We start from the raw sequence: 264,004 nt of genomic DNA, 5'->3' as shown, positions 1-264,004 counted from the left end.
ATATTTTGATGGCATCCATCATCTTACAGGATAGTGAGACTGCATCCTATTTGTAATACTGCTTTGTGACCTTTTCACTGTTGGCATCAATGGGCTCTGGTTTCTTTTCTTCTCGGGAGAACAGAATCTTACTCATATCTACGGATGGAGTTACCTTACTATGAATAGTAAAGCCTGACCTATACTTGAGGTTAATTGATGTTTTGTTTATTGAAAACTGAAGAGAAGTAGGTGAAAAAAAGCATAAAAAGGAGAAGATACTTTCAACAGCTTATAGTAACTAATTTGCCACAGATTAAATTGCCACTCTGTGCTATATACTTCTCTCTAGAAATGTGAGCTCAATTATACTAATATTAAGGTATGTTAATTTGTTACATGTTTCTGTATACATAAATGGTATGGAATTAATAGGGCCTGGAATTCCCTAAACAAGGGACTGGACACTGTGGTCCTGGTAAGTGGACAACTGTTGTTTTTCTTCTAGCAGCTTGGCTTGTTATGCAAGGAGCTAGCTTGATGTCCAAGATGCAGACCTAAATACTATTTGTTTCTTATGTGTCTGGCCCCACTGGGACCAGCTGTCGGGTGAACAAAATGTTGTCCTAACATAGTCATAATTTTCCGTTGTCTTTCCAGTCTTCTTTTATGTTACCCTAGTAGCCAGTAATGCTGGAAAGAGTAAGTTCAGAACAGGAAACAGACGACCAAACCGAGCTGAGCTCCTCCGTGTGTTAGTCATCTGTGTGTACATGTATCTTTATTTTTGTTCTTTCATCTTGGTCTTTATCATGATAATTATCTGCTTCCACAGTCCTATTTCAAGAGGTGCTAGTATTGCAATATTTAGGAAGGGGTAGTAATAAACAAGGGACATTCTTAGTAGGTACATTGTGCCCCCTAATTTTGCTGTGGCTTGACCTTAACAAAAAAAAAATAAAATTGAGATGTTAGCATTAACTCTGCCAAACCAATCTATTGATTTTATTTTTTAAAATGAAAATTACGTGTGTTGTCAAAATTACCCGTTGATTGTTCTTACAAAAAGACATATGAAATGATTCATTAGTAGGGCTGCCATAAATTTTAGGCTCATTTTTTCTGTTTCTGATGCTTGACTTTCAGCTACCTGGTGGATCTGTCATTTGAAAAGGCAATAATAATAAGCAGAAATCTCTTTTTAAATAGCTGTCTTCCTAGCTGACATGCTATGCCAGGTACTCTCATTGAAAAGAACAATTAAAAAAACCTGTATGGTCAAGTATGTATACATATAATTTTGAGCTTTAAGTAATCTGCGGTGAAATGGCACACAACTGATTTTACAATGGGTTTATACGGGTATTAGTTTGGCTAGGCATCATCAATTGCAGCTATTTTCCATCAAGATTTTGGTTTAGAATTAGTAATTTACCCTTTCAATTAATATGTATATTAAAGAGTATTGAGCTAGAAAAGCATTGCTTAACAAAAGGTAACTGAACAACTGAAGTGTTGGTTTCAGTCTTAGTGCTTAGTTGCTTAGCTGTCAGCAGAAAGAAAAGTACAGTTTTTTCCTTTAAGCCTATTCAAGTACTACTTTCAGTGGTTTTGCCTGGGAGAATTTGCCTGTTACAACTCCTGATGTAAAATCTCAGTCTAAGTTCCTGTGATTTTATTACTACTTTTTAAAAAAAAAAAAAAAAAAAAAGGAAAACCTACATATCATACACATACCTGTCTATATGTCTAGTGTCAAAAATGTTACTTACATGCCTCTAATAAAGTGGAGAAAACCTCAGAATGTTCTGCACTCAGACTTGCACTTAAACTACCTGATTATCATGCTTTCAGTTCAGTAGCTTTTCCTTAGCAAGCTAAAAGAAATTCAATTTCCTAAGTTAATAATCTATTAAGATTATATGCAAACAGTAAAACTAAAACCAAATTAATTTTCTGTTTGCTTATAGCTTTCATTTACTCAGAGATTAAATGAGTAATGAATTGTCCTGCTCTGCACTCTTCTCCTCAAAGTAAATTTAAGAAAATAGCTGTACTTTCAAAATTCCCCTGATAAGCCTCATATGTAAAGAAGAGGGTTGAGGATAGTTTTATAATAAATCACTCAGGTAATTTCTGAGTGAAAACAGAACAGTTTTTAAACTTTTGTATGTGTCAAGTGGTATATTTCCTAACTTGTAACTCAAAATTATTTCACTTAAATGTTTGAATTTTTTGCACTTTGTTGGTTTTGGGGTTTTTTTAAAGGTCCTAGTGGAAATATTCATTTTATGGAAAGTTATATTATTTGAGTATTCTTGCTAATTAAGTAATCACTGATTCTAGAAATTAAGTTATTGACTAATTCTGTGCTTTTTCTCCGTCAGACTATATTTTACCTCATTGTTGTTGATCTTCCATAAGTTTACACAGCATGAGCTTTGACGGAGCCCTTGAAACAGGTTTGCTAAATGATACAGTTTTACTAATATTGAGTATGGCTACTAATTTAGTGCTAATCTTTTTTTTTTTTTAAAAAAAAGTTTTCCAGTATAATTGAGAAATAAGAACCTGTTGTGTACATTGAAATGTACCTCTGTTGCTTCAGCAGTTTTACTGTCACATTCCTTGTGACGAATTTGTCATTCTTCCTTAAGTGAAAGATTTCTCTTGAGCTTCAAGAATTAGAAGAGCACTTACACAGGATACATGAGGGTTGAAGTCACGGAGGCACTGAAGAAGGCAAACTCTCCATGACACTGATGACAAAAGATTTTCATCCACTGACTTTCAAAACATCGCTTTTTAATTGTTTTTGTCTACTGAGCGCCTTCTATATTTAGACTCCATTGTTGTGGGTATTTGAAAAGTTTTAAGGGGCTTCTATTTTAAAAACATCTGACTTAGCTTCAAATGTAAATACTGATCTTTTTGGGGGTGTTAAATTGATCTTTTGAGAGGTTGAGTGAGACTTGTCTAATAGAATCTGTAGTACCATATTGGAGTTGTGACATCCTGATGAAAAGCTCTTGAACTGTTTTATATATATTGTATTTGAACAATGGCAGAAATCTTCTGCAGTCCTCTAGGTTGCTACAGTAGGCATGCATGCAGCAGAATAGAAAATAAGTATGGAATGCAGAGCTAGAACAAAAATATCCAGGGTGAGCTCTTTGTACTTTCCCGGAGAGACAGAGCTGGTAGTTGCTGTGGAGTGGAGCAGACATGCAAGTGAGACGGGTTATGGCGTATGTAAGTACCAAAGCGTAACGGTGCATTGATAGTCCAGAGAGGTGTACTGCGTGTGCCTAATCCAATAGGAAACATGCCCACAATGGACACTTGATTCTTTCAGCACCAAGGAAACATTTCATCAGCGGGTTGTAAAATTCTGCACCTGTGTATGAGACAACCACATGTAAGACGTATTCAACACAATTTTATTGTATTCACTGTGAAAATCTTGTAAAATGTTTACACTGCCCACTTATCAAAATGCATAAACTACCTGCAGAGAAGAACCATTACTGTTTCTTGCTTAAGAAATCTGAAGGTTGAAAGAGGCTGCTGATGCGGTTTCATCACGCTGATGTGATATCGTTTGTTGTCCTTTTTAGATCTGCTGTACCTACACACTTCTCTGTCACCTACGGTTTGGCTAGTTTGCAGTGAGTACATTGGAGTGTAGAAATAATTTATTGCTGATCGTATTACTGTTGATACAGCTTATTTTTTTTTAATTATCCCTTCTTTTCAATGGGTGTCTGTTTGAGTTTGGAATGCAATCATCAACATTAGTGCCCAATATGGTATTTGTATATTGGTGAGGATTTAATTACATTTCTTGAAGCTTAGGGAAAAAAAAAAAATCTGTTCTGTCTGCCTTCAGTATCAGAGAGCAGTTAAATGAGTGGTGGAGTCAGGAGAATCTTACATATATAAGAACTAAAATAAGGTCAGTAATTATGTTGTTATATATGTGATCATGAAATTTGAACAAACTACCACTTGCTAGTTGCAAAAGGATTAGAAATACACATAGCATACAGAAAAAAAAAGGCATTTGTGTTTCCTAACTGTGTTCATATGGCAAAGCCTAATTTCAGAAACTGTTTTTAATATTTTTGTGCACTTTAATCCATCAAAAACATTAGTTCACATTAAAATCCTTATACTTTTGTCAGTCCTAAGTAATTGTCATTTTATCTTTCTATTAGTGTGCTGTTATAGCTCCCATTTTTCTTGCTTTCCCCTCTCCCAGTGCTGGTTTTCCAACCCAGATTGTTACTTTGGGTGTGTTGGAACAGCATTCCATGCATATTTTTAATTGTTAACAGCTTTTTCTGAGCGTTAAAGTGTCAATTTAAAATAACATGCTGGTGTACTTAATATGCTCTTTATTCTAATATGATATTCTTGTAATTTTAAATATTTTTATTAGTATTTGGTTGCTTTTGCTGCACTTAGTGTTGTAACATTTCATTTAACATTATAATAGAGTTTTTGCAAGGAATGTATTTTCAAATATATGAAGACAGATTAAGTTACTGTACTTTAAACTGCTACCAGTACCACTGTGTTGTAGCTCAAACACCATCAATTATAGCAATATAATTCTAAGTTATAGTCAAGAGAAATGCAGTTGTCCAGTCGTGGGCGCAAGAGACGAAGGAAAATCACCTCCATTGTATGAAAGTAATAAAAAGGCATATCTAAGGTAAACAATGCAACGGTAAATTCATCTGTGCCATGGAACAGAAAACTCAAAAGTTAGCTTTCCATTATCTCCAGCATTGTCTCGATGCACAACTTTTCATATGTTTCTCAGTTTTGCTGTTTTTTCTTTGAATTTCTGTAATTTTGTTCACCCTCAAACAGGAGCATGTCAGATGCCTTGGCATGATTCCAGTTAAATTTGGGAATGATTAGGGTTTGACATGCCAGAACAAATTTTCCTAAAATGACATTGCAGGTAAGAAAAGGAGAGAATATTTGCAGCTTTAGAGCTTGCGTGGGGAGGTGACACCTGCTTCTTAAGGAGGCTACAAAGTTAGGTGGGAATCGTAGACGTATCAGGTTAGAGGGCTTCCAAGAGGCCTTGCTCTATGATTTCTCTCAGATGTGTCCTGTCTAATCCTATGGACTTCTTTGAGTCAGAGAACAGTGTCTAAGTGGGGGAAATGGGTTGTGACTATGGTATAATGGGAAATGTTAAACATGGAAGAAATGGGTAAGTTTTCTCGCCTATGAAATAAACATGAACAAGTCTAAAATTAACTTTTAATTTGCTCGTTTAAAAAAAAAGCCACACAGTAACTACTACACTGAGGAACATCTGACTTTTATCAGATGTTTTAGCTTAATATTTTCAAGACAGCCAGTGTACTTTTGGTGCAGGCATGTGGAGAGGAGCAGTGGGGTATAAATGTAGAGAGGGAAGGGTGAGCTGAATGGAGGACGGTTATTTGAGATGCTCCAGCTGTGGAGCTCACTCCCTCTAGCAATTTTGTTTCCCGACCCCCCCCACATGTTTGTAGAGGGGTTTTTCATTTGGTATTTCCTGGACCATGGACCATTTCTGGGTTATCTATGACTGTTTGAATTGATAGATGTAATAGCTGCTTCTCTGTTTTTTTTTTTTTTTTTTTTGTGACAAGCTGACCTACTATTTGGTTGCATTCAGTCTATATAAAAACACATACTAAAACACAAGCATAAGGTGAAGAAAATCATGTAGGTGATTTTAGTAGCATGTGTATAAAGAATCCTATTATTTTGCAAAGAAAATACAAAAGCAGTGGTCTGGGAAAGCATAGCCAACTTAGTGTAGAACTCTGGTGGTGTCAGTAAGTTTGCAAACCTAAAGGTAAGTGGTCGTTTTTATAAATGTGCGTGTTTCTTTGTGGCATCTCTATTTAGCCAGTGGAATTCCCTATGACAAACTATCACTGAGCCAGGTTTTAAATAGAGGTTTTTTAAATAAGGGTAATGGCGTTATCCGTGGTTAAAATAGATGATAGGGAAGGATCTTGGGGGATGGAAGCCTTATGCCTTAGAACTTGGGCCAAGAACTCTGAGCCAACTGCTGTTTGTTAAAAACATTGTTGCTCCTTTCTTGCAGGCATCTGGTCTGGACCACTATTGGCAACCAGAAGAATCAAAGTTCTGATTCACTGTTGCAAATCCCAGGCGCCTTCCTTTGAGGTCTGCAGTGCCTGACTTCTTAAAATTAACTTTGATTCAATTTTATTCTTAACTACTAAAAGGCTGTTGAACTGCACAGCTTCTGGTTATTATGGGTTTTGTCCAGCTAACGTTGTTTTTCATGTACTTCAGCATAAGCTGTAGATTTCTTTCATGAATAGACACCCATTTTCATACCCCTGCTGTGTTACAGTTCCTGAGCTATAATACATATTTAAGGTTGTGGTTGATGATGACATAATGGGCTGGTAATAACTCCTGGTTTATTTTATTGACATTGCTTTCTTAGACAAAACTACATCAGCTATAGACTATGTGTGTTGCTGAAGAGGCCAGTAGTTATAGTAGGTGTGTGCAATCTTGCACATTGCTTTTGCATGCTTTTAGCTGATTTTGTAGAAATAGCTAATGTTTGGCACCCATGAAGGTTGCTTTTATTCATCTGGCATGTTCCCAATCAAATACCTACTTAATGTGGTCACCGACTATAGAAATAGTTAAACAATACTGTAAATGGACATGTTTTCTTTGTTGGGATGATCACTGGCACACCGAATTCTTTTCATTAAGTAATTTGACCACAAGCATCTCTTTACTTTGGAAAAAGAAGAGGAAAAAAGCTCTAGCAAGTAGATTTTCTCTCAGTTTTTGTATTTGCAGTGCTTATATAGGGGGATATAATTAGAATTTCAGGATAAATTGCACAAAGTATTGGATTAAAGTCAAGACTAAAATAAACATTCAGTTCCTCTTTTTTGCGTTTGACCATTACACACAAACATTTGGCTATAAATAGATACCTCGTCCATGTTGGAGTAACATTTCATGTTCAAACTAGGATTCTGGAAAAGAAAATCCTTTTAAAAGTGATTTAAAGCAATTATGCAATTTGAAACCTTCGGTTAGTTTATGAATCTTTATTACAATTGGATTACTTTTGTATGCTCTGTAATAAATACCGAAAGGCCCTCTAAAGTAAAACATGTTCCAGATGAATAATCCTTACTGAGAGAATTTGCAACTGCAGTTGGTTTTAGCTCTTGATAATCTTACGTTAGCAGAATATCTATATACTATTAGTATATACAATAGCTACTGTTACAAGAATAAATACTATTGACATGTTTACTGTCAACCCGATGGACATAAATCATCTAATTAATTTGATGTCAGCACTTACCTTGCTTGAAAGAAGTGGGAGCATTCAAGTTCTGAGGATAACACAGTTACCATTCTGTGTCTACCATCCTTATTCAGAATTTGCTGCTGTATGAACAGATCACTAGAAAGTAGTTTTAAATTCTTTCAGGATAGTCAGTCTTGTGCATCTGATCTTGAAGAATGTTAGTATCTTTCTGAAGGTCATCTGTTAACTATGAAAATGTAGACATACACAGGCACAAAATTGCGATGACTTAATACCTACCTTCATCCAGAGAAGGTTCATTAAATCTGACATTAATTCTGTTACCTGTGGATTATGCTACTTCAAGCTCTACAGGGCCCTTTGAATTTTGGACTGTTTTTCATTTGTCCTAGAACATTTTGATAAAACTGCAAACCAGTTTTTAAAATTGTCAACAGCTTTGCTCCAGTTTCTTTCTTAGGTTCCCCTTTCCTTTCATGCTAGCCATTAGAATTTGTTTTCTATTCCTGAAGTTTTCTCACTTTTCCTTCTGTAGAGTATCCTCATTACTTATGGAAAAGGCTTCTAGTCTGATGCTCCAAATCCATCTCAGCCAGAGCTATTATATTGCTCTACCTTATGAAAATGGTAGTTCAGAAGAACTCTGGTTTATTTCAACAGTTCAGGCATGTGTCAAATTGCATTTTAAAACAGAATCCCAAATTTATTATCTTCTCTCAAAAGATATCCATGAAAACCCACAGAAGTCTTTAGAATTGTTATTTGGACTTACTGTTTTTGAATGTACAACTTCAAGAAGAACATGGTGGAGAGTAAAATTGAATGTTACTGCATTGTTTTAGCAGAATATAGAAGGATCGGTAACTGTCTACCAAAACCTGTAGATAACCCTGAAACTTCATTTCCTTTCATGCTGAGCACTTAAACCCATCTTAAATCTTTGCTGTCCTCTTGTCTCTCACAATGTATTCTGAAGATGTGAACTTCATGCACATTTTAGTCTCTCAAATCCTACCTAATGAAAACCACAAAATCTGTAATGCTGAAAGGCACGATAAGGCTGTGCCATAATCGTCATACCAGTCATGGTTTATTTATTACTACACTATACTTCTATGACATCTTTTTTTGGTTTTGACTTAAAACATACGAAAACTTTGTTGGTATAAATTGTTAGTTTCATGGAGGTCAGTACTGGGTCCAGTTCTGTTGAACATCTTCATTAATGATGTGAATGATGGGACGCAGTGTACTCTCAGCAAGTTTGCGGATGACACAAAACTGGGAGGAGTGGCTGACGTGCCAGAGGGTCATGCTGCCATCCAGAGGGACCTCAACAGGCTGGAGCAGTGGGCTGACAGGAACCTCATGCAGTTCAACAAAGGCAAGTGCAAAGTCCTGCACCTGGGGAGGAACAACCCCATGCACTATATTTTTTTGGCTGGAAAGCAGCTTTGGAGAAATGAGCCTGGGGGTCCTGGTGCACACCAAGTTGAACATGAGCTGTCAACGTGCCCTTGCTGCAAAGGCAGCTAATGGTATCCTGGGCTACAGCAGGAGGTTTATTGCCAGCAGCTCAAAGGAGGTGATTCTTCCCCTCTACTCAATACTGGTAAGGCCGTACCTGGAGTGCTGTGTCCACTTCTGGGCTCCCCAGTACAAGAGAGCTACAAAGCTGCTGGAGACAGTCCTGCAAAGAGCCACTAAGGTGATTAAGTGACTGGAACATCTCTTCCATGAGGAAAGGCTGAGAGAGGTGGGACCATTTAACCTGGAGAAGAGAAGGCTCTGGGGGGAATTTCATCGAGGTGGACAAATATCTGAAAGGAAGGTGTAAAGAAGATGGAGCCAGGCCCTTTTCAGTAGTGTCTAGTGACAAGAGGCAATGGACACAAAAAGGAGATTCCATCTGAACATCAGGAAACACTTTTTCACTGGGAGAGTGACTGAGCACTGGCACGGGTTGCTCAGAGAGGTTGTGGAGTCTTCGTCCTTGAAGCTTGGACGTGATCCTGGACAAACAGCTGTAGGTGACCCTGCTTGAGGAGGGGGGTTGACCAGATGACCCTTCCAAGCTCAACTGTTCTGTGCTTGTGTGAAACATCAATAGAAATAACCAGCTGTCCACACTGTTTTAACTTCTGAAAGTTCTTTCAGAGATTGCAATTATATAGAGTTGAACAGAGGACCTGGGTCAACAATATTGTAACTGTATGAAAACTCTCCCTCAGAGCATCTGTAGTAGGTTTTCCTGCCCACCAGTCCCCCTTGACGTCTCAAAATGGAGTAGGAATTTTCTGTATATCAAAAAGACAGAAATCAAATAAGGAATTAAATCAATTAGACAAGTCCATTTTCCCCTTAAAAATAGCAATTTAAACTCATTTATAGAAGTAGTTCTAGGTCAATTTATCAGCAACCAGTACCGGAGAATCCATCTCATTACACAGCTGTAGCTCAGCTCAGGCAAGCAAGGCTACAGCGCCTGAAACCAAATAAAACAGAGGGAAAATCAGCACCCACAGTGATTTATATGTTTTGAGCTAATTTATTCCATCTTGGCCAAAACTTAGGTAGCAATTCAGGCTCAGTACGAAAAAAGAAAATCTAAAGGATCAGGTTAAAGTAGTAGTTGATCATTTCTCTCTGGAAAGTCATTGTCATAATTTATATAGGTAGTCTGGGCAGCATACCTGTATTAATATATGGGCCTCCAACTTTTTTTGTCTGATATTGTCAATGAGCCCAAGGTATGGGGAAAAACAAAGTTACAAAAACTGTGTGATAGTCAAGGCTGATATCTTAGGCTACTGTAACTCATTTCCTTCTGGTTCTGCATCTCCCGGAGTATTTCTTGCTGTAAGGTTTCTGCTCATGAAATGCACTCAATTGGATCCGTGCTGCACCAGATTATTTGCTTCTTTTGTCCTAAAGACAATTCTGGTAACTTTTCAGGCTGATTTATGGCTGTTTCTTATATGTTAAAATTCTTATGTAGCCCAAGAAGTCCTAGCTTGCAGTCTGGGCTCGTGAAGGAGAAAACTCGGGTGAAGTTCATAATTATTTCAGGTAATATACAAGACAGTTGGCCTGCTTGATTCAAACTGGTTTACATTAGAACTGTGGTCAAGAACATGTCTTCATGGTGATCTCTTCTGCTTATGTTGCCTTTTCCTTTTGTTAAAGTTATAGCAGAAAGTGTGAGGTTAAGTTTGGTTTCAGCTCACGTACTTGTGGTTTTTTGATTCTTAACAGCTTTTTTTTTTGGTTATCCTCTGTATGACATATGTGACTGTTCCTGTTTAGTTTTCTTTAAATTTTCTTTTAGTTATAGATAGTAATGTGGTGATTTGATTTTTGATTTTTGATTTTTTTTTAAGAATCTGTCATCAGCCTTGAATATTGTTGAACACGAGGGTTTTTTTGCACTTCTTGCCCATGAAAAAGACAATACACTGATTCTTAGTGTTGTCAAGTATGTGTATTCTCTTGCCATATAAGTAATACTTCTTCAGTAATTTTCACTCAGGCTAAATGTCTTGCTTGTGCCTCAGTTATGGTCTCTTTGCTTTGACTGCTAAGTGCACGTGCATGTAGCCCATGGAGATGATAGTGATTTAGGTGACCGTGTGCTAGTGATATATAGAACAGTTTTCTTGTGTTGAAGCATTTGGTTTCCTGAGGAAAGGAGACATCAGACATTGGCTGCATGGTGTGAAACTGGGCATGAAGAGCTGTAGTACGATCTGCAAAACACTTGCTGTAAAGCTATAGGAGTTGTATTGGACTCGGTGTATTATTGGAACAGTAGGACATTACAAAGATTATGTGGAAAAGGCTCTTACAGAGGCATGACTAAGCCAGGCTCTTTAGGAAACTTAGCCCTGCCTCCTTTTCACCAAACCCAGCTGGTTTGTTGTGAGGCTTTCCCGAAGGCTGGCTGAACTAGAGCGGTGAATAATGAGAGCTAACTGGCTGAAACAACCTGGAGTAGATAACAATGATGGTAATGTGCTGTTGGAGGCATTCTGTTCAGTGCGGACGATCTGATTGCATAAAATAGTTTGTCAGTCGTTTGTTCACCAGGTTCCTAAAACTTTCTTCTCTTTCTCCCTTTTTTCAGACAGCCTCAGAGGCCATATGCATGTTTTCCTGCTCAGTCTGTGAAGGCATTCACAACTGTTTCACTCGCGTGTGGAACTCATCCCGGTTCCACGCTGTCGCACGCCTGCAAGTGGGGATCAATGCAATGTGGTTTCTGGTCCTGTCGACAAAAAATTGTCTTAAGCCCATGTTGTCCAACAGTTACATCTCTTTCATTGCTGGCATCACTGAGAGGTGCAGGATGCACAAGGCTGGGGTTAGTGCAGGCAGTTTAGCGCCAGTTTTTGAACTTGGCTGGGCTGCCACTCGCCATCCTGCTGAAGATGACTTTTACACCAGTTGCAGGTTTTTCTGCATTTAATGATTATGTTGCAACTGAGTCCACGTAGACTGACTCCCTAATGAACATGGTAATGTTAACTTTGGAGGATTATCATTCTGATCCCCCATGCAAAATACCTTTGGTAAAAAAATTGATAAAGTGGACAATTAGAAATCAGTTTAAAAGACATGTGCAGAAGGGAATATGAAATTTTACTAGGCTTTGAAATCAGTTTAAAAGACATGTGCAGAAGGGAATATGAAATTTTACTAGGCTTTGAAAGGTAAATTATGTTCATTTATGAGGGAAAATAAATTATCTACACTGTAATGAAATGCAGGAAACTTCAACACAAACACTACTCAGTTTTTAAAGAAAGATCAAGTACGTGTGGAAGAAGCTAATTGGAGAAAGCAAATTAATTTGGAAAACCTGATGCAGAAAAAGCATCATTGAATTAGTATTTCCAAAGCACAGTGTTTATCTGTACAGAAGGTCATTTGATACTACAGTGTCTGATAGTTTTGATGACTTTCTTACCCTTTCAAGTAGATTTACTAAGAGGGAGATGGAGTACCGAGATTGATTTAGCTGATTGCCTTGCTGGATTTTCTTGATGCCTCACAGTTTCCTTATTAGCCTGGGACTGGCAGAGGTTGTTACCTAGCATATGACGGAGATAATATTTACTCAATTAAATACTATTTTTAATTATACCATATATAAAGTTGGTTGAAAAGCAGAAATGCATGGCCCCAGAGGAAAAGCAATGACATTGAAAGTTTCATAGATAATTTGGACTTGGATTCTTTCCTTCTGTTCCATTTTGCAAGAAGTATACATGTTACATTAGCATCACAGATGTAGAATATGATCATACATGCCAGTAACTACAAATTAATTTTTTTTTTTTTTTTACACACGTCATAGTGTGATTTAGTGACTTAGGGTAGTGTGGTATTTGTGGTTAATTTGCCTAGCCTCAGTGAGATTGAAATACTTAGAAGGGAGGAAGAATGGATTTGTGGTTTAAGTATGAAACTGGAAAACAGGAGATCTGTTTCTGGTTTGATGACAGATTATTTGATTTGTGGGAGAATCTTTCTCTGTTCCTTAATTTCTGCTTATTTAAATGGAGGAGTTACAAAAAGTCTTGTCTGTTTCTGCTGAATTGAGGAATGAATTCATTAATATTTGTAATGTGTTTTCAGACAACAAGGAGGAAGTTAATATTAAAAAAGGTGGACTTGAAAGAAGTTAGTTACCAGCAGTAGATTGCCCTGAGGCAGTATCTTTTACAGCTGTGATTATGTGCAATTTGCAGCTACCTGTACCAATGAAGATTAAATTTAAAATTTTAAATTTTAAAACTTAAAATGTTTTGTGTGATTTCTGTCATATCTATGATATTCTGTCATCTACCATATCTACTGGTCTGTCAGTCTAACATAGCTACTACTTCTATCTCTTCAGCTCTTTTTTTTCTTAATATTGCCTGTCCAGTCAATGCCAGAGAGTATTCCAGAAACTGTTTTTTTTTTTCATGGAATCATAGAATGGTTTGTGTTGGAAGGGACCTTAAGGATCACCTAGTTCCAACTCCCCTGCCATGGGCAGGGACACATCCCACTAGACCAGGTTGCTCAAACCCTCGTCCAACCTGGCCTTGAACACCTCCAGGGATGGGGCATCCACAACTTCTCTGGGCAACCTGTTCCAGTGTCTCACCACCTTCACGGTAAAGCATTTCTTCCTAATATCTAATCTGAATCTACCCTCTTTCAGTTTAAAAACGCTAGCCCTCGTCCTATTTCTATGCTCCCTGATAAAGTCTCTCTCCCATCTTTCCTGTAGGTGCCCTTTAAGTACTGGAAGGCTGCTATAAGATCTCCCCGGAGCCTTCTCTTCTCCAGGCTGAACAACCCCAACTCTCTCAGCCTGTCTTCATAGGAGAGGTGCTCCAGCCCTCGGATCATCTTCGTGGCCCTCCTCTGGACTCGTTCCAACAGTTCCATGTCTTTCCTGTGCTGAAGCCTCCAGAGCTGGACGCAGTGCTCCAGGTGGGGTCTCATGAGAGTGGAGTAGGGGGGAAGAATCACCTCCCTCGCTGTGCTGGCCACACTTCTTTTGATGCAACCCAGGATGCGGTTGGCTTTCTGGGCTATGAGTGCACATTGCTGGCTCATGTCCAGCTTTTCATCCACCAGTACCCCAAGTCCTTCTCCTCCTCTTTTTTCTGTTGTTTTTTCCCCTCAGGAATGGTTATAGCCACAGAGTGTATTAGAAAACTGTATTTAGCCCTGCAGCTGAAGTTTTAAACACTGAGACCGCTAGGCATAGTTTACCCCAAGTGAAGTAAAAGTAAGTATTATTGTTCAAGAGGAACACGTCCCATGCATACAAGAAAGGTTCATTTTACTTGAGAAAACTGAAGGTAAGGTTCATTTCACTAGAATTTGGTTTCCTGTTGTTTACATGTGTTTTTAGTTGATGTCACTTGTAGTATCAGTGACTGCTCATGACTTTGGTTCTTTAATGGAGTTTAACGCTGCACTGCATTTTTTTTTTTTAAATATGAGTACTGTACTGATTGAGTATATTGAACACATTCCTCGTGTGTTGGTTAACTGTACTGTGCCAGGCATCATTCTGTCACGCTCACCATCCAAGAAGTGGCAGTTGTCATCACCACCTTTACCCTCCCTGCAGCAGAATTAGCAGGCCCCACTCGTTAGAGCATTTCTTCACTCTCTGCCACCTTATCACCAAAATTCAGTTTTGTGTGTAGGCAAGTGTGCCTTTATCACGTATAGTGTAGAATACAGCAATAGAATATATACGTAGGGCTTCATCCCCTGGGAAATTCTAGATAATTCAGAACCTAATGGACTTCCTAGTGGCATGGGCAACTGCAAGTATTTTAGACTCTTCTGTGCTCTCAGCACAGATTATCTTAACAAGTTTGGGATCTTGATATTCATAAAAGCTCAATATATCCACGAGACTGAAAATCTGAGATGCTGATCGTGGCTGATAGTGTGGCTTCTTTGCCACAAGGTACATAAAGATATTTATGGGGGAATGGAGAAGAGTAAAATAAGCGTGGTGCGAAGGGTCACTATGCTTCTGCAAAATAAACACCTTTTCAGGCAAAATTTACCTTTCTATTGGCAATTGCTGCATGCGTGTTGACTTTTTCATACACAAAGGTACAGCATTGCTGTTCAAGTACTATGTCTTGCTCTGTGTTTCTGTGTCACTGTTGCTCATTTGCAGCTAAAATCCTGACTAGCATGTTGCACTCGACCAAATGTCTTAGAAGCATCTTTGAAAACGCTTTCTTGGATGCTTGTTCTTTTGCCCATGCTCCACTTCATCCTCTGCGTGGTAGCTGGGTATGTCCTAGTCATCCATCTGAGCTCCTGATGCACAGCTGCTGGACTTTTATTGCTAATGTCTTGCTGAACATCAGCTCAGCCCACCCTCTGGCTTCAGCATTCGCCAGGTTTTCATCCGCTTCACTAAACGTAAGGCACGAAAGTGCTTCTGGTAATACTTGCAACTACTTCTCCGTCTCCATCTTCTATATATTGACTTGATGCACGCCCACACAGCAGTGGGATATGGAAGACAGCTTTATGCACCTTTAACTTGTTGAGAGATTTGCTTCTTTGCCTTGGTAACCCTTCAAGTGTCCTGGATGTGAGGAACTACCTCATTAAGAAAACTCCATTGGCATTGATAAAGCATTGCCAAAATAAATGAATTTGTAAATGACTGGATGTTCAGTCCCATTGATGGGTATGGAAGTGCAATACATGGTCTTTCAGTGACTGGTTAACGCTTTTTTCAGGCTGATGTTCCAAAACAAATCATAAAGGCAGCAGAAGTTAACCAAAAGCAGACAGTCTTAATTGGAGTAGGCACCATGGCTGATCAGCACACTAGTATTAACATACAAGAGTGCCGAACAGGCTGCTGAGGAAATCTTAAATAGAGTGCAGTCTGGAGAGATTAAATGATCTGATTAAATGATCATTTGTGGGTGTACATGCTTTAAAGGAGTAGCGTGTGCTTTAAAGTTTCTGTGTACATAAGTGCCACTGTGCAGCATTGCATGAAAGGAATTGATTTTATGACGTGTCCCTTTGGACATTGGAGGAAAAGTGTCAGGTTGCCCTAGACCTTAATTCACAGTGAAGTTCAAATCTTGCTTTTGGCACCTGTCCTGAACTTGGCTGCAGTGTAATTTGTGGGCACTTTTTTTCTACAAGTTGGAGAGATACAGGCAGATGCTGTTATCAGAAAGAAATCCCTGTGGTTATCACAAATAGGATTTCTCCCGTTTTGTGCATAAAATCCTGACAGTGAATTCATTCTGCATGGTCTGTTATCCCACATCACGCATCCAAGTGAAAAAAAAGTTATCCATCAGTCAAGAGATAGAAATGAGCTTTATGTTTCATCAAGTATATAATCTGACCTAGATGCTCTCCTGTCTTTCCCAAATGCCACTGTGTCGTCGTCTTCACTGTCAGCTTCTCGTGTGAATGAAGGGAACCAGGTTTGGTCCTCGGAGCAGTTTTTATCTCCGAGTCCTCTAGGGGCTTGCTTGTTATCTAAGCATAGGTAACGAGTGCCTTATAGCTTTTGCAGTTGTTAAACTCTGTGTCTGAAAAGTGCTGGGTTGAGCCTATGGACAAAAAGCTTAGCATGGCGCACGTATGGTTCTGAAAAGATGACAAAAATAGGGGGAAGGAGCATTGGAGAGGACTTTCTGCTGCAAACTTGAGCAGAAAGTGGTAAAACCACTCTGGGGAAGGGTGTAATTTTCAAAAGCTCACTGGCACAATTTGTATCTTGTGCAAAAAGTAGTTAACTTCTGTGTAGTGGTGTTTGAATTACCTGTGAAGTGTTTTGAAGGCAGAAAATGCTCTTTACAGATCTACCAGCTCAAATCTAAAGGCTGAAATTGTATTTGGCATCTAAATACTCCGTAAAGGGTTTGGCTTTGTGTTACAGCACAACTCAGAAGATCTTTGTTTTCTGCTTCTAAGCTGCCAGCCAGACCCTTGTAAGAACAGCTGATGAGATTTACCCTTGATTGAGGTACAAATCAAAACCAATGCTGCAACCTAGTCCAAGTTGTTGGCCCCATCTGTCTGTAATCAGAGGGATCTCAGAGCAGCTCTGACCCTAAATCGGTGACAGGCTATTATTAAAAGTGTCCCTCAGTAAGTCCCGAAAGCTGTAGTTCATAGAAACAAACCAAAAATAACTGCTGTATTTTAACATGTTGATGTGGAGTAGAGATGCAGTCATCGCTGTTGGTAGTGGTGCAAAGGAGGTCGTTACGTGCTGCATGGGTGATGTTTAAACTTGTCACTTTTTTTTTCTGGACAAGGGCTGAGACACCTTATGTCACACACGCCAACATGTGCGAGCTATTACTAGGAGTGTTTGAGCCAGAAAAAAACCCCACATATACCTTGCAATTATTTCAAAAAGCTTTATTCGGGGAGAAGTGCGGTTGGCAGAAGGTGGCCGAATCTTATGGTTTTGGCTGTAGATGTGGACTTTGCTCGCAGAGAGGAGCGGGCGGCCCTCCTACTGCACCAAGTTGGAGCTAGAAAACCTTATAAAAACAAAGCCCGCCCGCCCTTGGTGTCTTCAACCTGCGGCTTTTGCCTCGCTCGGCCCCTGTCAGAAGTAGTTGGGGGCTCCTTTCCCCCTACCTCCTACACCAGGTGTACTGGAGGGCCGGGCCCGACCGCGGGCCGCCCGGTGCCCCTCAGCTGGGGGGGGGGGGGCCGACCGCGGGCGCCTCTGCCGGGGACGGGCGGCGCTGCCGCTCCCCGCGCAGCGCCTCCTCCGCCCGGCAGCGAGGCGGGTGGGCAGAGAGAGAGGGGTTCGCCGCCGGAGCTGTGGCAGTGCAGCCGGCGTCGGCGGCAGTGGGACCCCCGTCCCCGCGCCGGCCCCGCGGTCCGCCGTGCAGCGCGGCGGTGGGGAGCGCCTCTGCCCCCGCTGCTCACACCGCGCCGCCCCGCCGGCCATGGATCTCTCCCTGCGGCTGCTCTTGGCGTCCTGCCTCTCCCTGGGGGCGGCCGGGGAGTTTGACAGAAGGTAGGCGCCGGCTCCCGCCGGGCGACGAGCGGGCGGTGGTCGGGGGCCGGCCGGGCCAGGGAAGCCGGTGTTTCCTCAGGCGGGTGGGAGCCCCCCGCGGGGCGAGCGGAGGGAGCCCGGGCTCTCCCCCCCGGGGCGGGCGGGGGGGCTTGGGCGCCCGCGGCTGTGGCGGCTCGCGGGGCTCCTAACTGCCACCACACCGCCGGGGCGCGAAATGGCGGCGGGGGGCTCGTTACCGGCCCCCGGGGCCGCCTCACGCTGAGGCGGGGGCGGCCGGGAGCCCTCGGTGGGACACCACCCCCCCCACCACCTCCCCCCAAGCCGAGAAGAGGGGCCGGCGAGCTGAGGGGGGCCCGGTGCCACCGTCGGGGTTCCCCGGGACGGAGCCGGCCGGGGTTGCGCATCGCCCGGCTGCCCGAAGAGGGGCCGCGGCGTGCAAAAGTTTATGGCTCTGGCAGGGTTGCGTCCTGCGAGAATTTAAAAACAAAGCGCTTCGCGTGCTGGAAGAATCAAATTAGTTTTATTGACGCCTCGAGGCGCTTGAAACGAAAGAGGGTGAAGGCTGCAGCTCGAGTTTTAACACGACGCGCGGTGAACGCGAAGGGCCGGGGAGCGCCGGGCGGTGCCGGGGCGCGTCAGGTGCAGCGCGGGGAGAGGGCTCCCCGGGCGCCGCCCGCCCCCCGCAACAGCTGCGGGTGCCTCTCGGTCAGCCGGCCCCGTCCCCGCCCCGAGGACTTCTGCTTAGGATTTGTTCGAATGCAGTGTTCGCTTTCTCTCAGCTTCTCGTTAAAAACCATCGATGGTCCGTGCCGATACCCTGTAATTGCTTGCGACTTGTGGTATCTTTTTCCTTGGAACAAGGAAAAGCTACAGCTCTCCTTTTGTATTTAATTTCTGTTTTAACAGTTCAGGAAGCTTTGGGGTTTTCTGTTTCTGGGTTGTTGGTTTTTTGTTTGTTTGGTTGGTTGGTTGTGTTTTTTTTCTCTTCTTTTTCCCCTTTAAATGTTTCAGTGAGAAAATTTGGCTATATGTTGTGAAATAAACCAGTGCTGAAACTTTATGATGGTGGTTTATTCCATGTTATGAATTTTGTTTCAGACTTTGGAAATCATTCAATACCAGCCTGGGAGTGGCAGCAGTGAGCATATTGCAAAGCATGACAGTTTTTTCAGGCTTTACAAAGTTACCCTAATTATCTTTTCCCCTCTTTGCTTATAGCCATTTACACTTTCTGAACTAAACGCAGTATTAATGATAGAAATCCATATCTCGATGCAGGAGAAGTTTTTGCTGGTCTTTGTCATTTCTTAATCATAGAATAATTTTAGCTACTTCCAAAATATTTCACCACGCTTTTTTGAACTCTTGTTCAGGTGGCCCAGACAAATAGTCTCCTCCACAGGACTGTGTCGGTTTGGAAGTAGAATTGACTGCTGCTGGGGCTGGGCCCGAGTGTCCTGGGGACAATGCCAACGTGAGTATCGTTGCTGCTGGGGCTTCTAGTCACTTGTAGAAAAGGCTTGCACACACCTAGTCACGTCTTTCACATGTTCACACACATTCTTACCACGCAGGGCTTAGGCTTTTGCACGTGTGAGTCTGACTTACTTGTAAGGATGTTGTCAGGTTAAAATTCTGTCTATTATTAACAGTACTAAAAATGATTGCAAGGTAAACTTTAGTTAGGGCAATGAGAATTTGGGAATCTCTGTTTGGTTTCCGCTTCATTTTATGCTCTCATCTAATAGCCTGATGTAACACTACACTGTGTCATGTTACAGGCACTGCAGGGCGAGAATATTTGCGTCCAAGAAGGAAATCCAAATTATTGACGTTTCACTTTGAAAGTCAATGGAAATGTTCCAGTTGGCATTAAGTTCAAACATTCTTTTAGTAACCCCAAACTAAGGATATAAATATACCTGACAGCATCCTTTTACTGGGTCACACGTGAAGAGAAACATCTCTGAGATTCTCACATCTGTCTAGAATCTTGGATATAATTGCAGGATAACCAAGTAGATAAGTCTTCATCATTAACTACGTCTTCAAAAGTTATTCTGTTGTGGCAGCTAGCACTGTTTAGAAGGTAAAATTGTTAGGAGTGTCAGAGAGACCTCAGCTTGTTAAAATTACAGCCTTTGATACTGGGAACGCTCGCTCATGTGTTTAACAGTGCATACATGAGTGATATCCCCTAAGTTTTTGCAGAAGTGAACCTATAAAACTGGTTCTCATTTTTTGTTTTAATTTTGATACAAATGTCTGCAAACTGTATCGTTTTCTGCCAAGCCATTTTAAAAGTAAAACAGGTATTAAATACTGTAAGTTGCTTAGTCTGCAGGGCAGTGACTGTAGGTGGCAAATATTAGCCAAAAGAGAGAAATAGCATTGGCAATGCAACTGTAGACTCTCAGCAAAGGTTTTGTTCAAATCTGTAAGCAGCAAGATTGGCTTCTTCCTTCCCAAGTGTGTTAAAAGCCCACAATGTTTAACAGGTGTATAAGATGACTGATAAAAAAGCTATGTAAAGTACTTCTGTAACATAATATCCCTGATACTGTTTTTTGATGCAAAGTTCTCAGGTTGATACCTCTTAGTCCATACCATGAATTATTTTGATTTTTAGGGCTGCAGTTGGTAATAAGTAGTCCTTTCCCAGGGATGAATGTTTGTAGAAAAGGAAGGAGAATGTGAAGTAGGTTGATTGAGGCTACTCCAGAGATGATAAAATCTATGTCCATCTTTCATAACACAGTTTTATTTGAAAATTATTGAGCATTTCAATGTTTGAGGCTACAAAGGCTTAACTGGCAAGTATCAATAGTTCACATCGTTGAAAAAAAAAAAAGAAAAAGGACAAACCCCCAAATATCCAAAACCCTAAAAGGGGCTCACTGTGGCCCTTTTCTTAGACAAGTTGTCTCCTGTGTAATCACTGTAAATTGCAGCTCGTGTTAGGGTATACATCAACTTCAGTTATATTTGTCCTTTAATTTCTCACTATTACCCAAGTATGATTTGGGGTTGCATTTTTATCATCTTGGGAGACAGGAATAGCATAAAGTGATGCTAGCAAAAGATTCATAACTAAAAGTTGAAAACAAGACAAAAGTAATAATAGACAGAAAGTATTTTTTATGTTTTACTGCTTGAATTTTGTCCATAAGGTCATTTGTAGTGCCAATTTTTTCAGATAGCATAAATGCTCTTTTTTTTTTTTTTAAGGCTAAAGCTAGGTGAATTCTCACCTCCTTCCACTGCATTTTAGTCCATTATTCAAAGGTTTGTTCTTCACGTGTATTTCCAAGAAGTGCATAGATGCATTTTATATGGTCATCTCCAGTAGCTGGGACCAGACTTACAAAAGAATACAATTATCCTTTAGGTGTCTAAATGCATTTTTTTCCCCATTTTTTTTTTTTTTTACACACTCTGGGTACTGATAACTTTTGAATTGCTGGTTCAGAAGAGTCTCAGACACTTGAGTGAAGATCTTATTAAAAATGTAACATCTTCTTCTAGTTTTTAAATGGAAGAAAAACTCTTAGCAAAATAAAGCAAGAAAATCTGCCCCAGTTGTGGGGGTGAAAATTCCAGTTATATCACAGAGTGGGAGATTACACTAAATGAATCTTTCTAGTGCTCGCAGCCAAATAGAAAATCTGTACTCAACTCTCCACCTTGGGAATGTGGCATTTGGTATGAAGGATTAACCTGGCACAGAAGGCAGCATTCCTGGCCTCGAAGGAAAACTTGAGTGTTTTACTGTACAAGGGGATATCACTGAAAAATTTCCAAAAAGGCAAGTACGCAATTATTTCTCCTACTTTCTCTATGGAGAAAGGCAAACTTCTTAGTCCTGTCCCCAAAATGAGCGGCATAAATACATGTCAGACTTTCTCTACTAGATTTATGTTTTCTTTGCAGTTTCTAGAATAAATTGGTTTTGCACAATGAAAACAAGTATAGACTCAGGCTTAAAAATTAATAGTGAGACCCAATCTATAAACGAATCCAAAAAAGAAGCTGTAATATTCAGGCAGTAATTCTGAGCTCTTTATTAGTGAGCTTGAACTGCTTTTCTCAAAACTAGTTTGAGCCATCCTTGCTATGCCTGCAAGTGCTACAGCACCTTTGGACTCTCGCCTGCTTACTCATGCATAGTTTACTGTGTAGGCACCGATCATCTCTGAATTTATCTTTCAGACAACAACTGTAAGGTGGGAGCCATGCCGGAGCCAGAATGTAGCAAGAATATAGGCTCTGATACATGACAGGGTATCTTATGGAGAGCTCTGAATCATGATGAGCCATGGGCAAGTGATCGCTAGCACACCTGAATACATTTTCTGCTGCCCAGCTGAGCTGCTCCACCAAACATGTGTGGGCATGCCTTCTGCCCGTGGCTATTGAGAAAAAAAATGCGTTAGTTTAAACCAACTGTGTGATTTAAGGTAATGGTTTAATTGTGACAGAGGTTTAAGCCTGTGTATGTCAGCTCTAACAGAGTAGGATTGTGGCATAGCTGACAAGCAGTAACTAATTAAGCCTTGGTAACTCAGTGCTCCTGATCTTCCATCCATAACCCATCCATACAGTTGCAAATGGAAACTGAACTGCATTAGCTAAACTTGCTTTTGTGAAGTGTGGAGTAATTCCTTTTATGTCCCTTTGACTGACAAAGGAGTGCACATGGAGCATAACCATGCTTACTGCTGCTTAGTAACGCAAGCCAGCATAACTCAGCTGTCTTTTTCACTCTTATAAACACATAAGAAGAAGTTGAAATCAGGCCCCTCCTTTAATTTACACTCTGCTTTGAAACATCCTCTGTCTCCTGTTAATAAATTACACCCATCAAGACTTGCACATGTAAGGAAGTGCACGTAGGTCTGATCTCTGTAAATTTGCTTCCAAAGCCTGTCAGTGTCGGCTGTAACTTCTCAGCTAGTAGAAATATTCTGTCATCAGTGACATGAAATTGCCTTCTCAAATGCCCTTTCCAATTCCAACAAATGCAATTAGAAGGTGTTCCTCCAACTGAAATAATCAAGAACTTTGAAACAGGTTGGTTTTTTTTTTTTTCCTTCCTTGCAGATTGTGAATACCAAAGTGAGATCCACGTTTAGGCAACTAGATCCATGTTGAGACTGATACAAATATAGCCATATTTTCAAAGGGGCTGAATGAATGTAACTCAAATTTGTTGGCATTTCTAAGTCCTTGTAAATTAAAAATCCATCCACGCTTATTTAGTGGCCTAATCTAGATTTAGACCCGTGGATATATTCCATCAGTAACATAACTAAGTAGCCTTTCTGCGTTTTTGATCTGGTATATAAACCAGGTTTATTGGTTAAACCTGATGTGCAGAAAAGCTAATTTGGAAGTAGCAGAAATGTTTAAACAACTCTTAGTTCATGTGAAGTAACTTCATCATCAGTAGAGCTGATCCTTTACACTGGTGGACTCACAGCATCGGTGCTTTAAAGTTAGATGTTAAATATCCCAGTTGAAATTAGTCCAAAATTCCCATGTTGTTGGTCAGCCTGTGGGATTTACTTGCACATTAATAAGTAGTAGTGGGAGTAATCACATAAAAGCCTACTTCTGTGAAAAATGGTATGTTGATAAAGTACCTGATGAGATGTGTGTAAAAACAGTGCTGTTGTCTTGCATTTTTATGTGTTATTGTGGTGCACACAGCAAAACTATAACCCAGAGCAAAAGTGAGGCTAGAAAGAGTTTCTTCAGGATTTCTTCTTTCAGAGTAGGGGGTTTTGACTTCCTGTGACAGAGCGTTTTTACTAAGAGCAGCTATCAACAGTGCATTTTTAATTCATAACTCCGTTTGCTTTGTAAGGCAACTGCATCTGTGGTACTGAGTGTGTTGTCCTAACCCAGAACCAATTAAACAGGTTTTAAAGCATACAGGGAAGCCCAAGTTGGGACATGCATCATTGCACACATCTTGCACAAACGCACCTTTCTGTGTGCCAAAAGAAAAAAATTTGCCTTGGGAAGTTGATTCAACTTTTTTTTTTTTTTTTTTTAATGTGTTATTTAGCATTAATTTTCATGGTTTAAAATACTTGGGGGAAGAGAATTTCCAGCAGTGGTAGGGCTGGAGCTCAGTTGTTTGAGCTGGATGAGAAATGTCAACTGCAGAATAGAAAACAGTTGTGTCCATTCCTGTATTCTAGCTGCTGTAGTCTAGGAGACCTGCTGAAGCCTGTCCTAAGCCACCCCCCTCATAAGATATCTGTGGCAGCGTTCTGCAGGGATGGCTGTCTTCCTGAGTGTTTGTCAAGGAAAGTATAATCTGGGCCTTGCTGTCCAAGTGTCTCTGCTAGGTCAGAGGTAGGCCAAGCAGCAGGAGGGTCCCTTGGAACCACTGCTGACTGACCCTTGCTGATAATCGAGTGTACAGAAATCAACTGTGAATATATACTCTCATACTGAGCTCTGGAACCTCATTAGCCTGTCAGAAAACTGAAATATGGGATAAGAGATGCACTCGCTTCATGCAGAGACTTATGTGAGAAGTAGTGTTATGCTTTTTATTCCCCGGTATGAAAGAGGAAGTTCTTTCCTTCAGTTTCTAACAGGCCGAGCTAGGGGTAGTTCCTTGTGGACATTTCTGCCACTAATTTGTCTTGGTTCCCTGAAAGTTACTCTTAGAACTAATGGTCTACCTGCCTTGCTTTTAGCTGTCTTACAAATATCTCTAGTTCTTTCAAAAGCTCTAAAAATGATTTCCACATGCGTGTGTCTTTCATGGACAAAATACATCTGCTTTGTACTTGGCTGCATGTCTGTTTGTAATTGATTTGTATGCTAGTTATATGTAGTCAAGGCACACTAAAGATATACGCTGCGTTTTGCTTCAAAATTCCAGCTTCAGTTTAACACCCAAGAAGTGTAGAAAGAGATACTACTTTAACATAGATTTAAAATGTTAAGCAAAGATTTTTTTTTTTTTTTTTTAAGAAAAGCAATATAAACAGGCTTGAATTCTCATTCTGGATTACAGTTTGGACAACTCCTTTGCTAGAGGCGATGGTAAAAATGGTTCCTTTTGCTGTGCTCACGTATGTACAAAATAGAAGGTTGGATCTGCAGCTTCTAAAAACACATGCAGATCTACTGTCACATGCTCTGTTGGCATGAGTCTGCATGACTGTTGGAGTCAACAGAGGGTGTTCTGAGGTTTTGTCTGCTGGACAGAAAGTTTGACCAACAGAAGATGCTTAACAGGAATAAAATCCCACTGAACGTGGATTGTACAAGTAGAGATGTTAATTCATTACTTCACTCATTTCAGTGTTGAATTCTTCATAAACAATAGCAAAGTCTACGAAGTCCATCTTGAGAAGGGGTTGTGAAGATGAGTGTGCTCTTTCGGAGCGTCCGTCTGTTGTAACTCCATCTGGTTGTCTCCCTGTGCTGAGGTTTCAGTGTTTTACCAAGAGAGCAAAACCAGAATAGGTCAGCAACATAGTTTCCCACCACCTTATGCTAAACCCATGACAATTGGCTGAAAAGCCTAGGGACAGAGCAATCAAGAAGGTATACAGTAAAATAGCCCATTAGTAAAAATATAAGTCAAGCCATCAGTTTACACCTCCCTTTAGCATTGCATCATTAAAAAATGTTAAATGAAAGATGTCAGGCTGGCATTTAGATTTAGTCAAGCCTAGTAGAAAGCATACAATTTAGGAGGTTCTTAGGAGGACCTGCAAGAGAGAGGGGAGCTTGTACAAGCCAATGTAGCAGATGCAGGCATAACCAAATGCTTTGCTGGGAACTGTGCATGCTGCTGCCTTCTTAAAACAGTTGTGAAGAAACTTACGGTGTCTATGCTGCTGCTCCTGTCCTGATGAGCTTAAAGACTGTGTCTGTACTGTGCAATCTATTTACAGAGATGCAAAGTGGTGGTGGTGGGGTGGGGGAAGAGGTGGCTGTGCTCTCATTGATGTCTAGAAGGAGATTTTGTACAACCAACGATAATGTTAATGGGAGTTTGCCCATATAAATCATCTCATACATCAATGGGAGAAGAGGCCATGAGCTGCTTAGGACTTCTGTTTCTTGCACATAACAATGCTTTCAGTGGAAATGGCAATTCTGTATAGTCCAAGATGCACAAAAATAAAACCATGGTTTTGTTAATAATGATCCATGAAAATACTAGCTTCCAGGAGACTGACCCACTAGCAGAAACCTCCTTAAATTCAATAAGAGTTTTGTTACTGAAATTTTGGTTGCAAGAATACAGTCCGTATTAATGCATTGTTTTGGCAGTGTTTAATCAGTATTGATATGCAGCATGTCTGTTGCTTATAAAATGATGAATATTTTTGTGCATCCCTGGTTCTTTTCAAAGAAAAGACATTTTATACAGAATTGCAGTACTGCTTTAATACTGCTATGCAAGAAAAATGAGGTTTTGCTATTTTTATTCAGTTTGGGGTTTTTTTTTTTTAGTTTAGAAGCTATATGCTTTTAAAGCAGTTATACCTTTACTATGTTAAAGATACAGTATCCTTTTCCACTTCCCCACTGCATCCCTCATGCACTTCATACATAAATAATAGTTTTTCCCAAGGAAATCTCAATAGTAATGTGATTTGACCATTTACAGCTGCAGCGTATTTGTATTTGGAGCTTCTCTCAAAGCCCAGCAACAACTTGGGGAGCCTCTCTCCACTATAACAAATCCTAAGGGACTTTCTGGTTAAAACTAATTTAAACCAATATAAGTTGCAATCATAGCAAACACTTAAGTGTTGGTCACATACTACTAAAAATACAAAGAGCTGCTGTTGCTTAAGTCCCAGTCTTTTATAATAAGGCTATGTAGCCTAACAAGCTATGCTGCTAACATTAATTTTATTGGCAAATAAATTGATTTAAAGTAAGCCCAAAACATAAATCTGTGTTTCCATCTTATTTAACTTTTGTAGCGTATCTAGTTTCATATGGCAGTAAGAAATTAAAAGGTCCCTAAGCATTAGTTTTAATTTGGATGACATTAGAAATTTAAACATTATAAAAATGACCAGTAAATTTATATGCCAGCACATTTATTGGTTGCAGATGTTCAAATACTTATAAATGTGTGTAATTTTAATTACTCTCAAATTAGCATCCAGATGCTAACCCTTTATGTTTGCTCTGTGGAAACGCAGCATTAAAAATACATGCCTATATTTAATAAAAGGATACTGTCTCTTTAAGAAAAGCATTTATGTTCTGTTGATGGAAACATTGAACCTAAACCCTGAAACATGAGAATTTTTACAACTATGTACCATGTGAAACATGACAAAGTGTAGCTCCTTAGTTGATTGAATAAGAATAGCATCACGTCATTATATTTAATTATTCGTATGTATCAGAATGTGTTTGTTAAATCTTATAATGAAATACTGATGTACGGTATTTCCATTTTTAAATGTGTACCAGAATTTTTTTTGTTTCAGAAAAGCTCTGAATGTTGAATGTGTGTAAGTCTCCAGGAATGTAACAAGTTGATAAAAACCCCAGCCAAGTCCATCCTTCTTACAGAAAAAAAAGCTGGAATTTCTTTTTTTGGACATTTGTTTTGCAGCTTTCTACGTCTTAAGGCAGAGAATAGCCAGCCTAAGGTGCCAGCCCAAAGGTTAGCTGAACATATTTCTTGAAATAATTTTGGCAAGGTTATGACTTGGAGTTATGGCCTCTAAGTCATAAGTTTACATGAAATCTATAATATGTGACAAGAAGATGTAGATGTTCTTTTATTTTTTACATTTTTTTAAACATTTGATTTGGGGAAGGTGAGGGGGGAAGGAAATTAACAGGGCTGTTTTGTCCCAGTTACCTATCCGATGAGATAGTTATTTTCTAAACTATTGCACTTTTCCCTTTTCACTCTTTTTCTTTATTTTACCCTGAAGCCCCAGGCAATATTTTTTTTCTTCCTGCAAATTGTTTATACTCGCAGCATCATATTTGCAAGCTGTCAGACTTAGGAGGCCTAATTTGCTTTCGCAGTATTGTATCATGTGCAGTGGGAGGTTAGTCTGGGATGGCTGAAGCACTTATTGCCCCCCGTTGCCTGCTTTGCACCTCCACTGCAAGTTGTCATTCCCACAACAGGGAAACTTCACAGCCCCTGCTCTACAGCAGCGTACGGCCTGGCATGTTAGAGCAAAATGAAATCAATGCTAGTTTACATTGGTACCCAGGGCTGTGGTCTGCTGCTGCTTAGGAATTGATATGTCTTGTTTACTTATCCCTGTGGTGGGAGTACCAGCTTTTAGAAAGGGGAGCAAAGCAATCAGCTGTTTTTGTCTGTGAAAGTCAGCTTTGCTTGATACTGTGATACAGAAGTAACTCAGCTGAAGCCAGTGGGTGTTGCATTCTAATAAACAAAATAGCAATAAGGCCCAGTTTGTTTTCTGCCACCATTCACAGAGACACTCATGCAAGCCTGTTTCTACCTGCTGGAATTCAGTAAGCACACAGAAAGGTTCGGGTAACAAACAGGCATTTGAGGTGATAGAGCACGATTCTTTAAGCAGTCGTCATGAGCCACTTGACATGCAAACATGAAAAGGTGGACAAAGCGTGAAATATTTCTTGCTTTTCTAATTTTGCATTGTGTTAGATCAATTTTTCACTGATTTTTAAAAAGAGTATTTAAGTGCATAAGCATTAGTTTAACTTTCACTGACTTCATTAAATCCTATCCATTTCAGTGTTACCCATGCTTAAGTTATGCACGCTTTTAAGTGCTGTTCTGAATAGCAAGGCATTAATGAACCAGTGTCTGGATTTGTGTATGCAGTTTGAAACACTTTTGGCAGCAGTCATAGGCAAGCGAAGAATTCACTGCAATGAATAGCCCTCACTGGTTGCAGTTTGTCATGTTAATGTGCTGCTGCCAGAATCATATGTGCAAACGGAGTAACTGATTTACTGAGGCAAATGAAAAATTAGGAGCCACTTACTCAATGGAACTGTATATTTTAGATAGAAGCTTAAGCATGCATTCTGACAACATTTATTATCATGAATGTTACAAATAAGTGCAAGTAATTTGTGAAAAAATATTCAGGGATTAGATACTACCATTTTATCTGATGATATTATCAGTCTCTAGTTACAGAAGTTGGTCAAGGACATTTATTATCTTTCAAAAAATAGAGTAAGGAATGTTTTGTGTATGAAATGATCTGAAAATTAATACCCAGTTGCCCTAGTCAGGCTTATTAAGCTCTACAGAGGTATATATTGTAACTGCTAGTACGTGTTTTTGGGAGGCAAAGTTACTTTTTCAGAAGTAATTGTGTGAGTTTATGGGTATGACATGTTTTTACCATCTACTGGTAACTGTGTGGTAGGTTAAGCTTTGTGCATTCTCCTGCATTTGTATGTAGTCAAAGAAAAAAGAAATATGTAACTCTGAAAGAGCTGCAGTGATTTATTTTACAAATTAGCTCATACCTTTGGGATCCAAGATCAAAATTGCTGTGAATAAGGCAGATTTATTTTCCTGAGTGTGTGTTTATGCAATTGCATAATTTGCAAAGAATTGCAAAAAGTAAGTAGAAATAGACAGATGTGAGCTGAACCTGGCTCTGAGGAAGTATAGAACTTGAGTTTGTGGTCTGTAAGTATCACAGGAAAAAGGGACCCAGTGTCAGGTGAAGGAGGAGGCATGGAGGAAGGCTTGTTTCACCAACATACACGTCTTGTTATAAAGTTGGCGCTGGGGGAACATAAGTAGTGATCTTAAGATGGGAAATCTGTTCTGCATTCAGCAGTGTAAGAGGGTCCAGTAAAGGTTTGTGAAGCTGAATAGTGTGTAATCATCTCTGGGCTGATGCAGAAATTACTTTCTGTGTTTGGGTAAGCTGAATTTTAAGGAGCTGGGATTTAGAGTCAGAATAAATATGTTATTGAGAAGAGAGGGCAGAAGCAAGGCCATTCAGGCAGATGGTCAGCATAGTTTGTTTCAGATGCAGGTATTCTTATGCGTATTTTTAGGCTTCAGAGAGGTGAAAATAGAAGTTCAAGGACAGTTTGGACATCCGCAGTCTGGCATTTTGAGGCAGATTTGAGTGGAGGGATGCAGAAAGAGCAATTAAAGACTTTGAGGGCAACTTCTGTCAATGAAACCCTCTTGTGGGCATCACACAAGAAAGAAAAAAGCAAGGAATAATTATTAAGGAACAGAAATTAAGAGGCAAAACAGAGAAAAGGACTGTAAGAATTATACACAGAATTATACTCGAGGCTGTTTTGATGAAAAGTGTTGGAAAACCAAAGAAGAGTTGAATTGGAAAAGATACTCCACTAAGAAAGCTCAGGGATTTCCGTTGGTGGCCACAAATGAAGAGCAGGAGTTAGGCAGGTAGGAACCAGGCAGTGCAACCGTCTGGTTATGACTCCACCAAACAGTGTTTTGTAATCAAGAAAGAAATCATTAACATTAAAATTCTAGATGAGAAGGAATAGAGGAAACAGCATGTAGTAGTCAACTGTGCCCTCAAAAGGTGGCCAGCTTAGTGCAGAGAACTGACAAAACCTGAGGGGAACTTCCCAAGCAGTTTTGAGGGAACTGTGTGCAGGGAGCAAAAACAGATGAAATTTTAAAAACCCAACATTATAGACCCGTAATGAATTGATTGACTGTGTTTTTCATTTATTGTATTTACACAACACTTAAGAAGTAACAATTCAGAATGACTGAGTCATGCTCAGACACCACCAGCAGCTAGCAGTGGCTGGGAAGATTGGTGGCTTCTGGCTTTTACACAAGCATAACATGTGCTAACAGCACATGCGTTTCACCAGAAATTTTTTTCTCCCACACTTGGAAAAAAAATATCCCAACCCTAAACCCAAACCACTCATTCATGTTTCAATTCCTTGTGTTATTTTTACAGGAAGTTTAATTTGGCCTGAAGTTTAACTGAGGCTTAAAATGTGGTATTTATCATCTTATTTTGGAGGAAAAGGTAGTTCTTACCAACCTTTAAAATGGGTAGTCTGGTAGATTTACGGCTAAATAAAAGGCCACTGTCCACATTTCCTTCTTGCTTAGTAGGGAAGTGAATGTTATGTAGCAGACTGAAGTCCACGGACATCGCTTTCTTCAGTCACTGTAAATGTGAGTTGTTTGGAGGGAAAAGATGTTCTGTTGGTGGTTGTTGTTGCTTGTGGGGAAGTTTTTTTAATTGTCGAGATGCAAAGAATATTAGTTGGGAGAGTGTTTTCCCCGCTACTTACGAGTCTAATTGTGTTAAAAAAATGGATAAATACCATGTGTTTGTGTGTGAGCAGAGCAACTGAAATATGCTGTTCCTATGCTATCTGGAATTTTGCAAGAAAGTAAGTAGAGTGGAAAATCCAAAGAAAATAACCAGTTGCATCAGCATACGTAGTATATGCCTAGACTCTTACCAAACAGCTGAAGTAATTGTCTATTAGAAGAAATGGTGACAGTCAGTCTCAAGCTTATTTTTATACCTGGATGTCATTGTTGACCATGTTGAAACGGAACCCTTTGGGAATCAGGGAGTGTACCTCTGCTGCCGTGCAGGGGCAGCTCCTCCTTTGGAGAAGGGAGTATTTGCAGGCTGCAGATGGTAGAGCCTCAGCCAGCCCACCTCTCTGGGCCTGGTGGGTATACAAATAGCTCGGTGAGAGTGGCATGATTTCTGATGGGAAATTCTGTGGGGTGTATCTGTGGTGTTGGCTGAGCTACAGATGTTGCTAAGCTTACTGAAAAAAGCTTTTCTCTTGTGTATAGAAATTCTTCAGTTGTAACATTGTATTGAATTTCAGCAGCTGTATATAAATAAGAAGCACAATACTTAAGTAGCCAAAGTGCACAGAATGTACTCTAATTTATTAAACAGGATTTCTTCAAGTGCAGTGTTCGGCAGCAAACGCAGGCTTCCAAATACCTGTTTAATGTGCAAAAAAAAAAAAAAAAAAAAAAACCAAACATTTTATGATGACTTTGACTTTATGGATAGTGGTTTGCTAATCATTAGGAAACTTTCCTTGTGGTAGTAGAGGTTCTTGAGCTGTAGACTGCTGAGGCGCTGAAATTGCTTTTAACCAATAATTTTAAAAACAGGAGAGAGAGATATCTGTCATGTAATTTAAATGCATTTCCTAATTATATCTGGAGACTAGGAGGTAGACTAGATCAGGAGTTACCCACCTGTATGTCGTACAAGACTTTAAATACTGCATAGTATGGAACAGTAGTTTGTTGACATGTATTGGACTAGGTGATCTCTTGAAGATCCCACAGATCCATTTGCTTGATTTAATAACATGGCCTATGTTATGTTTCATATCTGTAGACAGTTGTATATTATCTGTTTTAAAGAAATGCTAATACATAACTTTTGTTCTAGTACAATAGCTGACCTACTTGGTTAACTGAGAGAGTTAAGCAAAACATCTGATTCCTAATACAAATGTATTTGACCTTCTGAATTAGAGGAACATTTTTATTACTAAATGAAATGAAAATCTCATTCATTTCATTACTGAATTTTGTAAGGCTTTTTGTCTTCAAGTATGAGATCTTTTTTTCCTTTATCTGAGCTGCTGCTAATTTATAATCTATGCAATTGAGGGAGAGACCAAGACTTTAAAAAAGTCAGCAAAACTAAAGCTGCTGCAGGTTCAGCTAATGAACTGTAACTGAGGCTGATCCCATGGCACTTTGTGTTTTTTAAAGAGTAATTATTACCTAACTGTATCCTAACCCACAATACAGATTTTTTCTAAAGTACAGTTGAAATTTCATGAAAGCTTTCAAAAACATTTATAGTAATTTCTGTTTCTCTACTGTAGTTTAGATCACATCTTTTTCTTTTTCCCCAGTGACTTCAAAGTCATAAAGTTGATCTTCATAGTCTTCATTTTGCCACCATCACCTCTAATTAGACACTGGTCTACGATGTCAGGAAGATAAGAGTCTCAATGCCTAAATGGGCTCTTACACAAAGAGGATCTTTCTGTCTGCTTATGACTATAGTGATTAAAAAGACAGTAATTGTTTCCAAGTACAATATTCTACAAGTTTTTCATGATGTATTAGTTACTCTTCAGTCAAACCGGTCCATTACCCAAGGGCATGGTTTTTAAAACATACCTTTTAGTAGGCTAAGCAGCCCCTTTCCCTAATGTTTTAATTGAGAGATGTTTCTGAATCTGAATCCCATTTCTTTGTTTCTGAACAGTGTTTATTGGAAAAAAAATTCTTGCATTATCAGTGAGGGATGTTTCTAGTTGACTTTTAAGATATTCCTTAAGACAGTTTTCAGAAAGAGACTGCACCATTGTGTTAGGAAGATCCATCAAGAACAGTGCTGTAGATTTTTACCTTGCTGTAGCAAGGTTTTGTGTTGTCAGGGAATATCACTGGCCATATATATAATGTTTAAACAAAAAAATGCCTCGATAATAAACGGCAAATGCAGTCCTAAAACTGGAGCAAACTCCTTCTACACTAGCAGATGCATGCATTTGTGGGAATTGCTGATTCTGGATGCTTTGAATCTTATGGAAAAGATTTTAGAACATCAGAGGTCTATTTACCTCATTCTTCCACAAACAAAACTAATCTCTTGTTCCTGTCTTAATTTTGTTTAATTCAACCCTGTTGAGCAGCTTGGCTAGAATGCAAGCTACATTTTTGAGTGCCTTCTGACAAATTTCTGTGAAATTACATCCTTAAAACATCGAGTTTTGTGATACAGCCTGTTGTCAGATTAATACTACAACTGGATCTAGTTAGTTACTATGCAAATTCCAAACGATACTGTTAGTTTAGAAAATGAACTTAAAGCCAGGGTAAATAGTGAATCCTGATTACAGGCTATTCAAGTTGTGCTGCCCTCTGATTTCTATCTAATTTGTTTCCGTCTGCTTAAACAGTAAGCTTATCAGAATTTTGCATCTGCATTTTGTTGTATACTGATAAACAGTATTTTAGAGCATAGTAAATACTTTAGTTTTGCAGTAGGCTGAAACAATGTGTTTAGTAATAGAAAGACATTTTTAATAAAAAAGGCTTGGAAATGTTGTTTAAAATTTTGAGCTGTAAAATTGTTTCCAGAGTTACACAGGATTCGTTGCACTCTGAAAATATTCCTGTTAGCTAATCCTACGTCAGTAGAAATATATTTGTGCATGAATTCTTATATTTCTTCAAAAGCAATGCTTATTATTGAAGCTTTAAAAGTTTGTTTTATGAATTTTGTTTGTGTTATATTGAGAGAGGTACCAAAAAATGGCTTCCTAACTATTATTTCCTGGAGTTCTGTATTTATGCCCCATTTGGGAATTAGAAATCACCTGGCAAATTTGACCCTGGAAGCAGAATAGACCATAACTTCACATTTTGAGACTGTATCAGTATAGCAGGTTGGGTAATAAATGCCTGAAATGTTCAGAGTCTAAGTGACTTGAATGTGTGCAGTGATAAAGCCGCATATTACAGTCAACATCGCTTTTGCTTTTACCCAGTCCTTTTTTCCTCCAAAAGAAAAAAAAATAACCATGTCAGTATCCAAACACCAGAAAGGGAGAGATTCGGGCAAAACATTGCTTAATTAAGGGGGTAAAGAGTATTGCTTTATGGTTATAGAGGAAATCAGTGAATGCTGGGATCTGTGCTACTGCCCATCAGTGACTGAACTATGGCTTTGTTTGTATATCACCTGTGACACTGATGTACACATTTTCTGTATAGCTGGGGCGTATTCCAGTTTTACCAAATTTAATGGCATGACTCATATATGTATATACATAGAGAGAGCAAGTGAAGGCATGGTGCCTACTTGCTGATTAGGTATGAAGAGTTTAATATCCCAGAAATGTAGCATTGTACAGAAATAGATTACTAACAAGTATCTCGCCGTTCCCATTGGGATGGTGGTTATTTTTGAAATTGCACCTGATGTTTAAACAGTGGTACTTGAAGCATATAATGATGTTGAAGGGAGGAACATAAGCAGTACTATTTGTTAGGTCATTACTATTTTTTCAACATAAAGCACTGTCAGACGTGACTGGAGTGGAAGAATAATGAATATTCTTCTATTTGCAGCTATCTGCCAGCCAGGATGCAAACATGGTGAGTGCGTTGGGCCAAACAAGTGTAAGTGCCACCCAGGATATGCTGGAAAAACCTGCAACCAAGGTAAGAAAGTGAAGTCCAAGGAACAGAATTTCTTCTTGAAATGACACGAGTATTGTCGATCCATCTCCCCCCAAACGTTGTGTGTGTCACCTGCAGTTATAGGGTAATGAACTCGTATACCAGGTCTGTTGCTGCTGTAGCTATTGTGGTACTGGGACTGACGTTTTTAGAGAGCCTAGGATCTGCAGTGGGATAACACAGGGGAAAATATTGCTTTCATTCAGATAAAATCAATGAGATTAATGTAAAGTATGTATTTACATGCTCTCCTGCATCTGAATCAAATTATCTAAATCTTGTGGTAACGAATGTTATTTCATAAAGTTAAAATTTTCAGGCTTGGATAGTGAAACAATATTTGTTTAATTAAAAACAATTTCTTTTATGCATTCTTGTTTTTGTGTTTCTAATCCTGAACTAGCTAGGTAGCGATAAACTGTAGCGTGTACTTAAGAGTTGGAAAGATGAAGTGTTCTCCTACTCAATTATCAATATAGTTTCACTGTGTTTCGTTGTTTGTTTTTTTGGTTTTTTTTTTTTTTCCAAAAGCTGATCTCCAAAACATGTAATGGTATAAAGGTCATAGTGTATAAATAGAACTGTAATACGTGACTTATTAGATTGTGATGCCTAAGACATGTTCACATACAAAGATATCTCAATAAAATTGTTCTCTTTTCCAGTTATCTCAGCCTATAGAAAAAGTTCATATGTTTTCTGAGAGTGCTGAGAAAGTACGGTAGAAAAGTGTGACACTTAGAACTATGCTGTTGTTCAAAAATGTACTCTGATGTTTGCTAAACTTCTTTTAACATGCTGATTTTAGAGTGAATTATATTCCTTAAAATAGATAAATATTTATTTCCAGATTTACTAATCCTTCCAGGACTGATGTGGAAAATGAATGTTGTATTTTTCAGTTTTGTTTTAAGTCTCATTTATTCTGTCATCTCTCAAATTGTCCTGTCTCCTTTTCCCTTTACTCTGGGCTGACATTTTAAAGGATGGGTTGTTATGATTTTATTATTCTACACCTGGTTTGGTCAGTCTGGAACTTTTTTTGAGAGCAGTGCAGTGACCTAACCATTTTTAAATGTATATGTAACAGTTTTTAGATGTACTAATTACTTTAAAAATATCAAAAGAATGCTGTACAAATTGCTGGAGGCTGCGGTCTTGAACTAAACTATTCACTTTCCCCTAAGTGCTAAGGAAGGAAGAAAATGTGGTGATAAATGACTAAAGGAAACCTTTTAGGCAGTATTGATCAAATATTCTTGAACAGTATTGGTAACAAATTTGCCATGGCAGATGTGCATGAGGTTTCTGAGATGCCTGCTGACAGTGGTGTCCCAAATGTGCATTGGTTCAGATGACTACAGCCTATACCTATTCTATGGTGAGACCCTTGAGCTGTTCCTGGGGTTGGGGTATGTGTTCTTGCAATATGCAAATTCCACATTAGGATGAGACAAGAAAGTGCATAGTGGATGCCGAGTCTGCTTTTGCTGGGAGGAAATTCAAATGGCATAGGATAATTGTGACCCACGTTATTATACCTTAGTGTAGCACCTGTTGTCTTGTCATGGTTTGGAGGTAAAACAGAACTAATTTTGTTCAGTAACTTTACTTTTTAGTAAAGCCTCTTCCAACTACTGAAATTAACAGCATATTGTGCAGAAACTGTTTGCTCTCACAGTGGCAAGCCCTATGTTTATAGCTGATGCCCAGGCATGGTATGCAGAGAGGCTCTTGCTTATACTTACTGCTATAACACCCAAGACCAACCAACTTTGTTATTTGCCACTTTGGGGGGTCGAAAGCAGAAAAGCATAGAGGGGTTCCACCCGCAGGGATGAGCAGACAGGACAGGTGACCCAAAACTGGCCAACAGGGTATTCCATCCCATCTGCCTCATGCTCAGTATAAAAGCTGAGGGATCAAAGGGTCAGTCTCTTTCTTCAGTGGCCGATGTCTGAGGAGGACTCTGTTCATCTGCCTTTGATCCCCATCCTGAATCCAGATCCAGAATCCGGTTCCCATCCGTCACTTAGTCCAGTCTGGGACTTCCCCAGTGCCAGCCAGTGACATGATTGTCATCCTAGGAGCTTGATGCAGGTTTTTATATATTTCATTATCTCCATTTTATTTTATTATTAATATTTCTTTGAAGTATTTTAATTCCTTCTAAACTCGTGAGTCTCTCTCTCTCCTGCCTCTCTTTGAAGAGAGAGGTAGGGGAGAGCACTTGTTGTTCTGCCCAGTGGCCAGTTCAGCCCAAACCATGACACCTGTTTAGCCCATGGGCCATCTTTCTTGTTTCTGCTCTCGAATAATAATTAGTGATAACAGAAAGTAATGGTGTTGGCAGAAGGGATGTTGGAGTTTGTGCAGAGATGGAAGTCTTTTTAGTACGTGTGAATGGGCTGTAATGTATGCTCAGGTTCTTGGTGAAAGGTGTTCTTTGAGTACAAGCACTGATAAACAGGCTTTATATCTCATTCGTTTGTGTCACCTTGCGGATCAAGCCATATTTCAGGGACCAATCCAAGAGAAGAACCCAGCCTCACAGCAGAACTGTTGAACCTCGGCTGCGTGATGATACCTGGATGCTTGTTCTTTTCCCAGTGGCACTGCAGTGGCTGTGGCAATCTCGACCTTGCTTTAAGTCACTCAGAAGTTAGGATTATCTGATACCATCTCTTTTATTATGTTGTGACATTCAGCAACTAAATTGCAGTGGCTTTGCAAGAGCTAACCGTGTGCTCTCCCCACAGCATTCAAATTTCCTGAGCAGCTTTAGTGTTTCCCTTCTAGCTTTTTGATTGCAGGTTTACAGCTGTAACCAGTTAAGAAGAAAGCTGAGCAACTTGAAAGAAAATACCCTGTGCCAGCTCTCTAATTTATAGTGATAATAATGGAACTAATACTTCTTTCAAAATGTATTCATCAGAAAGTTGATACCTGCTCTTTTGTAAGATCTATAAGATCTATGTTCACAGACAAATGCGAATAGTTGAAATGCAGGGTAACTTTGCGTGGCTGGGAAACGTTGTTTTTAAGCAAAGAATGTAAAGCAGTTTTTCTGTAACTTACTATCCTCTTATCCTGTTTGTTCCAGGAACATGATGCAAAAGTTTGCCACTTTCTCTTTTTTTAATGCAGTTCTTGTCAGCGCTTTATTTTTGTTTATTTATTTATTTATTTTTGATGATTAAGTAATGCATGTTACAAAGATCTGGTCATTTTTATTATGCCTTCATCCCATCCTGTGAAGATGAGCAGCTCTATATAAGTCCACCTCATCAGAGCAGTGAAGCACTTCTATTCCGCCCCCTGGATCACCATGCAAGAAATATAGCATCAAGGGGTGAGATGGTCCTGTATTTCAGGTGGCGTGCTCCTTCTACCTGCACGGCTTGAAACAGTAATACAGTTTTTTGCCAAGGGGTTTGGAGGCTAATAGACCAATGGCTGTGATGCGAAAGCTGAACCTGCAGTGTCATTAGCATGCAGAGCAAATAACTGATAGTATTTCCTTGATGCTGTGTGCCTGTATTCTGAAAAGGCTTGACTCTTCACCATACTCACGGTTGTAACTTGCTTTTTTTTCTTTCCTCTGCTTTTCTTTCAGGGCCTGCACTTCTTATTTGTTTCTGAGTTCCTTTGTAAAGTGAGAGTGATGGAAATTGTTTAACAGGTTACATAAAGAGAGAACCATGATTTACATAAAGTTGGAAGCTGAAGAAAATAAGGGTTGCTAACTTCTGCATTTGGCAGCTGTTGATTAATCAGACTAAGTGATGTGAACAAAACTCTCTTAGGGTGATACATATCTCTCAAGTTTGACATGGTAGTGTGATGATAGTTGCTGGAAATGAAAGCTGATCTACTGTTTATAGTATGGCAGTAACAGTTTGATTTTTCACTTGGTTTCTGGTCCCTGTTTTTCTATTTTCAAAGTCTGAGTAAATTTGGTATTAAATATTTGACCTCTGTGTTGCCTGATCCAAGTTAGCTAATAGGCAGAAAAGGTCTGAGTGCAGGAGTCTTCTGCAGAAGCTAATTAAAGAAAATAGCAGAGTGTATTGCATCTTCCTAGGAATAAGTGCCCCATTGTTAGGTGTGCACTGAAGTCGGTCATTATCCAAGTTCTTGTGTGGTGCCACACAGTAGTCAAAGAAGTTACATCCGGATTTGCCAGCATAGCACTCCTGTCATTTCCTCGCATTCACATTTTCATTAAAAATAAAATACTTGTGCTCAGCAGCCTGTGCTTGTGTTATAGACCTGCTTTCCATAGTTCCCCAAACTGTCGGTCTGCTTTTACGTATAGTACTGTTTTATGTTATTTTGAAATGAAGAATGCTGGTTTTGCACTGACTGTACAATTGTAGGCAACATGAGAATTTAATTGTTCAGCCACTTAAATTCCCAAGTGCAGAACAGTGAGTGGACATTCCCACAAAGAATTTAAAGGGGTTTGTTAAACTTTTTAACAGTGTTGGGCTCTATATTTTAAATTCCAGTGTGAGATTATGACTGACTAAAAGAAATGATATTTTATTAAAAAGAAAATTGATGTAAAAGTGTTATTTTTATTACCCTTTGAGTTTATACATTTTAGCTTTCAATTTTTTTAGAGGAAACTTCTGATGTTTTCTTATTTCCTCTTTTGATGCGTAGACATTTATACTGAGATGTCTTTATAGATGTTGCTTGAAATACACAACTGATAAGTAACCAGCATTTGTTCAAGAGGTACGTTGCTACAGCTGATTTTTTCACTGCTAACGTTAGCCTGAACCTGTTCTTGAAAAAAATAGACCTTACTTAAGGAACAAGAAACACACAAACAGAGCGTATAAATAGCAGGAATGTTTCAGCGCTCCCCCAGTCCCTATGCAGTACATCCGGACTCTTCTTAGGGAGTTAAGAGTTACAGATTATGGGTGCATGGAGGTGGGTCAAGAGAGCTGCCAGCATATTCATACAGGCCTTTATGCAGAACCAGTAGGACCTGCCAGTAGTCGTACAATGTGCCTCCTAGGAAACTGAGTGGTGCTTGTCGTGCAGTTTCCGACTATGTGCCTGTCTGCGCTGGTGAAAAGAAGAAAAGTTGCATTTTGGGGAAAGTAAGATGGGCTGAGCAGTATGCTCTAACACACCTAACCTATTTGCAGGCTGGCCTTTCTCTTAAGCAGCCATAGCACTGCCAGTACTTGTTTTCCTAAACAGTAGCTTTCATTCTGACTCCATAAGGTTAAAACCATCTTTCTCTCAATAGCTAATTTCAAAGGCAAAAGTGAAAACCCGTGATGCATGAGGTTTAGGTTTAAGTGCTGTTGTACTAACAGCCTATTTCTGCTGCCTTGTGACCTTAGCTTTCTGTTGCATCAGCCAAGGTTAAAAAAATTGAACTTTTTCAAGACACAGGCATTTTACTTTCAGCGTATTTTCTAAGATGTGAATCAAAAGCTGATGTTGACAGCATTTGTTCACAGGCAGAAATAGAATGAAGCAAAGACAATAGAAATAATTTAGTCAAAATTCCACAAATGAAAAGCATGTGATGTGATATCCTAATCCAGTTGACTGCACCTACTTTTTTAAGATCATGTTATTCTCAGAGTATGTTAATAATAGCTGTCTGTTTATCAATACCAGAGCTTTCATTTCTGTACTAAGAATATTTTGTTTCAAATGGTGGTGTAGTACTCTGAGTCCTATAGAAAGATCCAATTATTTAAGGCTCATAATGTAACCTGTACTTTATGCAAGGTGGTAAACTGAGAACAGTCATAAATTCTTACCATTTGCAACTGTGCTTGTAGCTCTGGAAATAAATGTGAGACAGTTCTTTAGGGTAAAGTCTTCAGGAGTATCTGAACTGAGGAGCTGAAGTGCAGTGGGACGTAAGCACTAGAAGTTAAAACAAGCACTGTTAAAATCCTGCCCTGTCAGCTTAATTTCAGTGTTACCTTTCCTCATTCTGTCCCTACTTCTAGTTAAGTATTTTATACTTAGCTCTGTTGTGCAAAAAAGGAAGAATACAGTATTTTAGACTTACAGAACTTTTCTTTCTCTTAATTCAAAATGACTGTTGTCCACGAATCTCAGAATACTCAATAGCATGGTCTCTGTGGGGATGCTTTTATGAATTGAAGTCAAACTCTAACAAAGTTTTTGAATTTAACAATTACTTTTTTAACAGACATGTTGCATGTCTAATAAATATGTTAATGCAGCTCCAATGCCTGTCAGGAGCTGCCTAATTGTAGTAAGTTTTACAGAAGAAAGAAAAAAGCAGCGTTTTGTGCTGCCCAGAGAAGTTTGCCTCCCAAAATGCAAGCTTTTGCCTGTTTGTTATTGACCATTTTTATGTAAAGGTTTGTTTGTTGGTTTTTTTTTTTACACAAAGTTTTTTACAATGAAAACTTGTCCTTCCCCTCGCATAATCATCTGCTGCTTTTCTGTTTGACCTGTGCACATACTCTATCAATAGTCACAACTCTTAGCTGAAGATCCCATTTTCACAGTAGAAAATGTACATCTCTTCTACAGCTGTTTCTCTTAAACCCTGTAGGTACACTCTTGTGATCGGGGCATTGGTGCCTGCTGGGAGAAGTATGTTCTCCTAGCAACTCCAGAAATGTTTTCACATTCCCCAAAAGTGAGAGTTGCAAAGGGATGCTCTTTCTGCAACTCATGATCTGCAGGAAGACTGCGAAGATGGTCATCATTCTTTCTTTGTCACGCACAGGTCCAGCCCTTATTTTGGCAACTCGCTCAAGTCTGCTTACGCTCACCTCATCTTCATCACCACTCTAGGAGCAAACGTTTCCCTCAGGCTTCCTAGAAACATCTTGTTCAGCCCAGCCTTCTGCAGGAAGAAAGGGAAAATTATGTTCCTTACCACTACCCTCTTGCAGTAGGGGGGAGCGGGAAGTATTCTTATCCCTAAATCCGCTGGTCTTCTTGAGGCCTTGGAAAAGGAAGTAAAAAAGGTCATATCCATCAGTTAGGGGAAGGGTTGGGGGGGGGGGGGGGGGACATACCTGTCTGCATGATGCTTGCTCTTCCTTGACCCTATGAACATGAAAACAAAGTAGGTCAGGAGAGAACAGATTTAATGATACACATAAGCACTGTTAAGAATTACTGACTTAATTCTAACCAGAGGTATATTTGTCTTTCTGTTTTAATGTCTTAGCTCTAAGCCTTCACATCTAGTCCATAGAATGCATGCGTCTCCTTCTCAGCTGGCATTTTATAAAGTGGCTACTGCGTTCATGTGCCTACCACATGGTAGGAGCCACAAAGCTTACCTTTCTGCTACATAAATTATGGAGTGACTTTTGATGAGAATCTGCTTAATAGCGGAGATGGCTCTTTGAAAAGTTCCTGGGAATAACAGTGACTCTTACTGTAACAAACCTCCAGGTAGCATTGTGCAATATTAGAGATGAGGGTCAGTAATTCAGTTGTTTAAGTACTTCCTGGCTGGATTTGTGAATAGATTTATTACTTTCACCTTTATCATCATCTTTACTCATCAGTATGCAAATAACTAAGTAACAAATTATTCTGGTTTACCCAAATAAAACCAACACATATTCTTGGAAGAGAATTCTGAAGGAAATGCTCACTCAATCTTTACTTCTTGTTAGAAACCTTGTCTACTAATATGAAAATTGTAGGCTGAATATTTTCAGTTTAAGTCATGGATTCTGTATTAAATAGTAAATCTGAAATAGGAGCCCTCATGGATAGTCCTTGACAAATATCACTGTCAGATACTTTTTTTTCAGTATTTTCTAGATGGTAAGGAATACGTTTTCTCTGAGAGATTGTTTAACGTAGGTTTGAGATTGTTCAAAGTAGGTTAGCATCAGCTTTCCTACCTTCCTCTGCGACTAATTTTAAAGCATGATAGTGAATCACTGAATCGCTATCAGAATCACTGATAGTGATTGCAGCAGTGACATTTGCTTTCTTCCTCCTCCTTTTCCAGTGTTCTGGCTGGTCCTGGACATGGCATCAACATGAATAGAGGCAGGATGTAGGCAGCCTGAGCTTGTGCATTTCCTAATGAAACTTCTGTTGGCACTTAATCTAATGCTAATACTGTCATTTCTGAAAGGATATCTGTGAAACCGAAGAAAATACGCCACTTGGCAGGAGGGGCGAACAGTGCTTCATGCCAGGAGATTGTGGACACTTGCTATCAGCTAGACTGCATATAAAAAGCGAATTGCCGTATTTTTCCCTTCTTTCTGCAGGAACTTGAACTAGTAGTTTTTTCACACATACTTTGTTTACTTTTCCCACCCCCTTCCCTTCTGCCCTTCATTTCAGATCTAAATGAGTGTGGACTAAAGCCACGGCCGTGCAAACACCGGTGTATGAATACCTACGGCAGCTACAAGTGCTACTGTCTGAATGGCTACATGCTTATGCCAGATGGAACGTGCTCGAGTACGGCAAGGCTTGTTGCTCGTTTTTTTCATGCTCCTCAAGATCCCTGCTTGGGTTTCCCTGGGAAACTTTTATGAAGTGAAGATAAATCCCAAAGTAAAAGATTAACCTTGCTGGAAATTAGGCAGTTGCACAAGATGAGCTTCTTTTTCTTTTTTTTTTTTTTTTTTTTTTAAATTAGGCTGAGCAAAACAGGAGCAAATATTTTCATTTTATTAGTTTTGTTACAAGTTTCTCCAGAAGCATTCTTCAGTGCTGTAAATCACTTTTAATTGGCCTTCAAGGACAAGTGCTTGCAGTTTTCATGCAGCAAGACACCTGCAGTTCTGATGTATGTCCTTATGAATGTAAAATCATTAAAGCTGCAGATGTTGATTGTTTGACTGGTATAAAACTGTATCGTCATCTCTCTGGAGATCAGGTTCCTACTTGCTCCTGTAAAAGTGGATACTTTGAGCATCTGGACAAAGAGTAGGGGAGAGAAATTACCTTTAATTGAAGATGCTCCTATTTTAAAACGGCAGTACTGTCTAGCAGGGTTTATCGTACACACTGGGCTTTATATTCCTCATGGGGGGCTGCATTCCGTGACAAAACTTGCTACAGTTGTGGTGGGTTTCTTTTTTTATTTTCTTAGAGATGCAATTTGTGGAAAGAAAAAATTTACTGCATATGCATTTGCTCTTTAAAGCTTGAATGGATACCTGTCAAATTCAACAAGCATTTTTCCATTTATATAATAATTATACGATGTCTTAATTCTCCAAAGTTTTTAGTAATTTTCTGGTACTGATCAGAGTCCTTATCTAAATTTGTTCAATTGTGTTTTCCTAGATGCCCTTTCTTGCTCGATGGCAAACTGCCAGTATGGCTGTGATGTACTGAAAGGGGAAGTACGCTGCCGCTGTCCTTCTCCAGGACTGCAGCTAGGGCCTGATGGCAGGACTTGCATAGGTAGGTGATCAAATGTAGATTTAATTTTTTTCTCCAAAATGTTTTTATCCTTACACGGAATGCAGTTCAAGAGAGTTTATCAGATGTATTTAGAATGCATCAAACATGCAGTTTAAAGATGTTACTAATGAGAATTAGGATAGGCATGTAGCTCAGGCGCTCTCAAGCGGTCTGTGTCAGAGGTCGCCAGTGTTTTCCTCCAGTCTTGCAAGTTTCATTGACTGCTTAAAACTTGCATGGGCTGCTTGGCATCCAAGCCCTTACCACTTCTGTTACTGGGTCATTTTAAACTATTGCTAACAAACTCCAAAATACCTGTGTGCATAAAAAAAGGAATGGGAAGGTCAGCTCTCCCTCATACCCAACAAGGTGGTGCCTAGGCTCAGGGAGTTGAGAGATAATTTGTGCAAATCATTAAGGTTATACTGGGACAAGGTGAAGGTCTGTGCACACTCCAAATAATAATGGGATTGAGGCTACTGTCCTTCTTCCATATTGTGAAAAATACAGGTTAAAATAAACTTGGGAATTCAGATTGTATAAAAGTGAAATGTTTTGTTCCCACCTTTGTGAACATGGAAAAGGTACCTATGGTTAATCAGACTGTATTGTGCCACAGTCTACTATGGTCTGAAGAACAGTGTGTCATGTGATTTCATTAGTCATTAACTATACATCCTGAAAGGATATGATGCTCCAATGATTTTATTATTTATATTCTATGCAGTGCTACGTTTCCATAATCAGTAACAACGCTTGCACTGAAAGAATGTGAGAGAATGTGCATGCCTTAATTATCCATTTGGTTATCATGGCTGTCCGCAGGGGAGGTTGTCCTTCAGGTGGCTAGCCCATGCTGGCCAAGAATTTTTTGGCAGAGCAAGTGGCAGATTCTAGATCTTCTGATGTGAAAAACAGGCTCATATCTCAGGCAGAGGCTTTCTGGAGTCTCAATGACTTTTTTGCCTCAAGCTTCAGCAGCAAGTGTTCTAGCCACACCACCCGAGCTGCAGAAGGCAAAGGCAGGGACTGAGGATGAAGAACCACTCACTGTAGGGTGTAGATCAGGTTTGAGACCATCTAAGGAACATGAAGGTGCACAAGTCCATGGGACCTGATAAAATACATCCGTGGGTCCTGAGGGAAATGGCGGATGAATTTTCTAAGCCACTCTCCATCATATTTGGGAAGTAGCAGTAGTCTGGTGAAGTTCCCACTGACTGGAAAAAGGGAAGCATAGCCCCTACTTTTAAAAAGGGGAAAAAAGGAAGACCTGGGGAACCACAGGCTGGTCAGTCTCACCTCTGTGCCTGGCAAGATCATGGAGCAGATCCTCCTAGAAAATCTGCTAAGGCACATGGAAAATAAGGAGGTGATCGGTGACAGCCAACATGGCTTCGTGAAGGGCAAATCATGCCTGACAAATTTGGTGACCTTCTACAACAGGGTTACAGTGTTGGTGGAAAAGGGAAGAGCAACTGACGTCATCTACCTGGACTCGTGCAAAGCATTTGACGCTGTCCTGCACGACATCCTTGTCTCCAGGTTGGAGAGACATGGATTTGACAGATGGGCCACTCAGTGGATAAGGAATGGGCTGGATGGTCACACTCAAAGAGTTGCACTCAAAGGCTCCACATCAAAGCGGAGACCAGTGATGAGTGGCATTCCTCAGGGAGTGGTACTGGGACTGGCGCTGTTTAACATCTTTGTTGGCGACATGGACAGTGGAATTGAGTGCACCCTCAGCAAGTTTGCTGACGACACCAAACTGTGTGGAGCGATCGACACACTGAAGGGAAGGGGTACCATCCAGAGGGACCTGGACAGGCTTGAGAGGTGGGCCCGAGCGAATCTCATGAAGTTCAACAAGGCCAAGTGCAGGGTCCTGCCCGTGGGTCAGGGCAATCCCAAGCACAAATACAGGCTGAGCAGAGAATGGACTGAGAGCAGCAGCCCTGAGGAGAAGGACTTGGGGATGTTGGTTGAGGTTGGGCTTGAAGTTCAACGTGAGCTGTCAATGTGTGCTCGCAGCCCAGAAAGCCAACTGCATCCTGGGTTGCATCAAAAGAAGTGTGGCCAGCAGGTCGAGGGAGGTGATTCTGCCCCTCTAGTCTGCTTTCGTGAGACCCCACCTGGAGTACTGCGTCCAGCTCTGGGCCCTCAACATAAGGAGGACATGGACCTGTTGGAGTGAGTCAACAGGACGGCCATGAAGACAATCAGAGAGCTGGAGAACCTCTCCTATGAAGACAGGCTGAGATAGTTGGGGTTGTTCAGCCTGGAGAAGGCTTTGGGGAGACCTTATAGCAACTTCCCAGGACCTAAAAGGGTCCTACAGGAAAGATGGGGACTCTACCAGGGAGTGTAGCAATAGGACAAGGGGTAATGGTTTTAAACTGAAAGAGGGTAGATTTAGATTAGACATTAGGAAGGAATTCTTTACTGTGAGGGTGGTGAGACACTGGAACAGGTCTCCCAGAGAAGCTGTGGGTGCCCCATCCCTGGAGGTGTTCGAGGCCAGGCTGGATGGGGCTTTGAGCAACCTGGTCCAGTGGGAGGTGTCCCTGCCCATGGCAGGGGGGTTGGAACTAGGTGATCTTTAAGGTCCCTTCCAGCACAAACCATTCTGTGATTCTATGAAGTGCATTACTGGCACATCTGTGTATGCAAAAGAATGGATAGAACAGGAGGAAAAAAACATGTCACATGCTGAAGGGATTCAATTGTGATTAATCACACTGTGGACATTACGGCAGATAGAGATCTTTGGAAGAGACTGTGCCATGCCATAGGAGCTGAGTGATTTTAAGTATAAATTCAAGGAGGTTATACCAAGTACAGAAATTTGCTAGAAAAATACTTGCAAGAATCTCCTACTGTGCACTTTTATATTCAGGCAAACTTCATAGTTTGAAATAAACAAAGTGGACTTTTAATGCCAAAGGCTAGCATTCAAACCAGTTATATGAAGGTCTTTCAGTTCTTCAGTAAAGTTTTCAAAAAACACCTTTTTTTTTTTTTTTTCCCAGACAGGTGAAGAACTGTGTACCCACATTTCAGTTGAGTGTGCATCATTCAGATTGATCTCATAACTTATTTTTAAAACTTTGCACAAAAATTTCAGAGCAGTCTTGCACAATACAGAGAAAGCAGTCACAGCAAGAGATGTATGTCCTTCATGCGTCATAACGTGATCTAATCCCCTCTTTAGGGGATGGTGACATGAACCCTTTTTGTGTTGTTTCTCTATCAAGTTTGAGTTGTACTAAAACCAGTAAATACCTCCAAGAATTGAAGCTATTTGGGAGTAAGACTGTGCCTTTTCCTCACATGTCTATAAGCACATCATTGTTGGGGAGGTTGTTGGCTCCAGCGAGGGTCTGGGTGTTGCTGCAGTACAAATGGAAGTGTAGGTGATGGTAAAAAAATTGAAGTGTGCATTGGCTGCAGCTCATGAAATCCTTGTTTGAGGAGAGTTTGAAAACCAGCTGGGAATGTAATGCTTATTTTTAGCACAGGTGGAAATTCCTCTAGGCACTATTCTATTCTTAGTTTTACCCCTGCTGATCATTCTTTTGTTAAAATGTTCCTTCCAGACAATCAGTAAAGAGCTACCAAGCAATTTGGTTATGAAGGTAAATCATATAAACTAAGTAACAATGAAGTGAAAAAGACTTCAGCAAAGTAGTCAGTGAAAATACAGACTAATTGACTAATGAATTGATTTAAGGACTCTTGAATCAATAAATCAATCAGTGTTGCCAGTTTTTTGGATTGGGATTTTCATTTAATGAAATCAGCAGTATACACATTTTCAGGTTCAGAAGGTCTGCAAATATGTGAGAACTGAAAATAATTATTTTCACTGTAAAATAAATTCTTTCTAGTTGTTTTGGTTGTGTATAGAAACTTGAAAATGTGGCCTTGTAAACTTAAAAATCATGCTATTTTTAAATCAGTCTCATAGTTGTTTAGTGCTTGAGTTCGTAACATGGCCATACTCACAGCCGGAGAGAAGCAAGGCTTTGTAAGTCTGCTTCCCTGTTGAACACTGACCATCACACGCGCTAGGTGTGTGACACTGCATTACGTGCCTTGGGAGCAGCTCCCTGGCGCTAAGTCTGGACATGCACCTCCATGGAAGACCAGGCTGAGACTGGAATACAAATCGCCCCTTCATGCCCTGGTTTTCATAGGAAGCAGGCATGAGCCACAGCCTGTTGCAGCAGGTTAAGGGAAACAGCCTTGCGCCATTTGGGCCCAGGTGTGAATTGGCATAGTCCACAGACTTGAAAGAAGCCACAGTCACTGTTTGAAAACTGCAGGAAACTAATTGTAAGCACTTGCATACCATCTTCTAGCTAAAGATCGAAAAGTGGTTTTCCCACCAGTAACAAGCATCCACCCACCTCTCATACTAAATGCAAGCAGTAGACTATTACTTTTTTTCTGTTATTTTTGTGTCAGTTTTCAACAGTGTATTGATTAGCAGTTCAGTACTGTATTTTTAGGCTGTATAACTGCCTAGAAACTTAAACAATACTGCTACAGTACTCTCATCATCTAACATACTTCTTGCCTTCTGGGAATTTACAAAAACAGAGGGAAAGGCAGGACAAGCTACATTAGGTTTTAAAGAATATAATCCATGCCATGATGATGTATATTCAGTGGCTAATCTTTTTCTTACTGAATTCCTTTTTAAAGTTGTGGTTTAAAGACAAAAAAAAAGCCCCAAACCTAATAGTAATCGAGTCTGAAATTTGCAGCCTTGAAATAATATTTTAATAAAGAGTAGAAAATTGTGGTTCGTAAATTAAATGACTGTAAGGAGCACGGTAGAATTTGTAAAGCTGTTGATAATGTACTCAAAACCTCAAACATTAATAATAGATTAAAAACAAGAGGCAGATTTATAGGGGGAGTTAGGCATGTGGAGTGGTGCCTAGTATTGGCCTCATTTTCTTTCTCATTCAGACCTTTACTACGGCATTGTAGAAGTGCTCCCATCTGAGGGTAAAGGAGAGCCATTATTTTGGAGCGGTCTGATGGGCCCGGAGTGTGGGAGCTGAGGGCTTGAATCCTTGCTGTCCTCAGTAATTCTTCACGCAGAGTGGGACCGTGCCAGCAGGAGCTACTGGGAGAGTCCATCCAGCCCAGTAATTCATGGCTTTAGGTCCCTTCTTTTGGCTGTGGGAAAAGCAGCTTGGAGAATTTGAAGCTACATCTCCCCTGCATCAGGTTGCTGCCCTAACTAACTGGCAGTTTCGTGGTAATGTTTTTTCTGTGCTGCACAAGACACTCGGGCTTCTCTCTGCCTCATTCAGGCCTCTTTCACAAGCAGCAGGGCATCACTCAGCTTTGTTTTGCACTCTTGACACCTGCAGCTCCTTTTGGGAAAAGAATTGTGTGGAGAGCAAAATCTTGCTTTCCCATAGATCGAGAGCCTGATAGAGCTGTACAGCAAAGGCTTGAACTGTGCCCTGTAGATAACCAACAAATGTCAGGAGCGGCGTGCGTCAGAGGCAGCCGTGCACGGCAGGTCTCTACCTCAGTGAAGAATTAGGGTTGAAGCACTCAGCAGGCTTCAGCTCGGTGTCCAAGGGCTACAAAGTGAGTGGGAGCACAAGCAGCTTTTGTGTGTCAGCCTGACCTCTTCCGAGAGTTTCTCAGACTGTGAAAGCAGCACCGGGATCGGCATCGGCTGCTCCCTGGGCCTCTGCCTGGCTTGTTAGTCAGCATTAAGAACAGCAGCTACTGGGAGATGGGGGGCGTCAGACATTTAATGAGCATCACCCATGTCTTCACACTCCTCTGTCCTTGCCTGGATGTTGCTTGCTGAAGCACTGCTTCAGGTCCTGCTGGGAACCCCTGGCAGGGCAAATGGGAGCCATGTATCTCAGCACCTCAGAGATATTTTAAGGTCGCTTAGGTAACCAGTTTCTCTGAAAGAAGGGTCAGCTACAGTGCAGGCACTTTGCAGAGTAAGAGACTGCAAAGAGAAGGTACTCAAAAAGCCTTTGGCCTGCGGTAACTAACTGGTAGGAGGCCCAGAAATACTGCACCCCTGGCATTAACTTGATGAAGATTTCCTGATAGGCTCAATGGGCAGGTCATGGATTAGGGACACCTGAGATTTAAAAAAACAAACCACTTCCTGCTGCAGGGCGATGTACTTTGAACATGCATGTATGACCTGTGCTATAGGAACAATATTTTAGGCATGTTTCAGGAACAGAATTACTGGGGTAGGTTTTATTATTATTCCTTGCCTCTAAATCCAGGTGCTGTCTTTATAACCAGACAGGGCTTAGTGGGACAAAAGTAAGTTATACATATAACACAAAAGAACTTTTCTTCAGGCAAGTACCATTACAGTTTTGAGGATGAGTGTTTTGTGGCCTTGAAGAAGCTGTCATCCGATCTGTGGGGAATTAGAGAACAGCTCCTCTCTAAGGGGAAGGGTACCAGGATGGCAAGAGCATAAAGCAAATATTCCAAATTCAGTAGCAATGCTTTTTATGACGGTGCATCTCTCGTCACTTATAATATTTGTAAAGGCTTCTGGCACAGGAGGCATAAAAATTTGGGGGTGTGACCAAGAGCTGAACTGAGATGGCACAGCCAGAAGAAGTGCTCAGGTATTACTGCTGGCTGACCAGCTTGTAGCGAAAAGGACCTCATTAAAAATACTTTGGCTATTCTTCTTTAGTTTTTCATTATGTGAAAGCAGTTTAATTTAGATAGTATAGATTTTATTTTAACTGCTATTAAGAATAATACAGTTCCTTTCTTTCCACAGATATTGATGAATGTGCTACAGGGAGAGTTATCTGTCCACGATTTAGGCACTGTGTCAATACTTTTGGAAGCTACATTTGCAGGTGCCATAAAGGCTTTGATCTTATGTACATTGGAGGCAAATACCAATGCCATGGTAATAACAACTTATTTCTTATGTGCATGTAACAGAGCTGCATATTCTAAACTGAAATTAATGGTTTAAAGAGGAATGGTTACTTCTTATGGCTGAAATGTTGAAGCAGGTGGTTTTAGGTTGCACTGTATTTTGGGTAAGGGTAGATTATAGAAACAGACTGTGGAAAAGAAAGCATATATCTGGCCTTCATTCTTGTAACTGGTTCTCCTGTGGAAGCTAGTGGGAGGGCAGAGCTGGTGACCCCAGGAGTTCCTTTCCAAAGCCTTTGTCCCCACAGGTTTCACTGTTTACAGGCAGTTGTAGGTTTGGAGCGGTGTATGAGCTTAGGCTATGTCTGAGCTGTAACGCAGGTGTGATCTGTAGCAAGCCCCGAGATCCAAGATAAGAAAATGTGGCTAGAGCACACCCCAGCTCCTTCCAACCCAGACTGCCCAACTTTCCTTCCCCTGAAGACAGGTGGGGGAAAGGCAGGGGTTGGGAAATAACCTGTCTTTGTCTGGACATGAGACTGGAATGCAGCTGGTGTATGCCCTTCAACAAAGATGTTCCCAGGTCCCACTGTTTTAGTTTCCTGGGGCTCAACTGGTTATGATCTTTTCACTGAAAAAAGGATCACGTGGAGACAACGAGGCATTGATTTATCTTTGTTTAAGTATATTTTTTGGAGAAAAATCTCTATGCAGAGCATGGGAATTTGGAGATTTTTACTTGCATCACTAGCAACAAACATGGAAATACCATATAAGATGTTTCAAGCAGACTCTACTTAATGTAGAAATAGTTACATGGATTTATAATAGAGGAAGCATTTTATGAAAAAATAGTTTAATACCTGTGTGATTAAGAACGTGCATATTCCTACGCTCAGTTTTTCTTTTCTTACCATGTCACTTTTAAGAAAAGGTTATCAAAATTGTGATCTTCATGATCTCAACTGCTGTCTACCCACAGCGCACCACTGAAGCTGATGCTAAGGTCTAAGCTCAGCAATACCAGAGTTGCACAATAGTCCCTTTTACCCTAACATTTCTATTACCACATTGATTTGTGACTGTCTATCTTATTTTTCCCACTGGCAATTCAGTTTTATTAAATTTTTCAAAAGTAATAGTATTTTCCTTATGACCATACTACTGTTTGTGTTTTTGCAGGGATAAGTGCAAAGTCAAGTTTCTTTGATAGAAATGATTTTTTTAATGTAACTTTCTGTTGCAGATATAGATGAATGTTCCCTTGGCCACCATCAGTGTGGTAGTTTTTCACGATGTTACAATACACCAGGATCCTACAAATGCAAGTGTAAAGAAGGGTACAGAGACAATGGAACAAACTGCATACGTATGTAATGCTCCTTTTCAAAAAGGAATTTTGAAAGTAAATGTGTCCCATGTTCTAAATTTTGAGATACAGCACTATCAGGCTCAGTTTCTCTTAACTATTTTTAATACTTAATAAGAGGCCAGGGAATGTAGTCAGAGTTTTCTGAGTCTTAGCATGCCTTGGTAAAAATACCTTTCTCTGAGACATTTTCTCAATTAGAAAGAAATTCACCTCTCCCTATTTACAGCTTCATTCTGGAGATTGCTTCAGGATGAGAACAACTGAGTAAGCAGGGTAGGTCTGGTCAAACAGTACGTATTACTCATACCCTGTTATTATGTACACTCTGCAACTGGCCCATTTCAGCAGCTAACCCCATCCACTCCCCACTGCTCCCCAGATGTGAGCAGAGCCGAGAGGGAGGATTTCTCTGGAAGAATTCCCTGGTGGAGAATTCCCTTCCTCACCTTCCTCTTGGGAGAAGCAGTCATGCCCCTTGGTACAGAATAGACCATTGGACCTCCCCCACATTTGACATCCCTCAGAACTGTGTAGCTCTATGACATCTGCTGAATCTTTTCAAGGACCCCGTGTTCATACGTGGGTTCTGGTCCTTTGGTGACTTCCTGATGTCTTTAAAGAGCAGTACCATTATTGTAGCTGTCATGGTAGTGTGATCCGGCTAAGCTGATCTTTCACAACCTGAGTGCTTGCAATGATGTGTGAACACACTTCCTATGTGTTACTGGGACACAGTCCTAAGGTGCATTTTTTATTTCAATATACCATAATGTAAAAAGCACAGGGTATTTAAAAGAATAGTAATAAACAGGTGGCCTGAGAGAAAAACTTTTTACCTGCTATCATCAATTTATTGTTTAACAAACAGTAGTTCTTAATTTTAACTGTGTTATACTCGAAACACTTGTACACAAAACATGTGACTGGAGTTCTTATTGGGGCTTTTAAGATCTCCAGTGAGATATAGTAAGCTTATTAACAAATAGAAAATTATAAATAGCAAACCAGATGTTCTTGCGTTTCATGTCTACAGAAACTCCCCTTGTGAAACCAAGTTAAAATTTGTTGTCCTTTCTTTGGGGGAGATGGTACTATAGGCACTGTCACTGTGTAGGTGGGGCTCAGTTCACCTTTTTTTTTTTGTGGAGGCTGAAAAAATGCCACTGACTTAGTTTCCTGGTGTTTAGCAAAGGTAAAGATCTAAATGAAGGCTATGGACTTAGGTTCAGTCTCTGAAGAATGATTAATACTTATTGACACAGGGAAAAGTTTAGATGGAGTGGAGAGGTCTGAAAAATAATTTTCTTAAGCCTAAGGTATCTGCCTATTCATGACCAAAATGGTTGTAACATTGGAGTCTTACTAAACTTGCTTCCGCTCCTGAGTACAAACTTGTCCAGTTTAGAGGGCTGCTTAACACACATCTTCCTGCCCACGCTTTTTTACTAGCAGTGCTTTTGTGTGAGTTTTACCACCTCTGAAAGAGAGTTGATGCTTGGGAGGAGGTGGGGATAGAAGTCTCTTGGCTTTCAGTCATTCTAAATCATCTTTAAACTGCTGTAATGAGAAGTACTATGTAAAGGGATGTGATAATTCAGCAATACTGATGCTAAAGTATGTTTCTAATTAGTGGAAACATTCAGAAGAGAGATGATTTCAGCAAAGACTCTCCATGTCATAATGAAATACATTGCTAAGTTTCTGGAGCAAGAGAGTCAGATGTTCATTTTGGTCCCATTTTGATTCTCTACACAGTTATTCCTAATGTTATGATTGAACCACCTGGTCCATATCATATAATCAAGGGCAACAGCACACTTCCTAAGGGAGGCAGTGGTATAATCAATAGGATTCCTGATGGAGGCACAAAGCAACCCCTCAGACCACCATATGTACCTGTTATTGTTACAGAAAGGCCGGTGACCAGGCCAACGACTCGACCTACCCCCGGGCCAACGACTCGACCTACCCCCGGGCCAACGACTCGACCTACCCCCGGGCCAACGACTCGACTGATGCCAAAGCCAACCACTAGGTATGTGCTGGTGACAACAAGGCCAGTGACGAGGCCTCCAACACCACCTCATTTTACAACATTAAGACCTACACTACCACCACAAAGAACTCCTCTGATAACAACTGAAGAGCCTTCACACGTTCCTATTGAAACTACATCTTCCCAAGGAATTACAGATGACAACAGGATCCAGAGAGAGCCTCAGAAACCCCGAGGAGATGTGTTCAGTAAGTAATTTACATATCCTTTCACTTATCAGAATTGCAGGTGCAATGAGGTGAAAGTACGCACTGTACTGTTTGGGTTTTTTGAAACACTTTACCAATGAGAACAAAGACACGACACTCAAAATGATCATATGGTAAAGCTGCACAGATAATTGATTTTATTGCCTAGCAAAAATGTGGGGAGGAAGTTCTGAATCAATTCAACCAAAAATTTCATTTTTTTACTTCCTGAAATTATTTGTGAGTCCTGTCCATTATTGGTCGTGTACAAGTGCTTAACCTAATTATGCTTTCAGACAGAAGTTTTGGAAAAATGAAAGACATTTTATTGAAAAGTACTGAAATGCAACATAACTCATAAATGGTCAATGGATTCAAATTCAGGGAGTTGAGAGTCGCTCTTAGAAAGCATATTTCCTTAGCTTTAAGAATGGTAAGAAGTCGGACCATGTCTGATTACCTAAAGACTATTATGTCACTATGTTGTATGAATTCAAATAGTCTTGGATGTTCATGACTAAGCAATGGGAAAATTGCATAAAAATAACAATTTTATGGACTGCATCTATGAAAACAGATACATGAAAAGCTAAAGATAGTAAAGATACTCATAGCGTGAACACGTGTTGTTTTAAGAGCTTCTCTGAAATCTACAGCACCATTTCTACATCAGCTTTAGTGCATACCACAGAAGACATTACTGGCACATACAAAGTTGCACATATCTGCCAAGAAATACTCAACACCCGATTTCATCTTTAGTTCTGCTGCTAATTTTAGAGACAGGGAGGGTGTGCTGGGTCAGCCCTTCTCCTTCAGCTCGATGTACAATAAAGCTGCTGAAGCACTGTAGTAGGAGAAGTTTGCTGTCTCAGAGCAGGTGTACAGGCAATGTGGGAGGTTTTTTCTGGTTGCTTTGGCATCTGTGTGGTAACTTCTTGGGCTGTGTTCTCTTAGGTCACTACACAGTGAAATATTTTCTTCCTTGTAAAAAACGGTTTGTCTTCCCTGTTGACATTTTATCTGTTGTAGACCATTTGATAAATTTAAAATGGAGACAAAAGCTGACTTAGTATTTGGGAAGATAAATCCTAGTATTAATCAGAGAAGTGTGCTTTTGGCTTTTTCAAGGTTATTTTTGAACAAGCTATAGTCAGTTAAAAAGCTAAAAACACTTTAATGTAAAATTCTAAAAAGAAATATAGTAAAGACTCCCAAAACTTAATATAGTGGGAACCGATAGTTAAAAATATAGATTTCTGCAGAAAGTATTCTAGACTCTCGCATTGCGCTTCCCAGGTGTCTCGTGTTGCATGTGTTCTCTGGAATTCTAAAGCAGAGAGATAGTTTTCAGCTATTTTCATGAAGTCATAACAATCATCTGTATAAAGCTTATTATTTACAATGAGTCTTTCTTTTTTCTCCTGAGAGGCCAGATTTTGAAGCTAATGCTTTCAATACGTATGCTTCAGATACAGGGGTTTGGAAGGTAGGAAAGTAAAAGTGTTTTAAGTTTGTTTTCTGATTGTAAGCTTACATTATGGTACATATAACAAACACAGGAAAAAATGATCTTTGCAAAGTGTTTATCAACTCTTTATTTAGGTCAGCTGCTGCCCTTTGAGGTTTGTAATATACATACATAGCTTCCAAGGCTTCAGTGCAAAATACAGGAGGATTAAGAGTCAAGCACAAGCGACTGTTACTGGCCTCAGTAGGTAATACAGGGACAGATAGCTCCTCAGATCAAGCAATCAATGTGTTTTTAATTGCATATTATTTCTTCTATCCCTGCCACAAATATACTTGATATACATGTGTGTGACATAACTGTGTGACTGAAGGCATATTCACCTGTGCTTTGAATGGTAGGAATTTGCATGGTGCTAGTAGCATGATCCATCATGATGCTGGTGTCTTTTATCCTCTCTCTTTTAACTCTTTTGCTCTCATTTCCGCTCTTTTTTCCCCTCTCTTTCTGGCCGCTTTGAAAGTATCATTTAGGTAGTGGTCACTGGTGTCCCCTCCCAGCTTCTCTCTGTCCAGAGGCATTTATGTAGTGAGTGCGCAAAAGCATTTGTGTAGGATTTGAAACCTAGAGTTGGGTGCAAAAGAGTTCTGTTCCAGAAGAACGGGCTACCTTGTCAAGGAAAGCACTGCTTGTAGAGTGAGGTGCCTGACTCTGTTAGGCTGCAGCTGTTCTGCAGGATGGCAGCGCTTCCACCGAGTGTAAACCAGGGCCTCTTGAAAAGCATTCCTCACAGCCAAACACGATGTTAACAACCACAATGTTAAGCCAATACAGAATTTTAAACTGAAATAACTAGTAACATTTAGCTAACCTCTGACGTGCTTCTTATCTGCCATGTGGATGTGCCAAGCCCTCCCCACTTCCAAAAATGTTTGCAGATTTTTCATTTGCCTCTGTATTTCCACAGGGAAGGGGCTTTCTCAGCTACTTCCTTCAGCTTCCTTAAAACTGTTGCTGTTTTAATCTCACCAGCATCAGGTGTCTTTGCGGTGTTCCTGGGCTGTGGATATGAGCTAATTTCATTTGGCTTATACTGTGCCTCTTTAGGTTCATTTCCCCACATCATCTGCTTCTCCAGTTGAGGCAGAAAAGAAACTAGTTCTCAAAAATGAATTTGCACTGTGGTCCCCATATGCCTCCCTGAAAAGAGAAGAGAAAACCTTGCTCTTGCTGCCTGCCTTTGTTTCCCACGGGAGAATGCAGGCAGCAATCAGTCATCTTATAACACTCGTTGTCTCGGGAAACAGAGGAGGAAATTGAAGTTAGATCCACTCAGATCATGAAGTAGGACTTAACTTCAGTTTCATAAAGTCTTCAGAAGTTACATTGTCGTCTTAGATGGCTGCCATGGACTGTCGTATCTCAAAGAGTCACAAAAGGTAGTGTTTTATCACACAAGGATGGGCAAAACCCAGCACAGAGAGCAATGTAGCCAGCAATCACTGGCAATCTGATCTTCCAGCCCTTAGCATCTGCTGAAGACCTCAATATTTAAAGTTGTATTTTTAAACTAGTTTATCTTGTGATGCATGGATTTCTTCCTTCCACACCCCACCTCAAGGCTCTGAAGCCTTAGCCAGACTTTAACAAAGCAGTATGACAGTAGATGCTGCTTTACTTAGCCATATGAACAGGGGGCACTTCTTTTAGGCAATCCATGGCAAAGGCATAAAAATTTGTGCTCTGTACACTGATGGATGTCCTACTGCATTAGCCCAAATCCTGCAAACATACTGGTCTAGGATTGGTCCACATCATGAGAGGAAGTGTACCTGGGCAAGTGTACTCGTTTTCTGCAAGCCTCTCTCAAATTTTAGTTTTTCATTATTTAACCTTTTTCTGAGCTTACCTTTGGTGACTTGTTGCTCCCTGTTTTCTCCCTTCATTGTTACTTGATCTGCTCTCACACGCTGAGTAAGCTTGTCCTAAGCTTTCACTTCAGAGCACTCTTGAATGTGCTGCTCAGCTTGAAATCAGCTGAGGACCAGTGAAATTGGTCTGTTCCGTGGTGACAAAGAGCACAAATGATAATAATGCTGATAATGTTCTTTAAATGCCTTCACAGTTTTTGAAAGATATTGGATTGTTGTGTTTCTTTAGCTGCTTTACACCTTTTCTAAAAGTGCCTGCAGTGACTTTGGGGAGCTGCTTTTTCAGAGAACAAAAAAATGAGTATTTTTTAAAATGGAATTCCTACACTTGGCCTTTGAACCACTTAGTCAGATGCAGACAGTGGAATCTGGCACCAAGGATAATCTTCTCCTGATATGGATATGGGGGGAATGGCAATGAGGGAGGAATGCAGCGATGGCTTAATATTTAACTACTTCAGGACTGATACAAACTACAGTGAAGTACAGAGGAATCTTTTCTGGTTACTCAAAAGGATAAAGTCTCTAACAAACAGAAAGTACTTCTCAATAAGACTATGAATTTCTGCTGCCATCAGGATCTGGGTGATAAGCATTAAAAGCATAAGCTTAAAGACAAAGCATAATACTAGATATCAGCAGAACAAGAACAAAAACCCTTATCTGTATTAAAAGATAATTCAGCAATTTTCCTTATTAGCCCTTAGTGGATTAGGAGACTTTTCTCATAACAGCTATTAAAAAACATAAAGATTGAAATAAAACTTGATTTTTTTCTGCTGCCCCTTCAATGACTGAAAAGTTCTTAGTGCAGTAAATGCAGTTATGTGATCCTTGAAGCTGTTGAAAAAAAGAGAAATGCTGAAAGCAAAGAACGTGGGTTTTGTTTATTCCCTGCTATCATTAGAGTAGCATTATTTTACAGTGGCGTTTCTTTTGTCTTCAGTATTCTGGCACCTGTTAAAATGTGTTTGTCTTAATATTTAAGCATTTAAGATAGGCACTTTGTTCCTGTTTGTACTCTAGAGCTAAATCATAAGATCTGGGAGTCTTATAAATCACACCTTCCATCAATCTTACAGCTAGTTTTATTTCCAGGTCTGATATGCAAGCTTCTGCAGACTACTTATTTCAGCTATGTTTCCCTGAAACTCAGCTGGCGCTCTGCACCTCCTGAATAGCTGCTCAGAGAAAAGCAGGCAGGTTACTTTTCAGAAAATCTTCTGGAAAGATATATAATTAAGATGTTTGATTTAGGTCAAAGTTAATGAGCAACTGTCTGAGAATTGTGAGATTGGACTTCAGAATGGTCGCACGCTAGCACCATCTCTCTCCCCTCTTATGCAAATAGTACTGTAGAGACAGGTGGGAGAGTCCATGAAAGGCCTTCCTGAAATAATTCTTACTGTGAAATTTGAGTCTGCAGAGTTTTAGGCAACATATCCTGGACACTGCAGGTGTCCAGATAAAAGGGTGATGTGTACCTCTCTGTTGCCCCTTCTTTTTAGCCCACCATATGTCGAAGTCTTCGCTGGAGGAAAACAGGATGTATTCTTGTTTACTAAGTCTGACTACCTACTTACTAGTCTGGACTTCCTTTCCTTTTAGCTATTTTCTACTAGTTCTGCGTGAGATCTCATCGCTTGTGGGGGTTTTTTGGAAGTGGAATTTAACAACTTTCAATCATAACTATTCAGTCAAAAAATCTTTGTCCTTTGTTGTTGTTATTGTTGTTCTTCACAAATGGGAAGCTTGGTCATGATTATTGTGTGGAACGGAATTGCGTAAGAATGCAGTGTTTGCTGTAAGGCAGAACACTGTATTCTTAACAGTAATAACAATTACTAATAACATGAAGCTGCACTCCATGTTTTGTTTTGGTTTTGTAACATTAAAACAGTGATTATTCCATAATTACAAATAACCTGACATGTGTACACACCATCTCTTGTACTCCTAAACTCAACAATTAGCAAGTAAATGGAAAAAAAAGTCCTAATGTTTTCCCAAAGGATTAAAAAGCTGAAAAGAAATCAGTCTTACACAGTTATTAAATTTTTCCCCCCACATTCATGTATCTGTGAAGAACTTGGCTCGTGAATGTTGAGAATATGGTATTGTTGATGTACTGGCTCACTCAGAGCTTATAAAATTCTCCAAGAAAAAGAAGCCAAGTTTATATTTAACAAGCTTTATCAAACCATTGAAGTTAAGTGAAAAGCACACTGATACACTGTATAAAGTACATAAAGGGCTTGGAAAGCCCTTGGAAAATAATTGTGCCAAATACTTTCTCCCACGATCACCACTCAATGTTTATCAGTCATCGTAGCAAAAAGGAGTGGACACATGGATCATATTTATGGGTCCTGCATCTCTTACAGTAACTCTTGTTTCGTATCAAGTGCACATTCCTCTAATTAGGTCTGAGCACTGAAGTGACTGGTTTAAAGCTCTGCAACATGTTCTTCTAGGAGTTCATAACAGTGTGTGGAGAGGACTTTCAAGAAAAGTTTTGAAGGAATTTTTTTTTTTTTTTTAGAGCTTTAATTATAGGCAAATGTATGAACTTTAATTTGGAGAATGCTTGTATGTGTGCACAGATATAACTCAGATTTGTATAAAATAACCATGCATTAGAAATGGTATTTTAGTAAACGGAAGTAGTTTGGAATATAAATTCCTAATGTTTCCTGTGGTATTTTCCATAAAATGGGGACTGGGAAAGGGATCTACAGGGCAACCACATACCTTGAGATTGCGACCCCTGAGTATCCTACAAATCTTAGCGCACGGCTGTGGGTTTCCTCAATGTTCTCTGCCACAGTGTTTGTTCAGAGCCCTATTGATCAGAGCCCTATTTGTTCAGAGCCCTGTGATCTGAGCATTTGGTCCCTCAGAAAAAATTAATTTAAGGCACAGGGGAAGAACAGGAAGATAATGAGGTGCAGAGTGTTAAGTTCAATATTAACCTAGACGAGATGAGGACGTGGGTATCCTGTTGCTGGTGCGTGGTGCTGTGCGTGGGGCCCGAGGGCGATGGCACTGTGAGGTTCCTCACAGGCTGGAGTCCTCCTGCAGCGCAGGGAGGGGGCAGCTCGCTTTTTCTGTCTGCTCCTGTTGTCCATAGCATAGGAAATGAACAGGATCTTTTTTCCTTAGCGCAGTCCGAGAAGAAGAAAGGCGAGGTGATAGTCCCTGGGGGTGCAGCATAGATGTGTCTCACGCGTGGGGACTGCTGCATTCCACGGGGAGCAGCAGCATGATTGTTTCGCAAGGTGAAACTCCACTGTGAGGGCGTATCTAACGCAAAATTGCAGTCAGAGAACTGTCCTGCCAGAAATGACAGTAAGTAACTTGCAGGGTGCTGTTAGTTCAGCAAGCTTTGTAAGTAAATACTCCCGGCAAAATGTGCTGTCCCCGGTGGCTGGCCACAGTAAGCCCAAGAAATTGAATTACCAGTTTTGAACGTTCCTGAGCAAACTCACTGCAGCTGAATTTAAGTGGTGCCGCTACCTGCTGTGTGTACCACAGTGGCGGTGGTCACACATCCACTCCATCATGGTTGTCCATGCCTGTAACGCAGTTAGAGCGGTGTAAGCGTGTGTGTACTGTTACGTGCCAGAACAGCTTGTAGCGTTGTAAGCGCCTCTGCAAGTGTGACTGTAGCTGTACGATGTGCTTGTTCAGCTGTCCTGCCTACACATTAGATAGAGCTCTTGGGAAAAACAGGATTATACTGCTGGGATTAAGGTGAATGATGGTACTAGAGCATCCCTGTTTCAATTTTTTTTTTTTTCTTTCTCTGCCTGAGGTAAACAGATTTTTTTTTTCTTTATATACTTTATATATTTGACATAGTATTTGTGCATAAATGTACTGCAGGGTGATTACTGGCCTAGGTGGTGTGGGCTGTGCACGTGTAACATTTCTTTATGTTAAATCTCAAAATTCTAATCACGTAAGCAAAAAAACAGATTAAACAAAGCAGCAAAATTGTTATTACAATGTATCCAGACTTCAAGCTTTTTATGTCTTTATTTTTAGTATACAAAATTTCCATCCAAGATCTGTAGCCTGTAACATTACTTTTAAAATACATTAGCATTTGGTCGGCCTTTTATCAGGTTGCTTATTTTGTCTTAATTCCAAAAAGCAGGAAGCTACTTCATTCTTCCTTTTCGTTTTGTTCTGTCTTCTAGCTTTAGAGGAGCTCTTGCAGCAGTGCTATTTATGCACTAGTGCTAACGAAGGTCTTCCTACCTTTGATTTGATTTCCTGAAAACAACAGGCCTCTATTTCAGTTTAGAATTGTAAATCATCTCAATTCTTCTTGTTCTCACTTGCCTAAGAAGCCTATGGAGACATTAAGATACTATTTTAGCACTGGAAATGGAAAACATGTCAAGTTTTTAATAGATAGATAAGGCCTTCACAAATACCGTAGATGTCACAGGTGTCTATAACATCTAAGGAGATGTCTGAAACATGTTACTAATGTTATTAATTATGCTCTAGACCTGCCTCTAAAAGAGGAATTTCCAAGACAGCTCTATCCAGTGCAATCTGTTTATCTCTAGTTGACAGCTGTCCATCAGGCATGACATCGGTGTGTTATTTCTGGAGACATATACAGACTGGCACAGTGTCTTCAGAAGTAAGTGGAAGTCTTTGTAGCCACCTGATTTTGGCAGCCATCGTTCCCAGAGAGACCTCTTAAATTTCAGGTTGTCCTGGCTGCTGAATGTCTAATAACCTCTGGGCCTGTTAATCACTGAGAGTGTTCCTTCTCCTTGTAGCTGAGGACAGCAACTGAAGGACAGACTGTGTTGGAAAGTACAAAGTATAATTACAGTTGAATTCCAGCTTCTACTAGCTCTCAGTAAAATCCTGATAATTGTTTAGGGAGCGCTAATCCTTTGCAGACGGGTGGATGTACCTTCAGCTGTGCATGGAAGGTTAGGGCCATGTGGCACCTCTTCCAAGTACCACTGCCTCCTCTTGTGATTCTCCTATAAACATCTGTGGAAGACGAGTGGATCAGAAAGTTTGAGCAAGGGCTTTAATGCAGCTTGATTTTACTGAGAATCCACTACCTTTAAAAGTGCATTTGGAAGGGGAATGGTGTGCTTCAAGGTTAAAGCTTTTTTCTTTTTTTTTTTTTTTTTCCCCCCTGGTTAAAAAGGAGCTTTCATTTGAAGAGCCTTTTGCAGATTTGGAATCACCTTTGACAGTGTTCAGATAAACGTTACAACATAAATCATAAATCACATAGGCATAAAGTTTATGACTCTTCCTGTCAAATATAATTAAATATATTGACTTCTCCAAAAAAAGCGCAGTGCTCAGAGCAGCTCTGCTGTTTTTTTCTTAAAGATAAGGAAGTAGGTCACTAATTTCCTTTATCTCATTCATTTTTGATAAACTATTTTTCTCACAGTTCCACGCCAGCCTGGAGTGAGCAATAATCTGTTTGAAATACTTGAAATTGAAAGAGGCATTACTGCTGATGAATTTGAAGCCAACGATGACCCAGGTAAAGAACATGTCTCCTGTTCAGGGCCTGGGGTTTAGGATTTTGGGGGGTTTTATACATTTTTACAGGACTACTACATCTTGCTTAAACTATGCTTTGTAAAAAGAAAAAAAACCCCTACCACCTAAGTGAAACTTCATACTTTTATTTCCTAACAGTTTTAGCACAAAAATAGTGTGAATTGTTAGTAATAGCAATCCTTGCTTTTATTTTAGTTTTTTTGTAGATTTTTTTTCTAGTGCTCCTGCATTTAATTTTCATATTTCCCTGCTAGTGTCAGCCACAAGGGAAATAGCTGCAGTTCCCACACCAAAACAATCTAAATCTCTCACTCTTTTTTTCACTCCTTTTTTTTGGGTTTTTTTTTTTGTTTTTTTTTTGACCTTCTGCTTTGTTCTGCCTAGGTGTTCTGGTACACAGCTGTAACTTTGATAGTGGACTGTGCGGGTGGATCAAGGACAGAGATGATGACTTGCACTGGGAACCAGTGAGAGATGCATCAGGTAAGATACCCGTGTATGATGGCATCCTGTAGTTGAAGAACCACCCAGGCTCGAGGTTGATGACCGTTCTCGTATTATGATGAATTTACACAGCTTCTGTTCCCTTTAGTTCCGGGATGTATTTCACACACACATCTCTTCTGTGTATAAAAATCAAAACTGAGGATTGCCAACATGAGAGGGCAATTGAGAATCTCCACTTTTATCATAGCTGGTATCTTTACAATGGGGATGTCTCTGAAGGAGTAGTAAATGTATTCAGTAAAGGATTTTCTGTCTTAAAGGAATCAGAACAAAAATGTGGACTAGAGAACAACTTTTATTTATGGTAAAACAAATCTCATTTTTCAAACCACCATGCAAACATAATTATTTCTGTATTAGTAGCAAAATTATAGAAAGTGCTGGAAATAGTCTTTGTTCTGCTGCCAAATATAATGTTCTAGTTTACCCTCTCAGTTTGATGTTATTGAATTCTACTCAAAGTTACAGCAACCTGTATATAGGAAAACTGTTACGTTAACTGGAAGGAAGACAAGTTAGATGGTGAGACTTCTGAAAATGGGTATGTTTGGGATGGTAAAAGGTGACCCTGCGATGACTATTGCAGGGAAGTGCTCGCTAGCCGCTTGCGGGATAGGAGGAGCCTGGCAATGGCACTGGTGGTCAGCCAAAGCAGCGACCCCTCCACTCGCACACCTCTGGCAAGTGTGCGAGCTCTGGCAAGCCGCACCTCTGCGGTGCTGAAAGTTAGTCCTGTTTTGTCGCCTGTTGATTTCACTGTCTAGCACCGAGAGGTGGGCTGGCCTTGCCTGCGTACCCTGCCCCCAGCAGTGCTTGCCCCACAGTGCCGGGGATTAGACACACATCTCTGGCTGCCCGTAATGATGGGATTACTTCATCCCCAGAAGAGCAGCCTTTGAAGTGCACAATGCTTACATTATGTGAGGGGATGGCAGACTTCGGAAGGAAACGCGCTCTCAGGAGGTAAAATGTTACAGGTTAAGTTGAGGGAGGGCGAGGGCACCGAGAGCCATTTTCTTTATGCACCACCTCATCCGAGACGCCTGTCCTTATACCCTGCCCTTGACGAGACAGTCATTTGCCACCACAGCAGGCGACCTGGCACCTTTTTCAGGCTGTTCAGCTGGCTGAGCGGAGGTGCTGCCGGCCCCCTCCCCACCCACAGGCACGCTCCAGCAGTTCGTATGTTCCTTACCACGCTTAGAAAGTCTCATGAATGTCTCGGAGAGCAGAGCTCCTTCCGCCGGCAGATGAGAAAACAGGTAGCTGGCTCCTGCTTGCAGACTGGCATTTAAAAAAAAAGGAGCACACATAATTCAAATGTCTTTTTGAAATAATGGATTTAAAAACGCTTTGTTTCTGAGAAAGTAAGTCACTCAAAGCATATTTATTATCTGTATTCAAAAACTGTTGTTAATACATGTGAAGTTCCAGAATGATGATTTTTTAACTGGCCTTTTTTTTTTTTTTTAGACTTTTTTTATTTTCTCCTGTGTTGCTTCCTAGTCAGGGACAATGTCGGCTTTTTGTTTCCTGTATATGGTCTGCTGCTGTTGACAGAACCTGTTAAAACTAGTCCCTTGAAGTCACCCACCCACTCCCTCCTGTCTGGAATACCTTGTTGGAAGCATTTATTTTCACAGCTTGTTCCTGAGTGTTTGCTTTCACCTTTCAAAGGTTGCTATTTATTGGTTTATCAGAATCTGCATTTTGAAAGGTGCAATGCTGAAGCCTTATAAGCTTATCTTGCACGCAGGGAATGCTGATTTGAGAGGACCTTTTCCTGCAGGGGCTTGCCTACAAATATGTTGGCTTTGTGCTTACCTAAATCTGTTTCCCATTGATTGTATTCAGTCACTGTAACTATCTGAAACAGATGCAGGTAATGAGTCAAGTCAGTACTTTTATAGTGATATAATTGTATCTACAACAAACAGGTGCAGTTATTTAAACTCTATTATGCTTATTTTAGCAGTGAGTGATCTTGATGCAAAAACAATGCATTAAAAAAAAAAAAAACAACCCAAAAAAACCCAAACCCCCAAAACATTTTAGCAGGTCCCTGGACAAATGAATCCCACTTTTCATGACCAAATGCAGATCGGGGGCCCCAGACGGCAGCATAATGCTTTGCTTTGTTCAGTCTCATGGAGACCAAAGAATTTATAAACCTCTATAGAAATAGTGAATTGAAGACAAGGTTGGCTTTCCTTTTAAGCGTGTGACAAGCCCTGCTACACTGGCATTAAATCTCACAGCTTTTGAGGGAAATCATTGTGGCTCTCAAAAATAAGCTTTCAAAAAATAAAGCTCTGGTTGAGTAGTAGCAGGGCGACAATTCAAATGAAAAATATTTTTCTATTCTATAATTAAGTAAAGACTGTTTTTGTCAACACTATTACAACCCCCCCAATATTTCTACTACGTGAGTTTCAACTAAGTAGACTAAATGCCACCTATACCTTCAGTTCATTAATCCTGGATTATTTTTTTTTTTTAAGAAAAAAAATTAAAAATCTAATTTAAAAAAAAGATGTGTCAGTGTGAGATAAGAATTTTTTTTTTTTTTAATTTTTATTTTTTAAAAGTGAACCCTCCTCCTTTTGGTAATTTCCATTTTTAAAGTTATCATCCACCTTGCAAAAGTTTTCATTAAAAGTACAAAGCAAAAATACAGATGTGGGTTTTCTCCAAGATGTGAAGTCTCATTTACTGCAGTTTTGAGTGCCTGTGTGGATTTATGGAAGTATGTGCTGCCTTTTTTTTTTTTTTTTTTTATTTAATGCACGTTGCTGTACCTGAGATCCTCTACTTTTCATGTTCTAGGTGTTTTTATGAAGGCATCTTTACTTCATACATGATCAGAGATAATAATAGGGTTTTGAATTAAGTATGTATGTTCACTGACAACTTACTACTGTTAGAGAAGACTTCAGGGAGTGTATGAAGTTAACAGCCATTTGGAAATTATTACTGTTTCTAGCTTTCTGTATCTAATCCATATTAAGAGTTTAAACTGTGGTTAAATAAAAAGGCTATCTGTGTTTGCAAGTGGATATGCTTTGAGACTTAACCTGTTAACACAGTTCCCAAACAAAAGGGACAGACGTGTAGCTCAATTACATGATAACTTTTACGCTCGCCTTCTCATTCATCTGTCCAATAGCAAAAAAATGCAGCTTACGAGGTGCAGAAATGTACACAGTAGCTTTAATATCATTGTGAGTTTAAAATCATGCAGCCACTGTTTGGCAGAAATGAAGGAATACGTGAAATTTTAATTTTCAAAAGAGGTATTATTTGCTTTGTAGAAAAGAAATTAGATGGGCAAGACCTAACCTGGTACTAATGTAAACAGAAGACCAGCAGCATCAATCTTACCCTGCAGGAGGCAGATGCATCAGTTCTGGTTCATGTTCCAGCAACTTTATGCCTTGTTTAAGACTCAACCTTGTGGAGCACTTTTTTATTTTTTGATTTTGTAATGACTCCCGTGCATTTGGTCCTGCAACATAGTAGAATTTAAATAAAGCCCAAAACCTAACTGTTTTTTCTTTTTGCAGGGGGACAGTATCTTACCGTCCCTGACCCCAAAGGCAAAGAAGGAAGAGTAGCGCATCTTATCCTGCCGTTGGGTCACATGGCTCAGGCCGGGGACTTGTGCCTGTCGTTTAGGCATAAGGTGTCCGGACTGCATTCTGGTGCCCTCCAAGTCTTCGTAAGGAAAAACGGTGTTCACGGACCAGCTGTCTGGGGAAGAAACGGTGGCCACGGCTGGAGACAGACACACATAACTTTACGAGGACGAGGCATCAAGAGTGTAAGTACACGTGCATGCGCTGCCTTTTGGGATTTTTTGCATGAGACGCTGAAGACATTTAGATGGTGTTGCACTGGACTGTTTGTCTTCTGGGTCCAATTTCAGCCTGTGTTTTACTACTTTGATCCCTGTGAATGGAATCACATTAAGGATAAGACAGCCATTGTGCATTTTTTCAGATTAGTTTTATATATAAAAAAAAAAAAAAATAATCCCACCTACAGCAATAGACATACAGGAAATGACAAAACAGCCTGTATTGAGCTGCCTCATACGGCACGTGTTAAGGGAATCACCATGCAGAAAAGAGCAGTCTAATGGACAGTGGCCCACTGTGCATGGATTTCCAAAAAGCCTGTATCGAGATTCCTCCTGAACAATGCTTTAAATAATACAGTGCCACAGAATAGGAAGAATCGTCTCCTGTGGATTAATAACTGGCCAAACCAGGGCAAAGATATTGAAAATGAGTCATTTTTGATAATGCAGCAACTTGACATCTGCAATCTCACATGGTTTTATGCTCTTCAGCATACCTGCAGCTGATCTGGCCAAGGAGGTAAATGTTGACCTAACTATGCCAGTAACACAAAATGGATTAGAGCAATCAAAAGAAGCTGTGTGAAGTGCCATGGAGAATCTTTTAATACCTGGAAATCTTAGAAACATTGGGTGATAAACCGATATCAAAAGCTCAGCATTTTTCTTCAACCTCTGCTTGGCTTTGAAGGTAGTTTCTGTTTCAGATCTGAAGAAGAGGCTTGGGTGCTTCAGGGCCTGTTCTGCTCTGACTTATGTATCAGGTGGTCTAAAAAGCTCACACATCATAGCGTTCACGGTGGGAGCAGGCTACAACACACACACAGGATATAGTTCTAAAATTAATATTAAGGCTGTAATTACCACAGATAATGGTCTCAAAACTTTACCTCGGCAACAGTAACAAAGATGCCTGACCTGTTAGCTGTAAGTGAATGTCAGACTGAGAATGTGGAAATTCATAACAGGTGAACAATATATTTGCCACATTCTTACCCCTTTTTGCAAAGTTTAACACTTCTGGCAATTCTCAGCTCTGTCTCACCTGACAGAGCAGTTCATTAAATAAGTGCGTATCACTAATATGTTGGCTGGCAGAAAAGCAAATGAGTTTTAGAGACCCCAAACAAGACCTGCAGTTCTCCTTTGCAGTGTCCTCTGCCTCTCTTGACGACCTCAGCAGTAGCGGTCAGCACAGTTTGCGCCATAACTGGTTACTGGTCCACAGACCAGAGCTGCCTCGTGGCATCTGACGGAACAGTCGAGTTTGGGATCTTTCCCAGCCAGCATGGGCAGCTTGGGCTGCTGACCCAAACCATTTATTCCAAGGATCAGGGACTCCTTACTGTAGGTAAGCAGGGAAGGCCTCTGCCACAGAGAGATCAGGAGGAAATATGGAAGCTTTATTTTCTAGTGAATTAAAAGCCAAAACCAACGAAGTACTAGTGGTTTTAGGGGTGCCTACTGGAAACCTTGAGAACAATATGAATGGAGACCAGAATCCTTCATCACACCTTCTAACAAATTAGCTCTGTGTAAATTATTTTAAAAATACACCCAAAATGACTAATTTCCAAAAAATTTCAGTATATTCCATAGACTTTCTCTGACATCCTCCATTCCTACTCCTTATTTAAAAGTGTGCTTTCAGCAAAAATCCATATTATTTTTACCTACACAGCTGAATTTCTGATCTCTGAATCTGTTCTAATTCTTTCCAGCTCAGTGATAACAGCAGATTCTTACAAAATTTCGCTGTAGGCTTTGAATAATTTTTAAGCCATGGTCAATACCACTGACCGTATTAAACGGTTCAGAATTCTGAATCTACAGCAGTAGCACAGGTGAACAATACTGATTTATGGGAAATGTTTCTTAAAGTCAGCTGGCCATTCTGTATATCGTCTCTGATTTATGCCCCAGCCCTCGTAGTCAAGCTTTATATTTGTTGAATTAACTCCTACTCAGGCTAAATCCAGACTGCTAATGATCTCTGTAAATCCATGCCCAAACTTCTGCCACCATTTTGTGAGGAGCCAGGTTACCATGAGTTTGCAGGAGCCAGAATTTGTTAAATAAAAGACGGGTGTATCTAGTTCCCACAACTAAGGCAGCTGCAAGGTGCTTTAGCATGGAAAGCTCCTCTATTAGACAACATTTTTCACGATGCAGAGGGAATGGTTTGCCACGAGGGACGATGAAAACAGTGCAGAGATGGTATGCAGAAAGTGCCTGAGATTCTCTTATGCGGAAGGTCATCTCACCTCAGCAGATGGTGCGACTGGAGCAACTCTGTCCTGAAATGCTGGTTCTTCACAAAAATCCTGCCAAAGTGAAGAAGGGAGAGGATCAGAGAAAGAAAAACCAGCCATAATTCTGAGCAGAATAAATAGGCTTTTGTGAGTCAGTTACGATTGAATGAGCTTTCTTATGCTTCTGCTTTCTTACTGGCAAGACCTCTCTCAACCAAAGCTTCTTTCATTTTGCTTTATTTTTGCACTCAAATCATTCTATTTCTCTTCCCAGGTTATTTTCAAAGGGGAGAAAGGGAAAGCAAGAACTGGGGATATTGGACTAGATGACGTGATCTTGAGGAGAGGACGCTGCTCTGAAGACCATTAGCAAAGACGATGGACCAGCATAATCATCTCCTCTCGCCCTTCTCATGCTGTTCCTACCAAGCTTTGAAACAGAACTGAACGAAAAAGAAGTTGTTGTTGAGAGTGGCAACTTCTTAGTGGTCTGCTAAGTGCAATCTCACTGAAACTTCACTTAAAAACATGGGAGAGCACCTCCCAGGATTCAGGAAATCCAATCTCATGCTGGTTGTTCCTATCAATCCTTACCCCTGAAACATATTTTATATGTAATAACTTTAGCCCCTGTCAAGCCTGGTGAGCGCTCACACAAAGAGCGCTTGTGAAAAAGGGAGAATTAATTACAAATGGTGGCAAAAGAAAGCTCCAGCTTAAAAAGGTGTTGCATTAAATGGTAGTCATTATCTTCCCATAGTGCTAATCTTCCATTGATTAGATTTGAGAGACAGTGGGATTGATCTAGCTTCAGAGTCACGTCCGATTAGCAGAAGCCTGGACCTGAACAATGGCTTACTGCCACTGACCTTTGAAGAAGGGATTGCTTCATATTAAATCGCATTTATTTTGGTGTTGCATCTGTATTAACAAAAAGCCGTTATATAGAGTAGGCGCTACATCCTGTAATAGTGCTGCTGCAGTGTTTTGTGTATATGTGTATGGTTATTAACATATTTATGTTTCTAATATTTACAGCCTGTAGTTGCAAGGTAATTGGCAGCCGTGCTTGCTTATTGTACAAGGCAGCATATTCTTTGATCCCGCTGGTCGTGCCAATGGATACGTTACCAAAGTCAGTTAATGGTGCTCATTGAAAAACGCTGGTGCAGTTTTTCGTGTTGTAATACGCTGAAGGCAAAAGACCAAACCCTTACCTGATGTAAACTGGCATCTGATAACGCTGTACGAGTTTGCATTCAGCTCAGGTGCAAGCCCTAAAGGGCTCTCAATCCTGCAAGAAACTCCTGGTTCCATTGAAGACTGAGCAGCCCGGAGAAGATAACTTGCATCTTGTATGACTGAGCCCGTTGACGCTACCAGGAGTGTTCCCCTCCCACAGGTGGTACAAGCCGACGCATAAGCAAAAAGGGCAGCTGCGTTAATGCTGTGTGAACAACTCAGACCGTGACATGCCTTGAGTGACCTTTGTCAAATGTCCACGTTCCATCCGACTCTTCTGTATATAATAAACCTTTTATTCTTTAGAACTAGAACAACTATTAGCTCTAGCTGGAACTAAATATTTAACAGAACTTTGGACTCGTTTTTTAGTTATGTATCATGCATGTGGCGTGCAGTTTCCCAGGGAATTCTTCTGTTTGGTTAGGGATTTTTTAGATGAGGAACATCATCATTGCTGCTAACAATTCTAGATTTCACAAAGTATTTGTAGCATTTAAGAAAATGACAGAAGATTGATAAAATGTTGTTAGTGGCACAGCCTTAAAGCTTCAAAAATGTGTATATATATATATAAGAAATAGGTCTCGGATTCTTTTTTAAATACACAAATACAATGTAAAATAAATGTCAGCTTCATATCACATTATAAGACCATAATTGAAAAAATTTTCACATTAAGCCTTACACAAAATCCACAGAGCAAAATTGCAAGACCATTAGAGGCCACATTCCAAACCCCTGTTTCTGACAAACTACTGTTTTGAAAATATTTTTCAATTTTGTCCCCTAGGACAAAGCACAGTACATATAGCAGAAGTTTTTTTGACCAAACAGATAGTCTCCTGCAAAACTGTATCAACAAACATTTTGAAATTGACAAAACAATGCATTTGTAAACATTTTTAAACTATTTTGCTTCAAATATGATCTTGGGTTTTTTTTCTCTAATGTTACTTTGTAATATGCCAGAAATATTTGTGAATAGTTGAAATACCTTGTTGTTATTTTAAAGTAATCAGTAAAGGAGGCTGTTACTTGCTACTAATTGGAAATCTTGTTTTCATTTCTGGATCAAAAGTCTTGGTTTTCTTGCAGTGAAATGAACCAAAAGATGACAATTCAACCAAAGTGAAGTAGCTCTTGTTACCAGATTTAAAAATAAAAGTACATTTCACTATAAGAGAAGAGCATTATATGTATTATTCAAAAGGAAGAATGATGATTTTCAACCTAGGTTGTTTTTTTTTTTAAGAATAGTTTCTTCTGCAATATAATATGTCCATTTTTACAAGAAAAAGCAGCTACCATAGTTCCACACCTACACCCTCTACAGTGGCTGAAGATGTCTTTCACCACATATTACTACAGATTTCTGAGATTGAGAGTCCCTGGTTAAAACAGAAATCCATCTCCTGTCTATGCAAGACGGAAAGAGGTTTTTTTGCCCCTTTACAAATGGCTCCTAGAACCCAGAATTTGAATGAATTCAGAAGGCAAAGAGAAATAAGTGCTCAAGTGACATGAAGGATTTGCGGTCTCTGTGTTTTATGAATTTCATCACTACAATCAAACAAGTAACCAGTGAAGTCTCAGCTGCCAGCGGACACTGAGGTAGTCTTTGAGGGTCTAGCTCTGAAGGAGCTGTCAGTCACTCACCTCTGCAGCTGGGTTGTGCCATGACACTGTGCGTCACCTTCTCCTCGTGTTTCTGAAGAGAGAAGGTGAGGTCCGTCATTGGTTCCGTTGTCACAATCCTTCTCCAGCTCTTGCTGCGCCCACCCTTTCAGGCAGCTCCATACAGCCACACGGGAGGGAGCAGATACTGCCATTGTCATACGAGCTGTGAGAAAGAGAGGGGAATGGGGCCTGAGGTCTTCCTAGGAAGTAGGTTCTAAGTGCCCTTCCTGCTCAGGGTTTAGTAAAGAGATTACCGTGCCAAAAGAAATTGCTACTTAAATACTTAGGCAAGCAGAAGAAATTGCACTAAATTAACATGAAAACATTTATCAAATGTCCTGTATAACCTCTTGCCAGAATATAATTTAATTTTAAAAGATGTTGTTAAAACTTTTTTTTTCCCCAAAAAAGACTGAAAATAAAGTTTTTTCATAAATTACAGGTACAGTGACCAGTGGCTGTGTGCATTTTCTGCATTTGCTGACATCAAAGTGAGTACAACGGAAGGGACCGATACAAGATGTTGTTTCCAGGTTCCACTCTATAGAGTCACCTCACCTCTTATCACAGCCATGTCATTGAGTCGCGAGTGAGTGAGTGCCTTCATTAAACCCCGAGTCGTTCTGGAGAAAAGCTTCCCTAGGTTTCCTTCAATCAAGTACCGTAGGCTTGGTGTCAAAACATTGGTTTTAATATACGGTTTTAATCTAACAAGAGTCAGATTAGCCATGAGAAGACAACCTTCAGCAGAATAATGCTCATGACAGCAGCTGCCATCATGCTACTCTGTCCTCCCGGAGAAAAGATGCAGCACCTGCCTCCAACCCAGGCCACAGATCTCTCTACATACGCCCCATTACAGGTTGCTCCTCCCTACAAATGAGGCACGGTAATTGGCTCAAAAACTGCTAAATCAGAGACCGGGGATCAAGCTATGCATTCTCAGTAACCTTGAAGCCTGTTCACGCTGCATTTAAAGATATGCAACAAGATAAACTACAGCTGTTTGCCTGTAAAATTTTAATTGTGAATGTTAGAAAGACAGAGTCATTAATTGGTCAACTGAGGCCCAGTTAAAAATACTCTGCAATTTTTATTTATATAGGTCTGTATCACAAACACCACATTATCAAAGTTTTCCTGATAGTTAAAACACTTTACCTGCTGTTTTATCCTGATGTCCTGGAGTCACAAAAGGCTTTATGACTTCAGATTTTCCACACCAATAAAAAAAATTTCGAGATGAGCGACACATTGGTATAAACCTGCAACTTTAGAAAGACGTAAGAGACACTTTAGTGGTAAGTTCTGTAGAAGTTTCAAAGACCACAGAAACCTCCTGAAGCTTTGAAATTTAATACGTTCTGAGAGCATACCTGCTGCATCAAACTGTCCTGGCGATAAGGGAGGAAATGCATTTTGAACATCTGTAATACTTTATTTGGTTAAGAGGAAGATGCCAACAAACCAAAGACCTTCAGGGACCAAAAAGACAACTTTAGCAGTAGAGACTGAAGCACCGATACAGTTCGGACACCAACTCAGTGAAGGTTTTCAGGATTGTAAATCCAAAATGAATCAAATCACTTTCTAACTGCTCTACACTTACCAAGTCTCCTTGCGCACTTTTATGACCTCTTCCAAGCCCAAACCCTGTTCCTTTGCTTTGAAACAAATCTTCCTCTAGACAGTGCTATTGCTGCTTGCCTTGGGCTGAGATAGCCTATTTGTTGAAAAACAGATGGTTTAATTTTTATTTATCTATCTCTCTTCTTAATCTTGGTAACCAGCCTGGGTAAAAATTATTAGATCAGGATAGTTGATCCTATTACTGACGGGAGTGCTCACTGGCCTGTTCAGTGGTGGCCTTTTTTCTCCTAAGAAGTCTCTAACTCCAGAGAGCCAGATGGGATATCGTGCTTACACATGCTTGACACATGTCAAAAGTATAGCTCTGTCCCTCATTTTCTTAATAACAAACACATCAAACAACAAAGCAAAGGACCTCAGTCTTCACCAGGAAGCGCTCCAGCCGCACCGCCCAAGCTGCAGAAGGCAAAGAACCATCCACTGCAGGAGAAGATCAAGTTCGAGACCACCTAAGGAACATAAAGGTGCACAAGTCCATGGGACCTGATAAAATACATCCGTGGGTCCTGAGGGAAATGGCGGATGAAGTTTCTAAGCCACTCTCCATCATATTTGGGAAGTAGTGGTAGTCTGGTGAAGTTCCCACTGACTGGAAAAAGGGAAGCATAGCCCCTACTTTTAAAAAGGGGAAAAAAGGAAGACCTGGGGAACCACAGGCTGGTCAGTCTCACCTCTGTGTCTGGCAAGATCATGGAGCAGATCCTCCTAGAAAATCTGCTAAGGCACATGGAAAATAAGGAGGTGATCGGTGACAGCCAACATGGCTTCGTGAAGGGCAAATCATGCCTGACAAATTTGGTGGCCTTCATTGATAACATTACAGTGTCGGTGGAAAAGGGAAGAGCAACTGACATGGTCTACCTGGACTTCTGCAAAGCATTTGACACTGTTCCACACGACATCCTTGTCTCCAGATTGGAGAGACATGGATTTGACAGATAGGCCACTCAGTGGATAAAGAATGGGCTGGATGGTCACACTCAAAGAGTTGCACTCAACAGCTCCACATCCAAGCGGAGACCAGTGACGAGTGGTGTTCCTCAGGGAGTGGTACTGGGACTGGCGCTGTTTATCTTTGTTGGCGACACGGACAGTGGGATTGAGTGCACCCTCAGCAAGTTTGCTGACGACACCACGCTGTGTGGCACGGTTAACATGCTGGAGGGAAGGGATACCATCCAGAGGGACCTGGACAGGCTTGAGAGGTGGGCCCATGCGAACCTCATGAAGTTCAACAAGGCCAAGTGCAGGGTCCTGCCCGTGGGTCAGGGCAATCCCAAGCACAAATACAGGCTGGGTGGAGAATGGACTGAGAGCAGCAGCCCTGAGGAGAAGGACTTGCGTGTGACCCGGCAATGTGCACTTGCAGCCCAGAAAGCCAACTGCATCCTGGGCTGCATCAAAAGAAGTGTGGCCAGCAGGTGAGGTGATTCTGCCCCTCTAGTCTGCTTTCGTGAGACCCCACCTGGAGTACTGCATCCAGCTCTGGGCCCCCAACATAAGGAGGACATGGACCTGTTGCAGCAAGTCCAGAGGAGGGCCATGAAGATGATCAGAGGGCTGGAGCATCTCTCATGGGAAGAGTTGGGGTTGTTCAGCCTGGAGAAGAGAAGGCTTTGGGGAGACCTTATAGCAGCCTCCCAGGACCTAAAAGGGTCCTACAGGAAAGATGGGGACTCTACCAGGGAGTGTAGCAATAGGACAAGGGGTAATGGTTTTAAACTGAAAGAGGGTAGATTTAGATTAGACATTAGGAAGGAATTCTTTACTGTGAGGGTGGTGAGACACTGGAACAGGTCTCCCAGAGAAGCTGTGGGTGCCCCATCCCTGGAGGTGTTCGAGGCCAGGCTGGATGGGGCTTTGAGCAACCTGGTCTAGTGGGAGGTGTCCCTGCCCATGGCAGGGGGGTTGGAACTAGGTGATCTTTAAGGTCCCCTCCAACACAGACCATTCTGTGATTCTATGAAAGTGGACCTGAATTTTCTGAACAAAGAGAGAAATAATTCCCTGCTATATAGATCAGGGACTCCATCATTGTTTTTCCTCAGATTGCTTCCCAAAAGCTGTTAAGAATCAACCAACTCTTTCTTTACTCTTAGTAATATTTACCCTCATTCTGCAGTACATGGGCAGATTTTTGCCACTTTACTGTTCTCCTGTAATCCAGCTATTAAAGGACTCCCCAGGATCCAGGAAGAAGGCTTCATTGCCATCAAACCACTCCTACAGGTATCACAGACACCACATCCCTGGAGCAAAAGGGCCATCTCTACAGCATCTCTGTACTCTATGTACCAGCAAACATTATGGACAACTGTACACACTGTGTGCATGTGTGTGCTCACACATGTGTATTGTGCCCAATAGGCTGAGGCCAGTATTACACGTTTGAGCAAGGAAGCCAAGCATTTATCTAGCACACAGAATAAGGAGACTCCTCTCTCTGTGATACAGCCAAACCCTGCCTTCCTCTGAGCATTTTTCCGGTAATTTTTGTTAACCTTCTACTTTATGACTTTTTACCTTCTGTTCAGGCCAGGAATAGTTCTCTTTCACACTCTTCTCCCAGGTTTTTCCTCGTCGTGCATTTCAACAGACCCTGTTCTCATTTAAGACTCATCCAGAATCCTTTTGATATTCATTTTGAGTTTGGCAAACACCTGGAAAGACAACGTATGGTGTGTACTCAGAGAATGACTTTACTGCATTTGCATGCAACACCAGGCCTAAAGTTTGGAATTGCCACTTGGCATTTCAGGGAGGCACCATCATTGTTCTGATACCACTGGTGCCCAAGCAGAAAGGGGGGACCATGTCACCTCTTCCCTTGCTTTTTGCCCCTGCCCCCCCTTTAGGTCAAAAACTTGAAGAAATGGACTCACCAGATTTTTTCCTCCTGTCAGGATGGTCCAAGACAGAATTCCCCTCTGTATGAATCAGGATTACTGCGGCATGCGTACACTCCGTTTCAGTACCTGCGGGTTCTTACTGCAAACAACAAAAAAAGCCTGTTAAAGAAAACTGGCTTTGAAACAACAAAATGACTGGATGTGTATCTTAGCGAGTGCCCATCTTTCTCCTCTGCAAGGAAGCTGGTAATGTTAAGCTTCCATAGACAATGTAAAACCTCTCAGGTCTGGTGGCATAGTCACGTAATATTCCACTTGGTTTAAGAAAGATTATTCTTTCAAAACGGCTCAGTTTGTAATAATAGCAACTTAACTGAAATTAAGTCTCCATGAACTCCACAGAGGCCACCGCTTTATCAGTCCATTAAACACTCCTGGGACTGTCCTCTGGCCCTGAGGTTGGATACCACGTAATACTGTATCCATACTATCAAATCTCTATCCATGCACCCATACTATTAAATCCCCTTCTCCCCAACAGGGTGTTGATGTGCACTCTGTCATCTGTGGACAGGTGACCCCAGGGCGAGCTGACTGCCAGCCATACCAGGAGCTGTTTGGAGCAGAGCTGGCTGGTGAGGGCTGACACCATGCCAGTGTCTGCTGGGAGAGCTGGAGCCCACGGGGCTCAATGTCGCTGCAGGTCCCGACTCCCCAGAATGGCACCCGCAGAAAGAGCCCCAAACCTACCCAGCCGCAGCCCCATCTCGCAAGTCCTGATTTAAGCCATGAGAGGTGAGCCCTGCGCGCTGTAAGCAGGTGAGGGGAGTGCTTTCTGAAGACTCAGCAGTGTGACATGAATAGCAAAACACATCCTTTCCTTCAGAAATGCTCTGCCAACCCCCTGACACAAACGCACGCAGTTTGCTTCTCAGGTTGCACAACTGGCCTGCTCTTAGTGCGGCTGCTTTGTGAAAAGTACTTTTCAGACCTACGTATACAACAGAGCCAGCAAACAAGAAAGCGGTCACAGAAGGCCAGAGCTGGGGCAGGTGGCATCAAAGCAAGAGGAGTGGGTGCAGAGGAGGGGGAGAGGTTGCTGTCCCACTCCTGCGCTACCTCTTTCTGCACAGACACCACAGATGCTGAGATGCAGCTGTGGGACAGTCTCGCAAAAATCCCTATGACTAAAATCTCAAGGATGCTTAGATCCACCACCTCCGCACCGGGGTCCGGTCCCTAGCAAGGGTTGTGACTGGTGTCCTCAGGCGTGATCATACCTTCTTGTACCCCTGGGAAAAAACCACTGACTGTGGCTACAACCCTCAGGTCCTGCAAGCTAGTGGAATGAACAGGGGGACCCACAGCTGTGTTTCTTGGCTGTACCTCTAAGGTGCTCTTGGCCCACGCAGCAGTCTGACATGGAAGAAGGGAGAGTTGCCCTTGGTCCCTCCTCTTGCTGCGGCACTCAAACGGTTCCTGGTCAGTCTTCCCCCTTATGGCACATTGTCCATCCACAGAGGAAGTACAACGGAAAGCCTCACGGACAATCCCATGGGAAAAGCTGCACAGTCCACTCCTAAAACATATTTTCCTCAGATCCTGCATCTCAGGTTGTCACACAGCTGCTCCACAGTGGTTCTGCCAAAAAAGAAGGAACCCCTGCCAATTTAAAATATGTTTTTACATTATTTTATTCCCAAATGAGCGCAATAACACACGTGTACCACAAGTACTCAGAGAAAAAAGACAAGAAGCCAAGAGTGTACCCTGATATGTGATTGATAACAGATCAAAGGCAATATCCAAATTTTAAATTAATAAAAACACCCAACTGACCGACTTAAAAGAACAAGTCTCTTGCCTATTTTTTGGCTCCAGCGAATGTTGTAAGTTACTCATTGGATCTTAACAGCAGCATTTAGGGATGCCAAGTGCAAGTAAACTTTCTCCCCTTTTTCCAGACCTTTCCATCGAGATATAAATACTGAGAGCGGCACAGTGAAAGGCACTCCCACATCCCTGGGTTCAGGTCTAGCACAAGAGCAAGAGCTCCTCATGTGGGAGCTCATGTGATGTGTGCCACCTCAGCTGATGACAACACCAGAGTTCTCAAAGACCATCTTGATGTCCAGCCCAAGAAAAATAACTGGAAGACTGTCTAAGGCAAGAAATTTGATTAGTTGGATTCAGAGGTGTCCAAGAGAGATGCTTGGACTTCCATCCCTCTGAAGTTCTGAGTTAGCTCAGGAAACATCATCTTACCTCACTTTCTTGGACCAGCTGGAGGACAGGAGAAGTTTTGATCCCATGAGGCTCTTCAAAGTTTCCATGCCCAGATGGGGCGTTTAGTGTTCTCTCTTAAATATCAAATACGCATGATTCCTGTTAATAGTCTAGGGGATCCCTTTAGTCATTGTGCCTTGGAGTGCATAAACAGGGCTTGAAGACACTGAAACTGCTCACTAATATTAAACCCCACAACTCTATACTGTACACCAATTTACATAGAAACCAGGCACCCTTAGTGCGTAGTTACAGGTGCATTAAACTGCGAGCAACTCAGTCACCCTCCTGTCATATGCTACTGGTTCTGTTCTGCTTATAGAAAGATATTTTAATTGGATGAACTCCGTTACCGAACACTGACTGCTAAAGCCGTGTGATGTTTAATTACTCATAAGGTACATCAGGCAGTTTTGTGGGGCGTTAGGAGACCTCGGCATTCTGGCATCTCCGCTGTGTATTAGCAAGCAGCATTGGCATGCTCACATGTTCGCTGGGAAACTGACTGTGAACTACTCTGCCAGTAATTTGTTTGCCAAATAAAGGTATGTGACTGGGGCTTGAAAAAAAGAATTTCATTAATATGAAAAGGAGGCAGAGAAAGTACATCAAGGGATGCCTTCATTACCATATGGCCTTTGATGAGCTTACAGTTAGAGAGCTAGACAAAAATTGTAAGGGTTCAAATACGGCTTGGCCACAAAGCTCCAGTCCACAGGCCTCTTGCTCAGGGTTGTCGTAACACTGTTCCTCATCTTCTATCCAGCCATTCCTTCCCAGGACACCACTTAGTCCACAGAGTGTGCTTGGCATCGCAGCAAACACACAAACGATGACTAACCCTCTGCGGCTGGCTGGGACCGGGTGCTCCCTAACGCCTACAACTCTCTTCATTTTTCCTCTCAAGTTTTGTCAGAGGTATGAACTGTGCTACTAAAGACATTGGGCAAATTCAAACTTTCCTATTCCCTGATGAAGGTGAGGATGAAATTTCCCTTCCCTGACATGCAAGTGTGCTTCCTTCCTAATGAGGGACCCTCAACAGAGGAGACCCACTCAGTACCACCGTCTGGGCTAGCTGCTCCAACTGAAATTCCCTGCGTACTGCAACTAGGTCCTAGCGCGCAGGTAGCAAACTGCACAAAAAACCCAACTAGGGCAATATCCCGGGCGTGCGGCAAGCAGATCTGAACTACGACCCTTCAAGAGGCAACTACAGGTAAAGCCAAACGGAGAATGCAAGCAATTCTGCAACGGAACTCACCAGTATGGGACTGCAAAACAACCCGACTCCATTTCTGGCCCTGAAATGCACTGACATACACTGGTGAGTTTTCCAATGGCCAACCTGCGTGGGACAGCCCAGGAACACAGCTTCTCCTAACCATGCGAGGCTGCCAACAGTGACTGCAAGGTAATCTTGCAGCACGCAAAATAATATGCAAGGGGGATTTTCAAACCTTGCTATTAAAAACAGCCTTGTAAAGATGTCTGCGTCCTGACACTCAACATGGACAACCCATGCTTCACGTCTCAGTGATGGGGCAACAACTCCCTTAGGGGATGCGTATGGACTGCGCAAATGAGCTCTACCCTTCAATGACTGTGCTTTTGGGTAGACAAACGTCTTGCACCCATAAGGGAACTGTGCAGAGCTACAGGAGAACAGGCACAGGCGGCTCCAGTGGTCTCAGGCTTCATCCACCAGCCCTTCAGCCGAGCAGTGAGGCTGCCCGGGAGCTCCCCAAACACGTTCAAGGGAGCAGCAGGAATTTTCTCTGCGCACCTCTGCATACCCGTTTATACTGCTGTCAGTAAGGTGAGTAAACTCACCCACGTGGCAGATAAGAAAAGCAGGCAAATGCTTATATCGCGCACCCAGAGGTAGGGAGAAGCCATTTACTCGAACCTATTTGCAAACGCTCCTGCTACACACTGTGCTCTTGATACACAGAGACAGGTCAACTGGGCTAACCTGCAATAGCAGGTAGTTAAAAGCAGCAGCACCATTAAAAGCCTCCATTATCCAGCATTACTGAATGGGGGAAGCTTACAAACAAGTTAAATTTGTCTGTATCTTCCAGAAGCCTGGGCCTCCTGACTCGGCCCTTTTGCCGCTGCCTCAGGCAGGCAAGGCATGCTGAAGACACTCTGGATGCAGCTGCTGTTGGCTTCTGTGGCACAAAATCAGGTCCTTTGTTAATACCATACAAACCACCCTGCTTCTGACTAAAATGAATCCTCTCAGCTGCTCAGAGAAACGCATCTGACTTCCTCTCCTGAAGGAATTGCTTAAGAGGGCATCTAGAAGGCTGCTGTACGGAAAGCTGAGAAAACCAAAAACACGTTAAAAAGGAACTTGGGCAGCCATGAGACAAGCAAGTAGATGGGACGCTGATGAAATCACTGTGCTCCCTGAGCTGTTCATATGCCATTTATCTCTGCTGCTAGTTAATTTTTAACAGGCATTTCCCCTGTCCCTTGCCAAGCAGTTGGCAAACTCACTGCAGAAGAGCCACTTGTGCTCCAGTAACAAACATGCAAGCAGCATTTCAAAATGGATGTAGCAAGATGAAGTTCTTACTCCAAGTAAGAACTGTTTAAAATCCTGTTTCTCCTGTACCTGAAAATGAGCAAACTCTTTTGCCTACATCAAAGAAATGCAATGCCACATCCTTCCGTTCTCCACCATACTCTGATATGTGCTACAGCTTTTTTTCCTTCCTGCCCAGGTACGTGTCAATTCCTATCTCCTATGCAGAGCACTCTACAAGGTTCCTAAGTAGACTCCTTAATTAAACAACAGCTAGCAACATTCAAAGTTTTTGCAAAGTGCATTTGTACTAACACTAAACCAGGGCATCATCACAGGGCAAGATAAAGGGAGAGCTCTCACAGCCTCACATTTCAGCACACGACAGTTTCGCTGCAGAGCTCCCAGTGTAGCCCACAGTGACACCAATCTGACAAAAGCCCTTCAACAGACCTACCAGCAATTTCATAAGCACTATACTTGAAATACTAGCACTCCTTACCTGCAAAATGCAAACCCTCAAGCCACATCCTGCAGTTCCAGTCATTACAACCTTCTGGACTGGTGGAGAGGTTGCGCTGCCCCCAGTTAGTCCCAGCTGAGGGCTCTAATCCCTGGGCAGGCTGTAAAGGCAATGCCCACCACTCAGCTGTGGCCCCTGCAGCTAACCTTGCTCCTGCACCTGGGGACCCAGTGCCAAGCCAACACCACTCTGGATGGGCCCCAGATGTGCCGTTTGCCCCCAGCGGGAGCTGGTGTAAACCAGTACGGGCACAGACTGTGTTAACACAGCTGTGCTGCCCTGTGCTGGTTCACTTGGGCGCCTCTGCACAGCATGACAGCAGGCAGCCACGGGGACATCACAACACCCCCACGTCTTGCTGGAGTGGGGTTAGAATAACCCCTGGCAGGACCCAATCCTGCTGCCACTGCCCCTGGCTTCAGTTAGAGCTGGATCGAGCCCCTGGCGTGAACAGATTGAAACTAAGTCTCTACAAGTCAAGCTGGAAGAAGCCCCGTTTGCCTCTGAGCTTTCATGGTTGGTCAGTCCACGAAAAACAACCACCTGAATTCATACAGCCTATGAAGCCTGCACTACCAACCCCACAGCGCCGAGGCAGCCCTGCAGCCGCGATCCCGACAGGTACCCTTGACCGGCAGCAGGAGAGTGGGCACTGGCATTGCTTCTGAAGATAACCAAGACTTGGATTAAGCAGCAAGTAGCTAAGGCTGCAAACTCAGAACTGGAATATTTCTTTATCTTGCCCACAGTAAGCATGTGTGTGGACGCTTTGGAGTTGGATGCGCTCACCACAGCACACCATGTGGGGGTACAGCTCCCCATCCTCTGCACGAAGGGGGTACAACTCCCCATCCTCTGCACAGGTTGCTTCCTCTCTCCCCCCACCTTTTCCTCTTCTTTCTCCTCCTCCTCCTCCTCCTCACACAGCTCTCAAAGTTTCCCAACTGCACTTTTTCTCTTACCCTCCAGTCTGTTCCAGGACCCCGACTTTTTTCTCTCCGTCTTCCAGCTCTGTGTTGCTGCTGTGGTCTTGAGCTTTTGATGAAAAACAGGCTATCAAAGCTTTTCTCCTCAGCTGCATACTTTTAAATTTAGGCCCCCATCTACCAGGAAGATTCACGGTAGGTATAAAGCACTGCACCTGGCAGTGTTTGCCAGATCCTACCCAAACAATAATAAAGTTTCTTTGCCTCAGGACCTGCTGAACCCAAAGACTGTTTTCTCTGGCAGGAGAGGCCAATTTACTCAAGACAAACATTAAGCAAACAGGATTTTTTTGAATTTAGGAACTAAGAAGCCAAAACTTTTTCCTGCAGCCACAGTCACACCCCTTGTGCCTGCAACGCTGAGCTATTTTTAAAAAATGAATTCCTGTGGTATTTTCCTAATAGCCATAAAGCAGCGGGGCACTCTGTCAGACACACATTGCTATTAATACTCTGTCTACGCCTCGTGACTATGACCTTCCACACTCAGAAAGATTAGCCAGCTGTCAAAAGAAAAAACAAAATAAAATCTCTTTGTAACCTTTCCTCTATCGATTGTTTTCCCTGGGCAGCAGCTCAGACCTGGCAGGGAACCACATTTTAGTTCCTGCCCTAAGACTCCATCACATCTTGGAAATGTCCGAGTCCTAAGTGTTGCAACTTGAACCTTCTGCATACTAAAAAAAGGAAAGAAAAACTTGCACCTCTTGCCAATATTTCAACAAGCAAAAACAGTGAAGCCAAACCCAAGTGAAGTACTGTTGCCTATCCATGTAATAATGACACTTTCTATACCTAAACAAATAACATTAGTAACTTAAAACAACCAAGGGCCACCAACACCAGCCATTCCAACAATCATACTGTTCCCTTCATCTCAGGAGATGACAGGTAAATTGAGTTTGTGACTTTGCTAGTAATTCTAATAAAAGCACAAAGTCCATAGCAAATTACGATACAGCCCCATGTCAGCTTGGGGACCTCTTGTTAAAACAGAAAGAGAGAGCTGTTCACTCTCCTCTGTACTTGTCCCCTGGTTTAAAATACAGAACATTTTCTCTAAGACTATGTAAAGATAAACAAAGATTAAAATTAGGGCAAATATCTCTTTCCCCTGATTTCATTGTCTGAACCCTCATTAAACCCTCAGTAAGCAAGGTCAGACCCCATCTGTTTTCTATTCATACACACAATTTATTTCTGCTTGCCCATGGTCCGCGCCTGGAGAAAGCACTCTCAGGCAATCAACCTTTCACTCCCAGCTCCTGACCCCATTCCTTTTCTCCCGTCCTCTTACGTTTTCAGCCTTCTGGCCATCTCCTAAGGGTGAAATCAGCTTTTTAATGCCTGAGCCAAGAGAACAGGCAGTGGCAACATGTCCTTATGAAGAAGAAATTGTCTCTTCCCATGTTTTCTCCGTGGCAGAACAAGTCTGTCCTCCTCACCTGAACCCACTCTGTTGTTGCTGCCCTCAGCAACGCTTGTAAGACCACAAGACATGGCACGCTCTGAAGCAGCCCCTCGTGGCTCTAGTTTGCATCTTGTCACACTCCCCCTGGCACTGCAAATGCAGTCAAAAGTCTCTTTCAAGTCAAAACCTGATTTACCGACACACGATGAGTCCAGCCACTGGTAACAGCGGGTTTTGAAAGTTAAAAAATTTCCCCTGCGTGTTAATGCAATGCTCTTTTCCCTCTACTTGATGAGTCCAGCTTCAAACTGTGTCCTAGAGAGGTGTTGAAAATAAGATATGGTGAGATATGTGCAGGTCAGAGCTTCACCCATTAGCACAGCCCATCTGCCACCACCTCTCTCCCCAAGCTCAGCTACTGACTTCAGAGGTGACAGGACTAAGTTTAGTGTTATGGCTATGCTAGGAAAGTACATTTACATAAATTCAGCTGATAGCAAAGTTATAATCAAGGTTTTTGTTCAAATGGTGCTATGCTGTTCTTTCATCAGCTGATTTTCCAGCCCATGAATTCCAGCATCGTTCACTTACTCAGAAATAACACTCCATTCTCATCTACGTTAGAATCACAAAATTTACTATGCTTCTTCCACATCAAACTCAATGAAAAAAGAGGTGATGGTTGCAGACCTCTCTAAAGCTGAACACTAATAACTGACAGATGAGAAAACAACAAAGTTATCAGCAACTTCTGGCTAATTTCAGAGGGCAAAAGGGAAGGACTTCATTCAACACAAAAAAGCAAAATCCCAAGAGAAAAAGTAAGCATTTTTTCCTCCAGTCAATAACACTTACAATAATTCCAGTGGTTTATCTACATTTCTAGACTCTTTATTTGTTCTCCCAGACATATGAAACAAAAAACAAACAAACAAAAAAAAAAAATCAACTTTCGTCCCCCTCTGAACAAGCTACAGTGAAGCGCAACAGATGACAAGCTTAACGTGCTTCTAGCAGGCAGCTAATTCCAGTACTGCACCTTTATTTACATAGGTGGAACAACACGCATATACAGATATTTGTAATAGATATATCAAGTATATCTATTAAAAATATATATGCGTATTTATGCATTCAGGTAAAACACGTAAGAAGGATTGCTTGAGAAGTGCTGCCAAGGCTGGTCAGTGGTGGGAAGGCAGGACCTCCCGAACCCCTGCCTGGGGCTTGCCAGGGGAGCGGGCACCCCCTAAAAAGGAACAAGCTCCCCTAGTGCCAGTTTTTCCCTATTTCACAGGTGCAAATCCTCAGCAGTTTGTCAAGCTCTGCTTGTTATAACAAAAGCCTTCAGTCTCCTGACATTTTAAAAGGCTTCAAAGAAACATAACACGAGCTAGTTAAAAATACCACGTGGAGTGTGTATACACACCCAGCCCACTCTAAGCCAAAAATCACAGAAAGCAAAGTTTGTACAGCCTAATAGCTCATCCTGCCTATCCCCCCTCTCCTGCAGGACTCCTCCGAAACAGGATCTGCCCTGTCGCCTCGCCTAGTGTGCTATGAAAGCCCCAGGCGACCCCCCCCCTCACAGCAGGCATGCAGACCGTAGCCCTGTGTGTGCCCATACCGTGCCTGGCACAAAGAGGCTCGGAGCCGAGCCGGGCACCTCCAGGTGGTACCCCATGTAAACAGACGCTGGAGAGCTCGCGCCGCAGTACTCGTCCTGACCTTCTGCCAGAATTTTTGCTCCAGCTAATGTGAAACTCCTCCTCTTGGGAGACCAACCGAAACATCTTTGTACCGTTCAGGTTGTGTCTGAATCACCTGGCCAAACTTAAGCCCTGCGGCTCTTTAGATCTTGCCTGGTTAAATCAAATTTCTCAGTCGCTTTGCCACTGTTGATGCTGCTCTCAGGATTCCTCTCACACTCAGTGATCTCCTCCTCCTTCAGACAGCTGCAGAGCGCCCGGCAGCACCGTAATTGCAGACAGTAGCGCCTTCCCACAGCTGACACTGGTAAGCCCAGCGCGATGCTCAGACAGGGCTCTCCAGCGGAGCCCAGCTCCATGTTGCTACACTGCTGCTGAAATTGCAACGAGATAAGCTCTGTCTGCAATGTGTTGCAGCGTGGTCGCACTGTTTTATTACTCAATCCATTCCCAAACATCAGCTCACAGCCGTCTGCCTGTGTTGCTCACGGCACAGGCAACATCCCCCTGCAACTGCTTCTACGGCAAATTTAAACGTCAGAGGGCTTCGGCGCACCCAAAGCCCGCTGCCAAGCCATTCAGTCACAGCCCTTGCTCCCCTTTCAGTCTGTGATCAATCTATTTCCCACAGCCTGGGGGAATCAGAGGCAGGGGCTGCTACAGAGAGAAGAAAAAATTGTCAAGGTAGACCACCACCACCAGTATTCTGGCTCTCTGCTGGGCAAATTCCACATCCCAAATTTCCCCTAACATTGAATAACAGTTACACAGTGGCATTTTGTATTAAAAAATAATGTAAACTATATCACCAGCCCTACTGTATAAAATAACAGAAGGTTACAGCCTGTGCAGTGAGTAGCCAGGCAACGAGGCTTCCTGCGTGACAGTTCTGCGGTATTTTGACACTGTGCCAAAGCCTGACAGCAGCCCTGGATTACCCTTTTAGCAATGCCTCCAGGCTGCTCTTCCTACCACACAATTCATCACTGTCCTAACTGTTAGCATCAGCACGTTCTTAATACCAAACACCAGGTTTTGGGTCAGGGTGTGTTTCACACTACCTTTGTGTCGATGCAAAAGTTATGTCACAACGTGGCAGGAGAGGAAGCATCAGGCTCTTAGACTAGAAAACATCCAAAGAATTGATGGAGAAAATCCTGTGCCACTGTAATAGAAATAGTGCTTTTTAAAAGTCAACAGTGCCCAAATAGGTGATGCTATAATAATTAATAAACTTTTATACTGCGCCATAATGATCCGTGAGAGATGTTGTACAAACAGGGAGACTTCCATTCAGGGGAATCCCATCTATTGCGCCCTTTGCTTAAACAGACAAAAACCCCGAAATGGTGGGTTTCATCTCTTCTTTAGGATATTTTTAATCTGAACAGATTCCTTTCAGAGAAACTGTTCTATAAAAAAATGACTGAACCCTTGCAATGCCCTCCTGACACTGGCACAGTGCGATCATCCACAAGAAACTTGTCCCTCAGTGAATTCAGCGTAGCCTGCTGACAGCACTTAAGGCGTTGCTCTCTTCATTCAGCATTAGAAAATTGTTTGTCTCCTGAGTGTAAGAGTTTCATTTCAGGTCCTGCCAAGGCTAATACGCAGGATAAAAACTCACCTCCCGCATGGCCTACTGGGAGCTCTCTTAAGCACCTCAAGTTTGCCATGTAATACGTAGGAAAACAGACAATCAATATCTCATGTGCTAAATTATGTCAAGACTCCAGAATGCAAGCAGTATTTTACTTCAGCTACTCTGTTCTTATCCTGCTCTGATACAGAAAAGAAGTGATCCTCTGTAAATCTGAGATACTTTGACTCACAACACTAGGAAAAAGCAAATCGGTATGTCTTATAGGGGTTGCTGTGAGCAGAACTTTATCTGAACAAAAGCTGTCACACCGACCTCCTCCATGAAAAGTTAAGTGCCAGGAACTGAGAAGAAGGGATGGGGGGGGGGGGGGGGGAGGAGGGGAGAGAGAGAAAGAACACCACCACCACCACCCCGACCCAAAACAGAAACAAATCCATTTCAATAATTTTCTCTCTCAGAATACCTTCTCTAAGAATCACCATTTCCCCTTAAAAATGGATATATCTTTAATAACAACATTATTGGTATTTACTTTTGTTATCACTTTGCCAGTGAAACTCTGGGCGACTTTGATTAGTTCATCTTTTCTCCAAACGAACCTGTAAGTTTTCATAGTGGCTGCCCTGGAATTAATGTGCCCAGATAAAATGCAATAACATTTTGCTGAAATGTAACTACTGTACATTTTATTGGGCAAAAAGATGGAATCTCCTTCTGGAAATTGCTTATAATTCAGAAATCTATATACTCCTCAAAACCTCTTGGTTACTCAATTAAGTTCATAACGAAAGAGAAGCCATTCATAGAAATAATCTGTTAAACCCAGAGAAAAAATTCATACCAGAGGACACAAACCTATACATGCATGAAAAGACAACGTGAGTTTATCTTGGTTGGACTGTATCTGTACAGTTTGTGTCAATCTGAAGAGTTTCACTGTCAGTACAGCTACTGCTGTCTGCACTACCAAGCTAGAACAGACTAATTAAGTCTAGTTAACTCTGAATCCTGCCCTCAATGTGTCCAACAAACCTCCAGACAGTTAAGGAAAAACTTGCCCATTTTCATTTTCAGCAACAGTATGTGCTATTGAGACTTGTCAGAGGTGCTGACATCTAAATACGCTTCACAAACTTCTGAGTTTTGACTGCTTCGCTGTATTTCCTGAATGCATTATGCCTGCAATTTCCCCCCTCTGAATCACACAGCTCATCCGTGTCAAAATAAATTTATCACCTATTAATTTCCATTTTTCAGCTCGACAGCTATTCCACACCTCCAGCAGACAAGGGCAATGCAATGGCAGGGCATCAGGTTGCTAATCCAACATCACAGAGGAGGTTACAGCATTTCCCCCCCCTCTGCAGTGTGCACACTTGGCACTCATTCTGACTGCAGGTTTCTGGCAAAATATAAACCAGGTATCCTTTTTCAGTTTTGAGAGAGCTCTGCCCTGAGTTCATGGACTTGGGTGTCCACGTCACCTCTTTCAGTTTAAAGAGAGATGCAGCTTTTCTTGTTCTGCTGTAATTGATGAAGGCTTTTTCCCAAAAAAAAATTTCAGAGGGAAGTTAAACTCTACATAGAAACCATCTCATAAATGATGAAAAGCTGTCACCTTTGATAATTCCCTTTTCAAGAGAAAACAACCAAACAAAACCCAAGCATGTTTTAAAGGAGCAAGAGACAATTCTTAAAGGAAACTAAATCCACGGATCTGACACAGCAGCGGCACAGCTGGCTACAGCTCCACTTTTTGACCATCCATGTCAAAAATAAAAAAATGAATCAAGACGTTTTCCAGTGTGGAGTAACTCAATCTCTCACAGGAAAGCTCTCCATTTGATTAAAACCACTGCATCCTGTCTCTCAGCCAAATTAAACTCGGTTTTGCTTTAACTGTAATTCTGCTTTACGATGCCTCCTTTTTACAATCAGAGCGGGTGTATTTTTCCATGAGAAAGTACTGGCACAACGGCAAAGTAAATGTACTTATATCATGTTTAAACCCTAATGTCCGATTAAAGCAAAAGCTGAATAAATTAGTTATTTTCATGTTTGGGAAATCAGGTGGTCAGCACCAGCCCTCTCCCATCCGAACATCATTTGACACCGCTGCCACTTGCCAGCGGGATGCACAGCTGCTCGCTGAATGCTGCTCTGCCAGCACGGCACTGCAGTCGCTCATTCAGAAGACGTTAATTTAATTAAGAAAATTTTAAAAACAGACAAAAGGCAACTAAAAAGCCTGTAAGTCACTGTATACAGTTTCCCAGCTTCTGTTCTTTGACTATATGAACTCATCACAGACCTGCCACTGATATAACATGCATGCTATCGGTCCTCTTGACTGTCCAATGCCTGGAGTACACAACAAAACCTCTCCACCTCATACATTTACTCAGCTCGGTGGCAGCATCTTCTCATTCCCCAACTACTTTAAGAAGGTGGTTGCTTTTTGGAAGTACCTTATAACGTTCTCAGATTACCGAAAAACTGTCCAACAGACTTCAGACATGGTTCTTTTTAAAAATACACCTACAGGATTCCTTCTGTAGCATGAAAATGAAAGAGGGTTAAAAGCCTGGACACCTGATGAATACAAGTAAAATCTTGCTCCCAGAAATGCAGGTTAGCAGGGGTTAGCACTGTTAGACAAAGAGCTACGCTTTGTCTACACCCTTCATCCCTCAGCCTTGAAGGAACGCGCTCCAGGGGGACCACTGGTGTAGAAGATAACTGTTAGCAGTACCAGCAAACCTGCATGTGAACATCTGAGAGTTGAGAAACGCTCCTCAAGCCAGACAGGCCAAAGGTCACACCAGAAACCAGTGATCTGCAACAAATTCTAGTGTCACCTTTGGAAGCCCCACCTCAGGAAACTCTCCAGGCTACTGTATACGAGCCCTTTAGGTTGCGGAGTGACAACAGGACCTACCAGCACTGATGCTAGATAAACACACAGGATCTAACACTGTGTCCATTACAATGGCAGCTACTGGTTTTATATTTTTAAGTATCGTAACTAACAGGTAAATGTTTAGTTCTGGATCTCCATACAAACCACAGGATGACTTAATTATCAATACTCTGCATACAAACCACGATACTGAGGCAGCGCTAAGGTAGACAGTCCTCATAGCCTCCATTTACTGGAGGTATCAGGTACAGGTTTACCCTAGAAAAAAATTATGTAACAAAGGCTTTTCAAATATTGGCATTAAATACCTTGAAATTGTAATATATTCATCATTTGAATGACAATAGCATCCAGAAAACCAATCACAGTTAGACCTCACATAAGCATATAGGAAACCACATCCGCCTCCCAAATGGCACATGCTCTAGTCAGTCAAATCAGGCACACAACGCAAAAAAGAAACAAAGTTCTAATGCAGTTAATTGAGCAGCCTCAACCCAGTGGCAGATGCAGGAATAAACTTCCAGTCTCCCCAAACCAGTTTTGTATCCAGGTGTTTATGTTGTCTCGCCGGTGGTTAAAAGAAATGGCGGTGAAGCATACCAGCCCCAGCTCAGCACAGCTCGAGAAACAAGATTCTCACAGCTTGCACATATCAGTTCATAGCACATGAGGAAACTTCAACATTGCTCTTTAATGCCCAGTCTATTAGAGTTTCATGCTCAGACAGCTCTGCCAAAATTGTGGTATCGAATGACAAACTATTGTATCATCCCATTGACTTGCACTGGAATACACTCCCTGAAATGTATTCAGGAAACGTCATAAATGCACTCATCCAGAAGTTGCAAAAGCAATAACCCCAGGAAACAAAAAAAAAAAAAAAAAAAAAAAAAAAAAAAAAGAAAAAGAAAGGAGGTAACAATAGCAGAATTCATTGCAGGAGCAGCAGTGTGTCAGAACAAAGACAGAAAATCAAGCCTTAACAACATACAGAAGTCATGCAGAACAAACATGACTGCTACCACTGTATTAAAGAGCAGGAAAGACAGACAAATAAAACAGCGCAGCAGAGTCAAGTTTCCTCCTACAGTTCAGTATGGAAGTTATTGGCCAAAACAATGTTATTTACTACCAGGTGCAGTATCTCACCTCAGTGTTCATTCAGGGGCAGGTCAGATTCAAACAGTTTTCTATCTAATTGACAATTTTTTATTGACCATGAATCCTAATAAGAGACACAGGGAATGAGACACATGCAGGAAAAAAAAAGTCTGAATTGCTTCATTTTACTTTTCTGCTTCTGAGTCCAAGTTTACATTGCTGCTCTTGGCAGATGCATTTACCAACAGGAGGCAGTGACCAGCTTGGTTCTCAGCTAAAAATACATAACGATCTTCACTGAGAAGGACTACCAGATTTGCTCCGCTGTTTCAACAGCGGACTGAGCTACTAATATAGATGTAATCGCTTTTGCAGCTATTCACGATCAAGCTCGCTGCATTACTGTCAGAAGATTTCCTGTGCTCAATTTTAACTGTGAAGCAATCACCAGGCCTGATCAGAGGCTGAGGGAGAGTAAGATTTACATCCTCAGAGGTGGCAAAAGGAAAGGGAAGAGAGACGGTAACTGGCATGAAACAGAATCTGTGTCTCAGAGGTAAACTGGAGAGTTGCATCCTCCGGGTTTCCAGTTAGCACCCTGCCTTTCAGCTCCAAGCTCAATGCACTGCCACTGGAAGATACTCAAGCCTTGCTCAGGAGTTGTATACAAATCCCAAAGACGGAAAGGGAAACAGCAGGACATAAAAGCTGGCCAAAACCAAAAACTCTAGGCATAAAAAACCCAACACAATACTGCTATCAGTGATACATCTGGTAAGCAATGACTGAAATGAAATAGACGATGGTTGCAAAAAGGGGGGCAAAGAAATTGGAAGAGAGAATCTGAAATATTATATCAAATAAATTGCTTATTTCTCAGGATATCCACACATCATGAGTGTGTTACAGTACACTTGTCACATTAAATGACTGTCCACAAGACATAAGAGATAATAAGATAATCTTTTCTTTCGCATGAAATGTTCTGCACGTCACGTTTTGAATCTCTTCCGAGAAACCTGAGCTGTTGGCCCACTGAATAAAAAGCGCACCTCATTCACGCATGACTGTTCCTGAGATTTCACAAAGAGGCCAGACCTACCTGTGGGTTCTCTGCAAAGCAAACACCCGCTTCAGTAAAGGCAGTAAACACGTGAATACCTCTTAAACAAATAATTACATTAGCGCAATACCGGGAGAACAGATGCATTCCAGACTTGCACTCAGTTGAGAGTTTCTGGATAACAAATTTGTTCAGCAACGCTTGGCATTAATCCCTTTGTTCTCTGTACACGTTAAGTTGCTCCCATACGTTTTCTGTAGTTAACAGATAGACTACGGGGACCTACCTGTAACCTGCAAGTACTCTGAATACTGAAGAAAGAGCACAATTTCTACTATTTTTAATGGTAAAAAAACTTGGGTGCTGGCAGTACATTCTGAATGCTTACACAAACATTTCATTTGACTTTGCAGGGCCCCCAGGTTTCCCGTAGCCCTTTTTTCCCCTCTGAAAGGGTCTAAAGTTCAAACTCTTCCAGTAATACCTGACTGTAACTCCCACCTGCACAGCCAATATTCTCCAGCCCTACTGATATCTCAAAAGGTCCCCTGGGAGCCTGAAGTGTCTGGATCTTTTGGATTAAGCCACAGTAAAATATTCCTTTTAATTAAGCATAATTTTGTACAATTAATCTGCACAGAAAGCATTAATTTACCTTGTTATCTCAAATTTCCCCAGCGAAAACTTTACAGTTCAGATGATCCCCACATCTATCGTTATAAATCATCATACCTTAATAAGGCAGCCTGCAAGTACAATGAGCTTCCCACACACTCATTCTAATCAAAACAGAAATGCTGCCATATACAGCGTGCACATGAATTCCAGCCTTCAGCAAAAACAAATCTTGCCACAAGATGCTCTTTAGAGCCAATCTGTCAGCATCACTGAGGCTCTCTCCATTCACAGCTCTGGTGTTTCGCATGTCTCAGCAACCCAGGAATCATCAGTACGAGCCAAGCCAACCACAGCCCTAGTGACTAGGCAGTCTAGTTTCCCAGACTTGCCCCATTTGGAAAACTGTTCCATAAAGTCCTGTTCTTATCTATTAAAATCAAGGCTGTCTTCCACTTTACTAAGACTGTGAAGGATTTCGCATGGTGTACTTAGAGATGTGCAGCGCAGCACGTGCAGAGATGCCCACCTGAGCACCAGCTTCGTTAATTTGCCTTGGAGGAGGGAAGTACTCCCCTGTGATAGCAACTTGGGGATTCATTTCATGCAGCATCAACTGCCCTCACCAGCCCTCCCAGTCCTGCTGTTGTGATGAAAGCAATTGCAGAGAGAGGGGACAATTCAGAAATATTTAAAATGAAAGGAAAAAGACATCTCAGGCCTTAAGCCCATGCTGTGCACCATACATTTGTGCATTTTTAGGTTGTCCCTACCCTGCAGTCAAAGCTGGGCGCACGCACAAAAGACACAGTCACAGGTTTGCACAGTGTCGCGAGCAATGTCTCCCCAACAGCTAATCTGTATGAGCTGTGGACTGAAGAGACATCTCTAGAAATACAGGGAGGGTTGATAAACAAAAATGAATTTTGGTCTGTGCTGAACCACTTCTTTGTTCTTGCCTCCTGACTAATCAGTCACAAGTTCTTAATAACCCTATACCATCTTCCCACAAAATAAGTCTGGTCTATCTTATAGAGCACAGTGGCATAATCAAATAACTATTCCTTGTAGCAATTTTTGCTCCAAAAAGCATAGGAATTGCCGTCAATTTTGGTCAGTATTTATTCCTACTAGCTGCCATTTGTAGAGGTGAGAGCATCTTTTGGCAGGACTGCGTGTGTAAGGCTCATTGCTTTGAGAGAAGGGCCTATCATCCACAACCATGCTGCTATAACACAGAGGCAGCTGCATTAGGAAATGTATAGAAATGGTCTTACACATCATCACCTGGTTTGGCAAGGACACCAGCGTATCAGAGATCAGCAGGTTCCCACTCTTCAGTTCCTCCAGGAAATGGAGTTCCAGTGTTGGGAGGACAATCCTGAAGAAATGCGGGGAATAATGAAGTTCAGATTCTCCCTCTCTCCTTCTCTTTCATGAGAGTTTCAAATTGTCCTTTGATTTCAGAGAATTTGCCAGTTACAGTTAATTGTTATGTCGATATGTCTGGAAATATCCACTTTAAAAAAAAAAATTAGTTATGCACTTGGAATAACAGATAACACAATGTACTGTGCAGACGTTCTAAAAGTATCATCTCTGCTTTCAGGAGCATACGTGCATCTGGGAAGTGAGGCGGGGGGGCAGGCAGAAAACGACAGCCTGCATTCACATATGAGGGGAAAACTGGGAGCGTGCAGGACAGGCTGGAGAAAGAACCAGGGTTAGAGGCTGAGCACTTGGTGAATGATAATTCTTTTCCAAGACTCAAGTTCTTGACTGACCGATTGATAAATCTGTGTAGAACATCTATTATACTCAATATCTCTCTCTTCTGCATACTCATTTGTTTTCACTGACATGAGTTTTTCAAACTTTTAATCATCTTGACGAAAACAACATAATTTCAGCTTCCTTAATACTTTACTTCTAAAAAGTACAATAAAAAATGGCTTTGGGTCCAGATACTGTTTTCTTCTAAATATTCCAAAATGTGCTGGGATAATTGTTAATGTGCTGGGATAATTGTTACTGCTTGACTGCAAGCAAGAACAACCCTATACTGAATGTACCTATGTATAAGAAATCCCACAATTTCCCAAGCTCCATGGTTATCATTAAAAAACCCCAACCACTCAAATAGGTGGTAAAAAAAAAAAAAAATAAAAGAAAGAGGGGAAAAAAACACTTCTGAAATGCATTAAGTATATGTGCACTTATACACAAAACCTACCTACCGTATGATCCTTCAGGAATTAAATTTATAGTTTTGGAGGGTTGCATATGACCACAGGTTATGAGCTTCTGCAGCAAGACTTTCCTGCCTCTTCTGTGGAGCTCACACTGAACCAGGCTGGAGGTGGGGGAGGATGATTACTTACCGTCTTGCACTGTAGGTGGGGATTGACAGGCAGGCTTTCAACATCAGCCAAAAAGTAATCAGCAATTACAAATTGTATTGTGTGACAAAGAGCATGCTGTGCACATGTGGAGCGTTCTGGCTGCACACCGTCTCCTCGCCAAGAGTTAATGAGATAATTTTTCTCCTTGGAGGCCACACCACTGCTAAATCCACGAGTAAAGGCAGCCTTTGCACAAGCAGTACCTCCCATAGAGCAGGCCCCTGAAACAAAACATTACCTAATTGTAGGCTGCAACTCAACAGCTACAGCCAAGAAAGGCTCCTCCTCTCTCTGACAGTAACTGCTTGCAAGTGGGATGTGTTATTTGAACATGAGCAGCTCCAGGATCTCTGAGCATACTCTCAAGGCTGTTTACATCACTCCAACACGTCTTTGGTGGGTGGTCTTTCTCCATTTTGTTTTTGATTGTTTTCTACTCCCTCCTCGTTCCCTCAAAGTACTGTCATCATTATTATCATTCTAAGTGCTATTCCTTAGCCCGATAAAGGCTCTCTGGCTATAGGAGGTATTTTTAATTTTGGTTTAATAAAACAAAACAACAACACAGCAGAGAACCCTCAGGTCTTTGAAGCAGACTCAGGCAAAGCTTGATGTTTTGATCATCCCATCATTGTTTCTAGCCAGATCAGAATAAAGTCTTTAAGGTATTTAGGCCTACGCCTAACTTAAAGCCTAGGAGTCATGACATTATCTTCAACCTGACAGTGCCTCTGATCATCTGCATAAGTATCTTGCTGAATTAGTAAAACAGTGCAGGAAAACAACCCCCATGCCTGCTAATATTTGAACTTCTTAAGGTTTCTTATTAAAAAGCACTCCCCTGAAAATGAAATCTGAAATAGAGTCAGCAGAGGCTTCAAGAGGATTTTGTAGTTAGCTTAAGATTTCACAAGGAAAACAGATGCAGGAGACAATTTTTATTTTTTTTAATCAACTAAATGAAATCAGTAAGGACGAATCTCGGCAATGAGTGCCCCATTTAGTCTTGTTCTATTGCACAGACAGAATGGGTGGTCTGCAAAACAGGTTAGCAATTAATACTAGAGGGATGGCTCTGCCAGCATTTCCCACTGAAACCATTTACAGACTGTATGTAAAACCTGACCCTTACAAGGACAAATTTTCCAAGCTCAAGTCCAAATTTTTAAGTGTTTAGCAGCAACTGTGGAGGCCAGATTTTCAGGAACTTGGGTTCCATGTAGACATGTAACAAAGGGTTCAGATTTTTGCAAGTCCTTTGTGTAAGTAACTGGAGACTTCTGAAAATTGGCTATGTGTTACAAGAAGCAGTTTCTGCTGCATGAAATAACTTTTACTTAACCTGGTTCATACCTAGTAGCACAGACAGAAGCCTGATATGTTTCTGCACAAAACTGCAAGAGTCCAATGCTGCAATAATCTACCTCGATGTTATACATCATGAACAGGTGAGGCTTTGCTCAGGACAACACAACATTACTGCAAGTGAATAGGTGTACGGTGGGGATTACCTTAACCCTGTAGCAGAACAACAGAGTAAACATGCAATTATGCCCACCAGCTGGCTGGGGCAAGCTTTCAGTCCCTTTCATCTGCTCCCTGCATCAGTAATGCCAGCCAACTATGCAAAAATTACAATACGGTGAAGTCCTCCACGTACCTCAAGCAAATACAGGCTTAAGCCTAGCTCAGCGTAAGAGCCTGGGAATCATTACTTTCTGATCCCTGCGACAGTCTCCTTGACTCAAGTTTTAGTTGTGAATTTACACAGAGAATAAAACACACCTTCCTCACACCGTGTCAAAACTCCCGGTCCCTCCTGCCCAGCTTCCCATTCAAATTGGTGACCCATTCACTGCTGCACTTTAATCTAAGTTGCTTGCTATGGATGACCAACCATGCTCGAAAACTATGTAGAATATAATGCTTAGGAGCTTCTCCAGTGCAATTTTGTTCTCACAATACATGTTTGCCTGTGCTAAAAACCAAAACCCTGAAAACACCGAGCCAAAATCTGAGAAAAACTGCTGGGCATGTTCTTTTGTAATTTGTAACTCAGAACTATTAAATGCTTTTATTGCTTCAACTACAGTAGTAGTTGAAAGGTCACAAAAAAAAATTAGGTTCCCGTGTGCTACTGGCAAAGGGTCAGGGAGGGTACATGCTAACAGCATTATTCAAACATAAGAGCTTCTTAGCAGTCTATCATCCCCCCATCACAGTTCTGCAGCGATCTTTCTAAGCTCCCGACTGAAGATAACAATAGTTCTGAAAAGTTCAGAAACTCTTACCTTTTACAGCATGTTTAAACAGATTAAAGCTCCAGTTCCTGCAGTTACTCCAGGTTCAGTCATCAGTTCCTTATAAACACTTAAAACAAACAGTAAAAGGGCTGCAATCTAAAGGACTAATGCTTCTTCCCATTTTCTTAGACTGACCTCACCTCATTTTAAGGACTTCCCCTTGACTATGTGCATACATATAATTTTATTTATAGAGAAACAGATAAATAACATGCGCTGCACTACATGTACCCGGTAGAGGTTTCTCAGTGCCCTTGGCAAATTTAATCCTGTCACCTTGGAGGATGAGAAGCCTGGTTGGGGGCCGCTTGTCGTGGAAACTGGAGAAGGGTGAGCTGCAATAGAATCTGTTTTTGGAAAGGCTACAGGAAAGCCAGACTTGTCCTACCCGCTTCCTCAGGAGACCATGGGTATCCAGCGCTGCTCCTAGGAAGAACTCTCCATCCCTGGGAGAAAGGGCAGTCCTGCCTTTTCGAGACTGGTAGAAGAGACGTGGTGAGTTTCCCTGGACAATCACTTCTTCTGCATGCCCTCTCCCTCCTTGGACACACACACATGCAGCTAAAGTATAAAAATGAGTACTCAGTTTACATACCTATTTGTATTTGCACAAGACCCAAAAGCAAAACAAGCTTTTAGTGCTCAGCAAACGACAAAACTTCCATTTGCCAGAACAGTAACATTCTGTATTTTAAAATGGCACCACAGTGACCAGTCTGTCACAGCCAGAGTACAGTATTTATTCAGTCTTAAGTACTTCAAATTCTCAGCAACTTTGCTGACCATATGAAGCCTGTCCTACTGCAAGCTTAACAGCATTCATCCAGTCCTGGATTCACATGGAGGGGTGTCACAGAGAAGAGATAAGACAAAATAAGAAGCTTGAGTAAAGTGGAAAATGAAGAAAGGCTGAGATTCATTTTTTCTTTTGGCATTTACCAGATGACCAGGATATTTTCAAGTTCCGTATAATAAATTCCTAATACCATATGTTTAGATTACTTGCTACTGTGACCATTTATTGCACAACTTTTATGTGCAGCACACATAAAACTGCTTGGTTTTTTCCCCTCTACTTCACACAAAAAAAAAAAAAAAAAGATGGGGATTAAAAAAAGCAGCCAGCTTGCCTTTGCCACAGTGTGAGGTGACAGTTCATGCCACTGTCTCAGGATGTGATAACCCAAGAGCAGCCCCAGTACATGAGGGACGTTGGTGCTCCTGTAACGAGCAGTGAGCAAGCAGCAGTAGTTTGAAGCACAGCCCTAGGTGTCAGTTATTCTACCTTGCCAGGAAAGAGTAATTAGAGAATAACTCCCTGTTGCCTTCAGCTGTCTCCTGCCACCCCCACTGGTTCTCATCCATCATCATGAAGACTTCTCTCAGTCATTCTTTATGAGAGGGCTGCCTTTCCAAGGGAGGCACGGAGAGGAATTTTCCACTTCTCCCTCCCCCTTTGCATGGCAGCAATCTCATTTATTACAAGCCCAGGATCCTAATGTTAGTGGCTTCAGGCATCTGCTAATAAGGAACAAGCAGTTTCCAGGAACAGGAGACACAACGAGTGCATTAAAAAACTCTTCCGAGAAAGAAAACCCATCACATGTTGCCGATAGGGCAGGAGAGCAAAAGGTAAGGGCCTGCGAAAAGTTGAATGAAATCCTGGAGAGAGGAAGGGCCTGTAAAGTACACAGCAAAAGCACTATCAGGCAGGAGGAAAGAGACCAAAGAAGCCTGGACAAATACTGGTTTATGTAGTGCAGGACATTAAGAAGAAACATAGGGTAACTATATATTTGCACATATAGTACCAAGAGGCGCAAAGCATTTCAAAAGGAGTAAGAATATTCAGAACCACTGAGCTCAGAAACATTGCAACAGCACCAGGTTCTAACTCTGCTCATTTTGCCGGTTTCTCCTTCAAAAGTAATTGCAAAATTTCTCTCTGCATGAAATGGCAAGAAGACTCACCTTTTTTAGTAAAGCACTCAGATTCATGTGTATGTGCATGCACTATACGTCTATACAAATATTGCAAAGGAGAAATTTTCATTATTCCATTTCCTTTGAGCTATTCTAGCAAGGTTCAGAAGATCCTCCAAAAAGAACTGGATTTTTTTAACAGCCTATCAGTTTAAAGAAAGCTGTTTGCTAACTATATTGTTAAAGTTATACATATAGATAGATATACATAACATATAGTTATACGCTAAACTAAATTCTCCATGTTCATTCATCCAGGTACATAATGTAAATGGGGCATCTTTCCAGACCTGGGGTAAGAGTGTCCCAGTTGCTGAAGAGCTGCCATCAGAAAGCTCTGAACTGGTTCTACAGTAAGGACATGTAATATTAAAGAGAGCCACTAAGTTCCTCTCTTGAGGACATCATCCTATATCTGATGTCACCTATTTCTCTGAGGCTGGAGAAACAACAGTGCTTGAAGAAACAGCTTTACTTGAAACAATGGTTTAAAATCAGAGATATCAGCTCATTCAGGTTTTGAAGGGTTTGAGAAAATTTGCATTTAGGGAAGGAACTGAACCAAGACAAATCAAATTAACTGGCATAATGGCAAGAAAGTCAACCCTTTAGCGGAAGCTGAATGTTGTGTGCTCACTAAAAGTATGTTTGTGAAACTCCAGGTTTGTACAATACTTTCAAAGTAATAATAATAATTACACAGCAGTAGACTGTGCTACTCTTGTGCTCACTGGTGCCAGAACTCTGCACTAACCTCCTAAACAAGATAAAATTCTCTATGGATGCAACTGAAAAAAAAGCACAGCTCTGACTTGTTTTGAGTCAGCTTGCTGTGAGAGTGCCAAGTGAGAAAAGATTAAGGCTAAAATCCTGTCTTTCAACAGCTGTTAGAACATGTCAGAAATACCCAGAGGATGAATGTATTCAATTTGTGTAAGAATACTGACAGTCTGAAACTATGGAAAACTGAGTAATAGCAGGGTATCACATACTAATTTATCTAAAATGATGACTACTAGCAAAGGCTAAATTAATCGCATGATCAAGTCCATGACATTTAGTTCCAAAATTCTGGTCTAGATTTATCTCTGTTAATAGAAATGATTTGTTCCTTATTGGGTCCTTTTAATAGATATCTGAAGTGGAGAAAACGTGGATGGGATAGGAAGAGAGAGATCCATCCAAAAAGCTTGACACTTCCTAGCGTGTGGTATTTTAGTGCAGCATATAAACATGTCAGTGACATTAGACACCCCCTCTATCCCTTCATGCAGGCCTCAGTGCCTATATTTCCCTGATGAGAAGCTGTGAGAAAACTGCTAGTGAAAAAATTTGGCATTTTACTACTGCTGAGGCAGGCAGAGTTTATATGCCTTAACAAGCCATAGCAGGACCCAAAAGCACTATGCAAACTGATCTACTTCCCCTCTTCTACATATAACTTCCATACATACAACACAAAGACATTTGAATTGCTAAAAGAGAAAAAAGAACTGAAAATAAAAAGTAAAACACTTTCTTAGGCTCTGATCTCTGCTTTATAAGGGAGGCTAGGATTTTACTGCTGGTATTCTAGGGTTGTAAAGCCTGGTATTTGGTTAATTTTATGGAAGGTGCCAATCTTGATCAACGTTAAAAAAAGAATAATTTAAGTATTGTAGTCATTGAAAATACATGATACTTTATTATGGCCTAACTGCACAAGAGTGGTTTATTATACACTAGTAACATGATTACTGGATGTAGCTAACCAAAATTTACAACAAGCTTTGTAATACGTGGGCTTCTTCATTACTAATGCTATATTCTTGATAGATGCTGTGAATTGTTTGTAGGAATGCTGAAATTCATTCATTAATAGTACTTACTAGTGAAAGGACTGTTTACAAAATTAGTGGTGGAGAACTCATGCTGTCACTTATCTTTGGCTTCCCAAGGAAACAGCTAGCTCCTAGGAAAAAAATATTTAGCGTCTGCATTGTCCTCATACTCACACATTTTAAGGAGTCACAGTACTCACTGTATTTCTTTTTCCTACACCAAGTAAATTGAGGAACTGATATTAGCGTCACTTTAGTGAGGGGAACTGAGCAACCCAGATTACGCATGACATCAAAAGTTTGTAGCAAGGCAGGAAATAATAGCCCAGTAACTCAAGCTACTGCTGTAATCACCGGATCTCTTGAAAACCCACAATTATTCCATGTACCTGTTCCGTACTCACAGGACTTTTACTCCTTTGGCCAGCTCAGCTGGCAAGAGCTGGTACCACCAGATGCTCTGACTCTAAAATCACGTAATGCCAGATAACCCTAGATAGACAAAGAAGAGACAAATTTAATGTGGCTTCAGTTAGCAGATACTAATTTAAACAGTGATCTACAAGTTTTCCCTGGATTGTTCCCACTGAATATAATGATTACCACATTGATCTCTGAGTTGCTCTACTATCTATTCTTTCACACAGATTACTGTGTCTGGAAACTTGGGTGTCTATGCACCTTTATGTGCAAGACCACTACCAGAGGTTAATTTGAACATGGATTTACATTATGGTTAAACACATTTTGGGAAAAAGCTTCACAAGAAATACAGACTGATTGACTGGTAGTAATACTCTACTGATCCTATTTTTTGGACCAGATTCTTTAAACTCTGCTTAACACTGGTTTATGAAATGCTGATATAGCAAGATGGCCACACTGCAATATTGAACTACATTCATCCACTTGCTTACGGTGGTACGAGATGAATTTGTCAACCTAAATTAATGGAATACAGACTCTGTTGTCATAGAACACAATCTGTTGTCCAAGAGGTATTTTGGTGTTACTATATAAAAGGCACCACCAGCAGCAAACTTCAAGCCTCATGGTTGCTTGAAAGGCAAACAAAACACTATTTCCAAAACAGAATGCAGTTTCTGGCATCAGCTCTCTACTGAGGCTAGAATTCTAAAAGAACGACAATACCGGCATTATAGCTTGGGATTCAAAGAAAAAGGAAAATCTGTAGTTTTGCTAGTCAAATATACAAATCTCACGTTAGCTCGGCCAGCACGGATCAAGTTTCACTATTTGCTCTGGAAAGAAACACTCTTTTGGGAGGAATAATAATATTTTCAGTCAATCTTTGCAAGTTGGGCCCAGGAGAAGGAATTAAAAATAGCAAGATAAGACTGATGGCAGTAGTTAAATTTCTAACATAACAGTGAGAAAGGCAGTCTGACTCCTCAGCAAAGAAAAGATAACTGGAATTGAGAGATTAAAAGGCCACGCTCATTCCCACACAATTCCCAGACCTCCTAGTAACTCAATCTGAACACTGTGAAAGCTAAATAAAGATATAGCTAGTTTTTATATTAACTAAAGAAGCTGATAAGCTACCAAAACTGCAAATGTAAGTTAAATCTCCAGAAGGGATATTCTGAACAACATTCACGACCTGCAAATAGGAACAGCCAGTATGTCTCAGGCCACAAAACTAAGAGGCTCTCACAGTACCTCTCTGAATAATGACAAGTGATGCAGGTGCTGAAGAGCTCATGTGATTTGTTTTTGTTTTTTTTGTTTGTTTGTTTGTTTGGTTTTTTTTTGTTTTTGTTTTTTTTGTTTAGTTGAGTTGTGTGTGATGCAACTCTGAAGTCCAGCTAAGAGATACTCCATTAAGCATCTTCCTTAGCTGGCTAGACTAGCAAGGCAAGTCTAGATACTGATATCCAGAAGGTCACAGAAATAACATTGCGCCACTGTATTGTACCTACACAGATTATGTCTACACAAAGGCATAGAAGGATGGCAACAAATTGAAGTGTAGCGGTCTTGTCAGTTAGCTTAATAATAGATTAAAGCCTGGAAAAACAAGGAAAAGATGGTATTGAAATTTAACCCCTTACCCACCCTGAAAAATGATTTAGCCCTTCACGCTTCTAGCTATCATTCAGGACATCAGGAAAATAAATCACCTAAGTAAAAGAACACCTACCTGTCTCGGCTGAGCTGCTATGGTTACTGTTTCTACTTCAAAAATATCAGAAAGACTGTCTACCAAACACCCTGGACTACCACTGGGGAGAACATAAGCGTAAAGGGAAAACTCATTCTAAATTAAAAACAACAACAACAAAAAAACAAAACCACCACCACCAACAACAAAATACAAAAACCAAAATAAACCAGAAGTACCTGAAGTGAACCATATTAATGAAACAAAGTGAAGTAAACACCACAACTTCCCTCCTTTCTGCTACATAAGGTGAGTTGTTCCCATCCTGAACGGGGAAGGTATTATGGTCGCAGATGACCTAGACTTAGCAAAACCAGGATGACAAAGGGAGACACGACGGGTCCAGGCAGGGAGGTTCCTAGGATAAGGACAAATAGTCTTAGTCTTAGCTCAAAAAAGTGGACCAAATAGGACAAATATGTGCAACTTGCTGGAGACGACCCTGCTCTGGTGGGGGGGTTGGACTAGATGATCTCCAGAGGTCCCTTCCAACCCTGACCATTCTGTGATTCTGTGAATCATCTACTTGTAAACAAAAACCCAACCCAAAACAACCAAGAAATTTAGATGCAAAGTGTAATAAAAATCTCAAAGGACTACCTCTGGTCTAAAGAAGAAAACTCTGGTTTAACAGCAAATGTTTCATAGTCTGCAATGATCAATAGGCGTGAGACTGCAAAAAGAGGGTGTAACACCTTTGCTCTATTCTCCTCAGATGCCCACCTGGGTAGACTGTGGGCAATCTGTCTGTCCTGGCAGGAAGCTATAGGCAAGGGGGCTGGGGCAGATTCAGGATGTTTTTAAAATGGTAGGAAAAAACAGACTGGGAGAGGCTGCATTTTCCAGGCCAAACTGTGGGAAATATTTAGTTGAGACATTTTTCTTCTAGGAGTAGAAGACATCAGCATGGAAGGTGAAGAATTTTTCTCCTACTAGACCTCTATGGTATCCAGTTGCAGTCTAAACCAGAGAATGACCATGGTACAGCTGGACAAACCGTAGTTGTAGAAATGTATGTGTTTGGAAAACCTTGCCTCCAGAAATCTTTTAAGAGCTCTACGAAATCTGACAACTGCTTGCTCTCCGATACCAGTGCCAAAATTGGTGGGGTAACAGAGCAAATACATTTTGATGCCCTTAAACTGGGCAAGCACTGCAAAAACTAGATAAAATTATCTAATGAGAAATTACCACAAAAGGCAAGCATTTTCCGTGTCTATGGAAAGAGATCAGAAGCTAGTTTTGTGACTGAGTGCTTGCCCTACATAACTGAATTAAAATAAACAGGCATAGTATGCCTATTTATAGGCACAGTTTTAAAAATGCTGACTCAAGTAGTAAATGCAGGTATATCAGCAACTGGCAGCCATATCCAGCTGTTAGCTACAGAACTTCGCAGGTAGTTCTATTTACATGGGGAAAAAAAATCAATACTATCAGCAGTTCTTGACATTTCCTGCTTTTAGACACATCCTCTCTCACGACTTCTGGAAAATAGGTGTACATGTTACTTTATAATGTAAACTTTTACTTAATGACAATTTTAAGTCCTCTGTAAAAACAATATCCGTACACCAATGGAATACATAGGCTTTGAATCTTACTCAGCTAAACTGAAAGCTAAGACTGAACTGCACTATAGCTTAAATCTATATATGTTCAACGTTTAAATACTAAAACCAGTATTAGTCAAAAAGGAAATGATGCACCTGCTAAACATTAGGTATTTTTCACTTAAAAGACAACTTGACTTCTCTAAGAATTAAAATATCTATAAGAGATACAGAATACTTCCTACGACAGGAAAGAGTGGCTGGGTACCCATTAAATCCTATTTTCTCAAAGGCATTCTATCCTTTGTGCCTACAGTCCTTTTCTGAGTACCTGTATAAAGGAGAAGGAAATATCAAGTTCGGGTTAAATATATAACATCACCTGAAGTGCTGTATTTGGTATAGCCCAATATCCACTTATGAAGGGCAAATGCTTGAAAAGGGAGCGGAAGAAACACGGCGGTCTTTCTTTGGGGTATTCTCCCAGCCTCTATTAACTACAGATCAGAAAAGCCCCGAGTTGAATACTGTTTCTCAACCATTGTGGTTAATAGTCAGTCAGAGAGAGCGCTATTCCACAAAGCTGTCTAATCCTTCCTTATGAGTATTTTTATAAACTGTTGGCCTCTTCTGGTGACCAATTCCACTTTATAAGAACATACTCTAGGAAAAAGTTGGGATGTTCTATTTTGGTTGTCTCCGTTTCCAAACTGAAGAGTTTCAATCAACATAACTAAAATAATCTTATTCTGACTCTGTTTTGTATCCATTCTAATCCTGTGTATCTTTTTTTTGTACTACACAGCTTCAGTGCGGTGTTCAAAACATGCCATCAGAGAATTAACCCACAGGGTATGTTTTGTTCATTTCCTTCCTTACAATCACCAATATCCTGGGTGGCTTTCTGGCTGCTGTTAAGCATTTGCAATGTTGTCTTATCTGTCAATGAATTCACTGTTGAATATGGTTAAAACTGTTATTCTCCAGGGCTCCACATGTACCCTTTCATAGTGAATCTCTCTGATCACAAGGTCTTTCTCATTCTCCATGCAGCCTTACAAAACTTTGGTCACGGTGGATGATTTTGTAGCATCAGGAAGGTTGTTATTAAACTCGCTGCTCCTCTCCATTTCCAGGTCATTTTTAAAGTCAGCTTATCGCAATGGGGGGATGTCCCCAGACATTGTTGCAGAAACCCTCTGCTAACAGAGGAACTGGATGATCTGTCCCTGTATTTCATTTCTGATCCCTTACTCAGTCACTCTGCCAGCCACCTGGAATTCTTAAAATCAAAAAGTTCTTGAAAGCTTCAGTAAATTATGCTGACCTTAGACCAACAACAAAAGCCCACACAGACACATCAGCATGTTGCAATTCCACAGGTTGTGGGTTTGTTTTTTTTTTTTTTTTTTTTTGACAAATCACAGCTGAGATAAAGGGAGCTCAAAGGCGCCTTTCTTCCCCCATATTCTTTTTACCGATCATACTTTTCCAATAGGGTTCTCAAAACCACAGCTGCGGCAAAGACTAAACGTCCCTGGAGACAGCACATAGTGCTAGAGACTAGCTTCTGAAGATTCGGGGTAAATTCTGGTCATCGCTCAGACGATAACAATGTCTCCCTCTTTCAATGCCTTCCACAAGGTCTCATCTTCCACAGCTGCAGTTCAGAAAAACCTCCCAAAACAAGAAAATCCACAACCACAACTAAAAAAAAAAACAACAAAAAAACACCACCACAAAAAAGTGACCTTTTTGCCTGTGATTTATAGAGACTGTTTACAGCCTTCTCACTGACCCCCTCTCTCCTCTCACAATTGTCTCAGTTTTGGAAATCTCTTGCAACAGAAGAAAAATGAAGTAAGGTTAGCTGCTGCAACTTTCTGTTTACCAAACTAAAAACTACTAATGGTATTAAAATCATCAAGTAAGGCATATGATAACCATACTCAGAGCAAATCCTCGTTACCCCAACAGTCAGCTTGTATCATGTAAAGTGCCGTGTCCCAGGCAATGCTCTAATAAAGATCGTGGTGTCAAATTCACAACACAAGCTAATATGTGACTGTAACCAGGGAAACAGATATTTGGTGTCATTTTGTTCATTTTACAAAATACATTTTAATCCCTGCACTTCAGTGATTATGAAGCCTCATGTCACACCAGTGTTTTCTAAACTTTAAAAACGTAAAAAGAGAAATCAGTTTCTTGTCTTCTGTCTAAAATAAATTCTTACAAATTCCCATTCAATTTCAGAGCCATACTGTCACTCTTACAATATCACAACTGTTTTTCCTGGATTAAAGGTACTATTTTCAAGTACCATTCTTGAAGATAGATTTTTTCTTTTCCTAGCCTTTTTTCCCCCCACGTTATTTTTAGAATAACAGACCTGACATGCTAACAAAGCTAACCTGGGATTTTAAGGGGAAGAAATTAGGGTAGGGTTTTTTTCACATCTCCTGAAAGGTTGTATTTGTCTGAATCAATTTTATTTTTAGCTTCTCAGCAACAGAGAGATGCCAATTCCTGTTTCTGTTGGTGCTTTCAATACTTTCGGCTTCTTACTGCAAAGTAATTTCCACATCTCTAGTGCACAGTCACCTTATGCCCTTTGTGAAAGCCTGCTTTCCCTCATCTACAGCACCTGCATCTAGTTTAGTTTGGAAACAGGTTTGCAGCCTCAATCTGTCAGTTTTAAAGTTCATGTTTAAGAAATAGGACTAAAAAAATATATTGACAGCACTAGCTGAAAGAGTAGAGAACCAAAGAGAACTCTGCCCCTCCAATTCATACACAACAGTGGTTACTCTAGGATGCTTTCATATGAAAATTAAAATTGCATTGATTCTTTCTAAGGCATAAGCTTCTAAAATGGAAAAGAGTATTATTTGCGGAGTAACTGATCTATAGTCATAAGAAACAGTATTGTCAAAAGCCTATGTTTCCGGTAAATGTAATTGTTTCAGAAATTGTTGCATTTGCTGTGTTTATGGAAATAGAATGTTAAATTCTCCACACAGGAATAGGCTTTCTCCACTTCTGCAGGATATGATGCAGTTTGGATTGACTCAGCAGCAGCTCTTACAGTGACTTCCAATCTGGGACACATATTTATTTCCAATCCAGATGAAAAAAAATGCTTTCTCAAAAAGAAAGTAGATCACAAGATACAGCAATTACTCTTTAAAATATTAAGAGACCACATTTTTTGCACAGGATACACACAGGATACAGTTTCAGCTTGTTACTTTCAATATTCACAGTAAAGTACTTTCGAAAAACAATCTATTTAAGTGCAGCTTAGAGCCATCAAGTACCAGTTTATTTTGTTCTGCAGAAATATTTATAAGATACCAAATGCCAGCTGAGTTACTCTTTGTGTTCAGACCTGCCCAACCAGTTGTGCACTACATCAATGCTGAAAGAGGTTTCGTGGAAAGCTTGAAGTTTCACAGTTTTCATCTGTTCCAACTGAAGCTTTATATCAAAGAATAAATGCAAAGCTCCCGTGCTCTAGATCTGCAGGATAAGACACTGTTCATCAGGATAGCTTGTATAGTGAAGATGCCATAATGCCCTTTGGTTTCGGGATATCCATGTTGTACAGTAAGACTTCCCTATTCAGACAGATTGTCCTGAGTGTTTAAAGTCATTTAAATTTGTGGAGAAGGGACAGTGAGGAGACCAGTTGGCTTGATCTTGTTGATTCCTCCATCTAGGATGCAGACCCTTGGGTACTTGTTTTTCACTAGATGAGCTGCAAACTGAAACAGATATATCATTAGCACACTGCATATTACAGTCCTTAAGTTGAAATAACTTTGTGTTAAATAAGGCAAGTTAAACAAAAGAAAAAGAAAAAAAATAAAAGGTCCATTGACCCCTAGAAGTTCTTTCTTTGCACCAACTAATCCAACACAGGAACCCCAAGCCTGTCTGTTGAAACAGCTGGGATGAATTTGGTGATCATGAAAGTGTCACACTCATAACCCTGAACTTTATTTATCTCTGCTTAGACAGGATTTTACCTTATTCTAACAGGATTATTTCATCTCAGAGTAATCACTGGAATCCCTCTCAAAACATGAAATAACAGATATTTTTCTCTGCGTTAATCTAACTCCCAGCTGTTTTCTGTAGGTTCCCCAGTGTACAAGCATCACAGTTTGATGGTATAGTCATTTGCTTACCTGTCAAACTTGTCTGACATGACTTGATTGCACAGATGTCAGATATGAATTTGCGGTCTTGCAGCTGTACTCTTCCCTGCCCCCCCCATCTGACCACAGGCAGGTTACACAGTGCAAGCGTGCACATACATCCCCCAGTCCTTGAAAGACTTTATCCCTAATTAATTCATTCCATAAACCAAACACAGGAGTTGTAAGATTCCATGTAGCAACTTCATGGAAAGTTATACACTGACAAAGAAACAATATTTTGTGTATCAAAAGAATAATGATCAAAAAAATCAAAACAAGAATTGTCTTTCAAAATACCAAAATCAAAAAGCAAAGGAACAATATTTTGTGTATCACATGTCAAACTTGCCTTTTAAATACCGATTGTAATACATTAAAAAGCAAGCCACCAAAATGGATTACTCTAAGAATATCTATAATAGATTTACATCATTTCCAATAGCTGTGAGAAGGACTGCCCTGCCATCCCAGTCTTTCAGATTGTTGCTTTATACCATTTGTACTATTTGTAAAATCACCGAGTGTTTCCAAATGGGGAATGTAAAACATTCATAGTTACCTTTTTTACCCTTTAAAAAGATTTGTGATACTATTGCAGAACGCAGTGCAAGCATGATGTCCAAGTAACTAATTTTGCACAAACAACACAAGAACAGCAGTAGGCTCCCCAACCAAACTTAGTACGTGGGATTTCTTTTTACATTTACATTCCTTCTAATTACCCTTGATAGCATAACAGACAGTAAGGCAGAACAAGATGTACTACATGATTACCTGATCAAGTACAAGTCCTGAAATAATCTCTTTAACACGCAAAAGTTCATACTAGCAAAGTTTTAAACTCCTTCCATAGCCAGAACTTTTAATTCACACTGAAGCTATTTTATATATGCAAGGAATTCATTTCTTATGTGTCAAACACGCCTACTGCATGCCTTTCTCTGTGTTTCAGGATGGATTTCACCAGGGAGTGAGCAACTAATACATGATCTGAAACCACTAAGGACTTGTTGAGGCAGAGTAAGAGGTCACAGTGGATCAGTCAGGACATTTTGGCTGTCATCTTTGTTTCAGGTACTCGCCTAAAGAAGACCAAAAGTAAGGTCAATCATCTTTTCCGCCATTAGTTTGGGTCAGTCAGTGCAGGATTCAAAGGATCAAATGAAAAAATCCCCACAATCAAACAATAAAAACAGCTAATAGTAAAGATATCACTAGGAGAATCCAACTACCGCTCACTATAAACACAGTCCATAAAGATGCGGTGTGTAGTAAAACAGAGACAAAGATATTTCTCTTTGTAAAAAATAGTGCTCAGCTGTGCATACCATGAGCTACAGAAATACTATCTATTCATAGTAAAATACACCTACTAGATATCTCTACTTCATATGTACATATCTGTCACCTCACAGTGCTCTCCACCCGTGACTAACGGGTAGTGCTCTGTCTTGGACACCAATGCTGCTCATAGCTGGCAGAAATTAAAAATGGCAACGAGCGTTCAGACTGACAGGAAGCAGTATGTTATTTGCTGAGTACAATATCCCACGTGTCAGCAGAGAGCTTCCACTCTCTGTCTACTGATAATTTTACACTTCCGATAATAAACTGTAAACTCTGCTCCAAGTTTTTGGGTGCCCTAGTCATAATATAACTACTGTTCCGTGTAATCTGAAAAGAAAATATGCAAACAGATGCTTTGTATTTAGGGTTTGAGCATTAAGGCCTGCGCCCCACTGTATTTTAGAACTGCTCTAGTAACCAAGTATGGCTGGAAACAAATTTTCTTCACTGCACATGACAAGAGGTTCCTTTATAACCTTATTATGGTGAGGAATCTCTCACTTCTTGCAGGGCCTGTGAAGCAAGCACTGCAGTATCTGTGGCTGTTACCAAATGACAGGCAGAAAGCACAAGAGCACAAGATGATATACCCCAAGTTGAACTGCATTTTTTTCAGGTTGTCACAGAACTGTCTGCAGTGGTCTATATAGCTTCGGTGACAAAGGCTGCAAATACAGTTCAAAATATTGCAGCTGAACATTCATCCAGGGAAAATCCAGTGGATAGGGAACGTACTGCTATTGGTACCTCACTACTGCGGGAATTAGCTGCAAGTCAGGGGCCCAGAGGCATATACACTGCCATAAGCTGATAGCTGCCATCAAACTCCAAATATCAGCCTCCAAGAGCTTTGCACATACACCTGTCTCCACACTGCAAAGAAGAAGAGAGTCAAGGTTTAACTCACAGGGTAATAGGATTTGATCCAATTAAAGAATTCCTAGTTTTACCCTCTGCCTTCCCACATTGTGTCACTGGAAGCAGAAACAGTAACTTTCAGTAAAGAGCAGATTTAGAAGCAGTCATCTCACTAGCATTGCAGTCTTTCTAATTAATGCTTTGACTTTTTATAGTTCTGTTCCTCAGTACATGTTTGTCCATTCCTCTCCCAGACAGAGGATTTTGTCTGTCACAAACAAGAATGGGAACTGGTTCACCATGTTTCTGAAGTGTTCCAACACCACCTGGTATCTTTCCCTGCCAAAATATACCATATGAAGCCAGTATTTTCAAAACACATGAAAGTGTTATTTCTGGCATGTGCAATGATGGAGGGGGATGAGAGGAAGGACTATTTAAAATAGCTATATAGACTTCCTCCCCAGCGTGACTTTCATTTACATTCAAATATCAGTAACTTAAACCCAACAAATTCAGAAAGATAAAAATAATGAATGTTTCTTAAAGAGTTGGAAAAAATCAGTGATCCAAAAAGAGCAAAATTTCATGCGTCAAAAAAAGCCCAGTGTGCTCTTCTGAATTAATGCCACAGACTTTCTACAGCAGAAACTGCCACCTTGGACTTCACACATGGGTTTTATTTCCTTTATAAATGCTATCATAAAGTGTCAACTAGTTTAATAACAGGTACCTGAATGCATAATTTGTAGTCCACTAAATAACTTAATTTACAGAGGTGCTCTTAGGACAGAAGATAACATGGTGAGGAGATAAGCAAATGACTTGCATTATCCTTAGTAACCTGTAAACCACCTACATTTTAAAGAGAGATTTATTGAAACATATACAAGTAGTGTACAATTAAATTTCCATTATACAGGTTGATTTTAAATAGAAATAAACCTCTGTCACTTATAATGCAATTATACGTTCTCAAATTTATCAAATGCTTGTGTTGACATTACTTCTGAGATATACCTGTTTCCCCATACCACCAATAGATCACAGTTCTCTGTAATGCTTCTGTTTTCATTTAGACAACACCACTACTTGGGGCAAATGGAGTTATGCATATCTGAGGTAGAGGATTAAAGGGATGCTACAAGACAGTAAGCTTTTTACTTTCTGCTTCAGGTAGCCTTTCTTCAAAATGTACTTCCCAAGAAAGTTCAGTTACTGTGTTTTTACTGGCTGCATCTAGCATTTAAATGGAACTTTATCTCGCTACTTTCACAGCAAATATTATATACGAACGGATGAATATGTGAGCAACTTGTTTAACTACTACGTGATGGCTTTGGTGAAGACTTTGGAAACACTGTTCCTCCATTAAGTAGTGCATCAATCAATTCCACATAAAACACCCTTAGTGGTGAGTATAACTGAGCCAGAGAATTGTAATTTGCATTTGAAAGCAGTCAGCGAAGACTCTTTCATGCAGATACAAGAAGTCAGGCTTTCAAAGACAGACAAGATCACAGCAAATTCCTACCAAATCTGGGCAAATACTAAACATTTTAGCCTATCTTGGTGTTGCTCTCAGTACAAACAGCATAACAGGACTGCTCCTTTAAGTACCATCAAGACCCTTAATAATCTGCACATTGAAGCATTTTTGAAAAACGTTCCTACTACCCTGTTCCAAGGAGTAAAATCACAGCTTTCAAGTGTGCTGAATGTATTACACCAGGCACATCGCACGTTTAGACTGTCTACAGCAGAGTCTAATAACACAACAGCTTGAGCAGCATGGTTCCCAGCACCCTTCGGGCTAGCCATCAGGGTTGCTACGTACACATTATTCACTTTCACAGACGTTTCTTGTGACAGGTTGTAATTAAAGGGCAAGTTGGGAGGGAAGGAGGAGTAACACGCTGTACCAGAATACCAAAAAAAGACTGCTTTGACAAATGTTACCAGGGACTAAGTGTTAATATCATACTCTGAAATTTCAGAGTCAGACGAAAAAGAGGTACTTGAGAAGCCGGAGGAGAAATATCAACCAAATATTTTAGTACTTATCCATTGCCACAAGATTATTATTAGTTTTTCATTTGTAAACATACGCTACACAAACTTCTCAGGGTCTGCAGTCTGTTTTGCTGTATGATTTCAGTCAAGAGTTCACCACTTTGAAAGCACACCATAGTCAAGGTGATCAGTCTAGCACCTTCCATATGCCACAGAGCAGACCCAGCAAACAAGATTATTTTTAGTCGGCTACTTCTTATATTAAAAGGTTCCAAATAAATGAAATGGCACTTCAACACCAAGGGAAAGATAGGCACCTAAAGCTTCCATAAAAAAAAAAAAACCCAGTGCCTAGTTAATGGTTAGAGTTTTAACATAAACTGAATGGAAGTATAAAACACAAAAAGCAAATATGCTATGTAACAAAAAAAAACTAAACCAAACAAAAAAATACCAACACAACTCCCCCCAAATGGGAAAAAAGGTGTAGAGCTTACTGCTCTACTAAGATCAAGGAAAAAATCTTTACATGCAGACCTGGCCAAAAAGGAGCACTTTCCATTCCATCAGTACAAAAATGCAGCAGTAACTTAAAGGACTTACATGCTAAGATTTGACAATAAGCCTACACAGACAGGTATTTAATAACTGTTTTAAAGTAAATTTTACTGAGAATAAAAGTAAGAGTAAATACTCAGATTTCTCCAAGCAATAACTTTTAAACACCTGCATTTTTAATTTTCCATTTAGAAATTATACATATAAAAAAATAAGAAAAAACCCTCCATTTAGCTGTTGTAACACAGCTAATTTATTCTGACCAAAATATATTCACTGCACCCAGTACAGTTGAATGGATTATAAAATTAAACAGCAGAAAGCAAACCTATTCTATTTTTAATTTAACAGAAAATAAAAAAGCTTATTGAACAGAAATATGTATTTTAAAAAAAGATGTGTAACAGTTGGCTTGAATATAAAAAAGAAAGCATGAGTCTTCCTGAAATATTCTACACCCCTCCAAGTCTAAAGACTGCCCTAGATATTGAAAAATTTTCAAAGAAATACTTGATAGTGAAAAACCTTTCTTTGTGATTTGCAGTTTACTGCAATTTTACTAACACCACCCAAACTGCCAGTTTTGTCCCGTTTCTTCTTAAACTCCAGGACAAAAGTCTTTGGACCTCTCACATAATAGACACATTCCCTCCTGAAGCAGTAAGTTCTCTTCAAAAGCTGATTCAGATACAGTTTAGAGAAAAGCAAAACAACATTGCCCCAGACAAGCAGTATGTATACTAGGATTGCCAAATTCCCCAACACCATTCTAGCTGGCAATATCCTTAGACAAATCTCCTGAACCTATAATACACATTTATTAGTTCATTACCATCTCTATTTCAGTTATCACTATTTCAGACTCTCTGAACCAGAATACCAGGAAATATAAAGCACTGTCTCAGAGCTGAAAAACAGCCCCAGAAAGTGATAATTCCATGTTATAACGCAGTTACCCTGAGTGACATGGATACAACCTAATACACACAAGCTCATGCAAGGACAAGGGTGATCTTTCAGAGGCGCAGCCCACAAAGACAGTATAACCCCAGCTAAGGCTGACACGCCTGAAGGAAACTCTGGAGCCTGAGAGCCCCAATCCAGGATTCAGGTTCACCATCTTCCATCTTTCCTGTCCTTACAGATCTCCCAGATGATTTGAGAAGAGCTGAGATCCTGCGTGCCAGCATCTCTCAATAGTCAGACATATTTTGATAGGTAAAGCTGAGGACACCACAATTCTTCACCTCAGAAATATCCAAACCTCTGTGTAGTAAGGCACATAGATGGGCCAAACAATGTCTACACCAACCAACCAACTAAAATTTCCAGTAACTGCAAGAGTCGGTCTCAGTAAAGATTAAAGAAGAGAACCTCTTTGGAGTTTTAGAGATAGCCTGCTTTCCTTTGCACCTAACTTCAGAAGAGGAAAAGGAACACTCATATTCTGCTCCTGAGCCTCCATCTTTCATTTTCCCCTTTTATGCCTAGGTGGAAAAGTGGAATTTTTAGGTCACCTCTGCTGTACCTAAGGCATTCAGTGCAAACTATCCAAAGCCAGGATAGAATTACAGAGGCAGAATTACAGTAGCATAACACAACTCCTGGCTGGCAGCCCAAGTGTCTTTCTCAGACCGTGTGAAGAGCAATGTACTGGCAACAGCAGCCGGGCTACTTTGCTATCGATGAAGGAAAACATACATACATGTTACAATAATAAAAAAGCCTAAATAAAATAATACAGACTTTATAGAATAAAGTAATGAAAACGTAACCATGTCTTGGGTAGAGTTACAACCAGCAGGACTGCTGCTGGTTAACTAAGCCTTTCAATCTCTTCAAAATACAAGCTTAATTTCTTCCTCTTTAAAGGCAATAAAGAGGTGTCTGATGATTCCAGTAGGGTCTGAGTCTGAATGCAGAAGGATGGGTGACACCTTAACAAAACAAACATGAAAAAGAGCCATTCTGGGAATCATAAGGAGCCCCTCCATCCCTGCAAAGAGAAAATATCTTCAGTTTTCATTCTACCTGTTCAACCGCTTTCTGCAGAAATGTAGTGGAAACATCTAAAGAAGTTTATTGACTAATTTCTCTTTACTTTCCCTCCAGAAGTTTCAGTAGGCCATTCTAACTAAATGTTTCTGTCTCATGCAGCACCAATGCACCTCTCCTTTAGTATTCTATGCAACACCTAATCTTCAGATCACCCTATGAAGTCTCATGGGTATCCATTTGTGTTTTTAAGACAGGTATATAACAAGAAACCAGCTTCAGCATGCAGGGACTTGCTTCTCCAGTAAAGCCTTTTTAAAAGGCCTGAAGAAGATGACAACAAAAATCACACAAATTTGGTGGTAACCAGACACTTTAACCTATGTGTCTCAGTCTTCATATAAGAAAAAAAATGCATTTTTGATAGTGTGCTGAGAAAGAAAAAGTTACTTTCATACAGGAAAAAAATATTTTTTTTTCAGGCTAGCAATATGTTATACAAAAATAATCTTGAACTTGACCCTCTCCCTCTTGCCTTGAAAAGGGTGAGAAAGATCTCATGGAAAATTGGGACTGCTTGTCTTTGCTTTGGAGATAATGCATAAGTTTTATCTATTAGCTACTGTGATGCAATAAGAATGACTACTTTGCTCCAGTAACTTGTAGAAACTGTCTAGACAACGTATTTGTAGCAGCATAATTTAAGTAGACAAAAAATAATCAATGTAAGAATCAGAAGATACAATTCAGAATTTACTTCCCTGCTATAAAAATAGATGCTTTTTAAGCTTTTACTTACAGCTTATCTAACTGTCTTTTTCCAAGGCAAGAAATAAATGAGTTGCTAATTATTAGGCAGACTAAAGTGTCCTGTATACTTTATTCTGTTACAGCATTTAACTGACAGTAAGACACATATATTAAAACACTGGGGAAACACACATATATATTAAACAACCACATCACACAAGTAGAAGCAGGTCACTGTCAAAACCGAGTTACTGTGGCATGATTTAATATCGGGTAAGGTATTTCTCCTGTTATAATTCCAGTCAACATTATGGCAATACAGACCAAAAGTTGGAAACAGAAAAGATGGCTTAGGACCTCAAAGTTGATTGAAGAAGGGAAGATGAAGTAATGTCACCCTCCCCCAAAAAGTCCCAAACCAATTCCTGTCCTACACATGCAGAACTATGATCTGCCTTTGCACTTGCTGTATCTCAGACTTTGAAAGTGACAAAAATCAGGAGACATGCTCTTTGCCATGCACCAAAGAAAGAAGCTACAGCTTAGCACTCATTGCCTATTTAACTATTATACTCCCAACTGTCGTACTGGAATTTACAAGGTACTTATCTGTCAATGGCTGTGGGAAAGGGAAATTTAATTCACTTAAGAAATGCTGCCACTTAACATACTTCAAAATCAAAACAGAATCTGCTTGATTAACTCTAGCATAATGCCTTTTATGTAGAGGTTTCCTGCTGTTTTCAGAGACCAGTATCTGCTCTGTTAACAAGTGCCCAGAATCCCCTAGGAGAAGAAAGTCTGGCACAAAGTGAGAACCAGCCTAGAGGAAGGACTATTCTGCAGAGAAGTGCGAGCCAAGCACCACCACACGATGCCCAGTGCGAGCTCCTCTTTACAATACCTTTATGCTGCTAATGGCACATTGGGTACGGCTCTTGTACATCAGCCAATCTGTTAATTGAACTTTTTGAGTGAGTAAATTGACTGGCTTAATAAGTGGGATTACATGGTTTTAATTCTGTCCTAAGGAAGTGCTCAACTAGAGCCAGAGCTATGCTGAAGTCTGTGGCGCTGCTGGCTTCCTTTGCCTCCTGCTAGAACAGCGCTCTGGTGAAGTTTTGGGTTGTCCCTTCTAGACAGCATTTTCTTTCCAGTTTAAATGTTTTATCGTCTGGCACCAAATCAAATACAAAAGATAGAAACAGAAGTGTGAAAAGGGGGAAAAGGCTTTTTCTATATGTCTGTTCCACTCAACTTTGCTTTTTTAAATTTTTAATTTATTTAAGTGATGCCAAGTAGGCTACTAATATGAAACGCAATTGAAAGATTCAAACTTCTAATTACAACTAGTCCCATAAATAATCAGTGTTTTTTCACACTTACCCCCACCTCTCTCAGTCCTGCATAAATTTAAACCAAACATTTAACAGTGCCAATCTCTATATTTTTAAAGGAGTAAATACCAGTGCAAAATTCCAAAAAATTCTCTTTTGTGGTGGAGGGTACAATTTGTGGCTCATTCCTCTTCAGCTGGAAATATGTAACTCTTTAGAAAAAATACATTTTATGTCTCAGTTGCAGAAAGTCTGGGTTTAGAGGATAAGGCTCTCACATAACTGAAGTACTTGCACTTACTAAGCACGCTGCAAGTTTTCTTTAGCTGCACTGCAAAGGAGACATGCAATTTTCATTTAACAAAACATTTTAAAAAATATCTAAGTTTGCGTAAGAAGTGTCACTACATTACAGGAGAAAATTGTATCTTAGCTATGGTGTGACCTACAACCTGTACTGTAAAGCCTCTATCCATGCCTTCCTTCAGACAATTGTTTCAGGTTGTTTCTTCATTCTGTTTTAGACAGAATACTTATAGTGTTCCTTTTTTTCAGATAAAACATTTCTGACTGGTCCTGGAAAACAGCTCCCAGAAAATGACTTGGTAGTACATGGGATATCTCCCATAAAGACACTTATTACTGAATACCAAAGCACTTTCTTTTTCCTGTTCCTATCCCTCAGGAGGTTAGTAAATGGTTAGGATCTTACTGAGATAAATTAGGAAGTTTAGTGATTTAAAATGTAATTGTTGAAAGAAGCTGTATAACCCACCATCAAAAGTGTAAAGCGTCATTTAAATCATCTCCATGACTCTTAGCATTTTATGCATTTTGAATTTGTTCCTTTGAGGGGGGGATTTATGCATTCAGATTTAGTGAGCTATTGTGATTATTCGAGTTGATTGATTTAATGTTGAAATACTTATCATGGACTTACCCAGATCTCATGCACAAACCTAGATACTCACTGACTGAAACTATTTGAGATATGCTGTACAGTCTCTTTTACACCATCTCTTGTTACTATTTAAGAGACACGATACACATGACAAGTCAATTTTCTAAATGATGAAACGCTGGTTAATGAAAGGGATTTCTCACACTACATACAACTCCCTATATGTATAAAAATCTCCAACATGTGTTGTGCCAACACCTCTGCTGTCCACCACATGAAGACCTTTTAATGGTCCACAGCACTCCCTGTCATATCAGGGTTACAGTTCACGCCCTTTGAGTAAACAGGCTTAAGAAACTGGTGAACTAGAAGTATACCGTATTTAAGAGCATGTCTTAAAAAAAAAAAAAAAGAAAAAAAAAGAAAAAAGATCACTTTCCTTCACCTTAGAGAAGAATGGCAAATGAAATACTTCTGATTGTTATTCTGCTGGTTCACACCACCACCAAATACTTAGCTATAAAAAGGAACAGGCAAGTCTGTATGTTCTTCCTGTCTTGTTAAAGGCAATGACAATAGAAGTATCCTATGAAAGTTACCAGTAGAAACCATTCTCCTATTCACTGAGCACAATTGCACAAGCTATATGATTCTACAAAACTAATCAATAAATTGTTCTTTATTAGTAGGAATATGAAGTATATCTTCTTTCCTTTGGACTTCGTAACATACCTGTCCCCACCCTTCTGCGTGCTTCCTATCACCACAGAACGTAAATGTGAGTCAGTTTTGAAAACTAGATCTTACTCATGCACATTAGAAGTGCTGTCACTTCTGTAACATGCCAAAAATAAAGATTTTAAAACTGAAAAAGGTAATGTTAAATAATTCCGTTCCAAAACATCAGCTTTCTCAGATGTGGATCACTTGAAGAGAAATATGTCTTTGTGTAGAAGCAGAAACGAGCAACAATAAAAAAACACCCCCAAATCCTGTCATCATACCCAAAGTTACTAATCTGAATTATCCTGACTCTAGCATTTATTTACTACTGCCTATATACATGCCATTGATCTATTTCTAAGTATAAACATATATGATATAGCAATATACTTACGGCAGCTGTGTTCTTCACTGCATTTCCTACGATCACCACAACTCTTCCTTTAAAGCTCTGGAGTGTGGCAGTTGCTGGCCACTGGACGAGATCTCCTTCTGCAGTAAATGCTGATGCAAACGGGACATTGATACTGCCAGAAATGTGGCCACGGTTAAAACTTAGGAAGATCAGTTAAGGACATCTGAAAGGCAGAGAAATCTGTGGTACATGCGCAACTGTAGAACGCACCTGCTCTTCACCCCGACTGTTGTGATAAAACAGCGTTGGTCTTTTGTGCTAGTGCATTTTGACAAGCCTCATTTACAATTTACTCATATAGAGAAAACAACTTCTGACACTACATGGAAAAAGGACAGAACGAAGAGTTGTTTGTTTCATAAAGGACATAGCAGAGCACTACAGAAACTGATCTGCTAAACGAAACACTTCATGCTAAAGAACCAATATCCACAGTATACATATTTTCGTGCATTTTACTTCAAATCAGCTCTAGTCTGAACAGGAGCCAAATACCAATAAGCAACTGGAGCACCTCTTCCAGAGGAGTTTTATGCAAAAGGAATGAAGTATTTAGAATAAGAACCAAAACTAAACAGGGATTATTGGAAAATTTCCTTAAACCTCCTGCCAATCCCCGCAAGCCCCTTACAATTTTGACCCAAACTGAGATTCTAACATACATGCACTCAGATTCCTGGACAACTAGCATCATATATATTATCTGCAGTACCACTAACAGCGTATGTGTGTTGGGTATTGAATAGTAAACAACATACGAGTGCCAGCAACTCTGGGATGTATTAGTTGTGCTTCACTTTCAAAGGATGATCATTCAATGAGATTTTATGAACAAATATTGAATGTGAAAGTCTCTCCAATAAAAATTAGGTTGGACCACTACTACCTAGCTTTTTATGAATCTGAAAATGCGCCATGACCTTCACAGATCTCTGAATTACTTTCATAGACTGTACACACGCACCTGGAACACTCCCCTTCCCAAACAATAAACAAGAACAGCTTTGAAGAGATGGGAAACAGCAAAAGTTCTGCAAAAATACACACAATGTCAAAAATGCAGATTAGTCACTCTTTATACTTTATTACTTGCAGTAAGCTAGTTTAATTTATAATTAAATTCCAGAATCCTTTTTAATAAAGGAGCTGCCTTAAATTGAGGTAAGATTTAATTGACTTAGGTTAATATTAGCATTCATTTCTTGTCATCTATGTAACAATTTCAGCTTTATGATCATCATTGTTATAGTGTGGGAAAAACATGGCTATATAAAAACATTTGAAAGAACAAAAGATGATCATGTATCATTCATTAATATTGTCAGGTTTTTTTTCAATTTTGAAGGGGAAAATTATGACACCCCTCCTTCATTAATCTGTGCCAACCCCCTTTCCCCAACCCAATTTATAAGCACATCACTCTCATTGCTACTAACCAGGGTAAAAGTTCTGAAACGATTATCATTTAGACAGAAAATGACTTTGGACAGATTTAGTTGCTCACACTTATGCCACTGAGTATGCTTAACTGCTCAGAGAAACTTGACCTAATCTTTTAAAAAAGAAGTACATTTGATATCAATATTAGTACCAAACTAGATAGATCCAAACTGTATTTGCTGTCATTCACATTCTCCCTGATCTTAAGTGACCATTTTAAACATTGCAGTACTAAGACAATTAACAAAAAGGCCAAGATTTTCTGCTACAGACTGAGAGACCTTAAGTATGCAGTTACAGCTTTCATAATAGGAATGGAAGGCTGCCAGTATTTCTGCTAACATGCATAATGAAAGGAGTCTCAGACGAATTTCTGGCCAACAGAGACACTGTTTTGAGTACACTACTTTTTCCTTAGAAAGTCTTCTATTACAAAGCTATCTACTGGGAAAAAGGGCTAGCAGCTCTTGGCCTTGCAACATGAGCTTCATTACAAAACGATGCCTTAGCTTTCAAGTGCATCCTAGTATGAAATACGAAGCATGTTTGATACTTGTTGAAAGGCCTCTCATGCTTTTTTCAAACCACACTGAAAACAACGTGAGAGTGAAGTGTAGCGTGGCAGGCGTAGATGAGGAGGAAGACTAACAACAAAACATAAGAAACGATCCTATTTTTGAAACACCTCACAGTGGTCTGTCACATTTTAAATACACACACCACCATAACATATAGACTGCCTGATACTATTGTACAGGTTCTTGAAATTTTGTGACAAAGACTGTCTCCTTACTGCGAGAATGAATGGGACACTGAACACAGTATTCCTATGGTTTCCCACGTATATTCAAAACTGCTGACAGTTTAATAGCTTTCTATATACCATATGTTTTCTTCTACAACTGACATACAAACCAACTCACTCAAGGGGTAATTTTACTACCTACCAGGCTGCCCTTTTAGTAATGGTATTACCTACCTCCTAACACCAGACAGGTATTGGGATTTAAGTCCACCCATTATTTAAAGGACAAGACATTTTAGTCTACCATAAACTCCGATCAGATTGAAACAACAGCAGCAGTGCTTACAGCGCACTGTTCAAGCTATGAACATTTTGTCTCTCCAGCATGCCTCCTCGTTCAAAAAATATAAATGGAAAGTTTGATTACAATTTTGCAATATGAAAGACAGCCTCATAAAACCACTTACTTCATATTAGTCAAATCATTTGAAAATAATTGAAATTTGGAATCTACTCTGCTACAGTAGAATAGGATTAGTACAACAACAGAACCTATTATCGAGCTATTAGGAAAGCTATAGAAACATTTAAGCAAACACCTTGCCTTTGATCCTGATTATAATATAAATAAATCCATTATCGTACACAGATAACAGCCTTTCAGTGCAATGATTGTAGTCGAGGCATTTTATATTACTTGCTCTCCTTCTGTAGTCTCCTTGATGATTTCTAGGAAGTAGCCTAAATAATAACAGAATGATGCATGTAGAAATAGAAACATTGTTTAACTTGGTAGTAACCAAGCTTTCTATGCAGTAACAATATCCTGTTACAGCTTTTAATTCCAAGGACTTCTCTTTTAACCTGGAGTCTAAAAAGTATTCTCTCTTGATGAAGAAATTACTTCTCAGAAAACAGCCCACACTTCTACTGTTTTCTGAATAGAGGACCATATTTTCAACAATCTATATCCAGGAGTAAAGAAGCTGCTGGAGTCCAGAAGATAGAGTCAAACTACTCAGACACACGAATCTCTACTTAATTAGAATCCTTAACTGATGCATGAAATTAATACATGCAAGCAAAAGAAAAATTACTTTTTTTGTGTTCCTTTGACCATTTTCTTTTATCTATACAGCAGATCACATTACAAGTTCAAGTTAGGCATCCAACAAAATTAGAATTCCTTGAAAATAAGAGTTTTGATTTAGAATAGTCCAATTATACTATTCTGTTTACTATGTAAATAATAAATTTACCTCTACATAGTAAAAATAGTATTTATTTTTCTACTTCACTATACTTAGCCATAAATCCTGCAAAATATTTAACAGATAAAAATGTTAGTGGCAGTGTTTTTCTGCATATACATTACCTTTAAAGTGGTATTTTAACAACCTAGGTGAAATGAATGAGGTTGAAACATTATTTAAATTTTTACTACATATTTTAGCCCAAATATTGGCATTGATCCACCATTCCCTTCATTGTCGAGAATTTACACTTTTCTAATATGCATGCACGATGTTAGTAGCATTTGTTAGACACTGGAAGATCTTGTCTAATTGTAAAGATGTTGGGAGCCTGTTGAATCTCTATCATTGGAGATCTTTAAGAACAAGGAATGATCCTCCTTTCTCAAAGTAATATGTCGACTAAAACTCATGATTCTTTTGTTATTTTTCCATTGAGTATTGTTTGCCCATTAAGAATTATAGCTTGTGACACAGCAAGCTAAGAGTACATCTAACACAAAAACAACTATCTACATCACTTTTTCTATTATGAAAGGAGCAATACTTAAAATTATACAAACCAATAACAAGTATATTCCCAAATACTCAGTATAACATTAAGAGTTACCTCTAATAAAATCTTGTCATTATTTCCACTTTTAGATGGATGTTGATGAAGATGTGTGTTCCTGGCAAAGCACATCCGTAAGAAGGACTCCCTCTTCCAAAACCCAAACAACCCTAGCCTCGTAACTACGCTACTTCAGAAAACCAATAAAAAAATACTCCAACCGCAAAGAACCATGTATTTGGAAAAGAACAAATGATTAAGGTAGGGTAGCAGGTAGGTAGGTTGACAGGGTAGCAACCCTGATAAAAAATACAGCTTAAAGATACCTTTAAGACTTTTCTGATTACCAGCTAACTAGAGGACGTAAGTTAGAGCAGCCAGATGGCTGCATTACCTGACAGTAGCAAGAAGGCACTCAGTACGAACTGATTTTCCACTGAGGAACTGGAAAAGCACATGAGCTATCAACCCTTCTCTATCTCCCTTCCACTTAACTGGAAAGCCTCACACCCTTCCAAAATATTAGTTGTATTAAACGGGGAAGGTCTGCTGACAACAGCTGTCAAAAAAAAGAAAAAAAAAGTAGCATTAAAGCATTTGTGCATCTGGTACAAAGTGGTTTCACTACACCCACAGCTTAAAACGGGAAGGCAAAAATACGTTTCTCCTCTTCTCTGCAAAGCAGGCCTCTCCATGACCAAAAAAAAATATCCACCTTCAGTCCTTCTACTGTACCTCTACCACATCCCTTTCCATTATTTACCATTCTAAGATGTCACTTCCTGCAGACAATGAGGAAGTAATTAATGCAAGCATGATTTGGCAAGGTTGGCACTCAGATTTGAAGGATACTCTTCGCTGTTACGAATGTCCACCACCAGCAGCTTTGGCTTGCTAGACTTTGTTTTCTTTACAGGTGTTTTGGAATGACTAGGTCCTGTCAACTCACACAAATCAATCAGATCTTCTGCCGAAATTCGTGGCGACACCTCTGCCTTCAGGTCATCCAACTTGATGGAATCCCTAGACTTTAAAAGAACAAAATTAATATTAGAGTTGGTAGAATTAGAGACATGGTGTTCTTTGAAACTTCTAATTATTTGACAACCTCAAAGTGTAACAACCCTGTTAGACAGAAACAAAGCTTTTCTTTATAACTCTGAACTAGTTTGAGTTAAACTATGCATATAGAAAAGCTCCAGAGAGGTGCCAAATGCCTATCTACCAGTTATAGCCCTATTTTCTGTTGAACTTTTTAAAAAATAAAATTGTTTGACAATCTGTGCAAACTATTTTAGTTTCTGATTTGTTAATGAATTACTCACTGTGGTTGAGGGAGTCACAAAACTTACAGAATATTTCTCAGCATCTGAAATTAAGTAAATTGGCTAGAAAGCACTATCTGAAAGGAGAAGCTGGAAGGCATCATGCTTGGAGTGGGAAGAAGGGTAGCAGTTGGAGACTTGGCACAGAAACTGCAGGGATGCCTCTGTAAGATACAGGGCTATCTAAACACCAGGTATCACCCCAGCCCAAAGACAAGGCACAAATCAGGACACCAGAAATGTAAGAAACAGTCCTGTATTATAAACCAGAAAATTTGTTCCTTAATTTGAGGGATGAGGGAATGGGGGGACAGGGAAGCTGGGGTCAGGACAGATGATGACACAACACACAGCACCGCGCACCTGGTAATGCTCAAGCCTAGTTTGATAATAGTTAAATTGTACTTCATAAGAAAGCCTTCATTGTGAATTATCTCAGAAATATTCCTAACCGCTAGCATTTCTTCACTTTATATTCTTAAAAGCTCATGCATGTCTAAATTAAGCAAAAAAAATTAACCCTCCTTATTTTTGCGAATAACAGAGAATGCAGAAATCCTGTCTTTTCATTAATCAACATATACAAATCTCTGAACTGCAGCAGAAAAAATAAAACATGGTCACCATAAGAGAGTGGTGAAATGTTTGAAGACTTCCTTCAGAGGTTGTTTTACACTGATGAAACTTTTAAGTGCCATTACAGCAACACTTTCACCCAAAAGAATTAGCTTGACTCACTCAAAATAAAGCATGAGGGATACCTCCAGCTTGTTCAAGAGGGTCAAACTGATTCTTTACAAGCAATAGGCAAAAAGATCTGCAGCATGCCCTAGGCTTTTGTCCTTGGGAACACCAGGTTTGCAAAACCTATCTGGAGATCTAAAAGTTAAAGGACTGCTACAGTCACTTTTTCTATTATTACATATGCAAATACAAGACGTTTTTCATTAACCTCTTAGCTACCCTGGTGGAACTTCCAGAAGTATATGTCCATGAAAAGGTCCTCATATCACTTCAGTTAATTGTTTAAAGTGCTTACTTTTTTAAACTTTCATATGCTATACAATGAAAAATACGTTAACATGCACCATGGTGTTAAGGAGTTAATAAATTACGCCTATTATTTATACTCTTCTGCAGCAACAACTTTTTTTTTTCCTGTTGGTGCCATTGCCTCAATCTGAAAAAAAATCACAGCTTGTTTCCATTATGCTTTAATCCAGCAGATACAGAGTTAACAGGTTGGTTACATATGCAGAAAACCCCAACCACTATGGTACTCAACTTACTCCAAGAGTGATGAACATCAACGATACACTTATGGAGCTCAGTCATCTTACAACATAACTGATTGGCCTTGTGCAACCATTGTGCTCATCTTGAGCAGGACGTCAAATAGAGGCAGAGGTTATTCATAACTAAGTCCACAGCTGTTTCTAGTGAGTTATTCTGGCTTGTCAGGAGAACTAGGATTCGTTACAGGGAGCATCTTCTGAAAGATCTTCAGACTGTATGTCTTATTTTTGAGGAAGAAGACCTATATTAATGAAATAGCCAACCATTTCATCATGAAGATTTGCTTGTGCATGCTGCAGTTGTTCAGAACATGAGCACAGGCATACAGAGATGGACTAAAGAAAGTGGAAAAATGAAAAGAAAGAATAAATAGAACATTATCATGTATTACCTTTGAGAATGATTCTATACAGTGTGGTCAAAATATAGGTCTAAGAGTATCACAGTAGCAGATTTTCTGTTTTGAAAAAATATTCCATTTCTGTTATCTTGTCTTGACTGCAGTGATCACATCGGTTCAAGACACTATGTACTTACAGCCCAAGAAAAAAATTCAAGAGAACAGGAGTAACACACTGAAGGAAATGGAGGCATTACTGTCTAGTATTAGTCCAACCGACTGTTGTTAGCTCTAGCTTTTGTTTCAGTTTCTAATCGTACTAATTTCTCATTTAATCTAAGAACTAGAGAGAAGAGAGGCATATTTTCCTGAGTTATATCCCAGAAAAAAGATTTCTTAGACAGTCCTTTGCAGTTAGAAATACCTTTGCTGTAATGTAGGTTATCAAAAAGCACTCAAAATTACAAACAAAATTGGCAGTTGTACTTCAGGGAATAAGCCCACCAAAGTGACTTTTCCATTGTATATGGCAGTATTTAAAACAAAAGAACTTACAAACTGCTAATCTCAGCACATAATTTCCTCTCAAATTCAGAATAGCAGAGGTCATGGTGATTTATAATCAGAAAAGTGCTTGATTTTCTGGATAATGTATTATTTGTTTTAAGAGAATAGCCAATACTCCAGGGAGACCTGTTTCCATACAAGTAACAGCGTGACAGAGGACACGGCCAGCTCCCAGTTGAGCAGCTTGATTTCTTCAAGGAAACAAACTGCATCAAAGCGGAGGAGGAGGAGGAAGGACAAAGTCAAACTCTTCTGACAAACTCCAGGCTTGCCAAAGTAATGCAGCAGCCCCTGTCTGGGGGATTCACAGCAGACACAAGTTTGCAATATCCAAGAAAGGTAGCAATGTAGAAAGAGTAGTGATTACATAAACACGTATTTGCCTGAGATAGCTTAATTTGCCTGATGACTAAAAGTGGCAGACATCACTACCACCCTCCTTAGGCGACAGTTCCTCCCTCAGGAGGACATTTGTGGAGCAACACCAAGGATGGAAAGGAAGCAAGTCCACTGCAAAAAGAATCCAATCCTTGAAGTAGGGTCAGACTATTACAGGTAACAATAAGCACTCAGGTAGCAAAGTTAGGCATTATAAATGTGGACTATGCCAGTGAGACCGGCTGAGATGACCCAAATTAAGTCTTCTGGAGAAACATTTACATATGATGGACTCTAATTACACAAACGCTTCCTACTCTTAATTTGTACAATTCTTGTCTTAATTCAGCAGATGGGATGAATGCCTCAGGAAAGAATAAAAGTTTAAGAGGACAGCATGAAGTCTACAGCAGAAAACAAATCAGTCAAAATTTACTTAAACTGATATAAAATAATTTTCCCCTTATCTAAAAGTATAAAGCCACAAGAAGTGCTCCACAGGTAGAAAATATCTGTCCTGTGAACCAGGACGAGTATTTTTTTCCTTTAACTGGGTTGCCAATAAGGAGAAAATTCAGCTGTGAATTTCACACCCATCTTTGCTTTGCTTTGATCTAGTATGTCCAGATCTGGCTAAACGGTATATTTAGTGATACAATAGCTCTATACAGGTTTTGAACAAAGCTGCAGCCTAAAGATCCTTGACAGACTTGCAGGAAATAAAAGAAAGAATTGATTCAGCAATTCTAACGACTGTTTTATCAGAGTAATTTATTTCCTTCAAATTGCAAAGTGAAATATGTGCACGCACTTATAAGATCATCTTTCCTAATTACATTTAAAAATTTGACTTTATCTGCTGTATCTGGTAAGAACTATATTTCATGTGAGACATTTTCTCACAGGAATTTTCTAATGAACTGTCTCTCAGCACAAGTTTAACCTGGCTAACACCAAGCTGTCAATCCTTCTGCCCAGTCCTCCTCACACCTCCTCTTCATACCACCGTCTTGCCATGGATACCCATAGTTTGGCACTGGACTTGAGTTCAGACAGCTCTTGCGGCTGTTACGGCCCCTGAGCACCCTAATCTTGCAGATTCTTCCAAACTGTTAACACCTTTCCTACTCCTCTTCACAGCACTGTTCCAGCTGCTTTCTACCACCTCAGTGACTCTCTCTTTGACTCAGCCTAGCCAACTAAGAGGAGATGCACGAGATGCAGGCTGACATTTTAGTCCGGAGGCTTAGCATTTGTCCTGACTGCTGGCTTCAATTCCCTGTTTAGGCTTTATTAAGTCATTGCAGGTACTGGTTTCCAGCTGCGAAGAACCAGAAGGAACACTAGGTGAAACAAGGGAGAGGGCCTGCTTTAAACCAATTCCTTTGAGTAAGGCTAGCTGCTCTCAGAAAAAGCTTATGGCACTGATAGTCTCTTTGTAATTATTTACAAATATCCAACAAATTGTGAACAGGCAGCAGTATCCAACTGAGATTTTGATTCCTGCTAAATTAAGTTGCAGATACTCACATCTCAAGACAACTGCTTACAATATCTTGTTGAATTTGTCATCTGCAATTTTTCATTTGCTTTAACAATGAAGGGAGCATAAGGATTATCCCACAAACCAAAATTTCCATGCTAGTAATACTTATTACTTTACAAAGTGGTACAAACAGAACAATTAAAAAAAAAAAAATAGCCAGGATAACCACTGGGAAAACCTTAAGTCCAAATAGCATATCACATATCTAAGACACTTGTTTCTTCCCTTCAATTATCCTTCTGCTGTGATCTATTTACTGTTTTCCAGGGCAGATGTGGTACAAAATTTCTAAAAAAAAACCAAAAAAACTCACCTAACCCACAACCCTTACGTTTTCTTAAAAAAGGCAAAAGCTCTACTGTAAGCACAGTGCCAGAGGGTAGTTAAAAGTCCAGTCACACACTTGTGTAGCGCTCCAACAGTTTAGTCAATATACTCATGGTTTTAGAGGTAGCGTAAGAAATTGTATACCGACTACAGCAGGGAAGTTAAGAACTGTTTTCATACACAGAGCTGAACTGCCTGTCATTGCTTAGAAAAGGTAAGAATTATCAGAAATATATGCACACATTTATACACAAATCTACATGTGCTAAGATACTGAGCTTACTATTTAATTTGCTTTGCCTGTTTTCCTGCAAAGAAGAGAGATTTATTTTATCATATCCTAACTTCAAGCATGAATCTTGCTTTAGACTAGTCAGCTATAAGAAGCTGTTCATCAGGGAAAAGTGCTTAATCAGCAGGCTGGTAACAGGAAAAAGAGTACTTAAGCTAAAGTCTGAGGTCTGCTTGCCTCCCAAAAGTTCCTCTGACAACACCCTAAATTCTTTACTTTCAAAGTACTTATTCTTCTCACCCCATTAATTTTCAAATAGGCCTGGGAATTGCTAAGCCATATACATTTACTGCTCTTAATAAGAAGAAACAGGCATTAAGAATTTATTTTTTTTTAATATTAGGAATTAAAGCTGATTAAGCATTCTCAAATTAGAAGTCAAGCTTCAGAAAGATTAGAGCACTCCAGAACATGGCACAATCATAGCTCCTATCTAATTTTGCATTAGCCTGTAATCTCTTGCAGGCATTTCATCCTGGCTATTAAATGAAGATATACTTTTAATTTTTTTTTTAAATAAGCAAGTCTCTTTAGTTCTGCTTAATCTGAACTTAACAGTCCCATCTGACAAACACAGGAGCTATAAAGCAACGTTTTATTCATAGAAACGATAGCTTTATCTGAGTAGAAGGGTTTCCCCCCTTTTGTCTTTGAAGTTAGCAAAACTTATTGCAGCAAATTTAATACAGAAGGAATTTCAGCCTGAAAGTGAGTATAATTAAAACCTGGGTTTCAAGGAAAATAATCTATTCAAAGTATCAAAGTCCTTCATAAAGAAACATGCTTCCTGGTAGATGTCATTCCATATTTTTGGAACATAAGGTTTCATTTCTGAAATCAGTGTACGCATGTATATCTAGGAATAAGATGACAAAAAGATTTTTAAAACCAGCTTAGAAGATAATGATTTTAAAAGATTTCTGAAGAACTGATCAAACAGAGAAAGAGACAAAAGCACACAGCAACCACAGACAGATGCAACTCCCAATCAAGAGTCACACTAGTCTGTAGCAGACGTTGCTGTTTGTTCTTGTTTTTACTTTAAATAATCATAATGGAAAAAACCTAATGTACTTTTTACAGTGAATTCCACCTAAATATAATATTCAATGTCACGGTGCCATCACATAAGCTGTGGGATAAATATATTTACATAGAGTAGCACTATTTTATACCAATTAAAATATAGCAGTCAGATGAAAACAACTGGTAAAAAAGAACTGGAGAATAAGCAAGAAGAACAGGACACTTCGGGACAGATTCGTAGGTGAAGCCACTGCTATCGTATTTTTATCAAAAAAGTAGTTTTCACAACAGGCACAGTCAGTTTTCAGGAAGTACCTGAAAACAAGACCAGATAAAACCACTGGATTTTTGTTGCATCATCTAAAGGGATTTTATGACTGAAACCAATCATTACCAGTGTGCTTGCACTTCATATTTTCTATGCAAGTGTTTTTGTTTATATTCTTCTTAATTAAGTAGATGAAGGCAGTACTTGATCCCCTAGGAGCATTGTCCTTTGCATGTTTGTTTTTAGTGGGGTGGTTTTGTTTGTTTGTTTTTAAACAAATAGAGTGACTCCCATTTGCTCCCTTGAATTCTGATGGCCTGATAAGCAAAAAGTACTTAACTCCTGTACCAACAGAGAAAGAATGATGCTTAAATCCACTATTGCTAACAGAAAGAGGCCTATACAGGCAGGGAAGTATTCTAATGGTCACAAAAAGGAACACATGTCTTGACACACTCCCTGATCCCCCTCCCTTCTCCACACCCCCCACCCGGTCATTTTTTATGACCGTTATTAGCAAAGGGTCATACAAAAAGGCTTCAGTGTTTTTTGATGTTCAATCAGGACCACTTATAAAGGCGGAGCTGTCAAACTTTCAGATTTTAGGAACTGTTTTCTAAAATTTTTCAAACACTTGAGAGCCTCTCTTCTCTACACAATTTCTCTAGCAAACTCATTCTTAACACTACAGATTCCCTCGTGTTCCCTTGCCATCATATTCTGCTTCTCATGTTTCAAGACATTGGTGCCTACCTTCCCTACGCTCCCTCTACCTCCTATTTCTTTAGTTTGTTCCACTTCATTTTGCAAGTTCATTTTGCAAGCTGTACTCTTCCAACCCCACTACCACCCTGACTCCCCCCAAAGCTCCCTGCTCCAGAACCCACAACTTTAGGAGTGCGCAAACAGCAACTTTTAGCCAATTGTCATTTATAAACATCCTCCAAATGTCTTCATACACCATTGTAGGCAGTCTAGAAAACTGTAAGTGAGCTCTGCTTGCCGAAGTAGCTCATTATTAACAAAACCTCTCTCTCCCTGAAATAACATAATTAAGTAACATATGTTATCCCTGGATAACATAATTGAATAAGCTGAGCCAGCAGAGCAGAAAGACAAGCAGCATGCATGCATGCAGCTAGGCAGACATGCTGCAAAGTCTCATTAGTTATTGCCTCTGATATGATAAAACAGGTAAACACTTCTCACCACTGCAGGGAACCATTTTAAAACACAAAGCTGAGCCATAATCCAGTCATGCCCGAAAATACCCACAAGATGCTTTAACATGAAATAAAATTTGAAGTAAAAGCAGCAGCAAGAATGATCTTGCAAGCCTTCCCTGCTTCCCATCAGTGCCCCTTTTTTGCCTCTTCATAGATGCTCTCTCCTTGACAAGCAATTGTATTACTTTGCTTTGAGAAAAAAAAAATAAATTGCAGAATCTTAAGGGTATGAACTGTCAGAGATTCCCTTGCCCCCTTTAAAAACAAAACCAACAGGAATTTAATATCACATCTCAATAAAACTGCAACTGGAAGAATAATTTCATTTCCCTCACAATATGATCATGTATGTCACTTGGTGTCAGAGACCTTGGATTCAGACAATCCATCTTTTTTCAGGATTCAACTGTAGTTGCTCTTTATCCATGTCTGCTGTTTTCTAAACTGTCATTAACAATAGCAGCACAGCTCTGGGACATTTTCAGTTCTTTGACACTGTGACGCCTGCCAAAAAGCAAAAATTACTGTTAAGGCTCTACCTTAACTGGGGACTATTAAGAGGACTGCTGAATTTGAGTAATTGTGAAAAAGGGTCAAATTGCCAAACCATATTGAAAATATGGTTAGCCAGACAGTTATGCTGTAAGCTGTATGTGCTTTTCACATCAATCTCCTTGGATTTCTGTACACTCTGCTCATTTTAGAAACCTGGGGCCAAGCTTTGGTGAGATATCCGTAAGTCACCATTTTAACATCAACAGAAACATTTACGCCCATCAACCTAAAAACCATTCATTGATGTTTGCAGGACGGACTCCACAACTAACTTTTGCTGCAGGTTCAACTTTGCAATCAGTATGCACTCTTTCTTCTAGTTAGGTTGTCACATGTATTTGAAAATCAGGTTTTCTACTGGTAACAATGGCAGATAACAAAATATACATACACAGCTGTAATAATTTTACTAGTAGATTAAGATGATGTTGACATGGTCACATAGGCCACCAGTCAATTTGTACTAGGCTATCAACTGCAAGAATGCAGCAACAGCACCAGGCAAGAAGGCTGCATTCAGGAAAGTCTTTTTCATCCTCTCACTGCACTTCATAACTAAGTTAGATTATAATGACACCGCATCCTGACTCAACTGAGAAAACACACGGCACTTAGCCTGACCTGGGGTGCATTAAGAAAAGTTTATGATGAAATCCTGGATTCAAGGTTGGCCTAAGGTGGGCTCCTATAGAGACCTACATAGAAAAACAGAATAGGGTAGGACAGAGGACTGGGGAGTAGAGGAAAAAAACATCTTAAGCCTTTGACAGAAATATCTCCAACATAATACATCCTCTCCCCATGTCACGAAAATTCATTTTTGTAACATTTTCTCAATAGCACTGTAACACAGTACTGTGCTCTAGACACAACTTTCACAGCAGCAATATATGGCATACACAGGAGGCAGTGGATGCTGGAATTCGAGTTGCTGTGAGAGGCAGGAGGTAGCTATGTCTGTGCATCTCAACATATTTGTGTGTGACATAAACTACTAAGATCCTTGAGTTTACTTCTCCTCCAAAATCTGACTTCAAAAATTTCTCCCAAATCCCATTGCCTTCTAATGCTACAAGCACACACATAAAAATGTAATACCAAGTGGACCATTTCTCTCTACAGTATCTAATTGTGCTTATCAGAAGCTGAATAAAGCATTAAGCTTTTTAGATTTGTGCTGGTCCTAAAGCCTATTTTTAGCACTCAATAGACTATTCTGAATGTTGCTACTCTCTCAAAGTAAATTCACATACACACTGCACTGCTTTCTCATTTTCCTTTTTTTAGACGCAGGCTGCTACTTTTTTGATAAAATATGGATTATTTAACAAAGTATGAAATAAAACTGATACCCAGGAGACCATACAAAGTATTTATACTGGTTACCAAAAAGATTTCTTTCATAGAATGGTTTAGGTTGGAAAGGACCTTGAAGATCATCGAGTTCCAACCCTCCTGCCATAGACAGGAACACCTCTCACTAGACCAGGTTGCCCAAGGCCATGTCCAGCCTGGCCTTGAACACCTCCAGGGATAGGGCCTCAACAACCTCTCTGGGCAACCTGTTCCAGTGCCTTACCACCCTCAAAGTGAAAAACTTCTTCCTAATGTTTAATCTGAACTTGCCCTCTTCCACTTTAAAGCCATAGACCTCCCTCTCAAAGAGAGCCAGGGTCAGTGCTAAACCACATGAAAAAAAATAAAGTGACAATGATGTCTTCAGCCAGCCAGCCTGCAATTAAGGACCACTACAGCCTGAACTTGTGCTCTCCTTAGGAGCTCGTGAGCCGATCTCCTTATGCGTTTCTCAGGGGAAGATTCTAAAGCATCCCTCACAAATTGTTAAAGTTACATCACATTGCCAGCAACCCAATAAATAACTACCAGTGAAATTATCAAAACACTGAGGCATGTAACCATTTCCTAACATTCTCCATGCATTGGATGTGCATTAAAAAAAAAAAATGTTCAAAAAATAGCTTACTGCTACTACTCTTCAGTGAGACCAAGCAAATTCCTCCTTGCTAAAACTTAGTTATAACATAAGGCTTTGCTGCAGTTGTACTTGTGGAAAGAAGTATTTGCACAACACCAAGTTTTCAAGAATGGAACCGTACCAGCTCGTGTATCACAGAGATCACCCACCCGTAATCAGTGAGGAAAACCTGGCATCAATCAACGCAGATGGAAAACGCACAGGTAAAAACCACAGTGCCACCTGGCAGAGCTCAGATTTGGATTGCCAGCTGCAGCTGAGGATTGAGTACAGCTGGGCAGATGTAACACTGGCCAGAAAGACTTTGGAAATTCTGGTTTTCTTCCATTTTTCATTTCAATATTCCAATAATTTACTTTGGCTGACCTCAGACTACCAGTGCTACCATATACATTTCAGACACTGTCTTCTCACAGGATACACTACACAGGGGCTAAGATTGGGCAGAGAAGGGAAAAATCAGTTGGCTCAAATCCAAACTATTTAACAGCTGAAGCAAACTTGACTGTACTGTTGTGCTCTATTTACTACTTTATTATGGGTCCAATCCTTTCTTTATCTTGTAAACAGCTCATCTGTCAATAACTTCCACACCTTAAAGGGTGGTGACAACAGCCGCCATATTCCTTATTCTGTCATCCAATGGCTACTGCTTATGATTTTTTTAAAGTAAATTTCTCTTCCCCATTAATATGGCAAAACTGAAAAAAAGAGGAAAATGAAACTCCTAATATTTAATTGATCAAGGCTATCTAACCCAGAACCTGATTTTAAAACAATTTCCAAATCAGAAAAAAACAAACCAACCCCAAGAAACAACATTCCCACAAGATGCAGAGAGAGAGAACCAGCTAGATTTTTTTTTTAATTAATTTTATAGGTATAATTACCACCTCCCCCTCAGCACATTTGTTAATCAGTGATGGAATCCCAATTGTGTGAGGTCAAAAAGGTCAAATACCCCCAGCTTTTATCTTCAAAGTGAGTATAATTGCAAAGGCTTGGAGGAAGGACTAGATGGACAATCGGTGAATCCAGAACCTGAGCCTAAGGCTGCAGCAAAGAGTGCTCTGGCTGCTCCAACTGCCCCATTTACATTCACAGCGGACAAACACGTCCCAGGGAGACTCGGAAACCAAGTCTATACAAAATATGTTTACAACCCTTAAATATGATCTAAGTGCGCGTAAAACAAACTATCAGTCTCATCTAAATAATATTTAGATTATTATAAACATATTCCTTTAATTCTGCCTTAACTAAGAAAAAAACACAGCACTTGTTCCAATGAGTTTACATTCAATTAAAATAATTGCTATTTATATTACAACTTAAAAAACAACCACAACATTCATTAGAGATTCTTAAATTAACATTTAACATCAGTTATTTCCTAAGCCAATATATTTCTTGTTTTATCTACTCTGGTAATTGATTTAATGCCTTATCGTCTATCAGAAAACGTCCTAAAACATAATAAAATACATTCATCTTTTTAAAACCAAGCAGAGTAAAGCAAGTGCTAAAAAAAGACTCCCTTCAGCTAATTTAATTTGCAGAACCAACGCACTAGAAGCAGAGGTTTCCTTATACTCTACTTTTTGGTTGCCAGCTGCCTTGCTTATGAGTTATCAAAAAAACACCCCACCTTTGAAAAACTAACAAATAATACACAGAAAAAGTTTTGTAGCTTTCAAGAATTCCTAGAAATATTTGCCAGAATACAATGAGCTTATGATATGCCTAATTAAACAGTGAATTCTTTATTCGCTCACAGGAGAGTGACAGAAAAAGTCTATTTTAACCAACTCATCTCAAAAATTACTAATAAACTCAACTCCTCACTCAAACTGTTGGCAGCTACAATCAGAAAAGACAGAAGCATCAAAGGCACATGCAAAATAAATCAGAAACATTAACTGAGATCTTGATCAGTCAGTGCTTTGCACAACATGAACTAAAGACAAATTTGAGGAACAGCTTTCTGTTGAGTAGCAGAACAATGAAAGAAGAAAACAAAACCAAGTTCCCTACAAATACAGAACACAAACCAAACCTGAAATGGGTCAAGGCAGTCAGAAGAACCTTGAGGCAGGATATATATATATATAACAGCTGTTATGAACAGCATGGACGTTGCACCATTGCACTTGGACATTTCCTAGCTTGAACACTGAAGCAGAAATGTTGGTATACACTACTCATCATGCTTCTTTTAGAAGAATAGATGGACTTTACACACTGGTTGTTCAAGGGCTTAATATAAGCCTAGGCAATACATTTTAATATGGACAAATACATCCTAGGTGCACACAGGAAATTAGAAGCCACTCAGTGCTGGTGTATTTATTGCGAATAGGCCTGAATTCCCATCTGTAAGAAGTCTGTCACACAAGCTATCCTTGATTATCTGCAAAGAAGATTATCATCAGGAAACTTCGCTCATACTATTTTTGATAAAAAAAAAATGGGTTTTGTGTTTGTACTGTTTCATCAAACCATTAAGTCACCTTCCTGCTTAGGTATTTCTCCTACTTCATCAAAACTGAAAAACTGAACCTGACTCACGGCATTTAAATCAGTGCAAGGATCAATAACCATCTGGTAGACTTTTCTCCAGTTGAATGCTTTCATTCCCCAACATTCATCAGGAACTTCCACCTCTGAAAAGAGGATGGGCACTAGAACACCAAGACAAAGGCACAATTATATCAGCCTTGGGATTTCTGAGTCCGCCTGCTGCATCTGAGCAGACATTCATAAAGATAAAGAAACTGCATCATTGTCTTTCCTTTATTTAGAAGTATACAGATAGCTAGAAAAAGTGTACATCCACCATGTCTATAATAAAGGAGATACAGGCATAGCAGAAAATTGTTACATGACAAGTGTTACTTGTCTCTCTGACTCCTGGACATTCAAGAAAAACACTTTTGAAATTTCTAGGGGGTGAAGGTAAGTTTCAGGAAGAGTAAGAAAAAAAAAATAAATCAGTGTACTGTTCAGAAAAGAATTACAGACACAAATTTGAGCAGACTGCTACTGAGATTCAGTAGTGAATATAAAGGGTTTTTTCCATTCTTATTTTTGACATTTTATCTTTCTCAAAATAAATATGCAAACCCACTTAAGATGTGCATTCATTCTCTCTGAAACTATTTCCTTCTTGAGATTTTATCTCAGTAGAAATACGTTTACAGGCTGAAAGAGTAAAAGATTAAGCAACACACAAGGCCAGGAGGGAAGAGAGCACCCAAGCCTATTTATGAAGTTGCAAATAGATGTCATTAAAATGAAAACTAAGCAATGTTAGAGAGAAAAAAAATCAAAACAGTTTTGTTTTACTGGCTGAAGATTTAGGGAGAAAAGCATTCACCCAGGGGCAAATACTTCTCATGTTATTATTAACCAAAGCCCCATGACACGCAGATACACACAAATATTTGAGTAGCCAATAAAAAGCACTTAAGAAACAAACTGAAGCAGCTTAGAAGGAAAATACAAATTGGGAGTAGGAGACAGCTGGTGTTTAGAATTAAATACACTTAATGTTCAAGAAGTCATAAATAACCTTCAGAAGCAAACCCACAGTTTTGTTTTACAAAAGAATTGTTTCCTACCCTCCTCACCCTCAAATACAGAGGTGACCCACAAACGTAAAACTGGCGATACAAATGTAGTGCCAAGTGCTTGTCCAAATAACCAACTAAATAGGGGGGGGAACAGCCAAATAATTTTTTAAGAGTTAGACTGACTAGCAAGGACATAATAGTATTTTAGAAAATCCATTAAAGGCTACAGTGTGTACTAAAGATTGAACTCAGACTCCACTGTTTTCAAGTAGAAAACAGCTTCCACGTGGCAGCAAACCCCAGTAGAGTACATGTATAAAGAAAGAGATAGTTCTAGGATTAAGGTTTAAAAAAAAAAAAAGCCACTAAAAAACAAACCACAAAACCCCCCACACCGCTTTTGGGTGTAAATAGTGTATTTCACTAATAATTTCAAATATTATTTTTTTTAGCAACATTGCTCAAACCCCTGAGAAGTGTCATCTTATAAAGACAAATATCCAGAAGTGCAGAACTGATCACAAGCGAGAGTCAGCTTATTAGTGGCTCACGTTACACCAGATTTTTCAAAGTCTGAACGATGGCTCCTGACAGAACCATAACATACTTGGATTGTATATATCCGTCTCAAAATCTCACACACAAAAATACACATGTGAGAGCAACCACATTTGTAGACTATAACTTAACATACGAATCAGGTTCCTTGTCATTCAGGCATCCATGAGATTAGTTTCTTCTTTGCTACACAAAAAGCCTGAATACGTTCACATGTTTTTGTATAAATCATGTAGCGCTGCTCCATATGATGAGCTAAAAGACCCTACAGCAGTACTCAAAAGATCCAACCCACTTGAGCTTCAAAAGTGAAACCATCAGTTACACTGCAGTAAATGAGAAGTGCTTTGCTGCTAAGTAGAAAGCAGTAGAAATGAAAGAGAAGGCAACAGAAGTTATGGTATTTATTTTCTTCTCTATAAGACACCAAAAACATTCGCTTAATTTCTTGGAAATTGTGGGATGGATGAGCCCAGTTACTGGCAATATGAACAAACACAACTTCTGGTATGAAAATAAAATTGCTATCAATAAAGAAACACCCAAGAAATTTCTCAGGAAATGGAAGAATACTGAAAGAAACTTTGCTTGACCCAAAATAATAAATTTTTATCTCTGCTACAAATATAAATCTTTGTTCTATTTACCAGTTCAGTAGACCATTGCTGCTTTCTCCCATCTCCCTCCTTGCTACTTCCAAGTCCCTTCACTCTTGCTTGGACACAGAAAGGCACAAGCACATCCCCAGGACTGAGGAGACCTGTCTTTTTACTCTCTTGTTGTCATACCATTAAGAAAAGCTAGCAGACACAAAAACATTTTCACTGTTAGTGCTGTCAGGCTGCCAAGAGAGACGGCATAATCTCCTTCCTTGGAAGGTTTCATGACCTGACGGAACAAAGCCCTGGGCAACCCCAACTGAATTCAGTGTTGGGTCTGTTTTCTGCAGGGATTTGTACCAGATGACTTCCTAAGGTCCTATCTGAATTATTCTATGAATGTGCAGCCCTTAGCTCCTTCAGAAAGTCTCTCTAAAAATCTCTAGAACAGCACAGCAGCAGTTGTGATGGCTACAATTCCTCTACGACAGCAATCAGTATTCTCCTGTCATTTCATTTTTCTTCCCAATTGCCTTTCTACATCCACCTATTATTTCTTAAATCCTGTAAGCTCTTTGGAGTTTCCTTCTGTTCCACATTTGCGTGTCTAGCACTTGGACTCCTGGATTTTTGGCTAAGGCTTCCAGAAAATACAGCAATAGAAATAAAATCAAAACTAAAGTAAAAAACCCCAAGAAAATGGCTGAACTCAGGTTTAAGGACTACTTAAAAAGCAAGATACACTTGAGTGAAAATGCACTTCTTAGTTTCTTAGTAGTTAGGAAAAATAGATGGAAAAACTAAAACCTAATGCAATTGACCAAATAGATATAGCAGGTCTATATATCCTTCCCCTATTATTGTGATGTACTTGTGAATGAATTCCGATTGTAGGAGAACGTGGAAGGAAAAAACACCTTAACAAAACTGTTTAATTTTTAAGAGACTGACTAGCGTTATACTGCTGAGAGGAAGGAAAGGAATAATTTCAAGTCACCATTCTTCAGATGATGTATTTGACGATAGAAAAAAACATCAGATTTTACTGGAGAGAGAAGGGAGAAATATTTTTACTACACTGAGTATCTGTTTAATGCAGATATAATCTTAGCCACTAGTTATTCTTTGCCAAGACAAACACAGGCATAACTCAAATACTACCTCTCAAAAGAACTCGAGCCATACCTTTAACCTGACATGCCAAGATGTAAAAAGCAGTCGGAGCTTCCTGCATCACTTTCCAGTTACCTATTTATCACTGGCAAACTGTTCTTTTTACTATTTTTCTCCTGAGACAAAGACTGTTTGTAGTTCTGCTGGTGAGTCATGTACATTGGTCTGTTGTGGCAATGAACACCACAGAACTGAAAGAGCAGGAGTTGGGAGAGGCAGAAATCCAGCACACGAAGAAATAATTTTATTGGCATGTACATCAAAGGTGAAGTTCAAAGTAGTAAAGTTTTTTTAAAAAAAACAACCAAACAAAACAACAACAAAACCCAACAACCTTTCAGTTAATTCTCATTCACTGCATTAGATTGTTCATCAAAATTAATACTATGGCATAGGCTCCAACACTGTGAGCTGACAAGCAAATCAAAACATCTGATGAACGCGTCAAACCCCTGTGCTTGGAAGTGACAACATAAATGCCCGCAACTGAGGTTTGGTGAGTATTTTCTTCCTGTCCAAATTTTACAGAGAAGAAACATCCCTGGGGCAGGAGAAACAAGCCATCTGAACAATTCTCCCCCCTCCAATTCCCAGGTCACTTACTAGGTCACTTCGAGGTGCTTCCTGATAGTCTGCTGAAAAGCAGGACATTGAACTTCTTGTGCCGTTGCTCTCACTGGCTTGCCGTGGAGGCTGTGCATATTGCCTGTATGTAGCACTCTTTGGGGTCCAGCGAAACAGGTTGATTGACTCACGAACACAACGCTCAATGTCAATCTCTGATCAGGGATTTAAAGAAAAAACAACAAATAGAATCATGAAAGATCAGTAAAGGCAATTAACCTGGTTATGACATTGCTAAGTATACATATAACCATCTATACCTCTGTCTCTCTCTCCCCCACTTAAAAGGCATGTAGTTTTCAAAAACATCTTCCCATTCAAAAAAAACACGTAGAAATCTTCTATGAAAAACTGTCAAAGACATTTTAAGCACTAATTTTATCCCTAGTTATGTATGCAAATACAGCAAGCTGTTTAAGAGAAGCCTAACAGAACTTCAACCAATGCAAAGATGGGAATACCACTGAAGCCTAGTCATTGTAAGGCATCTTCATTAAACATTCTCTCAAGTCAAACATTGACTCTTAAATGTAAGTGGATGCAGTACATCAAAAGTAAATTTCATGCAGTGTATGGACATCAGGATTTTTGGATTAACTTGTCTTATTTGTCAGTTCAATACTGCTACGAGCCAGACTGAAAGCTTTCAGTTGTTGAACTTGGTGTGGCCTGCCATTTAAAAAAAAAAAAAAAAAAAAGCCCAAAACCTAACCATTCACAGTGAAACATTCTGGCTGAAGGAGTGAAGCGCCGTGTGTGACAAAATACCACTCAACTTGGTAGAAAAGCAGACACCCATTAAATGGGAAGCATCCTAAAATAAGCTGTGGTCAAATAAAAATTACCAAAGCATAATGAAAAACATATGCAAAAGGAAAAAGAAAAGTAAACCTATTACAAATATCATTTTTTGCAACACTAAGCATCCTGCATGTATCTGGCTTCTAACAGGACATAACATAAACCCCACTTACTTTTCTATCGCTATAAAAAGACTGGTTAGTTTTGCATCGCCTGTCTGCAGTCTCATGGAAAGAAAAAATATTCTAGCTTGCATTTTATGACAAACCTAGTGTATTGTGTCAAACAAACAACAGGTATACTAGCCCTTCTTTCTCGTGTCTGTCCCACGCATCTTGGATAATTCATTACAGCACTCACAATTTAGCAGACTGAAGCATCAGCTTCTATGAAGAAAATAGAGGCACTGTAGCCAGGCTTTATCTGTGTATCTCAAACAGATTTGATGTATTGCCATCAATCATTCATTGCCATCAATAGATTTGATACACTGCCACCAAGGAGTGCCTCCAGAAACCTGTCGTTTAGCAGGGTGGTGAGCAAAAGAAGCTGAAATTGAAGTCTGGGGCAGAATAGTCCCGTTGGATGAGATTATTAACTTTGTTTAAAATCTGAATGAAGTGATCTATTAATCTCCCACTCAAAAAGCTGTCTGAATTCAGGTAGGATATGACCTGCAGCATATGCTTTAATTCCGTTGAAGACAATATGCTTATGTGCTATCTTGCTTCTGAAATTCTGAAAAATCTGGGGGTAAAGCCGTGGTTCACCTGATTTTAATGCTAATGAGGATGTGAAAGTAAATCACAATTTTCGTTAACCTTATCAGGTTGTCTAGCTACTTGTGATTACTACTTGCCAGAGATAAATGGACAATGTGGTGTCTCAACAGTAACTAACAATTTTTCATTCTGTGATGAGAACACATTAGATTTTTCAGTTTGAATATATTGTATCAGAAGGTTGGTATTTAGTATCATTCCCAAAGAAAATCCATGCAACTGGAACACTTTACACAATTTCTAAATTCAGGTAAAGACAGCAGATGCCTTTCACTGGTTATTACTCCTAGAGCTCAGAATACACTCTGAAGCACGGTCATTACAGTCACACTTTCTCTATGTTTCTGAAGACTCATTTGATTTATAAAAAGTTGAGAATTTCAGTTCGAGAGTGTAGTACATTTATGGGTTTTGTTTTTTTTTTTTTCTGTAAAGAGACTACTATAAATGAGTTATAGCCCTGTCTCCTGAGATTCTTAGCTAAGGAAATATTAGCAGTACTTCTGTAATAAGATGAAAGCAAAATTTAGCCAGTAAAAAAAAAAAAAAAGTTATCTGAACAGCAATAATTAATAGCATGAGAAACATTCCGCTGTGAGGGCATAATAGCCTACAAATATCTGAAACTGAAAACAGAGAACTGGGGGATGGACTAGGAACGCTATGTGCAGTAGAAAGTTATGAAAAAGCTGAAAGCAGAAATTGAGATTGACAGTTAAGCATTGAGACAGACTGTCAAAATATTTTTCTTAGAAAAGAGCTCTGTAATTCCAAAAGGAATCCATTCAGAGAAGTCGGAAATGCAGCAATGGGTTTCCCTAAAAACTATAACCAGTTTTCACACATCAGGGTGTAAGTAAAAAAATTTAGGAGTCTGTTGTTCTGTGATTCTTGGCTGTTTGGTTTCTCATTTCGTCTAAGCAGCATTTCAGGAGGACAGTGGCCATGCCTGAAAACGAAATTCCACAGAACAAGACGGAATTTAAAATGGTTTGGGAAGGAGGCCATCAAAAGCCTAACACCAGTTTACGGTCTGCTGATTAACTGATCTGCTTCTAAGGAATGCAAAATAAAAATAAAACAAGGAGATCATGGTTTCTGCAAATAATAACAAAAAATATATATGTATGCATATATATATAGGAATGGTCAACATTATTACCCACAAGGGTGGTAGTGAGAAATTTACTCGCATTCTTTTTTAAAAATCAATTACTTTCAGAATACTGGAGTTTAAGACACCATTAAACTGGTGTAAATATTTACAGAATGTTTATTAGTCACATTGCATGAACAAGCGTCACAGTTGAATAACCTTCAAGCCCATCTTCACCCTTTGTTTGAAATTTCGGTTGAAGAAAAATCACTTCCCATCAGTAACTAAAATGCAATGCAATCCTTTGCAGCCTTGCTGGATAAGATCTTTTCTCCTCCTTTTGGCTAATAAGTAAGGGTCTGCTATGCTACTTCAATTCCGATTTCTTCCCATGCCCTTTCAAATATAAGGCAAATGAGTCAGTCTCCAATTAAATGTTCATCTCTTGTTATTGCACCAAGATTTTGCATTCACACAGTATTAATCCTGCTTGTACTCTTCCTGCTCCCAAGCAACTGTGTTACAGGCCAGAAAACATTAAAGCTTACACATTATTAAAACCACACTGTTGATATGTCAGAAGTGTAAATATAACAAGCCAGTGCCTAGATTCTTGAGCAGGACTATGAACAAACAAACAGAGTACCTCTCCAGGATGCCAGACTACTTGTTATGTGCAAATATCTCAGAAGAACATCCTTCTGAGAGCAGACTCTGCATAAATCTCAAGAAGCAAGGCAAGAAGCAAACAGAAACATTTAGAAAAGACAGGGAGGGCCTGCTCACTCATGTACATATAACATGTCTGTGCTCTCCAAAGTCCCAACGCTGGGATGTTTTGTAGTTTAAAAAGCATGTGCCTTTTGTTTTTATCCATACAAATTATTTTGCTGGAAAATCTGTAATGAAAACGTGCTGACCTATCATTAACTGTGAAGTGTGCACTGAAAAAAATTAAGCCTAACTTTAAACATAATATAAATACCATAAAAATAAGTTCTCATTTCAAAATTTAGTATGTCTTCAAGCAGTCCGGTTTTCAAAATGTACAGAGCACCTGCATTTCAAAAACCATAAACGTTGGCACCCAAGTACCTAGGAACTAAAAATCACAAATTTCATTTTAAAACATTGGTTTTGAGTTCTGGCTCAACTGAGCTCCTAAGTATTTCACAGTCAGCCAGCTATCAAGCCTTACAGGAAACAGTTCTACGGCACCAGCTAATTACTCCATTACTTGGCATCAAAAGACTTGTCCTGAGATTTCTAAATATGCAAATAATACAGGAATTGAAAAAGTTGGGGCTGGGGAAGTAAACAAAGAGTGATCTAACAGTCACATGCTGGTTTTGCCATGGCCCCATCCCAATATTAAGCCTACTCAAATATTTTTGCTCCTTTTCTGAACTAAGCTTCCTGGTTGCTCTAAGATGTTATTCATTTTGCTCTGTTCATGCTAAATTATCACTCCCTACCAAGCTGCTGCCTCCCTCTGTCAACAGCCTCAACTGAAAAAGATGGGTTAGCCTGAGACAGCTGCTTTTTAAGCTATGTATATTTAGTGTTTATTATTATAGATACAGGAGAGAAGTAGACTGCACTTCAAACAGATGTTAAAAGGAAAGCATCAGTATAAAGGCAATCCATCTGTGACAAAAGCACACAGAATTTTTTATTTTTACACCAAAACCAGACGTGCATACCCTGTTCACAGCTAGTGAAAGCAAGTAATGGAGAAAAACGTAACACGAATGGTTCTTTCTTAATGAAAATGTACACAGACCAAGTCTTTGTGTGCAGTTAATCAATTCCAGAGCCCTTTTCCTTGGGTAACAGGACACCAGTTAAGAAATTTGGCCAAAATAAACTACTTCTGCATTTTGGAAACAGCCCAGAATTATGGGCTTGGTTTGACCTCTCCATCACAAGTAGTTTATTACTACCCTGCCGGCAACATCAGCTTTCACCACACAGCCACATAAGTAGGCCAGAAAACCTCTGTGCTATAAAAGCAGGGAAGCTGAATAGGTCAGTCAGTTCCATCTCATGATTCCTGCTCTCAGAAGAAATAGAGATGAAAGGCCATAAACCTTTTCTTTTCTGATGACATACAAAAAGATACACTAAGCCTAGATATTGAAAAGGACAAATCTAGGAAGAGAAGTGACATTTCTAGCCAACATCTCTGTATCTATTACTGCTAGAAGGTTACTATAAACGAAAAGGTCAATGCAAAAATATTCTTTTTATATGATTTATTTCATACATTCCAGGATAGTTGTGTTATTTCATTGTTTTGTGGATAGCAATTTGCTCTTACTTATGCATCAGCATCCCGTCCTTTGCATCTCGGGACAAAATTTCAAAGGCGACATAAATATCAGTCATTAATTTTAATACTCTTCAGCTAATACGATAGAAGTCTTCGTTCTTCTTTCTACATGGATGCAAGGTGTGCATCTCAAGAGCTGCCAGTCAAGAAGCCACCATATCTTTACGTAAGACAGCATGCGTAGAGAAGTTGCACCCAGCTAGAAAAATGATCGGAGGCAGAAGCAACGGAACAAACTATAGTACTATGTTTTCGGACAGACTGCATGTTCCACAGCTGTAATAAGGATCAATAAATTCAATGCTGCAGTGAAAGGCTACCTTGTCTAAGAGTGCATTACTCTACAATTCTTTCAGTATCGTGGAATAAAAAAATTCTCTAGACAGTTCTCCACAATCAATATTGTTTGCTATCTCGGGACAATATTGCCTTTTTCAGTGTACGTGTAACACTTATTTTGCTGTTGGATAGGAAAGACAACAATTTAAACTATTCTTGAGGCTGAATGCTCACAAGCAGTAGTTAGTGTATAAAAAAAATGAAATAATCCAGGCACTTGCTTGGTGAAAGCATGTCAACCATCTGCATCAGGGTTCAGAAACACTGAGAAAAGAAAGGCTTTTGTTTTTATATAATGAAATCACATGCAATGTCCAAAGCGCAGAAAAAGAACTCGTTGGTCTCTTGTCTTCATCCATAAAGGAGATGTCTGAGGACTGAAAATTAGGAACGCATCAAGATGAAGAGTTATGTAGTGGAGGGTGTTATGAAGATAGTAGTTCAAGTAGAAATGACATATTTATGTGAGATACTGACACTTCTGCTGAGATCAACAGCAAGTATGTTTGCAGCCTGGGTATAAACAAGGGAAGCTGAGAGGACAGTAGTGGAAAGTTCAACTATTACACTACGTCCATTTATGCAGTTGTCTGGGCTAGTTCACGCAACACTTAAAGTAGTGAGCAACAGAGAGAAGCAGCAGTAAACACTGTGAATTATTCCCTGAGACATTAGACTGCATAAAGGCCAAAATTAATCCTTTTCTTACTCATGACCATAAAAATTGCTCTGACTCAGCAGTTTAGTGAAAAGGTTTCATAAAGAATGCCTTCCAGCATGGAAACATGATGTTGTTCTGCACTGATAAAGATGAGCAGAGAAGAGACAATGATGACTGACTGTATGAAGAATAAAGATTTACTGTAAGTGAACCACCACATGCTATGTCTTGCTGAGAAAGAAGACCCAAATAGGTTACATAAAGCCTGTAATGTCGGCTAAGCTCCAACAGGAAAGTGTGTTTTAAACAGTTTTATGAGGTGCATCAGGGCTGTTTAACAGCTGATATTTCTACAAACTAACAAAAAAGACATCTGGACCGGCCCAAACATCAGACTAGGATAGTGGCCAAAGACAGAAGGACAGAAATTCACACTGTATAATGGAAATAGGCAGATGGAGGCTACTGTGCAAAAACTGAGATACATGCAAGAATAAGGGGAAATAAAGCAGATCAGCAGAAGAACGAACATTATTTCATCCCTAGATGATAATCACACACAGAAGATGCATAAGAGGACAAGTTTACAAAACTGCAGGGATCATCTTAAAGGAGAACCTTGTTAGAAATACATGGATATGAGGAACTTGTGCCACCATCACAACATCCAACAACATCCAACTTTTGAATGAAAGAGATTTTTTGGCTTTTCTATGTTGTATGGTTAGTTAAAATCTTTTAAAAACTGACTGAACAGACATTTAGCAATCTCAAATACTAGTGAAACTTACCTTTTTTATCCTTTACAGAAATAATATTCAAATACTGAAGCTCAGTATGCATTAGTAAAGATCATACTAAGTTTCTAGCTGGGCAGTGGATACAAGCCACTTCAGCTGTTTCCCAGACGTAACAAGTATAAAATTGTAAAAAACCCTCTACAATCAGAAACTCCAACCAGACCAAATACTTATAAAACTGATCAACCTCTAAAGAGCCATAAGTAGAATAGTTTTGTTTTAGCATAGGTCTCTCCTTCCTAGCCTTCAGGATATTTTTAAGGAAATAATATGAAGTGACTTGAATTTCTGTTTTGGATATCAGACAAAAATTCAAGTAATATTGAAAAGGAGTACCTGATGCCATGAAAAAAGGATCAAAGGCTCTAATTTGACCTGTTGGTTCCTAGACTAATAATGGAAAAACTTTGGGTAAAGATCAATATTGATAAGATATCTAGATCTCCCTAAAGAGTATTCTGAACCATGGAACACCCAAAAATTACCAAAGAGCAAGAAGCATATTATTCAAGTCTAAAATGTCATTAATTTCCCACAAATACAGCAACCGTAAACAGGAAGGATAATAACCATTGCTCTCATTTCTAAAAAAATGACAAGGTCATTTGGCACTACAGTTGATAACGTACTGGGATGAGCTTTCAGTGTTTACCATTAGTCAAGTTTACATCAGTGTTTCACAGCGCAAAACTAGTAGCTTTAAGTATCTAACATCAGACCAACCTTGTCAATATATATTTCTAAAGGATTTAAAGCTTGCTGCATCATTAACCTACTCAGAAGTCAAGGAAAAAAGTTCCCCTAATCTATGAAAAAGCTTTCTAACAGCCCCCATTTGAATTTACACATGAAAGTATTCAAGAAGCATGTTCCTAAATATCGTATTCTCATAACAAAAAAAAACCAACCCCAAAAACCAACAACAAAATGACCATCTTCAAGACATTTTTAAATTTGTGTCATTTCAGGGTTACATTCCCAGCAGACAGGTTTATGGTTTATACTCTATCAGCTTACATGATTGCTGAATTTGTTTCTTCAGAACTATGCTATGCTGGTGAGAAAAAAAATTGTTGGTTTTTTTTTTTTTTTTTTTTAAGCATGAGGATTAAAGAAACAGTAAAAGATTGTCTAGCTCCTTGCCTTGTTCTGAAGCCAAATGATAGGTGACTAGCCTATCCCCTACAGATGTTTGTCTAGACTTCTTAAATTTTTGCAGTGACAGAGGTTTCACCTGACACACCCCTAATGGATACTTAGTCCCATTTATCACCATTTTCAGAATACAGACAACATTCTTCACATACAATGTGAGCTTTTCCCAGTTTGGATACCTGTCCTTCCTGAACAAGTTTTGCCCTTCAATGCTAACAATCCAGTCCTCAAATTTATTCTGAGCTTGCAAAATCAACAAAGTCTTAGCTTTAGGTACAAACCCTGCTCTAATTCTCCATGTTTAGCTTTGGTCTTTCTGTTGATTTCTACTAAACTCCAGCTCTTAGTAAATTAAGAAAAAAGAAGTTTGGATAGACGGAATGAAATGCCTCATGTAGATTTATAAAGGCAAGAGTTCAAGTTCATTCAATATGGGAAAGTAAACCAAAGGGAACTGACAGCTATCACAAAGTATGAGACCGCTGAGAATTCACTTAAACAGACACTGTTTCTCAGTCCTTATTTTGGCAGAAAGATTTTTCTAGGTCTCAGTCTACACTGCCACTCTAATTCCATATTTAAGTAGTTATGTGTATCTCTTAACAACACTTGACATACACATGCCCAAAACATATCTACAATCATATAGAGACATGTGCTGCTAATATTCATTTTAATCAAGGAATTTTAACACTGTTGTATCTGTGCAGGTCATTTTAAAATCCTCAACTAACAAGCAGAGAATTAAAGATTATTGGGAAGATTATTTATACCTGTACAGGCAAACGCACACATTCAGTGTACCAAAGATGTAGACAGATATCATATTAGGCACCTTGCTCTGTCAGCAACATTTTCTGCTATTGTAAAAGGAGAAAAAAAACCACCTAGTGCACACTCTGGCTTTCTAAGCACTAGTCTAATCCTGAACCAGTCCCCTTTTGCTATGAAGAGTACATACAGGTTCTATCCAGAAACGGGAGGCATGAGCTGCAGATCAGATAGATTTTAAGACATGCACTAGGAAAGTTCTACTGATGAACTCATGTTTCACCCTTTTTATGAAAGGCGATCTCTTGAGACAGACAGTCCTTTGCTAAAGGATATATATTTGATTTTCTTCTACCAGTGACAACTACAGCCTAGCAAGAACACTAATATGAATAAAAAAAAGGATTTTGGTGGTTTTTTTTTTCCTTAGTGTGTCACCCACCACACCATTTCTCTTTGGTCTCAAGAAGGCAGAATCTATAAATAGAACTGGATTTTGTTCATGTCACTACAAGTAGAAAACATGAATAATTAAAGAATTCACAGCTTCAGGTAAAGTGATATCAATCTTACAGAATTTGACACGACCGAACAGCCTTGGTGAGCAGGTGTGTCCTAACAAATTGCTCTGCTTCTGTACCAAAGCCAGCTCCCAACCCACAGTAGCAAAACAAGCAAAAAATCACTTACTAGCAGCTATGCACAGTTTTTCCTTCATAAATGCCATTATTTAGCAACAATAAATCTTCAGGAATTGCATTATAAAATACATCTGCCACTTGCATCTGAAAAAGCCACCTAACATAGCAAAGATGAGGAATATATTCAGAAAAAGATGTTTCTATAAACATCACTCTGATCTATATCTCTCAAGAAAACTAGAAACATGATTTCCTTTTTTAATTCTGATATCTTTTGATATTTCTGATCCAGTTTTTTATGTTATAGCACCATTATCATGCACATCACATGACAGAGAACAAACTGCTGTTTTTCTTCAGATACACTGTAATTTGAAGAAGCAGTCCAGCTTCACTAACCCCAGATAAATCACCTTGCAGGATCACCTTCCATAGGGGACACTGTTGAACTTGGGCAAACTACAACAAAACCATGTGTCAAAATTTCATAGCTGAAGTTATGAAAAAAGTTTCTTTTTAAAAGAGTTATTAGGACACCTATTCCTCAGAGCCTTAATCTAAGCAATAGGACATTTTCAAAACTGTATGATAAAAAGTCAAATCCTAATCAAAACAGTATACTACCTTTGTTTTTCCACTACTCACTGGCACACAGAAGACTCCACTGTCTCTTTCAGTCTCTTCAAAGTTGGTGTTTTGATCTCAGAGTTTACATTTTTAGTCAAGAAGTGGTGAAACAAATGGGAACAGGCACCAAAACACCCACAAATTCAGAGTGGGCTTGGCAGACAACTGCCATTTCTTCCTCCTACCAAATCATAATTAACTAAATGATGAACCATCAGAAATTCTGGCACAATAAAAGTGTATGAATCACAGATGTGGGCAGACAAAGGATTTTCAGGAAGAAAACCAACAGAAAGTAAAACAGTAGCTACCTAGTGTCGGATATGTATCTAGAGTTGAGTTCTCTGATGCGCGTCTATTTCTGCTGCTGTCAGCAGAAACACGTCATTCAAAACTGCATCATGCAATCTTAGTGTAGAATTTCCACTATTTTTTAATCTTTAGTCCATTTCCGAGATGAGCGTAATCCTAAGTATTTATATGTCTTTCACCATCACGGGATTCAGCATTTTGGCAGATCACGACAATGGCAACAGATTCTCCCACATTAGAGAAACTCTGTTCCTTGGAGAATCATTTTTGTGGTTTAATGATAGCTAGATACTTGACTACATGTTGCATCTTAAAGCTACATGTCTGCCTCTCACAAAGTAGAATCCTCTACATATTCCACTTGAACAGTTTTACTGTAGCTCCTTGTTGCACTGGATTGCTTTTCCACAGCCAGTCTTTCTGGACTTCCTTCCTGAGGCTGACGATCTTCCTTTGGAAGCACTGACTAGCCTTGAGTCAGCAAAACCCCACCATCCTCAGGTACACAGCATTAGAAGAACAAACCCTTTTCTCACTCCAAAATTACAGAAGATGAGGTTACTGTGTGAGCTAACTTACAAAGCTTATTTGAAAGTACGTTTTATCTCACGGCTAGGATTGGTGTTTACTTATTCTCTAATAGCATCTGTCCCCATCTTCTGGTAGTTGTCCTATCCCTTCTCAAGGCCATAATTAAACTCTTTATGTCAGTGATGATATTGGCATGGATCTCTGGAGGAAGATCTGTTTGCCAGGCCCTATATTGCACCCATTCCAGGTGGGAATGAATTGGTTTATGGGATCCTTCAACTATTTGCAAAGACCTGTACATGTCTGGACGCTTCCTTCCTGGGTCGGTTTCCTAACAAAAGGTGCTGATGACTTTATACTACTTGTAAAGTGGGTAATGAACTTTGTAATCAAGTCAAGTTACAATTATTGTTAAAACTATATAAGAACAGATTACAATTTCCAATAGAGCTCCCCAAAATAGCAATTAATGCCCAATTGTATTGGGTTTATAGATAAAACATGGCCAACACTTTGAGACAAGTATTGGAAAGGGTTTTCAGAATCAAGTAATCAATAATGGCACTGCGCCCCTTCTTCTTCCTCACTTCATTAACTTTTTTAAACAGTAATTGAAACTGTGCTATACACAGTGAGCAGGAAATAAAGCACTGTTGGGTTTTTTTTGTTTTGTTTTGTTTTTTTTTTAACTTTAAATATACATTTTTAGAAATAGCTACTGTAAAATCAAGAAATCTTAAAAAAGTGTTCCACAAAGTTGCAAGATTGCAGTATAATAGCTTTATCACTCTGGTAAGCAAGTCACTTTCACTGGCAGCCTGAGATAAGCCATTTCAGTGCATAGAAAGCTTAAAAACCACAGGAGTTTCAGGCTGTTGGGCAACAATTGATTTTAGATTGAAATTATTGCAGATGTTAGTTAAGAGACATTTAGATGTGGTGTTGGGGGATATGGTGTAGGGGAGAACTTTGTAGAGTAGGGTAGATGGTTGGACTCGATGATCCCAAGGGTCTCTTCCAACCTAGACGATTCTATGATTCTATGTTTTGAACGACAACATAATCTCTTCCTCAGGGTGACCCAGTTTCAGGTGAAGGTTGTTTGTAAATTACTTTCAGAAAATTCTCAGGTATGGCACACAATTTATTTTAACCAAAATAACAGAAGTCCTGTTTGGAAGACAGAGGTGACAAAAACCATAAGCAGTCAATACTGCAATTCATGAATAAAACAAAGCTCAGGTCAGAAAGAGAAGGCACAAGGCTATGATAATTATATGTTCAAAGAAGTTACTGACTACAGAAGTCTCAGCTAGACCAATAACATTTAAGTCACACTAGGATCATCTTCCATCCTCATTCTTTTTTCCCTTACTAGTCAGTTTATGATATGCTTTGGATTACTCTCACAATATTCAAATTGCGCCACTGTTGACATCCAAAATATTGCAGGTATCACCAACTTTAAAAAACACAAAACAAAACAAAAAACCCCCAATCTTTTCAGAAACACCATTCTACCAAAACATTTCCTACCATAGTATCAGCAAAGTTGTGATAAACCATAATCAGCAGAAAGCACATACATTATAACACTACAGACTTTAGTGATTTAATTTTATTATATAAACAGATATGTATTGCGAGAACTAGTGTGTTCTTACTTATGACCTCAGCATGAAGTACTTCAACTGTCAGTAAATCAGCTGGTTCAAGAGAAATTGGAATATATAATTTAAAACCACCCAAGGAAAAAAAATAGAGAGAAATTACCTTAGGCAAGAAAATAAGTTAAATATTAATGAATCTATATTTAACGAAGACATACAACTAATAGATGGGGGAAAAGGAAGGGGAAGAGAGACGATCTTTTAGTTTAGCACTCACATTTCAGACCATCTAAAGATACCCAGTTAAATTTAATAAGGGCATCTGAAACAACTAAACATATAGACTGAAAATGAAAAAACCCACACCATAAGGAATAGCCTAATTGAGTTTCTTATAAGTTGAAAAATACAGTAGCAACATTGTACACACTAAACTGAAAGGTAGCAGAAAAGCAAAATTTTGAAAAATCAACACATGTTCAAGGGTATACAGTGAGAGACAGAACTTGCAACAATATTTAGAGAAATCACAGAGCTTCACCTATGAGAACTCACTGAACTTCCAAGAGACTGATTTATGCAACTATGAACTTAGCCTCAGAATGCTTGCTGCCGTATCCTAGACTACTGCTAAGCTCTGTGAACTCTGCAGTTGTGGAGACAGTCACACTTAACAAGAGCTTTTAAGCTTAAATGCTCTTCCAAACTTGATTCTCTCATTCATTTCTTTGAAAAAGAATGACTTCTGTTTAAATGAATTATAAATTTTTGAATTGCACACATGGTGTTCAAACAGAGCCCACTAAATGTATAATTAGCCCAGCAATTAGCCGAAAGTTGAAGTTATCTTAAGAAAGGTCACAAAATTAAAGTAGTGTCACCTCTTAACCAAGACCTATATTATGTTAGTAAGATCCTGGGTTGGAGAGAGGGAATTAATACAAGAATGTAAGTATGTTCTGGGTGCAGTAGCCTTCCAATTCACATGCTATATAAATATTAGTCATTCACAAACGGAAACACATCTTTCAGTTAATAGTTTAAATGCATTCTACTGTCTCACTAGAAACTTGCTCAGAAGCAGGACCCAAACTTCATAGTTGACTGCATTTTTTATTTTATTTTATTTTTAAAGATGCAACACTTGCTTGTATGGATAGATCAACAACCTCCTACTGAACAAGATGACAAAACTTCTGCACAACGATCGTGCAGCCTCTGATCTGATTTTGAGGGTTCTTTTGAACACTTCACATTTCAAATGGAAACTGAGTTAACACAGAGCAATTCTCACGGCTTCTACACTGCTTTCACTACATCTTCTACATGAATTGCTTCCACAGCAAAAGTTTAATTATTTTTGAAATTAAAACAGGCTCGTACAAGCATCAAAGTGGAAAAGCACTATTCAGAACAGCACTTTTGCTGATGACATCAAAAAGACTTCACCTAACTTCACCAAGATGTAGCTAAGACCTACATACTCTGACACCGAGTTTGCCAAAATCTACAATGATTTCAAAACACACATAGTATATATTCACATGCAAGTACATACTTTTTCAGCAACACACTGGGGAAGACAGAGAGAAAGGGAAGAAATAGTTTTTTTTCTGTACCTGGCAAGTCTGAAAAAAGGAGAATGCATTCATTGAATCCATTAGCCAGAAGACGATCCCTCAGTTGTTGAAGTATTGCAACTCCAATACAGAATGGGAAGGAGGAATTTCCAAGCAGTAACGTATCCCACAAGTGAAAAATTTTGTGCAAAGGAAAGACATCTGCATGATGAACAAGCACAATAAATAAAAGCTATAACCATACAAGTTGATAAAAACACATAAATGCACGCACACTCTTAAGAAGTTGCATATATAATTTTCTTCCTCTCCTGTCTTAGAGTTACTTCTTTCTTACTCGGGAACAAAAAAGACTCAACTGTTTAGTAATAGGTTTGTCTTCATACAGAGTTTGATTCTTCTGGAAATCATCCGTGTTTTCTTTCATTATTAAATATTTAGAAATGTGCAGGTTTTCAGATTTCAAACACACAAAATTAGGCAATTATTTTTCTTTTGGTACAGTTCAATTATGCACTAGGACATGCAGATCAGTTTTTCCAATAGCATGAAGACATTAATGAGTTAATCAATAAGCTGAACTACTTAAAATTAGATAAGAAAACGAATAAATGAACGTCATGGAAAAAAGCCTGTTAAAAATAGCAACATTTTACATATAAAGCTGAAGGTGGCTCTCCTAAAATAACCTATCCTTCAACTAACTAACTCTGACATTTTATTGCAATTCATTGCCAAAGCTTGTTTTTCCTAAGGTAATGATTCTCATGAAAGTTTTAGAAGAATGGACAACTGCAAGAACCAGTGCTTTACAGTCAAGATCTTTAGAAATCAAGAATCTCACATTAAATTCTTTGAAACTTCATCACAGAAATAATTCATCAGCTCTTTTAATCCTGTCACTTTTTTTTAATTCAAAGTCTGCCAACGTTGACATGAAAAAAAAAAAAAAAAAGAATCACACAGATCTTTAAGAAAAGATATTGAATTGCTTTCTAGACTTGCTTTATTAACTTCATCCTCTTTCATTAAAAGCTCACCTAATTATAAAGCTCTTTAGGTTCCTAACTTGCACAAATATCATATTCAAGTAGTGCTAGTAGAGTAACAATGTGTCAAAGTGCGATAAAAAGCAGGTTGTTTTGTTGGCCTTCAAAAGCAAAGTTACTCTTTTTCCTACATTACCTAGCTGAGGGCAGCAGAAGGTGGTGAGGTTTGGTTTTTTTGTTGTTTTTTTTTTGTTTGTTTGTTTGTTTTTTAACTATTATATCTTTTTCTAGTAGATAACAGCTTCATTCGTACGTTCCCTAAATACTGCATGCGTAAAATAATCCATTTCAAATTTAATACTTTTTTTTTTTTTTAAAAAGAAAATGCTAATTTTTGTCAAATCAGGGCAGAAAGTATGACAGGCACTGTTGAGACTCAAATCACAACACATCCTTACAAATTACAAGCAACCTATTAAATGACAGACACATCACACCAACTAAGAAGACTAGCTGAAAAAGTGAGAAAAATTTTGCTCTAAGAAATACAAGAACATTTAATCAGAGAAAAAGAATGAATACTCACGTGTAAACATTGTAAGAAACCAAGGAATAGCGTAAAGCTGCAAAAGGTGGTAGTGGGGGGAAGAGAAGAACAAAATGTTGTATTAAGAGGTTAAGCCGTTTGTGACAATTGTCTACTACATTAAAAATCGCCTAGCTTGGCATGAATGTATTTAAAATGGGAAATAACTGCCGTGGCAGAGCCACTATCACACATCTTTTAAACCCTCAGAGAAGCTTTTTTGTCCCCCAAGCCTCCATTCTCATTTCCCTCAAATTACTAGTTTGTCACACTGTATTGAAAACAACAAAAGCAACACCATCCTTACGTTTGCAAAAAATAATCCCCAAAGTCTCAAAGAACTCAAAAACCTGCTCTACTAAACTGTCACAGTTCTCACCTTCCATATGTATATACACCACTGATGTGAAAATTAGCAAAGAATTCCTGAATAAGCGTAAAACAACTCAATTTAATACATGTTTTTCACAACGGAAAACAAGCTGGTTCTATATAAGTAATTAAAAGTGAAAAATCACATTTTCCAACAGAAAACTGTATCTACCTTTTTCTCCTATGTTGGTATTTATTAAAATGTACACTTGTCAGTGAAAGGAAATAAGAATGGTTTCATTCTCAAAAGCATAGTGTCAGTTACTAACACAGTTAAGCATTTACGTTGTTCTACTGTGACCTTTAAAGGTAGGAGCCTTCTGAAGAATTTGAAGCTGCTTCAGCACTTAACACTACTGCAAGACTATGTAAGAACTTGTGCTGCTGCAATAGCTACAGAAAACCTTTAGTTTCTGCAAATTTTCATACTTGTGGCATCATATAGAGAAAATATGGTATGCTTTAGAAGAGCCAAGCATTTATGACACCTTAAGAGTTTCTTAATTTTTACTGAAGTATTTAGCATGTTGAAGGGAACAGAACCTATGGTTCTTGACACATCGAATTGCACAGAAAGTCCCCACAAATTAGGAATACAAGAGCAAGACAACCATTGTTAAATTTTACTCAGTTGCACAGTTCATGTGCTCCGTTTTCCACTTCTGAAGATTTACAGTTAGACATAAAGCTTAATATATTACTTTTTAGCTCATAAAAAGTGCAAATTAGCCCTTCTATTAAGCTTTCCCTGGAACTCAGCAAATGAGAAGCTGAAAGCATAATCAATATTATGTTAATAAATTACTACTTACCCCATAAATTCATAACAGGGTTATGGCATTGATTAAGTGATACACATATTTGCTGAAAAGCTCTTTAGCACAGCTCTCTAAATTTTATTCCTACATATCATCTGAGCATCTGATAGTATCTGAACCATACTACCCATAAAACTAAAAAGGCTGTGATGACCAGACTGTTCAACAATTTCAATATTCAGGAGGCTTTTATAAAGTTTGGCCTCCAACTCATCAATGGATTTTAAGGATTCAAAATCCAAAATAGATCAATTTCTATCACCATTTTTTTCTTACTATACATTCATGCTGTTTCCCCGAGTATATTTTTGTTATGCCTTCAATAGATGGTTCTCTACTAATGACAACACACCCTGTTCCCTGAAATATCCCCTACAGTAGTTGTGATCAGCTAATACCTGTTTACCTGCTTGCTTGTATGCAGTATCTTGCTTTTCATGTAGTAGGAAAACAAGCATTCCTAATAGCCTGAGGCTCCTCTTTCCTTGGAGGTACATATTATGCCGATGTCATTTTGAACTACATTACTTTCGTGGTATTTGAAAGCAATTATTTCCTCCTTTTCATCTATTTGATTAAAACTTTTTACCAAAGCAGAGCCACACTTTCTCCTAATTTCACACACAAAGACCTCTATCTTGTATGCATTGACATAGAAATATACAAGGAAACAGACAAAATTTGAAACATTAAACAGATTATTAAAAGGTAAAAACAAGGCAGAGCACCGCTTCGCTCTAAACCACCCTCACCAAACCTATCAACAGTGACATGAAAAGTAGGTCAAACTATTCAAGTAGAAGGTATCAGGCAAGTATTTATTGAAACACAGACAAAAAGAACTACTGCACTGACTTCAAGTCTTCAAATAAACAGGCTATCCAATTCTTTTAGTTGAGGACTGCACTTTTAACATATTATTAGTAAATACTGCCCTCTAGCAATCACTGGCTGGAACAGCATTGTGTCACAGTTCCGTACTAACAGGCTGCTGTTACAGAGGTTGTCAACCCTTTACTACTGAACCCTGAAACATAATGGGGTTGGTTTTTTATTCACACTTAACTCTGTGTCTGGAAAGAACAGCTAAAGTTTAATCAAAGTAGCGTTCAAACTGCTGAAACTGCCTGGGAATAAGCCATGTTAAAATAAGAGCCTGTAAAACCAATACTTCGTTTTTTAGAGTGAGTTTGAGATCAGCAATGCCATAATTATAATTTTGCTTTGCTAGTACAAAACAAGCTGTTTGATGCTTTTAAGTAAGGACTTGGACATTTCTTACATATGAAGACAACAGCAGTCCCCTACCATCAGTTTAATTTCCTGTTTTATGTGAAAAAAACTTTTTTTTTTTTTTAAGTTAGAATTTAAATCTCTTGTCCTTAGACTTAGTTGCATTTGCTATCTTTCCATTATCCCTAGCTGAAGATTCCTCTCCAATAGTGCTCTGCTATGACAAATTCTGCTCAGTACCTAAGCTTGGAGATGCAGTTCATTGTTTTTCAACAGGGTGAAGATGTTTATTTGCCCATAGTTAGATTGGCATATTTTGAGAAGCGTGCATCTCCCATTAGACATTCAAAGCTCTTGGAGACATTGGCTCAAATCTTGAAGAAAGCCTTTTCCACGAGGACTTTAATAATGCCTGGATTGTTTCATTATTTGACTGCTCCTCCAGAAGATGAGAACTTTACACACTTGTGTCTACAGAAGATTAAGATGTCAGTTGTAAAGACAACAGTTTAAAGATATTTAGGCTCAGGGGTTTTGATTCTAAAGATATTTTAGAAGGGATAGCAAGGTGAAAATGAGTGTTAATGTTTGTTGGTGAGGATGGTAGGGAGTATTAAAAGGCATACACGAGCTTCTTGCTCTATGGAAAGTCTGTAAGAACAAAGTGGTTGTCCTGTATGATCCAGGTGCATCTTACAAACATCATAAGGAAGTGAATTTATGCACCTGGTTGCAGGATAATAAAAATGAATTATTTGAAGTTGAAGGTTTGAGTTTTCAAAGCATCAAAAATGACAACATTCTTGACAAGTTCTTGTTCATTATGCATGTATATAACACTTAAGTTTACCAGAAACCTCTAAGAAATTTCAAAAATCTGTAAGAAAGTTCATCCTCCACACATCATAGAATTACAGAGCTGAGATCAAGGTAAAATACCTACAGTTTTAAAGATAATAAACACACTAGGAATAATCATTATTCCTGCAACCTTTTATAGAAGAATCCTCACCTGACTATCTGCCATTCAATGCAGCGTGTTATTTTAAACTGGGAAACTGTCTTCACTATTATAAAAACAATTTATAGATGAATAACAAAAAACCCCGTGCTATAGCATGCATTTCATACTATTTTCAGTGTTCAAGACTTTTTTATGTGGGAGCCCTTCCTTTTCAAAGCTGAAGTCACGCTTACAGAAATACAGGAACTACCACAATCAATGGAATGTGGGCAAGTATTCTACCTCCAATGAGTGTCTCATTTGCTTCAGGAGAACACGCTAAAACCCCTGCAATGGACAGTTGTAAGACAGTTTGTCTGCCATGCTAACCTGCTTTCTCCACACTTTAGGCAGGCACTAGCTTAAGTGACAACAGAAAGGATTCAGAAAAGGTATCATATATTTCTTTTCTTATTGCATTGTCCCGTAACCATCCCAAATATTGAAGATCTGTTAAGTAATCTGATCTTTCTTTCCAAGCTTACTACACTAAGACCATTTGACAGAGCTACACAGAAAGGTGGTCAAACAACGAACAAAAGAATGATCCTCTGCTAAAAGGAATCCTCTTCACCTTTGCGACCCCCTCCCCACCCACCCCTTCACCCCCACCTTCGTCCCCCCTCCACCGTGGTCATCCTCACCAAGCAGAGCTAACCCTGGCCCAGCACAGCCCTGCCACTCAATGAACATGCAAAATGAGTCTCCCGTTAGCAGGGAGAGACCCCACCCCCTCTCCTCCTGCAGACCCCCTCCCACCCAAGCACCAAAACTTCAAGACCCTGATTTCTTCTTGAAAGTACTTTTAAGAAGAATTTGTTTGCGTTTTTTATTTACACTTTATATTTTTGTACATAGTTAAGACACTTTTAAGTGATCTCTGATTGACCAAAAGGGGGCCTTTGAAACGTATATCTCTCCGTACTTATCTCTGACTAAACAGTTTGGGCCTGGTCACACCACAAGTGAAATCTCAAAGGAGAATAAATCAAAACCTTGTAAAATTTTTTTTTTTTTAAAGACAAAAAAAAATAAAATATTAGTCTTATTCTGAGCATTCCAGTAACTTTTTTTTTGTGTATGTAGTTCAGCTGTACCATAGATCGTGGTTTGCATGAGGTGGCAAGGCCAAAGATAACAAGGTTTTTCCCTCCCTTCCCCCCCTTCTGTCTATGAAATTACTGTTGTGTTGGTTTTTTTTTGTTGTTTCTTTGGTTTTTTTTTTTGTTTGTTTGTTTTTTGTTTGTTTGTTTTTTCTTTTTTTTGGCCTGTTTGATGCATGGGTGAAATGATGTTGTTCAACAATAAACCGGAATTTTATTTTGCCAAGTTGTCCTAACAAGGCTGCCTCCCAACTACTGCTTTTTGGTTTAATTTTCATTTGCTAAGAAAAATTTTTTTTTTTTTCTCTCTACAGCTTCCTGAGAAGGGGAAGTGGAAAGAGAGGTGCTGATCTCTTCACTCCCTGATATTCAGTGATAGGATGCATGGGAATGGTTCAAAGCTGAGCTGGGGGAGGTTCAGGCTGGACGTTAGGAAGCATTTCTTTACTGAGAGGGTGGTCAGACACTGGAACGGGCTTAGAATCATAGAATGGTTTAGGTTGGAAAGGACCTTGAAGATCGAGTTCCAACCCCCCTGCCATAGGCAGGAACACCTCCCACTAGACCAGGTTGCCCAAGGCCACGTCCAGCCTGGCCTTGAACACCTCCAGGGAGGTGTTACACCTCCAAAACTTCTTCCTAATGTTTAATCCGAACCTGCTCTCTTCTAGTTTAAAGCCATTCCCCCTCATCCTATCACTACATGCCCTAGTAAAAAGTCCTTCCCCAGCTCTCCTTTAGGCCCCCTTTAGGTACTGGAAGGCCACAATAAGATCTCCCTGGAGCCTTCTCTTCTCCAGGCTGAACAGCCCCAACTCTTTCAGCCTCTCCTCATAGGAGAGGTGCTCCAGCCCTTGGATCATCCTAGGCTTCCTAGAGAGGTGGTCAATGCCCCGAGTCTGTCAGTGCTTAAGAGGCATTTGGACAATGCCCTTAATAACATGCTTTAACTTGGTCAGCCCTGAAGTAGTCAGGCAGCTGGAGTAGATGATCCTTGTAGGCTCCTTCCAGCTGACATATTCTATTCTATAAACCCCTGATCTTGCACCTTCATGTTCTGGCTTCAGAATACATACCCACATACTTAGCTTCAAGTCTACATGGTGCCTAGACAATTAATCATATGTTTAAGTGCTACAGAAAGGTACAAAAATGTTTTGATGACTAGGGATGCAAAGAGCATCCAATTTTTAATATTAGTTTCTACCCACCTATATGCACTTACATAAACAAAATTCGTAAAATGACTACTTTCCTCACAGGATAAAAATACCAGCAAGAAATCTCTCCCCCATATTCACCACTAGGTAATCGTGTAACAGAACAAACGGAGATAGAGTACTTCAGGATTTTTAATTCTCAGTTAGATGAAGCCTTATTACCGACACCTCCTGCGTATCACAAAACCAAGCTAAGGTATCTACCTATGGCAGCAGCTCCAGCACAATGATACTAAGTAAATGCAGCCAGACTGTCATGTCTGTTAATGGCCAGCTGAAAACCGTGTCTAGCTTCTATAATTTGCAGCTGAAAGCTCTTTAGAATAATTTATGGCTATAGTTACCCTTTTAGTAATGTAGCACACTTCCTTGTTTTTCTTGAGTTCAAAATGGTCTGCTGTTGATGTCAGAGTTATTCAGTAAAATACAGAACGTGCTAGAAAGCATTATATAGGTTGAGGGAGACTATAAACTTTGGGAGAGTGAGCAAAGAACTGTAAGATTCTCTGCATATATCCCTCTATTTACATGTAAATCACATAGCCACACAACATACTTAATCCAGGCACCACATCAGCTAACAGTATTTAGAACTATTCCAAGCTTCAGTAGTGTTCAATATTCTGAGTTACGTGACCCCACGCAAATGGGAAGGGTGCCAGGAAACACAGGCTTTCCTGCAGTGGAGCCTGCGCTTCACTGATGAAAGATTAATCAGGGTTTACTTTGATAGGATTAGTAGTCAAGCACGAAACTGGTTCAGATCTCATTACTACAGTGCATATCCTTCACCTTGATGGATCCTGTGCTGTCTTGTTACAGGTACAAAAATCACCTCTCTCACTAATCCAAAAGGCAGAACAACTTTTATTTATATATATAAAGAGACAGGTGATTTAGAAAGGACAACCTCTTTTCAGAGGTTAGTGTTAATTTTAGAACTAGCATTTGTATTCAATGCAAGGTGTTTTTTGTTTTTTGTTTTTTTTTTTTTTTAAAAAAACAAACCACTCTGTTTTGTAATGATTTATTGCATTACCTAATCATCTCTAGACTGTAACACTTAGACACAAGGCTCACATTTGACTATGTGCTGTCCAGCTGACCAGCACAACACAAATACTAAAATATACAAAAACGGGTGATTTTAAACTATTCCATCTGACTTGCACCTTGAAAGCTTTCAGTGGAGAATTATAACTGCATAAGCAGACACTAAGAGCTGCTGAAAGATCAGCTAACACCCAAGATGGGCTGCCACAGAGCTCTCGTGTAAGTTAGTAGCAGAAACAAGGACCTGTAAGATGGTCAGAGAAATTGCATCTATTCTTTTTCCATGGGAGCTAGTATCCTGGACAAAATACACAGAGGAATTCCTTTGGTCATCCACAGCCCTAACAAATAAATATCAAATGCATTTACATAGTGATGCTCCAAGATTGATACTCATTCAGGAGCTTAAACGTTGCTGCTACCCATGCCCTTTATACCCCCAAATATTTAGGCTTTCTACAAATTAATGTTCTCCCTTCTCTGCACTTTCCCTTAACCTTCCTCCCATCCAGCCTCTTCTTATGTGGGTCATCAGCAATACACGTGGCCTTCTCAAACATCTGTTTATAATGCAATACACTGGCTTTGTCTTCTGCTCATTTTAATGCCACAGTATCTTTTAAATAAATATCTTTAATGTAATAATGTTGTTCATGAACAAGACCTCTACAAATGAAAGGATATCTTTGCTTTTTCCATTACAATCTTTGTAAAAAGTGATAATGAGTATCTGCCAGTCCCAAAGACACACAAATTCACCCAGGAATTGTGTACAACAAATGAGTCTTGGCCTTGCTGCTTCAACTTGAAGCATTTCCTAATAAGCTTAATGCTCTTCTGATAAAATGGGCTTTACATTGCTTACAGAAGAAATGCATATAAATTTCTTATTTATAAAATTCATATTTCTACATCAACATGTGCTGACTTCAGTTTTCTTCTTCCATTTTGACCTCTCAGTGACCACCTGTTCTTAAGACCAACTTGTAATTACCAAATTTCTAAATATCGTCTGTATTGTGATATAGACAGTATCAATTAACAATGTTCTCTCTATAGCCTTGCCTAAATCTACTTTTCAGAAACATCAGCCATAAACTTCAATAATGCTCTAGTAGGCTGACAAACATTTTTATATAGTATTATCTTGGCTTTCTGGACTATACATGCCTCTCTAAACAAAGGAGGAAAGCTTCACTATTTACAGCGACAGCTAAAAGTGAGGCTCTGAAGAAGGCCTTGGTTTGCCTTTTTCAGCATAGCCCTCCCTCTCTACTACATTTTGGCTGTGTTCTCAGTTTTCATTTTCCTCCATCTTACAGACTTGTGCCAATGAAAGCATAAAACATAGACACAAGTTATGCACTTGTCCAACGTTTCTCATAGACTCCAACAAATCACTGCTAAGCATTTTCCAAGGTCTGACATATCTCCAGATTAACCAACATCTGCACATATTTTTTGCATTACTTGCAAATGTATGTGTCTCTTGTGTTAACCAACGGCATTTAACTAGTTTGCAGAAATTTTGCTATTAGTCATTTATGGCTACATTAATTTTTGTATATTAACCCACACTTTAAAAATAAAATTACATACAACTTAAGCTGAATCTTCAAGTTTTAACAACTGACTAGTAGTATTTTTATTGTATTTACCATGCCAACAGAATGGCAAGGACTGAGGTATGTAAAACAACAATAAAACCTTTACCATTTTATGAGCATACTCAGGTCCATTAATATGTAAGTTTCACTTATGTCAAACTGCTACTGAAACAGACTAGAAAGGCATCTCATCCTAGTTGCCCTCATTTTCCATTTTTTATTTCCTCTGAACAATATTTATATAAGAACCCTTAGTACTTACATCTGGAATAAAGCCAATTTCATTAAGGTGGTTACTCAGCTCTGGATCATGGAATGCAATCATCTGGGAAAACACCGTCAGATATTCTGAAATGACAAGCAAATTCAGGATCATGGTTAATGATGCTACCACATGCTGCTAGCTCACAATAGAGCTGTAGAAAAGGAAAAATGCTATTTTTTAAAAAAAAATATATATATTAGTATTTTTTTTAAAATCGACAATAAACCAGCAAGTGAATATCACTACTGTCCTCCCTGTCACCATTATATTCAGTACAGAGGAAGAAGAGTTTCATTTCTCTTCCTTAGTACTTCCCAATTTGGATTTTCAACAATTGTTTACTTGGTTCATACTTAGATTGTGATGGACGTTCAACAGGCAAAGTTAAAGACTTTTCAGTATGAGTATGAGCCACAAGATACTGATGGAAGCAAATTAGAACAAGACTGTTCCAAGGATTTTTAAGACCCAAACTGTTTTAGTGATACACAAAGTTTATACTCCTTAAATTATATCGTGTGGTTTCTTTTCTACAAAGTGAAATTTTGTAATCCAGAAGTTGAGGTTTTAAGGCAATGGGGCTTTAAGGTTACCACTTCCATGATCAGTAACATCTTAATTTGTATTTTTTGGAACAGATAAGTAGAAATAATTATTGAAAAAGATAAAATTTATTACATCTTCAGCACGGCACATTACACTGTCGGGTGCAATTTCATTAAGTTGTCTAAATAACACTTGCTTTTAATTGGAAGAGAAGCAGACAGCAGAACACAGACACTGACAGATTTCTTTCTCTCTGTTCTGTCCCTCTCCCAATTTTGTCCACACCGTCATATGCTTTGTTAGAAGGAAGATGTAGAGGCAATAACATTGCAATTTTGCAACAGATGGCAATTCCTTTTCTTTAATGCTCCCAAGAAGAGAGTAATTAGGGCCCAGACAGCCAGTTGAGGGGAGGAAGAGAGACAGAATGTGAACCCTGCTCCCAGATTAGAACATGCTGACATCTCAATGCTCCACAGACTACTGTCCCCAAATATAAGCCCTCAAACACCAAGTCCACACAGCTCCACAACTTAACCATCCGGAGTTGCCATTGCTTCCTTTAAAGTCTATTGTAAGGACTAAATGTCTAGTACTGTCTCTCTTAGGGACAGCAAATAACTCATTTTGTCTTCATTACTGAAATGGCAAAAATAAATTCCAATTTCACTGCTAAAAAGCACAGAAGTGGCTCTGCTGGGACAATTCCATGCATAGACACCTTTAATTAAGAACAGAAGTGGATCTAAACATTCATCTGTTTATAGACTCGTATCTTACTCAGATCTTGATTATCTGTACTCAAGTAACCTCCTCTCAGATTAAGCCAGCAAGTTAAGAACAATCAATCTGTAAAATAATTCTGTTTGGACTAGAAATTTTAAAAGCTGTTTCTGCCTCGTTAGGGCTGATAAACAATGCTCTCACTGTAAGAGCACAAGGGAAACAAGCCACAGTCCTACTGCAAATTATATTTGAAAGGATGCCTAATTCTCCAAGGTTAGTTGCAATAAAAATTAAGACCTCGCACCTACTTCAGAATTTCACAACTTTTGCTTCGAGCTGCAAAGACAAAACCACAACACACTAAACCTCTTCGGGGGTTTCTAGCTTCTTAGGAGTGCCAACCTCTCCCCTCTGATACCACATCTCTACTACGCTACAGATGCCCCAGCAGCACTCAGCTGGGGAGTGGGTAAACAGACCCATGCTGAGTCTTGTGTCACCAAGGCCACCAAGACTGCTTTGGAGCTCACATATCTCACATTCTCTGTTTCACGCCAAAGTTATTCTTAGTCACATGAGTACAAGTTAGGGAGGTAAGTAAATCCATGCCTTCCATTCATACCACACTACATGACAATAACTTAGAAAAAGTGCATCTCTCATCAGTTTTATTTCATGAAACAGCCTGTAATCACAAGTCAGGTTTAGCAAAACAGTAATCCTACATATTCAGCTGTATGCTGATGAAAACGATTTCACAATTAGCTTCCCTGAAGCACATTTTTTTTTTTAAAATGAAGATTTGTGCCCATGATGGTTCTCCACAGATTGATAAATACCATCTTTATTTGACTAGCCAGTCTCATGAAATATAATTACTGTGTGGGATTACATGGTTAATTAAGGGTCTACTGAAAACACACAAGTCTTCACAAAAAAGCATTGCTTAGGTCCATCCAATTGCTGGAATTTTATTATATGAATTTTTGTTTTCAATAATTGGGCATTCCATCCCTAAACCCCTGTAACTGCTCTTGCTTCCTGTTTCATGTAAGGAAATATACTTGACAAGTTTAGAAAAAAACACCTGGGACAAGCTCAGAGATGAGTTATGTTGAACTCTCCAGTTTGAAAGATTCCTCTCATCCACCTCTATGTGGAAGACACAAAGAAGCTGGAATTGCAGTAGGCAGTTAAGTGACATATTTTTAATACTTTTCTTTCAACCCAATAAAGCAGGGAAATTACACAGAATTTTCCTCTAAAACTGTATTTATACATTGGTGTTTGACATACGACTCTATAAAGGATTAAATCAGAGTACTGAAAATATCCTAAAAGGCTCAGTCTCCCTGAGTCCTTGAAGATGTCAGATGTTGCACAGGAACTCAGGAACACCTATACTACTTTGGTTCACAGAATCCTACTGACCTATATTTCTAGCTTTGGCTGATACGTATTTTTATAAAACCCCTTAGGCATAACATCAGGGAACTCTAGAGAACAAAAGAATTATTTTATGGAGGAGTACACCCTCTTGAGAAAAGTCTTTATCAAGCTTTTGATCTTGAAGTTTAAAGTGATTGTCTTCACAAGAGCGTCTGATACAATGTATTTTTTTTTCATCTTTAGACCTTTACTGCCCCTTTTTTTCCATTAAGCACTATTTACAGACAAAAGGATGCAAAGAAGTTCTCTTGGATAGTTTTTCCAAACTATTACTTTACATATTCAGTTCATAACACCTCTTACCCATTGTCTTTCATATGTAAACTCTGCTAACCACTGTGTTCTCTCCTCATGTTATCTTTCTCCCTATTATGCAATATGTAACTGCTTTTATGTCTAATTATTTTTTTGTTGATCAGTCCTTAATTTCCTTTGTCTTCAAAAAATGACAGACAACATTTCTAAGTTCAGGAGTTTCACAAGTTATAAACAACAGAATTTCTTTAAAAGAAATACAAGGACAGCAAGCCATGCTGAAACCCAGTAGTCAATAAACAGTCCTAACTGCTTGCAATTAAAAACATTCATTACCACCTGTTTTTTTTTTTAAACTACTGATGGCTTCTCCAACAGCTTCTTTTGGTTTTTAAAAACTGTCTCCAAGACAAATTATCTTGCCAACACAGACTGTGCTGAGGTGGCTTTCTAGATCTAGACAATTCCTTCTTCGTGTTTCCATGAACTTACAATTAATTTTCAAGTAAAACAGATGTTTACCTCTGAGCTACTGTTTTAATTTCTCCATGTTACCTACATAGGTGTTGAAGACTGAACTACGGAAGATTATTCCTCAGGGTTCTCCAACTCCTGTCCTGTACTGAATGACATTATCCTCTGTTCAGTAAGAAATCCCCCTCAAATCCCCTAACTCTCTGAGCACCATAACTTCCTTTTTCTGAGGAATCCTTTTTTTGTACTGTTTCTCTTCATTTTCCTTCATTATCAAAATAGCTCCTGTAACAGTATGATTTTGATCACCTGAAGGGTAGGTCTTTACAATCTAATACTGGAAAGACTATTTCCTCATTTTACAGCTTTGCATGATCAACAGACTCTTACCTTGGATATTACAGAGAACATTTTTTGGGTTTGGTGGTGTTGTTTTTTTTTTTTTTGTATGTGCAGTTCAGTTTTTTCTCCTGCCTGAATCTTTACCCACTTATTTTGTTCCTATTTTTCTTGCACAGCTGTTGTTCTTATTTATCTAAAATAAAGCTTTTGAAAGAAATAGGAAGGTATTTCTACAATGGGATTCTAATTGTGTTCCAATTTTAACACTTGAAAAAGTGTATTTATAGATCCAGAAATAATTCTACTTCTCTTAGAACTACAAAAAATAAAGGGACTGACTTACCTTGAATAACATGAGAATTATCCTTCAGAAAGAAGTTATACAAATACTTGGGGATAAAAGCAGACATGCAGGCATATGCCAGAGCTGAAAGAATTAGAAAAAAGGATGCAACTAAAAAGGTAGAAACTTAAGTACACCTTAAAAAGTTCATTGTTAAGCAGACAATAAGCATAAATACTTAAATCACTCTATACACAAAAACCATTGTAACAAACATTAAATGGGCACATTCCTCGTTAAAGAATTTTAAAATCTCCTAAAAAAGTCTCCATCACTGAGTAACCAATATGAAGCTGGCTGGGCCTGATCTGCTCCCAGTTTATTTCCATATTTCCGTGCTTCTCAGTGCTAAAGTAATGAGATGATGTTTGAAAAGCCATGATGATGGCTTTTTTCACAAAAAGTGAAGTCCCTGGATGAATAAAATTTTAGAAGACATAGTTTCAAGACAACCACATTGTTGCAGTCTTCTGGGTTTTCTCCTACAGAACATATACCCGAGATTATGCCTCATCAGACTCGCATCTCATCTCTTGCTTTATCTCAGAGACTAAAGACAATAGAATTCAGAAGAAAAAACAGAGTGGAATACAATTAAAAATACCATCAAAAAGACGGACAAAAAACCTTAAATTTCTCAACGGCTCCTCACATACATATCGAATAGAGATTAGAGGATAAAAACTTAAAGTGTTTATCCCCTTGATTAATTCCTGGGAACTTGTCTGAGAGACAATCTATTGTAATAGAATTCTTAGTCATCGTGCTAGACCACAGTCATAAAGAAATACATGTTTGTCTTAAATTGTCCAAAGACAATAAATATCATTTGGAAGTTTCCAAGCAAAACATCAGATTTATAGCAAATATGACAGAGGATCATGTTATGAACCAACTCTGTGTTACAACGTTTCTAGCACTGAAACCACTTTTTAAATGTCCAAGCCAAATGCGTACAATTAAGTTTGTAAACAAGAACACAAAATTCTACATAATTCACTACTATTATATTTTGCTTCAATGGGAAGGAAACCAGGTTCTACAATCAAACATGTGCAAGGGCAGCAAAGTCTGTTGAAATTTTTAAATTAGTATGCACAGTAGGCATAATAAGAGTCATTGCCCTAAGAAGCTAGTTTTCCCACACACAGACTTTACATAAAGAAAGGCAGATGCAAGAGAATAGAAGGTTGGACTAGACCTATTCTGAACAAATCACATTCTAAGAAGATAAAGGCCACATATCCAATTCTGGTCTGATAAGCTTTTAGGCACTGAAAACCATCATCAGCTTTTCTGAATAAAGCTAGTCTGACAGGTTAACAATTAGGTTAACAAATAATGCAGTCACGTCAAACAAGGCTGAACTACAGCTTCACTGAAAAAGACAAGTACTAGAGAAGCATTTTTTGCTTTTCTATAGTCAAGGTTATTTGTGCTTTTTATTATATATTCATTATTGTACTTGGCAAAAAGCAGTTTGAACCCCTGCTTGAAGAGCAGTACACCACGTACACTTCAAAAAGCAACTATTCCTTTCAGCCTGTGGTAACAAGAGCTTTAAAATTCCTTTGTAGCTACTGAAAGTTTCCATCTACAAGTGGGTGCACACACATCTGTCTACAACTACATACAGATGACAGAATGTGCTCCCCCTTCACCCCCAGCAGAAAAAGGTACTCACCTTCATTGTTAAAATTCAAGTACAGAAATGGTGCGCAAAGAGAGTCAAGACCTAAAGAGACAAGAGCCACAAAGAAATGGCATAAAGAGCTCATTTATTGTAAGGCACAAGATAAATTCATCAATTTTTCATTAAAATTTGCATACTTGATACTGATTATAATTCTGTAATGTCAGGCTTCATATGTAATGCTGAGAACAACTGTGAAATCAATGCATGAAAACAGAGAGGATTTCAAATTGTTGAACTATAATGCTGACTTGACAATTCTGCCAAGGCTTCCAAGAAAAGCAATTTACGATCCCAAGAACTCACTCAGTAACTTCTCCAGTTTTACCTTGGAAGTGAACTGTAAACAATTGACTTTTTTTTTTTAAATAAAGTAACTGAATCTTAAAGAAAGTAAATATGTAAGAAAGAATGGGGCAATCTTGCATTATTTATTAAATATAAATTTATTATGATCTAATTTTGCAACAACCCACAGATTCATTCTTCAAAAGAAACAGAAAGGAAAGCACTCAAAAAACACTTGCATTGTGGGGAGAAGAGGGGGAGGTATTTTTAAGTCAGCCATAGCTTTTCAGTTAACAATCTGACCACGCCAACTAGTCAAACTCACCTTGCCAGTACACCAAATCAGGATGGGAAACAACCCAGGCCTTCAATACACGTCTAAACTTCGCATGACCTTCTGGTGATGACAGCAATTCATCATACTGATGGCAACGAGGAATATCAACTTCAATCTGCACCGCAGCCAAGCACATAATATAAAGAGAAGTCAGGGTAAGTGGGGTAGCACTACAGCAATCTTGCAACACTAGCAGTGGAAGTCAGCCAAAGAAGTCAAAGTAGGTCAGACCACCATCATAAACACAATCTGCTTCCTCTATCACTCTCAAAACCAAAACTGAAAGGGGACAGGGGGCTAACAAAGATTAAAAATACAGACATTTTTTCTTTTTCCAGATTCATATTTTTAAAAGGGTTCTAATGCTTGAAAAGGGCAGAAAGCAGATCACAGTTACAGGTTTTTTCCTGACCCAACTTTTGGACTCATTTCAGCTGCTAATATGACTTTTCTCTAAAGGATAATCAAATTGGAGTTCTCAGAACGTTGTACCCAATTTGAATAATCAGAATTATTTCCTCACCCAGTCAAATGGAACAGCTGTTGCTTGTGATGTCTTTTTATGTCTGGCAAGACTTCTTGGAGAACCTAATTGCTCAAGAACCCATTTCTTTGAAGTGCAGATCACCTTATGGGATCTGAGTACTCAGCACTATCTGATACAAGGTCCAACAGGCACAACAAACATTTGATAAAAATGGGACTTTTAACAATACATCAGTAATATAACACTTTGCTGCTGTTACACAAACAGTGATTCTAAAGTAAAAAGAGGATTTCACTTCCACATGTTATAACATAATTTGAGTTAAACTACTTGTTCCTATCTATTTTGCAAGATTCTTGCTACAGCACAAATAAGGTTAGAGGACAGGGGAAACCCTTTTAGTATTATCAGCCACATCTGCTCTAACAGGTAACTGACTGTGACTGGTGGAAAAGAACTTTGCATTACGTCAAGTGATAACATTTGATAACACCAGAAGTCTTACTTGTCTGTCTGTAGGAATGGGTGTGTCTTTATCAATGGCATCATATTTTGCTTGTATGGCACCCTAAATGTGGAAGAAGAATACCTGAATTTAGAAAGCTCTTGCTAACAAAAATGCATATTACAAGATGCACACTGTTATACAGAATTTGACTGTTTGTTAGATGTGTTAGTTAGCAGCTTTTTTTCCCTGAAAAAAATTCCCAAAGTACAAAAAATTTTGACAGCTGAACTTTAATAAAACTATCTTAATTTTGCTATAATTCAGGACACATAGAGTTTTCTGTGACCTCCTCAGTACAATCTTCAGTGATTTTCAGTTGTCTATGCAGAAAGCTATGTACTTGATAAAGTTTCCCATTTTCAAGTTAAGAGATGCTCTCAGTTTAAATCCAGTGCTTATCTCAGCTATTGGCAAGTGGCTTTCAGCATCGTCTCTGTAAAGCCACTGAATCCAGCTGCCTGTTAATTAATATTGATATTACCAGTACATGGTACTCTTACGTAGCCTGTCCTTGCACAAATCCCAAGACAGGCATGCTAACAAGTCATTCTTAATGTTATGGGACAGGGGAACACTACTCGCATTGTACAGATGGTAAGCTGATGAAGCACAAGAACTGACTCTTCTCTCAACACCCAGGCTACAACCCTGACTAGCAGCTGTTCTTCACCTTTACAGCTTTATTTTGGTTATATTGTATAGCACACAGCAGATTATGCCCAAAGCTAAATATCCTAAATAACCTGGGATGTGTTATTTATAAGAAACTCTTTGCTGCGCTACTGCAGATTGTAAGCAGAGTAGATGCAAAAGCTGGGCAGTCAAGCAATCTCTGTGAAGAGTCCTCATTTCTGGGACATTCCTTTCCAATCCTTTGTCCAAAAGGGTTGCATTTAATTTATTTATTCTCCAGTCTTTGAAGGAAGTGCATTGATTGGCAGGTGAGAAAAATACATTTGATTTGTGTCATCCTGTTGCTGACTGGACCAGAGGGATTCTAACTGCATTTGTCAAGAATATTAAAAATAAAAAACAAACAAACAAACTGTTAGCTACCAATTGTATTTAAACATTCTGTATGGATAGTATTTTTCCATCCCATAATAAAAATTAAAGGCAATTAAGTTTACATACATTCTCTGAAATCAAATAATAATAGACACAAGAAGCAAGGTTGTCTGAGCATTGTCTTTGTTCATACAATTTCATGACTAATTTTGTTTGAAATTCCAGTGATTCTACCTGCTAAATCTTCGAATCCATTCCAGCTTCCCTGTCAATCCCATTCCTTCCCCAGTCAATACCGGAACTTCTGCCAATGCTCTCCCCATTACCCTTACCTCAACACCCAACAGAGCAGCCCAGGTTATGCCTCTCAGAAGAGGAGGGATGTCAACCCTGGCTTCTTTCCAGATTTGGTTTCTCTTATATGGGTAGGCCTTCAAAGAGAAGAGATTAAGAGCAAAAAAGGGTTACCATGTAACTGAAACAATTCAAACCCCAATCCTGGGTCAGTCTTTGCCCTAAAGGACAAACGCTGTCAGCTTGAACAGTGAATGCAAGTTTTAGAACAAGAAAGTTTCATCCCTAACTGGAAGGTATGGACAGAGGACTACTGATTGATGTTAAAATACCCACTCCTCATACATGTTTTGATGTGCTTTGGTATATACTAAATATATAAATTTACTAATCCAAACTTTTAATAAAAGTTTTTTCTTCATTGCATATTTCTTTTCATACTATGTATCCAACTTTGTATTATTAAACATTTCTAGTTTATACCTTCCTAAGTACTGCACTTGATGATGCGCATCAGCTCTCCTTTTTAAGCAAGAATCCATCTCTGCATATATGTAAATTAGGGACTGCTATTTTCCCCCCTCAGAACAAAACCAGTATTTCTAACATAGCACTGCTACAGTAAAGACTGGTACTGTTTAAGTACCTTACTACTTGGAAATGCAGAAATGTTACAGGCATATCTATACCTGTAATAGGTTAGTCTGTTATGAAATAAAGGATGTAGAAGTACTTTCTTCAGTAATAACAGGTATTAGCAGCAGCTCTATTTTCATGTGCATACTTTAAAATCTACTTTTATATGCACCGCTACTAAAAAGACCTATTTCTCATATTTTTATTTTCACTCTTCTTATATTTCTGTAGGGTTTTCTTCTCCCTTTCCCACTCTGGTCTCTTGTATCTCTGCCTCCTTTTTCAATTAATTGGTCCTTTAAAAATCCTCTAATTAACAGACCAAGTCCAATTATCCAGCATCAGAACGATTCCATACCTTCAACAGCCTGTCAAACAGGACAATCCTATTTAGCTGGTACTCCGTGTCCCTCTCTCGGATGATCAGAGGAAGACTAGCAGCTGCAGACAGCTCATTACTACTATTTGAATGAGGTAAAGTTGACTGGCTGGAAAAAGAGTTACAACAGTAGTAGTGAACAGCAAGAAACACAAATTACTGTGGAAACAAATAAAAGTGATGTATTTCTGAGTCAGAAACAAGTATAAATGGATAATTTCGAAATATTCAGCATGAACAATTGATTTCCAGAACAGAGAAACAGGCTAGGATCCAGTTTGGTATCAGGGCTTGAAGTCCACCAGTGCAGAGGGCTTATCTGCCCTCATTGACTCTAAGAGCCAAACCAGGACATGTTAGGTTTGCTTTTGGAAGCCAGTTGTGTCTAGCTGTGCAGTGTGCTGCTCAAAACTAGTAACTCAAAATTCAGCCCCTTATATACGTACAAACTTACACACACACACACACACACTTACTCATCTTCAAGCAATGGATAAAATGCTTCCCCACCAACATCTTTCAGTCTCTGAAATTAAGAATAAAAATAATTTTGTTATCAGACTGCTGCTCAGAATTCAAGTGGAAATATTTAGTGGAATATACAAACTACTAATTAGCAATTAATTTGCTAAATTTAGTAGCTTGCCTTGAGACCTAAGCATTAGCTCAGTCCTCCATCAGCAAAGAAACATATAGCCTTTAATGCTAAAACCTTTTGCTAATACAGGCTTTTTGAGTTGATGGGAATTCTTCCACCTGAAGACAAAACTCGTCTCCTTCATAAACCTATTTTCACACAAAAAGTAGTTTCTATGGGCCATGGATTAATAGATCAACAGTATTACATAGTTCTTTTTCTTTTCCTCGGTTTTACACATGGAATTCCTATATAAGAAGCTGCAAAGCAACCGCACAACTTGGTTCTATGTTTTTAATCAGTTCAAGAGTTATGCAAATTGGAGTTCTTTTTAGTAGCAGCATCTGAGAGCTGCACAGGAACACAGACACTCTGGAAAGGTGACAGACAAGCATGCCTGGACTTTTGCCTGAAGTTTTCAGACATCTTGGGCGCATCGTGATTAATGTTTAATATCATCCTCCCTGGAGTACTCTGTTTTTCAGTTCGATCCCTAACTTAAAGGCATACGGCACACAGCCTGTTCCTCCTGGGACTGACAGAACGGTTCATTCTCAGTTCATTCAGTACTGATTCTCTTTTGATTATAGGCATCATGCTCTGCTCTATGAACAACGTTTGAAGAATTGCGTAAGTTCAAAAATTTATTTCATCTAACACTGCAAGGTTCAGGCTTGTGCTTTCCCCAAAATGAAACTTCAGTATATACTGATTTGCTGTGGTACTTATAGAAGTAGGCAGCAATATCCAAAATTGCAGATTAAATAGTTTAAAAATAGCCTTAAAAGCTGCCCTTTTGTAGGCACAGCAGTAGGAGCTGCAGTGCATACTACCTTTAAAACAGCTGTTGCATATTCTTAACCTCTCCCCCACCCTCAAACCCCACCAACCAAGCAAACAAAACAACCCAGTTCTTTTCTTTTGTCTGTTTTCATGCATTTGTGTGAAGTAATGCAGAGTTCTACTGAAGAAATACATTTACATAGTATTTGCAACATTGCCCCCCAAATTAAGATAATGGTGGCAGAGATCAAGACTTCAGGAGTCACCTTCCTTTCTGTATTAACTCCTGTAATCACAAGGAAAGGGTGTTTTTATAGACTGTGACAGACCTGCATTTGCTACTACAAAAAGCAAACTGCAAATAGCGCAGCATAAATTTCTAATTCTCTAGCAATAAAGCTCTACATGTGCAAAGACGTGAACAATTAAAACATTTCAGTGACATACGCAGTAAATCTTGTAACTGATCATTACTTCATAACTTATGAGTTGTCATATGTTGATTTTTCCACTGAAGATGGAAGAAAACTGCATTACTGCATTTTGGCAAAATGCTTTGAAGTGATATTTTGAACTAGTTGTTTAATAGCTATATATTCCAAGGATTAGTAATTAACTACTGGAAACTTTAAGTATCCAACTTTAAGTATAGAGCCTTTAAGGAGCTGCAACTGAATTGAGTTGATCTTTCTTTTGAATCTTGTGAGCCACCTACAGACAGGAATTAAAGAATGCAAAAAGAAACTCACTGTCTAATTAGTTTAGCAATCATGGAGAATATCAGGTACTACAGAACTGTTTTGGGCTACACCAGAACAAAGCAGGTAACAAAAATAAGGAAAGGGAGGGACACAGGAAGGGGACGAAGGGACAGAAGATAAATCAAATTTAGTAAGCTTTTGCAGACAAAGCAATTTAATAGCATAAATCAGAATCCGATCAGATGCCAAGAAGTGTTCTCTTGGCATCAACAACACTGTCATTTGTATGAATAGCAATAGGAGCTGCTGTTCCATATTCCCTTTAAACAAATGTTTCTGCAGTGAAGACATAAGAACAAGTGCACAGTATTCTTCTTACATTTCGGAGCTGGCACAGAGACAAAGTCACAGTTGTGTCATCTAGGAGGGAACTTCTATCTCGTCCTTGCCCAAAGCTCTCACCATCTTCTAATAAAAAGCTTCAAATGGGAGAAAAAAAAAAAAATCAGGTCATTTTATAACATAAGATTTGAGTTATAAAAAAATAGAAAATTCTTACATCAATGAGTTTCCTCTTTAAAACAAAATACTAGCTCTTAGAAGTATACTGTATTGACTGCATGGCATGAAACCTGCTATCAAGGGAATGTACAATCACCTTAAATTATTCAAACAGCTTTTGCTGTAAAAAGGCACATTTCAGGTTTTCCGTAACTTTGGTTTATACACAAAGGAAGAGTAATGAGATACTGGATTAATATTCACTTTTATTCTCTGGCCTGGCAGAGACCAGGACTGCCATTTATTGTGAAAAGCAAAACCAAAACATTATTGTCAAATGAAAGCCATTTCCCAATATGACAAAAAACAAGCAAAAGTCTGACCCAGATCTTTTCTGTTGTAGTCCATCTAAGGATACAAATGCATCCACGAAAGGGTATACACATGTTGTCTATTTGGTGATATTTTTAAAACAGGCAACATAAAATTGATTTCCAGAAATTAAGATGACATTCTCAGTATCACTTAGAAGATGGAGTTACATTGCATTTTTTAAATTAACACCTTATCTTCAAGGCAGATAGCATGACAAAAAATGTTTTCCCCTCATAATTCAAATGCACATGCATTCACCTATGGGTACAGAAATAGGCAGTCCCTTGAAATTTCACACTAATTTTGCCTCCAAAATATCATTTAAAACCTAGCTCCATTTTTTTTTTTTCTTAGGATATTGGATTTTGGCTGTATACTGACTTCATGTGTTTTTAAAACCCAGAATCAGCAAATTGATCTATGTGGACATATAATTATGCTTACTAAGATTAGATTGTAGGATTAAAACATGAATACACTACATAGAATTGCAACATGCGCAGCAGTAAGATAAAAGAGGTAAAACTAAAATACTATTATAGAATTGTAAGTCATAAATATTTTTTAAAAAAAGTAATCAGCTGATCTGGTGAATAATTGGGTTGGCCATTCAGCACTCCTGCTCTGTGAAAGGGAATTCAGAATGTGAGAACTTGCTACAGAACATATTCAATTAAATGACAATTACAAATATGCTGTTTAAGCACAGCGAGACATTTTTCCTAAAACTTAACGCTATTGGAAAGTGTTCTAAATTTAGGGACTTCCAGTTTAGTATTTTGACTTCACCTACATTTCTTCAAATTTCAGAAAGCAATATGAAGTGCAGGTAGGTGCCAGATATAAGGCATTCAAATAATGTCTTAAATTGGGTAAGAGAGGAAGTGACATTTTTTCCTGCTGTTCAAGAATGTGATTTTCAGTATTTTTCACACATAGAGGTCTTGAAACTAAAAACCCAGCCAAAACGTTCTCTCAGAATCACTGGCCTTCTCCATCCCTCCTCCTTTCCCTTAAAGTGCTTCTCCTTCCTTACTTGGGAAGCGTGCAGACAGGTGGCTTTGATCGAATGATTTCCTTGTTGACAAGTTCTTTCTCCAAGTCTCCTCCAGCCAAACACCAGAGATAATAAACCTCTTCAATTGATCTTTCTGCTAGGTAATCACTATCTTCATCTATTAGAAGAAACCACATAAAAACGAGTTGCAGCTTTTTAGGCAGTTTGTATTTCTTCCTACCACTCTAAACACATATTGTTGAAAAAAAAAAAAAATTATTATGCTTGAAAGGTCCTAGACTTTGAAGTTAGAGGAAAAGTGATCTTCCCATTGCAAGTGCCCTTTAGGAAGATTTAAAAAAAGAGCAGATGAGCAGTAGTCAGAAAAAAACAAGTATTTCTGCTGTGTGCCTTGGTGCCAGAAAAATACATTTATCTGATTGGTTCTATTAAGTGTGGACTTTTGCTTCCTGTGTGTCTTTTAAAAACAAAACAAAACAAAACCAAACAAAAAAAACAACCACCAAACACTATTTTGTATCTTCCCCTCACATACCATTCGCATACTAACAACTTCTAAAACCTCAGTCCCCAGAAATCATATAATATTATTTTCTAAACATGTAGAAATCTGTAAGTTCATCAGTAAAAGTCAATGAGGACGTAAAAGTGGCAACACTTTCAGCATACTGTAGTTTTAAACTTAGAAACATCATCTTTTATTCTAGAATGTGATCTCTTTCATAGTGATTTAGTTTTCCAGTACTCCCCAAAATCATGTCATCCACCAGATTTTAATTACTAATTCACAACACAGTTCAGTGAAAAATACTACCTTGTACACCCACATGTCCAAATTCTAAAGGCAAAAGATGAAATTGATATTCCAAGCTGGCTTTGAATACTAGCGATAACTATTTATTTCCTGAGGTTGAAGCACAAAATCAAGATGCCCTCCTTTACCTTGCAGACATCCATCAAAACGCATTTGCCCATATCTCTGCCCATTAAACAATTTATTACAATAATGTAGTATTGTAGCATTTAATAGTTACTCTTCAACAAAGTATTCAAAGAAAATGTGATAAAATTTTGTTTTCCTTCCCCCTCCAATGATATTTATCCCACTACCTGCTTTTACCTTTACATAATTGACTTATGTCTTCAGGAAGCGTTAAATTAGCACACCTTGGAGAAGATGAGAACAGACCAACAGGTTTGTGGAAGGGAGGATATACTGAGGATACTTCACTGAACAAATTGTCATGCAGCAATTCCTCTGGAGTTGGCCTTGAGTTAAGAAAAGAGAATAAAATACTAAGAGTAAAGTGCTTCCAAAAAGGTTACATTTCAGTAAGAGATGTCCCCAGTAATGAATATTAGCAAGTTATTTTAAATTATATTGGATTTCAGAAATTTTAATAGCAAAAAATGTCTAGCAATTTTGTTCAATTCATGATGCATAACACACCATGTCTCTTCACTGCCCAAGTTCAGCACTCACCTTCATTAAATATACATAGCAACTATTTTATTAATTCCTCTAAGCAGAGATTGAAAAATGCAAATGTGAAGCCTTGAATAAAGAACAAAAGCATAACTCAGTTTTCAGAAGAAAGTTGTGGTGGACTGACATAATGAAGAAGTATTTTGAAAGAAGAGATTTGAAGAAAGCAGCCCTAATTCTGGCTACTGAACTATAGTAACCGCCACCAACTTCCAGACACGAAACCAGTAAAAGCTGTGAACTTAGAACTACAAATACCTGAACAGTTTTCCCCCAAAACATTCAGATTCAATCTCAATGTTTTGCATACTTGATTTCCACCACCCCACCACCCCTCGCCCCCAATTCTTTTCCTTCAAACATTAAAAAGCAAATAACCCAAGAATTTCTTAAAGGTAGCACAAATCATCGGTATTCCAAAAACAGTTCCGCAACAGGTCTTGTAATCTCATAGCATCCCAGCAGAGTTTACTGACGTTTGGACTGAATACTTGCCTCTTAGAAGGTTGGAATGTAAGGCATTTCTTCAGTAGAGCTATGACATTTTCAGAAAGGTCCTGGAACATAAGAAAAGTATGGAAGAAGTCTGTTTATTACTATCTTAATTCAGGAAGCCACTTAGCTCATACTTAACTTTTAACATACAGGCTACTCCTTTGAGGGCAATAAGATTTCACACCTACACATACGAGGTTTGCTGTGTTAGACCAAAATGCTGGGGAAGTAATTCTTCTCATCCCCCCACCCCAGCATTTACTTTGGGGAAAAAAAAAGTCTGAAAATTTGCAATGTATGCAGCTTTTTATCTTTTAATTTAGATACTCTACCCAGCTTGAAACAATGCAGTACCTGGGAACTCCCTTCTGATAACAGTCAAAATCCTTTTACATGATGTCTCAAAATATACAAACAGTAAAATTCAGTGATTAATTTTGGGGATCAGGATGAGTTGAAATGTATAAACCTACACTATCAGAATATGTAACGTGCACCAGATAGAAGACTAAATTTCTAAAAGAAAAATACTTAACCCCCAACACTCTAAAGAAAATTTGTAACTTAAACTAGCCAGAGAGCATTAACAGTAATTTTAGGAAAAACCGAATATTACCAGTACTGGCTATTTGAAAGGATCTTAGATGTGTAGTTTTGAGTTCAAAATTTTTCCTCATACTGCAATATTAAGTGATCAAATAAGTTAAAAAAATATATGTGAAATACTCTGCAACAATAATAAAATGTTTTGGATGACACAGCATGTAGGAGCAAACTAGTTCCACAAACCTTAATAATATCAAGGCAACCATGTTCTTCAGCCAATACAGTTACAATATCATCTACACAGCCTTTGAAAAACAAACAGAACAATAAAAAATTAAAGACTAAGAAACAAGTGATATCAATTGAACAGGATATCAGCTAAAACCCCACCCCAATAAATAGCACTTAACTTTTTACAGACATTGCCATATCACCTGAAAGTGAATTCTCAAAATTAGAAATGAAAATTATTATCACCTAAGCAGACCGAAAACTAAAACCTAAGTAAGTTATGTAGCCCATCTAATTTAACAGCGAAAATCTTTTCGCAGGCTTAGGAAATCCAAAATGCCAGTGTCTGCCATATAAATTAAAACAGTTTTTCCACTTACAAAAAAAAAATATCCCTGAGAGAACCCGCATATAGAAGCTCAAAGTAATTTTCATTTTGTTGCGACTTGCAGATAATTCTAGCAGTATTTTATAACTTGTTCTCAACACATTATTGAGAAACTAATTCCCAAGTCAGGATGTGGAATGTTCTTCAGTGAATAAAGGCTACCAATAACTTGCATTCAACTTGAGGGGGACTGAAATGCTTCAGGAAGCTTTGTTAACGAATCACATACCAAAACAGTCAGACTATCAGCAGCCAAGCACTAATTGCTGAATGAGAAAGATGTTTCTACTGACAGTAACTAACTTTAACAGTATCACTTTTTGTTCTGGATAATAACAACTTCCTGATAAAACTTCAAATCGCAAATTCATGTCCTTCCCTTCCCCATGGTTTACACAAAGACCCCACAAGAAATCAAGTTTTAAACCTCACAAACAGTCCCACTTCCAGACTCATTTATATTAAGCAAAAATTCTACCTCTACACTATTGTTTTATAGTTTCCAGGTAAAGCCAGAAACAAAAGCCTGGATCCAGGGCAACTAAGATGATTAAGGGCTTGGAGCATCTCCCTTATGAGGAAAGGCTGAGAGAGCTGGGACTCTTTAGCCTGGAGAAGAGAAGGCTGAGGGGAGACCTTATTATGGCGTACAAGTATCTAAAGGGTGGGTTGAAGGAGGATGGAGCCAGGCTCTTTTCATTGGTTCCAAGTGACAGGACGAGGGGCAATGGGCACAAGTTAGAACACGGGAAGTTCCGTTCAAATACACGGAAAAACTTCTTTACGGTGAGGGTGACAGAGCACTGGAACAGGCTGCCCAGGGAGGTTGTGGAGTCCCCTTCTCTGGAGATTTTCAAGACCCGCCTGGATGCAGTCCTGAGTAATGTGCTCTGGGCAATCCTGCTTTAGCAGGGGAGTTGGACTAGAGGTCCCTTCCAATTCTGAAGTTCCGTGATTCCGTGATCCAGCTTCTCAGCCCTCTTTTTATTTTCTGTCTTCCTATTTGACTCCTGCTTCTCCCTGCTTGGGATTTGGTATACAAGCACCGCTAGCGCGGGGACAGTTTTCTTTAGTGTCATACAATTCCTAACTCATTTCAGAAACCTCCTGCAACACAAAACAACAAATAACCATCAAAATGACAACCTTTGAGTGTGTTTTTTTATAGTTTGCCATTACTCTAACATATTCATAGTTCTTCCACAAACTTATTCTTTGTGGTACCTACCTCTGTACCTTCTCTAGACAAGCAACCATGCTTCAAATGCGTATTTAATCCTGGAAATGAAAGCTGACAAAGGTAAAGTGCCTTACGTCTGAGCATCACAAGCTGACTAACCTGTAAAGTTCTAATTATAGAGCTGTTTGGAAACTTAAAAGATTGATGTTGTGCTACTTACCTAACATAATTATAAATTTCAATCTTTCTGCTATCTCCAAACTCTGGAATAATTTTCTCCCCTAAACGAATAACAAAATCAAATCAACAGTTGAATACTACCACATAAGAATATTTAGATAGCATACACACCCATCTATATACAAAGACAGTGAAAAAAGTTTCTACACATGAATTTTAGATTTAGGAAAACTGTTAGAACAGAAAACATTGTTTACTCCAACTATAGCAGAAACTGTTTCATGCCTAAAAAAAACACCATATCATTTATAACTTCTCTTAACTGGAACAAATGCAAAACCAAATAAAATATGCAAAACAAAGCCCCAAGCTGCCTTAGCAAACCTACAGGTTTATTATTAATTCACTGACACGCTTTCAAAAGACTGTTTTTTTCAATATAAGCATGAACAACGGTAATTAATTACAAAACATGGCAATCATCATAGCTTGCATTATTGCAGAGTGCTTTTGAAAAGTCATCTGAAAAATCCCTTTAAAGGTGTTTCAAAAGATATCATTATTGCATTTTTAAGAAAATGTACTTATTCAAAGGAATAAATAATGATCTATGAACACTATGCAAATTTACAGAAGAGCAGAATATGTAAAAGACTATTTCCAATGTCCTGATCTAATCAGTATATAAAACAAGTTCTTGACCATGCAATTGTCTGACAATTCAGTGATCTTATATAATAAGGCTTAATATCGATACTGAGGTGTTTGCTAGATCATGCCTCCCTACAGAACGTCACTGTCTTTGAATGAAAGAAGTTCAGTTTAACATATACAAGTAGTAAAGATTATGTGGTCATAATTTATTTCAACTTCTAGAGTCAAATAAGCATTTTCCAAATAAACCCTTAACTACGTACAGAAGCTCTTTAAATTCTGGCAATAAGGCAGATTCTCCTTTCTCTTCCTCTCTGTGAAACTTTCTTAGTTTCTCATCCTTTCCAAGGAGAATGAAGGCATAACAGTAATGGTTATTTAACACTTAAAAAGCACAATTAAAACAAAAAAATTATGTAGAGAGACTTCTTGACTCAGAAGCTATTCCTTGCTGAGAATTTGATCGTGCATTCACATCATTGTGGCTTAACAGGGAGCTGCCCTTCATGGTTAGTTCATACACTCATAGCCAAGCCAATATGCACCCTAGTACTTGAACCACCAAAAATCCTATCCACGTAGGAATGCTAACATTTTCTTGGGTGATGGGCAAAGTGTCATTAACCCCATACTGAAGAGCAATCAAGTTAATGTTAGTGTTCCCCAAGATTCACAATCAAAAGAATTATCCTCTTACATACCATGCAAAGCTCAAATAATATTATACCAAGAGACCACAGGTCTGATTTAGGGCCAGAAGGCAGAGGCTTCTCACACTGAGTATAATCACTTGGTTTGGCTATTCCCTGTGCAACTACTTCAGGTGCCAGATATGATGGGTACCTAGAAAGATGCAGCAACATTAAGTAATATCCCGTCTGTTGAAAAAACTTACGTTTCAGTTACAGTAATCAATTTTGCATTCTGAATTCATAGCAATGTAGATTGTTATTTTATTCAGTCAAAATCTACACATTGCAGCAAAGTTTCACTCCAGTTGCAAAATACATAGTGCCTACTACAGAAAAGGTCAAGTCTTAATCACTAGCTCTGTCTTTTCGTGAGAGGAAATAACAGCAGCTTTCAAAATAGTATGTCTACATAACTCAAAGAAAACATATACTGAGGTTCAGCATCAGTACATTAAATAAATGTCTCCCAGACCTATATTTGGGGGTGGTGGCAGTATTCCCCTCCATTGACAGTGTCCCCATCAAATAACTTTTGAATTTGTAAAAAAAAATAACAAAAGGTGTTGAGGACGTATTCTACCTGCTACTAGATCATTTTAAAAGGACATTATCGCTTTGTCTGTCAACAATTAATTATAAAACTTAAAAAATAATCTGAAATCACCTTTTGAAGGGAAACATCATTACTTCTTTTGGGCAAGTCTTTAAGAATCAGCTCAGTGTATCAATTGTAAACAACATGACACCTCAAAACAACAAAAAGCGGCAAGGAAACACTGCAACAAAGCATGCCACTTTGGCTAGACAAAATCACTTGAAAATAAATCACAAAATGATAAAGAGACAAGAGGCCTACAGTAGTGTGCAATATTGAAGCACTGATTGTGCTTTTTCCTAAATATGAAATTAGACTGTACCCCCAGAATCTGAGTAACAGGGAACTACTTGCATTTGAAGGCAAATCTAGGCAATAAGGACTGACATCCCATAGTTACAGTAACATGCTTGCACGGCACCATTTCACCAATTTCACTTAGTCAGGTGATAACCTCTTCAGTGACATTATCAGAAGCTTTTGTGTAAGGGGAGTATGCAAGAGATATGAATGAGACCAGCAACCTATAACCTGTGCGTACAACACATTTTTGAAGATGATTCCTAAAAACATAAATATATTTTCTGAAAAAATACATCCCTGATATATTTGTATTGTGTAGCTACATCCTTACCCTATAGGGAAATCAACATCAACACCTTGAGCAGTCATATGGTAGAGTCCAAATTTCGCCAACTTCACATGTCCCTGACAAGGAAAAAATAAATTATCAAGAGCAGCAGAATCTGTCATTGGAAGAATCTGTGTTTAGTTAAAAAAAAAACAAAAAACAAAAACCACAAACAAACAACTACAAGTTGCAGTAGGTGTCAGAAAACAGATACCTATAAAAAGTCACCCTCTTACATTTCTGTCTCATCTATTACAAAGAATTCCACTGCAAGTTAATAAGGTGCTTATTTCTAATGCTTTTGCTTTCCAAGAGCATTAAGCAATCACCTTGTTTGGAACAAACAAGAAAATCAGAACTTTGTAAGTTGCAGTATATTTTCAGTAAATTAAAAATGCTTAAATACTTTATGGAATATTTTTCCTATTTGAAAATTGCTCAAAATCCTATTTGAATTGTAGGACTTCCTAAGCATCACTACTATTCCCTCACCTTTTCCATTTACATAGCCTTGCTCCTCCAGTCCTTCCCATCGACTCATTACTATCTTACCCTCCTTAACTGTATCAACACATATTTCAAACAAACAAGTTTTCCAGGTGCTTACTTTTATTATGTGGAGGCAGAAAGTTAACACCAAAACAAACAAACAAAATATGCGTAGAAGTTAAACAGAGGTATTGTTTCTGCTGGATTTTGAATTATACTCAGCCAGCCTGCAGATGGTGCAAAAGTGAAGGCTATTCCGAGCCAGCTACTCCAAGTGCAGGGAAAAAATTTAGAAGTTTACGGTCTGATGGCACCCTTTGTTACTCATCGATTTTAGGACTATCTTAAAATCCTAAAGTACTTCTGCTTGTTGGAGCATTATTATGATTTTTATTTGTTTACCAGTATATAAAATAGAGTGTTCCTTCCTCTTTTCTTTCTGCCTTCCAAGCAGAGGATCTAGCTATTCTATCTAAACTGAGTAAGTAGGAGAAGAGAGGGGTTATGCAGACAGGCTTAGCTGTCAGTTCAGATGAAGCGACTGCCCTGAGTACAACTGTAGCTATTAATTTCTCTCAGCTTTTATGAACAGAACCTGTATTCAACGCTGCCGACTCAATAGTCTGTGATGACAGTATTGACACGTACTGGAATTGTAATAATTTAACATGAACAAAGAAATACGTTGATACCTTACAAGTTAAGTATCAGATCACCATGAAACACAGGAAATATTATTAACAGCTAATTAGCCAGAATAAGTATTTTCCTATTCAGACAGCTAGGAAGGTCTTTTAACTAATTACAATGATGACAAGAAGACTTATGTTACCATCTTAAGGAGAAAAGGGTGAAAAAAGCGGTATGCGATAGAAGACAATGGGAAAAGAGAAAAATGAAATCTGAAATACATTTGCAATTTAGGAAATGGGGGAAAACTATAGTTTAAAAAAACAAAACAAAACCAAAAAAACCCCACACCACAAAACCAACACCTTTCCAGATATGCAATTTTTCCCCATCAAAAGGACTGTGACTGCCCAGTCTCCATATATGACATAGCATGCTATTTGTTGGCTGCAAGAGGAAAAAACAAAAACCAAACAAAACCATAGATCTATTCCTGTAGCTGTACCTTTCGATCCAGAAGAATATTGCAAGGGGAGAGTGCTCGGTGGACCATTCCATGTTTATTCATATATTGCAATCCTTGCAAAACCTCATATGCTATGCATAAGATCCTTGAACAACTGCAAAATAATAATAAAAAAAAGATAAAGAACATGTTGTACTGAATATTTCCTTTTTTAATTTGTACAAATGTAGTGTCCCACAGCTATTCCAAACACAAGCGAGACATTTACAACTCCAGAACAGCTTAAGGGATCAACACTGAATATGGTAGGATAAGTTCAGTGCCATACACAACTCCTCAATATCCCACAACTAGGTTTCTACACCCTGAACTGGTCCTTAAAAAACAACAGAAAAATGCGACAAATTATAAAGTATTCTCTGTGATAGAAACTATCAGCCTATCAGCTATATCCCAACCTTTCTTTATTTTCATTTGTTCTTTTTAAGTCTGCTATTGATGTTCACTGAAAAGTTTAACTTCACAAAAGTTTTTGAAATTCAGATGTTAGCCGAAGCCTATCTAGAAGATAGTGTAGAGGCACAGCTAGATCACACCTATAGTCTTTGGTCCTCTCCACATCCAAACCAAGAAACAAACAAACGGGTGGAAAACATTTTGTTTTACAACCTTTGAAGCATCAACATTACCATCTTTGGAACAAAACAATGAAGCTTGCCATCCAAGCCAATTTGACATAACTATGTATTTTGACAAAAGTTACCATTTACTATTAAAACTGATAGCCCTAACGAGGAGTTTCTGTGAACAAGTGAACAGGAATTCGTACAAAGACCACCAGTATTAGGCTTCCAAACCATGCCCAAAATAAGAATAAAAAAGCATAGATTAATGCCACCCAGAGAGATTCCTTTTAACTTTTTACCTGCCTCATTTCCTGCCCATTCCCCCTCACAATAAATTTCAGGTCTGTTTGGCAACTTTATCTCTGAAGACACTGGTTTACAAAGTGTCCAGAAAACAAAGCATATCTGCTTATAAAGGCCTAACTTTACATCCCCGATTTTTTTTATTTCTTTGTTAAAGAATAAAATCCAATAGCATTCTGGACAAGGCTCCCCACTTTCTATTGCTTGTTAAAAATCTGTGCAACAGCAAATTGAGGGAGAGCATTACAGACTGGCGAGAGTGACAAGCCAACTAGCTGACTAAACACCAAAATTAATGTCATTATTAAAGCTTTATTAGCTACTATTCATACTTGATGGAATGCCAAAACTTTGTCACAAAAGTAAATGGCTAAATTTTGACAAAAGCCACAATTCCAACAAATTCTAAGACTAGGGCAACACAGAAATACTGAAAAAAGCTGTTCTAATAATAGTCTAAGGGCAACATTAAGTTACCTTGCATCAAGCTATTCTCTAGAGTCTAAGCTTTTTCCAAGGAGAGCTCTGTACTACTTTGCACTACTTGTGAATATACACTTTTAACTTAAATTTTAAGCGCAAAGGTAATCCGTTCTAACATATGTCCCCACTGCTGTATCTTAGATCACAGCATTTGGAAGGAATTCTCAAGGTCTCAGCAATCCAACCAAAACCACATGGCTAATAACCACAAAAACAAAACAAAACCCCACAACCATCTCGCTCCTCCCTCCCTGGCACTTCTTCCTCGTCCCTCCCACCCCCAAGCTATAGAATACACCACAGCATCAGACACCACGAGCTGCGCAGCGTTTCCTCCCAGTCATTCTTGGGCAGACACACAACTGTGGTAAAAAGTGTGCCCGACAAGCCTTCAGCCTCCCTCTATAGCTTTTTGCCCTCAACACAAATATTAACCAGAACGGTTGCGAACAGAATCCTCTCTCTCACTTTTTGCAGAGCTTTACAAACAAGACATGAAAAATAAATGATGGACAATTCACGTTTCCAGTAAGGAAACACTTACATGTGAACCCGTAGTACATCGTGAGGTATTTTAGCCTAAAAAGCGTCTCTTTGTATTAAAAATAAAAGTAAATGTAGACTGCAATTTTGTGGGCATTGAGCCCGAGGAGTGCAGCGTGCTGTGGTGGCACTAGGGGGCCTCAGCCACCCATTTATTCGCCCCGTTCTTCTGCAAGTCATGAAAATAGAAGCCGCGCAAAGGCCTGGAAATACTGCTTTTGGATTCTTTGCTCTTTAAGATAAATCCTCCATGGCGTTCCAACGACCAGCAACACACGAATGATAAGTATGTTTCATTGCACATTAGTTCGAAGAAGCTTAGCTGAAAAGTAAAATTACTGAAAAGAAAATTGGTTCTGTTTCACCTCAAAGCGGGACACACCGAATTCTCAGTGTTCTTAAGCTCCTGATGGCACCCTGCTGGGCAGAAGCGTTCAGCCAAGCACCTCACCCTCAGGCTGAAGCACGTACACCACTTCCCCAGGAGAGAGGGAACTCTATAACAAGGTCTTCACAGCGCTGTTGCACATTATCTAGTTCTTACTTCATTTATTAGGGAGAACACACTGATTGTGGTTATTACCCATGAGATTTGTGTTTAATTGCAAAGGGTGTGACAACAACACTTGTCACTGTTCTCAAGCGCAAGAGATGTCTCTGCTTTGAAATCCCCAAGGCCAAATTCAACAGCAGTCCCTTTCCCCACTGGAGATGACTACCAAGGCCACCCCCTCGCTTCAGCGGGGCTCTGCTCTTTCCCAGTTTCTACAGCCCACTGTCAACACTGCAAGCATTGCAACGGGGTTCTGCAAGTGCATAAGGTGCACTCAATGAAGCTGTTTCCAGGCTTCAGGTTAAGCTGATCTTCAAAAACAACCCCCATAAATAGAAAAAGAAAACACACTAAGTGAGGAATACATTTACGATACCCAATATTGGTGGCAAGGTCTGAAGCAGATTCAGAAACTTTTTCCCCAATTATCTGTAAGCCTGTTTGTCCATAGACTAGCTGGTATCAAACTATGACAGATTTAGAGGTGTGGTTTAGCCACTAGGGCTCTTGAACTACAGAGGTTTCAGCACCCTCCTTTAACAGGAGGTGGAGGAAAACAGCAGCAACAGCACTAGAAACAGCACAGCAGAAAAGGTGGCAAAATGGAAGCATGGCAGGTTCAACACCAACCGTGCTACACCACTCACCTAGCGAGAGCCGTAATGACAGCTGTATGGCATGAAATACCCTGCTCAGTTCAGCAGCTGATGATCACGGTTGTGACTTTAAACTATTGCGAAGCAAATCATTCCACTGCTCAAGGCAGATATGGTAGGAGGCAGGAAGTAGAAGCATCTAAGTTTGAGATGCACCTCAACAACTGGCGGATCTGAGGGGGCACTAGTGGTCTTCAGTTTCCTAGCTCTCCTAACAAGGCTTGTTTTAAGGTTCTTTTTCCTCTCCACCGATGGGAGAAAGAGAGAAAGAGAGAAAAAACAAGAGTTTCTCTGCAAAAGGAACCCTTCACAGACAGAAAAAAAGGCATGGTCTCTCTACAACTACCAGCACGTTTTCAAGGAGCAGGCTTCATTTTAATCCTCAGTCTGAATACCAACAAATCTAGCTGTAGCCTACTCAGCTAGGCTTCTGAAAAGGGCTTCTCTTCAAGCGGAAGGACGGCACACTGATGTAGAAATCAAACTGACTGGATTTAATCATTGCCTGTTTTTTTCCTGGTTTGGAGAGGAAGAAACATAGCCATGAAAACGGGCCATTTCTGTTCCTTCATTGTAGAAATGAAGACTTAAAAGAATATAAAGATTAAAACCAATACCAGGTTTAGGTCTGTAACTTGAATGTATAGAACCACAGCAAAGGAAGCATAAAGAATAACTGAATTCCTTCCTCAGAAATTCATCTTATAGTTAGGGGGGAAAAAAAAAAAATCTCTACAAGTTGATATGAGCAAGTTCAGCCAACAGTACAAAACCAGCATGGTTACAAGAGGCATGTGCATGGCACTTGTGGGTGGAGAGGGAAGGGAAGATGACTTAAAAACCCACAAAGATGAGGATTGTTTTATTACCTCCAGAACTTGTCAGACCAAAAGCTATACCAGACAAATGACTAATTTCCACACTGTAATAGTACGCAGGTGGCTGCATCGTGCCTTCCCAAAAAACATTAACTTTTCCACTTAGCAGTCAGCCCGATCTCCAGCCTGTTGCATTCTTACTGTTAAGGACACAAACCCATTTTCTGGAAGTTTACTTCAGGAATAATGAACCTAACCTGTCAGGAAACAGATGTCTCAGCAGAGTTTCAATCTCTTGTGCTGCAAACCCACCGAGGAAGTAATCTGATTGCTTAGGACACTTTTGTCCCTTTTTGGCTTCAGACAGACGGGAAAAAAAAAAAAAAAAAAATAGATTCTTCTTAGTGCATCCACTACAATCTTCTGTCTGACTGAGAACAGCTGCTGGGCCAGGGTAAAAGGAAAAGGCTGTACTAGAAGACATTGGCATATTGAGAGTCTTACCTTTCTTCAAAACTATCAGACATTAACAAACAGAGAGTGGAGGAAAGAGGGAGTTATCAGGAACCAAGTAAAGATAATAAGCCCCTAAAATAATTAGTGGAATAGAGAGCTAAGAGTGAGCGTACTCACCCAGTAATGACAGAGCAGTACCTGGGAACAAATACCTAGGGAGAATTGCACAAGCGATAGGTCAACATGAGCACAAGATCAACAAAAAAGCAAACACATTTAGAAATCAAAAAGTTTATGACAGAAAGAGGCGATTCTGAATTCTTGGAAAAAAACCCAAAACAACAACCAACACCAACCAAACACAAACCAACCAAACATATTACCTATGTATTATTCAGTTTGAATGGTTATTTATTAACTTATTATTTGTGATTTTTAATGGGAATGATAATGTAGCTGCTTGTAGAAGCAGGAAGCTGGAGTCCAAGATAGCATGCTCTAGGAACAAACAACTTTCTACTTCTGATTATTTCCATTTTAGGCAAAATTTCTCATCCTTCAAGCCCTACAAATGGTCATACTAGCTCAGACCAAAAAATACTTGAGATCACTATCCTGTTTCCAAAAAAGATGGCAAGCAGGTGCCTAGGAGAGAGGTAATACAGAGCAAGCACATATGATATCCATGCTCACAGAGTATTGCCCATGAGTTACTGTGGAAATGGCACAGCCACCAAGTATTATATTGGTAAGATCTCTTTGCTGTCTATTTTATCATGAGGTTCTCTTCATGGTGCTTTGTTCCTCTAACCTCCAGAAAGCCAATTTTAAATTTCAGCTTCAAGCAAAAACAATTGCTTTACTGCAGAATAGGAAAAACGATTTTGGAAAAATGCAGTTGATAGCCAGCAGCAGTAGTCCCTACATATACCACAGATTGCTGAAAGGAAAATAAAAACTACTTGATGCATGACATCTTTAATACTTAAGAACAAGAGGACTGTAGATCATTCAGTTGGAAATCAGAGATGGGTGAGGTCAGGAGACTTGACCCATTAAACTATTGGAATAAAAGAATTCCAACATGACAAAAGAAACAATGAAAAGAAGAGATAAAATTTCAGCATTTATGTCAGTATCATGGAAGTTACAGGTTCACAAAGGTTTCTTTTCCTCCAGTTTAAAGGAAAATTAATGCAAATCTGCACATTAATTCACTGTATTCATCATGTTTAACAGAAGTGCATTCATGGATGGCATTAACTGGAAATACATCTTCTCCATCCTTTTTTGGTGCTGCAGTAAAACAGTTTAACATGATGGAGTAATTGGGTATCTCAAAAGATCTTCCTGCCTGCTTACTGTCTCCAGTCCTACCTTCTCCTAGACAAACCAATCTCCCCTTTTGATGACTTTGACCCAGGCAGCTGTAGCTATTAGAGTGTAGTTAACCAGACCACATAGATGTACCTGGATAGCAGTACAGGAGCAAAGATAAATGGGACTGGAGGCAAAGTGGAAGCAGCAGCAAAATCTTGGGGAAAGGAGAAATATTTCTGGTTGTTACAAATGCATTTGTGATATTTTTAACTGGTTATGGCCAGCTGTAAATTTCACTTGCTTTTATGCTACTGCGGTACTCGACACTGAGTACCTAATCCATTTTGTAGAAGGAAGAAAGCTGTCCCTGGATAGTACTGACTGTGCAATCAACACTTACTTAATGGACTATTTTGAATTAAAGTGTTTCATCTAGTGAAATGAACAGAGGACCCACTGGAATTTGAAACAACACAGGACTGGCACCAGAAAACAAGCCTCATCATCTGCTTCACTGTAGAGAGTCCTGTATGACGTGTATGTGGATTAGTGTTAAGTCATGCTTCTTCAATGCAGTGGCAACTAAAGGCAAGAGGAAACTGATAACAAAAATTGGAACTAGGACTATTTTGACTTCCCTCAGGAAGGCAGAGCAAGACCAAACAGGGTAAGATTACGCTGATGATACCACGTTCCAGAGTTTTTCTTTCCTCAGACTTACAACTCATGGCTACGTACGTGGAAATGCACACTTAAGGAAGTCCTTTATCAAATCTGTGTGTCTTTTTCTAACATTGTATTATTGCTGTAAACAAGTAAACTCTAGAGGAAGAGTATCTCAGCAACCAGGAGTCTTAAGAAGCTTATGGCACTGATACACAGGAGCAAAAACACGAGTTCCTCTTCCAAAGAGGGAGTGTCAGACAGGGCCTGCCCTGAGGAAGCACACCAAAGCAACACAAACCAGCAATGTCATCAATCACTACCCCAGAACTTGTGAAACTAACGTGCATTTGGAATCCAGGAAGGAGATTCATGACAAAAAGTTGTATCTGTTCAAAGTGGAACGGAACCAGGTTGTGAACGGATGTAATGTTTCTGAACGTATAGAAGTGACAATATTTCAATACAAGCAAAACTATAAAACAAAGAAAATGACATTTGCAGTTAGTTCCATTACTGCCAACAATACAGATAGACTGGTTCGGAGTGGTGTGGCCAAGTGGCTACAGCAAAGGATGAAGTTTGGGTATAAACCCAGCTGAGACAATCACTATACCGACTTCAAGAAAGCCATCTGATCCCCTTATGGCTCAATCAACCAGCTGGAAAACAGGATAAAAAGCAGGACTGGGTTGAAACCCAGATGTGCAGATAAATTGGGTCTTCCTGGGTAAATAAATTACAAAATACCCTATACAGAACATAAAGAGTTTGATGCAGGTGGGAATGGTTTATTTAGCACTTTATTATGTGTTTGATTAAAAAATGGCACTAGGGACTGAGATTGTAAACACTGCCAATTTACTTGGAAATGCATTCACATTATCCGAACGAAATGAACTGGAAGGGAATGCAACAAGCTGAGAATACAAGACCAAAAAAAAGAATTTTATAGGCAGAGTCCTTAAGAAGTCTCTAACTTATGCACAGAGGTATTTCACACAGGATATCTTCAACAAGTTCATATTGCTCATCTGAGGAAACTCAAAAGTCCTTTCATTCCTTTTTTAAAGTTCTAAACTGCAAGCATGACTTTAAAAGCAACACAATTGATACTAGATTTTTATGAAGGTCTCAACTTGTAATGTATGATAAAAAAGTCCATCAAACAATGGATGAAGGCACAGATAAAGAACAACTTCATATATAGAGCAGATTGCACACAAAGATTTTTAATAGACAGGTTATTTTTCAGATCATTATCACTCTGAATGATTTAAGTGTATCTGCTCCTCATAAAGCAAACGTTTTAAAACATCCCACCTTGAATTCCTTTAAAACATCCAGCATTCATCCTATAAATTGGGGGAGTAAATGAACAAAGTCCTTTCCAAAAGTAAGCACACCTTAATGAAATCTCTAGTGCCACCTGGTTTAATGCACAGAAGGGGAAAGATACATCCATATTCCCACGTTTTGATCTTGCTACTGATTAACTTCTGCGAAGTCATGTTTTGCATCTAAGCCTCAGCTGCCTCATACGTAAAAGTTACCTTGCATTGGACCAAAAAGTGCAGTGAAATAAACAAAATTTCAATCATCGCATGTAAAGATTAGGTGAAGTAGCCCTTGTTTAAAACCAGATCACAAACTCTGCATTCTTATGACAGACTATACATTCTGAGATAACTAACATAACCGAACTAGGTGCACAGATGACAATAAGAGAACAAGAGCTCATGGGATGAAACCCAAGACAACGACCTCAAAATATACAATAAAGAACTTAACTTCAATAGCATTATATAAATGTATCATACATCACACTGCCAACTTTTCGTTAAAGGAAACAACACATCTCACGTTCTCCTCTCCTCCAAAAGGAGCGAACTGGTAAAATGTAGGAGTAGAATTAAGATCAGTTGAAGTCAGATCTCCAAAAATCTTTATTTTATTTTCTTTTGGACTTCACCTGAACAAATACATGCACCTTTAAAATATTTTGCAATCAACAGTCCTGGCACAGTCTGTCACAATCTGACACACTCAGGAAACCAATCAGATAACATATAAAAAGCAAACGACGGAATTAAATGCAGCTAGGGTACTCTTCCTTACAATAAAAGGCACCACATCAGATCTTCAGCTGCTCAGAGGTCTTAAGTTAGTTCCAAACTAGGCATCAAATCCTTGCTGCAGGCAAGGACTATCATTCTTTTGTATCTGAATGCACATCATCTAAATTTCTAGGCATAGTGTATATTAAGTTTCAGCTCTCTAAAGTATGCCTTGACATTTGTCCATTAAACATTCACTACGCACTAAATGGTACAAGCAGTAGTATTACCAGAGCCTTAAACCATGCAATCATTGAAGGAAAAATGACTTCTGAAGATACATGATGAATGGTCACATCATAGGCAGCGCCTATTTCCTTACCTTCCTCAATGTTAAAGTAAATAATGTATCCGAAGAATTGCTGTTTGCATGCTGAATGCCAACTGGCAACTACAGATCAGCATCTGGCTCACACCCTATGCTTTTGAAGATGACCAAGTTAATAAGAAGTTTGAAAGTGACTTTTGTAGCAAGCAAACTTCGCTTCCTTCCAAGCAAAGTTCGCTTGCTTCCCAAATCCCGCCCTGTCACAATTCTTACACACTAACAATCTTTTCAGACTTAAACACCTAATATTACATGTTTAAATAGAAAATAGATGACAGAAAAAGTAATAGACCTAGCAAAGATCACATCTGAATTATCTCAGTTTGGAGCACTGAGGCTAAAACAAAATCATGGGTTTGGATTTTTCACCATAGCCTTTGTTATGAAAACAAAACCAACAACTTCATACCATGGGAACCATTAGAAAAGGTAGATGCCTGATTCAGAACGAATAATAAATAAATAATTTTAAAAAAGCGCCAGCAGGTCCACACATTCATGCGGCTGACTTCAGAGAAGAATAGGTCTACTACTACAAGGAGTGGGTGGGAAGGATTACAAAAGCTCATGCTGTATAGGTAAGGCTCAGCTATATAGGTAAGATTTTTTCTCTCAAAGAAATACCCTGAGGTTATCACATCTAAGTCATCAAATTGTGCTAACCTGGCATTTTAAAAAACACAGAAGGATAGTTAGAATACAAACAGCAAGAGTTGGCAACGCTGCCGTTGCAGTAAAAAAATTTCAGAAAAATATTATGATGCATTTCAAAGTCCATGTGATCCCTGTAACACACTAGTGACAGCACATCCTTTCAGCATATATGGCAGTATAAAATGTGGTTATAGACTTGGGAAAGATGAAGACCATGAAGTATACTTCTTGTTTTGGTATCACTTTTACACCAGAAAAGTTAAGATTGAGTTAACACACATTAGCAAATCCATAAAACCAGAAGGCTGTGGAAATCTGGAATACCACAGTTATTTTAAGGGTCAAATCCTTGCAACCCCCCTTCAAACCAATGATCAAAAGGGGAGTTCTATTTTTTCTGTATGCTTCATGTGTGCTGTGAAGACATTGTTTCCAATGGCTGAAGTTGGCACGTTAGACTCTCAAATCCAGGTATCAGTCAATACACTCTCTACACAAGTCATATTTTGAGCTGGGGATCACTACCCAGCATTCCCCTAACAGAACATAATTTTTCCTATTATTCTTTTCTACCACTACAGATGTTTTGAGACTATTATTAACATAAAATGTCAACTCCAATTACACTAAATTTACAGAACGCCATTCTTCCACATTTTTCCCTCAAAAATATATTAATGATTTAAGAAAAAAATTATACTTTAAAAAAGCTTCCATTACATTATGTATTGTCAGTTACAGAGTGTAATGTAAGCTTTTTTTTTTTTTAAGTATAAGTATTGACCTAATGTCAATTATGGCAACACTATGTTGACTTCAAGCATGTTTAAAGTGCTCTTTCAGGAGGAAGAACACAAAAAAAAAATAATCATTTTTATAGTTACCACAATCATTCACTAGAAAAGTTTTCACTCTCCCTGTTTACAGTCAGACGATATCTTTAATGATTGCTGAATCCACACCAAGAAACAAAGAGTGTTTAATGCCCAGGCATCAATTTGTAGTTGAACAGTTATCAGAAATTATAGTAATTAACCAAACCTGCCCATCCTACCCAATGAATATCCCGAAGTTACTCAAAGCTTTCAATACTACACTTTAAATAGCCACTACCATGTGCTTGTTTATCAGCAATTCTGTAAAGTCAGCAAGTCAGAGTACTATTTGCATCAGTCACTCAAAATTACTGCTTTTCAAAGGTTTTATGACAGGATTCTACTGATAAATTTCATCACTGCTTTTCTGCCTCCTCCCATTAAGAAAAGCGGTAGTATTGCACAGAGTTTGTTAGTATGGTCTTTGCCAGGAAAAAAGGGAAGTGGAGTGGGTGGGAGAATATTCCCAGAACTGCTTTACTGTGCTACAGTTGACTTAGTGCAGCTTCCTTCTACACAGCAAGGCCAGAAAGAAAACATTTTCTTAGTTTTCTTACACAGCCATGTACATACGAAGGAAGAGTATCAGATTAGATTGTACACTTGAAGCACTGTCTTAATAATAATAATAAAAAAAAAAAAAAAGTGTTCATTTGCTTGAGGTACGTTATTTTTGGATACTGAAGTCACCTCTTCTCACCCACCACTATACCAGTCAGGCTTAGCTCAACAGGATGACAAAAGGTTCTTCTCCTGCCACTGCTGGTTTTATCCAGATATAACTCGCACCGCAAACTGGAACCTGTAGTCTTATATCCCACTTCATAAAGATATCTGTGATTTTACTAGGGCTGAGGATTCTCTGCTACAAAGATCAGTGTCACAGGAAGATTTCTTCAAAAACAAACACCAAGACAGCAACATTTTGAAGCTTTCATTCTGACAGCGAGTGGGTCATGATCTAAATTTGCTCTTAGGAATAACTCTGCAACCATGTCATTACAAGACTAAAGGTCTCGTCATACTTCCAACTGCGAGCAGAGGAATTATTTTGGATATCATTACTAAGAGGAAGCTTCCTAAAAAGTTTTTGCTTAGAGTGACATTATTCACAAGAAGAAAAAAAGATATTTTATTGGGAAACAATGCTTTTGGTTGAGTCTTTTGGCAGGGGCTTTCATTCCTATATTATACAGTTCTTGGGTTATAGCAAATAAATGTATTGAAATAAATAAACTGGATAATATCCACAAAATTCCAAGTGTGCTTTAAGCATTCTCTATAAAAAAATTGATTTTTTTTCCTTAAGCCAATTTGTTTGTGTATTAGATTCTATGCTTATAAGAGCATGCATGTGCACAGCATACAGAGGACTGTAACAGTGGGTTTATGGTGCTAAACATTTATTTTTCCCAATAAAGAAATGCAAACCTAGTGTTTCACTACTTTTGTAAATGCTGCGTCAGCAAAACAGCTGAAAACGGCTTGTACCAGTTTTTTATCATCTTTGATAAAATTACAAGAGCAGAAGAAAAAGGAGATTTCAGAAATCACTAGAAAGTAAAACCAACATAAGGTTGTCAGCTCAGGATTTGATGGAAATTTTATATTGAAAGGCACCAAATGGCGAGCCATAGCCTAAGCATAGGAAAGAAACATGTCTCCAACCCTCATCTCATTTTTCATTGTCATCATATTAAGTCTGCAGATCTCTGACGATCAAAGCATCTGAAGTTAAAATAAATAAATAAATTTTAAAAGCAAACAACCCAATGCCTAGATTTCCTTTACTGAGTTTTAAACCTGAACGACTTCTTCTGGAGACTACAAATTATTACCGATAGCAGTCAGAAAAGAATTCACATCTGGCTTTATATTTTATCATAAACTTGCACAAACTTCAGTTATGTCTGGAAGCCAAACAAATTAATCACAGAGCAAGCAGGTAGTGCACAATCCAGTGTTTTTCTTATCTTTGAACCTCTCCCAGCTTCCACAGATGTGCCACTCTTCACTATGCTAGAAGAGAACAAAATAGATGAGCTCCTGGAAACCCAGCTTTCATTCTCAAGACACACAAAGTAAGGGGGTCCCAACCAATAAAATACTGCCTGGATTCAAAGATCATATATTATGAATTACTGTGTAAGGTAGTTAAGACAGAAAATGTTAGTAACAATGGGATTCTCAACACCACGTTTACTGCTCCTGAGTAAATCAAGCATTTTTTTCCCCTTTGAGTATAAAAAAAAAAAAAAGTCCAAAATCACTCTCCAGTGCACAAAAAGCTAAAAGAATTCTCGAAACACTCAGACCATGAAAAATCAGAGAGCTCTTCTTCTTCAAAGATGTAAAAGCTGAAGAACTGAGCTGCCTTTAAGAGTTTAACTTCTTTGAGCAGCATTCTTCTTGCACACATCATTTAGTGCAAGAAGCCACCAAGGAATAATCTCCTGCAGGGATTAAAGATGATCTCGTGACTATGGGTTGAGAATCTTCAGGTGGGGAGAAGGAATTCTGCATTGAAAGTAGGCATTACCATTCTGCCAAAAAAAACCCCAACCAAACACACAAACAAAAAAGTTTTCTATGGTAGCAAACAGTCAAGAAAATAACACAAGAACAAGTGTTCAGAATTTTAAGAACTTGCTCTAAATGTTATGCCATCTCCTTATGGTGGCTCAGAATACAAAAGTGAACAACCTCACAGGCACTATATTTAAAACTAAAGAATGTGTAGAGACTACTGAAGACATACAGGGAAAAATAATATTTTTTTTTTTCCCCAGGAGGTACACACAAATACAAAACTTCATACAAGAACTAGCTATCCTCATCTACATTTAGCATCTTATTTGTAATTCTACAGATATAAAGTAAAGCAAGAACTATGCCCCACAAGTTCTAGCTTCCCTTGTTTCACTCTGCACTGAAACACATTAAGTATTCCATCTTTGAAAATTAATTCTATCTGTCAGGAATTCTGAGCAACTAAAACGAAAAGAGGAGAGACTTTACTTACAGGTTACTTTGACAATCAGCAAAGGGGATACGTAAGCTACTTATATAGGGCCAGCTCACAGCTTTTATGCAGCTTATGCAAAACTGAGCTTATTGAAATTAAACAAATGAGAACAGCCGCCTTCAGTTTTGCGTCTGCAACTGAGAGCTCAAGGCAACTGAAGGAGCTCTACATTAAGTTCGGATTGAGTTCGGATCAGAGCGTACTTTCAAAGTATACCCTCCCGATCAGCCCCTCCTACCTCGCTTGACTCAGAGAGGTTTCAGAGTACACCAACTGGATTCCTTTTAGATGAACCAGAAGGTAGGATCCAGAACCTGCCTGCTGCCCTGCAGCTGCTAATGGGCATTTCGTTCAAAGCAGACTGGAGCTGTATGGAAACAGCACCCCTAAAAGATGTATAGCATGCTTTCCTTTACACATCTGTTTCTACTGGATCACATTACTTGCTAATAAAAAGATAGCCTGAGAAAGGTCCCTTTTCTTAGTACAGGTCATCCAAGGCTTTTTTACCTCATCTTGTCCTGTGGTAACCTATGTTCCTAGTTTCCACAAAGACACTCTAGCACTGTGGGCCAAGGGCAGTACAGCCAGCCTACAGGCCATCCCCATGACCGAGCCAGCTGCCAACCTCAGCCAGCATTTCCAGTACGAACTCCGACCTGCAGCACCAGGAGGACACAAGCAGGGGCAAAAGTCTGAGCTGCAGATGTCCACAGCTGCTTCCACCGCAGCCAGGGAGCCAGGTTAGCCTCTCAGGGTGAAGGACTCTTACCCTACTGCAACTGAGGGCCAGGTATTGAGCAGACATTTTAAGATCATGGGGGTACTTTCTTCCATTTAAGATTACAATGGACAACTGCATATTTTAATTTACTTTTAAGGAAGATTTACACCTGTGGCATGAAAAAAAGAGTTATTCTTAATGTTAGCCATACCGACTTTCTCCTTCCACTGCAACAGAAGCGATGGGTCCCTAACTTCATTATAAAAGATGGATTCTCTCACTCTTTCTGTGGTGCCCCAGGTGGATCAGAAAAATATCATTAAGAATCTGATCAACGAAAATTTTTAAAGATAAAAGCTGAAAATGAAGTGTAGTTATTAGTGCAGTTAACATTATTGCAGCTGTGTGGCAGTATGAACTGAATTGACAGCTCTAGAAATTGTGACTAGCTAACAATCAATAATGCTGTCCTTGCAGCCAGACAGGATTGATTTTTTTGTTATTCATTTCTACAGTTCTGTGAAGCACTGCCAGTTAAAAAAAATAAGCAGGCCTGTTGGCTGCTTCTTGATAGAGTAGCTGCAGATCTAACACACCAGAAGATAATTAACTTTTTAAAAAGTAAATTACACTAACCAAAAAAGTCAAGTCATTTCAAATAAACAAATATAACCACTAACTCCAGTATGTACAGATATTAGTAGGAATGATAACTGAGCATGCTTTCTTTTATATGAGTTATTGGAGAGCAGGAATAACACCTAGAACTTCACAAAACCACACTAAAGCAATGTTTCTGCTTCTCACCCTTTGAGAGAAAGATTGCACTTTAGGCATCTCTTCATGAGAGGATTAAGCATTAGCAACACACCACATTCCTAATTAACCCCTTGACTTCCCCCCCATTTTATAAAGGTGCAATGGAATTTTTAAAGCTATGAACAAAAATTGCAACAGTGCACAGCTCTTCTCCTAAAGCCAGACATTTCCTGTAAATGAGTAGACTTTACAACAGAGTTCTTTTAACAATTTAATTATATCATACTTTTAAAAAAAGAAAAAAATCTAAATATCTAAGGTTAAAAGCCATACCTAGGTATGTGTTAGTAGTTAGCTCAAAACATCAGGATGCCTATATCAATAGTACAGATGCTACTCAAAAGTGAAACAGAACGGAAAGTTCCAGGAGAGGAACAGTCTGCAAATGCAGGTGATCAAAGGGACTTTGCAACTAAGCCAATAAGCAATGGTGCTGTCAGGAATTTCATAACTAACAACTAATACTCCAAAAGGCATTAGAAGTATATCACTTTGATCTATATCCCAGTACACGTCATCACAAGAGGCAAGAAACACCTATCTAGAGAGGCCAAAATAAACATAAGTGTAGCCAAAGCAGAAGCCTATGACTATAAATTAGAAATGCATTAATCAGCATATAATCAATATTAAATTTCCTTGAAAGCGATATGAGAAATGTGATCACCAAAGGGGCAAAGGGAGACAGATATAGTTGCACATAGGAGAAATCCACACAACAAAAGTTGCCAGACAAAAGGACAAGAGGAGCACGGCAGCCAGTAAATATGCAGGACATACTCCCAAATCCACAAGAAGGATGACTGGCAAAACATAAAACAAAACAAGCACCTTGCGAGGTTGGAGAGTAGTGATAACATAAAAATATCAGGCATTAGATAATAGTAGAAGAAAGGTCAGTACACACCAGTTCTTACTTCACTCAAAGAGCTCTCAAGCCTGATTACCTTGACTTCCAAGAACCACCAAGGGCCATAGCTACCACTGTTAACTGTACAGCATCAGCTCCTTGGTATTACACAGTCACAGCTAATTTACAATGTGTGTTAAAGACTAACAGTTTTGTGTACACAGTGATGATTAATAACACGCATGAGTTAATCTTTAGCAAGATGTGTGCTGATAATGAATGAAATTAACAGTTTTAAACCTTAAAACTAGCCTGATCTGCCAGCCTTCTAAACGCTCCTATCACAGCAATCTCCAATTCCCTGGCATCTATCTACCTCTAAACACACACACACACGAGTGCATATATTCAGTCCCAACACAAGTTCCTTCCGTCTGTGCATGTATCTGTCCATCTGAAGGTCCTGTTGGTTCAGGAGCCAAGCAATTCAGTTAACTTAGTACTGTGCTCATGATATGGTGCCCACAAAATTGCAGGGCGGGGAATAAGGGCCTCTGTGATGTTTTCTGTAACATTATGTTCTTTAAATCTATCATTACAAGTCTGGCACATGACTGATGTAGGGATTGTATGGGACTTAATGCAGCTTCTAGACAGGAAAGCAACTAGCTTGAAGTGAAGGCACAAGTCTGGGTCTATTTGCACTATAAAACAGAGGAGCTTGAACCCAAGGAGAAAACACCCATATGCACAGAAAAAACGATCTCAAACCACAATGATATTAAAGACGTTTACAAGCATATCAATGCATCTAAATAAACCAGCTGTCTGTTCCCTAATAGCGACAAATGCTCCCCTGAAAACATTACTCCAGAAAAGCAAGAACGTGCACTTGAAAAATATAATCCCTTTCTAGAAGTATGCACTGTATAGCAAGGTTAATGAGCGCTACCTCTTCCTTTTTTTCCTTCCTAAAAGCAGGATGAAATGTCAAACGCTGCATTAAGTTAGAATAACTATATACTAACCACATTTTGTTCTCACAAGTCTACAGGCAACTTTTATTCTAAACTCAACTATCATAAATCAACATTAAGATTAATAATGTGGCTTAAATCCAGTAAGATTTGCACAGTACAAATTTGACATTTGGCTTTCCAGCCATTAGCTCGTTAGTAGTAGTTTGCTCATTCATGCAAAATGGAATTTTAACACTGAACTTTACACAGTTGCTTGCAGAAATATCTCTGCAGGATTAAGCCACCCTCCCAGCTGAGGACAGTGTTTGGTCTGTTTGAGAGAAACTCAACATCCTCTTTCACTAGATACTGAAGACTCAAAACTCTCTGCTACTTTTGTTCTCAATTAACTCAGCATAACTTATCATCAGCTCAAGATCTTTAATAATGCTTTTAGCACAGAAATCCGTATGAAATGTCTACAAGCAACTGCAGAAGCAGCATAGTAGAGCAAAAGGTTGAAATACAATTACACACTTTTTCCACATTTACAGACTTTATGTTGTACACAGCCATCATACCTACTTTTTAATAGCAAAAAGCAGAGACTACTATAATCTCAAAGAGTTGGATACTTCTTTTTTTCTGGAAGAGAGGAAGGTAAGAAACAAGCATGCACTCACTGTTACATTTCACGTGTAAGGGAGACATGGGCACATGTTCTTGGATGCCTTTGTGCGGCCATCAAACATTGCAGTCAACTATACAAGCAAAGAATTTGGTTCCATACCTAAAAAGGTCACTCAGACATCAAGAGCAATAATATTCACCTCAATTACCTCATGAAAGCTATACCACTTTTCTATTCCAAACAATCGTTTTCTCGTTGCAAGGGGAAATGCAGTCACAGGAGACAACCTATGCTAAAAAGGAATGCTACAGGACGATTTGCAGTCAGACTACAAATTACTTACAGAAGTAAAAAAATACTCCTATATGAAGAAAAGCATTATTGGACAATATATAAGCAAGTCTAGACTAATGGCTAAGGATTTTTCTTAGCTTTGGAAGTAAAGCATTGGCAAGAAACTAAAGGAAAACTCCACAGACACTAAAGGCCCAAACCATAGACTCTCACACATGCTTAGGAAAAAAATAATTATGTTTGTTTATTAATGCTACTTCATTTTACTACTTCATCATTTATCCTTGCTAAATGCAGCCTTATTATGACATATGGATTTCTCATGTGAAATTCCAACACAGACTTGATTCAAAGCAGAATACACTCAGCCCTTGAAGTTCTGCTCATATGCAGCTCTGCAAGTCAAATCATGTAAAACCTTCAGCCTTTTGATGACTTGCACCTGTCTTAAAATATTTTGAAGAATCCCTGGCTACTCAGAAATTGCTTTTCCCCCATGTCTAATAATCTTTTCTGTAATGTAGTTTCACTTCAAGTTTGCCAAAAGCACATTAACAGCAAGGATGGCATAAAGAAATCTAATCCAATCAATGAGCAGACAACTATTTAATACAGCCAAATAAAATGTACTCATCCGAATCAGTCAGATCATGTTTTCTCCAAACTAGTAAACAGTTGCAGACACAGTCTGCTTCCCATCAAACATTCCATGTATAACAAACTATACCTTGTATCTCTGATGGTTCACTAGTAACTTTTCAAAACCATGACTTTCAAAACATATGACAACTATATTTTATTGAAGAAAGGAATAGGCTTATACTGCCCCAGCCACAAATTGAAGACCAATCCAGAAACTCTATTATAGGTGCCAAAAGTCTGCTAAATGTCAGTATTTGCTGGCATTTTTATTATTATGAATACAAGTGCAGACCAACTTCTTCAAAGAAGAAACACACTTCAAGTGTGACGGAAGAGGAAAAGCTCACAAGTCCTATTATAACAGCACAGGAGCAGAGAAAACTCCTTTAACACTGTCTGGAAAAGGTATCCCAAAGGAGCAGTTGTAAATGTGTTTAGAAGATGGAGAACCTTAAAAATAAATTCACATCTTACATTCTAGTCTGTGGTATCAACAGCGCTAAAATAACTAGCAGCTTTGAAAATCTAGTAAAATTTTGACTTCCACAAACATGAAAACTTAGTGAGACTAAGTGAGACTGTTGAAGGACAAAACTTGTACCCACCATTATTTTTGTGACTTATTTTCAATTCATTCACGAGAAAAAATCCTTGCATGTGCAAGAAGACACAGAGGAAGTCAGACAGACCGAGACACATTATCAAATCTCTGAGCAGCAGTAAATTACTATGAGCTTAAATCAGGTATTTACCATTTTTGCTTGACTAAGTACATAAATTCCTAGCCCTTTAAAAAATTTAACTGACTCCTGAACATACTTCAGAAAGCTGATTTTGCACTAATGTGATGGTTACAAACTAAAATTAAGTGCATACTTTTTTTGACTCAGAATAACAAACAGAACAATAAATCAGGAATAAACCAACAGGAAAAAATGACCCAGACTACAATCTCTCACACAGAGGACAATGGAGATTGGTCTGGTAAAAAATGGGACATCAACACCTAAAATTCTTATCCTACCCTATCCTATCCTAAAACTCTTATCTATGGTTGCAGCCTGAGTTCCCTGTGGCACACAACTCCAAAAGAGCTGCCCTGCTGTTACTGTGATGCCCTGTGGAAGCACAGTTAAGCAAATTGGAATTAATGTCACTTTTAGAAGCATTAATTGTAGTATTGATGTCTACATGGGTATCCCCTGAATAAAACACAGAAAACACTAAACAGCTGTATTAAATTCCTTTCTACATCTGGTTACTTATGGTAAGAATTGTGATGAGACAACTCATTTCATCTATTTGAGAGTTCTTGAAATTTACCAGATAGATTTGTTAGGTAATGAATGAATTGAATATATCACAAATCAAAGTTCTAGAAAATTTTTGGTGGTATGTTCAGTAAAATCACTTACTGCACTGTGACAGAGCAGATAAGGTAAGTGGTTAGAGCTCTAATTTCCGGTATTTGGCCCCTATGTGCAACTGGTTCATTAGAATTAGAAAAGTTGGTGAAACTCTGAGGTTAACTGAACAAAGAAGTCTGATACATTTCTTTTTGTTAATATCATTCATATATTAAAGAATGTATTCTATGCTTGATGCATGACTTCATGAAATATTAACTGCAAATAACTACCAAACAGCTGTACAGCCTGTTTTCCAGTACATATGGAAAGATAGACAGTCCATAATGTAATGTCTTGAATTTCAGCACTAGCATAATAGAAGATTTCCTGCTGATTTTACATCAGCTTGTGGTACAGGTGCAAAGGACTTAAGTTACAGGCAAGTGTAAGGAAAATTAATCTAGAAACCAGAAGAGCAGCTTCCATAAACAGTTTATAAAATTAATTGCAATAGCATACACATCAACTCTGGATGTGTAACCAGCCATGCTATTGTTGACCAATACAATCAGAATACATAGAAAAAGCCAAATAATTCCCTCCAAAGGTAATTGATATAGACAGATCATATAACCAATAACTGGGAATTGGCCCATCCAAGTTACTTCTGGAAATTTATGGGTCTCACATAAAAACTAAAAATGCCTGTTTTCATTAAAAAAAAAAAAAATAGAAGTAGAGGGAAAATATCATTCTTGCAAGAAACTTCATTTGAAGTGAACATAATTTAGCTTTTAGCTACTACTGCAAAAGCTATAATTTACAGTAGATGAATCACTAATGTCTCTTAAAGCTGTGAACATACATACAGGCTATGTTTTAGCCCTAAACATTGGGTGTTACGATTTCCTGAAGAAATCACAATCTGCTCATTAAAAGAAAGATCAGATAGTAGAATAACTTATTTCAGTAAAAACTCAAGCCAAGAGGAAAAGATAAAGTCAGGCTTTACGCATCTACTCTCAGAGCCACAGCGCAAAGAGCTGAGGTAAATGTCTCAAACTAAATTTCTCTAAGCATGTCCCAAAAGCAAAATTGCATACCTTCGCAAATTATCTAAAAAGTCTCCAAATTCTTTCTCATACCACAAAACACATGCCAGTATAGAGGGGCATAATGGATGCGCATAGAGACCACAATTGTTGAGAAAGATTTGTTTATAGAATTATGACAGAGAAATAGATTCCCCCCCCCTCGGAAAAAGACATCTTGCCCTTTGCAATTCTAAGGCTGCAGGATTAAATTGCAACAGAAGTTGTCAGAATCTAGATAAGTATACTGTATCAAGCAATTCAAAGCAAATTAAAATAGCTACATGCATGCTTTTTCAAACACAAGCAAGAGGCAGCAGGCAGTCTGGGCTCCTTCTCATCTGACACCAAGATACACATGTTCAAAGAACAGTGTGAGAACTCAATGAAAAAGGAAAGAAAACAGCTTCTGATGCTTTAACTATTTCTGGAACTTTGCACAATAGGAACCTGATGCAAAACTGTGTGAAGGGCTGTAAAGTCTATCACACATGAAAAGCCCTTCACACCTAAATACCTCTCTATCTTAGAAAAATATGGCTTCCATTTTTTTCTTAACGTTCCTCAAGCAATAGTTCTCTGCAACACATACTGTCATACAAGCTTAAGTTCACAAAAAGCTAACACACAGGCACAGAGCATTTTGCATTTAGATTTATCTCTGCCAGACAACATAGTGAGCATCCTGTTTAGGGGTTGCAAGAATCAAAAGGCTACAGATCCAGTATTACTCCCTTTATACAAATCTAATTTGGGATGCATCACAGGAAGTCTGTCTGGATAGTACCTTATCAAACACAGCCCACCCGAGACACCTAATGTTAACTGCAGTTAACCAGGAAGACACATAAAAAATTATTGATTATTTTACTGAGTAATCATCACCTCTACATTTGCATGAATATCAAGAGAAATGGAATCTGATGCTTGCTATAAACTTTTCAGAAACTAGAACGAAGAGACTTTGGAATTCTCTAAATGTTTTTTATATTTACCTATTTGTGTGTTCTGGAAATAACCAGTTAGCCTACAATGCCTTGCTATCCCAAATGGAAATGATGTTTCTCTTCTTCCGCTCTTCATATTTTCTGCTACATATTCTTTAGGCCAAGAGACCACTTCTTTGCTCCAAAGGTAACAGTGATAGGCTTAAAAATTACAGTTAACACTTTTAGCAACAAGTCTGATGGGGATTTTGTTTGTTTCTTTAAAGATACAGCTCAACTATTCTACACATCCTAGTATGAAAGCAAGTATTCTTGATATCCAGCCTTTGGACTTGGTTTTGACCAAAGCCTTGCTGAAGTGACTATACCAACCCAAATTCAAATCACTTACTAGCACCCCGGCATATGTAGCTGACATCCTGTCCACTTTCTAGTTACTAAATTAATACATTTCTGCATATAAAAAACACATACCAAATTCTGTCCTTTCTAGTGAAATTTATATTTCATCATCTGGCAGACATACAATCTTCAAATTAATTCTTAGGAAGATACTTATCCTGTCATAGGTCTGATTTTACTTTTAAAATGAAACCCCAAAACTACTATTATAAGACAGACAGGATTTTATGCGTTACAAAGTATTTCAGTTGTAAGCAAGCTCTGCATAACTCTTTTAGCTTTTAGAATCATATGGAAATAAGTACCCCTTTTTTCAGGCGTGTATTTATCTTACAAATAATGTCTTCAGGTTAAGCTTTAACAGAGAGAATTTTATATAAACCAACAAAAATTTAAAAAAAAAAAAAAAAAAAAGGTGTCCAGAACTTTGCCATAGAGGCTATGTGAAATTATGGTGAGTGGATTTGAGTTTAGCTTGACACCTTACCTCACTGGCTTTCTTTCTCGTAGCAAATCTTCCAGACTGTTTTCACAGTGTTCAGCTGCCACAACCAGTCTCTCTAATTGGGGGAAACAAAAAAGAAAGTATAAGAGGACTAGAGTCCAAATGAGACAATGAGAGTACAGACTTCTGTCTACCTCTTTGGCAGATGTTAATGTATCTTGACATACATTGTATGGAAAATTACAAATAATTAAAAGTTAAAGATGTACAACTCCTGGATATCACCACCGTTTTCATTTATGAGATACAGCAGATTATCTTTCCTGTTTCCTCATGCAAAGCACTGTCAATCCATCCATCCAGTAACCTCCTAATAAATGTTGAACCCCTCAGCCTATGTCAGTCAGATTTGACTTAAGAATAGAGGTCTCAAAGAAGATTAGCATCTACAAATTTGCAGAAATCTGTGGTTGGGTTGATGAGAGAGACTCAAAGTAACACCAGCTCTGGGAAAAGGGACTCAGTGAGCACAGAAGTTTCGGTCCTGATGGGCCACCTACCACATTACTATCTCTAGTACCTCTTGCCCAACAAATAGCTATAGGACCTGCAGGGGCTCACATGTTCCAAAGATTAATGGACTAGCTCTGAATACAGAGGAAAAGACAAAATAATTGTTGCACTGACAAAAGCAATTATAAAGTAGGCAAAGACGGTAGTGTAAGATGTTACATGGGGGTGTGAGATAACTCCTAAAGAAGCTAGGCTTTGCCCCTTCTGCAACTTGTAGAACAGCTAGTGGTGAATGTTCAGATTCACATCTAAATCAAACTAAACTATTTCAAACATTTTTATAAGAAGGCTGTTACAGTAAGATAAAGATGGGAAATACTTTGAGGAATAGAAGTCATCACATTAAAGCTATAATGCTTGTTACTCAACTCTTTGTTTCTCTTTTTTGAAATCAAAGGACCACTTAAACTTTCTTTGGAAGAAAAATTTCTGGGATTGCCTTCTGCAATGCAGAAGTAGTTTAATTCTACAAAAAAAAATATTTCAATTTGAATGTTTTTCTATTACTTTTATGTTCCCCTTTTGAGGGTCTTTTGGGGAAAATGCATATATCTAATTTTTTTTTTTCTGCATTGTTTTCCTAGTCTGCTTTTGTATTTCTCTGTAAGAGTAGAAACCTATATTTGCAAGAAAAAGAACATTAAATTGCTATGCATAGGATTGACAAGTGAAAAATTCTGTCAGTATCAGAATGATAAAATTTGCCACCAAATTTACCATATTATTTGGAAGTGATCAACTGCTATTCCAACCACTAGGAACAGAAGAGTCTCCTGACTTTATGGTTAGGCATTTTACTTGCTATTCTTCTGCTTCAAGTATCAGAAGATACTTTCTCCTTCATATTTATACACACTCATAAACCTTCATGTCATTGACTCTTCATTGTCAAAAAGGCCATGTTTTCCTATTTAACCATATCTTTCACTTAGTAAATGTTATGTTAGCTAACGTTTCTTAACCTTTCATCCCAAACAGTAGTGTAAGAAAATCGCAGTTTCCATTTCAAGAGGTACTAGTGAAAACAAGATGAAAATGAATAAGCTTTCTAGATCTCCCGACTGCAGAAAATGAAAAATTTACAAGTTTGAGAGCAAATGAAAACACACAAAGAACCCCCCACCCTGTGGAATACTTCACTGTTTGGAGTTGGCAATATCCTCATTTTCTAAAAATCTGAAACATCCTCTCAAACTGCTTTGTAAAGGGGAAGAAATTACTTGCTCTACTTTATGAGACCCTGTATCTAATCAAACAAATACATACAATGCACTTTTATATGGGAACATTGTTGATTTAAAAGTTAAAGGTGGCAAACAAATTGTCACAGGCATAGCAGCCTTTTTGTGGAAATTAACTGTTGTACTCCTGCTGAGCTTGCAGCAGAATAAGATCAGCTGGAGCAGAAAAAAAAACAACTGAAGCCTTATTTGAGTTAACAATAAGTGTGATAACAATTACTAAAAAAAAAAATAAAATATATGAATAGAATAAAGTAATTGTTAGTGGGAGAGACCTTAAAGAACTAGAATAGAAAAAAAGAAAAGGCAAGCTTGCAGTCAAGACATGAGATGACTGAGACAACAAAAATGGCTGCAAATCAAGTACATGAAATCTAACCATCACATGAAAACATTCACAAGATTAGAATAAAGGTGTAGGAGCTCAGCATCAAAAATACATGTATTTCAATGTCCCACACAACAACATGGCACAGCAATTGAGTACAAGAATTTTACAGCAGGGTATAAAAAGAAGAAAGTTCTTAGTCTGTATCGGTTAGCATAATATATAACAAAAGAGGACAGACAACTTACCTCCACCTTGACTCTGCAGAGAAGAAACAAAAGCACCAGTACTGCCAGTCACAGCAAAGGTATACAGTCACTTTGAGACTGAAAAACAGCCACTTTCTGGTGCTATAAAGGCAATATTCTGCTCCGTCACCTTTAGATATATTGTCAGAAAAATATAACTGTAACCATACATAACATTTCCTTTTTAAACAGATACTCACCATGTTTACCCCTGGTAATGTCAACATACTGGCAAAGCCTGGGATGGGTGATTGTTTTAAGGATTTGAAATCTTCCCAAAATTTTGATGGAATTAGGCGTCAGAGGAAGGCCATTACTCCCACAAACATCATGTGGCAGAGCTGAAGCGAAGAAAGTGGAGGCACCCATCTCAGTGTCTTTTAACGGAAGCATCTTTTTCGCACAATCTTAAGCCCTTCGGAGCAATTCGTGTTCCTTAAAAAGAGAGCACAGAGTTCTTGTGACTCAGCTTACTAAATAATGCAATTAAAATGTTTTTTTCTCTGTTACGGGGGAATGGGACATTTTTGTATAATGAACAAAGGAATAATACAGTGCTATTGCATCATAAACACTACATTGAAAGATGAAAATACAGTGATAGTTTGAAACACAGATTTAAGAATCAAATATAACTATTTTTAGGAGCAGATAAATGCTTTAATCCAAGCAATGTTGAGACAAATACTGCAATATAGTAGGTTATTTATTCAAAACCAGTAAAGGCACCAAACAGAAAAAAATCTCTTCTAAATTACCACCTGGTATCAGCAGGCCACAACTCCAGATCACCACAGCTTTAGTGTTAATCAGCATCTATTAGCATTCCTAATATTTAAAGCTATGAAGTAACAGTCTTCTGTCCTACCACCATTTCCTTCCTTATGCATACGTGAACTGCTAACTCACACACTGACTCAGTAACAAATTAAGGATGTAATCTACATTCAATATTTCTGTAGGACAGTCAAGCAAAATAAATTAGCTTTCAATTTAATTCCAGGAGCATTTAGTTTCACGACTGTTTTTCTCTCTACTCTGAACTATGCATTTCAAATCAGCGCAAGCTAAACATTTTCTCTGCACTTTTCCATAACCAACTATTATGCCATTCAAGAATATGAAAACCTGAAACATGTACAAGTAACAGACACTTCTACAGTCAGCCAGGCCTCAGGTAAAAGTGCCTGACCTCTTGTTACTAGCAAACTAAGAAATTAATCTGAGGCACCAAGTACCAAAATTCAAAAACTGAACCAACCCTCTGCTCAGTTCATTTCTGGATTACCCAGATGGTGACTTGAGACACTACAAGCTGTCATTAGGCAGTATTATCCCTCTGTACATGTTAACTTCCATAGCACCTACAACTTGTGTAGAAGGTCACATATACAAACAGAGAGAAAAAGGGCAATCTTATATGCTTTTAAGTGAGTTCTGGTCTCAGAACTTTTAAGTTGCGATGGTGAAGTAGATGGCACTTCCACATAACATGGATGAGAAGCCATAGAACAGAAAAAACTTCATTAATGAGCCTATGCAGAAGAGTACCATCCAGCTCACTTAACTCCAGAGATGTTATGGCACAGTGTGGAGGGATCTGTGTAAACAATCAACAGAAATAGTCCACTGATGTGAAAAGCACATCCAACTTTTTTGTCAGCTACAGAATAGTAATTATACACTCTAAAGAGTAGAAACAGATATGCACTTGCTCCAGGAAAACAGAAGGAAGAACCCTCAGCATTTGAAGCCCGTAGGATAAATAATATGAAAAGCTTAAAGCATAAAACCAACATAATTCTTTCAAACCAGAAGTGAATCTCAGGGCCTTCATGAAACAAAAAGAAAGTAGAATAGGATTATGCAGAGCACTAATTAAGCTAAATGCTACTTCACGTTATTCTTTCAGTTGATATCAACCGATATCAACCTGCTGCTTTCAGGAGAAGCTATCCCCTCATGAGAAAGTCACACAGGAGAAACAGAGCATTTAATACTTTAGTGTCTCAAAATTATTTTTTTTCTCTAAGGGAATAACCTTGTTCTCAGCACAAAATTCCCAGTAAAAACCTACTGAGTTTCTTTTGTGAATCTTAATTAGAGTGACCCCATAACAGGTTGCACAGAGATCCTTATATATCAAACATATTTACTAAGTCTATACAAACGGAAATTATGGAACATATCTTCTGTTTTAACTAATACAGTCCAATTTAAGATACAAAGCAAATGTAGTACTGCTCTCATTTCTGGTTTTTTCTCCCCGAAGAAACACAGACACGAGATATCTACATTTAAATTCTAATATAGATCATCACTTCAATATGAATGCATAGCATTAAGGAATCAAACTTAAAAAAGGAAGAAAATAAATCTGAAATAGCATTGATCATTGGAGTTTTTGTAGGAGTATTTCTGTATTAAGTCTTATTTGTAAAGATACAATGTTTTCATATCTCATGAATATTTAATATTTTTGGAAGTGGTTTTAGGGTGCCAACAATGCAATTTATACTTAAAATATTCAATTGGAAAGACATAAATTGGACTGAGTGCAAGCACAAAGATTTATTGGCATGCAGCAAGTTCCAATTGGAAAGATTTAACTACATATCTATAATACAACCCACATTTATGTAAAAACATCATGTCTACCAAATGAATTACATGGTTTCAGAAAGAGAATATATATTAACCACGAAGAAAAAAAAAGGCCTTGATTCAGAGAATGAATTATAATCTTGCTTGGCAATACAGTCTTCTAATAACTGCTCTAAAATTTAAACAATAAAAGTTAATCACAGTTGAGGGGAAGAAGAATACAATTACGCCAAACAGTGAGATAAATTATGTCTCTAAAAAGTTAAATATGTAATGTTCAATATATTTATTCGGTTAAGAAATGTTTTCACTTTTACCGTAGAAAAATAATATGCTAGATAATACTTCCCTAATACATTGTACCTGCATTCAGCTGACATTTAGAAAGGAATTTTAATAAAAAGCATAGTTAAATGTCATCAATTGAATAACCATTTTAAGAGATTAAATTTTTCTTGTACTTTAGATCACTTGGTCTACAAGGATGAGTTAGACCACCTGCAATGCTTTCAACTAGACAACTGCAGATTTATCACTCACTTCCTTTGGTTAGGACGTACACAGACAAAAAGGAAGAAATGTGAAAAGCAAGCAATCTTTCCTGTCAGCCATCTAAAGGAATCAATAAAGAATTTTAGACGGTATGCATTAAACCAAGTTCTCTTATTATAGAGTTAATTCTGTGGAATTCACTAAAGTAACAACAAAAATGGTTTCTGATGATGGAAAAGAGCTAGTTCTGCCAACAGCTACCTTCACAATTAAACTCTGATCTCTGTTCTTAACTCTCCATAAATTCCAGGGACTGACTTGAAAAAAAACCAACCAAGTAACCCCAAAACTAAAAACTCAATCCTTCCACCACCTTTAAAAAGTGTCATATATTGGAGCTTAAGTGAAAGGGGTTTTATAAGTAAATTATTTCAGTCTAGTCATTTCTCCAGTAAATTACTGACATTTCTAAATTCAAACAGAAGTGTTATACATATTTTAAAAATTAATCTGAAAAAAGATCTTATCTAACTATTTTTAAATCGTGAGAGGTTTTTTTTTCTTTTTTAAATCCACATCAAAGTCTGGCACAACTATAAACACAGAGAGTGCTGCATATCCTCCTCATGTTCAAGGCATGCAATTTTACACCTCAAACTCACCTTTTATATACAGAAAAGACACATGTTGCATTAATTTTATGATTTGGAGGAATGAATTATATCCTGCAGGACTTATCTATTACTTTGAAATAAAAAGAGGAAGAGAAGAAGGAAGGTTTGTTATTTTAAACTGACACCAGAAACAGTTAAGGCAAATTCAATTTTGGGATTGAATTCTGGAAATTCAATTCTGATAATCTAAAACAATGAGGATGGAAGAAGCAGTGAAGGCTTGTCTTATTAGTGTTATCTAAAATTACTGAGTCATTGTTTCCAAAGCACCATTTATTCTGTGTATGAGACAGTCTATCACATCTGCAAAATAGGTCTGGCATAAAGATTAGAAGTCCAGAAGTGGCCTGTTTTGCATCCCACCTCTGAATGACCTTCCCTAGCCTACTACCTCCATCCAAATCTCCCTTAGAAACTTTTACAGTAAACAAAATCACTAACCAATATTCTCAGCAAAATCCACCACAAAAGACCTTTATAAATTCCTATTTATATTCAGATAAGCACTATTTTGATAATCTTTCATTTGATAGCTTTTCCATGGCCATCACTGACAAGTACAATACAAAAGGTAGCCCGTCCTCTACTGAGCTCCTCTGAATACCTACTGCTCTCAGAGAACAATTTTTTTTTTTCTTCAGAATTTAGCAGTTTCTAGCCATTATTTACAACTTTTTCATTGCAGCAGTTCTAAGGCAATTGAGTCAATGGACACTAAGAACTTTGCCCTTAAAAAAAATAAAAAAAGAATCAAACATATACATTTGACACTCAGAAACAAATATTGCACATACAAACAGAACCACCTGAATGAATCCATCCTGTGAAACACATCTTTGGTTTCTAAAGCATCCACATGCAGAAATAAAGACAACTAGCCATGTGGGCTAATATCTGTTAGTAATTTGAAATGGATAATTATTTAAATGCCTCCTGAGTATACAGGTGTAAGTGCCCCTTGCCTAATGAAGGCAGCTTTTCAAAATTAAAACATAATTATAATCAGTACTGGTATTGAATAATTTTTAAGCAATTGTGAATATTTTCAGGAGAGCAGGTGGCATGAACATCCTATGCTTACACTGTTTTTATTAAATCACAGTATTTTCAAGGTAGGCCATTTCATAAGAAGAAATTCATTCACAAAATACCTTTTCTTCTGCTCTTAACTCTTAAAACACTCCTGTTGCAACTACAGTAATTACTAATTTGATAAAGTAACTGTAATAAAAGATGTAGTTTTAGCTACAGTGTTGCTACTTCACACAAAAAAAAATGTTTGATTTGCCTCCTTGTGCCCACCATCACTCAGCTATTCATGAAGTCTATTAAAACATATAACAGATATTGAAGAAAAGTTGAATTCAGATTCCTATGGAACGAAGCATAGAAAATAAGTAGGGGTTTGTTAGGACAATCACAATAATGACCTGGGCTGCCTTCACTTCGTAATAATAATAAAAAAAAATTAACTTATCAGCTTAATTTTTGCAGGGGGTAGGGGGACGGGATTAACTTTAGTTCACCTCATAAATGTTTTTTTTCATCTACAGTATAAACATCTACTACAAACACCATTTATACTATAGAAATTTTGTAACATCGGTTAAAAATCTAAATGTAAGCAGTACTGTGTTTAACCAAACATTTTCCCTGGTGGCATAACATCAAAACATCTTCTTTTACAAAATTTTCTAACTTCTCTAACATTCATTGAAGTAAGAAATATTCTACCTATAAGTAAAGAATAACTATGGAGTCATAGGCAGATAATTACAGACCATACAGGCACTAGGCATACTTTAAAAAATTACTGGTTTTAAATGTTATTATTCTGTCCAAATTAATAAATTCAGTGCAAAAAGAAAAACTTTGCTTCAGATTCCAGCTACACCAATTCAGCAACAGATGTGTGCCAAGATTTTTGTTATAATACTGTTACACAAGATAAACAGAAAATGCAAAGCAGATTTTGACAAGGCTCCAACATCATTATTTTGTCTTCAATGAACAGGCAAATTTTGGGGGGAAAAAGGCAGGTATCATGAGTTGAAGAGTTATTTCAAGAAAATGCTAAATAGTAATCCCTTTCCCTACTCTAGTAGGGATATTAAAGCATCGTTTCACTCAAGTGAAATATAAACCATCAGCAAAGATTAAAAAATGCTCTCTCTCAGTAGTATTTGGAGAATTTTGCCATACATACATGAAAGCATTTGAATTCTATGTAGGTAGTTCCATAAGAGGAGTTACTGGTGTTCTTTGGAGCATTTACAACGTTACTACGTAGATTAAGATGTTGCTACTTTGAAAGCAGCAATAAGAGTTAGTGACACTTACAGACACCTCAAGTTCTGTATCTGCAGCTAGAACATCTAGCTAATAGGAAGAATAATGACACTTGTATAGCATGAAGAAAACATATAACCTAATTTTGATAGATCAGGATAGACTTTTAGTCACATCTATTTTATAACCGTGTTGTTTCTTTTACCTGTTTATCACTGTCTTCTGGTTACAGCCTGCCTGCTTGTTTCTGCTACATCAGTGTCCCTACGTGCATAAAAAGATGGGGTTTGTCACCATTCCATTTACGCGTCATACACGGCTGTTCAGGAATTATATCTAGTAAAAGATCAATTAATTTTAACCACTTTTCTAAGTGACTGCTGGAAATGCTGATAACCCCGGGCAACCTCTCAGGCCCTCGCCTGCCGGAGACCCCCCCGGCCCTGAGGCACTATACTCAGGCCAGCGCTCGCATCCCAAAACCGAGCCCAAAAAGGCGCCGAACCGGCGGCGCCTTTCCAACCGGCCCCGCACACCTCACGGGCGCTGCGGGGGAACACTCGCCCCGCGCCCCCGCCCCGCCTGGCTCCCGCCATACCCTCCGGGCCGGCCGCTCCCTCAGACCCTCCGTAACCCAACGGCCACCGGCGGGGGCTCCCTCGGAGGGGGGGGCTAGGCCTAGGTATGGCCTGCCGGTACCGGTGGTACCTGTACGAGCGCCGCCGACGCTGCACGCCCCGCCCCCGAGCACGGCGCCAGCACTCGCCCTCGGCCGCCCCCGCCGCTCCGTGGCGTCACTCCACCCCGCCGGCGGCAGGAAGGACCCTGCCCGATAGGCGTCCGGCGAGATGCCTGAGATTTCTTTTTGTTTGAGGCTTTTAAAAAATAGCTCTCTCCCCGCGTGTGTACTCTGGCAGTGCTCTGAGAACGGCGCGTTGAGCGTCTTAGCCAGAAAAACAACGCTCGCGGGGGGTAGCGGGGCTTTCCTCGGCGACTTCTTATAAACCTCAGGCGTTCGGTTGGGCAGCCTCCGAGGAGAGGGTCCTTTTTCCCCTCAGCGGAGGAAGGTGTGTGGCGGTGGCTCGGTTCATGTGAGTGCCTCTCGGTGGGGCCTGTGGGGGCCCGGTTGAGTTCCAATACCTCGGGGGTGGCGGTTTTGTCCCTCTCAGTGCGCCCGTGGGTGCCTTAGTTCGGTTGCCCTTCGCCGCTGGGGAGCTGTGTTGTGGCGGATGCCCTGGGGCTCCTCCGCGAGCCGGGCCGGGCCGAGCTCTCTGGGGCGGACAGGTGGGAGCCCGACAGGGCCCTGTTAGTTTGTGGGGGTGGCTGGAGCGGAGATCCCCCGCGGGCTGTGTGCTGCGGCGGTGGTCGCGGGGAGGCCGCTGCTGTTTCTCTGAGGGGATTTCCTCTGCAGCGGAGGGGCAAGATAAGCGTCTCGAATTAGAGGCAACGGCGTTACGTTCGTTGTTGTTTTATTTGTATAAGGGATTTAATCTCGGGGCTGCTGTAGCTGTGGGGTGGCATCACAAAGACAGAGACCGCACTTTGCGGGGAGGAAACGTGGACGTGAAGTGGTTCTTCTGAAATCAGTTGCGTTTCGTTTTTCAGCCCATCAGCTGACATCAAAGTTTGGAAGTGGCATAGTGGTGTGTTGTTGAAGAAAATACTGTAAAAGCCTGGAAAGCACAGGCACGAAGTAGCTACTGACCTTTACAACGGAACGGGTGTTACTGCTTGAAAAGTATATGTTTTCTCTGTTTTGGAAAATGGTATATACATTCATTATGCTTCTGTGTAGTAATGAGTGAGTGGAAAACAGAGTATAACTAAGTATTTGGTCCATTCTCAGTAGAGGTACTTGAGAGATTTAACATGTTGCACATACTCTGTACAGGGGTGCATGGATTGGATAACAGGGATGAGCTTATGATTTGTTGCTGTTAGGTTGCGTTACGAGTCCAGCGTGAACCAGCATACGGTAGTGTTACTGTGGTACTGTATATCTTGAGCTAATCAGTAAGTGGTTTTCTACTGGGTTTAGCAGCTGGCAAAATAAAGAAAATACTACTGCAGAATAAGTTATCCTTGCATTACCTGCTCTTTCTATTACTTTAACTCAGGTACTTACTATTTTTAATACAGTCATTGCTTTTCACAAATAGTTTTGTGATTCAGGATACTCAGTGAAATCTCTAGTAAGGTGAGGCAGTACTGATTAAATATAGCATCCCATTTTTGTATGGCCTTATTGTTCACTTACTGAATTATTTTCCAGTTCTGTTTAAATAATAATACATTATTTGGCAGTCCTGTTGGAAAGTAAGCACAAAATCTTATAACAAAAATCTTATCTGGTAAAATAAAACCAGAGTCCTAAAACTTAACTTTTAATACTGGATATTTTTAAAAAGGGTAAGGCTTAGGAATAAGTAACAGATAGAACTTCGAAAACTCTTATCAGATAGCCAGTAAAGTAGGGGGCTTGGGGTTGGTGGGGTTTTTTTGGTTGATTTGGGTTTGTTGTTTTTTTTCAGGTAACCTCAAGGATCTTTGCTTGTAAATGTGGTTTTATCATAATATATGTCATCATGATACATTCTCTCCACCCTGTTGCAAATTAACAGTATGTTCCTGTTATTGTAATTTTGACTGTAAAGAATTTTAAGAAATACATTGATGAGTTGCTTTGATGTTTTAGCAGCATTGCATCCTGAAGGTGCAAGATGTTGAAGGCAGATAATTTAAGTCAAAATGATTCTGAAAACTACCTTCAGCAAATTTGGGCTCAGAATGTGTTTTTCCAGTTGTAAATACAAAACTTTTGCATGTTTTCTGTATATTGTTTTGGGTGTATTTGTTTCTTTTACACCTTTAAATATAAATAGAGAAGGAAACAACTTCTCATTCCCCACACTGAAAACAGTGGACAGTCTGGAGAAAATGGTATCAAATGAAAAAGATATTTGCCAAAAAAAGGACATTGTGCAAATCTCAAAATAGTCCATCAGGTTGGAAATAATAGGACTCGAGTTGTCTAGAGCCTTTAAGACTTGATACTTCTGATGATGAAGCATAGGTGACTGGGAAAACAATCTGAAAAACAAGTTTAATGCAGAAGGTTATGATGAAGTTGCTTTGACATCATTGTAACTCTAATTTAGTATGAATTTAACAGTGGTAGGCTCACCTAGGGTCTCTTTATCGAAGGATGGCCAAACAGCCCATGGATATTTCTTCGTCCTTTTTATTTAGGAAGTATTCTCTGTAATGGCTTTTTTCCTAAATATATTTGACTGAAGTCTGTTTAAACCATTATTGTTACTTCAATTATATTTGTTATTCAAGAAGACTAGCAATTGAGTTAATTGTATGCCATGATGCAGGGAAGCAAGCAACCTCCTAGGATGACGACTTCTTTTGCAAAATGCTTTAAATCGATTCATGGTGTTTTCTTAAAACTCTTTCTGAAAATCAGTCAGGGCTAGAGTCTGACTTTCTACTGATCTGGAAGTTTCACAATATTTTCTTTTTCTGAAAAGAGAACTATAAAATGTCATGTGAGTAATGCTCCATCGTGAAATGCATATTGGTGGCAGACATCCCTTTTCCTGCTCTTGTTCATTCTAAAGTTGCCTGCTTAATATCCTTGGTAGAACCACACTTTTGAAGAACTATTTTAGAGTCCTGATTTGAAGTCCTAATTTAGAGAATGTTGAAATATATATATTTAACCATAATGTTTATCACTGAAATTTCATGCTATATGCCTGACACACTGAATTTCTAATTTAAGTGACACATCATCACAACAATTTAATCAGTGTTTCCAAATTATATATTAATCTTTTGTTTGCTTTTCTTCCATCAACTCCATAGAATTGTTTGTGACTTTGGGGGTTGGGGGGGTTGTTGTTTCTTAAATTAGGACTAAAGTAGAAAGTAAAAAACATGGGGTTTATATTTGTCTGTAATATATTGAGACACACTATGATCATTTCAGTTGGCGTGAAGGTTTAAAACAGCTTCTCGAAGTACTGTAAAAATGCCTCAAAATATTTCTATTCTTTTATTGTACAGCACATTTTATACTACTGAACTGTGCTAAATAGTAAGAGATAACGTAAGATAACAATCAGCTGTAGTGATTGTGTGTTTTCTTTCTGAATCAAGAGACCACTTCTAAAATTGCTGCTCCTTGTAAATTTACTTAGTGGTAGAATCAAATTAGAAAAGTACCAGTTTCTCAGGTGTTTTTTTTCCTCACCCCTATGTGTGTTTGTCCCCCAAAGCAGAGTAATTAATTTTACAGGTATCATGTTAGTCTGTTCATTTCTGAAAAAGCCCTAAGAATCAGCAGAGGTAGCTTGTTCATTCTGGAGGACAAGAACTCAAATAATGGCATCAGAATGAAGAGTGGATCTTGAATTGGCAAAATAGGAGATAAGTTTTATCCAAGACCTGTCTAGACCAAGAGTGGAAAAAAAAATTTGAGCTGTCGGGTACCTCTGTTAATCCCACCTACTTTACAAGTCCCCATAAGCATACTGGGGAAATACCTATATAATAAAAATAATGTAAAGGAATTATCATAAGGATTGGTTTACTGTGCAGGAAAACAAATCTGATATCTACTGTAATATTTTTGAACTTTTCTGGTTATGTTTTGATTGCTGTATGTCACAGCTGCCATGTGAATGAATTCATTCATGCTTGTCTTTTCTAAGAAAGTGTTTTCTAAAACCTAAAGAATGTCAAATGCTAGACAACATAGAAAAAGCTGAGGGGTCAGCCTAGAGGGCAGCTGCTCGGAACGTCATATGTGAGCAAAGTAGATAGTGTCTCTTGTTTCTTGTAGCGATATGAATTGTATGATGTCAGTCCATCAGAGATCCCCCCGTTTATTCTCCTTCTAAACATTTACCTGTATGGTTCTTATTACCGTCACCAAGAAACATTTCCCTTGTTTGATTTCCTGCCATACTGGGGTTGAGGGGGAAATCGATGTTTGGTAACCATGGAAATGAGCACATAAGTATTAAGCAGAAGGGGAAAAAATAATTTCCATGGTTACATTAGTATTAAACAGTAGGGGGAAAAAAGAGTCTCTGATGGAATTTTCTCCCCCTGGTGTGGTGGAAGCCATCCCTACTCATAATTTAATATGGCTTTGAAAAGATTTGGATACTTCTCAAAGCAGCCTTCTGAACAAAACTGCTTTCGTGGTTTTGATTTTTTTATATTATTTTTCATGTGTGTGCGTGCTTGGGAAAAATTGCACTCCTTTAAAAAAAAAAAAGTCCTTTATGTAAAAACTGAAAAATGGTTTACTGATGGCTTGGTGACAACAGATCAGTAAGTCATCAGTTAAAGTTTTCCCAATTTTCTTTTCTCTTTGAGAGCAAGAAAATATATTACTGTGTTGTGATGTTACAGGTCAATTTCTTCAAAGTGAGTGTAAAATTAATACATTGGTGTTTTATTTCACAGGTGGTTTATTTATCCTGCTTTCACAGTTATCAAAGCTTTGATGTGTTTTGTTCTCCTGAATAATCTTACTTGAATATGTGGAAATATCGCACTTGGAAGGGTGGGGTTTACTACATGTTTTTTAAAGTTAAATAAAATGCAGGGATATAAGAAGAAAATATTATTGGTTTTGTAATGCTCAGTGTAATGAAAAGACCTTAGCAGAAGAGGAGCAAAAGATCTCAAGTTCATTCTCATCTATTATACCTTAATCACTCCTGACAGATGTTTGCCTAACTTGTTTTTAGTGATGGATATTCCACAACCTCCATAGGCAGCCTGTTCAGTCCTTTACTCTTACTTGAAAGTTTTCCAAAGGTCTAACTTAAATCTTCCTTGCTTTATCCTGTCTGCAGCCGACCTGGTGAACAGTTTAGTTCTGTTCTCATACCAACTTCCTTTGCGTTTCAAGAATGAGACCATATCTCCCATCTATCTTCTGTTCCATAGACTAAACAACTACACTTTCAAGTTTTTTTGATCTTCTTTAAAGTGTGTTTAGAAAGTTGAGAGACAGGAGAAGAGAATATGAACAAAAGCAAATATCTATGGCAATTGTGGGGGGTCTTGAGTATGCATGAGTGCAATGTGAATATTGCTTGGGAAGCCTCTTGAACAGCTGAGCCAGTTTGCCTGTAATAAAATGTGGCTAGTCGGGCTTTTCCTGACTTGCATCTCCTTTATTTCCGCCTGTCTCCCTCCCTCTTCTTTTCTAGAGAAATTTCAAGTTTGAGCTGATTTTTTTTTTTTTTTTTTTTTTTTCTTTAAACTGGAGGGGAGAGGCATGGCAAGAGAATAGGATCCAAAGTGGGAAGTTGTTGTTTTCTATGATGTTTGTCCTGTGGTGTTTTGTTAATTGATTAATTCATTAGTTAGTTGCCTTTATGCTTTTTGAGACATAAAGTCTTCTAATGGTTTAGTCCGTAACAAGCATGAAACATTTTGCAAGCAGGTATTTCCCTCCTGAAGATGTAGCCCCTGTGGTTCCAGCCAGTTGAACAGATCTGATAGAAGAAGAGAAAGCATGTTTTGAGCATAATAAAAATGTGCTAGTTTACTTGGGTAGTGTGAGAGCTCTGAATGTTTTGTGATTGTCACCATATTCATCTGAGTATTCCTGAACTGTCCAAGCATACATGTTTATATTTAAATATACATGTTTATATTTAAATAAGAAAAGTACCTTGCCTGAGCATGCTCTGTACTTCTGACAAATGCTTATAAATTCAGTATGGTTAGAAATTTGTAATCAATTATATCTGTGGTTTTAGGCATGGCAATTGCTGGCTTTCCTGATGACAAAATTCAGCATGCCAGATCCCTGTTCAGTTTTCTAGGGGACAGTTGCTTATGATGCAAGTAATGGCCTGCTCCTGGATGTTGCTCTGTAATACCAGGTGACTGACCAACACAAAAAAAAAAAAATCAGTATAATTTATGAGATTTTTTCTAAATGCCAGTTTTAATTTTTTCCTTTCTTTTTTTTTTTTTTCCTAAAGAAACCATCTTAAAAATGACATGCCTTTCAGGACTGGCAGATGTTTCAGATCTTAACGTCCTCTTGCTGTTTTATTGCTAGCTTGTAAAATAATTTGCAATTTCAGTTTTCAGTATTGTATTTTAAGTAACTGGCTTGTTCAAATGGAAAAAGGAGAGGAGCAATTCAATTGCGCATTTGTTCCTTTGTATGCTATTTATTTTGCTATGGTAATTAATCTACTCCAATAATTAATTCTAATGCTGATGCTTACAGGCTAACATTGAGTTCCATTAGCAGTAGTGTATGACCACCAAATAATTTGTTTCTGGATTGTCATGTGTATTCTTCCTCTTAAATGTCCTTGGCTGTGTTCCTCTTCTGCTACTCAATGAATCTTTTCTTCTACTGTGGGATCAGGGCAGGAATGAGGTGATAAAAGTAACTAGGACAATAAGTCAGCATTTGAATAATCTTTTCTTTGGAGTCTTGGAGCAGAGCATCTTCCAGTTCTTCACTTGCACATTTGTGGTTTGTTTTGCTTCATTCTGTTTTGTCAGGATATTGTCAGTTGGTCAGTGTCCTTCTAGTAAGGGTGGGTCACCCATTCTGTCCATAGAAACTGAGGAGGGAATGTTTGTCCAAAACCCTTTTATTGTCCATATGGACTGTGAACTTTTTTAAAAGTAATTCATTACTTTTAAAGGATTAAGTGAGGGAATCACCTCTGCCTAACAAGATGAAAGATAAGGTTTCTCTTAAGTTGCATTTACCACCTAGAGTCATGATAGTCTGAAATGGATCTATTTTGATGATTAAATGCATCAGTGGGGGTCTCTAACAGCAACTGTAATCACTTGTTGACACTTAATGTTTCTAAAGAAAATGACTTTGATACCTTACTGAAATGGGAATTGGATAAATTCCTCTTTGCTGTGTACAGTTTTCAGAGAGAAATTCCAGAAAAGAAATACCTTCTGCTGACCTAGCTTTTACAATTTCTGTTATACTCCACAACTTTGTGTACCATTCTTAGGTTCTTATGGCACTCAATATTAATTAACAGCCTAGAAACTGTTCCTTGACTTTAAAATCTGTAGAGAGGGAAGCTTAAACTAGCATTCATTTTAGAAAGCAATATATACTGTATTTAGCCATCATCTATTAAACACAATTCATGTAGAAGAACCCATTCTTCTTTCCTCAGAATGTTGGAAAAAACCTGACAGAGATTCTGTGCTGGATTAGAGGAAAATTGAATTCCTCTCATAACTGCTTCCCTGGTGTGTTGTCTCATATCCTAATTATCTGAAAGCAGACAGATTCTGAGATGCTTTTTACATTTGAAAGCAGCTGGCAATGCATAAAACATCTTCAAAAATTGCCTCAAGTTAGTAAATCTCTTCTTGAGATCATTTGGTACAATCTTTTGGCATAAAACTACACATTATAGAAGACTTATTTCCATTTCCTTCTCATCAGGAGCTTTCCCAACATAACTTCAACTGAGTATGAATTAATAGTTTAAAGATTAGTCTCTGGCTTCAGGACCCTCTCCCAGAAATGATCCGTGGCTATTGGATCTGGTTTCTATCCCAGAGTGTTTTTCAATTACAGTTTAATATACAGCTTTGCAGTGGCATCTTGTTTCAAACTGAAGATAAGTGAGCAGATCATTTCAGCAGCTCAGTTGGCTGGGGCAACTAGGGACTGCTATTCCCACAACAGTGTACGGGCTTGCATGTGGCATGCAAGAGGCACTGCATTTGGCTTGGTAGCTGTTGCTCTGGAGCGAAGGCTGTAAGTTCACGTTTGTACTTGTCCTACCGTGAGGTTTGAAACCTTCTGTGTGAAGCGCTCTAGTAATTGGTAACAGTCACACACTAAGGAAGTCACCGTTGCCAACTAGGATATGACACTGAATTGTACACCAGGGAAATTAATCTTCTCTTAGGGGCTGAATTACCCTGCTACGTCACAGTGGGTAAGTAATTCCACATCCATATGACCATCTGTAAAATAATGCTAAAGATAAGAACTAGGCACAGATATTTTTTTTTCCTTTAAACAGAGCTTATAATTAAATTTTACTGAGAACTTACCTGCAAATTTGCACTTTTTGAAGATGCTAAACCAAGATATTCTAATTGAAAATAATTGTTTTTAAATGGTGTGATTTTTTAATAGAATAATTTGGAACACAGCAACATTATAATTTAGCTCAATTTGTTTTAAACTATGGAAACTAAAGAAGCTTTGAATCCATAGATGAAATACGGCTATTCCTCAAAAGCAGCTCAGAGGATTTTTCTGTCAGATACCATCAATCTTAATAGCTGACATCAACCCTCTCAGTCTCTGAGATGAATACACAAGGGGTTTGTTTGTTTTGTGTTTTGGGGGGGTTATGGTTGGGGTTTTTTTTGTCTAGTATTAAAAGAGGCAAAAATCATTTTCATCCTAGAAGTTCTAAAAGCTGTTAACCTGAAATGCATTTCGCTACATGCAACTGCCGAGAAGGTTCTGAAAGGCAATTACAGGACTGCTTACTTTTTTGGTACCATTAAAAGATACACTACTGCTGTGCTTTCTCTCAAGCACTGCTTAAGTATTTATAGAATTTGTGGTCCAGAAATTTATCTAGACTAACATACTATTAACTCAACTAACTATGCTGCTATTCTGGACTGTGCAAGTATACTTACTTTAAAATTGGATTATCAAGTGCTCATAAAACCAGATATTTAGTAGCAGTCGTGTCCTTAACTTAATTCTTTACAGTACCAGTGCGTGAAAATTTTTGTGAGAAGTTATTAATGAACTGAATGTTAAATTAACGTTAAATTAACGGAGGGATGAAGAAGGTGCAGGCACTGTCCTCTAACAGCTAGAGTTTTGCAAGGGATGCTAAAATGTAATTGAAAAACCTCTCAGTGTTCCCCTCTAGTTTAGAAAATAGAAAACAACTCAGGCCAGAAATAACCCTTTCAAGATCGCCCTCTTTGATTTGAGAAGGTCATTTCTGTGTGTCAGCTAGAATAACTACAATAGTCCAAAGTCGAAAGTGTCTTTTGTTTGCGTAGGTTTTGCATTTGATTTATCAGTCTTGGCAAACTGATTTGGTTTTCAAAATGTGAAATAAACATATAAAATCTCTGTTAATAAGAATTAAATGATTCTTATTTTAAAAAGAAAAAATCCCTGTGTCCAATATAAGCAGCACTTGCTGTACAGGAGAAAGTTGTTTTTTTTTTTTCTTGTACACAAAGGATGTCTTTCTGTAAAAATTTCTTTTATTTTGAATCAGTAGAAGATCTCAAATAGCTGTGTACTAATATAACCCTTTGGTGGGTGTTCAAGTCTGAGCAGAAGGAAAGATGGCATTTTGATTTCAAGTATCCTTTGAATTATTACTTTGTGCACTTTATTTAGAAATGATTGACAGGTAGTTGCTGTACAGTCTTCGCTTCAGAAGATGGTTAGCTAGTTTTCCTGCTGAGAAAGAATAGTGAAGTCTTCATCTGCAGAAATGTAAATCTATTGAAAACCTTTTTTCCAGAGTTCCATTCTTTTATCTCCAAAAGGGAAAAAAATATTATGTGTATTTCTACCATGCAAGTAAGTCATTGATCCAAAAGGTAGTTAGTTACAATACTTAGAAAAATCTCCAGATACAATTATTAAGCAGATGAGATGCTTGCTAGATTTTTAATTCTTCTTACTTTGTACATGAAGAAAGGAAAGACCTGTGTTTTGAGACTGGTGCCAGGAATATGTGCTGGCATGTGGTTTTGAAGTGACATTTAACTGCCTCTGGCTGCTAAGGATTAGTTGTTATTGGCTCACTTTAAATCTAAAGGTTAAATTAATTTAGGCTTTTCACTCCATAGCTGAATAAATAATTTTCTCTGTGCAGGGTAAGTTAGTATCTTTATAGAAGATTTTCATTAAAATACCACTCTTTTGTATTACGTGAGTGAATTCAACACTGGAAACTACAATTATTGATGAATGAGGCTGGGTCATTGAATGTGTGTGGGAGGGTTTTGCCTGTGTAAAAAAGATACTGCAACCTCAAAGTTCAGCAAGGACTGCTTTTTCCCTTAAAGCTTTGGTTGACAGCTTTGTTGCTTCCCATTAAGAGATGTTTGCCTTTATTCTTGCGTTGATTACATACAGACACACACACGCACAAACACATGCGTTTTCAGGTTTAATTTTCTTCGGCTTTATTTGGCCCACATAAAAGAATACCTAAAGTTTCTGCCTTGGTAAATACCAGCAATTGTTAATGAGGTTGTAGTTAGAGAACACTGATTCTTTTGCTGTGCATCTGCATGATGTCTGCTGAATGCTTTTGTGAATAAATAGTGGTTATTTTTAACCTTACTACTTGCTTTAACTGAGTGGTTAAATTCTGTTTTCCTTCAGCTGTGCTACAGGACACCACTTTTACGTGCAGAAAAGCCAATATTAATGTAGAAGTAATAAATTTCAAGAGTCTCTTTAACCACAGTTGAAGTACGTATGATAACTAGTAGGCAGGTTTCAGACATTAAGAGTATCGTGAATTAAAATTGCAAAGGAGGATCAATGTTCCTGTGAACTACCTAAATAATACTGTTATTTTGCAGACTGCTGCTGACGTAAAATACATTTCTTAAGGGTATTCTTATTTCCAAACTCTGCAAGTTTCTGAGGAGAAGGTATCTTTAAAACGTCTTTCTAGCATATAGGGTTTTTGACAAGGGTTATTATCCTTACTGGTCTGACAGATCCAAAAGAAAAAGATTGGATTTTGAGAGATACTTCTAAAATGTATTTTTGTTCTCAAGTGTGACTTGTCTTAGAGAGAGGGAGTAAACATTTCTTTCTTCTTTACCTTTTCATATCTCTTATGCCTGTTCTTAATTAAGAGGTAGTGTGAATGCTCACTTTTTTAGGATAAAGTTACAAAAATCAATAAAATACATAAGAAACCGTGTTCTGCTTGGTGTCAACAGGTAGATTTCAGTGCAGTTGTGATTATTCTGCTGTCTGATTTATGGGTAGTTTACTCTATAGTTATAACAGTAGTCTAAAGCTTTCACTCCCCAGTAAAACCCTAGAGGGTGAACCACAGTACAGATTCTTCGATTTCCTGTGGCATATGCTGACCTTGCAGACTTGTCCAGATGCAGCTGAGTCTGCTTGTATTTCTGAATTTATAGACATATGTGTGTGTCTGTAATTGTAAAGTCCATCACCTGTCGAGGAAGTTTTATAAGGATACTTTGAGGCATGAGTAGCAGTTTCTTTTTTATTTATATTCAGTGATAGCCACAGGATACACCATGGTTGGGAAAATTAAGCTTTTATAAATTTAAAAAGAAACAAACAAACAAAAAAAAAACACCCAAAAAGTCACTTTTTGATACAAGCTTCGCATTCTAAAGAATTGGATGTATTTTGGGTTTGAAAATCGATGCTGAAGGTCAAAGAAACAAGGTAGCATGTCGTGGGTGTTGCATCTTTTCCATCGTGGGACTTATGTGAGAATTCCTTCCGCCCGTGGTGATCGTTTACCATAACATTCTGATAATACCATTAAAATATTAATGCAATGGGATCCAAAAGATACACACTGCTGAAAAAAAACATAAGGCTGTCCAACTGTTCTGGCATATGAGCTGCTGCTAAAATTTCAGGCTGCGCTTTAAAGCACAACCAGATGAATCTCTACTGAACTTCCAGGGGACCTGGCAGATGTAGTGGGTGTGTAACCTGTTGAGGCTTAAGTCAGGCAGTGCAAAGAAGTTGATTTTCTTGAGCCATGTTGTGAGCCATCCATGTCTATTGAATTAGTGGGCAGTCTTCTGAGATTAAGTTATGCGTAACTTTGTACACGGTCTTTCTAACTGAAAGTTTTTGGTAGTTCAGAAAGTGAAAAATTTGTTACAAACCACATCCAAATCACTTGACTTTTGTCTTAACCTGGACAGAACTCCTTGTAGTCATGTCTCTGCTTTGTTTAGTCCTAGGGGTGTCTGCTCAGAGGTGGGAAAGAGTACAGAGTTAATTCAGAATTGGACTGAGGCAACCATTAGTAGAAACTTCTCCCTGAATACAAATTTAGTAAAGTTTACGGCCAGGATGTGAATGAAATTGCAAATACTCTTAACTTACCTTAACCTTTTGAATGTTGCAGCTGTAGTGTGTTAAAATACGATGCAGTTAACTAATATGTTGTGGCATCTACTAAATCTTGAAATGCAAACTTGGAACAAAATACTAAAATAATTTTTACTTGTGACTGTTTAGTTTCTAATGATCTCTACCATACAGATCCAAGAGATCCATTTTAATTCAAATTAGGCCTGTCCCAATACTCTTAAAGTAAAAAAATTAATGCTTCTACTTTATTTGTTGTAACATATGCCTGTCTTACTTCTTCATTCGTTGCTTCTCATAGGTTTGATTTTTGCCTGTCTCATTAATGCTGTGACTTGCTTGTGACTTTCCCTTTCAAGACAAACTTGTCTTCATGTTTAAAAATAACCTGTACTGAGTAAATTCTATTGCTTCAAAATTGGTACCAGTGGATGTGCCTTTTTTTGTGCAATGTTCCATGACATTTAAAAAGAAAAAAATCTCTTTCATGCTGCAGTGTTTTTCACTATGAAAAAGTTTGGTTGTGTGTGTTTTTACTATTTACAGCCCTTTAAAATAGGGAGGGGTAGGCTCTTAGGACTACTAAAAGACCTGTTTGCAGCTGGCATTGAGCCTGATTTATCTGGCAGCCAGAAGGGTTGGACTGTAGTCTCCAGAGCTAGCAAATCATTCCTTAGGGCTGGCACTGCTTCTTGGATGGACTGTGTTAGGCATGCTAGTTGTTTGGAAATCTGCAAAGCGATTATTCTGACTCTCAGTGTGGAAGATGTGAGTTGAAATAACATATGGCAGAAATTTACAACTTTTCCTAATAATTTGCTGCTTGGAAAATTGCTTTCGATGCTGACTACACAGGAGTTTATAGTTTATGAATAATTTAAAAAATTGTATTTAAGCGCTCAAAAAAAAAAAAAATCAATCAGGCTGGTCAACTGTTTAAAGCCCCAGTTATAAATCACTTGTTTGGGGAGAATGAGGAAGATGGAATTCTTATGTCTTTTTGCAATTATAAGTCTGCAAAACTGTATAGCTATACTTTACCCCCTCACATTCTAGGCTGTAATTCCATTTTGCTCATATTAAAAAGAGGATTCTTTCTTTAGCGGAATACAAAGTTAATAATTAAAATTTCATTTGTTCTTTTCTAGTGCTGCATTTCTAGTACCTGGTAGAGAATTACTGATCTAGTACTAAGAGTCAAAAATGAGGTTCCATGATGATTTATTTGATAGTAACGTCTAGTTTTTACACTGCAGTTTATTAATATTGCTCAAAATTTTGACAAAAAAGTGTGGTGTTTTTTGTTTGTTTTTCTTTTTTCTTTGTTAATTGTGCTATCATTGCTAGCTATTGCTTTTCAAGGGTTTGCCATTGTTCTGTCAAAAATATTTTGGTAGGTCTCCTTTGCTGTATGCAGAGAAGGACCTAGGTAAGCGTCTACATTTGGTCCTTTACACGTATTTACTCGGGGCCTTAAACCATATTTTTAGTTCTGTCAACTTACTTCAACAATGTGAGATTAGGAAACCTACGTTCTTCCATTACAGAGCTAACAATATACTTAATTTTGAAGGATAAATGAGCTGATAGTTAAATCCTACTTGATATGCGCCTGTCTTTTCAATGTGGGTGAAAAGATATTTAAGTGTAATGGGGTGCCCTCTGTCTTTTTGCTTTATTATAACAAGGGCCTTGATTGTGATTAAGTAGTCTCAAGCAATGCAAAAGTTGTATCTAATATCTAAGATACTTCTGTTTTCTTCCTCAGCATTACATTCCTGCTTACATACAGGTTTAAAAGGCATGTTTTTTGAAACCTGTTCTGAACAGCTTGATGTTTTGCTTTATTTTGTGATTGAGGAATTGTATTTTTTTCCACACGTAAAACTGTGAAAAACCTGCGTTTCCAATATGTAACCCTGATTCTTCTCTATCTTTTGAAGCCTAGAAACATTTAATCTTTTAGAATTGCATTTCCTGAGAAGGAATATTTGGGTGTAAAAGCCATAATTGTATTTTACAATGTGTAACAGGTATAAAACCAGTGAAACACCCAACCTTCTGTGGAAATGGTAGGTAAGTGCATGAAATTTACTGAATATAGCAGATTTCCAAAATGTCCTAGCAATAGAATTATATCCCTGCAAATTTGTAACTAAATGTTACAGACCATTGCCTCCCCAATGATAAATTGAAAACTGCTGCTGACCTATTGTGCTTTAATTAGAGTGAAGTAGGGAGATGATCAAATCAAAACTAAGATTTGATCTCAAAACTAATCAGTCATAGCTCTCCTCAGGTTTGGGGGTTTTTTATAGTCTAAATTTTCATAGTTTTGCAAACTAAACCTTATGTTTTTCTACCAAAAATGTGAAATCAAGTTGGATATTGTAAATCTTAGGCAAAAATATAGCACCAGGTCTAGGATCAGAAGTTACCAGAAACCTTTAAGAGAGAATTGATTTTTAAAGCATGAATGCCGATTCTCTGAAACAGGAAGAGATGGGACAAGTTACAATTTCCTAGTTGCACTGATACTTTGGTTTAGCAAAGATAACATAGTTCCACTATTTTCTTTCTTCTGTTTTGATCTGCTCGCTACTGTTTCTTACTTTACCGAATAAAAAGGTATGATGTGAGATTCTTAAATCTGAATCACTGTGTCCTGACAGTTCATAGAAGTGCAAAGCATAGGAAAGCAGAATCTGGCAAACAGCTGGCACGTTTTGTTATATTTATGGATTTTTGTAAGATTGTCTGCCAGAAATGACCATACTGAAGAAAGATGCTCAGTTAGAAGTCTTTGAACACACTTCTTGCAGAAACAAAGTGATTGTTGATACTGTCTTTACAGAAAGTAGAATACTTTGCTATACAAGTTGTCCACAATGGAGTGTCTTTCAGACATCTCACAGAAGAAGAAAAGGAGTTAAATTTGAGAACTGCTTGAGACTTAAGAGCAAAAGCTTAAGAAGAAGAATTGCCATTAAATATTTTTCTACAGTTTAAATGAATGAACTTTATTTAACACTGGAGAAATTACCTTTGTGTTGTCAATAACTTTTAGAATAAGGCTGATCCCACTGGTTCTGCTTCATAATGACAAACTTTTAATTTGAATCGAGCATCTCAATTGAAAAGCAAACGTGTCTTTTTGCAGACTTTCTCCTGTAGTGGCTCCTTGCCTGATCTTAGGTCTTGGTTGGCAGCTATTCATAAACATGGCATTCTCTCTACGGCATATGTTTAGGCTGTCTAGGCCATCTTGTGATGGCTATCTGCTCTTTGGTAAAGATCAGTAGGATTGGCTTTGCTGTAGAAATACTTGATTCCTCCATAGCTAGCACAAAATGAAGAGCATTGGTGGGTTGGAGTGAAGCAACTGTGCAATGAAGAATGCTGCCTAAGTGTGGTGAGCTGTGAAAGTTTACCCTTTTATTGTGGAGGACTTAGTGTACATGTGGGAGAGGAAGAGAAGAGAAGCAGGCAGTCATGATTTTTGTTACGTTTTACATCCTTTGAGCCAAAACTTGGCAACTATTTGTCTCGACATATGCCCAGGGTGACCAACTGAAATGTGCATGGCATTTGGTTGTGTTGTGTTAAGACCCATGAGAAAGAATGAGAACAAGAAATAAGATGCCTGTCATCTAGGAGAGCAGCATAAGACTTTATGGAATTGCAAATGCTGAAACCAAGCTGCATCACTGTCATAGATGTATGTGATGCATACATGGAGAACATGTTGATCTGTAGGCAGTAAGTCTTACTAAGAAGTCTGCAGGTTAGAGCTCGTAATATTAGTAACCTTACTTTGTGTGTTGATACTAACAAAGCATCACAACAAAAAGCTGAGAACTTTCAAATACTGAGCTTTTTTAAACCTCCAGCTGGAAAGAAGGAATGCTTAGAGCTAATTATTTTAGGTTTTGGGGATCAGTTGGCTTCCAATCTCTGTTTTTTTTGGTTAAATGATTGCTTTTCCAATAGTGAAAAGTAATTGGTTCCATGTTTGGACTATGGATAGATTCCAAAACAATTTTTAGAGTTTAAGTTTTAAATTTTGTCATTAATTTGGGGGGGGGGGGGGGGAAGTCTTGCTTTTAAAAACAGAGAGTATTAATATTGAAGAGTAAGCTACAACAACGTTTGTTTTTAGCATCCTCTTGGTGTATTCACTTTTTGATCTGGATATATTCTAAGGTCTAGGCCAATGTTGAAAAAGCAGTATTTGTAAAACATGTTGAAATCTTGGGATAATTTGTACTATATGAGAAGTCTTGATTTATTATAGGGAGTTCACTGCTTTGGGGACACTTACACATTCTTGAGAAACAAAGTAGAATAATGCCTGTTTTCTCCTATGACAGTACTGCAGCGACTTAGAAGACCACAGGAGGCAGTACTTTCTGTTTTTTTTTTAAAAAAAAAAGGCAAATCTTTTCATCAGCAAGTAGAATGATGAGAAATTAAACAACTTTTATGTGTTGATATGTAACTGTGTGAACGACTGCAGGACATGAGAAGATTAGGTGCCAATTGAAGATTGGGTGCCATTGTAGTGGTAGCGGAGCAAGTGGGTTTTGGAGCAGTTCTGAATGTCTTACAGTAATAAAGTAGTCCTTTGAGACTTCGTGAGAGGTCTGAAATTAAACAGTTTCCCTTAGCTGAGCAACCAGGTAACTTCAGAAGGTTGCCCTTTTCAGGAAGTCTGAGTATAGCTACTCCTTACTTGTTTTTCAGAACTGTGTGGGGTTTTGGTTTTTTTTTGTTTGTTTATTTGAAGGGAAAGCAACTTACTAGGCACAATTATATGAAGTGACATTACTTTCAGTTGGTCTCTGGAACATTTTCTGCAAAACAGGTCAGAATCTCTCTGTAATAAGACTTGATTCTGTTTTTTAAACGATATTATTCCAGGTTTTCTTTCATATTTTTAGTTTGTGTATCGCCAGTAGGGGTTGGCTCTTTGGAGTGTTTTTTGGTGCAGGGTGGGGTGGTGTCAGGGTAATAGAGGGCAAAGGAAATAGGGGAAAGGTTAAAAAATTCCAAAAATAATTGACTATAACCTTTGATTGTTTCAATGCTAATGTTTTTAAGTGTTTTGTGTTGTATAATAAGGGGTGGATCTTAACTTTTTTTTTTTAATGTGCCCTTTTTAGATATAATTTTATCAGTGTGCTGTATGAGTTCCTGTGCCTGTGTAGCAGTTCATTTCAGCCTGTTGGCTCTTTATTAGTATCGGAAATACCTATTCCTTTGTGTTATTGTTATAATGCTAGGTTTACAGAAATTTATTTGACAAGTGGGAAAATGTCTACCCATTGTAATCATGTAACTTTATTTCCAGATCTTCAGTTCATTAGCCAACTTGGCTAAAACCTATAAAATGTACCAATTCTATTCACTTTGAAGTTTTAGTAGCATTTCTGTTGTTGTTGGCAAAGTTTCCACTGTTAATATTGTGTTCCCCAGAGAGAATATGTAGCTTGCGAGAAATCTTACTGGTATGCAGACAGTAATACCCCAGGCTTTGTATTATGCTACATTGTACCGTAATAGTTTCATGTCTATTTCCCTTTGACATCTAAATCAGTAACTTATTGAAATTACTATTTTCCTTTTTAAACACCTCTATTTTCGGACTGCACGTGAAAACAAAATTATTTTCTTTTTAGTAGAGATTAATTTAACTATTAAGATTACTTTAGTTGTCCTGGAGAGATGATTTTACTGCTATTTTCTCTATGAGATTTTATTTCTTTTAAAAGAAAAATCTGTTGTGGATGAGTGGAAGGTGTGATGACAGTGATGTTCTTGTATCCTTAAACAAAGCCGTATGCGTAAAACAGACTTTGATTGTATTACATTGCAAAAAAGGCAAGGCGTTGGCCAATTCATTGGTTTTGCAGGATGAGCATACCCCATGTGTCATCTGACTACTGTATCTCTCTCTGGCTTTGTGAATTTTACTTTGAAAACTTTTAATTACACAACTCCTGATTTGTTGTCTTTTACCTTTTATTTCTTTTTTTTTTTCCCCCTCCAAAGGTACATAGCTGTGGAAAGTTAAGTTCTTTGTAATAGAAGATCAGGTATAAAATGTAAATTAATACTGAGAGTGCAGCAAAGGTTATATGTTGACACTGGCATGAGCATGGTTGTATCTGTTCACCTTTCAGTTATTTCTAAACCTGTTTTGTCTTGAGTGTGGCTTTTGTTGCAAATCCCAACAGAGAATATTCATACATTAAAAACAGATTTAGGTCATAGTGTCAGAATAATCTTGCAATAAAAGGGGAAGTTTTCTGCCAATTTGATATGAGAAAAGACGTTTTTAGGCTCTGATAAAGTTGCGGAGCCAGTGCACGGATTGGGATTGCTGTTTTGTTACCAGCTCTTCCCTTTGCAGTTGGACAAATGCACAGGAATTGCATCACTGTTGCTTGTGAAGATCTGCAAGGCCCCTTTTATTCCCACCTATGATCAGTTTTCTTTCTTGATTTACAGATGAGGCAGCTGTTAGTACAGATTCTTTCTTCATCTAGATATGGAGTGGGAGGGTAAAAGCACTATCTGCCGCAGATACCAGTGACTGTAACTGTATCTCATCATTCTGTTGCTACTATTTGAGCTTTTATGGTTAGACACAAGTGTTGCAGAGAAGGAAGTAGAGTAAATTTGGTAGCTTTCAAGAAATAAGGGCTGCACACGAGGCACAGCTAGTTTCTAGAACATTAGAAAAACCCAATAAAAAGAGTTGAACATCCTGAAGGAAGGCTAGACAGCATTTATTTGTGCTCTTGCCTTCACTGGTCTTCTGTGTTTCTTGCATCTTTAATTTGTTACCTGGGTGCCTGGCCCTCCATTTGAGTGGGAGTGAAATAAAACAATTGAAAGCAGTGCTAAAATAACTCTGAAGGTATAAACCTACAATAAAAATTGTATTAATCCAAGATGAGTAAAAATACTGATGAATCCTGCTTAAAAGGAAAATAACAGTAAATTCTCAATGTATGTACAACCACAATGTATGGAAGTATTCAATATATTCTGAATAAATTTATTAGAAAAGTTTGGAAATTTTTGTAGGATGTTTCTGTTTTCTTAGTCTCAATAAAATTCTGCATACAGTTAAATTTTTCAGCTAAAACCAGGATGCAGTGTTCTCCTGTCCAACCTTTTTCCTTTTACTCCCATTTTTTTTGTCCAATTTATTCAGACCTTTCTTTCTGAGAAGGTGGATTTTTTTTCTGTTTCATGAAGGAAGAACATATTTTCTGCAGCTGGGAAGAAAAGTAACTTTTCTTCTAAAGTACATGAAAGCAGCTGTCAAACATCAGATTCTGTTTAATGTTGCTTTTTGTTTGGGCTTTGCGTTAGGAGGTGGGAGCCCAGCTTATTCATTTAGAAAAATTTCTTATTCAGCAACTGATTTTAGAATTGCTGTTTCATGTGATAAGAGATGGTAGCGTTATTACATTAAGAAGTCATTAATTTTAGACTGTCTGTTGTTTGTCTAGGTTTTTAGCCCGTTACTTGGTAAAGATGGCAGCCAACAATGCGGTGCTGAACAGACTGGAGCAGAAGGGTGCAGAGGCCGATCAAGTTATTGAATACCTCAAGCAACAAGTTGCTCTGCTCAAGGAGAAAGCTAGTAAGGCATTATCTATCGTATGATAAGCTTGTTAACCAGATGGTTAACATTAAATGCTCATAAGAAAAAATGAGAACATGGACAACTTCATTAGTGTTGTCAGCCTTTTAAGTTTGTTTCAAGTTCTCCAAGATAAGGCTTGTAATAGTAGCACCGTTTTAATGTCTTGTGGTTTGTGGTTTTTTTTGAAGCTGCTTATTCTGGAATAGAAAAGGCATGAATGAGGAAGGATTATGGACACAAACACATTACGGAAATTTGATAGTATATGATTCTGTTTGGGGGGAGAGAGTTGGGAAGAATGAGACTGTGCATTTGCCTGAATGTGTTACTGCTTTTTCACCTCTACGAGTTTCTCTCAAGAGTATTATACCTTCGACTTTAATATTTTGTATTGTCATTATCAGTGAATTAAGGTGCTTGATATTACAAACATGTTCAAGCTTTTTCTAATAGGTTTCTTGGAATTTTTCTTGTGAGTCTATTTAGGGGACTGAGAAGCAAGTATATTGAGAAGCCACTTGAGTACATAAGTATTGTAAAAAATGGCTATTTCTAACAAAAAAGGACTCCAAAATGTTACTGGTTATATACTCCTTTAAAGTTTCCACTTTTTTTGGTGTTTGGCTCACCATGTTTCACATCCTCTGATGAATGCTAATTATTGAAACTTGTTGTTTTTAATATAGTGTCAACTCTAGTCTTACAGGCATCTCTTCGAGAAGAGAAGAAGCTCCGTGTGGAAAATGCTAAATTGAAGAAAGAAATTGAAGGGCTGAAACAGGAGCTGATTCAGGCAGAAATTAGAAATGGAGGTGGGAAAAAAAATCCTATCCTCATACAACGTAGATCTAGTTAGCACAAAATATGATCAAAACTATCTTTAATTCTTCTTGATTTTTATCTTTCTCTATGTGACTCTGGCGTTTCTTACAAATTCTGGATTTTCCTAGGTTCCTTCCATGCCTATGACAAGTTGCTTAATTCCAACACTTTAGTAAGCTGCAAGCCTAACAGGTACAAATGCCAGATCTTAATCAGATGTGCAACTATTTATTTGTATGGTTTTGTACAGTGCCTGTCATAATAAGCCCTGAATTTGACCGATGACAGTGACTTATTATAATACCTTAGAAATTGCTGGGTGTCTAGCGCTTCTTGATATTCTGAGTATTTAACCTAGCATGACTGAAAAAATCCCTATGGAAAATGAAGCCATAGTTCAAAGTACACATGGGCAGTGACTTCTTAGAAAATCTGTGGTAACGTAAAATTAGAAACAATGTGTTTTGAATTTTTGATTCCATGCTTTAGTAAGACCAGCCTTTCATTGCACTGTTTTTCCTTCTTTGCACTCCTCTGTGTAGCTTTCTTCGACTCACACAATCATTATATAATTCATATTAAAAAAGAAAGGAGAAAAACAAAAACTGTTTCAGATCCAGTGTGTCTTCTTTAAAATTATTTCCACAGAATGCCTCTTCTGCTGTCAACAGCTGTTATTATTTTTACCCACGCTGTCAGTATTGTAAATTGGATGAGATAGTATCCAGTGTAGCTGGATGCTAGCATTCAACCATACTGAATGTTTTACTCTTAAACCAACACATTCAATCTTCAAAAAGACTAGCGTTTTATAAATGCAGAGAATTCTTTTTGTCCTTTGGTTATGAATAAAGCCCTTTCATGTCCTAAAGCAAACCATTAGTTTATATTTCTCCATTATCTGTTACTCTGCAGCTGTACTTGACTCTGCAGCAGTTCTTGACAGGGATAGGATATTTCGCAGAATCTCTGTTATGGTTGAGAGGGAAGTCTCAAGGTGTATGACTTTCTCCAAGATGGGAAAGGACTAGTAAATTAATATTTGGCTTCACATGCATCATCCTTTATTTAGCTAGTTTATCTAAAATGTAGTAGGACTAAATTCAGATCTTTTCTTTTGAAGTGTATTGGTGTATGTTAGTTTTAACAGTATTAAGTAGTTGAGCACAGAAACTAGGTGGACACAGAACATCAAAAATATTGCTTGAGATATTTTTTTGAAAAAATGAGGAAAAATCCTTTTACAACTAGCAAGCAAAACAGCAAGCAAGTGGTTGTTGGTACAACAAATCTCAGATTCAAGTTATTTTTAAAAAATTGTTTATAAGAACATAGTTTGTGCAAATCACTTTAGTGTTGAAGAGAGCTGGTATCAACAAACACAGTGCAGTTCTTCAGGAAGGTTAATGTCTCGAGTGTAAAAAGAAGCATGTATGTGGAATGGGGAGCTGTATAATAGTGACACTAGGAGGATTTGTCTAACAGTTACTAATCATAGAACAGCACAGCTTTAAAGGAACCTCGAAAGATCATCTGGTCTAACCCTTCTTGGGAAGGGGAGCCTAGATGATATTGACTAGCCACTGATGATGCTTACCCAGTACAATGATTTGGTAAAAAGCCTTAATCAGAGTCTTGAGAAGAGCAGAATGTATAAGGGAGGTAATTCTTATGCTATCATATGCTGGTGATATCCAGAATTCTATATCAACATTTTAAAAAGAAGCATGAAGGTAATGTGAAGAATTTAAGGAAAGGAAGTGAGGAATCAACAAATCGTTAGTAGCAAAGATAACTAGATGTTGAAATAAACTGCAAAAAAAGGTGGTGTTTGCTTGTATGTTTTATTGCATTTAGCACTTTTTCCCATATAAAAAATGTGTAGTCAAATACATTGTTCTTAACTGATCAGAATAATTATATCTAGATTGAGTTCTGATACGTGTTTTGCAATGTTGTGCTTCACTACTCAGCCATTGTGGTTTAGGTATTTTAAGCAAAAGTTTCAGCTTTCTCTACTTTTTCATTTATGTTGGAAATTTAAAGTGTTGTGGTGTTCAAAGTTCTGGTACCCCTTCTCACTTTAGTGGTTTTGATTTTAGTGAAACAGATCGCAGTTCCTCCTGGCACAACTGTTTCTGCAGCTTCATTTTCAGATGATGTTCCACAAACTACAGCAGTTGCATCATCTCCTGATTCCAAAGATCAAATTAAAGATGAAGAAAAGAAAAAGAAGGAAAAAGTAGAAAAAAAAGGTACTTCAGTTTTCTTAGCTGTATTGTATTTCTCATTATCTTCTCTACGTAGCTTAAATTTGAAAAGCAATCTGTGACTGTTTCCTTTCAGTGACTGTACTTGGAAAAAGGTGAAATATAGCATGAAATTAAATAGAAGCCCTACCAGGCTATTTCTGTGGAGTTCAACATCTATTGTAGGTAGAGTATTTAACAGTTAAAGTAACCAATTTGTAAAACTTGGGTTTTAGTCTTGAAATTGGTGAAATTATGGAATATCTCAAATCCTTTGGCATTCTGTCACCGATCTCATCTGGTTCCTCTCTGGTTGTTCCCATGTTCTTTGTTCCACTTCTTGCACACTTCGTCTGTGAGGCTTCAGCGGATATTGATTCTGACCTGACTCTCACACTGGCCAGAGTGCAGTTTGTTCTCTCCTTAGCCTGTGGCATTGAAATGGATGTTTTCTGTGCATCTGTATATATGCTGTGTACAGACATGCTTTGCTGTGTTCTCTTTCCCTTATTTGGTGACAGAATTAATTTCTGAAAAGTGAAATAAATAGGGTGCTAGAAGCTGATTTTTTTGGCTCCACACTATTGTAGAGAAACATCATGAAGTGGAGAACAGTGAGGAGTGATACCAAGAATAAAGATGGCAGGTCTTTGAAATGATCTTATGTATTAAATATTAACTATTTTGATGTTTTTTCAGTTTCTTTTCAATTATTGTATATATGACTGGCTTTATTAATTTGAGTGTAGTCTAATTACAATTTGATTAATAAAACAGGCAAACACAAGCTTTTTATTCATCACATATGAACTGAAGTATTTTTGAAGATCTATTGCTTATGTTAAAAAAATACTGCATTTTTATTACTGAATGTATTATTGAACTTCAACCCTGTGCTAGAGCAATGATAAATTAATTGAATTGCCTGCTGTGTCCACTTTTCCTTTTTTGCTCCCTAAAGGAGTTTAGTTTATGTTAATGTGTAAGCTATCTTGGATAAAAGAATAACAAATATTCTTGTTTTTAGTAAGCATTTCATAGATACTTCTTAATCTCCCAGAGGTTATAGTTGTTAAACAATCTTGAATGTCTTTTAAGTAGGACAGTCTTACATACAAACTGGATGTAACTTGCTCTTTTCGAAGGGAACATCTAAAGAAGAAGCTGAGTATGGGGAGTGTTGTTTCACTGCTATTTTATATCATACAATATGTATGGGTGATGATAAACCCTTGCATTGCCATAGGATAAAGACTTCACATCAGTGAAACCTCATAAGCCATGAGCATTTTCACACTCTGGTGTATTTGAGAAGTGAAAAATGTTAGCTAAGGTCATCTTGAAGGGTTACTTTGCAACAGTGCAGTTGCAGTGACTTAGCATTGTCCACAGTCAGGAGCTGTTGTTAGGCACTGGTAACCTGATGACTTGTGATTGTTTAGTCTCCCTTTGCTGGTGAACACCATGGCAAGGCTTACTGGTATTTGCTAATTATTAAAACAGTGCTATCAGGCTTATTGATGTTACCTTTGGCAGCATATATACGTCACTTGCATACATGCTAGCTACAGTAAAAGTTCATGATGACTTCACTTTGCAAACAAGAAAACACCTCTGTCCTGAGATGGTAATTACTTAGAGTAACAATCTAAATTGGAGTGTGTATGATGACTCTCCACTGGAAGCTAGTAATAAAAGTGCTAACTCTTTACGCTTCATTTGTGTTTTACACTGGATTTACACTTATTTCCGATATTGTAGCTGGCTTTTCCCTTGCAATGGTCATATACATTACTTATGCTTTTTTTTAAGATTGATTTCGTGAACTAAACTTTCTTTAATAGGTGAAAAGAAGGAGAAGAAACAGCAGCCAGCTGCTGGAAGTAGTGATGCAAAACCTGTAGATGTTTCTCGTCTGGATCTTCGTGTTGGCTGCATCATTACTGCCGAAAAGCATCCAGATGCAGACACTCTATATGTTGAAAAAGTGGATGTTGGTGAAGCAAGCCCAAGGACTGTCGTCAGCGGTTTAGTGAAACATGTTCCTCTGGATCAGGTATTGACAAAATTATTTACTGATACTTTTTCCTTTTCTAAAGTATCTTAAGACCATCTGTTTATAGGATGTGTTTTCATTATGCTAAAAGATTTTTACAGTCATGAAAACAAAAATGAAATGCAAATGGAAGTAATGCTTAACAACATTTGCCAGAAAATGGAGAAGTACCCTTACCCCAAATCAGTTCCTTTCTGCTTGCAGTGCTTCTGTCCTGGGATCTTATTCTGACTTCTTTGTGATGCCATTGGTACGCAGTGGACTCCTAGTCCCAGCAGATGTGACTCTCCCTTTAGGTTTCCTAGTATGTAGTAGAGAATCTATTGTAACTTTTTTGCTGTCATCCAAACTTTTCAAACTTTTGCCTTCCAACTCTCTTTATAGCCTGTTGAAGTGTTTGGCATGGAGCAAAGCAAAGAGCATGTAACTTTAAATTAGCTGTCAGTGAGTGGCTTAAAAGCAGCAGAATACAAAATGCATATTTTTACTTCCTTGTCCAGAATAGAGTCTGCCTCTACACTTTTTTAGGTGATACACTTCTGTGTTTGATGTGCATGGTTTATGTACGTCTTGGGAACAACCTGAAACTTCAAGATTATATTTTCCTTTCACACCTCTTCTAAAGGGTGAGTGGAAGGAAGGAATTGACTGGAGGCTGCTTCTAAATTTAAATGGAAGCTTGGAAATTAAAGCAATGTTGTATAGAGGAACTGCACAATGGGTCATAAAGGAACTGATCTTTGTGTGGAAAAGCTACGTTTTCTCAAATGCCTTTTCACATCCTGGCCCCATGGTAAGACTGCAAATGTAGGAAGCAATTAAAATTTTGATTGTTGTTTTTATGATACAAAAAGCTATTGAACTGAAAAAAATGATGGAATACAATAACTATTCTGCACTGATCACCTGATGGTGTCCAGTTACTGGATTTGCAGTGGGCAAAAATTCAATTTACTCATTTTTAGCAGTCCGCTCTCAAGAAAGCCTGTAGAAAAAACATCTTAAAAGTCTTTCTAAATAAAATTATGAACATGGAGTGTGCAGAATGTAGTGGCAGTAACAGGGTTTTCTCTTTAAGCTACTTTCTGGAAAAAATAATCCAAAATACTCATTAACGGAGAATTAAGGATCATTCTTGCACATTCTTTGGAACAGTTAGTTTGTTTATCTGGTTTTGCTTTTGGCAAGTTTCTATTAGACAGTAAATTCTTAGGGGCAAGCTTCCATCTTTTTATGTTTTTTGAAGTGTTCAAACATGCGAAGGCCTGGCATGTGACTACTGCTGTATATTTAAATACAAATGTGCACATCAGATCAAGTACTATGGACATAATGCATCAAAAATTCAGCAGTTTATGATTAGTGTTTGATGTGGTAATTTAACAGTGTTTGAGGCTGTAGTAATTTTATCATCTGATTTTACTTTTGGTTGGGAATCACAATATATATCTTCATGAACATTTCAGTATGCAGTGCAAGTTAGTTATGGGTGTGAAAAACTTATATGTGGTACAGTGTGTTTTTGTGTACTGCTGATGGTGGTGAAGCCAAGTCAGAAGTTGTACCCTCAAGTATTATGTATAGATAGATACATAACGTCATCAGTAACGGGGATATGGTACTGAAGCATAAGGTGGACCATGTCAATGCCGAGTGCTTTCAGCAGCAGCTGAGGACAACTGGAGAACATTCTTAAATGTCTGCAGAAATTGTCAGCTTTTCTGCCACTGCATTTGGCATTTTGAAGTAGATCTGTTTGTGTTCCTAGAGTTTTTGCCCATGGCCAAACAGCCAAAACCACTGCAGCCTGCAGTGGACCCACAGCTCATAACCAAACAACCAAAGACTCCCCCTTCGGCACACACAGAAGAGATGGGAGCCAGTAATGCAGAAGAATGGAAGCTTGCAATGGCAAGGACCAGCAGGAGGAAGAGACTTTCCCCAAAGCCTGAGGTGCCCTTGTAGACCTGTTTCACTGCTCTGCAGACTGAAGAGAAAAGACCAGTAACATCATGAGAGATGCTGGAGCTGAGTAAGGCAGCCTGATTTGCTCCGCATATAACAACCAACACAACGAAGAAAAAGCGACAGGTGATAGTAGTAGGCGACTCTCTTCTGAAAAGTACAGAGGCAACCACTTGACGACCTGACGCACTGTCTAGAGAGGTATGCTGCTTGCTGGGGGCTCATATCAGGGATGTCACAAAGAGACTACCAAGCCTCGTACAGTCTACTGACTATTATCTGCTGCTGTTGTTTCACATGAGCACCAGTGAAGCCACCAGGAGCAGTCTAAGGAGTATCAAGAAGGACTACAGAGCCCTGGCAGAGGCAGTAAAGGTCTCTGGAGCACAGGTGTTTTTTTTCATCAGTCCTCCCAGTCAAAGGGAGGGGGTTTTAAAGGACCAATCAAATCTGGCAAGTCAATAAGTGGTTACAGGACTGGTGCCACAGCCAGGGGGTTGGCTACTTAGACCATGGGACTTCCTTTGAGAAACCAGGTCTACTGGGGGCTGAAGGGGGTCCATCTGTCAGAGAAGGGGAAGAGCATCTTTGGTCAGAGGCTTGCCAAGCTGGTGAAGAGGGCTTTAAACTAAAGTTACCAGGGTACGGGAACCTCAGTCCATCCCACTCCTACTAGTTGGATGCCAGTGCCAGCAATAGGTGTCCAGAGCATGGAGAAGGACCACAGGGCATCAGGAGAGCACCTGGAGTGCAGCACAAGGGAATTCCAGCCAGTAAGTCAGCTTCATTGGGGACTTGACTTAAATGACTATGCAAAAGCACATAGCGTGGGGAACAAACGAAGAGTTAGAGGCATATGCATGTCTGCGGGGCTATGATCTTATTGGCATCATGGAGACATGGTGGGATGGGTCCTGTAACTGGAGTGTTGGAATGGAAGGATACAGGCTCTTTAGGAAGACAGGCAGGGGAGATGGGGAGGGGGGTGTTGCCCTCTATGTCAGTCACCAGCTGGAGTGCCTGGAGCTCTGTTTGGGGATAGATGAGGAGTGGACAGAGAGCTTATGGTTCAAGATTAAAGGGAGGGCAGGGACAGCTGACATCACAGTGAGGGTCTGCTACAGGCCACCAGACCAGGAAGACCCTGGTCTAGAGTGGATGAGGCCCTCTATAGACAGATATAGGAGTAGTCTCACATTCAGAAGCCCTGGTCCTCATGGGGGACTTCAGCCATCTCAATATCTGTTGGAGGGACAACACAGCAGGCCATAAGCAATCCAGGAGGTTCCTGGAATGTGTTGATGATAAATTCCTTCTCCGAGTGATAAAGGAGCCAATGAGGAGACATGTCATGCTGGACCTTGTTCTCACCAACAAGCCTTGGCTGCAGTGACCATGAAACGGTGGAGTTCAAGGAGGCAGCAAGGAGGGCATACAGCAATCTCACTAGCCCAGACTTCAGGAGAGCAAACTCTGGCCTCTTCAGGGATCTGCTTGGTGGAGTACCGTGGGATAAAGCCCTGGAGGTAAAAGGGGACCAAGAAAGCTGACTAATATTCAAGGATCATCTCCTCCAAGCTCAGGAGTGATGTATCCCAAGGAAAAGGAGGTCGGGCAAGAAAGTCAGGAGGTCTGCATGGATGAATGAAGAGCTCCTGGACAATCTTAAATGGAAGAAGGAAGCTTATAGAGGGTGGAAATAAGGACAGGTACCCTGGGAGGAGTACAGAGAAATTGTCGGAACAGCCAGGGATCAGGTTATGAAGGCTAAAGCCTTGATAAAATTAAATCTGGCCAGGGACATCAAGGGCAATAAGAAAAGCTTCTACAGGTACTTCAGTATTAAAAGGAAGACTAGGGAAAATATGGGACCTCTCCAGAAAGAAGCAGGAGAACTGTTTACCCAAGATACGGACAAGGCTGAGGTAGTCAATGACTTTTTTTCCTTAGTCTTCAACAGCAAGTGCTGTAGCCCCACTGCCCAAGTCTCAGAAGGCAAAGGCAGGGACTGGGGGAATGAAGAACCACTCACTGTAGGAGAAGATCAAGTTCGAGACCATCTAAGGAACCTGAAACTGCACAAGTACATAGGACCTGATGAGAGACATCCGTGGGTCCTGAGGTAACTGGCAGATGAAGTCGCTAAGACACTCCATCACATTTGAGAAGTTGTGGCAGTCTGGTGAAGTTCCCGATGACTGGAAAAGGAGAAACATAAACCCCATTTTTAAAAAGGGGGAAAAAGAAAGACCTGGAGAACTGTAGGCTGGTCAGTCTCACCTGTGTGCCCAGCAAGATCATGGAACAGATCCTCCTGGGAACTCTGCTAAGGCAAATGGAAAATAAGGAGGTGATCGGTGACAGCCAACATGCCTTCACTAAACGCAAACTGTACCTGACAAATTTGGTGGCCTTCTACAATGGAGTTACAGCATAGATGGATAAGGGAAGAGCAACTGACACTGTCTACCTGGTCTTGTGCAAAGCATTTGACACTGTCCTGCACGACATCCTTGTCTCTAAATCGCGGAGATATGGATTTGACACATGGGCCGCTTGGTGGGCAAAGAACTGGCTGGATGGCTGCACTCAAAGAACTGCAGTCAATGGCTGGATGTACAAGTGGTGAGCAGTGATGAGCGGTGTTCCTCATCGGTCAGTACTGGGACTGGTGCTGTTTAACATATTTGTTGGTGACATGGACAGTGGGATTAAGTGCATCCTCAGCAAGTTTGCCAATGACACCAAGCTGTGTGGAGCAATCGACACGCTAGAGGGAAGGAATGCCATCCAGAGGGACCTGGACAGGCTGCAGAGGTGGGCCCATGCGAACCTCATCAACAAGACTGAGTGCAAGGGCAGAGAATGGATTGAGAGCAGCAGCCTGGAAGAGGACTTGGGGGTGTTGGTTGATGAAAAGCTCAATATGAGGCAGCAATGTGTGATCGCAACCTAGAAAGGCAACCATATCCTGGGCTGCATCAAAAGTAGCATGGCCAGCAGGTCAGCGGTGGTGATTCTACCCTTCTACTCAGCTCTCATGAAGGCCCACCTGGAGTACTGTGTCTAGCTCTGGAGCTGCCAACATAAGAAGGACCTGTTGGAGCAAGTCAAGAGAAGAGCCACGAAGATGATCAGAAGGCTGGGGCAGCTCTCCTATGAAGACAGGCTGAGAGAGCTGGGGTTGTTCAGTCTGGAGAGGAGAAGCCTACATGAAAGATGGGGAGGGACTCTTTATCAGGGAGTGCAGTGATAGGATGGGAGTAAGTTTTAAACTGAAAGAGGGTAGATTTAGATTAGATATTAGGAAGAAATTCTTTACTGTGAGGGTGGTGAGGCACTGGAAGAGGTTGCCCAGGGAAGCTGTGGATGCCCCATCACTGGAGGTTTTCAAGGCCAGGTTGGATGGGGCTTTGAGCAACCTGGTCTAGTGGGAGGTGTCCCTGCCCATGGCAGGGGATTTGGAACTAGATGATTTTTAAGGTCCCATCCAACCCAAACTATTCTATGATCAGTACTGTCTTGGGCAATCATTCTTGAAATTCAGACAGTTCTCATGTCACTTTTTTACTGCCTGAAATCCCCTTGAACCTTATAGATCCTTGTGCCAGTGATCAGAAGTGAAGAAAGAATATAGGGCATATATCTTAAAAGTTAGCAAGAAGAGAAGAGGCCACCATCAGCCTCCAGAAACACTGTCCTACAACCATTCTTTGTGTGAGGATGCATTACAGCTGTACCTGTTATGAACTGTATAGTCTCATTTTTATAGAATAAACTTTTTTCTTTCTACTTAGAAGGCTTCATCTTCTTTTTTCTTTCTAGATCATTGTTTAAGGGTTAGTATTGTCCACCCAGGAATTAGCAGATAGTACTGGAATTTATATTTCTTTTTCTTAAATAGAATGGTAATTGTAGTCTTTATTCACACTCTTGATCTTCTAATTTTCATTGTCTAGTCTGCAGGGAAAATATGTTTCTATAAATCATAAAGAACAGTTACTGCAGCATGACTGTAAACTTATTGACACGTTCAGTGTAATATAGGATACCTTTCTTAAAGCAAACAAGTTTTATTTCCTCTACTTTTGTAGAATTCTGCTTCAAGGCTATATTAAATGCTACTGTGTTTCTTTTCAGGTATGAAACAAATAGAAATATCTGTGTAACCAAGCTTGTGATTTGTAAATTATGTTTGCTGCCAAACTTAAGATACCCCCCTCCGCCCCCTTCTTCTTTCTACAAGCATGTTGGGAAAATGCTTTGTTTTATTCTGAATTTGAAGCAGCTGTGTGTCCAGCCATAGAAACTATAACAACTAATGTTTTTGCTGAAACTAAATCAGTTTCTCACTGGTTGAGTTGTCAGTGTTGAAGTTCCTGGATTTTTTGAAACAAAAGGATTGGCTCCTTGGAAGGCCAGCAAAGGTTGTTATTGTTTCAAGGAGATAATATTTTAATTTCCTTTGCTTATTCTCAGCTCACTTATGTATCGAACACTTCCTGTGATGCCAAAGCCTTATTAGCTCCCTGTAGATACAGACTTGCTTCTGTTTGTGTCCTTTTAAGTGTAAAGATTTGCCCTATTGTTCTTAACCAGAATTTGCTTTACTGGATAATAACACATGTGCAGAATGAAACATACACTTACTGTCTATCTGTGTCACCTTCAGCTGTTTTTCAGTAACACTGTGTATTTCTGATAGAACTTTTCACATACTGGGAAAGGGAGTCAGGTTTCTTCCCACTTGTTTGGGTTTTCTTTTTCTTCCTGCCCATCTTATCTATATGTCAGGAAACTCCCCAATTTATTTTTACAGTTACTTTTGAAAAACAAGATTGTTTCTTTTGTTTCTCTAATTTATGGGGTTACAGAGGGTGGCCATCAGCAGAATTACTGGATATGACTCTTTGTATCTGACACATTTCAAGATTTTATTTATCATTTATTCTAAGAAGATATCATAAGAGCAATGCAGATAGAATGGTACCCAAACTTCAGATTCCTTGATGGGTTGTAAACATTTTTCTTTGCACTTATTATGAATCAATACACAGGGGTTTACTATTGTAATTGAAGCACTATTTTCTGGAAACATTACAATAAGTTCCTTCTATAAAAATTAGCCAAATCAGTTTAAAAAAAAAAAACAAAAAACAAAAAAAAAAAACAAAAACCCAAAAAAACCTAAAAGCTTTTGCATCATTAGGAAGCCTTTATTTATGTCTAGTTTCTTTTTTTCCTCTATACTTGGGGAATTATCATTTTTCTGAAGACAGTTTAAAAATTGAGCCATTTGTAATAAAAATGAAAACCAAAGACTTGAAATAGCAATAGCAATGTTCTGGTTTTGGCTGACCATCTTGGGGTGGGTTTTTGTGGTATTTGTTTTATAAAAGTATTTATTTAACTTTGTGAGTTTTCTTAGCATTTATTTGTGAAATCAATACACGTATCTGAGTATTAGAGCAGTTCAAAAGCACTCAAAGATAATTCCTAGTAAGTGATGGGATAATGGATAAGTTTGAAATGTTGGTAAATGCTTCTTAATTTTGTAATAGTAATCAACTTCTCATACAGAAATGTCATGCAGTGTATATGAACATTTGGGCTACTGTGACTGGAAAGGAGTGATGTGATGCTAGTTTGGTTTTCTTTCCTGTTAGTTTGATGATGATCTCCGTTTCCGTATTACTGCAGTTTAGTTTTGTCAATTGTATAATCTGTAATAAAAAAGCAATGCGCTGAAGTCTATAGAGTTTTTTTCCAGTTAGTCAAAACTAAATTTGAGTACCAAATGCAGAAATCTTGGTTTTTTTAGAGTTACTGACATCTCATACCCATTTCTTGTGTTTTGGGTGATTTATATCTGTAGCCATAACTTAAGAAATTTTCAGTCAATGGTCTGTCTTGAAACTTATGCAAGACCAACTCTTCATTATAACTGCTTCATTTTGGAGTTTTATATTTTCGGTTTTTTAAAGTGTTCTACTTGTAAAACATGCAGTCTTTGGAATACTTGATCATATCAGTTTTGTTAAGTATTAAGCCTTCAGTTTTGTTTAAACTTTAATATTGTAATGCACAAAGACTGAAATCTGGAAATATGGAGAGAGAGAGATATATATGTGCACTTGGAGTATGGGAATTAAGGTGTCCTTTCTATCTGTCTCTTAAGAATGTTCTGGGTTTAATTTTTATTCAGTTTGAAAATGTGGTTTGTTTTCTAGGCTTAAGTGTGGCAGTTTCCCCTAACAAAGTATGTTTTCTCTGGTTTACTATTATAGGTTTTACTAAAATAAAAGAACAAAGGAAGAAACCTAGTTTTACAGTTTTGTTCTGTCAAATTGAAGTACACGATATATACAGCTGTTTTCAGTTGTTAAAAAAGAATTCAAAGCATTTGGGCTAAAAAAGAAATTTTAAGATTCAAGTGGGCTAATTATGTAAAACACTGTACGCTTCAGTACACAGTTTGAAATTTTTATCTATGAGCTAGTCTAATTTGTAGAGTGGTTTTATTATCATTATTATTTTTAAATGGAAATCGTTTGGTTAATAGTGCTACATTGAAAAGTGGTTTGAAGTGGTGACTGAGAATGAGTAAAGATGGAATGTGGGTGAAACGCATTGCCTGGTTTTTGGATTTCTGAATTGCACATTTTGTATTTCCACAATAACTGTGTCACAATTCAGCATTTACTCTGTCATTCACTGGCCAATTCTTAAGTGGTTTAAATGTTATTTGGTAGTGATGTGCAGGTGTTAAAATTTGCATCTATTGCTGTATGCTTCTCTTGTCCATGTTAAGGTCTCTTCATTGTAATTCTTTTGTTATAATGAAATTGAGCCCCTCAAAAGCATGTGGCATTTAAGTACTCACATCCTTCTATTTTCCTCCCCCAAGATGCAGAATCGAATGGCAATACTACTCTGTAACTTGAAGCCTGCAAAGATGAGAGGAGTAGTATCGCAAGCAATGGTGATGTGTGCTAGCTCCCCAGAAAAAGTGGAAATTCTGGCTCCCCCACCCGGGGCAGTACCTGGCGACAGAATCACTTTTGAAGGTTTTCCTGGTAAGTAGGTCTTTGGAAAATTGGAGAAAATAGGTATGCCAAGGTGACCTTATTGTTGAAGCAGATGATAAAACAATATTTTGAAGTTGGTTGCATTTTTTGTTGAAATTTTCTGAATTGGTTATAGTTGAACTTTTTTACCATGCTAAGGATTGAAAATGCTTAACCACCTGCCGAAAATTGGAAAATACAGGGAAATAACTGTAACTTGAAAAAGTACTTTAAGATAAAATTACCCACTGTAAGTCTCAAGAAGTATTTCTGCTCTTGAAATGTATGGACAAATGTATTTGCACCTTGCAAGTTACAATAAGCAAATATAAAGCTTCTTTTCCAGTGTCTCAGTGTAAGTGATGAAATAATAAGTTCCTGACTCCAGCTCCTCCCCCTAATGAAAGTGTCAGAACTTGGTGTAGGCTGAGGAAGGGATGGAGAGGATTGGAGGTGTCGGAAATCTCCTATTTATGAGAGGAATCTATAATATTCAAAACACCAGGAGATTTTTTTGTTTGTCTGGAAGGAAAGGACTTTTTGGGACTCCAAAGACAGACATTGGAGCTCTTCCCACTTAATTAAATCAATAACTCTATATTTTTTCAGAAAACAATCACATTTAAACTTTCTCAAAAGGTAATTTTCATTCATTTTCCCACTTCCACCTCCCACTCATCTATGAAAATGATTAGTTTCTCAACCTGCATATTGAGAAGTCAAATAAGCATCACTGATGTAGTGTGTTGGTGAATGCTTCCCTCCTACCTAAATGCCTATTTGCTGTTCTCACAGCCTGAAAGGGATGCGGTCAGGTTCAGATTCTCCTGTTGCTGTCTTTGTTAGCACCATTATTTTGTTCTCTCTATCATGGTTTTAAGTGTTTTTAATCAGGAGGTGCTGGTCCATTATGATCCCAGTAAGAAAGGCACTCAGACTCCATAAAGTATCATTTAAAATGCTATTTGTTAGAGCTGACACTGAAAAGAGAGCAGTGTAAATAATCTTACCTTGCACAGATGATGGGAACCCTGAGTTGGTGCAGCATCAAACAGGCTTCTGATCCACGTCCCTGTCCATAGAAGAGATTCCCTTCTTTTGGTCATTTGAGTTACTGTATTTTCTTATTCATTCCAACTGTCCAACAGAAAGGAATTTCGAATGAGAACTTGATGCTGCAGTGTTCCATAAAGGTGAGGACATGCACGTGGCTCAGTCATTGGTACTGTGTGGGAGCTGCCTGCAGGCTCCTCTGTTACAATCAGCTGGCTAGGTTCATCCTGTGCCCCAGGAATTTGTGGCACAGCACAAGCCCAGACCTACTCAGGTCAACTGTTATGTGGATCACTGAGTTCTTGACAAACAGTGGTCTTCTGGTCAGGATCACTGCATCACTTTATCTTATGAAAAAGTGGTCTCAATCCCAGTATTTCCTATATTGGGTGGAATTGTAAGTGTGTGCATTTATCAACAAAGTATTCATCTTCAGGATGAATTTGTTGCTCAAAAGTTGGCTTTCACATGTGAGAAAATGGTGTAGCTTTCTGTGTTCTGCATAGAAGTGCATTAACCTTTTTAAGCTCTTGCATCTCTGACAATTTCTAGCTGTACAGCAGTGTTTTTATTTATGAACCTCTTGGCAAGCTCTATGCTTAAATGTGTCTGCATGAAATACCTTTCATAAACATATAAGTATATGTTTGTATATAGATATTTTTATACTTCTTGTGATTGAAACTGCTCTAAAAAAATACATATTTTAGTTGGCATACGATAAGGGAAGCAGTGGTCTATCTAGGAGTTTTAGAAACAGGAGGAAAGCTCAGCTTGCTGTGATTTAATGCTCTGACTGAAAATATTTTAAAATCATACTATGTTTAAGAAGGAAATCAGTCTTGCAGCATTTTTGTCATTTTTAGTTTTTGTATTAAAAATATACCAAACTTGCTAGTGGAGATGCAGAACTGGTAAGCTGTACTGAAACATGAAAGGCTTCAGCAATTGCATGAATACTAACTCATAACTTCTAGTCGTTATCACGTATCCATGAGTAAAGATAGATTAAATGTTGGATGTGTGACCTTTGTTACATGCAAGGATACACTCATTGCTTTCTGTTGGATGTGCAATAGAGAGCAGCAAGCTGTAGAGTATACCCTTCTAGTGCATAAGCCCTGCAAAATGATGTACAAGTCAGCTTAGGCATGTGGCTTTTTTGAGGGGTGAAGGGTCTTTTTTTGTTTGGTTTTGTCTAAGACATAACCTTACTCCAAATTTATATCTCAAGTAGCTTTGTATACCTGGCATTAAAAAATAATGTGAGAGCTGGTAGTTGTGCTGTTCTCTGTTAGCCAGTATATCTTTTCTTGCATGTGACTAATGGGGTCTGCTTTCTCAAAATAATTAAACTATTTGACTCCGTGGTTACAGCTGCAAAAAGCTTTTCCTAGAGCAAATCAGTTATAAAACGTTTGTTTTAAAATTATTCCCAGGTGTTAAGGCATACAGATATTCTGTTGACATTTTGATTGTTAAAAGACAGAATAAGCTAAAGGGGGTGTAAAATTTGTACTATTTCTAAAGTTATGACCTGCAGCCTGCGATACGAGGTTTTGTATGCTTTATATCAGTTTCCTTCTGACAGGGAGCCAAAGACATGGAGCTCTGATAAGTGCCAAATTAAGGCTTTTACAACTCCTTTGAAAAGTGTATACATCTAGGGCTATAGATTGTAGTCTGAAATATGGCAGCTGTTACCTAATGTTTCATAAATAGCTTCTCAGGAAAATTCTTAGGTATGAGATTAAAGCTAATCATTGACTTTGAAAATATGCCTAATGCTTAATAGTGCACAGTAGTGTGATACATAACACTTATTTTAAATAATTTTAAGACGTGTCACTTGATTATCTTGAAGTCATCAGGAAAAAGCAAGAAAAATAGCATTGATGGATGGAGACTTACAAAATCATTCTGACATCTGCTTCTTTAAGTTAATTTGTTTTATATTTGTCCTCCGCGTGTTGCCTTTGCAAACTAAGATATTAATATTGTTTGTTGGTAGGTTTTGGTTTGCTTTAGGGTTTTTTGAAAATTTCTTTTAGTTAGAGACTAACATTGTTGCCACTTACCACCTTGTCCGGGTGACTAACAACTTCTGGTGGGTTTGCATCCTGTCATCGTTCATCCCCCTCTCCCCCCAAAAATTGCTAGACCGAATGTCGTGTTTAACAAAATTTGGGACCTCTTATTTGTTTTGTTTTGTTTTTTTATATAGAGAGTGAGAAGCTCATTAAACCATTGCAAGTTCAAATTTATTTTATTTATAGAAATCCTTCTAAAGAATATTTTCTGGGAAGAAGGAATGCAATGAGGAGAAGTCACAGGAAAATGCACAGCCTAAAGCTCTGGTAGTATTTAAAATCAGTGCCTATACTAATCTAATATGAGCTTACCACAGATCCCAGGGGAGCTTGATGAATTATTCCAAAGAAAGCGTGTTTTTTATAATAAAAGTCAGGGGGTTTTCTTATTGAAAAAAAAATTCTTGCTTTTTATATTTGAGGAGGGGGAAGGAAATGCACAATGGATCATTTAACATTCTGTTTAATGATTTTATAAGTTCGTATTCATTCATTTTGGTCTAAACCCAAGTCTGTTCATGAACTTGAGCACTGGGCAGGATTTTCATTTTTGTGAAAATGCACAATTAGCTCTATATGTTTAATTTATTAATGATATTCCTGATTTTTTCTTTCCAGTATTAATTGCACTGTTGATTTAAAATAACTCGACTGCATTATTGAATCTGCTCTGATAAGGCTAGACTGCTTAATGGAGAAATCTGGCCTGGTCTGCTTCTACGCAGTTACAGATACAGAAGCTACAAAAGTTAGGCATGTGTATAGGCAGAAGTAACTGAGAATGTGAGTAGGTTGAACCATTGAAACGATTTAAAGGAGAAAAACAATAAGGCAACCTGCAATAACAGTAACTGCCTGTTGGTCAGCCAGTCAGGAATATACCAAGCAGAAATGAATTTCAACCAGCTACTAGAAACACATACTTTAAAATCCCTGTAGCCATAGTAGTTTTTCTTTGTGAACATTTGAGGGCGCTTAGTAGTGGAAGATGAGAGTACTTGACATTCTGCTCACTTGGAGAGCTCCTCATTTTCCTTTAGGAACTCCTGGCTCTTCTGAGAGGATATCAGGGAGGACCTGTTTACTAGGATTTGTTTTTTGATTCTTGCTTGTTCTGGAACTTAAGGTTTTAATAGCTTGGGCAAAATGGTGCCCATATGGCACTCTAAGGAAGTAAAAACAGATATATATATTGATATATCTGTATATATATAGTGTATCAACAATGAAATAGCATGGGATCCCTTTCAGCATTTAAATGTGCTCTAATTATATTTAAAATAAGTCCGGTGTTTTTTTTAAATCTGTCCTGCCTGTGTTACACACAAGAGGTCAAGAGCACCCAACAGTGTTATGATTAAATAATTTTTAATGAAATCTTTTTTTAAGAGAATCTGTGATGTATTAGAATTAAGAGAGTAAATTTACTTGTCTTTTGAGCAGAAAATAATTGTGCAGTGAACTGGTTGTCTTTGTCTAGATTGTATCAGCAGGAAGCAGTTTATCAGTATAAATCTTTACAGCAAGAGAGTTTATCTAGTTTAGTTGTTTTGTTCCTAGACTTTATATTTCTTGCCTATTTAAAAATAGGAAAAATATGACTCTGAAATACTTCACTATTCTATGTCCTTTGTTAACAGTATTTCAGAACATTAGTAGAAGAAACCTCCTTTTTGTGGTCATTAGAGATCCTTAAATAGTCAGATTTGCTAATGTTGTTAGGCCGTCAGTACCTCTAGGGCATAGGTAGCTTATCATGGCGTACACATAGAAACAGGGAACTGAGACTATAATTGCTGAAATACAAGCTGACCTCTAAAGCTTATGTTGTTTTAGGCACCAGAGCTTGTCATCAAATAGTACAAGAAGTAGCAGAACAGTGTTGAAACTTGGGGCTAAAATTATATGTCAGTATCCTAATTTTGGACTATTTTTGTCTAAGTTCAATATTTCTCAATTGTCAGGGCACTTGCCAAATTCACTTAATATTAATTGCTTGTAAAAATTCATTAGTTCCTGAACTTAAGATGCTGACATACCCGTGTCTTGGCGAGTAGAGTATTTCTATGCTCCACATCTACTTCATTCTTGGGAATCCTTTTGGTCTCTAGTAAATTTTGTAAACCAAAAACTACCAATGGTTTGATTTCTTCCTTTTCACGGTATTAGTGGTCTGTTACTTACAACCTTTTTCCCCTGAAAGATCAGCATTTTGAGAGAGGCTTTGGAGAAATTTCCTAGATGTTTCCCTAATTCCGATTAAAGTTTTCATTTTGAGAGTTGCAGGTAATGTGTGTGTTGGTTTTTTTTTTTCCCTATAAAGTGTGTGCAGTGATGCTGTCTGGGCTGTCACAGATGTGTAGATACATAGAACTCTTGCTCTGCCTTCTGTGTTGTGTGCTATTAGATTATTCTTTGTTTTGAAACAGGAGATCCTGAGAAGGAACTTAATCCCAAGAAGAAGATTTGGGAGCAAATCCAACCTGATCTTCATACCAATGACCAGTGTGTTGCTACGTACAAAGGAGTTCCATTTGAAGTGAAAGGGAAAGGAGTCTGCAGGGCAGAGACCATGGCAAACAGCGGAATTAAATAAAAAAAAAAAAGTTATTAAATGCTTTTTCAGATGTTGAAATGGAAAGTAATGCAAGCACAATAAAAAACATGAATATGTTACTCCTCTGAAATGCATGCTTTATACTTTTTTTGTTTGACTCCTCTTCCAGAGGTACAGAGTGTGTTAGCCTCCAACATTGTCACGATTCACTCATTCACCATGCTTACTGTCCTTGATGTTAAGTGTTGTCAACAGTCATTAACCACTCAGTGCTCAAGACTTAATTGACAAGGCTTGTTCATGGTAGAACCACATGCAGGCAAGCATATTTTCTGGCCAGCTAAAAGGTTTAGAGGATCTATGGAGCAAGAACATCTCAATAAGGAAAAATTTCTGCTGTGTTCCTTGTGTGCTAACTGTTCTTCAAGAGGTGCGGGACTAGTAGTTGGCCAGTGACGACCACAATAGCCTTCATTCTTCTAGTCACCTTTTAATAGTTTTTCTCCTCTTCTTCCAATCAGTTTCCAGATATATTATAAGCCTCTCCAACTTTGTTCTTGGCTGTGTTGTCTCAGTAGTCTGCAGACAATTGTAATGGGAAGATTAAACTACGGCCCTTTATGCTCCAAGATACACAAATGGACATACTTTCATGTCCCACAGTTAAACTGTTATAATGTCAATAAGAGCAAAGCTGTCGCTTTGCTAAAATAGTTCTTTATCTAGCCCACCTAGATATTTCCTTCCAAAGGATAGATAATACTAAGAAAGAATGAATAGCAAATAGATTGCCAGAGCTAGTCAAATACTACCAAAAAAAAAATCTGGTTCCAATGCCCCAACAAGTATAAAATGAATGGATTTTTTGTTTTAATGTGTTTTTATGCAATGATATTTTGTACAAAAGATGCTTTGGTTTTAACAGAAATAGTTTCTTCAGTTTTTACAATTAGAATTATGCCATAATAATGTAGTACAAGTAGTCACAGTTGCTGAGGTAGTAGCCTCAGATTACTTTTAATTCCTGCCTTTTAATAATCTGAAAATAACTGTTTTAGATCAATTTACAATAAACCTTTTAAGTAACTATTTAGATACTTCAGATATTTGGGCATATAATATTTAATTAAGTGGTTACTGTCTTAACCACTGAAACAGTAAGTGCTTTTTTAACCACAGAAATAAAAAAAATAGCCACTCTGAATTTTGCAGGCTTTGAACTTCATCCAGTAAACTGGGAGGAAAAACAAAATGACAATGATATAAAATTAAAAGGAACAGGCACAAGAGAAGAGATGAATAGATTTCTTTTTTGAATGTTTTGTATGTGTCTATAAATGTTATTTTTTCATGCATCTAGGAATAAGCATGAGTAATTAGCTCTTTGAAATGTGTCAAATAGCATTAAGCACCAGAGCTATTTTATCTGCCTGGTAAACTAGATATCAAATAATGTCTTATTAAACAAAATTATTGAAGTTCAAAATCTCAATTTTAACTAATCCTGAATCAGGGTAAGGAAATACTTTTACAGTAGTTAAATCTTAGCTTCAATATTGGAAAGCTCTGTGCAAACTTTGGAATTCAGAGGAACTTCTGAAAGCATGAAGAATTAAACAAAGAAGCTCCCCTACAGTCTAAGTTTATATGCATTTTTAAATTTTTTTTCCTTCCAGATATGTGTTTTGTATGAATTGCAATATACAATCTGGTGTAGCATAGACTCTCAATTGTGACTACATATGTATTAGGAGTGTGATTTA

General features: G+C 38.8%; 3 protein-coding genes and 2 long non-coding RNA genes across 11 annotated transcripts; 2 read left to right on the top strand and 3 right to left on the bottom strand.

The window, feature by feature from the left end:
• Positions 1 to 17,808: 17,808 nt before the first annotated feature.
• On the top strand, positions 17,809 to 71,009 carry NPNT (nephronectin; the record flags this gene model as incomplete). Its single annotated transcript, XM_082482761.1, has 13 exons — positions 17,809 to 17,879; positions 19,253 to 19,353; positions 27,496 to 27,546; positions 35,011 to 35,103; positions 43,462 to 43,581; positions 44,416 to 44,535; positions 51,341 to 51,475; positions 52,694 to 52,816; positions 54,575 to 55,063; positions 63,906 to 64,001; positions 64,406 to 64,504; positions 68,092 to 68,348; positions 70,914 to 71,009. The coding sequence occupies 13 exons, from the start codon at positions 17,809 to 17,811 to the stop codon at positions 71,007 to 71,009; spliced, it is 1,851 nt and encodes a 616-aa protein (XP_082338887.1).
• Positions 65,083 to 68,211, bottom strand: LOC309671506. The gene is made up of 3 exons (XR_014269151.1): positions 67,910 to 68,211; positions 66,353 to 66,395; positions 65,083 to 65,812 (listed from the first exon to the last, which is right to left on the bottom strand). It is a non-coding gene; the product is annotated as an uncharacterized lncRNA (long non-coding RNA).
• Positions 71,010 to 77,786: 6,777 nt separating the features above from the next.
• On the bottom strand, positions 77,787 to 79,514 carry LOC309671665. Its single transcript, XR_014269173.1, has 3 exons — positions 79,447 to 79,514; positions 78,094 to 78,199; positions 77,787 to 77,871 (listed from the first exon to the last, which is right to left on the bottom strand). It is a non-coding gene; the product is annotated as an uncharacterized lncRNA (long non-coding RNA).
• Positions 79,515 to 110,239: 30,725 nt separating this feature from the next.
• Positions 110,240 to 221,838, bottom strand: TBCK (TBC1 domain containing kinase). Its single transcript, XM_082482760.1, has 26 exons — positions 221,778 to 221,838; positions 215,714 to 215,948; positions 213,166 to 213,238; positions 190,590 to 190,704; positions 188,969 to 189,042; positions 187,749 to 187,890; positions 186,434 to 186,494; positions 184,658 to 184,719; positions 183,869 to 183,930; positions 183,008 to 183,156; positions 181,906 to 182,044; positions 180,373 to 180,472; positions 178,349 to 178,398; positions 177,852 to 177,981; positions 176,896 to 176,994; positions 175,553 to 175,615; positions 174,549 to 174,675; positions 173,927 to 173,977; positions 172,243 to 172,326; positions 168,105 to 168,190; positions 159,434 to 159,470; positions 157,898 to 158,059; positions 143,800 to 143,975; positions 127,005 to 127,180; positions 122,141 to 122,300; positions 110,240 to 110,826 (listed from the first exon to the last, which is right to left on the bottom strand). The coding sequence occupies exons 2-26, from the start codon at positions 215,904 to 215,906 to the stop codon at positions 110,716 to 110,718; spliced, it is 2,682 nt and encodes an 893-aa protein (XP_082338886.1). The 5' UTR covers positions 215,907 to 215,948; positions 221,778 to 221,838; the 3' UTR covers positions 110,240 to 110,715.
• Positions 221,839 to 222,622: 784 nt separating this feature from the next.
• AIMP1 (aminoacyl tRNA synthetase complex interacting multifunctional protein 1) lies at positions 222,623 to 262,371 on the top strand. 7 transcript variants are annotated; one of them, XM_082482503.1, is made up of 7 exons: positions 222,623 to 222,639; positions 242,246 to 242,379; positions 243,069 to 243,194; positions 245,307 to 245,459; positions 247,298 to 247,509; positions 256,382 to 256,550; positions 262,114 to 262,371. In XM_082482503.1, exons 2-7 carry the CDS (start codon positions 242,271 to 242,273, stop codon positions 262,278 to 262,280), a joined length of 936 nt encoding a protein of 311 aa, XP_082338629.1. In that variant the 5' UTR covers positions 222,623 to 222,639; positions 242,246 to 242,270; the 3' UTR covers positions 262,281 to 262,371. The 7 variants fall into 7 exon arrangements, with proteins under 7 accessions (XP_082338629.1, XP_082338631.1, XP_082338626.1 ...); XM_082482505.1 differs by having other exon boundaries at positions 222,637 to 222,663; positions 243,081 to 243,194; positions 245,349 to 245,459; XM_082482500.1 differs by having other exon boundaries at positions 222,637 to 222,663; positions 243,081 to 243,194.
• The last annotated feature ends 1,633 nt before the right edge of the window (positions 262,372 to 264,004 follow it).

The sequence above is a fragment of the Vanellus vanellus genome (assembly GCF_965231255.1).
Source record: "Vanellus vanellus genome assembly, chromosome: 4".
Classification (NCBI taxonomy): Eukaryota; Metazoa; Chordata; class Aves; order Charadriiformes; family Charadriidae; genus Vanellus; species Vanellus vanellus.
Note: the sequence above shows the minus strand (reverse complement) of the source record. Positions and strands in the feature narration are given on the sequence as shown.

What these genes read in the sequence shown, in the direction of transcription:
- TBCK (XM_082482760.1), bottom strand. Translation starts at nt 215,906, where the DNA reads ATGCTTCCGTTAAAAGACACTGAGATGGGTGCCTCCACTTTCTTCGCT. An exon ending in CATAAGTCAATTATGTAAAG is followed by an intron (nt 182,045 to 183,007) that starts GTAAAAGCAGGT and finishes TTCTTCTAATAG; the next exon opens with ATGAAGATAGTGATTACCTA. An exon ending in TGATTTGGTGTACTGGCAAG is followed by an intron (nt 173,978 to 174,548) that starts GTGAGTTTGACT and finishes TTGTCTCTTTAG; the next exon opens with GTCTTGACTCTCTTTGCGCA.
- AIMP1 (XM_082482499.1), top strand. An exon ending in GGCAGAAATTAGAAATGGAG is followed by an intron (nt 243,195 to 245,306) that starts GTGGGAAAAAAA and finishes TTTTGATTTTAG; the next exon opens with TGAAACAGATCGCAGTTCCT. An exon ending in AACATGTTCCTCTGGATCAG is followed by an intron (nt 247,510 to 256,381) that starts GTATTGACAAAA and finishes TCCTCCCCCAAG; the next exon opens with ATGCAGAATCGAATGGCAAT.